At 46.9% G+C, this 288,358-nt stretch overlaps 5 protein-coding genes across 16 annotated transcripts in view; 4 read left to right on the forward strand and 1 right to left on the reverse strand.

Annotated features, from left to right (window-relative positions):
* The first annotated feature begins 13,433 nt into the window (after positions 1-13,433).
* Positions 13,434-74,231, forward strand: LOC139239204 (heterogeneous nuclear ribonucleoprotein L-like). 9 transcript variants are annotated; one of them, XM_070867856.1, is made up of 18 exons: positions 13,434-13,562; positions 17,703-17,824; positions 20,751-20,982; positions 22,742-22,827; positions 28,827-28,923; positions 30,556-30,628; positions 45,531-45,590; positions 49,198-49,514; positions 50,318-50,442; positions 50,563-50,764; positions 51,861-51,918; positions 53,598-53,618; positions 55,396-55,416; positions 56,558-56,578; positions 57,940-57,994; positions 58,479-58,499; positions 64,038-64,055; positions 72,430-72,518. In XM_070867856.1, exons 1-18 carry the CDS (start codon positions 13,521-13,523, stop codon positions 72,431-72,433), a joined length of 1,575 nt encoding a protein of 524 aa, XP_070723957.1. In that variant the 5' UTR covers positions 13,434-13,520; the 3' UTR covers positions 72,434-72,518. The 9 variants fall into 9 exon arrangements, with proteins under 9 accessions (XP_070723957.1, XP_070723948.1, XP_070723953.1 ...); XM_070867847.1 differs by lacking the exon at positions 57,940-57,994 and adding an exon at positions 73,847-74,231 and having other exon boundaries at positions 13,436-13,562; positions 72,430-72,525; XM_070867852.1 differs by lacking the exons at positions 57,940-57,994; positions 58,479-58,499 and adding an exon at positions 73,847-74,231 and having other exon boundaries at positions 13,436-13,562; positions 72,430-72,525.
* Positions 74,232-82,378: 8,147 nt separating this feature from the next.
* LOC139239205 (heterogeneous nuclear ribonucleoprotein L-like) lies at positions 82,379-109,842 on the forward strand. Of its 2 annotated transcripts, none has more exons than XM_070867858.1 (13): positions 82,379-82,511; positions 87,350-87,480; positions 90,750-90,987; positions 91,375-91,460; positions 92,638-92,734; positions 96,465-96,537; positions 102,009-102,068; positions 103,392-103,675; positions 103,912-104,033; positions 105,074-105,275; positions 106,070-106,127; positions 109,291-109,386; positions 109,494-109,842. In XM_070867858.1, exons 1-13 carry the CDS (start codon positions 82,494-82,496, stop codon positions 109,550-109,552), a joined length of 1,524 nt encoding a protein of 507 aa, XP_070723959.1. In that variant the 5' UTR covers positions 82,379-82,493; the 3' UTR covers positions 109,553-109,842. The 2 variants fall into 2 exon arrangements, with proteins under 2 accessions (XP_070723959.1, XP_070723958.1); XM_070867857.1 differs by lacking the exon at positions 82,379-82,511 and adding an exon at positions 84,206-84,320.
* A 19,088-nt stretch (positions 109,843-128,930) lies between these two features.
* On the forward strand, positions 128,931-158,165 carry ech1 (enoyl CoA hydratase 1, peroxisomal). Of its 3 annotated transcripts, none has more exons than XM_070867859.1 (10): positions 128,931-128,997; positions 134,206-134,383; positions 137,119-137,207; positions 140,756-140,880; positions 145,019-145,067; positions 146,560-146,624; positions 150,646-150,716; positions 154,258-154,329; positions 156,746-156,896; positions 157,807-158,165. In XM_070867859.1, exons 1-10 carry the CDS (start codon positions 128,961-128,963, stop codon positions 157,909-157,911), a joined length of 942 nt encoding a protein of 313 aa, XP_070723960.1. In that variant the 5' UTR covers positions 128,931-128,960; the 3' UTR covers positions 157,912-158,165. The 3 variants fall into 3 exon arrangements, with proteins under 3 accessions (XP_070723960.1, XP_070723962.1, XP_070723961.1); XM_070867861.1 differs by lacking the exon at positions 128,931-128,997 and adding an exon at positions 129,075-129,115; XM_070867860.1 differs by lacking the exon at positions 128,931-128,997 and adding an exon at positions 129,077-129,150.
* A 31,585-nt stretch (positions 158,166-189,750) lies between these two features.
* On the forward strand, positions 189,751-253,585 carry LOC139239208 (heterogeneous nuclear ribonucleoprotein U-like protein 1). The gene is made up of 15 exons (XM_070867862.1): positions 189,751-190,175; positions 205,396-205,551; positions 208,467-208,605; positions 211,335-211,408; positions 211,522-211,661; positions 221,088-221,187; positions 231,934-232,046; positions 232,952-233,215; positions 235,779-235,901; positions 236,706-236,834; positions 245,551-245,719; positions 246,196-246,438; positions 247,764-247,903; positions 248,986-249,246; positions 250,802-253,585. Exons 1-15 carry the CDS (start codon positions 189,950-189,952, stop codon positions 250,913-250,915), a joined length of 2,391 nt encoding a protein of 796 aa, XP_070723963.1. The 5' UTR covers positions 189,751-189,949; the 3' UTR covers positions 250,916-253,585.
* An 11,466-nt stretch (positions 253,586-265,051) lies between these two features.
* LOC139239085 (cytochrome P450 2F3-like) overlaps positions 265,052-288,358 on the reverse strand; it is a 42,227-nt gene continuing 18,920 nt past the window's right edge. The window contains exons 3-9 of the mRNA XM_070867603.1: positions 287,124-287,273; positions 280,670-280,830; positions 277,358-277,534; positions 273,778-273,919; positions 269,594-269,781; positions 268,705-268,846; positions 265,052-265,496 (exon numbers count right to left, since the gene is read on the reverse strand). Of these exons, the coding sequence (XP_070723704.1) occupies positions 265,306-265,496; positions 268,705-268,846; positions 269,594-269,781; positions 273,778-273,919; positions 277,358-277,534; positions 280,670-280,830; positions 287,124-287,273 (1,151 nt within the window). The 3' untranslated portion in view covers positions 265,052-265,305. The remainder of the gene's footprint in view (positions 265,497-268,704; positions 268,847-269,593; positions 269,782-273,777; positions 273,920-277,357; positions 277,535-280,669; positions 280,831-287,123; positions 287,274-288,358) is intronic.

Consider the following 288,358-nt stretch of genomic DNA (forward strand, 5'->3'; position numbering starts at 1 on the left):
TCATCGGACCCTGATTTGCATATGGCCTTTAGGACCTCGTCAGCTTAGGGCAGCTGGCTTTGCTGCCTGTCCAGAACCTGAGTTAAAATTGTGGATGGCAGGATCTGGGCAGTCAGGGCACTTTCACTGACACGCCAGCTTCCACTGACAGAGTGAGAAGAGTTAAAATTTCCTCAGAGTGTCTATCTAGATATAAACAGATATAATCTAAATATACCCAGCAGGTCAGGCAGCAACTGTGGAGAGAGAAACAGTTAACGTTTCAGGTCAATGACCCATCGTCAGAACTGGAAAAAGTTAAAGATGTACCAGGGGCAGGGAAAGGGCGGAGGGGAGGGAAGAATAGAAGGGAAGGTCGGTGCTAGGGTGGAAGGCAGGAAAGATTAGAGAGACAAAAGGGATGATGGTGCAAGGCCCGATGATGGGATGGCGATGGTCGCCTGCCACTTTAATTCTCCACTCCACTCCCACTCTGACCTCTCCGTCCTCGGCCAGTGAAGCTCAACGCAAGCTCGAGGAACAGCACCTCATCTTTCTTTTAGGCACTTTACAGCCTTCTGGACTCAACATCGAGTTTAACAATATCAGACCATAATCTCTGCCCCTATTTCTTTTTTTCTCTTTCCCATGGCATTTACGCCCTCTCTAGACTCATCTTTTGTTTCTTAACTTGTCCCATTATCATCTTCTTTTGCCTCGAATCTCCCTTTGTCTCTCGAATCTCTCCTGCCTCCCTCCCTATCACAGACCTTCCCTTTTGTTCTTTCCTCCCCACCCGCTTTCCTCGGTCCCTGCACTTGCTTAAAAACCTGTTACATCTCTAACTTTTTCCAATTCTGACAAAGGGTCATCGACCTGAAACGTTAACTCTGTTTCTCTCTCCACAAGTGCTGCCCGACCCGCTGGGCGTTTCCGGCATTTTCTGTTTTTCTTTCAGAGTCCTGCATCCGCAGTATTTTGCTTTTGTGTCTATCGAGATTATGTGCTCAAGTCCTGAAGTGGGGCTTGAACCCACTACCTCAGAGGCAAGAGTGATGACACTGAGCCAAGGCGGACACTCAAACAGGACACTTATTAGAGGCACTCAAACATTGATAAAAGAGCCACTGGATAGAAAAGTTACACCATTTGTCTGGTGTCATTGATTATAATTAATTCCAATGATTATTATGCTTTTCACTTTATTAAGGGAGCTTTGGAGCTGTCTTAAATGTTCATGCAATGAACTAGCTCAAAGGTTGGTCTATCAGCACTGCAGCGCCCCCTGGTGAATGGCCAAGTGAGGATGACTAGCATTCAGAGCGCAAGGGGCAAAGACTGTGCTTAAGTCACGTGGTAAAATACCCATGTATTATCTCTGCTCGTGTGAATTTTTAGCTGCAGCGAGACACTGGGAATTAAAAATGAATTTGTGAAATCCAGGATTTCGTTTCTCTTTTCTCTTGAGATGGAACGAAAGTGCAATTCTGCCTGGAGGCATTAGATATTAGTGGCACAGGCAGTCTCTCCGCTCTTACATCATCACAGTCGGTCCCTCGAACGAGGATGACTTACTTCCACGAGTTCACAGGTGTTTCGATGAAGGACCCGATGTTCCAGTCCTGAACTCCAATTGAGGGGGTGGAAGATGCCTGTGCGTGGATTTTTTTAACGTGGGGTGGCCATTGCACACCAGCCACCACACGGGCTTGACAGAGCTAGGTCTTGGTCCAGTGGCAAGGGTTAACCAAGACGACTGAAGACCAGCTCTGCTGCACGGATCTAGTGCGTGCACATATCGCAGCGTGGGCTAGGCCCGCGCTGCCCCTGGGGCCCCGTACTTTCATCTGTCGCACCTCCGCCACGATCTCTCGTCGCTCCTCCGCCACAAACATTCACCGCATCGCGCCACAAACACTCGCCGCTCATCCGCCCCGACCTTCTCACCCCTCTGTACCTGGGTCCTGCCGATGTTCCTGCCCACGCTCCAAAACCAGGGTTTTGATGACGTCAACCAGTCGCCCATCTCAAAATCTTTGGAGCAGCTCGCGCTGAAGGTTGAAATGGTATGCCACTCCAGCTCTTTTATAGCCCGACCTGTGGAGCTGTTCTCTCGAAGGTCAGGGGGATTACATCAGATATACGACGCAGAAACAGGCCATTCGGCCCAAACAGTCTATGCCGACATTTATGCTCCACTCGAGTCTCCTCCCGTCTTTCCTGATAAATCTCTAAGCGTAACCCTCTATTCCCTTCTCCCACATATACTTGTCCAGCCTCCCCTTAAATGCATCGATACTATTCGCCTCAACCACTCCCTGTGGCAGCGAGTTCCACATTCTCACCACTCTCTGGGTAAAGAAGTTTCTTCTGAATTCCCCATTGGATTTCTCGGTGACTATCTTATATTGATGGCCTCTAGTTTTGCTCTTCCCCACAAGTGGAAACACTCTCTCTGTATCCACTCCATCAAAACCTTTCATAATTTTAAAGACATCTATTAGGTCACCCCTCAGCCTTCTTTTTTCAAGAGAAAAGAGACCCAGCCTGTTCATCCTTTCCTGATATGTATACCCTCGCATTTCTCATATCATCCTTGTAAATCCTCTCTGCATCCTCTCCGGTGCCTCCATATCCTTTTTATAATACGGCGACCAGAACTGTACGCAGTGCCCCAAGTGTGGTCTAATCAAGGTTCGATACAGTTTGAGCATAACTTCATTACTTTTCAATTCTATCCCTCTAGGGATAAACCCTAGTGCTTAGTTTGCTTTTTTTATGGCTTTGCTAACATAGAAACATAGAAAATAGAAGCAGTAGTAGGCCATTCGGCCCCTCGAGTCTGCACCGCCATTCAATATGATCATGGCTGATCCTCTATCTTAACGCCATATTCCCACTTTTCCCCATACCCCTTGATGCCTTTTGTGTCTAGAAATCTATCTATCTCCCTCTTAAATATATTCAGTGACTTAGTCTCCACAGCCTTCTGTGGTAGAGAATTCCACAGGTTCACCACCCTCTGAGTGAAAATATTTCTCCTCATCTCGGTCCTAAATTTCCTACCCCGTATCCTGAGACTGTGACCCCTTGTTCTAGACTTCCCAGCCAGGGGGAAACATCCTCCCTACATCAGTCTATCCAACCCAGTCAGAATTTTATACGTTTCAAAGAGATCCCCTCTCATTCTTTTAAACTCTAGTGAATACAGGCCTAGTCGACCCAATCTCTCCTCATACAACAGTCCTGCCATCCCAAAAATGTATCGTAAGGCAATAAAACTGAAGTCCGTCATCCCTGGAATCATTCACGTACATCTTTTCTGCAAACGATGGTTTGCTGATGAAAAATGTAACATTTCACACGACGAGGCAATGGGGAAGACCAGATGACAATATTATAATTGGCTTTTTATCAGCCAGATTTCATAAGCAACTCCCCAGGTGGGCAGACAAGCTGTTATTTTCACTTTCCATCCACCTGGGTGATCAAAATAATTAATATTGATGATTGTCCTGCAGAGAAAGGGCTTAGGCCGTCCTCGAAGATATTTGTCATTTGTGGACGGGCTATTCTTGATCGCCCTAAGTGGAGGAAGTGCATCCGGGAGGGCACTGAGCACCTCGAGTTTCATCGCCGAGAGCATGCAGAAACCAAGCACAGGCAGCGGAAGGAGCGTGCGGCAAACCAGTCCCACCCACCCTTTCCCTCAACCACTATCTGTCCCACCTGTGACAGGGACTGTGGATCTCGTATTGGACTGTTAAGCCACCTAAGGACTCATTTTTAGAGTGGAAGCAAGTCTTCCTCGATTCCGAGGGACTGCCTATGAGAGAGATTCTTGATCAGAGCTTGTATTGAACCTTGCTTAGACACACTTGGAGTGCTGTGAACTGATCTGATCTTCTTGTGATAAAAATTATATAGAGGCATTGGAGAGGGTGCAAAAAAGATTGAGTAGAATGATACCAGAGCTAAGAGGTTATATTTATAAGAAAGGTTGAACAGATTGGCTCTTTTCTCTAGAAAAGCGATGACTGAGGGGGTGACATGTTAGAGGTCTTTAAGATTATGAAACTGTTTGATAGGGTAGACCTAGGGAAGATATTTCCACTTGCAGGCGAGACCAAACTAATGGCCAAAAATATAAGATAGTCACTGATAAATCTAATAGGGAATTCAGAAGGAGCTTCTTTACCCAGAGAGTGGTTAGAATGAAAAATTCTCTACCACAAGGAGTAATTGAGGCGAATTGAGGCATTTAAGGGGAAGCTAGATAAACACATGAGGGAGAAAGTAATAAGAACATAAGAAATCGGAGCAGGAGTTGGCCTTTTGGCCCCTCGAGCCTGCTCCACCATTCAGTAAGATCATGGCTGATTTGATCATGGACTCAGCTCCACTTCCCCGCCGCTCCCCAAAACCCTGGGCTCCCTTATCGTTCAAAAATCTGTCTATCTCCACCTTAAATATGTTCAATGACCCAGCTTCCACAGCTCTCTGGGGCTGAGATGTTCACAGATTCACGACTCTCCGAGAGAAGAAATTCCTCCTCATCTCCATCTTAAATGAGCGACCACTTATTCTGAAATGGTGCCCCCTAGTTCTAGATTTGGATGATTGATCAATGATTTAGATGAAGGAATTGAGTGTAATATCTCCAAGTTTGCAGATGACACTTAGCTGGGTGGCAGTGTGAGCTGTGAGGAGGATGCTAAGAGGCTGCAGGGTGACTTGGACAGGTTAGGTGAGTGGGCAAATGCATGGCAGATGCAGTATAATGTGGATAAATGTGAGGTTATCCACTTTGGTGGCAAAAACACAAAGGCAGAATATTATCTGAATGGCGACAGATTAGGAAAAGGGGAGATGCAACGAGACCTGGTACATCAGTCTTTGAAGGTTGGCATGTAAGTGCAGCAGGTGGTGAAGAAGGCAAATAGCATGTTGGCCTTCATAGCTAGGGGATTTGAGTATAGGAGCAGGGAGGTCTTGCTGCAGCTGTACAAGGCCTTGGTGAGGCCTCACCTGGAATATTGTGTTCAGTTTTGGTCTCCTAATCTGAGGAAGGACATATTGAGGGAGTGCAGCGAAGGTTCACCAGACTGATTCCCGGGATGGCAGGACTGACATATGAGGAGAGACTGGATTGACTGGGCCTGTATTCACTGGAGTTTAGAAGAATGATAGGGGATCTCACAGAAACATATAACATTCTGATGGGACTGGACAGGTTAGATGCAGGAAGAATGTTCCCGATGTTGGGGAAGTCCAGAACCAGGGGTCACAGTCTAAGGATAAGGGGTAAACCATTTAGGACTGAGATGAGGAGAAACTTCTTCACTCAAAGAGTTGTTAACCTGTGGAATTCTCTTCCGCTGAGAGTTGTTGATGCCAGTTCATTAGATATATTCAAGAGGGAGTTGGATATGGCCCTTATGGCTAAAGGGATCAAGGAGTATGGAGAGAAAGCAGGAAAGGGGTACTGAGGTGAATGATCAGCCATGATCTTATTGAATGGTGGTGCAGGCTCGAAGGGCCGAATGGCCTACTCCTGCACCTATTTTCTATGTTTCTATTCCCCCACGAGGGGAATCATCCTCTCTGCATCTACCCTGTCAAGCCCCCTCAGAATCTTATATGTTTCAATAAGATCACTTTTCATTCTTCTAAACTCCAATGAATACAGGCCCAACCTGCTCAACCTTTCTTCATAAGACAACACCTTCATCTCAGGAATCCGCCTAGTGAACCTTCTCTGAACTGCCTCCAATGCAAGTATATCCCTCCTTAAGTACGGAGACCAAAACTGTTTGCAGTACTCCAGGTGTGGCTTCACCAAAGCCCTGTACAATTGTAGCAAGACTTCCCTATTTTTATACTCCAGCCCCCTTGCAATAAAGGCCAATATTCCATTTGCTTTCCTAATTACTTAATGAATAGAAGGATCTGTTGATGGTGTGAGATGAAGAAGTGTGGGAGGAGGCTCGAGTGGAGCATAAACACCGGCATGGACCTGTTTATAGAATCATAGAAGTTTACAGCATAGAAGGAGGCCATTTTGGCCCATCATGTCCGCGCCGGCCAACAAGAGGCTACCCAGCCTAATCCCACTTTCCAGCTCTAGGTCCATAACCCTGCAGGTTACGACGCTTCAGGTGCACATCCAAGTACTTTTTAAATGTGTTGAGGGTTTCTGCCTCCACCGCCCTTTCAGGCAGTGAGTTCCAGACCCCCACCGCCCTCTGCGTGAAGAAATTTCCCCTTAAATCCCCTCTAGACCTTCTACCAATTACTTTAAATTTATGCCTCCTGGTTGTTGACCCTGCCACTAAGGGAAATAGGCCCTTTCTATCCACTACATCTAGGCCGCTCATAATTTTATACACCTCAGCCTCCTCTGTTCCAATGAAAACAAACCCAGCCTATCTAATCTGTCCTCATAGCTTAGATTCTCCACTCCCGGTAACATCCTCGTAAATCTCCTCCATACCCTCTCCAGTGCAATCACGCCCTTCCTGTAATGTGGTGACCAGAACTGCACGCAGTACTCCAGCTGTGGCCTAACCAATGTTTTATACAGTTTTATACAGTTCAAACATACAGCTCTTGTATTCTATGCCTCGGCTAATAAAGGCAAGTATTCCGGATGCCTTCTTAACCACCTTATCTACCTGGCCTGCTACGTTCAGGGATCTGTGGACATGCACTCCTTTACACTTCTCAGTATCCTACCATTTAATGTATTCCCTTTCCTTGTTAGTCCTCTCTAAATGCATTACATCACACTTCTCTGGATTAAATTCCATTTGCTACAGTTCTGCCCACCTGACCAGTTGATTGATAACTTCCTGCAGTCCGCAGCTTTCTTCTTCATTATCATCCACACACTCTATTTTAGTATCATCTGCAAACTTCTTAATCATACCCACTATATTCAAGTCTAGATCATTGATGTATATCACAAAAAGCAAGTGACCTAGTACTGAGCCCTGTGGAACCCCACTGGAAATATCCCTCCAGTCGCAAAAACACCCATCACCCTTTGCTTCCGACTTCTGAGCCAATTTTGGATCCAACTTGCCACTTTGCCCTGGATCCCTTGGGCTTTTACTTTTGTGACCAGTCTGCCATGTGGGACCTTATCAAGAGCTTCGTTAAAATCCATATACACTACATCATACGCCTTTATCGACCCTCCTGATTACCTCCTCGAAAAATTAAATCAAGTTGGGCCAAATAGCCTGATACTGTGCTGTAAATACTTTGTAAGGCTTTGTAAAACTTTGACTAATAAGCTGCCCAGGTTCTGGTATATTGTCTCCAGGTTTTCTCCCTACTTGCAGTTCACTTAGTCCAGCCGTACATCTAAGGCCCTTGTGCCAACAATAATAACAACTTGCATTTATATAGCGCCTTTAATATAGCAAAGCATCCAGTGTTGCTGTTTATCTGTGCTCAAACTGTCTTCCACCTTTCCCTCCATTATAACAGTGACTACACTCCATTGGCTGTAAAGCACTTTGGGATATGCTGAGATCCTGAAAGGCACTGTATAAATGTAAGCTCTTTCTATTAATACTTTCTGTTTCAACTAAAACTGCCTATGTAAACTTTCCATGCTGTAACTGCACCCTCCCACCAGTGGTGGTGCTGCAGTGGCTCAGTTTAGCATCTTCCAGCTCCTCAGCCCAGCCTGTAACCCACAGAGAAACTCCTCCACTGAAACCACTTCGACTTCTCTGCTTCCCAAATTGTCAGAAGCTTTTCTGTTCAACTATGAATATATAACATGTTAAAAATCTTAAAACTGCCTACATGTTCTGCCACCTTTTTCCATTATGAATTCCTATATCCACATGTATAACGGAAACTGCCTATTTAAATTGTCAGGTTGTCAATTGCACCCACCGACCTTCCCGCCCATGGAAGTGCTGCAGGGCCACCACTGGCAGGAGTGTGTAATTACACCTTTTACAATTTTCCATTATAAATGTGGACAAAGGAATTTATAATGGTGTACATAAATAAGGGTATTTCTTAACATATGACCTTAAAATGGCTGTGTGCCCTTGTCTAGTTATTCACTACCCTCTAACCATGCTTCACCTGAAAATAACACCACATTTATATAGCATCTTTACAACAACAACAACAACTTGTATTTATATAGCACCTTTAACGTAGTAGCATCCCAAGGTGCTTCACAGGAGTTTTATAAGACAGAAATTTGACACCCAGCCACGTAAGAAGAAATTATGGCAGATGACCAAAAGCTTGGTCAAAGAGGTAGGTTTTAAGGAGCATCTAAAAAGTAGGAAAGAGAGATAGAGAGGCAAAGAGGTTTAGGGAGGGAGCCCAGGCAACAGAAGGCACGGCCACCAATGGTGGAGCGATTATAATCAGGGATGCTCAAGAGGGCAGAACTGGAGGAGTGCAGATATCTCGGGGAGGGGGGGTGTTTGTGGGGCTGGAGGAGATTACAGAGATAGGGAGGGGCGAGGGCCATGGATGAATTTAGAAACAAGGATGATAATTTTGAAATTGAGGCGTTGCTTAACCAGGAGTCAATGTAGGTCAGCAAGCACAGGGGATGACGGGTGAGCGGGACTTGGTGCGAGTTAGGGCACGGGCAGCCGAGTTTTGGATCACCTCTAGCTTATGTAAGGTAGAATGTGGGAGGCCGGCCAGGGGTGCGTTGGAATAGTCAAGGCTGGAGGTAACAAAGGCACGGATGAGGGCTTCAGCAGCAGATGAGCTGAAGAAGGGGAGGAGACGGGCGATGGTACAGAGGTTTTAGTTATGCCGCGGATAACGTAGTAAAACATTCCAAGATGCTTCACAGGAGCGTTATCAAACAAAACTTGACACTGAGCCACATAAGGAGATATTAGGACAGATGACCAAAAGCTTGGTCAAAGAGGTTGGTTTTAACAAGCGGATTAAAGGAGGAGAGAGAGCTGGAGAGGCGGTGAGGTTTAGGGAGGGAATTCCAGAGCTTAGGGCAGCTGAAGGCACCAATGGTGGAGTGATGAAAATTGGGGATGAGTAAGATCCTAAATTGGAGGAGCGCAGAGATCTTAGAGAGATGTGGGACTGGAGGATGTTACTGAGATATAGGAGGGACAAGGCCATGGATGAATTTGAAAACAAGATTGAGAATTTTACAAGGTTATATTGTTAGCACTGACGCACATTATCGCAATGACTTTGTAGGGGTTAAAAAGGAGGCTTTTCTCCCTCAAGGTGGACTAACTGATATCGTTAATCCACACCTCGCCCTTCTCCTGTTGTATAACAACCACGGAAGTGAACACACGAAATCCCAGGTTCAACCAGGTTTTATTACGAGCAATTGCAAGGGAAGGTTCAGTCGTGGAACCTCTGAAATACAAGAGTTTTCAAGCATAATTTATACAGGTTTTGGAGAGGAGCTATCCTCCTCAAAATCATCGAAGTTATATTGATTTGTCGACTCTTATCAGACGGGCTCTAAGTGTTTCATGCAACTGTCCATCTCTCATCATTGTTTTGATCTCTATCCCAGTCTATCCGACGCCTAGTGTAGTTGTACTGGCTTCTTTAGCTCTTCCTCAGGGACTTTTAAACAAAACTGCTGACTTCGGCTGTTTAAGTGTTACTAAGGTTAAGCTATAGTTTAATGCGTATAAGTGTGCTATATCTATACAAGCAAATGCTACATACATAGACAATTTATAAGTTCACTACCTTCAGCATAATTCAGATCCCCTATTTGCAACCTTACAATTTATCCCTTACAACTTCATAAAGTTGTGGTTCATAGGAGGTGCATGCCTGCTGATGGAAGCTGCCCTTTGTACTCAATATCCCCAAACATCTGAGCGGACCATAACTGGACACCATATCATGGCCAACCCTACAGATTGTCAACCAGGAGTCAACTGCCCATGTTGTAGTTGGGTGCTTCTCAAACGCTTGTGAACAAAACAGCAAGGGTGCACCTCAAATCTTCACCTATGGGGCCTTCGTGATAATGACAAACGTCTTTGTGGACTAATACAAACCAGATCCCACCTCGTTGGATCATGCATACTAACTCCCAAACCCGTGACCTCTACCACCTAGAAGGACAAGGGCAGCAGGCGCATGGGAACAACCTAAGAACATAAGAACATAAGAAACAGGAGCAGGAGTAGGCCACCAGGCCCCTCGAGCCTGCTCTGCCATTTAATACGATCATGGCTGATCCGATCATGGACTCAGGTCCACCTCATTGCCCGCTCCCCATAACCCCTTATTCTCTTATCGTTTAAGAAACTGTTTATTTCTGTCTTAAATTTATTCAATGTCCCAGCTTCCACAGCTCTCTGAGGCAGCGAATTCCACAGATTTCCAACCCTCTGAGAGAGAAGAAACATCACCTCCAAGTTGCCCTCTGAGCTGTACACCATCCTGACTTGGGAAATATATCGGCGTTCCTTCATCATCGCTGGGCCAAAATCCTGGCACTCCCTCCGCAACAGCACTGTGGGAGCACCTTCACCAAACGGACTGCAGCGGTTCAAGAAGGCGGCTCATCACCAAATTTTTAAGGGCAATTGGGGATTGGGGATGGGCAATAAATGCCAGCCTTGTCAGCGACGCCCATATCCCATATGAATAAAAGGAAAACTAAAATATCTGGTGGTCTACACAGCTTTTTATGCTGGTGGTGACAATGCTCGAGGGGCCGTATGGCCTACTCCTGCTCCATTTCTTATGTTCTAAGATAGCTGGAATTATACGCCAAGTCTGCATATGCTAAATAAATAATCCATTACCCCTCACTGAAACTGTGCTGCAAAAATAGTGAAAGCATAAGCTGCCTGCGAGCATAGGTACAGCCATGTTAGCCATAGCTCACTGGTCGCACTCTCGCACCGAGTGAGAAGATTATGGGTTCAAGTCCCACTCCAGAGACTATGGTCCAGACTTTCCATAAAGGCACTCAATGCCCGATTGCCCGCTGAGAAGGATCGCTAACGCTTGGTGAAAAGAAAAACGGGTGAGAATTTCCATTTTGAGGGGAAACATAGAAAATAGGTGCAGGAGTAGGCCATTTGGCCCTTCGAGCCTGCACCACCATTCAGTATGATCATGGCTGATCATGCATTTCGGTTCCCCATTCCTGCTTAAAGGTGTGTGGAACTGATCGCCCGCTGAAAAAAGTCGGTATTGCACACTCATTCTCGGTGGTCTCTCAGCGGGCAAGTGGAAAGTTAGCCAAATGGGCGGTCCTTACCGCGGTTGGGCCTACAGAGAGGGGAAAACCTAAAGAGAAAATTACCATCTTTAAAAAAAACACATACAAAGCAGTTTTAATCCTAATTGCCCTGGAAAATTTTAATTAAATAATTAAATAACCTTTTACTCACCTTTCTTTGCAGGGTCCCCCCCCCCCCCCCCTTACCGCACTTACGGCAATCTGGACGCCGGCGGATGAGCCCAAACTTACACCCGGCGGTTATTCTCAGCGTTGCATGTGGGCGGTCTGGTCCCGGCGGGCGACTTCAGATGTGGGCGATACCAAGGAAAAAACTTGCGTGCAAACTCTCGCCGGGCAAAAAAAACAGCTGTAACGTCGAGAAAATCGCCGACAATGAAGCCAAAGGTCTGGCTCATGAACACAAAATTCTAGGCTGACACTCCAGTGACGGAGTGCTGCACTGTTGGAGGTGCTGTGTTTTGATTGAGAACTTAAAGAGAGGCCCCCAACTGCTGTCTCAGTTGAACATGAATTCACAATTCCAAAGAAGAGCAGGGGAGTTTGTGGCACCTCTGACAGTGCAGCATGCCCTCAGCACTGCACTGGGGTGTCAGCTTGTGCGCAAGTCTTTGGACTGGGTCGAGAGCCCACAACCTTCCAACTCAGAGGTCACCTACATAGAGGAATGATAGGCTAAAGTTTGGGGTTAACTTTATTCATTTCCGATGAAAAAAGACTTGGATTTATATAGTGCCTTTCAGAACTACCGGACGTCTCAAAGCGCTTTACAGCCACTGTTGTACTGTTGTCACTGTTGTGCTGTAGGAAACGGGGCAGCCAATTTGCGCACAGCAAGCTCCCACAAACAGAAATGTGATAATGACCAGATAATCTGTTTTAGTGATGTTGAGGGAGAAATATTGGCCAGGACACTGGGGATAACTTCAAAATAGTGCCATGTGACCTTTTTCGTCCACCTGAGAGAGCAGATAGGGCCTTGGTTTCACGTCTGGTTTGAAAGACGGCACTTCCAACAGTGCAGTACTCCCTCAGCACTGCACTAGAGTGTCAGCCTAGATTTATGTGCTGCCCCTGGACTTGAACCCACAACCTTCTGACTCCACTTCTGTGCTACCACTTTGGTGGCAAAAACAGGAAGGCGGAATATTATCTGAATGGTGACTGATTAGGAAAAGGGGAGGTGCAATGAGACCTGGGTGTCATGGTACATCAGTCATTGAAAGTTGGCATGCAGATAAAGCAGGCGATGAAGAAGGCAAATGGCATGTTGGCCTTCATAGTGAGAGGATTTGAATATCAGAGCAGGGAGGTCTTGCTGCAGTTGTACAGGGCCTTGGTGAGGCCACACCTGGAATATTGTGTACAGTTTTGGTCTCCAAATCTGAGGAAGGACATTCTTGCTATTGAGGGAGTGCAGCGAAGGTTCACCAGATTGATTCCCAGGATGACAGGAATGACATATGAAGAAAGACTGGATCGTCTTGGCGTGTAGTCACTGGAATTTAGAAGAATGAGAAGGGATCTCATAAAAACATATACAATTCTGACAGGATTGGACAGGTTAAATGCAGGAAGAATGTTCCCGATGTTGGGGAAGTCCAGAACCAGGAGTCACAGTCTAAGGATAAGGGGTAAGCCATTTAGGACCGAGATGAGGAGAAACTTCTTCACTCAGAGAATTGTGAACCTGTGGAATTCTCTACCACAGAGAGTTGTTGAGGCGAGTTCGTTAGATATATTCAAAAGGGAGTTAGATGTGGCCCTTATGGCTAAAGGGATCAAAGCGTATGGAGAGAAAGCAGGAATGGGGTACTGATGTTGCATGATCAGCCAGGATCATATTGAATGGCGGTGCAGGCTCGAAGGGCCGAATGGCCTGCTCCTGCACCTATTTTCTATGTTTCTATCCACTGAGCCACAGCTGACAGACCCCAAATGTTAATCTGTCTTTTCTCAGTATGGGTACAGGCCAGCTCCACTACAAAGAACTACTTCTTGTCTATATCTATTTAGTATGTTTTTCACCCCCAATGTGTTGACCATGCCACAACATTTCATGAATGAAAACCCTTGAAGCCCCAAGGGGTGAATGGCTTCCCCGCGGGCCAATCAGAGGGGAGACTGGAGAAAGGAGCGGGCGGACTGCGGAGGCCTGATTGGAGAAGGGCGCGCCGACGTCCTGACGTCAAGGCGCCCAAAACCGCCCTGTCTCGGGGAGCGAGATTGCGTGCGGCCGCCATCTTTTTTTTCCTGTGTGAGGCGCCGGCGATTGTCATTCGGAGCAGGGGGGAAAATGGCGGGCAGACACCAGGCGAAGCGCTTCAGGCTCGACAGGGTGAGCGGCCGGCGAGGGTTTACAAGCCTCCAGCAGGTGTTCGTACCGCGGCGGCAGGGCGATGAGGAGAATAACTGGCGCCTCCACCCCGCACCGCTCCGCCCCCATCTCCCGTCCGAGGCGGCAGTGAGGGGGAGGCTGAACAAAGGGGCTTCGAGGCCTAGGCCGCAATGGATGGTCGCTGAGCCGGGAGCGGGCCTCTGATTTTATAAAATGGGCCCAGTCCCCCCCATTGCCCCTGGCAACGCAGCCCCTGGGCCCGTTAAAGGGCAGTCTCTGCTCACCACCCCTCCTGGTGCTGAGTTAGAGCAGCGTTTGCTGCAGGGGCACGGTAGCACCACGTTTTTGTCACTGGACCGGTGATCCAGAAACTTGGACTCATGATCCCAAAGGGACCCGAGTTCGAATCCCACCAGGGCAAGCTGATAGAAATTCCATAAATCTGGAATTTTAAAATCATGAGCAGGAAAAGATTTACAAGAATGGTTGCAGGGATGAGGAAACAGATGTTTTGCTGAGGAGGCTAGAACCAGGGTGTTACAGTCTCAGAATAAGGGGTTGGACTGAGATGAGGAGAAACTTCTTCATTCACTCAAGAGGGTGGTGATGGTGAATCTCTGGAATCCTCTATTCCAGAGATCTGTGGAGGCTCAGTCGTTGCCTATATTCAAGACAGAGATTGATAGATACTAAAGGGATCGAGGGTAATATTAATGAATGGAGATAAAGTACAAAGTGCTACAATACAGAGGGACCTGGGGGTTCTTGTACATGAAACTCAAAAAGTTAGTGTACAGGTACATAGAAAATAGCTGCAGGAGTAGGCCATTCAACCCTTTGAGCCTGCACCACCATTCAATATGACCATTGCTGATCATGCAACTTCAGCAAGTAATCAGAAAGGCAAATGGAATGTTGGCCTTTATTGCAAGGGGGATATAATATAAAAGCAGAGAAGTCCTGCTATAACTATACAGGGTATTGGTGAGGCCACACCTGGAGTACTGCATACAGTTTTGGTCTCTATTTAAGGAAGGATATACTTGCATTGGAGGCAGTTCAGAGAAGGTTCACGAGGTTGATTCCTGAGATGAAGGGGTTGATTTATGAGGAAAGGTTGAGTAGGTTGGGCCTATACTCATTGGAGTTTAGAAGAAGGAGAGGTGATCTTATTGAAACACATAAGATACTGAGGGGGCTTGACAAGATAGATGGAGAGAGGATTTTCCCCTCGTGGGGGAATCTAGAACTAGGGGGCATAGTTTCAGAATAAGGGGTCACCCATTTAAAACTGAGATGAGGAATTTCTTCTCTTGAGGGTTGTAAATCTGTGGAATTCTCTGCCCCAGAGAGCTGTGGAGACTGGGACTTTGAATATATTTAAGGTGGAGATAGACACATTTTTGAACGATAAGGGAATAAAGGGTTATGGGGTGCGGGCAGGAAAATGGAGCTGAGCCCAAGACCAGATCAGCCATGATCTTATTGAATGGCAGAGCAGGCTCGAGGGGCCAAATGGCCTACTCCCAATTCTTGTGTTACATGTATAGCCTGGAGAGTCTGGGGTTGTTCGCCTTGGAGCAGAGAGGGTTGAGAGGAGATTTGATGGTAGGTTCTAGACAGAGTAGAAGTGTTGAGTTTGGCAGAAGAACCAAAGGCGATATGAGGAAAATGTTTTTTTAAACGCAGCGAGTGGTTAGGATGTGAAATGCGCTGCCTGAAAGGGTGCTGGAGGCAGACTCAATCGTGACTTTCAAAAGAGAATTGGATAAGTACCTGAAAAAAAAATGCAAGGTTAAGGGGAAAGGGTGGGGCGAGTGGAACCAGCTGAAGTGCTCTTGCAGAGAGCCAAGATGGGCTGAATGGTTGTCTCCTTTCCTGTAACCATGCTGATTCTATGAATTAAAAAGCTAGTGTCAGTAATGGTGACCATGAAACGACGGGATTGACGTACGAACCCATCTGGTTCACTGGTGCCCTTTAGGGAAGGAAATCTGCTGTCCTTACCTGGTCTGGCCTGCATGTGACTCCAGTCCCAGTGTGGACTAATAACTGCCTTCTGAAATGGTCAGCCACTCGGTCGCTACAGTGAAGTATAACAGCACTGTGGGAGTACCTTCACTGCAGCTCTTCAAGGTGGCGGCTCAAGGGCAATTAGGGATGGGCAATAAATGCTAGCCCTACCACGAATTAAAAAAACTCAAATTAACCTAAAAGTGCGTTCTTTTTGGAACCTATGTTGTACATTTATAATTTCAATGTGTGGTTTATACTTGCTGAATGTTAAAATTGCACTTCTGATACAATGCAAAAATCTTGGGGTACTGTAAATAGCCTCAGTGTCTCTGGGTTATAAGAATTTTACGGATGTTTAGCGTAAGACCTATGCTTTCGTACTCCTCAGTAAATACGTCGACTATGACTTGGAGTTCAGCCTCTATGTGCGCAGACGCAGGCGTTGTCTGCGTACTATAGCTCGACGACACAAATTGGGGTGGTTTTGGACCTGGCCTGGAGTCAGCGAAGGTTGAACAGGTTCCCGCTGGTTCTGTAGTTTAGTTCCACTCCAGCGGAGAGCTTGTTGATTCTGAGGTGGAGCGTGGCAGCGAGGAAGACTGAGAAGAGGGTTGGGGCGATGACGCAGCCCTGTTTGACCCCGGTCCGGACGTGGATTGGCTCTGTAATGGGATCCGTTGGTAAGGATCATGGCCTGCATGGACATTAGGAGCAGGAGTAGGCCACATGGTTGCTTGAGCCTCTTCTGCCATTCAATAGGATTATGGCTGATCTCTTACCTCAACTCCACTTTCCCATCCGATCTCCATATCCCTTGTTTCTCCTCGAGTCCAAAAATCTATATCTATTGAATATGCTCAATGATACAGCTACTTGGGGTAGAGAATTCCAAAGATTTACAACCCACTTAGCGTGAAGAAATTCCTGCTCTTCTCAGTCTTAAATGACTGAGTGCAAATGGTTATGGAGGTGCAGAAACCAAGAGTGGTTCCTGCTCATGTCCCCACTGCTAGAAGATGTGAAAAAATTGCAGGGATATGGGGAAAGAGCAGAGGAATGGGACTGACTGGATTGCTCTTCGAAAGAGCTGTTGTAGTTCGATGGGCTGAATTGCTGCCTGTTGTGCTGTACTATTCTATGCTGTCCATGGAGAATTGCCTTTAGGGACTTAATTTGAACATGAGGAATGGTTACTTGGATGAGGCATTGTTCCAGTCCAGTGCTATCCTTAACTCATGTTCAGATATGCATGCTATCCTTATGGGGTGCTGGATAGTGGAAACCGTAGCTGATTTTTGGATGCAGAGGCTAATCTTGACGTGTGTACATGTGATTGTTCCCAGGAACTTTCTCTAGAATACTTTTTCCTCTTATCCTTTCTTTGAGGGAAAACATTTTGCTTCTGATCGGGGCCTTAAATGCTAGCTCCACCACAAAGGACTACTTGATGTGGATGATTTGCTCCTTCCCCTGCAAAAGTGAATTCTGCACTGGAATGTAGTTTGGGACTGCTTAACTTGCAGTATTTTGTCTGTCGTTATTCTTCCTGTGGTCTTGGCCAGTGTGTGTTAGCTGATTATTTGACTAAGGAATGACGTGCTCACCTTGTATGCACATACTTCAATCAGCGATAAGGATGGAAAGTGGGAATGCAAGTTCCTGTTTTATCCCACTTCCATATTAAAGCACTGATGACTAACACCCCATTGATTGGACAATCGCCATTTTGAACGATATGGGAGTCAAAGGTTATGGGGAGCGGGCAGAGAAGTGGAGTTGAGGCCAAGATCAGATCAGCCATGATCTTATTGAATGGGCTCGAGGGGCCAAATGGCCGACTCCTGCTCCTATTATGTTCTTATGTTGGTATTCTGCAAGGTGGTTACCACACTGTGCAGTTAATTTAGGAGTTAATCATTGAAGGTAGCAGCATGAGCGTAATTTGTAGAGTTGTCTCCTATTAATACTGTGCTGATTGACAAGACTGGAAAGGACTGAAATGCCCCCTGTTTGCAACATGTGATCCGATAAAGGGCTATTCCTTTGCATAGAAAATCTTCAGTAAGTAACTGGATTACTGCTAAGTACTGATATGTTCAACAATTTGACCCATTTTTGCTTCAGGATGGCGGTCCTGATGACCACAATAAGATTTTGCCATCTGCTGTGGTCCACGTTCGAGGGCTGTTGGATGGAGTAATGGAAGTCGACCTTATGGAGGCTCTGCAGGATTTCGGCAATGTCAGGTATGTTAAAGAAAGACTTCGATTTCCATAGCGCCTTTCATGACCACCGAATGTCTCGAAGTGCTTTACAGCCAATGAAGTACTATTGGAGTGTAGTCACTGTTGTAATGTGGGAAACGCGGCAGCCAATTTACGCACAGCAAGCTCCCACAAACAGCAATGTGATAATGACCAGATAATCTGTTTTTGTTATGTTGATTGAGGGATAAATATTGGCCAGGGCACTGGGGATAGTTCTCCTGCGCTTTGTCGAAATAGCGCCATGGGATCTTTTACGTCCATCTGAGTCGGTTTAACATCTCATCTGAAAGACGGCACCTCCGATAGTGCAGCACTCCCTCAGCACTGCACTAGAGTGTGAGCCTAGATTTATGTGCTCAAGTCCCTGGAGTGGGAATTGAACCCACAACCTTCTGACACTGACAGTTGTGCAGAATGTAATGTGCAATGCTGACCTGGTGTAAGATGTCTGTTGCTAAGACTTTGGAATACCTGAATCAACAGACGAGGAACATGCAGCCTTGATATTCGATATATTCTGTTACTTGCAATCTGGCAAGTGCTAATTGTAAAACTTTCTGTGCTTGGGAGGGAGCACTGTACACACAACATAGTGGCAATTTTCTCCTTTTGAGTGAGGGTTCTACTAAGGTCGGGCGTTTGCACTTTTTAACCAAAAGTTTTATTGAATTTAGTGAACGTTACACTTTTTATGGTTAAGGTGTGGAGCTTGGCCCATTGGTAGTACTCTCCCCTCTGAATCAGAAGATCGTGGGTTTGAGCTCTTGAGATTTGAGCGCATAATGTAGGCCGACAGTACAGTGCAGTACCGAGGGAGTGCTGCACTGTCGGGAGCAGCCATCTCACTGGTGAGGCATTAAACCAAGGCTCCCTCATTTGGATATAAAGGATTCCATGGCAATATTTGAAGAGTTGGAGGGGGGGTGGTTCTTGGTGTGTTAGCCAACATTTATCCCTCAATCATCATCAAAAAATAGATTATCTGGTTGTTTATGACACTGCTGTTTATTGGGCCTTGCTGTGCACAAAATGGCTGCCGTGTTTCCTACAATACAATAATGACTACACTTCAAAAATACTTAATTGATTGTCAAGTGCTTTGGGGTGTCCTGAGATTGTGTAAAGCATAATATAAATGCAAGTTTTCTTCCTCCTTTGGTCCACTGCAGGTTGTATCACACTATACTTATAGTACTGTATACTAAATTAAAACTACGTAGATGCGTTGGCCATTAAAATTGGAAACAAATCTAGAATTTGAATGGCAAATGCTTCTGAAGCATTTATTATACCTCACTTATTTTGGTGACTTCATCGCAAAAAAACTTAAGTGAGCTGTGTATAATGCTATTGTACTATATGTAAAAAGGATGTTGACTCCATGTATAAATATAGTGCTTGCACAATGCTGTGCTCAGTAACAACAACCTGTACTTATATAGCACCTTTTAACGTAGTAAAACGTCCCAAGGTGCTTCACAAGGATGTTCTTGTTATTGAAGGAGTGCAGCGAAGATTCACCAGACTGATTCCCGGGATGGCAGGACTGACATATGAAGAAAGACTGGATCGACTAGGCTTATATTCACTGGAATTTAGAAGAATGAGAGGGGATCTCATAGAAACATATAAAATTCTGACAGGTTTAGACAGGTTAGATACAGGAAGAATGTTCCCAATATTGGGGAAGTCCAGAACCAGGGGGTCACAGTCTAAGGATAAGGGGGAAGCCATTTAGGACCGAGATGAGGAGAAACTTCTTCACTGAGATTGTGATCCTGTGGAATTCTCTACCACAGAAAGTTGTTGAGTCCAGTTTGTTAGATATATTCAAAAGGGAGTTAGATGTGGCCCTTACGGCTAAAGAGATCAAGGGGTATGGAGAGAGAGCAGGAATGGGGTACTGAAGTTGCATGATCATATTGAATGGTGGTGCAGGCTCATAGGGCCGAATGGCCTACTCCAGCACCTATTTTATATGTTTCTATGTTTTACAGGAGTGTCACAAAACAAGATTTGACACCGAGCCACACAAGGAGAAATTAGGGCAGATGATCAAAAGCTTGGTGAAATGGGTAGGCTTTAAAGAGCGTCGTAAAGGAGGATAGAGAGCCGGAGAGGTTTAGGAAGGCAATTCCAAAGCTTGGGACCCAGGCAGCTGAAAGGTCGGCCACCAATGGTTGATAGATTAAAATCAGGAATGCGCGCAAGGGCAGGATTAGAGGAGCGTAGGTATCTCGGGCGGGGAGGAAAGAATTGTGGGGCTTGAGGAGGTTTGCAGAGATGGGGAGCCATGGAGTGATTTGAAAACAACGATGAGAATTTTAAAATCGAGGTGTTTAACTGGGAGCCAATATAAAGCGAGCACAGGGGTGATGGGTGAATGAGACATGGTGCGAGTTTGGATATGGGCCAGCAGAGTTTTGGATGGCCTCAAGTTTATGTAGGGTAGAACGTGGGAGGCCAGTACAGATGTTAATATCAGGACTTGAGTCATCATAGTATTACCATTCACCTTTTGAGGTTCGATTCTGATTGGGATGAACGTTACTCTGAAGACTGGAAGATTAGTGAGGTGGGATAGTCCCAACCCAGTTTCTAATGAGTGTGAGAAAACTACATATTTCAGTGCGAATGCAAAAAAAGCAACAATCTTCAGAGGATGAATGCCCGCTATAAGAAAGGGAAATGTCACCTAGAGGATAAGGGGCGACCGAATTGAATGTGTGATGGTATCGGTCTCGATCCGGCAGTGGTCACTTAACCTGAGTTGAACGATTGCTTACTCCAGGCGCAGGTTTGCTTCTAGCACTGAGCTATCGTTGTGCTCCACAAAGCCGATCTAAATGCTTTTTTAAAAAAAAACTGAGCCCCAGTATTAACGGCCCACGTGTTTGGTTGGCAGTTGCGTGATGTTGATGCCGAGGAGAAAGCAAGCACTGGTGGAGTTTGAGGACATCGATGGCGCGTGCAGCTGTGTGAACTACGCAGCAGATAACCCGATCTATGTTGCCGGACAGCTGGCCTACATTTGCTTTTCCACAAGCCAGAAAATTGCCAGACCAGATGACGATGACTCCAAAAGCAATAATGTCCTATTGATCAACATTGCTAATTCGATTTATCCCATCAATACAGTAAGTTGAGCAGAAGCTGGCTAATGTTTTCAGCACTGCAAGATAGTAGTTTGGGTAGCTTTCGAAAGGATAAAACTAAGCATGTGCTGTCCTGTTGGCTTTCCCACCCGTTGCTGCTGAGAATACTCAGCTTTACTTCTCTACCGCCCGTGATCCCAAGGCTTCCTGCCTGAATGACCCAGAACGTTTTGAACTGAACATCGACAAGACCAAAGCCATGGAGTCCTGTAGCATTATGACTATGTTGCTGGACTAATGATCTGGTTCAAATCCCACTGCTGAATAATTTATAATTTGGTTAATTCAATAAATTTGGAATAAAAAGCTAATATCAGGAATAGTGGCCGTAAAACTACTGGATTGTTGTAAAAATCTGCTGTCCTTACCCGGTCTGGCCTATATGTGACTCCAGACCCACAGCAACGTGGTTGACTTTTAACTGCCCTCTGAAATGGCCTAGTTGTATAAGGTGGCTCACCTTTGAGGGCAATTAGGGATGGGCAACACATGCTTGCCTTGCCAGCGACATCCACATCAAATAAACTTAAGTTCACTTTGTACATGGTGTGAGCTGCACGAGGCAACGTCTGTCTTGCAGACACTGTCTTGCACAGGCATTCCAAGTACAATTGAAAACACATTTTCATATTTTAACACACAAGCTGGTCAGCCGCATTTTACAATAAATACATTTTTTTTTTGAAATCCTGTTCGGCTGCTGCCAGAAACTCAGCCCCTGGTTCCGTCCCTCCTTCCCGAAGGCCAGCTCGAGCGAAACCTCATGATGCACAGCCTCATCGTTCTGCTTTGATCCTGTGCCTGGCTTCAAGCCCCACATTAGTTCATTGCCAGGAAGAACTCCCTGCTCCTCCTCAAACAGGGCCGTGGGATCTTACGCGACCGCCTGGAAGGGTTTAGCGTCAAGTTTGATTTTCAGTACCCGCGTCAGTGTGGCCTTTCATGTTGCAGTGTTGGTTTTCCAAGACCATCTGGGCTCCAAGCCAAAGTCCTTGGGGCCCAAACATTGACTGTCCTAAGTCCCTCAGGCAGTTTAAAAGAAGTGACATTTAAAAAAAAAATGGTTACAGTGATGTGGCAATTGTATTGCCAGCAATCTGCCAATTATAATCGCACAGCAACATTTCACTTTTTAGTCCACTCTGCAGTTTCTCTCAAGTTCATTGTTTCCTGCAACATAGCAAAGTGTTTGACAGGATCAGTAAGATGGACACTCAAAATTATAGAGTGTATTTTTCAATGGATGAGGTTTTAACACAGGAATGTCCAAGGTGCAGTTTGTGGGGACAGTGCAGGAAAGTGGAGTGGCTGATCTTCTACCTCACGTGTTGCTCCCGTGTCCGGACAATCCAGACCTCCGAGCCCAGGCAGCTCTTTTCTATTTGTGCTTCTATTCCTTATTTGCTGGGGTTTTTTCTGATTGATATTTTGGTGCTCCTAGCTCAGAACATTAATATCTGTTTGTATCAGTAAATTGAACTATTGAGAAATGTTGGATTAAACTTTTAGTGCTTGAGGCTCCATGGTATGAGCCTATGCAGCCGATAAGTACACAAAGCTAGGACATCCTGTTATGGTATGCCCTTTTTAAAAAAAAAAATAGAGAATCTCAATCTCATCGAGCTCATTAATTGCATGTCGTGTTCTGTTTATTTGTCAGCTTCCTAGGAAATGTTTTAATTGCCTGTGAGAATTTGAATTGGTGCAGTGAGAGTTAAAGCGTTTGCACTTTGTTTTTCAGGATGTTCTGTACACGATTTGCAATCCATGTGGGCCTGTTCACCGGATCGTGATCTTCAGAAAGAACGGAATTCAGGCAATGGTGGAATATCCTTTACACACAGTCTTGAAGCAGTGCTTTGAGGGATTATTTTTGAGCCGCATGCTCCCGTGACTAGCTGTTCCCAAAGCAACAGTTACGTTTTGAGTGTTTGGCCACAATTGGTTGCTATTAACTGCTGCCTGCACTCTCCTTCACAGTTGCATTAACTTGAGTACTAACTGAGAATAAGGTACTTGTCAATCCTGCCCTCCCAGATAGCAGTACTGTAAGGTGTATGCTGGTAGGTCAGTGGCTTCTAGTGCTTTTGCCTACTCTCCACTTCAGAAAGTTTATTGATACGATGAAGACACACTGTGTTAAAGGGAATGTGACAAATGGCTAGGACATTGATTAAAGTACAGAAAAAGTTCTGGGCTGGAGGTATATAAACAATGCTGTGTCTAGACTAGGGTATACAGTACGCAACTTTACTTTATAAACCACTGGTTAGGCCTCAGCTGGAGTATTGTGGACAATTCTAAGCACCACACTCTTCCTCATAACTGAAGTCCCTCGTAACATCCTGATAAACCTCCTTTGGACCCTTTCCAAGGTCTTTACATCTTTCCTGAATTCTAGGCACCGCACTTCAGGAAAGATGTAAAGGTCTTGGAAAGGGTCCAGAGGAGGTTTATCAGGATGTTACCAGGGATGAGGGACTTCAGTGATGAAGAAAAGTTGGGACTGTTGTCCTTGGAACAGAGACAGTTACAAGGTGACTTAGAGGTTTTCGAGATGATGAGAGATTTTGATAGAGTAGATGGAGAAAAACTTCCTCTCTCTGGTGAGTGGATCAATAACCAGAGGTTATATATTTAAAATCATTGGCAAAAGATTTAGAGGGGAGATGAGGAGAAATGTTTTTCAATAAGTTGTAGGGATGTGGGACGCTCCACCTAAAAAGGTGGTGGAAACTGATTCCGTCAATAGTTTTAAAAGGGAGTTGGACAGGTAGTTGAGGATGAGGACCTTGCAGGGTTACGGACTAAAAGCGAGGGAGTGGGACTAAGCAGACTGCTCTTTCAAAGAGCCCGCACAGGCACAATGGGCCGAATGGCGGCCTCCCATGCTGTAAGTTTCTATGATGATTCTGTAATATCAGTTTGCAGATGACACACAAATAGTGCACATGGTCAACTATGAAAGGACTACGTGACTTCAGGAGGGTAATTGAGAAGTTTAATGTGGATAAATGCGACACATTTTGGAGGGGTGAATATGGAGATAATGAATGTACTGAACAGAACAGTGACATTCAAGCAACTTGGGGGTTCAGACTCGGATCTTTTTGAAAGTGGGAGGACAATTTGATGAAGCTGCTTTGTTTAATAAAAATAAAGGAGCCAAGTTTTATATATTTGGAATTCAAAAGCAGAGGTAAAGCTAAACCTATACAAATGTTTGGTTAGGCTACGCAGTTCGAATCGTGTGTCCAGTTTTGGATGCTTTACTTTAGCAAACCTGTTGGGCTGTGGAGAGGGTGCAGAAGTGATTCACTAAATTATACCAGCGATATGAGGCTTTAGTTACGAGAGAAACTGCTTCTCTTATTAGAAACGCAGAAGGTTGAGATGATCTGATGGAGGTGTTCAAAATCCAGGGGGTTTGACAATGTAAATTGGCCAATGAGTCAAGATCATGAAGGGAGAGGTTAGGAGAATGTTTTCTGAAATATTGGTGGGGGCATAATCCTTGATAGCTCTTAAAGAAGTGGATAAATATTTTTGTACAAAGATGGGGAATGGGACTGAGAATCATAGAAATTTACAGCACGGAAGGAGGCCATTTCAGACCATTGTGTCCGTGCCGGCCGACAAAGAGCTATCCAGCCTAATCCCACTTTCCAGCCCAATCCCACTTTCCAGCCCTTGGTCCATAGCCCTGTAGGTTACGGCACTTCAAGTGCACATCCAAGTACTTTTTAAATGTGAAGGTTTCTGCCTCTACCACCCTTTCAGGCAGCGGATTCCAGACTCCCACCACCCTCTGAAAAAATTCCCCTCAAATCCCATCTTAACCTCCTACCAATTATTTTACATGCACGACCCCTGGTTGGTGACCCCTCTGATAAGGGGAAATAGGTCCTTCCCATACCCTCTATCTAGGCCCCTCATAATTTATACACCTCAGTAAGGTCTCCCCTCCGCATCCTCTTCCAAAGGAAACAAACCCAGCCTATCCAGTCATTCCTCATAGCTAAAATAATGGAAACTGAGAGCCGGGTCAGCTGCTTTGAGTTGAATGGCCTCCTTGTGTGCTGTGAACTGTTTCATTGGGAGACGGTGGCTTTTCTGAAATACAAAATAAAGACTTGCATTTATATAGTGTCTTTCACGACCTCGGGGCATCCCAAAGCGCGTTACAGCCAATGAGATACTTTTGAAGTGTAGTCACTGCTGTAATGTAGGAAACACGGTAGCCAATTGCACACAGCAAGCTCCCACAATCAGCAATGTGATAATGGCCAGATAGTCTGTTTTATGTTGACTGAAGGATTGAAAACGCCCCTGCTCGTCAAAATCGTGCCATGGGATCTTTTACTGAGACACGTGCGGGGGAGGCCTCGATTTAACGTCTCATCTGAAAGATGACACCTCTGACAGTGCAGCACTCCCTCAACACTGCACTGAAGTTTCACCCTGAATCACTTGCTCAAGTCTCTGGAGTGGGACTTGAACCCACAACCCTTCTGACTGAGTCAGGAGTGCTACCCACTGAGCCACGGCTGACAAATAGAATAGGAGTAGCTGAGATGTCCAGTTTTCATAAGGGTTTTGTTAACACTTGTAGGAAAGAATACAAAGAGGAAAGTTTGTATATGGTTATATTTACTATCGGAAAGCCAATTTACTGAAATCGTTGGTATATTTTTGTAACTTAGCTACTTTTAAAAAAAAAATCAATTTTTTTTCCTCAACATTCTGATGAACAATTCCATGTAATACTAGCAGTACTTTTAAAAAAAAAAAAATGTATATTTTTACTTGTTCATGGGATGTGGGCATCACTGGCAAGGCCAGCATTTATTGTCCATCCCTAATTGCCATTAAGGTGGTGGTGAGCCGCCGCCTTGAACTGCTGCAGTCCATGTGGTGAAGGTCCCACAGTGCTGTTAGGGAGGGAGTTCCAGGATTTTGACCCAGCGATGATGAAGGAACGGGCGATATCATTCCAAATCAAGATGGTATGTGACTTGGAGGGGAACGTGGAGATGATGGTGTTCCCATGCGCCCGCTGCCCTTGCCACTGCAGGGAGCAGCGCGTGCTGCTGCAGGAGGGCGATGGCTGACTGCAGTGCGGGCAGGTACAGCAGGAGCGGTGAGGTCGGGACCAAGGAGCGGCAAGAGTTCGTAGAGGGATGTGATCGGGACCCAGGAGAGAGGAGAGGCGAGAGTTTGGGGCCCAGAAGAGGCGAGGGCCCGGGCCAGCCCAGACTACGATATGTGTGCGCACTAGGACCGTGCAGCAGAGCTGGTCTCCAGTCATCTTGGTTAATCCTTGCCACTGGACCAAGACTTAGCTCTGTCAAGCCTGTGTGGTGGCTGGTGTGCAATGGCCACCACACGTTTTTTAAAAAAAATCTGCGCACGGGCGTCTTCCACCCTTCACGATGTAATTCGGGATCCGGAATATCATTGAAACACCTGTGAACTCATCCACTTTCAGCATGGAAGTGAGTCATCCTCGTTTCGAGGGACTGCCTATGATGAGGTAGTGGAGGTCGCGGGTTTGAGAGGTGCTGCCAAGGAAGCCTTGGCGAGTTGCTGCAGTGCATCTTGTAGATGGTACACAACGCAGCCACGGTACGTCAGTGATGGAGAGTGTGAATGTTTAAGGTGGTGGATGGGGTGCCAATCAAGCCGCTTTGTCCTGGATGGTGTCGACCTTCTTGAGTTGTTGGAGCTGCACTCATCCAGGCAAGTGGAGAGTATTCCATCACACTCCTGACATGTGCCTTGCAGATGGTGGAAAGACTTTGGGGAGTCACGAGGTGAGACAGTTGCCGCAGAATACCCAGCCTCTGACCCGCTCTTGTTGCCACAGTATTTAAGTTGACCAGTTAAGTTTCTGGTCAATGGTGACCCGCCCCAGCAAATTGATGGCGGGGATTTAGAAACATAGAAAATAGGTGCAGGAGTAGTCTATTCGGCCCTTTGAGCCTGCACCACCATTCAATAAGGTCATGGCTGATCATTCCCTTAATACCCCTTTCTTGCTTTCTCTCCATACCCCTTGATCTCTTTAGCCATAAGGGCCATATCTAACTCCCTCTTGAATATATTCAGTGAACTGGCATCAACAACTCTCTGCGGTAGGGAATTCCACAGGTTAACAACTCTGAGTGAAGCAGTTTCTCCTCATTTCAGTCCTAAATGGCCTACACCTTACCTAAGACTGTGTTCCCTGGTTCTGGACTTCCCCATCATCGGAAACATTCTTCCCGCATCTAACCTGTCCAGTCCCGTCAGAATCTTCAGTTTCTATGGGATCCCCTCTCATCCTTCTAAACTCCAGTGTATAAAGGCCCAGTTGATCCAGTCTCTCATATGTCAGTCCCGCCATCTCGGGAATCAGTCTGGTGAACCTTCACTGCACTCCCTCAATAGCAAGAACGTCCTTCCTCCGATTAGGAGACCAAAACTGAACACAATATTCCAGGTGAGGCCTCGCCAAGGTCTTGTACAACTGCAGTAAGACCTCCCTGCTCCTATATTCAAATTCCCTAGCTATGAAGGAAAATATATAATTTGCCGCCTTCACTGCCTGCTGTACCTGCATACCAACTTTCAATGATTGATGAACCATGACACCCAGGTCTTGTTGCACCTCCCCCTTTCCTAATCTGCCGCCATTCAGATAATATTCTGCCTTCGTGTTTTTGCCCCCAAAGTGGACAACCTCACAATTTAACCACATTATTCTGCATCTGCCATGCATTTGCCCATTCACCTAACCTATCCAAGTTACCCTGCAGCCTTTTAGCGTCCTCCTCACAGCTCACAACTCCACCCAGTTTAGTGTCATCTGCAAACTTGGAGATATTACACTCAATTCCTTCATCTAAATCATTAATGTATATTGTAAAGAGCTGGGGTCCCAGCGCTGAGCCCTGCAGCACTCCACTAGTCACTGAAAAGGACCCGTTTATCCTGACTCTCTGCTTCCTGTCTGCCAACCAGTTCTCTATCCACGTCAGTACATTACCCCCAATACCATGTGCTTTGATTTTGCACACCAATCTCTTATGTGGGACCTTGTCAAAAGTCTTTTGAAAGTCCAAATACACTACATCCACTGGTTCTCCCTTGTCCACTGTACTAGTTACATCCCCCAAAAATTCCAGAAGATTCGTCAAGCATGATTTCCCTTTCATAAATCCATGCTGACTTGGACCGATCCTGTCACTGCTTTCCAAATGCGCTGCTATTTCATCTTTAACAATTGATTCCAACATTTTCCCCACTACTGATGTTAGGCTAACCAGTCTATAATTACCCGTTTTCACTCCTTTTTTAAACAGTGGTGTTACATTAATTACTGCAGTCATCAGCAAACATCCCCACTCATACATGTGCTTAAGCGGTGAGTGCTGCCAGGCAATATAACTGTGGGCCCGCCTCTGAGCCGAGCCTCATTCTGTTTCCGTTCGATGTCCACTTTCTAGCTGCGTTTGTTGAATAACAATCAACAAAAGGAATCGTGGCTGTTTAACTTTTGTTCAACTGCCTCCCTTTTACGCCAAATAGCAGAGCTCACGAGCACTGAGACCAATTGTTAGCTGCTCAACTGCGCCTCTCCAGTTAAAATCATTGACCTGTTACAGAGTAGGACTTTGCTCAATTGCTTGGCTCAGCAGTACACTGGGTGATGTCATCTGCTTGATACTATATAGTGGTGCATTTACCCACTGAGCTCTTGAGGGGAGCGTCTGAGCTGCTGAAAATGTTAATTGTCACTTTTATTACAGAAAGTATATGAGTGTGTTTTCCTTCATTCGCTATACATTTGACTCTGTTCAAAGTGCACAGAAGGCCAAAGCATCTCTCAACGGTGCAGATATTTATTCTGGATGTTGTACTTTGAAAATAGAATATGCAAAGGTAAGTGTACGCGTTACGACACAGAGGCCTCGAACACAAATCAGGCTATCGGCAGGGCCTGCGGGAAACACGAAGTTCCCCCACCCCCAACCCACCTCCACCATTGAAATCCAGCCCACGGTGATTGGTAAAAGGACCAGAGGGGACATGAGGAAATATTTTTTACACGGCTAGTTGTGATCTGGAATGCACTGCCTGAAAGAGTGGTGGAAGCAGATTCAAAAGTAACCTTCAATAGAGAATTGGATAAGTATTTGAAGGGAAAAAATGTACAGGGAAAGAGCAGGGGAGTGAGATTAATTAAATAGCTCTACCAAAGAACTGGCGGAGGCAAGATCGGCCAGATGGCCTCCTTCTGTGCTGTATTCTATGATGCAGTCTGCGTGCATGGAAAGATTCTCTTGAATACACTGCTAGATTTGTTCTCATTGTTCTGGATTACTGTAATCTTTAGCAGCTGTACTAATTTAATGTTTTTAAACCTTTGCCTCTTCCCCCTCGCCAATCCTTTAATTAACTTCCCCTCTTACTTCTCACCTGAAGCTGTTGAGTCCTTTGGTGTGGTTCCAAGGGCAACTCTCCAGGTGCCTTGCTGATGGATATTCTACATCTGTAAGCCTAGACAGTGAGTGTAGTGGACGTCCCAGCTAACTAAGCTTTATGCTGTCCTCCGGCACCCGCAAGCATGTTTACAGCAGGTCGCTTGTTCAGTGGCAATGAGCAGAAATCTTGCCTGTTTTATCTTTTTTAAACCCTTTCCTAGCTTGAGGTACCGAAGCCAATTGCAATGCCAATTCCTGCCTTGGCAGCCAGCAAATAATTTGGCACATACCAGAGATTGACCCTGGGACCTTGTGGTTGTGTGACTTGGTGACATTCTGCTTTTACCACAGGTCATTAGGGAAGATAGCAGGTTGGGTTATCCTCTGTTCTTGGGTTAACTGCTTCAGTGGCTAATCTTTTTGTTTACGTGAAGCAGAATAGTGTCTGTGGAAGCGGAGCAATCTATTTGCAATCGTAGTTTATAAATAGCAGCAGTCTTCACGTTATTTAGCTGCATAGCCAACTAGATGATGGGTTTAATACTTGGGCAATTAGTGACCCACTGACTCATTTTCCTTGCGCTGTGATTGCACATTGCCAAGTACTTGATTACTTAGGCAAGCAGGATCTAATGACACATTCCAGATTGGTCCCCTTGGATTTATCAGAAATCTGGTCTTGTCCTCCAAGGGAGCCAATCAGAAATCTGGTGTTGCAAATTGACGTGACCTTTCTCATGTGTCCTGATGCAAAGCTTTACTAAATGTTAGCAATTTCTTGCTTTTACTAGTGTAAACTTCATCCAATTTGTTCTCATGGATTCACTAAAAATTGGAAAAGGGCAGTGAATGGTTTGCTCAGCCCAAATCTGATTACAAGCTCAAATTTTGTTGGGGTTGCTTTCTAAGTATGTTGTACTTGTTACCTGCCTGCAGGATTCAGTCTCATGAGCCACATCGATGTCATTACCATTCCACCAGTTTAAACAGTGTGCTAAATTGGCTGAAAGTAGATTTTCTGCCATTTTTGGGCCATCATCATAGGCCCTCTTCTACAAAGTGGACTTACTAGTCTTATTTTCTGTTGCAGCCAACCCGTTTGAATGTCTTTAAGAATGATGCTGACACCTGGGATTACGTAAACCCTAACCCTGGTAGACCAGGTAAGATGATAATTAGAGTATCGTTACTGTTCTCTCTTGCACAACTTGTCTTTGCTTCCTGCTTTTAATTCAGTTTTTTTTTCTGTTTGCAAACCTATACCAGAACCTCTGACCTTCAGCCACACTTAATTGGAGTGCTGGGGCAAAAATATATTGTACAAAATATTTGTGTATGTGGAATACAGAAATATAAGCATCTGGAGTAGGTTTAGTGCAAGCAAGTTACAAGCCTGAGATTTTTGAACAAGGTGTATAGTTGGCTGTTTATAACTTTGTCCTCTTGGGCTGCAACTATCATTTAGCCAAAGTTGAGTTGACCTTGTGGCCTTCTGCCACTGCTGGTTGTCAAATGAACAAAGGCGTGTCCTTGATGTTAAAATTCTCAACCTTGTGTTCAAATCTCTCCATGGCCTCGTCCCTCCCTGTCTTTGTAACCTACTACAATGCTCTGTGTTCCACCAATTCTGGCCTCGTGTCCCTCCCCGCTTCACTCACACCACCATTGGCAGCTGTGCCTTTAGCTGTATAGGTTCTAAGCTCTGGAATTCCCTCCCTAAACCTCTGCCTCGCATAGGAACGCACACAATCTCTCCTCCTTTAAGACCCTCCTAAAAGCATACCATTTTGATCAAGCTCTTGGTAACCCCTGCTAATATCTCCTCCTTTGGTGCGGTGTTAATTTTTTATCCGATTACGCTCCTGTATCTTGGAACTATGTTTTCCTACATTAAAGGCACCTTTTAAATATAAGTAGTTGTGTCCATGGTCAAAGTTGGCTGAGAAATTAAATGCATTGAGGAAATAAGTTATTTTTCCCCCACCTCCCCTCCACCTTCCTTTCCTTTCTCGTCTGAAGGTACTGGCTCATGGTGTGTTTCCACAGGCCCTTTGGTACCTTGTTGAAGTGACCCATTCTTGGTGTATGTTAGTGGGTTATTCAGCTAGTTGAGCTGGTTCCAATCCTTCTCGTGTGTATACTCTCTAGCAGAAATATGATCAGGAGCGGGTGTCGGTTTGACTGGGTGCACTACAGTGCTTGAGAGTTGGCAAGTTCTTTAGGGAGAAGACATTGAAGCTATGACAAGTGTGGTGCATTTTTCACGTATGGTGTGGAGTTCTTTTACTTCTATCAAAGTAGTTCAAGGGTTAAAGACCAGCTTCACTCAAGGAAAACTCTCATTTATTCACTTGCTCTTTTAGGTTTTTTTTGTCAAGAGAACTTTTTTAGTCAGCATGTAACAAGCCCAACACTGAGGGGAAGGGGGAGGGGCGCGATGGGGGTGAGGATTGGAGGGGAGGGGGAGGGGATGGATGGGGGAGAAGGGAAGAAGGGGGATGGATGGGGGGGAGAAGGGAAGAAGGGATGGGGAGAAGGGAAGAAGGGGGATGGGGGGAGAAGGGAAGAAGGGGGATGGGGGGAGAAGGGAAGAAGGGGGATGGGGGGAGAAGGGAAGAAGGGGGATGGGGGGAGAAGGGAAGAAGGGGGATGGGGGGAGAAGGGAAGAAGGGGGGTGGGGGGAGGAGGGAAGAAGGGGGGTGGGGGGAGGAGGGAAGAAGGGGGGTGGGGGGAGGAGGGAAGAAGGGGGGTGGGGGGAGGAGGGAAGAAGGGGGGTGGGGGGAGGAGGGAAGAAGGGGGGTGGGGGGAGGAGGGAAGAAGGGGGGTGGGGGGAGGAGGGAAGAAGGGGGGTGGGGGGAGGAGGGAAGAAGGGGGGTGGGGGGAGGAGGGAAGAAGGGGGGTGGGGGGAGGAGGGAAGAAGGGGGGTGGGGGGAGGAGGGAAGGTGGGGGGTGGGGGGAGGAGGGAAGGTGGGGGGAGGAGGGAAGAAGGGGGGTGGGGGGAGGAGGGAAGAAGGGGGGTGGGGGGAGGAGGGAAGAAGGGGGGTGGGGGGAGGAGGGAAGAAGGGGGGTGGGGGGAGGAGGGAAGAAGGGGGGGTGGGGGGGGAAGAAGTGATGGGGAGAGGGGGGTGGAGGGGGAGGAAGGAGGAGGGGGAGGAGGAGAGGGAGGTGGAGGGGGAGGAAGGAGGAGGGGGAGGAGGAGAGGGGGAGAGGGAGGTGGAGGTGGGGGAGAGGGGTAGTGGAGGGGGGGGGGGAGAGGGGTGGTGGAGGGGAGAGGAGAGGGGTGGTGGAGGGGAGAGGAGAGGGGTGGTGGAGGGGAGAAGAGAGGGGTGGTGGAGGGGGGAAGAGAATGGGTGGAGGGGGGGTGGGGGGAGAGGGGTGGTGGAGGGGGGGTGGGGGAAGAGGTGTGGTGGAGGGGGGGGGCGGTAGAGGTGTGGTGGAGGGGGGGGGGCGGTAGAGGTGTGGTGAGGGGGGGGTGGTAGAGGTGTGGTGGGGGGGGGGGGGAGAGGTGTGGTGGGGGGGGGGAGGAGAGGTGGTGGGGGGGGGGAGGAGAGGTGGAGTGGGGGGGGGAGAGGAGAGGTGGAGTGGGGGGGGGGAGAAGAGGTGGAGTGGGGGGGGGAGAGGGGTAGTGGGGGGGGAAGAGAGGGGTAGTGGAGAGGGGGGTAGTGCAGGGGAGGGAGGGTGGTGAGAGGGGGGTGGTGGAGGGGGGGGGGGAAAGGGGGGGTGGTGGAGGGGGGGGTGGTGGAGGGGGGGGGGGAAAGGGGGGGTGGTGGAGGGGGGGGAAGAGGGGGGTGGTGGAGGGGGGGGAAGAGGGGGGTGGTGGAGGGGGAGGGGGGAAGAGGGGGGTGGTGGAGGAGAGGGGGGGGAGGAAGAGGGGGGGGGAAGAGGGGTGGGGGGGGGGAAGAGGGGTGGTGGAGGGGGGGGAAGAGGGGTGGTGGAGGGGGGGGAAGAGAGGGGTGGTGGAGGGGGGGTGGTGGTGGAGGGGGGGAAGAGAGGGGGAGAGGGGTGGTGGAGGGAGGGGAGAGAGGGGTGGTGGAGGGAGGGAGGGGAGAGGAGAGAGGGGTGGTGGAGGGAGGGGGGGAAAGGGGCGGAGGAGGGGGGGCGGTGGACGGTGGAGAGGGGCGGTGGAGGGGGAGATGGATGGGGAGAAGCGGGTGGAGATGGATGGAGGAGGAGAAGAGGGAGAGGGAGGGAGGAGACCGAGCTGGTGGGAAGGGGATGGAGGGGTAGGGGGAAGGAGGAGGAGGGGCGCAGGGGAATGTGAAGGAGGTGGGCGCGGGGGAATGAGGAGGAGGAGGAGGAGGAGGAGGCGCGGGGTAATGAGGAGGAGGAGGAGGAGGGCGCGGGGTAATGAGGAGGAGGGGGGCGCGGGATAATGAGGAGGAGGAGGGGCGTGGGGGAATGAGGAGGAGGGGGGCGTGGGGGAATGAGGAGGAGGAGGGGGCGCGGGGGAATGAGGAGGAGGAGGAGGAGGGGGCGCGGGGGAATGAGGAGGAGGAGGAGGAGGAGCGATGTGGGGGAATGAGGAGGAGGAGGAGGAGGGGGCGTGGGGGAATGAGGAGGAGGAGGGGGCGCGGGGGAATGAGGAGGAGGGGCGTGGGGGAATGAGGAGGAGGAGGAGGAACGGCGCGGGGGAATGAGGAGGAGGAGGGGGCGCGGGGGAATGAGGAGGAGGAGGAGGGGCGCGGGGGAATGATGATGATGAGGAGGAGGGGGGGCGACGCGGGGGAATGAGGAGGAGGAGGAGGAGGAGGGGGGGCGGCGCGGGGGAATGAGGAGGAGGAGGTTGGGCGCGGGGGAATGAGGAGGAGGGGGGGCGCGCGGGAATGAGGAGGAGGAGGAGGAGCGCGGGGGAATGAGGAGGAGGAGGAGGGTGGGCGCAGGGGAATGAGGAGGAGGAGGGGGGGCGCGGGGGAATGAGGAGGAGGAGGGGGCGGCACGGGGAGGAAGGGGGCGCGGGGGAATGAGGAGGAGGGGGGCGCGGGGGAATGAGGAGGAGGGGGGCGCGGGAGGAGGAGGAGGGGGCGCGGGGGAATGAGGAGGGGGGCGCGGGGGAATGAGGAGGGGGGCGCGGGGGAATGAGGAGGAGGAGGGCACGGAATGAGGAGGAGGAGGAGGGCGCGGGGGAGGGGGCGCGGGGGAATGAGGAGGAGGGCGCGGGGGAAGGAGGAGGAGGGCGCGGGGGAATGAGGAGGAGGAGGAGGAGGGGGCGCGGGGGGAGGGAGGACAGGGGAGCATGGGGGGCAGGGGAAGGAGGAGGAGGAGGAGGAGGGGGGTGGGAGGAGGAGGGGGGGCGGGGGAAGGAGGAGATGGTGGGGCGGGGGGGCGAATTAAGGAGGAGGGGGGGCGGGGGGAGGAGGAGGAGGAGGAGGGTGGGGCGGGGGGAGGAGGTGGGGGGGCGAATGAAGGAGGATATGGGGGGTGGGGGGGCGAATGAAGGAGGAGGTGGGGGGGCGAATGAAGGAGGAGGTGGGGGCGCGGGGAGGAGGAGGAGGAGGATTGGATTTAGTTTTGGGGAATAAAGCTGGGCAGGTGGAAAGGGGTATTAGTGGGCGAGCACTTGGGTGCCAGTGACCATAATTCAGTCAGATTCAAGTTAGTTATGGATAAGGACAAGGATAGACCAGGAATAAAAGTCCTAAATTGGGGAAAAGCTATAACTTTGCTAAGTTGAGGAGTGATTTGGCTGCAGTGGAATGTAAACAGTTACTTGAAGGTAAATCAGTGTCTGAACATTTGAAGGCATTCAAAGAGGAAATCCGGAGGGCTCAGGCCAAACATGTGCCCTCAAAGAAACTGGTGAGAATAACAATTCTAGAGCCTCCCTATATGTCTAGGGACTTGCAGGAGAGGATTAAGAAAAAAAGGGAAGCTTATGTCCTATACCGATGGCTAAATACTGTCGAATCTTTGGAGGAATATAGAAAGTTACGAGGTAAAATTTAAAAGGATGTTAGGAATGCTAAGAAAGATCATGAATAATTCTGGGCAAGTAAAGTGCAGGAACACCCAAGGATGTTCTATAAATATATTAAGAGCAAGAGGATAACTGAAGAAAGCCTATTAGAGACCATGCAGATAATCTTTGTGTGGAGGTGTAAGATGTTGGTATGGTTCTTAATGAATACTTTGCTTCTGTTTTCACAAAGGAAAGAGGCAATGCAGATACTGCTATCTAGGAAGAGTGTGAAATTCTGGATGAAATAAATATAGTGTGAGAGAAGGTATTAAGGGGTTTAGTAGCTTTGAAAATCCTCAGGCCCGGATGAAATGCATCCCAGGTTGTTGAGTGAAGTAGAAGAGGAAATAGCAGAGGACTTGACCATCATTTTCCGGTCCTCTTTGGATTTGGGCATGGTGCCGGAGGACTGCTAATGTGGTATCCTTGTTTAAGAAGGGAGAAAGGGATAGGCTGAGTAATTACAGGCCTGTCAGCCTAATCTCAGTGGTGGGAAAAAATCCTGAAAGATAGGATAAATCTACGTTTAGAAAGGCAAGGATTAATTGGGGACTGTCAGCACGGATTTGTTAAGGGAAGATCGTGTTTGAATTTTTTGAGGAGGTAGTCAGTTTAGTCAATCAAGAGGATCGATGAGGGTAGTGCGTACGTTGTAGTGTATATGGACTTTAGCAAAGCTTTTTGATCACGAAGGTTAAAGCCCATGAGATCCAGGGCAAAGTGGCAAGTTGGATCCAAAATTGGCTTAGAGGTAAGAAGTAAAGGGTAATGTTTGATGTTTTTGTGACTGGAAGGATGTTTCCAGTGGGTTCCACAGGACTCCATATGGGTCCCTTGCTTTTGTGGTATACATCAATGATCTAGATTTGAATATCGGGAGAATGATGACACTAAAATTGGCTGTGTGGTTGATAATGAAGAGGAAAGTCATGGGCTGCAGGAGGATGTCCCTTGAATTCCAAAGATTCACCACTTTCTGGGTGGAAGAGTTTCTCCTCATCTCTTATTCTTACCCCTTATTCTTAGACTGTGACCCCTGGTTCTGGACTTCCCCAACATCGGGAATATTCTAACCTGTCCTGTCCTGTCATAATGTTATATGTTTCTATAAGATCTCCTCTCATTCTTCTAAATTCCAGTGAGTATAAGCCTAGCCGATCCAGTCTTTCTTCATATGTCAGTCTGCCATCCCGGGAAATAGTCTGGTGAACCTTCGCTGCACTCCCTCTATAGCAAGCACGTCCTTCCTCAGATTAGGAGACCAAAACTGTACACAATACTCAAGGTGTGGTCTCACCAAGGCCCTGTACAACCATTATCTATTGGAGCTCCATTGGGGTTGGCGATGGTTCTCTTGAAATTGGCTGAGGTGTTCTGCCTCACCTAGGGATTAGCATTACGAGTAGTTGGGGAGGGTTCTGCACACGGCTGCACCATGCAGCTGGATAGCTGAGCATTGATGGACCTGACTCCATTTTCTTGCCCATTTTGTACGTACCGGTTAGCAATCAGGAATGAGATGACTGGCCTTTTTACAGCTTTTCTAACTCTTGGTTGCCAGCAATGTTTCCGGGAACTGTGTGGCTGCGCAGCGGTCTGGAGGTCCCGTGCAGGCCGCTCACCGGCTTTTACATTGAAGAAACCGCGCGTGCGCGAAAGTTTGAATGAGCCGCGCAGCCAGTTAAAGGGACCACGCACCTAAAATAAAAATGAGAGGGAACATTGGGTGCCAGCTCTAATTTTTCAGCCCTGACTGAAGACAAACTCAGCACAAATCAGCCATTGAATCTTCAGCCTTCCTGGTCATGGGTGCAGATTCGCACAAGGCAATGCCTTTTCCTCATGAGACACCAGAAGCCGCCTGATTGGTTGTCCTATCTCATTTCTTTCAGTCCTGGAATATAATGCTATTAATCCTTTAGATTAATACTGGTTAGTTATAGTTTTAGATTGAGCAGGAAGCAATGCTGAATCTTTGTTCCACATGCACATTTAATGTAACTGTTACTTGTCCCCTGTTTTGCAGTTTAATATCTAATTAGCACTGCATTGGCCCTCAAGTCTTCAATCGTGGTTGGAGGTCAAAGGTTAAATCTTGAATCTACACTCAGCTAAGCTTCCAGCACCCTGGTTTAAGAGTAATATTGGTGGTCTGTTTGATGTTGGAAATGGGGTCACCCAGACCTGCCACGTTTTGGGCACGTAGTTTAGGATTGGTGTGAGCAAGGTGATATTGTAGCCGTCATTCAAGCACTGGGGCACCCACACTATCTGCAGTTTAAGCTTTCTTTCAAGTTATCGTCATTTGAATCTTCACAAATAAACAGTATGTCAGGTGAATTTAATGACATTGCACAGATGTGGACTTTGAATTACTTGTACAGCACTTGCAGTGGCCCAACCAGCAATGAGCCATATGTAAAAACACAGCATTGTTTGCTCCCTCGGGTGTTGTCACTAGGGGTAAAAACTGTACTCAAACCAACATACCTTGTGCTAATAGGCTTGTAGCGAGACACTTAATTCATAATCTCAGATTCCTCTCATCACGACTACCACCAGTGACAGGCCTGTAACCACCAATACTTCACACTAATGCGCAGCTCGTAATGTTCTGTCGATGCCACCCATGTTCGGCAGGGCAGAATTGTAGTGGGTGTTTTTCACAGTTTAAAGTGGGATTGTACAAACATGTCACACTCACTGGTGTTCAACTGAATCCCTAGTGACAACACTGCACTCAGAATGCTGGGGGGTGGGTGGGTGGAAGGAATTGAGCTCCTCAAAATAGATTCAGGCTAACCACCGAGTCAGTTTGGTTTTGTACTCTGCAATGATTTGTCTCCTGTGGTTTCTAGCTCTTATTTATTATCACACCTCACTGGGGCCCACAATGTGATTATTGTGAATTGTTGATCTGATCAATATGTGTGATGAAGTTATGACTTCATGGAAACCTAAACATTTTCATGTATGGGAATGCATTATAAAATATCTCTCTAATACATTTTCCCAATAAATGGTTGATTTACCCCTCGATTATCTGATGCAGTTTCAAATTAAGTCTTCAGAGTGGGTTTTAATGCAATGCACTGGCTATTTACCTTGCTACCAGTTTGCTGTTTAAAAAGACTCAAAGTCACTTCATGAAGTTTGACATATTACATTGATTTTAATTCAACTTGACCGGGAAAGGTATCATAATGGTTATGTTACAGGACTAGTAATCCAGAGCCTGGACTAATGATCCAGCGAGGAATTTAAATCCCACCATGGCAGCTGGGGAATTTAAATCGTTCATTAAATAAATCTGGAATTAAGAAAAGTTAGTATCAGTAATAGAAACTACCGAAATTGTCGAAAAAACCCATCTGGTTCACTAATGTCCTTTACGGAAGGAAATCTGCTGTCCTTACCCGGTGTGGCCTATATATGACTCCACACCCACAGCAATGTGGTTGACTCTTAACTGCCCTATGAAATGACCTAGCGAGTCACTCGGTTGTCAAGAAGGCAGCTCGTCCCCTTTGCAAGGCCAATTAGGGGCGGACAATAAATGCTGGCTTTCCCAGCAACCCCACATCCCGTGAATTAATTTTTTTTTAAATTTGTCTCTTTGTTATATTATGAGTCTGTCAGATACCTGCCTTATAATCACTCCCTACATATTCTGTATTGTAAAGTTAGTGGATAGCTTACTGCAATCCTAAAATGATAGCCAGTAGCTCTGGGGTGATATTTCTTTTGCATTTGTGATTTGCACAGACTTGCTGCTACAGTATTCGAGATCACTGACAAATCTGCTGATCTGAGACTAATTAATAAGCTTCCAAGTCCTCTGCAATTGATTGTTACAAAATAAAATGACCCTACAGTATCTAACCCCCCTCAACGTTGTTCTTGTATGTAGAGATATTTAGTGATTCGCAACCTGGCTACTGTCTGGGTTTAACAATAACTGTGAAGTGAGGGAATGCATTTTGTGAGTCTGTGAATAATGTCACCTCAGTTCTTCAAGTGCTTCTTTTCACTAAATCTGAGCAGAGATTATCCTGACAGATTCCAGGTTCCTGTCCAAAATTAGCTGTTAATTTGTACAAGCATTAACCTGTCACCTCATTGCTATTCCAAGTGTAAATATTCTGCACAGCGGCTGCAATATTTTTATGTTACTGTGTTCACACTTAACCCATAGACAGTCATTTTCAAGAACCTTACATGGTGAAATTATAATCGACAAATTAATGTATGTATAATGCTATTTTCATGTCTGTCCTTTGTTACTATGCCTGAAGAAGTGAACGAGGAAATTCCGTTTCTTTCTTTCTCCCACCCTCCCTTGCTCTTCTCCACTCCATGTTCCCACAATAATACTGATCATACAGTGGTGTTTAATTCGTTAAATCTGCCCCATCTAGATTGATTCATTCAGTGAACAAAATCATCACATTAATGCCGTAGGAACGTTGAACATTTCTCTGCAGAGAGGGGTGTGCCACGTACTCTGGGTCTGGATCACCTTGTTTACACTGCTCTTTAATTTGAATCAACTGGATTTCCGGCAATCTAGAGACTGGGAAGGCTAATCTAAATGGGGATTACACAGCTATTGTGTTCTCTTTGAAGTGATGAGCTTTAATCGGTCACTGTAGACTCGGGTGGTAGAGGTTTGTAGCACAGCCACAGTGCCCCTTTTAATATTGTAGATCCTGTACTCCTTCACTGAAAACTTCCCTGCAATTGGAAACGAGGTCCCAGTGTGGTTTCTGGTTTGTTTCCGCTAATTGTTGTGCTGAATCTTGGATTTTTATGACATGCCAGCCATTCCCAGTGTGCTAACCTGAAATCGAAGGTTGCTGGAAGCTTAACCTTTTCGTACAGCGAACCTTCAGCTTTTTCCTCAACAGCCTCTATTCACTGACTGCAAATACAAGATTTGTATACACACTTTTTAAACGATGGGCGTTACCGTCGCTGGACGAGGACTGCTCGCACAAGTTGTCACATAGCTAGCACTGTGCAAAAGGATGAGGGGGAGAGAAATGATCCATGTGATCACCACTGTACTCACAAGAAAACACAATGAATGAGGATGCTCATCAAGCTGTCGAGACCATGAAATACCTGAATAATTCACCTCAAAATATGCCCTCTTTTACATTATAACCTACCTCACCAACCTCTAACCAGGTGAAGACACTGAAATCATTCATCTACAAAGCTTTCTTTTCCCTGTTAGCTGCAACAACATCAAAAAAAAGTGACACTTTCTCACTCTACCTGGCGTGCACAGAGACTCGGCCTTCTTAAGTTTTTTTTCCACCTGTACAGAACGCTATTTTGCACTAAATACTCCAATCATACAGAATCTGTGAAGGATACCAGTTCCTTCCACTGGGCAGACCATTCTACAGCCAGACAACCAGTCACTTCTGCAGGAGAAGTCATTCTGATATCATCTGTGAGCAGGTACAGTCAGTGCTAAGGGTATGTGAGGAGATCTCAAGGGCAACTAAACATTAAAAGAACTCAACAGTCGGAACTTTGATAAAACCCTGTCTCTTTTTTTTTGTGCTCTGGGTTAAATTTTTTGATAAACTTTCTGTGTGGCTCATGGGCAGCATGTCACCCTTTTTATGCAATGTAGTTTGAGAACCAAGGTTTGAAAGTCCTATTTAAATGTCCACGCGAAAGTAGGGTGCATTAAACAACAATTCTGCTCTCCATACATCAGCTGGCTACTATTTTGCTGGAAGTTATTTTTAAGCCGAAGTGTAAACACTTTCATATGTTATCTAAAACTTGAAAGAAAGCAAGACTTGTATTTCTGTAGTGCCTTTCATGACCTCGGGATGGCCCAAAACGCTTTACAGCCAATAGAGTACTTTTTGAAGTATAGTCACTAATGTAGCAAAAATTGTATACTTGTGTAAAGCAGTGCCACAATGCCCATTTATGTAGCTCAAAGAATATCTGGAAACGGGAAGCACCCGGAGAGAACAGGTTTTCACCTCCGAAGTAGTATTTACAAAGGAGACAGAATGTGACCGGAACACAGACACACACGTAAGAAAAGAAATAGAGCAACATGCAACGTGCTTATGTGGCAAATAGGTGATGGTTAAGTGGTATAAGCATGAGGCAATGGGTGTCATAATGAGAAAAATTAAAAATGGGAGGATTGGAACATAGAAGAGTAGCATGTAAAACAGGGAGGGGGTTTCACAGGAGGAACGAAAGAGGAAAAGGGAGAAGAAGGATAGAGAGAATACAAAGCTCCTGTATTTTTCTGAGCAGCCTCATGTAATGGTGACTCTTTCAACCTTGCTGACGTTCAGGCTGGCTTAAAATGAACCTTTCCAAATCTCTGCTCTGTTAAGAAATGCAGTATATATTTATAAGGTCTGTATAGTGGGAGTGTTACAGTTTTCCGTGCTGGAGCCCATTTCGATGTGTCAAGATAGCTGATGAGAACTGGTCTGGGTTTTTTCTTTCCATCCTAATCTGCAAAGGAAAAATGGTCACTTTCTGGACTCTTGCATAGAAAGGTCACCAGGGCAGGGTACTGGAGGGTCATAGATGCCAATGGAGCCAAATTGCTGTGTGAGCCATACATTGAATGAAGTTATCTTTTGCAGGAAGGGATGGATCTTGTAATGTTCCAAGGTTCCTGTATTTTGCTGAAAAGCTTCATCTTTATCTAGTAATGGTGACTCTTTCAACTTTGCTGATGTTCAGGCTGGCTTAAAATTAACCTTTCCAAATCTATGCTCTGTTGAGAAATGCAGTATATTTATAAGGCCTTTGGCCTTCCCATTTCGGTCTAATTTCAGCAAACCTTGTGTAGCTCAGATTCCAGGAATGGGAACGCTTCCGTCTGCATGTGTGTTGTGCATCCCAAGATAACATTGCATAAAAGAAACAAGGTGCATGGTGCTCCCATAGCAAGCTACACAGAAGTAGATGCATGTCTTTATTCCAATCCCACGGTGTCACTAGTGGTGGGTTTCATGTTGAAGCTCTGTCCGTCTATACATGCTTTGAACAGTGACTGCCACCTCAAGTTCCGAATGCTTTACCAGATTTTCACTTAACTGCACTGTTCTTTGAGCTGCCTCAGCTTATACATATTCAATCCACCGAGATTCTAAATCGTGCACGTCCATTTATACCACGGTCACGTACGGACAGGGGTTGATCTTTTTCTGTCAAACGTGGGTATTTCTCTTTCCAGTGGCATTTGCATGTCTCGAGCTGTTCGGATACATAAACAGCATCCTGTTTGATCTCTGGGATCATTTCTCTTGGCATTTTTTCCGAGGGATTTCTTTCTTGAGCATTTAGTTGCCCTTATTGATTTAAATGGGACTATATAATTTTCAAGAGTGCCTTACAAGACCAAACTGAGGGGGAAGGACCTCACAACAAGTTGGCACTTGGGATCTATATATGTAACGTGTCAACTGCTCCGGATTCCATTTTTGAAATACCAAACTGTTAGCGACTCTTAACTATGCATTGGTAATCCCCAATTTGGCCCCGAGTACTTTCTGTCTTGTAAGATGCTTTAAGAGATTATCTAGCCTCTTTTAAACTACACAGACTAGTGTTCAGCAGTGGCCATGGAATGCCTGAGCTGAATTCGATAGTTCAGCCAAACAGTTCTGGGCATGTGTTCTCCAATATAGAACTGTCTTAACGAAAATGTACTTCTTGAGCCCTGATTGTACTGAGCACTCCTGTGGAATGGGGAACGTGGGCTCCACTGAGCAGACATGGTGTATCTCCCTCCTTTAATGGAGGTTGGGGAGCAGCATAGTGCAGACGGATGTGAAGAAATACTAAACCCATTTTCATCATCATCATAGGCAGTCCCTCGGGGTCAAGGATGACTTGCTTCCACACTAAAAATGAGAACTCAGTTGACTGATGAACTAATTTTAAACAGTGGAGGATGCCTGTGCGTGAATTATTTTAATGTGGGGTGGCCATTGCACACCAGCCACCACACGGGCTTGACTGAGTAAGGTCTTGGTCCAGTGGCGAGGGGATCCAAGATGACTGGAGACCAGGCTCTGCTGCATGTGCCAATACAGACACACAAACTCAAACATACCCCTACTGTCCTCCTTCCTTCCTCCTTCCCACAGGACCTCTCTATGTGGAATTCATAGTGCGCAATGTGAGCCTCACAGCCTCGCTATTGCCCCGCGCTGCACCTTCCCTTGGTCTTGTCCATGCTGCTCCACTTCTGGGCTCCATGCCTCATCCCTCCTCTTCAGTTCCGACATTCGCCGCTCCTGGCCTCTGACCTTCGCCGCTCCCGGCCTCCGACCCTCACCGCTCCAGGCCTCCGACCCCCGATCTTTGCCGCACTCTCCCTTCCCCCCGCCCCCCCCCCCCCCCCCGGGCCTCCGCCCCCTCGCCTCTGCTGCTGCAGTGGCTAGCTTTTTTTGATTTGCCCAGAGCTCCAGCCTCTTGCTCCAAACTGCTCCTCTGACTGTCCCGTGAAGTCGGGCTTTTTGACCATTTTAATAACATGTCCTCATGGGAATGTTGATTTTATTAATGCGATGTCAAGATTTGTTTAATATTTTACCTCATTTATATTTACACAAGATATTTGGATAGTGGGAGTAGTGGCTCATCTTTAATAATTTAACATTTTTAAAGTTTCCCCCTCGTGGGCCAAGTCCCTTGGGCTTTGGTAAGTCTAGGAGGGAGATACTTGTTCAGTGAGGTATACGTTCCTCATTCCAGTTTTCTCTGCTCCCCACTTTTGTGTTTGACTTGCTGTGCTTTGGAATGTACTTGGGTATCTTGCCCAAGCAGCTATTCGTGCGTGAGCCTTGAAAGCTGCATTGAATGTCAGCAGGCTACTCAACTGCATGGGCATCGTAGTTGCCAAGCCTGACCTTGTCCTCACCCAACGTCCATGCGCTTCAAGCAGAGGTTGCGGGGAGTGAGACTCCTGGTCAATATTCTTCCTGCTGCCCAAAGGGTGCTGAAGCTTAATTGTCCCCTGCCACTGTCTCAGCTGAAATAAACTAAGTTCAGACAGGAGTTTGACCCCGTGGACTCTGCTCACCCAGTTGCAAACTTCTGTAAATTGTGTATTCTAAACTGATCTTGTAGTTTAGGTTTGGCTGAACTTGAATTCAACAAGCTTATAGCAGGTATGGTCACTGGCCAAGTTTAATCATTATAAAGTGGCAAATGTTGGAGCTAATACCCTATCTTAAAAAAAAATCTTGTCGACTAGCAACACAGATACATTATCATTCTGTGTACATGTACAGATCAAGTTTCAAATTGCATTTTACTCCCTGGAGCCTGTTCATGGCCTCCAATGTCTGCTGCCTACTGTATGGGAGCAGTTACATTTGCATAAGCTATTGTCACTAGTTAGTTTAAAAAATATATATATGTAGACACTGCTCACTTTATACAACGGACACCAGTGCGGGAAATGTGTACACAAACTTCCCAATGAACTGGCAGCGGGTTAGGAATGCTGCAACTTGAGGGCTCAAATACAGAAGGACAGCTTTTCTTTAAAAAGTCACTTCTCACATGCTCTGACCTGCAATCTTTCAAATGTTAAAGATGCGTTTCTTCTGTAATTTCCTCTGTGTGGTGTAAGCTTTTGAACTGCAAATAAAGAACAATGCTGTGTAGAGAATTCTTTCTAATTGCAATCTTTTGTTTCTATGGTGTTCATTTACTGTAAAACGTATGATGCAGGGTTGAAGTTTCAAGCCTGTGTCGAATCTGCTTGCAACCGTATGTTTGATGGAGAGCCATCTTTCAAACTGCCATTTGTTGCTGTTGAGGCATAAAAGTGGTAAGATAATGTTCACTTGGACCTTGTGCCCTTGCAATGCTGTAAGTAGACTCATTTATGTATTAGTTCTGTCTTTTGTGCAAACTATGGTCTTATTGTGTATATACTTTTTAACTTGACTTCTGATAACTCTGTTTACTGTTACATGCTTGGGGAAAGCTACTTAATCTAGTTCTGAAAGTGGGACTTCGTGCGTGACAATTTTTAATACTTTATTCATGCCTGATGCTTCTTGGTCGTTAGCTTTCTTTTGTTTCTTTTCCAGACGCCCCAAACAAGCGTTCAAGACCGCCAGCCTTACTTGGCGATGCTCCATCTGGCTTTGGTGAGTAATGATCTGCTCTGATCGTGCGCGGGAAAAATGTCAGAACAGAGTGTTCTATCTTTTTGTTGCTCCAATTCAAGTGCAAAATGCACTCACTCAATCCCTCTTTCCATCTTGAATTTAAACACGTGTGCATACTCAGCTATCCGCAATAGCTTTAGCTTCACGTCCAGAGGCTTGTGTGTTTGCGTCCCAGACATTCATTCTGATTTTGCCCGACCTCACCAGGAAAGGAATAAAATCTGTCTGTACTAAATAAAGTCACAATCAAAACATGGAATTGTTTATATCATTGTCATTGCCAAGTGTGACATTGCTATTGGCTGTGGCCAGTAGCAATGTATCCTTCTACTGTCAGGTCTGAATATTGCTTGTTTGACTGATTATAATAGTATTTGTGTGTGTGTGTGTGTGTGTGTGTGTGTGTGTGTGGGGCATGCATATTGTAGTTACGTATACCAAGGCGGCCTGGGAGCTGCGTGCAGGCATGCCACTTCAGGGAGCAGCGCGAGCTGGTGCAGGAGTGACGTCATCAAGGTGCAGGTTGGTGATTGGAGCGTGGGCAGATACAGCAGGAGCGGCGAGAGACTGTGGAGGGATGTGATCGGGGCCCAGGAGAGTCGTGGTTTCGGGGCCAGGGGCAGCACGGGCCCAGCCCACACTGCGATATGTATGCGCACTAGATCCATGCGGGAGAGCAGGTCTCCAGTCGTCTTGGATAACCCTTGCCACTGGACCAAGACCTAGCTCTGTCAAGCCCGTGTGGTGGTTGGTGTGCAACGGCCACCACACGTTAAAAAAATCCTCGCACAGGCGTCTTCCACCCTTCAGGATGTAGTTCAGGACCTGGAATATTAGGACCTGCATTGAAACACCTGTGAACTCATCCTTTTTTGGCGTGGAAGCAAGTCATCCTCGTTTTGAGGGACTGCTTATGATGATGATGTCGAGTGTGGGTAGACTTGCTAATGCCACTGGATGAAATCTTGCACACTGCCCTACCACTCCATGGAATAACGTGTTGTATCAATAACTCAGTTCCACTTCAAATCTTTTAAGTCTGTACAATCATTATAAAACTCCTGGCTTCTCTTTTCAAACTCAGGCCCACAATGCTCTGAAGTTGGTCATTTTCCAAATGATTGGTATATCCTCATCAAATTAACCATTAGTGGAATCTCCATTTTGAGCTCTCTGGGTGGTGGCTATCCTGATGACTTGGCAGAATATTTGCACAGGAAAGCCTTGTGTGTGAGATATTGCTTCATTGCCCTGTTGTCGTAGTGTATCATATACGTAAGGCCAGTTTCCATGGGGTAGGGTGGGAAGGGGGCGGAATATGCTATCTCATCACGGAGCAGGGATCGAACGTGTGATCTGCATCACTTATCTGCTTAATGGAGAAAAACGCTGAGCCATTGCAGGAGTCATTTTGAAGAAAGATCGAAAACTGACTGACGGGTCCTTTCTTGCGTTAATGCTTCCTTTTTAACCCTCCACCTGAAAAAGGCAAAAGAAGACTTCACTGGCCTCATCACTCACTGCTGCGCTACTGGCAATGGATGTGAAAGAAAAAAAATGAAAGAGAGACTGTCTTAAATGTAGCGCCTTTCACAACCTTGGGACGTTCCAAAGCGCTTTACAGCCAATGAAGTACTTTTGAATTGTAGTCACTGTTGTAATGTAGGAAACGCCGCAGCGAATTTGCGCACAGCAAGCTCCCACACACAGCAATGTAATAATGACCATAACCTGTTTTTTGTGATGTTGATCAAGGGATAAATATTGGCCAGGACACTGGGGGATAACTCCCCTGCTCTTCTTCGAAATAGTGCCATGGGATCTTTTACGTCCACCTGAGAGCAGACGGGGCCTCAGTTTAACATCTAATCCGGAACGCGGCACCTCCGACAGTGCAACACTGAAGTGTCAGCCTCGATTTTTGGGCTCCAGTCTCTGGAGTGGGACTTGAATCCACAACCTTCTGACTCAGATGAGAGTACCACCCACTGAGTGTTATTTGTCAGAAGGACTTTCTTGTAGTCTCAAGATACTTTTAATAAACCATAAAGTAGTGTAATGGGTTATCTCCGACAGTGTAGTTTCTCCTTGCAGTGTACAATGTACACGAGTTGCTCTCTCTCTAAACTGGCCACCAGCAGGCCCAAAAATATCCCTAGGCACTCAATTCCTCCAAAAAATAGTATGATAAAAGATTACTAAGACCCTTACATTTTTTTCATTTTACATAAGAATTAGGCGTAGGCCATACTGCCCCTCGAACCTGCTTCACCATTCAATAAGATCATGGCTGACCGACCTCAACTCCACTTTTGTGCCTGATCTCCACATCTCTTAATTTCCCCCTGGAGTGCAAAGATCTATCCCAACCTTGAATATACTCAACAATTCAGCATCCACAACCCTCGGGTAGAGAATTCCAAAGTTTCACAGCATGTGAAAATTTCTCCTCAGCTCAGTCTTAAATGGCCGACCCCGTATCCTGAGACTGTGACCCCTAGTTCTAGACTCTCCAGTCAGGGGAAACAACCTCTCAGCATCTACCCTGTCAATCCCCCGCAGAATCTTATATATTTCAATGAGATCACCTCTCATTCTTGTAAACTTGAGAGTATAGGCTCAATCTCTCCTAATAGGATAATCCTCTCATCCCAGGAATCAACCTAATTTTCATTATACATACATTGGAATGCCTTTTTAAAAAAAAACAATTGGATATCGATGTTGATTTGTGGAAGATCGAGTCTGCCTCTCAATTAGATAACTTCCGCAGCTCCTCATTTTGTCGCATGGGCTGTTCAGAGCCTAGAGCTGAACAATGGCCTGACCTTCAGCTGAGTTAAAACTTCACTAAGAATTAGATTTTTAAATGCTTGAAGTTGGTTAAAATTTTCACTTTTAAATAGCTAGTTATTTCAGCCTAAATGCCCAGCTTTTGGTGTGGGACCATAATGATTATCTTCTGCTGTGAATTGATTCTCTGATCAGTTTGATGTAGCTAAGCATGTGCTTTGTGGATCACTCAGAAGAGGGTATGGATGATCAAATGTATAAGAAAGGACATGCATTTTTATAGCATGTCCTCCGATCACCCCAAATCACTTTGCAGCCAATGAATTGCCTGTAAAGTGCAGGCATTGTTGCTCAGAGAACCAGGCAACCAGTGTACTCCCACAAATAGTAGCAAGATGTATGACCAGTTAATTGGTTGAGGTGTAAAAGTTGCCTATGAGAGCTTGCCTGCTCTTGTTCAAAGAGAGAACAAGTGCCATGGGATCTTTTACTGCTACCTGCGCATGTTTAACGTAAGCGCCTCTGGCAATTCAGCACATCACTCAGTACTAAACATTGGTCTAGATTATGTGCACGGCTCCTGGAGTGGGGCTTGAACCCATGACCACCTGACAGGCGCGATTACTGCCACTGAGCCAAGCTGATGCACAGTAGTGATCATGTGATTCCCAAGAACCAGTCATATCGCCCAAGAGGAGCAAGACCACCAGCTCCGTATTTAATCTTGAACTGGCATATTCTTTTGCTTGCTTCAGTTGTGTTTCTGACCGTGTATTTGTTTTGCTTTGGCCAGGTCATGGTTACCCTCCTTCATCATACCACGGCTTTTATGATGAAGATGACGATTATGCTCCTCCACATCATTACGAAGGCCGGGGAATGGGTCCTCCTCCGCCGCCACCTCCAGTGGGAGGTCCTCGTCGGGGTCCACCTTCACGGCGCTACACACCTCCATATGGTTCTTCACTGCCACCGCCACCCCCTCCACCCCTTGGCGATTACGGTCCTCTGGCTGATAGTCCAGTGCTGATTGTTTATGGGCTAGATATGAAGAAGATGAACTCCGACAAAGTGTTCAGCATCTTCTGTCTTTACGGCAACGTGCATAAGGTATGTTTGTATTGTTTCTATAGGGATCAAGGGGTATGGAGAGAAAGCAGGAATGGGGTACTGAAATGCATGATCAGCCATGATCATATTGAATGGTGGTGCAGGCGCGAAGGGCCGAATGGCCTACTCCTGCACCTATTTTCTATGTACTGGTCTCTGTGTCCATCACGGTGGCTTTTCAAACGTCTGAAATTTTGATTGATTTATAGCCGCCTCTTTTAGTTCCATTATTAGTTTGGGAGGCTTTAAAATGAGTCTCAAAATTGCACTGCTGCGACATCTCGATTTACAACTGCAGAAAACTGCCATGGAATCATATAAGCTAAATTATTGATCCTATCTGTGATCTTGGGCATATTTGTGATAGATAGAGACGTACTTTTCAACAACGCTTGCTCTAAGCTGGGTGGTCACGCTGTCCGAGACGGGCTTTTCCGATGTAAAATTTCGCGGGTGCACGCGATTGGGCCACGCAGCCCCTTAAAGGAGGGAAACATTGCTTTTGAAGCTGGATATTGTTGAGGAAAATGCGGCAGCCAATTTTCACACAGCAAGATCCTACAAACAAATGAGAGACACAACCACATTGTTTTATCGAGGGCTGATGGATAAATGTTGGCCCGATGTTGAGAGAACCTTGAAGTCAGCTTTTGCGCTCAAATTTCCTTATGTTTTTCTGACTTCTCCCCTCCCTAGGTGTGGTGTAACGTAACTAACAGTAACTGTACCAGAGTTCCAGTTTTAGGCTGTTTCTTAAAGCCCATTTCAACTGTGCATTAAAGACTATAAATCTGTATCTGCAGGTTAAATTCTTGAAAAGCAAACCTGGAGCTGCCATGGTGGAGATGGGGGATGGATTTGCAGTTGACAGAGCCCTAACCTGCCTCAACACTGAAAACTTTCTATTTGGCCAGCATATAAACGTGTGGTAAGAAAACTGTGGTTCTTGGACCCAGTCATTTTGCCTGGTATTTGTGAGCGTGTTACTGAGGATTGTTTCTCCTCTCCACCGCTCCCCCCCCCCGCCCCTCCCCACTTTCTCCCGCAGTGTGTCGAAACAGAAGGTAATCGTTCCTGGACAGTCCTTTGAGCTAGATGATGGCTCTTGTAGTTTCAAGGATTACTCAACTAACCGAAACAACCGCTTCACAAATATGAAACAAGCTGCCAAAAATCGAATCCAGAAGCCCAACAACATGCTACACTTCTTCAGTGCTCCTCCAGGCATTACAGAAGATGTATTCTATCAGGTTTGTATTTAATATTTTTCCCCCTGTTCCCTTGTGGAGGCAGCAGGCGCCCACTTAGAAACATCTTAGTCTCAAAACTACTGATGCCAAGCAGCACTGGATTGAAAGTCCCCAGCCCCATGGCGCACCATTGCACTGGGCCATTATGCTACCTCCTGAGATTTAACAACATAAATAGGTTCAGGAGTAGGCCATACGGCTCCTCGAGCCTGCTCCACCATTCAATATGATCATGGCTGATCAACTCCACTTTCCCGCAGTATCGTCTCATCCCTTAGTGCCCAAAGATCTACCAATCCCAGTCTTGAATATACTCGATGACTGGGCATTCACAGCCCTCTGGGGCAGAGAATTCCAAAGGATCACAACCTTAGATTTCTCACTGATGTACTTCCAAGTATTAGTGTTCTTATTGGCTGCTAAATATAGTTATTATCGCAAAACTAATCTTGGAGAATGATGACTTTCGGTCTCCTCGCTCTTTGATTTGTTGTTTGAACCTGGAGGGAGGAATATTTTTACATTGTAACCAAATGAACATTAAATGGACTTCAGGTCCAAGGTCTCTTGGTATGTGGACCTTAACATGGAAAAATAAACCCAGAGTACATTTGGTGCCTTTGTTTCTCTCCGAACTTCCCCCAGGGATATACCAGCAGGAAATTTCCTTGACCTCGTTTGACCTGAAACCATGAGATTTCATGGGGTCTGGAGTCTCATGGTGTAGACTCCCAGGGCTGCATCCATCTTTATCTGAGTCTTTATCTGCCCATGCTTTCTAATACGGTGGTACTTGCGTTCACACTTCTGCACCCATGAGCTGTTTGGGTGGGCGGCGATCTCTCCTTTTCTCTCTCGCACCCTAAAATGGGTCAATTACTGCTCCAGGAGACAGAGTAATTTAAGTGCAAGGGTGGCTGGGATGTAACAAGCGGTGCCTCTACTGAGCAGGTAGGGTGACTAAAGTGCAGTTGTATTTGTGCTTTGTATTTAGTGTTTGTTTACTCTACATGTCCCTATTTCCTGGGTCGTGTCCGTTACACAACTACTGAATGTCTGCAGAGACGAGCCTGGTTAATTTTCACTTTATTTCCAGATATCCGACAAAGCTGTTGTGAAGAAGCCTAAAAGTATTATATTTTTCAGTGGGAAAAGTAAGTGACTTGTTCTGAGAATTCCTTTTTATAGCTCGGGTTAACCTTAGAGCAGTGCAGTCGCTCGGATTTCAATAAAACGTGAGGAATGATGGCGGGCAATGTTCCCCCTAATTTTTGGGCCGCATGGTTCCTTTAACGGGCTGCGTGGCCCGTTCAAAATATTCGCATGCGTGTAACTCCCCACTGAGAAACCGGTAAACAGCCTGTGCGGGACCTCCAGACCACGCAGCTTAGCGGGAATGTTGAAGGCGGGTGCATGAAATTTTCACAGAATGCACTGTTAGTGTTCTAACATTCAACATTTTTAAATTTTACACTCCCACACTTCGGTTTTAAATTGTCTGCTATGCTGTGATATTGGTGAGAATCATTTGTGATCGATCCAAAGCATTGGTGCCACATTCAAGCATATTGCTTTATTTATTTTTTCTTTTACAGGAAACAATAAAGGTACCAATCTGCTATATAAGCTGCTGTTAGGAGTATAGTCATGTAAGAATGGCTTCCTTCTGTGCTATACGCTTCTATTCCTAGCCGTGTTTTGTTATCTACGAGATATATTGCTATCTTTCCATTGGGTCTGACTGGTATACTTAATGTATTAATGTACTTATTGGCTGCTATATAACAGCTACTATCTCAAAACTAATCTTGGGACACTGATCTTCAGTCTCAATCACTCTTTTGATTTGATTTGTTATTTGAACCCGGTGGTACAAAAACTTTTATATTGTAACTAAAATGTTTTCACTAAGTTGTTGGGATCTGGAACGTTCTACCTGAAAAGGTGCTGGAAGGCGATTCCATAAATAATTTTAAAAACGAGTTGGACAGGTACTGGAGGATGAGCAACTTTCTAGGTACGGACAAAAAGCGGGGATGTGGGACTCAGCACGACTGTTCGAAGAGTCAGCACAGGTGCAACGGGCCGAATGGGCTCCTGTGTTGTAAGTTTCTGTGAATCTAAAAGAAATGAATATTTAATGGGTATCTCAGGACTTTTCAGATTTTTCAGTTCATAAATGTACCTGTCAATGTTTTTAAAGGGGAACTTCAGTGCACCTCCCCTCTAGTCTTTTCTGTGCTACACAGAGGGCTCTGTGTCCATGCACTTTAATGGAGCAAATACAATAGAACTGAAGTGAGATTTGTTGCAGTGCATCTACTGACCAATTAAGGCAGCTATCTGCATTCCACTTAGGGCAGATGCTGCTGTATTTTAGCCCATGAGCATGGAAGAATTAGGATCTTTAATTGAACCTAACAAAAGAGACTCTTTTCGTGTTATCTTAGTAAATTCGTTTCTCTTAAAGTGCACTGACCTGATGCCCAATGACCCCTGTAAGCTATGCTTGCTTTGCGGGCTGTCTCTCTTTTTAATACGCGGTCCCTTTAAGTTTCTGCGCATGTGCAGTATTTACAGTATATAAGCCGGTGAGTGGCCTGGGCAGGACCCTTCAGATCACTCTGGGTACCTTAGCAGGAGCATTGCTGATGTCACTGTAGTCGGAATTATTCTTCACGCTTGCCCTGCACTATCGTACTTTGTAATAGCTTACATGTGCTGTAGGTTGTGTATGAATTCTCAGTGGAGGGGGATGGGGTGGGGTAAGCTGCAATTGACAAAATGTCTGTGCTCTCTTTCATGGCCTTTGGCATTTCCCAACCTCCTTCAGCTGGATCAAAAGGAAATCAAGGTAGGGCCCAACTTCATTTTTCTTTCCAGATATCACCTGCTTTCCTTGTGGTGGTATTTGAGTTTTGAAGTATTTCTCTGGTGGAAGTAGGTTGTGATGAATTACAGGTGACAGCTGATCATGTAATTTTAATCCAGTTAGCTCAGAGCTTTAATAAAGATTTACTATTTGTAAAGGACGCATTTATTTGTAAGACCTAAAGCTCTGATTGGGCCCCCTTGATGCTGATTGGTCCCCTTGGAGGATAAGACACACCCGGCAATTTATCTTGCAAAGTGTAATTCGAGCCATTCTGACTGTCGACTCCAGACAACAGAACTCCCTTGGAAGAGACATGCTCACACTCACGGGTTAAGACCACAAAGAAGTTCCGGCCCCCACCGCCCAAGTACCTGACCTTACCCCGCACCCCCACCCCAGCACACGTCCCTGACCTCACCCCACCAGCCAAGATCCTGAACTTCTCCCCCCCCGGCACCATAGATGGGGCATTGTGTGCGCGTCACGGTATGAAGTGAATAGTGACAGTGTCATGACTTCTGTATTTCGTTCAGTCTGCCCACCTGGATCATGTTCTCGCTCTCAACCCCCCCCCCTTTTTGAACTAAATTATGTTCTTCCACCATCCCCCTGTGCTCTCTACTGTTTCCCCCACCTCCATGAGTTCCTGACCTCCTCTTTCCCCGATCTCCACCTCTTTTGCCCATGCCGCCCTACAATCTCCCCCTTTCTATTTCTCCGGTCTCCTCTCCTTCCTTCCGATCTCCCTCACCCTCCCTCCGATTTCCTCCTCCGTCTCTCCGTACAGGTCCCAACAACCATCATCATCATTATAGGCGGTCCCTCGAACGAGGATGACCTGCTTCCACACGCGTTCACAGATGTTTCAATGACGGATCCGACGTTCCAGTCCTGAACTCCAATTGAGGGGGTGGAAGATGCCTGTTCGTCAATCTTTTTTAACGTGTGGTGACCGTTGCACACCAGTCACTACACGGGCTTGACAGAGCTAGGCCTTTATCCAGTGGCAAGGATTAACCAGGACGACTGGAATCCTGCACGAACCTAGTGCGTGCACATATCGCAGTGTGGGCTGGCCCGTGCTGCCCCTGGGCCCTCGGCTCTTCTAAGCCCCGTACCCTCATTCATCGCCGCCACGATGTTTCAGGGCCCACGCTCCAGCTCTATTTATAGTCCCGGCCTGCGGTGGTGTTCTCCAACAACCATGTATGCGCAGAAGGATACACAAATATTCGTTCAGATAATCACTTTGTTTATAAAACATTTAATTCATGCTACTGGAAGCTGGTGTAAGGGCGGATTCCAATCGGGATGGGGAGGAGGATGTGTATCCCAGCATTTATTGAGGCACGGTATTTAAATACGTTCTGAAATGGGTATTGCGCTCAAATTAATTCTATAAATGCAGCTTTCAGTAATCTTCACGCTCTCCCGTCAACACTGACCAAGAAGGGTTTAGTTACAAAATTCCTGAGCGGCCTGGGCAGGACCCTTCAGATCACTGCAGCGGGCGCGTGCGCACCTTAGCGGGAGCATTGCTGATGTCACCTGAGTAGGAATGATTCCTTATACTTGCCTGGCACTATAGTTTTGTGTACTAGATTACGTGCTGTAGGTTGTTTTTGAATTCTCTGGGGGTTTGGGGTAGGAGTGGGGGCGGGGGAGGGGGGGGGGCGGGGGGTGGCAGTGGAAAGCCTGCAATTGACGATGTCTGTGCTCTCTTTCACGGTCTTTGGCATTTTCCAACCACCTTCAGCTGGATCAAAAGGAAATCAAGGTAGGACCCAACTTAATTTTCCTTTCCAAATATCGTCTGCTTTACTTCGCTGGTATTTGAGTTATTTACCTGATGGAACTGGGTTGTGATGGATTGCAGATGACAGCTGATGTAATTTTTATCCAATTAGCTCATTGCTTTAATAAATATTTACTATTTGTAAAGAACAAGTTTATTTCTAACACCTAAAGCTCTGATTAGGCTCCTTTGATGAGAAGTGCTGATTGGTCCACTTGGAGGATAAAACATATCCAGTTGTTTCTCTTTGCAAAGTGTAATTTCGAGCCATTCTGACTGCTGACTCCAGACAGAACAGAGCTCACTTGGAACAGACAGGGCTCACTCTCACGGGTTAAGACCTACTCCCACCCCCCGCAAAGAGGTTCCGGCCTCTACTGCCCAAGTGTCTGACTCCCCCACACCCCACAGACCAAGTTCCTGACCTCCCTGCCCCTTTCTCTTTCTCTTCCCCTCTTTATCCCGCCTCTCCCTTCGATCTCCCTCTCTGCAAACTATCCCTCCAACCGACCCGTTCTCTTCTCCCACTCTTTCTCTCTCCTCCTCCCCCCCCCCCGCCCAGGATCCGACCACACCTATTCCCCACCCTCCCTCTCTCAGGGCCAGGTCCCACCACCCGCGTATGCGTAGAAGGACGCAAAAATGTTTGTGTAGATAATCACTTTCTTTATAAAACATTTAATTTGTGCTACTAGAAACTGGTGTAAGAGCAGATTCCCATCGGGAGGAGGGTGTGTATCCCTGCATTTGTTGGGGCACGGTATATACGTTCTGAAATGGGTGTTGCCCACAAATTAATTCTATAAATGCCGCTTTCAGTAATTTTCACGATCTCAGGTCAATAATGAGCAAGCAGGGTTTTGTTACAAATTTTTGAGTGGCCTGTGCAGGACCCTTCAGATCACTGCGGGCGGGCACGTGTGTACCTTAGCAGGAGCATTGCTGATGTCACCTTTAGTAGGAATGATTCCTCATTCTTGCCTGGCACTATAGTTGTGTGTAACAGTTTATGTGCTATTGGTTGTATATGAATTCTCTGGGTGTTTGGGGGGTCTGGAAAACCTGCAATTGACAATGTCTGTGCTCTCTTTCATGGTCTTTGGCATTTTCCAACCTCCTTCAGCTGGATCAAAAGGAAATCAAGGTAGGACCCAACTTCATTTTTTTTTCAAATATTGTCTGCTTTTCTTCAGTAGAAGTTGAATTTTCAAGTACAGATACAGCGTCTCAAAACCAGCTGTCAGAAAATAGTTATTCGAAAACTGAACAGTCTTGAGAAAAATAACACTTGATATTCAGCAAAATAAAATCCGGAATTATTGTCCAAAAATCGGCAGCCGGACTAGTTATCGGCTTCGCCGCTATGTCTTAAATAGCGTGCGAGCCTTGCGAATGACCCTCGGCCTGATCTGACGCACGCCACCATTAGTACTTTGTCTCGGTAGCATAGGTATGCTCTTGATTTTCTTGTCTGAAATCCAAAAATCTGCATGGGGATTTGAGACGTTGTACCTGTATTTACCTGATGGAAGTAGGTTGTGGCAGATTACAGATGACGACTGATCATGTAAATTTTAATCCGGTTAACTCAGAGCTTTAATAAAAGATTTACTATTTGTAAAGGATTCATTTATTTGTTTGACCTAAAGCTCTGACCGGGCCCCCTTAATGCTGATTTGGTCCCCTTGGAAGATGAGACGCACCTAGCAGTTTCTCTTTGCAAAGTGCAATTCGAGCCATTCTGACTGCTGACTTCAGACAGCTCAGAGCTCCTATGGAACAGACCGGGCTCACTCTCACTGGTGAAGATCTTCTCCCCAATGCCCACCTCCCCCCCCCCCCCCCCCCCCCCCCAAAGACTTCCGGCCTTTCACCACCCTTTCACCACCCAAGTTCCTAACCTTATCCCCTACCCCACCCCCAGCACAAGTTCCTGACCTCCCTCCACCTTCTCCGGCCCCCTCCCACACCATAGATGGCCATTATGTTTGGGTCACGGATTGTTAACAGATATATTGGGTATGAAGTGAATAAGGACAGTGACGTGACTTCCGGATTTCATCCAGTCTTGCCATCTAGATCACTTCTCATTCTCAACCCTCCTTTAGAACTGGATCGTGTTCTTCCACCATCCCCACTGCGCTCTCTGTACTCTATCTCTTCCCCCCCGCCTCTTCTCTCCACTCCCTCCGATTTCCCCCCTTTCACACCCTCCCTCCAATCTGTTGCTCCCTCCCTCCGATCTCCCCGTAGCTCTCCGTTTCTCTCTCTTCCCCCTCACTCTGCAGGGCAGTTTCCACTACCCGCGCATGCACAGAAGGTCATGAAAATGGTCGTGCAACTAATCACTTTATAAAACATTTAATTCGTGCTACTGGAAACTGGTGTACGGGCGGATTCCCATTGGGATGAGGAGGATGTAGTGTCTCTGCACCTTGTTACAAACTCACACCAGGCATGGATATATCAGACACAGTCACTCTGTGACCTTCACTTTATTTCCAGGACTGAAGAGTGTTGATCCTGGGTGGGACCTCCCCTTTCATACCTGGAAGCCCAGGTGAGGAGCTCACTCCCTGTGGTCAGGGTGTGTATTACAAGGGTACAGGTACAGTATGCATGAGTTACAGTTGCATACTTATAATCATTGCAAGATGGTGAAATACATGACAGAGGAGGGTGTGTATCCCTGCATTTGTTGGGGCACGGGTTTTACGTTCTGAAATGGGTGTTGCCTACAAATTAATTCAATAGATGCAGCTTTCAATAATCTTCACTATCTCGGGTCAATAATGAGCAAGAAGGGTTTAGTGACAAATTCCTGAGCGGCCTGGGCAGGCCCCTTCAGATCACTGTGCGCACCTTAGCGAGAGCATTGCTAATGTCCCATTAGTAGGAATGATTCCTCATTCTTGCCTGGCACTAGAGTTGTGTGTAGGTTGCATATGAATTCTCTAGGAGTTGGGCTTAAGGTGGAAAGCCTGCAATTTACTAAATGTTTGTGCTCTCTTTCATGGTCTTTGGCATTTTCCAACCTACTTCAGCTGGATCAAAAGGAAATCAAGGTAGGACCCAACTTCATTTTCCTTCTGAAATATTGTCTGCTTTCCTCTCGGTGGTACCTGAGTTTTGGAAGTATTTATGCCCAGCAGAAATTCCTGAACTTTCCCCTCTTTCCCCCCCCCCCCCCCCCCCCCTAATCACACACACCATAGATGGGGCATTGTGTGTGGGTCATGGATTGTTAACTGGTTTATTGGGTACGAAGTGAATAGGGACAGTGTTGTGATTTCGGGATTTCATCCAAACTTACCATCTGGATCACGTTCTTGCTCAACCCCACTTTAGAACAGAATCATGTTCTTCCGTCATCTCTCTCCCCTCCTCCCCCAACCACCAATCTCTCTCTCTTTTCACCCTCCCCCTCCCCCCGATCGATCTCTCTCTCTCTCTCTCTCTCTCTCTCTCTCTCTTCCCCCCCCCCCCCCCCCCCCCCGCCCCAATTGCCCGCCGATCGGCCGCCCTCCCCGATCTCGATCGCTCTACTCCCCCGATTGCCCTCGCCCTCTCTCTCCCCCCTCATCTCGATCGATCTCTCTCTCCCCCCTCATCTCGATCGATCTCTCTCTCCCCCCTCATCTCGATCGATCTCTCTCTCCCCCCTCATCTCCATCGATCTCTCTCTCCCCCCTCATCTCGATCGATCTCTCTCTCCCCCCTCATCTCGATCGATCTCTCTCTCCCCCCTCATCTCCATCGATCTCTCTCTCCCCCCTCATCTCCATCGATCTCTCTCTCCCCCCTCATCTCCATCGATCTCTCTCTCCCCCCTCATCTCCATCGATCTCTCTCTCCCCCCTCATCTCCATCGATCTCTCTCTCCCCCCTCATCTCCATCGATCTCTCCTCTCCCCCCTCTCTCCATCGATCTCTCTCTCCCCATCATCTCCATCGATCTCTCTCTCCCCCTCATCTCCATCGATCTCTCTCTCCCCCCTCATCTCCATCGATCTCTCTCTCCCCCCTCATCTCCATCGATCTCTCTCTCCCCCCTCATCTCCATCGATCTCTCTCTCCCCCCTCATCTCCATCGATCTCTCTCTCCCCCCTCATCTCCATCGATCTCTCTCTCCCCCCTCATCTCCATCGATCTCTCTCTCCCCCCTCCTCTCCATCGATCTCTCTCTCCCCCCTCATCTCCATCGATCTCTCTCTCCCCCCTCATCTCCATCGATCTCTCTCTCCCCCCTCATCTCCATCGATCTCTCTCTCCCCCCTCATCTCCATCGATCTCTCTCCCCCCTCATCTCCATCGATCTCTCTCCCCCTCATCTCCATCGATCTCTCTCTCCCCCTCATCTCCATCGATCTCTCTCTCCCCCCTCATCTCCATCGATCTCTCTCTTCCCCCCTCATCTCCATCGATCTCTCTCTTCCCCCCTCATCTCCATCGATCTCTCTCTTTCCCCCTCATCTCCATCGATCTCTCTCTTCCCCCCGATATCTCCATCGATCTCTCTCTTCCCCCGATATCTCCATCGATCTCTCTCTCCCCCCGATATCTCCATCGATCTCTCTCTCCCCCGATATCTCCATCGATCTCTCTCTCCCCCCGATATCTCCATCGATCTCTCTCTCCCCCGATATCTCCATCGATCTCTCTCTCCCCCCGATATCTCCATCGATCTCTCTCTCCCCCCGATATCTCGATCGATCTCTCTCTCCCCCCGATATCTCCATCGATCTCTCTCTCCCCCCGATATCTCGATTCGATCTCTCTCTCCCCCGATATCTCCATCGATCTGATTCTCACTCTCTCTCTCCCCCGATATCTCGATCGATCTCTCTCTCCCCCCGATATCTCGATCGATCTCTCTCTCCCCCCGTATCTCGATCGATCTCTCTCTCCCCCCTCATCTCGATCGATCTCTCTCTCCCCCCTCATCTCCATCGATCTCTCTCTCCCCCCTCATCTCCATCGATCTCTCTCTCCCCCCTCATCTCCATCGATCTCTCTCTCCCCCCTCATCTCCATCGATCTCTCTCTCCCCCCTCATCTCCATCGATCTCTCTCTCCCCCCCTCATCTCCATCGATCTCCTCTCCCCCCCTCATCTCCATCGATCTCTCTCTCCCCCCTCTCCATCGATCTCTCTCTCCCCCCTCATCTCCATCGATCTCTCTCTCCCCCCTCATCTCCATCGATCTCTCTCTCCCCCCTCATCTCCATCGATCTCTCTCTCCCCCCTCATCTCCATCGATCTCTCTCTCCCCCCTCATCTCCATCGATCTCTCTCTCCCCCCTCATCTCCATCGATCTCTCTCTCCCCCCTCATCTCCATCGATCTCTCTCTCCCCCCTCATCTCCATCGATCTCTCTCTCCCCCCTCATCTCCATCGATCTCTCTCTTCCCCCCTCATCTCCATCGATCTCTCTCTTCCCCCCTCATCTCCATCGATCTCTCTCTTCCCCCCTCATCTCCATCGATCTCTCTCTTCCCCCCTCATCTCCATCGATCTCTCTCTCCCCCCGATATCTCCATCGATCTCTCTCTCCCCCCGATATCTCCATCGATCTCTCTCTCCCCCCGATATCTCCATCGATCTCTCTCTCCCCCCGATATCTCCATCGATCTCTCTCTCCCCCCGATATCTCCATCGATCTCTCTCTCCCCCCGATATCTCCATCGATCTCTCTCTTCCCCCCTCATCTCCATCGATCTCTCTCTCCCCCCGATATCTCCATCGATCTCTCTCTCCCCCCGATATCTCCATCGATCTCTCTCTCCCCCCGATATCTCCATCGATCTCTCTCTCCCCCCGATATCTCCATCGATCTCTCTCTCCCCCCCGATATCTCGATCGATCTCTCTCTTCCCCCCGATATCTCGATCGATCTCTCTCTCCCCCCGATATCTCCATCGATCTCTCTCTCCCCCCGATATCTCCATCGATCTCTCTCTCCCCCCGATATCTCCATCGATCTCTCTCTCCCCCCGATATCTCCATCGATCTCTCTCTCCCCCCGATATCTCGATCGATCTCTCTCTCCCCCGATATCTCGATCGATCTCTCTCTCCCCCCGATATCTCGATCGATCTCTCTCTCCCCCCGATATCTCGATCGATCTCTCTCTCCCCCCGATCTCTCTCTCTCCCCCCGATATCTCGATCGATCTCTCTCTCCCCCCGATATCTCGATCGATCTCTCTCTCCCCCCGATATCTCGATCGATCTCTCTCTCCCCCCGATATCTCGATCGATCTCTCTCTCCCCCCGATATCTCGATCGATCTCTCTCTCCCCCCGATATCTCGATCGATCTCTCTCTCCCCCCGATATCTCGATCGATCTCTCTCTCCCCCCGATATCTCGATCGATCTCTCTCTCCCCCCGATATCTCGATCGATCTCTCTCTCCCCCCGATATCTCGATCGATCTCTCTCCCCTCTCTCTCCCCCCGATATCTCGATCGATCTCTCTCTCCCCCCGATATCTCGATCGATCTCTCTCTCCCCCCGATATCTCGATCGATCTCTCTCTCCCCCGATATCTCGATCGATCTCTCTCTCCCCCCGATATCTCGATCGATCTCTCTCTCCCCCCGATATCTCGATCGATCTCTCTCTCCCCCGATATCTCGAGATCGATCTCTCTCTCCCCCCGATATCTCGATCGATCTCTCTCTCCCCCCGATATCTCGATCGATCTCTCTCTCCCCCCGATATCTCGATCGATCTCTCTCTCCCCCGATATCTCGATCGATCTCTCTCTCCCCCCGATATCTCGATCGATCTCTCTCTCCCCCCGATATCTCGATCGATCTCTCTCTCCCCCCGATATCTCGATCGATCTCTCTCTCCCCCCGATATCTCGATCGATCTCTCTCTCCCCCCGATATCTCGATCGATCTCTCTCTCCCCCCGATATCTCGATCGATCTCTCTCTCCCCCCGATATCTCGATCGATCTCTCTCTCCCCCCGATATCTCGATCGATCTCTCTCTCCCCCCGATATCTCGATCGATCTCTCTCTCGCCCCCGATATCTCGATCGATCTCTCTCTCGCCCCCGATATCCTCGACTCTCTCTCGCCCCCCGATATCTCGATCGATCTCTCTCTCGCCCCCCGATATCTCGATCGATCTCTCTCTCGCCCCCCGATATCTCGATCGATCTCTCTCTCGCCCCCGATATCTCGATCGATCTCTCTCTCGCCCCCCGATATCTCGATCGATCTCTCTCTCGCCCCCCGATATCTCGATCGATCTCTCTCTCGCCCCCCGATATCTCGATCGATCTCTCTCTCGCCCCCGATATCTCGATCGATCTCTCTCTCGCCCCCGATATCTCGATCGATCTCTCTCTCGCCCCCCGATATCTCGATCGATCTCTCTCTCGCCCCCCGATATCTCGATCGATCTCTCTCTCGCCCCCCGATATCTCGATCGATCTCTCTCTCGCCCCCCGATATCTCGATCGATCTCTCTCTCGCCCCCGATATCTCGATCGATCTCTCTCTCGCCCCCCGATATCTCGATCGATCTCTCTCTCGCCCCCCGATATCTCGATCGATCTCTCTCTCGCCCCCGATATCTCGATCGATCTCTCTCTCGCCCCCCGATATCTCGATCGATCTCTCTCTCGCCCCCCGATATCTCGATCGATCTCTCTCTCGCCCCCGATATCTCGATCGATCTCTCTCTCGCCCCCCGATTCTCTCTCTCGCCCCCCGATATCTCGATCGATCTCTCTCTCGCCCCCCGATATCTCGATCGATCTCTCTTCTCGCCCCCCGATATCTCGATCGATCTCTCTCTCGCCCCCCGATATCTCGATCGATCTCTCTCTCGCCCCCCGATATCTCGATCGATCTCTCTCTCGCCCCCCGATATCTCGATCGATCTCTCTCTCCGCCCCCCGATATCTCGATCGATCTCTCTCTCGCCCCCGATATCTCGATCGATCTCTCTCTCGCCCCCCGATATCTCGATCGATCTCTCTCTCGCCCCCCGATATCTCGATCGATCTCTCTCTCGCCCCCGATATCTCGATCGATCTCTCTCTCCCCCGATATCTCGATCTCTTTTCCCCCCCACCACCCCCGCCCGGCAGTATTTAAATATATTCTGAAATGGGTGTTGCGCACAAATCAATTCTCTAAATGCAGCTTTCAATAATCTTCACTATCTCGGCGATCTCTCTCTCGCCCCCCGATATCTCGATCTCTTTTCCCCCCCACCACCCCCCGCCCGGCAGTATTTAAATATATTCTGAAATGGGTGTTGCGCACAAATCAATTCTCTAAATGCAGCTTTCAATAATCTTCACTATCTCGGGTCAGTACTGAGCAAGAAGGGTTTAGTTACAAATTCCTGAGCGGCCTGGGCAGGACCCTTCAGGTCGCTGGGCGCATGTGCATCTTAGCGGGAGCATTGCTGATGTCACCGTAGCAGGAATTATTCTTCATACTTGCCTGGCACTATAGTTTTGTGTAATAGCTTATGTTGTAGGTTGTATATGAATTCTCTGGGGGTTGGAAAGTCTGCAATTGACAATGTTTGTGCTCTTTCATGATCTTTGGCATTTTCCAACCTCCTTCAACAGGATCAAAAGGAAATCAAGGTAGGACCCAAATTCATTTTCCTTTCCCAATATCATCTGCTTTCCTTCGCTGGTATTTGAGTTTTGAAGTATTTACCTGGTGGAAGTAGTTTGTGATGGATTACAGATGACAGCTGATCATATAATTTTAAAGCTCTGAGCTCTGAACTTTAATAAAGATTTGTAAAGGACGTGTTTATTTGTAACACCTAAATCTCTGATTGGGCCCCCTTGATGACATGTCCTGATTGCTGATTGGCCCACTTGGAGGATAAGACACACCTCGCAGTTTCTCTTTGCAAAGTGTAATTCGAGCCATTCTGACTGCTGACTCCAGACAGAAGAGCTCACTTGGAACAGACAGGGCTCACTCTCACAGGTTAAGACCTTCTCCCACCTCCCCTCCAAAAGAATTACCTGCCCCCACCACCCAAGTTCCTGACCTACCCCTACCGCCCAAGTTCCTGACCTACTCCCACTGTATTTTAATACATTCTGAAATGGATGTTGCCTACACAGCTTTCAGTCTTCATGATCGCAGGTCAGTAAATAGCAAGAAATGTTTCGTTACAAATTTATGTAGGTAGACCTATAATAATTTTCTTGCATCTACGCACCATTTCCTGTCACCTTTTTCCATGAAGATCCAATGCCCACATTTATAATGAAAGTTGCCTGCTAGGCTGTAAATATACTCGCTCGACAGTAGAATTTTAACCCCTACCCCAGGACAGGCAGTGGGAGCAAGGGGTTAAATTATTAATCTGCCGCACGACAGCCAGTCAAACTTGAGTTTTATTATTAAAAAATCAATGAGGTTCTGCCGCTAAGTTTCGACAGGACCACTGCCTTTCCCGTGTTTCGTGGCCGCTGACTGTTGCTCCCGTTCCCTTTCCATAAACATTGGGGCCAATGTTCATCAAGCATGACCATTTTCCAATGCAGCTTCAAAAACCAGTGTGAGCGTAGGAATCTATAATGGAAATATGAAAATGAGGATGCAGTCTATGACTTGAAAGTGGAGACTGAATTATAGTTATGCATCCTGGTCCAATTATCAATTCATTCCGCATGTGCAGGAGATCCAGAACCGGTTTATAAACATTGTGGAGCAATAAAACTTCCATTAAACCCAGCTAGATTTCTGATTGTGTGTCAGCTGTGGCTCAGTGGGTTAGCACACTCTACTCTTGAGACAGGAGGTTGTAAACACTGATATGAGTCAGTTGGGCCGAATGGCCTGTTTCTGTGCTGTAAATTCTGTAAAATTTCCCTTCAGGCGTGAAAAGAAAACGTACTAATCTTGAATGTTGCATCATCATCCTTGTTTCGAGGGACTGCCTATGATGATGACTTGCTTCCACAATGAAAAGGGATGAATTTCAATGAAGGACCTAATATTCCGGATCCAGAACTACATCCTGAAGGGTTTAAGATGCCTGTGCGTGAATTTTTTTAACGTCGAGTGACCGTTGCACACCAGCCACCACACGGGCTTGACAGAACTAGGTCTTGGTCCAGTGGCAAGGATTAACCAAGACGACTGGAGATCAGCTCTGCTGCACGGACCTAGTGTGCGCACACATCGCAGTGTGGGCTGGCCCGGCCTGTGCTGCCCCCTGGGCCCTTCGCCTCTTTTGGGCCCCGATCTCGCGCCTCTCCTGGGCCCCTGGATATTTACATGCATCCTAACACCTGGAGGGCAAATTCTAAACAGCTACATTTTTTCTGCATCTCCCCTGCCTTCCATCTTTCAGATCTTCCTGTCCTTGGCTCCCAGTCGAGGACAATCAGACAACCTGCTTGGAGGTCAGGAGCTGCCCAGGAGGACTCTGCCTGCAGGGTCGGGGAGAAACCTGCTCCAGGCAGCAATCAAGAACTCACCTCGGGGGTAATGGGATAAAATTGCCATCTGCCCCATTTTTATTTTAGGTATGGGAGCCCAATAACCAGCAGCCATCTTGAATGTTGACATAGTTACTGACTCCGGAAGTGAATGCTGCAGCCTCCCAGCTGTGTGTGGTGAAATTTCTCTTGCTTTGTTCTAAATCTCTTGTATTTAATTGTGTATGGCCTCTTGTTCCAGACCCATCAACTACTGGAAACAATCTGCCTCTATCTACCCTGTCCCATCAGTTTAAGAAAGACTTGAACTCATGAAAAAGTCCCAGATTTTCAAGTCTCTGAACTTGTATTTCCTCATACCAGGTTGTTGTTGCTAGCCTGTTTGAGTTGCCTCACTCACGAAGTGTCTTTACTACAACAACAACTTGCATTTATATAGCACATTTGACGTAATAAAACATCCCAAGGCGCTTCGCAGGAGTGTTACAAAAAAAACAAAATTTGACACCAAGCCATATAAGGACATATTATAGCATGAGGTAGGTTTTAAGTAGGAAAAGGAGTTTTAAAGGAGGTAAAAGAGGTTTAGGGAGAGAATTCTGGAGCTTGGGGCCTAGGCAACTGAAGGCATGGCCGCCAATGGTGGAGCGATTAAAATTGGGGATGTTTAAAAGGCCAGGATAGGCAGAGCGCAGAGGTCAAGGGGGATTATAGGGTTGAAGGAGATTAGAAATAGGAAGGGTGAGGCCAAGGTGGGATTTGAAATCAAGGATGAGAATTTTAAAATAAAGATCTTGATTAGAGGGAGAGAGACCGCTCGCTCATGGGATCTATCTGGCACATCTATCATTTACTGAGCACAGTCTGGCTGAGTCAAATCAGTGACCGTGTGGAATGTTAAGCTTGCAGAAATGGTTCATGAAGGAAATTGACTCTTGGTATTGCCGGGAAGATCCTGTAACAGCCAATGGGATGGAAATGTGTTTCTGCACTTTTAAAATCGGTGACTGTTCTGTTGAGTGCAGCCTTCCTTCCTTCCTTATATAACTCTGCTCTCTTGCCTGCAGGTGGGGATGTTTAAGGCATGAGTTTTGTCTGCATTTACCTCTGGCAGGTCATTGGAGGTGGGAGTTGAAACCACCTCTGTGGGTGCACTATGCCTTCTGCAAGTGGGTTACATTTGCATTTTATTCCAGCAATGCTGTTGGTGACAAACTATGAATAAAGATGCAACTGTCAGAAGCTCTTGTCTTCCTCGCTGTAACACTGCATGGTTGTCTCCTGATTCCTCCGCTCACCCAGAATCACACCCCCCCCGCCCCCCCCCAACAATGATTCTTGCTCAGACGGTTCTAAGGGCTCATCCCAAGTGGCCATTCATCGTCTCCAGATGTTGAATTTCAGCATGCTCTTCAACTGTGGTGAGCATTCTGGCTCAATCTTGTCCACACCCGCACACTTTCCACCAGTACTCCCCAGATAGTGACCTGGAATGGGGAACTGCAGCAGTTTTTTTTATATCGGTATGTGGTTGTAACATCCCTGCTATCATCCCAGATGTCATCGGCTAACTCGACAAAGCAGGAACTGAACTTGGTTTCATGTCCTCTGTACAGGCGCTCTAACAAATGAATCATTGGGGCAATAGCAATCTGTTTTAGGTAGGCCTTGATCTAACTGGTGAACAGTGGATGTCAGATCAGACCGTGCTATGTTACTCTATATAAAAATCACTCGTCTCCAAACCCGACATTTCACGGACAGAGGTCTCCAGTATTTGTAACAGAAAGTCTGTCTGGAATTCCTCCAGCCAATGTCTCATAGTTATAATGTTGCAGAGCCTGATTAGAATCAGACACACATCCCAGACTGTTTTGCTGATGATCCTGATTCAGCACATGTCAGTATAACCCAATACCATGTTGGCCTTCATAGCGAGAGGATTTGAGTATAGGAGCAGGGAGGTCTTGCTGCAGTTGCACAGGGCCTTGGTGAGACCACACCTTGAGTATTGTGTGCAGTTTTGGTCTCCTGATCTGAGCAAGGACATTCTTGATATTGAGGGAGTGCAGCGAAGATTCACCAGGCTGATTCCCAGGATGGCAGGACTGACGTATGAAGAAAGACTGGATCGACTAGGCTTATATTCACTGGAATTTAGAAGAATGAGGGGGATCTCATAGAAGTATATAAAATTCTGACAGGATTGGCAGGTTAGATGCAGGAAGAATGTTCCTGATGTTGGGGAAGTCCAGAACCAGGGGTCACAGTCTAAGGATAAGGGGTAAGCCATATAGGATCAAGATGAGGAGAAACTTTTTCATCCAGAGAGTGGTGAACCTGTGGACTTCTCTAACACACAAACTTGTTGAGTCCAGTTCGTTGGGTATATTCAAAAGGGAGTTAGATGTGGCCCTTGTGGCTAAAGGGATAAGGGGGTATGGAGAGAAGGCAGGAGTGGGGTACTGAAGTTGCATGATTAGCCATGATCATATTGAATGGTGGTGCAGGCTTGAAGGGCCGAATGGCCTACTCCTCCTATTTTCTATGTTTCTATATCCCCGCACTTCTTTCTGAGCCAATTTTCTCCATTTTTCTCCTAAAACACGGCGACACTTGCTGTGATTTAGTCTGTGTGTATCTGGCACTGACAGTTTATTTATCAATGGAGGGCATTGGTCCAGTGTCTGTTCCTTTCAGCCGTGGCTCAGTGGGTAGCTCACTTGCCCTTGAGTCAGAAGGTTGTGGATTCAAGTCCCACTCCATGACACTTGAGCACAAGTCTAAGCTGACACTCCCAGTGCAGTGCTGAGGGAGCGCTACACTGTCGGAGGTGCCGACTTTCGGATGAGACGTTAAGCAGAGGCCCCATCTGCCACCTCAAGTGGAAGTAAAAAATTCCATGGTACTATTTTGAAGAAGAGCTGGGGAGTTATCCCCAGTGTCCTGGGCCAATATTTATCCCTCAATCAACAGCACAAAAAGACAGATCTTCTGGTCATTATCACATTGCTGTTTGTGGGAGCTTGCTGTGTGTAAATTAGCTGCCGAGTTTTTCTCATAAGTGATTGCACTCCAAAAAGTAATTCATTGTCTGTAAGGCGCATTGGGACTTCCTGAACGGCGCTATATAAATGCGTCTTTTCTTTTCTCTTGACGTCGACACGAGTGCTTTCCAGAAGAGTTCACTGGAAATCGAACAAGTTCATTTCTACCCTACTCAGGCCGAAGGCTCACCGGCTATAAGTTGCTCTTTAACATCCACGCCAGCTGAGACTACTTAACTCGCCACAGACTGGGATTCGATCTGTGTGCGCCACTCCAAAAAAGACGTGCTTATTTTGACTTTTGTCGAGTATTAGTTTATTTGTTCTTAAGTGATGTCTTGAAGTGAATAACTATGCCTTTAATTCATCAGCGTGAAAGGGAGAGTTATTAATTATTTTCTGTAAGGGGGGGGGACACCGTTAATTTATTTAAACATGAAGAAAAATTGGTTAAATTGAGCAAGGCGAACTAATCGTCACAATCCTGTTAATATTTATTTGTTCCTGATACTCAAACAGATGTATTCTGTTCTGGAACATCATATTTCTGTGTGGATCCGTTGGTGTTCAAACAGTATTGCATTGTGAGTACTATGATAAAGGGGAACTTTAAAAAAAAAAAAAACAGAATTGGCTTGTTGTAATAAAACGGAAAATGCTACAGAACATTCAGCAGGGTCAGGCACCCTCTGTGGAGAGAGAGAGAGAGAGTTCACAGTTCAAGTCGATAACCTTTCATCCGAACAGGAAGATGTTCGTGATGAATCGTTTTTAAGCAAGTACACAGGTCTGTGATTGGGTGGAGGGTAGGAGTGATCATATAACAAAAGGGATGATGGTCCAAGGCAAAAGGGGGTGGTAAAGGGCCAAGTAAAGTTATAAAGTTGCGTTCAGAGGAGGTGTAAGTGGTTACAGCGGCATTGCAGAGGTGGAGGGAAGCAGGGAAAATCTAGCAAAGAGTAGAATGCTCCCGTGGCCCAGGAAAGTGGTGGAGAAAGGTGGGTAGACCCTGTGGGTGCAGACCATCCCACTAACTGCCCCAATCCAAAGCACCAGCGCTTCCTCCTCCATTCCCAGTGGCCCTGGTGCAGCCATCCTCCATTACCAACGTCTGCAGTCCGAGAAAACGGGAGCAGTGATTAAGATCCAAAGTTATTAAACTCCATGTTAAAGCTGGAAATAAAGTGTCTAATAGAAAGATGAGGTGCTGTTCCCCTAACTTGTGTTGAGCATCATTGGAACCATGTAGGAGGCCAAGGACATAGAGGTCAAAGTGGGAGGGAGAAGTAAAGAATTGGAATCGTGCTTGGGGACTGAATAGAGGTGTTCAGTAAAGCGATCACCCAATCTGTGTTTCGACCCCCAGTGTAAAGGAGACCACATTTGTGAGAAGCAACAAGTATGTGAGCAGTATACCAAGTTGGAAGTACAAATAAATTGGTGCTTCACCTGGGGAGGAGTTTTTGGGGCCCCGGCTTGTGGGAAGGCAGGAGGTGAAAGACCAGGTGTTGCATCTCCTGCGCTTGCAACGAAGGGGGACCAGGTGATGGAAGAGTGAGCCAGGGTGTCGCAGAGGGAATTGCTGAAAGAGATGGGGAGGATGTGTTTGGTGGTAGCATTGCGCTGGGGCTGGTGGAGGATGATCCAGCAGGGGGAGAGGCCGGGGGCGCGATGGAAAATGTGGAGGCTGGTGGGTGAAAGGTGATCCTATCGTGGTTCTTGGACGGAGAGAAAGGTGTGAGGGCAGAAGTGTGGGAAATGAGGCACGATCGAAGGCTCTTGTCAACCACAGTGGAGGGGTATTCTCGAATGAGGAAATAGGAAGATGTTTTGGAAGCACTGGTGTGGAAGGTGGCATCGTCAGAACAGATGTAATGGAGAAACGGAGAGAACAGAACTGAACAGAGGTGGGAGGAAGTGTAATCAAGGGAGCTGTGGGAGTCAGTGGCTTATAATAGACATTGATGGACAGTCTGTCCCCAGAGATGGAGAAGTCGCGGAATGGAAGAGTCAGAGATGGGTCATGTGATGGCGAGGGAGGACGGGTAGAAATTGAAAGCAAAGTAACTCCCGTTTTCCAGTTCAGGGCGAGAGCGGGAAGCGGCACAGACACTGTCTTCAGTGTACTGGAAAGGGAGGTCAGGGAGGGGACCCGAGTAGGACTGGGACAAAGAATGTTTCACGTATCCTGTAAAAAGGCAGGCATAGCTAGAAATAAGTTGAGCATGATTTCCTTTTTCTTCAGTAGTCACTACAAACTCTGTTCCCTAGCGACCAACTCCATCCCTCTCCCTAGCACCTGTCTAAGGCTGAACCAGACTGTTCACAGCCTTGGTGTCATATTTGACCCTGAAATGAGCTTCTGACCACATATCCGCACCATAATTAAGACTGCTTATTTCCACCTCTAACATCGCCCGTCTTAGAACAGAGAAAGTTGAGAGGAGATTTGATCGAGGTGTTCAAAATCATGAGGGGTCTAGACAGAGTAGATAGAGAGAAACTGTTCCCATTGGCGGAAGGATTGCGAACCAGAGGACACAGATTTAAGCGGATTGGTGGAAGAACCACAGGTGGTGACATGAGAAAAACTTTTTTACACAGAATGTGGTTAGGATCTGGAATGCACTGCCTGAGAGGGTGGTGGAGGCAGACTCAATCGTGGCTTTCAAAAGGGAATTGGATAAGTACCTGAAGGAAAAAAAAATGCAGGGCTATGGGGAAAGGGTGGGGAGTGGGGCTAGCTGAAGTGCTATTGCAGAGAGCCGGCACGGGCTGAATAGCAGCGTCCTGTGCTGTAACTATTCTATGATTCTATTCTATATTGGTTCTTCTCTAATTCTGGTCTCTTGTGCATCCCCGATTTTAATTGCTCCGCCATTGGCGGCCGTGCCTTCAGCTGCCTGGACCCCAAGCTCTGGAATTCCCTCCCTAAAACTCTCCACCTCTCTTTCCTCCTTTTAAGACGCTTCTTAAAACCTGCCTCTTTGATCAAGCTTTTGGTCACCTGCCCTAATATCTCCTTGTGGGGCTCAGTCTCAAATGTTGTTTTATGACACTCCTTTGAAGTGCCTTGGGGCATTTTCCGACATTAAAGGCGCTATCTAAATACATGTTGTTGTTTCTCTCATGGGCGGAGACTTAAAATGAATGTACTGAATTCCAAGCACACCTTGGAACTTGCCTAATTTTGAGTAATTCAGTTGTGATATTTCAAGGCTGCTGGCCACCTATATGGAGCCCAGCACAGAGTGTTAAGTAATGGGCTATTTTGGTGCATTAGGTGGAGGTATGTTTAGTGGACAGCTGTTAGTTTCGATTACACATTACACAAGTCTTTTGATGAAAAGCTGAAAAGGTCCCTGATTGGAAGCATCAAATTTATGATGTCGCTATAGATTTTTTTTCTTGATCCATATAAGATAATCAGAAATTGAGTTTAGATCTAGATAATTCAATGCAAAAAAAGTTCATGTTAACTCCCCCAAATTCTCATTTTGTAGGTGAAAAGAGTTCTTCTGGCCTCCTGGAATATGAAACAAAGAATGATGCTTTTGAGGCATTGGTTATGCTTAATCACTACAGGCTAAAAAATCCAGGTATGTTACTTTTAATGAAGTATCACTTTGGTACAGAAGTGCTACCCGAGCCACTGTAAAGGATTCTGAACCTTGCAAATAGTGTTTTGAGGGACATTGCTGCTTATTCATCGCTAATCTGTTGATGTATGAAACCCAAACCATTGGGCAAGCAACTTGTTTCGTATCCTACATTTTTGGCCTTTGACTTGAATAACCTACTGACTTTCGTAAGGGTGTGTGACTGCAGGGAGTGCTAGGCGAGAGGGAGGGTGTATCGGTATTTACACTTTTTTAAAGAAGAGACGAGCACTGGAAAGATGCAAAAAAGATTAGCAAGAATGATGCCAGAACTGAGAGGTTATAACTTTGACCGAACAGGCGGGGGCACTTTTCTCTAGCAGGGAGAAGGCTGAGGGGTGACGTAATAGAAGTCTTAAAAATTGTGAAGGGGTTTGATAAGGTAGATGATGTTTCTATCTGTGGGGGAGTCCAAAACTAGGTCATAAATAGCAGATAGTCACTAATAAATCCAATAAGGAATTCAGGAGAAACTTGTTTATCCAGAAATGGTTAGAATGTGGATCTTGCTAAGGTGAATAGCATTTAGCCTTTAAAGGGAAGCTACACAAGTACATGAGAGAAAAAGGAATAGAGTATGCTGATCAGGTTAGAGGAAGAAGAGTGGGAGAAGGCTTGTGTGGAACATGATGAATGGCCTGTTTTTGTGCTATAAAATTTCACGAATGGATGGGGTTTGAAGGGTCTGCTGGGGCCCATGGAATGTACCCCAGTGTATCAATGTCTTCAGGAGAGTAAACTAATGGAAAACAAAACTCCCTGGTTAGGGGAAAGGACAGTGAGTTCACTGACACTCTGCATTAGTGGGACCGATGGATGGAGTTTTGAGTCTCGATCCACTCGGTCACTAATCTGAGCTGCAGCGAGCAGGAAGATACGGCACATCTTCGTCGGGAGGGAGAGTTCTGGGTGGCGGTCCTTTGGTACGCTCTGGCAGCCAGTTGGAGGGGGGTGGTTAGCAGTTTCGGAGTGAGCCCTGTGCAAAGGTGTCTGTCAAGCCAGGAGAAGGAAAAAGTTAGCCAAAAAACTTTGGGAATTGCAGGCCTGTTTCCAGCCCATCTGCTGCATTAGCCCACTGTGCTGTACTCACGAGGGAATTGTTCAAGCCTTCAGGACTGCACTCTCTCATAGGTGCGTTGTTACAGAACTGTAAGTTACAGAACTGGGCATCAGTCAGGTTTCATGGCCACGTTACCTACTAATGTTGAATGTGTCTCTTTTTTTTTTCCCTTGAATTTTCTGAAAATTTTAAATTGAACAGATGGGCCTGACCTCTACACGCTGAAGCTGTGCTTCTCAACTGCCTAACAAGATCCTGAGCTGGAAACCAGCACAACGAGGCTGATCATTGCTTTTGATGTATCTGGTTTTGTTTCAAGTGTTTTTTGCTTTTGTTTTCTTTTAAACGCTGTAACGTGTGGTGAGACCCGTGAAATGGAATCGTACGTTTTCCAGTACCAGGGCAATTTTTTTTAGTTTTCCCCAGAATGAATGGTTAGTGAAATATGGAATGTGACCGTGTTAGTGGTTAGTGTGTACGAGCAACTATTTGGACTTGTTTAATTATTGGAAGATCTCTGCACTGCATAAAACTACACTATTTGTGTTACAGTTATAAAGTATTAATAAAAACAATTCTTTTAGTCTTTGCGAGTCCTTGTAATGTTTGTTCGAAGTACCTTGTGTGTACATTACCTTGGCAGCAGCTCACTCAATACAAACATACGCCCATCCTGTAAATGCGGGCCAGTCAGAATCTATAAAGACAAAAGACCAGTTGTGACATTTTGAGTGCAAGCCTTTTGTGAAGCCTGAAGGCTGAAAGGTAAATTTTTGTGAGGACATACAAAATGGTGAGAGAAAAGGAGTATAAACACCAGATACAGCAGTCACAGAGGAGGGTGAATAGGCCATTAGATGATATAATTGATCATCAGTGAGATGGGGACTACAAACAATGGAAAGGGAGCTACAAATGAAACCAGTCCCGAAATTAAAGCTGAAAGTGCAAGTGAAACCCAGTGAATCTGTCGGGGGCAAGAAGATCCACACCCTTGCCAGCACTCTGTTCTCATTGAAGGTTCTCTGCCCCAAATGTTTAGCAGTCTCCCCTCTCCTTGTGGAGGAGCAAAAGACCCCCACCCCACCTCACAAGCTCCTGCTGCTGAGAAAATGGAGGACACGGCTAACATTGCCGGAGCAGAGTCTCCAGCTGAAAATTGCCATGCTGCTCCTGAAGTTTGTGGTGAGCTTTGTTGCGACAGTGTACGACATCAAAGGTGGCGAGGTCCGTGGGAATGGGAGGGAGAGTTAAACATGGCACGCTGCAGGGGGATCACACAAAGGGGCTGTCCGGTGAAATGGTCTCCAAATCTGTATTTGGCCTCCCCAATTTAGAAATAGCCACACCATGAACAATGAATAGTGTATCAGATTGGAGGAAGTGTTTGTGAGTTAATCTCTTGTGTAGTAAGTCTTGCCCTGGGTGGCGGTGTGGGAAAGGGTAAGTGGACATGTATTGCATCTCCTGTTGCTTGGAAAGTGACGGTGGAAGGGTGAACAAGGGGAACATGGGGAGGGGAACGTGTGTCAATTCACCTTTATTCACCCTTCCACTGTCACTTTCCAAGCAACAGCAGGAGCTGCAATACATGTGGCAGATGTCGACCAATGACTTGCCGAATGCAGAGGAGGGTGATGTAAAAGATGAGGCAAGAGGCATCCTGGTTGTTGTGATGGTTCCACATTTCAATTAGATCATGACTGAACTCTACCTCAACTCTGTTTACCCACCTTTGATCCATATCCCTTGATGCCCTTTCCTGTCAAAAATATATCTCTGTCTTAAATTTCAATTGACCCAGCATCCACTGCCTTTTGGGGAAGAGAAAGATTCAGGATCTGAAATCCAATGTGTTTTTCAGTAACCAACCTAAAACAGCAACCATCTTTGTTGTCCAGAGTACAAATTCCAGTTGAGCCTTGTGGCAGAGTGGTTTTAGCTGCACGAAGTGGATCTGGGTTTAATCAAAGCCTCTTGATGGTATACAAGCAGTGCCTAGTGCAGTTAACCTAGCAGCACAATCTGTATCTGGACATAAATGCAGTGATTATATCTCATCCCAGGAGTCTTGGAAGGATCGGCAAAGGTGCATAGGTTGGGCCTATACTCATTGGCGTTTAGAAGAATGAGAGGTGATCTTATTGAAATGTATAAGATTCTGAGGGGGCTTGACAGGGTAGATGCAGAGAGGATGTTTCCCCTTGAGTGAATGTAGAACTAGGGGGCATAGTTTCAGAATAAGAGGTCGCCCACTTAATACGGAGATGAGGAGGAATTTCTTCTCTGAGGGTCGTGAATCTGTGGAATTCTCTGTCCCAGAGAGCTGTGGAGGCTGGGTCATTGAATATATTTTTGAATGATAGGGGAATTGAGGGTTATGAGGAGCGGGCAGGGAAGTGGAGTTGAGGCCAAGATCAGATCAGCCATGATCTTATTGAATGGCGGAGCAGGCTCGAGAGGCCAAATGGCCGACTCCTGCTCCTATTTCTTACATTCTTATGTGATGAGTGAGCAAACTGGTGAGCTGCTTATCATAATTCTGTCTCCAGACTGGACCTGAAATGGGATAGGTGTACCTGCTGATTAACCAGTTTCTCTTGGGACAATGCAGAGCTACCACACCCAAATACCACCATTCTGGTCTTTCTCTGAACAGCAGGTGCCCTTGGAGGCACTGACTTTCTATCTAAACCAGATTAAGTCGGGAAGTTCTGGCAACTGGCCATTGAATGAGGCATGGTTACCTCCAGATTACAGTAATCTTGGGTCCCATGGAGTATTACAACTTCTCATACACCTACTCATTGGGTTTGTCACACTACTTATCCAACATCCAGTACTGGATAAGCATAAATTTCTTACAACTAAGTATTGGGAAGCCATTGTCTTCGGTCCCTGCCACAAACTCCGTTCCCTAGCCACTGACACCATCCTTCTCCCTGCCAAACGTATGAGTCTGAACCAGACTGTTTGCAACCTTGATGCTGTTCACCCATCACCCCTGACCTACATTGGTTTCCAGTCCAGCAATGCCTCAATTTTAAAATTCTTTGTTTTCAAATCCCTCCATGGCCTCTCCCCTCCCTAGCTCTATAATCTCCAACAACCCTCCGAGATCTCTGCGCTCCTCCAATTCTGGCTTCTTGCTCATCCTCGAATTTAATTTCTCTACCATTGGCAGCCGTGCCTTCAGCTGCCTTGAGCCCTAAGCTCTGGAATTCCCTCCTTGAACCTCCTTGCTTCTCTTTCCTCTTAAGACACACCTTAAAAGCTACCTCTTTAACCAAGCTTTTGGTCATCTGTCCTAAAATCTCATGGCTTGTCAAATTTTGTTTGATAATGCTCCTGTGATGTTTTAGTATGTTGAAGGTGCTATATAATTGCAAGTTGTTAAAGCGGTTTTGACCACGGTTTCTCCATTATCATAACTTATTTTGAAAAATTTGAATTCATATATTTTTAAATGCTTATTCCTTCCTATAGATGTGGTAGCCAATTTACACTGTAAATGACATAGAAAGGTCATCTGGCCCAACTGTGCTGGTGTTTATATTCCAGTTCTCTCTCACTCACTCACCCACAGCCAATGTTCCCGTTAAGACTATGTGGCTGCCTGGAAGTCCCACACAGTCCGCTTGCGGCTTTACAATGGAAGATACCACGGCACTATTTTGAAGAAGAGCAGGGGAGTTATCCCGGTGTCCTGGGCCAATATTTATCCCTCAACCAACATTATTAAAACACATTATCTGGCCATTATCACATTGCTGTTTGTGGGAGCTTGCTGTGCGCAAATCAGCTGCCGCGTTTCCTACATCGCCACAGCGGGGACACTTCAAAAATGCTTAATTCTTTGTAAAGCACTTTGGGATGTTCTGAGGTCCTAAAAGGCGCTATATAAGTGCAAGTTTTTTGCTGACTGGCCGAGGTCCAGGTCTCTGCTGCCATGCGAATTGTATGAATCAGCAAGGGTTAATGTTCAGGTGCCACCAAACGATATCCAAATAGAAGCCACACACATTGGTCTACAACACTTTATTAACCATTAAAGCCTAGATCTAGCTACTCTTTTTTTAAAAAGAAGTCTAATTTAGTTCTGCGGTGGTGCTCCAGGATAAGTTGGTCAATCTGTTCTGGTGTGTAGGATATGGTACGCATGGACTAAAAGGATATTCTTCCTGACCCATTAGGCTCCAAACACCAGCTCAGTTGAATTCATGCTTCAATGCCAGTCCCGCTCCAAATGCCTAAATGTGTGGAGCTCTATCCAAGATGGCTATCTGGTCTGGTAAGCATTAACAAGGAGTTAATACCTGGAGTATTGTGAAAGTTTACTTGTCTTGGAAAGCCACATAAATTGCCACATACCTCAAAGAAATGGAGAGCAACTTAACCCAGAGTCCTTTATACTAGGTCTGAAATGAGACTAGCTGGTGTGTGTCTCCAAAGGGTGGTCTCCATGAACAGACTCAACCCCTTTGCATTTGCGTGCATGTCGTGAATTGAAAATTGTGGCATAGGATTAATGATTATTACCAAGGATTACATGCCAGAGAACTGCCCACTGTCATGTATCTTATATGGCCACTGTTGGTACCATATCAAGTTGTGCGACCTGAGGGCACAGCAGTGGGAGACTTGTAGGTTACCTATACAGGTGTGCCTGGCCTAGTATGAAAGGCAGGTCACCAGGTGTGATCCTCACTCTGGAGTTAACAAACAAAGGACTAAGGGCACTACAGTTCAAGTACAACACACTGCCTCGTGGAGTCATTGTTCGAGCATCTAAAGACATAACACCCACCATGTGTACTTGTTGCTTGAAGGGGTGGTACAGGTCAGCCTGCTTAAATGAGTAACTGATAAAATGTTGGAGAGTGAAAATCAGACCAAATTCCTTTTCTATTCCAATGATAGCTGTACCCGTTAAATAAATAAATTGCCACTGTCGGGCTTTATTAATGTGAGCGTTGGATTGCCTCGCTCCAGCAAATATTAAGGTCATGCTCAGTGGGCAGCACACTCGCCTCTGAATCAGAAGGTTGTGGGTTCAAGTCCCACTGTAGAGATTTGAGCACCAAAATCACGGCTGACACTCCAGTGCAGTGCTGAGGGAGTGCTGCACTGTCGGAGGTGCCGTCTTTCGGAGGCGATGTTAAACCGAAGCCCCGTCTGCTCACTCAGGTGGGTGTAAAGTGCAGGTCCACAGATCCCTGAAAGTAGATAAGGTGGTTAACAAGGCATATGGAATACTTGGTCTTTATTAGCCAAGGCATGGACTACAAGAGCAGTGAGGTTATGCTTGAACTATATAAAACACTGGTTAGGCCACAGCTAGAGTACTGCGTGCAGTTCTGGTCACTACATTACAGGAAAGATGTGATTGCATTGGAGAGGGTACAGAGGAGATTTATGAGGATGTTACCTGGACTGGAGAATTTTAGCTATGAGGAAAGATTCAATAAGCTGGGGTTGTTTTCTTTGGAACAGAGGAGGCTGAGGGCAGACCTGATTGAGGTGTATAAAATTATGAGGAGCCTGGATAGAGTGGATAGGACGGACCTATTTCCCTTAGCTGAGGGCTCAACAACCAGGGGGTATGGATTTAAAGTAATTGATAGGAGGTTTAGAGGGGATTTTTGAAGGGAAATTTCTTCATCCAGAGGGTGGTGGGGGTCTGGTCGCTGCCTGAAAGGGTGGTAAAGGCAGAAACCCTCACGACATTTAATAAGTACTTGGATGTGCACTTGAAGTGCCGTAACCTACAGGGCTACCGACCAAGAGCTGGAAAGTGGGATCAGGCTAGGTAGCTTATTGTCGGCCGGCGTGGACATGATGGGTCGAAATGGCCTCCTTCCATGCTGTACGTTTATATGATTCTATCGGTGTAAAGTGTGAGCATGTTTGCCACTCACCGAGCCATTGTAGAAACCTGAGTCAAGGAATTAGCTAACTTTAAAAAAAATTTGTTCACGGGATGTGGACATCATTGACAAGGCAGGCATTTATAAGCCCATCCCTAATTGCCCGTGAGAAGGTGGTGGTGAGTCGCCGCCTTGAACCACAGAGGGCAGTTTAGAGTCAACCACATTGTTGTGGGTCTGGAGTCACATATAGGCCAGACCAGGTAAGGGCAGCAGGTTTCCTTCCTTAAAGGAGTTAGTGAACCAGGTGGGTCTTTACAACAATCTGGTAGTTCCATGGTCACCATTATTGATTGTAGTTTTTTTATTCATTATTAATCATTAATTAATTAACTCCACAGTTGCCGTGGTGGGATTTGATCTCATAGCCACTGGATCATTAGTTCAGGCCTCTGGATTATTAGTCTAGTAACATAACCACTATGCTACCGTACCACCTGCTCCAGTAGTGTTGGCTACCCCCTCTTTTATGGGGGGGCGGGGGCGAGGAGGACATTAGGCTGATCTATATGCATAACCTGTCATAGTGATTTTCAGGAGAGGGCCCACATCTCTGGTATTTGCCAGCTCCACGGGACCAGTGAATACCTACAACTGTTTCATTCATATTTGTTTTGGCTGTGTAGATAAAGTCATAAAAGAATTAGTGCTTGTTAGGAGAAAATGGAGGAATGTTTTGCATATAGAGTATGCTATTTTTAGATTGGACAGTACAGGTACTAGACCTGCCTGCTCGCAGCACCTAGTAAAGCTAGATTTCCGTGAAAAAAGTAAAGCAGAATGAATCATGCAAATCAAAACCCTGTCAGCAGAAAAACAGCAGCAATTTTATATAACCGATTTGCACAGGAAGCTTCCTACACAACAAAAATTGATACAATTTTAGCCACCAGCGTAAACAGCTTGCAGTGAGGCATCTGAGTGTAAAATGCAGTGTTCAATGACTTGCGGAAGATACTTATTTAATTTCCATGCATCTGACGTCTCAGCAGACTCAGAGGTGCTAATTAAGTGGGCAGCACTTTCGATGACTGATTGTCGCATGTTTTCCATTGTGACCTACAACACTGGGCTCTGCTGCCTGTGTGATATAAGCAGGACACCTCAATGGTATGTGTCTGTTCCTGGAACAGCAAAGCGACAATAAGGCTGTTGTAGGATTCAACCTATTTTAAGAAATCTGAGGCAACATCATTTCCAGATGGATAAAATGTGTAATTTCACTCAGTAACTGGTACAACGTGTATTTATAAATCTGCATCATTTCATTAAATGCATGTCATAATACTGCTTAAAATGGTTTCTCCACCTCACTCCCACTCTGACCTCTCTCTCCTCAGCCTCCTGCACTGTTCCAATGAAATTCAATGTAAGTTGGAGGAACAGCACCTCATCTTTTGATCAGGCACTTTATAGCCTCAACATTGAGTTCAACAATTTCAGATCATAACCACGGCCCCCATTCTGTTGTTCCCATTTGTACCTCCTCTAGACCCATCTTTTGTTTCTTTACTTGTCCCATTACTCTTTTGCCATGCACCATCATCCCTTTTGTCATTAACCACTCCTGCCTTCCGACCTATCACAGAACTTTCTCCACTCCCCTCTTTCCCTGGTTCTGCACTTGTTTAACACCTATTACATCTCTTAACTTTTTCCAGTTCTGATGACCTGAAATGTTAACTCTGTTTCTCTCTCCACAGATGCTGCCTGACTTGCTGAGAATTTCTAGCATCCGCAGTATTGTCATAGAATCACAGAATGGTTACAGCACAGAAGGAGGCCATTCGGCCTGTCGAGCCCGTGCCGGCTCTCTGCAGGAGCACTTCAGCTAGTCCCACTCTCCCGCCCTTTCCTTGTAGCCCTGCCAATTTTTTTCTTCAGGTATTTATCCAATTCCCTTTTGAAATGCACGATTGAATCTGCCTCCACCATCCTCTCAGGCAATGCAGATCCTAACCATTCATTGCATAAAAATGTTTCCCCTCATATCACCAATCACTTTAAATCTGTGTCCTCTGGTTCTCGACCCTTCCGCCAATGGGAACAGTTTCTTTCTCTCTACTCTGTCTAGACCCCTCATGATTTTGAACAGCTTGATCAAATCTCCTCTCGACCTTCTCTGCTCCAAGGAGCACAACCCCAGCTTCTCTAATATCTTTTTATGTGGCTAGGTGTCATATTTTTTCTGAAAATGCTCCTTGGGAAGATAAAACTTCCCTCAACCTGGGGGTGGTGGGGTGGGTTTCTGCAGAGACATTCACAGGTTCACAGACTCCCAGGCTGCCTGCAATTTCTGTAGCCTGGAGGAGTCCGTGTTCCATGTATACATTGGGTGTGAGAGGATGCAGCCCCTCTTCCAATTTTTGATGGGGCTGCTCCTCAATTTTTGGTTGCACTTTAGTCCCACAATTCTGATCTTTGGTCACCCCGTGAGGCGGGGGGGGGGGGCGGGGAGCGGGCAGATCGGAGCACCTCCTTGTTGGACTGCTTCTGGGCCTGGCCAAGGTGGCCATTAACAGGTCAAGGTAGCGGGCAGTCGAGGTGGTCGTTCGGCCCGACTGCCTGCCTCTCTTCCATGGATATGCCTGCGTCCGGATGTCCATGGAGATGAAGCATGCGGTGTTTACCGGTATGCTTGATGTCATGTATGTAGACCATGCATACTAACTGTATAGTCACATAATGTGTGCCACCAGAGGGCACTGCGGTGGGAGACCTGAGGGTCACCTGCATAGATGTGCAGGGCCCAGTATAAAAGGCTGCCCACAATGCCTGTGCCTCACTCTGGAGTTACAATAAATGAGACTAAGGTAACAACAGCTCAAGTGCAATATTAGACCGCGTGGAGTCATTCATAAGAGTATTAAAGATATAAAACTTGAGGCCTTCTGCAAGTGGTGGGCACCGGAGAGACTGGAATGCTTCACCATCCCCAGGTATAAAATTTTGATTTGTTAAGTTTCATTTAAACTTAGTTTAATTTGTGGTTTTATTGGTTGTGTCCCATTAAATGGGGGCACTTGCTTACTGTCTTATTGGGGATGGCACCAGCCATCAATCACCAAATTTCAACATAAAAGATGTAGAGGCATGTAACATGGAGCTCCTGTTTGTAAACCTGAGAGGTGTCCAGGTCTCTGTGCGGGGGCTACCTGTCTTTTACCAGGAACTCATCAGGGCCTGGAACAAGGTCGCCTCCAGACTCAGTTCTCCCCTGTCAGGAGTGGCGGTTGTCCTTTGGGTGCCGCTGCTCAGGAATCCGAATCCGCACCTCCACGACCGCGGGTTCAGGTGGCAGGTGGAGGGCTGGGCTGTGTCTGGCCAGGTGACCAGAGGCAGGGAACGACTGGATAGCGCCAGAGGAGCTGGTGCAACACCTGTCTTGGGCCGATGTCTTGCAGCCAAAGCCATCGAGTCGCTAAAAGTAGCACTGGGCCCTGACTCCACTAGGTGTGTCAAGGACGCTCAAGCACGTGGGGTGATCCTGTCCAAACTGACCTCCGTCTAGACTGAATTCCGGCGCCTCAGGACTTTGCTGCCTCTGGGAATTCCCTTCTGTGCCTTTCCATTCTGGATTTTCTGAATGGTATGCTCTTGTCATTAATCACCAAATTTCAACGTCCGGACACACCGTGGCGCACCATCTTGCCACCTGGAGGTGGCGTGGATCCCCAATGGAAGGATCTTTATGTGGGAGTTCTCCCTTTATCTATTGGGGACTTGGCCTGGAGGGTGTAGCACAAGGCTGTCCAGTGCATTAAGTTTTAAAGTCGGTTCACGGATTCCCAGGCCGCCTACATTTTCTGCGTACTGGAGGAGTCTGTGTTCCATGCTTTTCTCGAGTGTGTGAGGTTGCAGCCCCTCTTCCATTATTTGAAGGAGCTGCTTCTTAAATTCTGGTTGCACTTCAGTCCCACACTCCTGATCTTTGGGCACCCTGAGGGGAGGGGCAGGTCGGAAGGCCTCCTCGTAGGACTGTTCCTGGGCATGGCCAAGGAGGCCATCACCCGGTCCAGGCAGCGGGTGGTCGAGGGGGGTCGTTCAGCCTCTCTTCTGCAGTTACATCTGAGCCAGGGTGTCCCTGGAGATGGAGCATGCTGTGTCCACCGGTACGCTCGCGGCCTTCCGCGAGAGTGGGCACCGGAGGGACTGGAGTGTATCATCACCCCCAGAAGCAAGATTTTGAGTTGATTTGTTTCATTTAAATTTGCGGTGTATTGGTTGTGCCCCATTAAACGGGGGCACTTGCTTACTGTCTTATTTGGGGACGGCAGCAGCCATCAATCATTAAATTTCAACATTAAACGATGAAGAGGCACGCACTGTCAGTAATACTGCTGGCCTTCTCTGCGGGGCCCACATGGTGTTCAGGCAGGACCTTTGCAACAGTTATACCTTTGTTACCTTGAGCGACAGTGCCGCCCGCCAATCGGCGTGCGGGAAAGGGCGGCTCGGTTCTTTGGCGGGCGCCGAGCCACCAATCGGGGGCGGGCGCGGGTCAGCAGCCACCAATCGGCGCGGGGCCGCAGCCCGGCGCTTTGTTGTGGAGCGCCAATGGGAATGGACGTGTTTGTCCCGCCGGAGCAATCGGCGCGGGCCGTGGGCGGGGCCAGCCGCTCGCCTATTTATGGGCGGACGCCATGTTGTCTCCGTGCGGCGGAGTCGATGACAAGATGGCGACCAGGCAGCAGGTGTACGACGGACGCGCGGCGAAACGGCAGCGGACCGAAAACGACGGCAACCGAGTAAGAGCGGGCGAGGGCGGGCACCAATCGACGGGCGATAAATCTAGAAAGGCGGCGGTTTAAAAAAAAAGCCGGGGTGAATGGCTCGGTAGCGCCGCTTCCACGGCGAGCTGAGCCTGAGGCCTACTCTGAACGCCTGCCATTGTCTGCCCTGACGACGTGGAGCGGCGGTTCCTTCAGGCCCGCAAGGCTTTTGGTGGAGAGCGGTGGGCCCCCCCACCCGGGGCTGAGTTTTTGCGGTGTATCCGGGCGGGGTGTGTCTGTCTTCCCCCAGTCACCCGCCCGCCGCCATTCGGGTTTTTCCTCCCCCTTCAGCGCCATGCGCTGCTCTGGCTCATCGCAGCCTTTCGCCGCGTCCAGGGGGACATAGTCTCAGAATAAGGGGCCGCCCATTTAAAACTGAGGAGGAATTTTTTCTTCTCTGAGGGTTGTAAATCTATAGAATTTTCTGCTCCAGAGAGTTGCGGAGGCTGGGTCGTTGAATATATAATTAAGGTGGAGATGGACAGATTTTTGAGCGATAAAGGAGTCAAGGGGTTATGGGGAGTGGGTGGGGAAGTGGAGCTGAGCCCATGATCAGATCAGCCATGATCTTATTGAGGCTCGAGGGGTCAATTGGCCGACTCCTGCTTCTATTTCTTATGTTCAGTACTTGGGCTTTGGAGTAGGAGGAATGCTGCTGATATGTGTGTGTGTATTATAGAACTTTGCAGTTGACCGTGGGTTCATTCAATTGGCTCTCTTGCATGTGGGCTCTTCGTTTTAATGTGCACTGCCCCCATTGTGGTTGATGTGGCTCCATGGGCAGCGTTCTCTCCTGAGTCAGAAGGTTGTGCGTTCAAGTCCCGCTCCAGAGACGTGAGCACACAAATCGTGCTGACTCTCCGTGTAGTACTGAGGGAGTGCTGCACTGTCAGAGATGCTGTCTTTTTGACCTCAAACCGAGCCTCCCCTCTCTGCTCTCACAAGTGGATGTAAAAGATCCCACGGCACTATTTTGAAGAATTGTCAGGAAAGTCCACCCCTGGTGTCCTGGGCCAATATGTATTCCTCATTCGATGTCACTAAAAACAAATTGGACATTATCACATTGTTGTTTGTGGGAGCTTGCTGTGTACAAATTGGCTGTCACATTTCCTACATTACAACAGTGACTGAAAAGAGCACTTTGGGACTCTGGTCATTGTGAAATGCGCTTAGTAAATACAACTCTTTTTTTTACTTTAATGTGTCCCCAGTCTGGTTGATTTGACTTCAAAAGCTTCCCCCTCTCGACACAAGATGCGTCATGGTGCAGGAAGCTTCTGAAGAAATCTTGTTTTCTTCATTGACTGTTGATAAATCTGTCTTGGTTCAACTGAATTGTCAGTTGTGTGGTTGTTTGTGTCTACATGTCTGAATTTTTTTTTGTTCACTCACATTTGATGCATCATTGAGTGAAATTAAGAATTTTTATGGTCCCTCTTACGCACTTGTACGGCATCTGTAAGGTATTACTGGGATATATGAGGACATCTTGTCTCTTACTAACCTATATCTGGACTTTGGTAGGAGTGGTGGACCAGGCCAGGTTGGTTCACAGTGCATAATCTCGGCTGATGCTCCAGTGAGGAATTTTGTTGTGCATAATTGCCTTTAGGCAGTTTGAGAGGTGCTGTTCTGCTTGTGCAGTTCTAGTTCAAGACATGGTAATGGTTCTGTGGAATTCTCTGCCACTGAAAGTTGTTGAGGCCAGTTTGTTAGATATATTCAAAAGGGTGGTAGATGTGGCCTTCATGGCTACTAAAGGATCAAGGGGTATGGAGAGAAAGCAGGAAGGGGGTACTGAAATTGCATGATCAGCCATGATCATATTGAATGGTGGTGCAGGCTCCAAGGGCTGAATGACCTAATCCTGCACCTGTTTTCTATGTTTCTGTTACTGGTTTCCCTGTGTCCTGTGGTACTTGGCTAACTCCAAAAAATGGATGGAGGTCATAGTGCATTTCAGTAAAGTTGAAACTTTTATCTTCACCCTCCTTTTCAATTTTTTTGTCTTATAACACTCCTGTGAAGTGCCTTGGGATGTTGTGGTGCTATATAAATACAAGTTGTTCATCTTTGCCTTCTCCCTCTCCAGCACAGTTTGAAAAATCCAGTTTTCTGCATTGGATTAGGCTCCTTTGAGAGTAATTGCTTAATTTTGGATTTATTTTCTTTAAAAATAGTCTTAAACTTGACATTCTGCAATGGCACAAAGCAATATTTCCAAGTTTGTAGAACTACTGCATCCCTTAAATCTTTCATTGCAGTTCTAACTGTTTAAATATTAAACAAATTGTGTACCTGACTTGTATGTCCAATAAGCAAGATTACCACTGCTTTGCAGTTTTTGTACAAAAATGAATAATTGTGACTAATCCCAAAACTCGTTTTAAAAAATCTGCTATTTCCATTGTATCTTTTAAAAAAAAAAAAAAAAAATAATACTTCTACATTCTTTGTGCCTTCAGTACTTTAACCACTTCAACCCATTGTGTAGCATTCTGTGACCTGTTGGTGACATTGCCAGTCAGTTAGGTTAGGGGTTTGTGCTGTAATGGCATTCCTAACAGGAACTGGATTGAGACGGCACATGTATGAGATTGTTGCCATCAACCGCAAGCCATTAACACCGTAGTCCTGGCCTGGATTTTGCTGCTTGTGTTCCTGACTCCTGTCTCTATGCTGCATAATTTCTAATCTAATTGTTGTGTGCTGTTCTAATTTATGGGTTTCCTGCATTTTAGCTAGTGTTTGGGTTGCATTTTATTGTGGCTATTTAAACTCTTAAAATATATTGCTAGCACTAAACGAACAGAGGAAGTATCAGCGATATTTATTCTGAATTAGAAAAAAAATGATTTACAGCAAAGTATATATGGATAGCAAATTCTGAAAGTATGTTTACTTTTCAGTGGACAAATTGGCTAGTGGGTGTGATGGCAGTGGGGGTTAGAATGCTGTATCTAAATAGTGTCTGCTGTACTAACTCCACTTTTCTCTTGCAGCAACAGGATGGCAGCTATCTTGAAGATCCTCACAAACCATCCCCATCCCCAGTGGTACATGTCAGAGGACTGTCTGATGGCGTGATGGAGGCAGATCTTGTAGAGGCGTTACAGGAGTTTGGTGCCATCAGGTAAGCTGCTTGAATTGGGACTAGATGGCAGTTTACCCGATGAGAATATTGAAAGTTTACAATTGATTTGCACGAGAGGTACTTATTAAACTGGGTGCTGTGTACTATACTCAGAAATGCTACTTGCAGCAAGAGGTTGCAATGTGTGCATTAGCGATAACACCATTGGTTAACGGGCAATCTTAGAACATAAGAACACGAATTAGGAGCAGGAGTAGGCCATTTGGCCCCTCAAGCCTGCTCCACCATTAAATGAGATCATGGCTGATCTACCTCAACTCCATTTTCCCTCACTGTCCCCATATCCCTTGATTCCCTTAATATCCAAAAATCTATCGATCTCTATCTTGAATACACAAAGACTGAGCCTCCGGGGCAGAGAATTCCAAAGATTCACCACCCTCCAAGTGAAGAAGTTTCTCCTCCATCTCAGTCTTAAATGGCTGACCCCTTATTCAGAGACTGTGGACCCCCCCCTGGTTCTAGACTCCCCAGCCAGGGGAAACATCCTCCTGCATCTACCCTGTCAAGCCCTGTAAGAATTTTGTATGTTTCAAGAGATCACCTCTCATTCTTCTAAACTCTAGAGAATATAGGCCCAGTCTGCTCAATCTCTCCTTATAGGACAATCCCCCCATCCCAGGAATCAGTCTGGTGATCCTTTGTTGCACTCCCTCTATGGCAAGTATATCCTTCCTTGGGTGAGGAGACCAAAACTGCACAAGACTCCAGGTGAAGTCTCACCAGGACCCTGTATATAATTGCAGTAAGACGTCTTTACTCTTGTACTCAAATCTTGTAATAAAGGCCAACATGCCATTTGCTTTCTTAATTACTTGCTGTACCTGCAGGTTAACTTTGTGATTTGTCTACAAGGACACCCAGGTCCCTCTGGACACTAACATTCTGAACCCTCCCCACATTTTTTTAAAAAATTACTAGGATGCGCACTTGAAGTGCCGTAATCTAGGGTTACAGACCAAGAGCTTGAAAGTGGGATTAGGCTGGATAGCTCTTGGTCGGCCGGCGTGGACACGATGGGCCAAAATAGTCTCCTTCCATGCTGTAAATTTTCTAATCTCTCTGATTTTCTAATCTCTCCATTTAATTTTTTTTTTTAAATGGTAGAAATCGGGCATTTTTTCATCTCTCTGCTCTTATCCAACTGGTCCTTCTGAGCATTGTGCTAACTACACTGTGACCTAGTTTCTCAGATGCTGCTCCTGGTGCAAGTGTCCTTCCTCAACTTTATAAGTCGAATTGACATTCTGCTTACTGACATAAATGTAGTTAATTGCCCCAAGGCAGAGACAAATGTGTCTCGCTTCATTTATCAGGTAATGTTGATTTAAAAAAAAAAAATAGAGCATGACTTACAGTCCAATTAACAGACAATTGTTTAACCTTGGTAATAGAAAATCACATGGTAGTGAAATTACACGTCCATACACAGCATATTTTGCCTGGAAACTCATGCGTATGCAAATTTTGTGCAGCCCATTGACTCCGATCTCATAAGACATAAAAGTTAACTGAACAGGTACTGAGCAAGAATAACTAAATTGCCCCAGTAAGAAAATCCTTTTGTCGTGCTTTCTCAAGGAAGCTGAGGCCTTAGTGGTACAAGGTTTGTAACAAATGTAAAGTTGAAACTTGGTTTTCAAGAAAGTGATGATAGAATTCCTGTTTGAAATGCTTGCAGGTATTTTTGCTTGAGATCTGTACCAATCTTAACAGGATGGTCAATGAGGGCATCATCACCAATGCCGTGGAGGTTGATGTCTGCAATTTCAGAGTGGGGAGGGTTCTGAAGTCTTGATGCTCTGGTGCCAGAGGCCACTCATGCCACATTCTAGATGCAGGATTTGCTGACATTTATTTTGGTCATAGCTGCTCAGCCATAAGGGTCAAATCAGGGACCAACCTTTAGTTTAGAATTCTCCCCGAATTTGGGGATGACGTGCGGTCAGCATCACTTGTGCAGCAGTGGTGTAAACTGCTAAATACATGTAGACCCTTGAGTTGCAAGGCGTGGCCCAAATTCTATACTGACAACAGGTCGTGTTGATAGTTTGCATATGTTGCTGTCCAGGTGCTGTTCATTCCTTGTGTTGATCTATGGGGTGGGGGGGTGTGGAAGCTGCTGCAGTTGTGTAAACTGGGAGAAGCCTTATTAAATCAATAACTGAGCAATAACATGAAATTGCCAGTTACAAAAAATAATAGATCAAAGCAAGTAATGACACACATTTAACTTCCTCGAAATTGCAAATATTCCATCTGTGCTTTGTTGGCAGATTCTCTGTTTCAGGTATGCCTTCGGTGATTGTGCCAGTGGCTCTCATACTTAACTTCAGCAATGAGCAGCAAAGTCGACCTGGTTTAATCACTTGTCAGTCGTGGCTCAGTGGGCAGCGCTCTAACCTCTGAGTCAGAATGTTGTCTGTTCAAGCCCCACTCCAGAGACTCGAGCACAAAACTGTCAGGGGTGCTGTTTTTCAGATGAGACATTAAACCGAGGCCTCTGTCTGCACTCTCAGGTGGATGTCAAAGATCACATGACACTATTTTGAAGAGAAAGGGGGTTCTCCCCGGTGATCTGGTCATTATCACAATGCTGTTTGTGGGAGCTTGCTGTGCTGCATTTCCAACATTAGAACATTGCTTGCAATTCAAAAAGTACTTCTTTGCGGAAATGTGCTTTGAATCATCCCGAGGTTGTGAAAGGTGCTATAGAAATGCAAGACTTTTTGGCGCTTTTCATTGACGCTCACTGCACATCAATGAAATTCTGGTGATACTTTTAGCTGCTCAGTATTCTGAGCACTTGCTCATCAGCTAAAGCATATTCCTACTTGAATTACCATTACTGGTGTAAGTGTTTCCTATTTCTTGGACAGCGCCATTTCAGGCATTTAGACTTGGAAGACAGTTACGTAATTGACCTTTTGAGATGAAACCGAGGAACTACTGTTTCATGTCTGTTATCCAGGGTGCTGGTATAACTGAAGTTGGTTTGTATTGTGGTTTCGATAAATGGCATCACCCACATGATGGGGTTGGCTCTTGGTGTTTCTTTTAAAATCAGACTGCTGTGAACTTTGGTTTCTGTTACATCCTGGGCTGCTGTAGATCATGACTAAAAGCTGTGTGCAAACTCTCTGAAAAGGTTGAATGCTGGAATGCAGTGCAAGCAGAGTGCTCCTTGTTGAAAATGATGCGTGCACACTTTGCACAGAAAGCTGACGTCTGTTTTTTTGGGTTTGCAGCTATGTGGTGATGATGCCCAAGAAGAGGCAGGCGTTGGTGGAGTTTGAGGATCTGAATGGTGCCTGTGCTTGCGTGAACTTTGCAGTTGAAAGCCAGATCTATGTAGGCGCCCAGCCTGCCTTTGTGAACTACTCTACTAGTCAGAAAATCTCCAGGCCTGGTGACCCTGATGATACCAGAAATGTGAACAACATACTGCTCTTCACAGTGATGAACCCTATCTATCCGATTACAACGGTGCGTTACTTTAAATTTATTGCAGCATTGTGTGGGTCTGTACAATCCAGAGCAAGGTGAAGTGAGTGTTGGTTTTAGAAGATTCTAAACTCTGACATCTTCCTGACAATGGCCTATTTTAATGCAGTGAAGCTCCACGTTGACTAAGTATGTATTTTACTCTGATTCATATGACACTGAAGGATTCCTCAGAGCTAGGAAGGATATAATCACGTGGGGGAATAAGAGTGATGTGGGGGGGTTGCTTCAACAGGGGTTTCCTTTGTGTCTTTGCCCCTTCCCTCCCTCCTTTTTATTGAGGGGGGAGGGGAGGAGAGAGCACAAAGATAAGTGAATACATAATTCCAAACTCATTTTGACAAATCGATTCTTATTTTTATCTTTCAGGATGTTTTGTACACTATCTGCAATCCATGTGGACCTGTGCAAAGGATTGTAATATTTCGGAAGAATGGAGTCCAGGCAATGGTGGAATATCCTTTTCAATGCTAACCTTGAACATGGGAGGGAATGTGTGTAGAAAGCATTTGAAGGCAGTTTGCTTCAAATTCATATTCTGCTCTTAACAAATCCATGATGAGCACATTTGGCAGACTCATGATAAGTCGTATATAAATAAAGTGAGGTGTGTGACTGAGATCAGCATGAACTGACCTTTCACAGCAGTTTGGCTGCACCAGATGCTGGGTTTGTATTTGTCGCTTTTAAGCAAGATGGTTAAGGAGACAAGTTATTTGGGTGGTTATGGGGGAATGGCAAGTGGGAGGGGCTTGGTTCTAACCTGGCCTTTTCATCATTCACAGAAATGGTGTCCGGTTCCACATGTAGGTCTATGTTCTACTTTGGCCCTTTCACTGTCTGTCATCAGACAGCTTGTCCAACATCCCAGTCTTGGATGAGTAACAATATTCTACAGCCAAAAACAAAGCCTTCTCCACACTCTGGCTGAATGTGAGCTGAGTGAGCTTATGACTGCCTGTTCTCACAACCGTGTCTCCATCCTGGCATCAGCCCATCTGCCCTTGTCTGAACTTCACAAACCAGCTCCTCCAAAACTCTTCAGCCCCTATGCCATCTTCCCCCCAAGTCTCAGTTGTCCATTACCTCTGCCATGCTGACCTACATCGGCTCCTAATCCCCCAAATGCCTGATTTAAATATTTTATCCTTGTGTTTAAATCCTCTTGCCGTGTCCCATATTATCTGTTCTTCTGACTGGCCTCTTGTACACACACTGGTGGCAATAGTGGAGCAAAGAGGATCAGCTGATGAGGACCCACTCTTTGGAATTCAAACCGTGACCTCTCAGCTTCCCATTTGTTTAAATTTTGATAAAGGCCCACCTGTTTCTCTAAACTTTTGGTTGCCCCTCCTAATATCTCCTTTGTGCAGAACTTTGGGAGGTTCTAATTTTATTTTACAGTCTAAACTAAGACACAACCTTTCTTAAATCCCAATAATGTAACTGGCCACAAAGCTATTAATAGGCTCGTTTAGGCGTAGGAGAAATTGTAACAGCTAATGGGATATACAAACGCTTGTATTTGCAGTGTCTTTGTGGCATCTTTATCCGTGGATCAAACATTAGTGATTGGTAGGCAACTGGTGTACTTTCTATTTAGCCATGTTTATTTACCTTAACTTGAGGCACATTTGACTCTCTGCAGAGTGCTCAGAGAGCAAAAGCATCCCTCAATGGAGCAGATATTTACTCTGGATGTTGCACTTTGAAGATTGAGTATGCAAAGGTAAGTTGGCTGATAAATTCAACATACTGACTAACCGCGGGGAGTCCTAAGAACATAAGGAATAGGCCATATAGGAGTAGGCGTAGGCCATTCGGCCCCTTGGACCATTCAATGAGATCATGGCTGACCTTCTACCTCAACTCCACTTTCCTGCACCATCCCCATATCCCTTGATTCTCTTAATAACCAAAAATCTATCGATCTCTGTCTTGAATATATTCAACGACCGCCTCCCCAGCCCTCTTGGGTAGAGAATTCTAAGAATTCACCACCCTCTGAGTGAAGAAGTTTCTCCTCCTCTCAGTCCTAAATGGTCGAGCCCTTATTCTGAGACTGATCCCTGATTCTAGACTCCACAGCCAAAGGAAAAATGCTCCCTATAATCTACCCTGTAAGAATTTTGTATGTTTCAATGAGATCACCCCTCATTCTTCTAAACTCTAATGAAAACTGACCTGTAGCAAAGTGAGGAATTAAGGCTGAAATTCAATTCTATGCTGAAAATGCAAAGACTTAAGGGGTTGTAATGTGGACAGATCTAAATGTGGTACTGTGCTTGGAACGTCTTGAGCCTCCACGTAAATTGTCTTGAGAAAGCAAGGTTAGGACTACATGAATCCTCGGGACCGTTTTTTTTTCTGGATTTCAGACAAGAAAATCAATAGTCTGGAATCCTCGACCGAATCCGTGCTGATTTTTGGGTTTCAAACATAGAAAAAAAAACATAGAAAATAGGTGCAGGAGCAGGCCATTCAGCCCTTCTAGCCTGCACCGCCATTCAATGAGTTCATGGCTGAACATGAAACTTCAGTACCCACTTCCTGCTTTCACGCCATACCCCTTGATCCCCTGAGTAGTAAGGACTTCATCTAACTCCCTTTTGAATATATTTAGTGAATTGGCCTCAACTACTTCCTGTGGTAGAGAATTCCACAGGTTCACCACTCTCTGGGTGAAGAAGTTTCTCCTCATCTCGGTCCTAAATGGCTTACCCCTTATCCTTAGACTGACCCCTGGTTCTGGACTTCCCCAACATTGGGAACATTCTTCCTGCATCCAACCTGTCCAAACCCATCAGAATTTTAAACGTTTCTATGAGGTCCCCTCTCACTCTTCTGAACTCCAGTGAATACAAGCCCAGTTGATCCAGTCTTTCTTGATAGGTCAGTCCCACCATCCCGGGAATCAGTCTGGTGAATCTTCGCTGCACTCCCTCAATAGCAAGTATGTCCTTCCTCAAGTTAGGAGACCAAAACTGTACACAATACTCCAGGTGTGGCCTCACCAAGGCCCTGTACAACTGTAGCAACACCTCCCTGCCCCTGTACTCCAATCCCCTCGCTATGAAGGCCAACATGCCATTTGCTTTCTTAACCGCCTGCTGTACCTGCATGCCAACCTTCAATGACTGATGTACCATGACACCCAGGTCTCGTTGCACCTTCCCTTTTCCTAATCTGTCACCATTCAGATAATAGTCTGTCTCTCTGTTTTTACCACCAAAATGGATAACCTCACATTTATCCACATTATACTTCATCTGCCACGCATTTGCCCACTCACCTAACCTATCCAAGTCACTCTGTAGCCTCATAGCATCCTCCTCGCAGCTCACACTGCCACCCAACTTAGTGTCATCCGCAAATTTGGAGATACTACATTTAATCCCCTCGTCTAAATCATTAATGTACAATGTAAACAGCTGGGGCCCCAGCACAGAACCCTGCGGTACCCCACTAGTCACTGCCTGCCATTCCGAAAAGTACCCATTTACTCCTACTCTTTGCTTCCTGTCTGACAACCAGTTCTCAATCCACGTCAGCACACTACCCCCAATCCCATGTGCTTTAACTTTGCACATCAATCTCCTGTGTGGGACCTTGTCGAAAGCCTTCTGAAAGTCCAAATATACCACATCAACTGGTACTCCTTTGTCCACTTTATTGGAAACATCCTCAAAAAATTCCAGAAGATTTTTCAAGCATGATCTCCCTTTCACAAATCCATGCTGACTTGGACCTATCATGTCACCATTTTCCAAATGCGCTGCTATGACATCCTTAATAATTGATTCCATCATTTTACCCACTACTGAGGTCAGGCTGACCGGTCTATAATTCCCTGCTTTCTCTCTCCCTCCTTTTTTAAAAAGTGGGGTTACATTGGCTACCCTCCACTCGATAGGAACTGATCCAGAGTCAATGGAATGTTGGAAAATGACTGTCAATGCATCCGCTATTTCCAAGGCCACCTCCTTAAGTACTCTGGGATGCAGTCCATCAGGCCCTGGGGATTTATCGGCCTTCAATCCCATCAATTTCCCCAACACAATTTCCCGACTAATAAAGATTTCCCTCAGTTCCTCCTCCTTAATAGACCCTCTGACCACTTTTATATCCGGAAGGTTGTTTGTGTCCTCCTTCGTGAATACTGAACCAAAGTACTTGTTCAATTGGTCTGCCATTTCTTTGTTCCCCGTTATGACTTCCCCTGATTCTGACTGCAGGGGACCTACGTTTGTCTTTACTAACCTTTTTCTCTTTACATACCTATAGAAACTTTTGCAATCCGCCTTAATGTTCCCTGCAAGCTTCTTCTCGTACTCCATTTTCCCTGCCCTAATCAAACCCTTTGTCCTCCTCTGCTGAGTTCTAAATTTCTCCCAGTCCCCAGGTTCGCTGCTATTTCTGGCCAATTTGTATGCCATTTCCTTGGCTTTAATACTATCCCTGATTTCCCTAGATAGCCACGGTTGAGCCACCTTCCCTTTTTTATTTTTACGCCAGACAGGAATGTACAATTGTTGTAATTCATCCATGCGGTCTCTAAATGTCTGCCATTGCCCATCCACAGTCAACCCCTTAAGTATCATTAGCCAATCTATCTTAGCCAATTCATGCCTCATACCTTCAAAGTTACCCTTCTTTAAGTTCTGGACCATGGTCTCTGAATTAACTGTTTCATTCTCCATCCTAATGCAGAATTCCACCATATTATGGTCACTCTTCCCCAAGGGGCCTCGCACAATGAGATTGCTAATTAATCCTCTCTCATTACACAACACCCAGTCTAAGATGGCCTCCCCCCTAGTTGGTTCCTCGACATATTGGTCTAGAAAACCATCCCTTATGCATTCCAGGAAATCCTCCTCCACCGTATTGCTTCCAGTTTGGCTAGCCCAATCTATGTGCATATTAAAGTCACCCATTATAACTGCTGCACCTTTATTGCATGCACTCCTAATTTCCTGTTTGATGCCCTCCCCAACATCACTACTACTGTTTGGAGGTCTGTACACAACTCCCACTAACGATTTTTGCCCTTTAGTGTTCTGCAGCTCTACCCATATAGATTCCACATCATCCAAGCTAATGTCTTTCCTAACTATTGCATTAATCTCCTCTTTAACCAGCAATGCTACCTCAAAAATGTCTGGTTTTTGGACAATAATTCCGGACGACTCCCATCAGCTATGCGCAAAATGTCCAGTTTTCAGACAATTCTGGTTTTCGGAGTTCAGGATTCGGGTCGTTGCACCTATACTGAGTGCCTGTGCTGTGCAAGTATTTTGTTTGCAGTTTGGTATAGGTAGCTCAGCAGTGACCTATACCAAGGGTTTATATTCCATAAGAACACCATTCGTTTTTTGACTTGATCATGTCTGTTAACTGGAAGGTAGATGTCAACTTGCTCAATTCATTGAACTAATTTAATTTGAATTCCACTCTAGCCTACTCGTTTGAATGTCTTCAAAAATGATCAGGACACTTGGGACTATACCAATCCTAATTTGGGAGGACAAGGTAATATAAATTTAGCGTATGCACATTTAAAATTATGCACAATTAATTTCTTAATGTTTGACACATTCCCACTTTTGTTTGCAAATTGCATTTACATCTAACCCTACACCATATTTTACAGTTATAACTTTGGTGCTGTCAGTTAATAGAATTCAGAAAAGCTTCCAGCAACATTGGAATACTGCACCACATAGACTTCTAACTGATTTGTTCTGCCTTATGGTGGCGGGCTCCTACTTTGGTGTGTCGCGGTCATTTGCAGTGAATTTGATGGCTATGGAAGCTGAGACTAGCTCAACGGGCAAGACTGGGTGAATTTTGACACTTTTAATCGACCATTTGGCTGTTGGCAAGCTTTGCTATGATTGGGGTAGCTTTGTTGCATGGCACAATGTTTCTACTTTTAACCTGAAATTGTGTTTCAGCTTTCACTTTTAAACAGCTGTTTTATTTGCTGGGTGGGGTGGGGCAGAAGGTGCCAGTTCTCGATTACAGCATGTAGCAGATAGTGAGTGTGGGGTATCTACTGCACACCTGGCATGTGTTTTACAAGTCCTGCTTTTTCGTTAGATGGGATTTCTGGGGGGTGTTCGACCTTGAGTGTGAGTGCAAATTTGAGCCAGTGCATTCTAGTTCACCTGCAATGCACTGTCTTGCCTCGTGTACTTGGCTTTCTTTAGCTTGGGTTAGTAAGGCAAGGTTATTCACGTGCTTTTATCCCCAGCAGCTTCCTGCATTGTGATTCCAGGGTGGTACCTTTTGTAGCAGCTAACTGCTTTTTCTTCTGCTGTGGCCACAGCATAATACAGCTCCTCTTCTCGCCCAAACTGTAGCTGTTGGGTCTGGATTTGATCAGCAGGAGTTTTGGGATTTCCAATATTCTGGTTGCTATTGGGGCTCCTTGCATTTAGAATTGGATAACTGCACTGCAGTATGTGATTTTTGACTTGAGTTTCTGAAGCTTGAATGGAGGGTAGAGGAATATTTTTTTTGAATGAAGGGGCGATTTTGCAGAATCACAAAAAAATAATAATCTTTTGCTATACTTCATTGGGTGGTGGTCACTTCACAGTGGAGTTAACCCAGCTGCCTGTTCCATGTCATAATTACAGATTGGCCAGATTATTTGGCCTATCTTTCTGGATAGTATAAACTAAATCCAAGTGTCTATCACCCTCCATTGCTGCATTGGGATGTTAAATGGTTACAGGGTATCACTCCCACTACTCTATCCACGAGACCATTCATGTGTTGATCTGTCAAGATCTCTAAATTTGCCTCGTAACTAGTTTGCATCTGTCCCCATGGCATTTACTTTAAAGCGATGTCCTTTCCCATCCCAGTTAGCACCTCTAAATAATCTCTGCAAGCTGCAATTCAAGGCTGAATTTTGGATTCATTATTAAGGCCTTCCCCTCTCTGAATGGAACAATTTCCTTGTTAAATAACTAATCGATCCACACACGAGTGCATTTTTTTAAATTGAAATTGAGCAGTTGCCATTAAATCCCACAATTTCATGGTTGGTTCCAGGACCAAGTTTTTAAAAAAAAAATGTATTATCATCATTCAGAATTGTGTGCATTAAGATTTTGGAATCATTGAAAGTACATGGGTAGGTTGGAATTCTTTTACTTGCTGGTGAAATGTGGCCAAGTGTTACTACAATAGGAGATGGGCTGAAACCAGTGGTCAGGGTGATACAATAAGCATCTGATCGTGCTTATTGCATCACCCAATATGCCATGGGTATAGTAACCTAGTGGTTGCAGTACTGGACTAGGAGATTAGACACTGCTCTGGTCTCAGACCAACTAGGAATGGGCAATAAATTCTGACTTGACCCTGTCGCCCACATCCTAGGACCGAGCCTGTCCAGAAAGTGCTGCCAAACAGCACAACTTAGTCATCTATACAGCTTGTCTTTTTACACAAAATAGCTGCCTCATAAGCTGCATTCATCTAACCATAGCACTGAAACGAGCTGTTTGAAATTGATCGATCAAAGTTTATTGGCTGAGGAGTGTAGCAGTATAACCCGAGTGCTGATCAGAGGTTCTATTCTGACACGTACAAGTGTTATTTTCTGAGAGTGAGTAAAATTGTAAATGGGTATATGGATGGCTCTGTAACCCAATCTAAGATTACTTCCCGTCAAAGCCTTGACATCTGTCCCATTTACAAATGACGCTTCCTTTTTTTTTGTCTTCTGCAAAGCAGATTTGATTCTATTCAAGTGAAATCCTGATTAAAAGAATGCAGGTTTTCATCCAAGTGCTTTGCTCCAGCCCTCTGCTCTTTGCGCTGTGCAGAACCACTGGGTCTTTGTGGCAGTTTTATTTTATTCGGTAAAGTGTGTCCTGAATGGGTGACTAGTGACTTGATCACCGAGAATGTGGTTTGACAGGTGTGAAGCAACCATCACAGTGCACGGTGTTCCAGAACTATAAATGGGCAATTAAGGGTCTGTTGGGAGTTATGCCCCCATTGAACGCATTATTTACATTTGGTCGTTCTACTTGAGCATGACTGCTGCATGCCACTCGTACAAGCTTTCGTATTTCCCAAGGGATTTCCGTAGTGGGTAATCTTTGATTCAGAGTGAGTGTGTTGTGGCATGCAGCATTAATTATAAATGTTCTTGCTGGGTGAGGGGCCAGTGTCTAAACTATTTTCTGACTTCAAACTGACTTTCATTACACTGACTGCACTTGTGTGTGTGTCAAAGCAGAATGTTGCTGGAAGTTTTTCACCTTTTGCACACCCCATAACAAGGTTTGACTTTCCTGGCAGTCGGTACATCTGTTCCACTTGGTGTGCTGGTAGTTATTGCAGGGTTTTTTTGTAGCCTGCTCCCATTAGTATAGACTGAACACCTCCTGAAATGGAAGTAAAGATCTGAATTTAGGTGACTGGCTTAGTAACACTGTGTAACCGCTAAACTACAGGCACTGAAGTGTATTAATTTTCTGCAGCCAGATGCCGTAGACACTGTTTCTGGTAAATAGGCGCTGCAGATCTTGATCTTTTTTAAAAGAACAGTGACCTCTTCCTTGGGTGTGTGTCTTGTGTTGAGCACTGAGCATCTTGTTCTGTTAAGCCCTCCACTGCCTCATTGAAACATCTGGCAACCTTCCTCCTCCACTCTCCCAAGGATGGGGCGGGTAGACTTTATCTTGCTAATTTGGCATTGTTCCTCATTTGTCCGCAATTGGGTTAAATCGTTGATCAAATTTAATTTAACCTCATTTTTCTGTGCATGAAGTTAATCACTAAGCTTCAGTGCAGGGCTATAAATGGAATTACACCTTCCTGCTGTGGCTGCTCTCAATAGTAGGAGGTGTTTTTTTTTGGAGGATGAGGTTTTTAAATTTGGTTACCAATTGCCAAGTAAGTAAAAATATAACTTGGTGTTTAATTAACTTGACATTTTGTATTTATTTTTTGTAAGTTGAGCTTAATGTCTTTTTATTTTAGCTTTTGAATCAACCCTGGTTTTTATTTTGCTGACTCCAATGCCAATTACAGAATACCTTTTATGGCTACCTACCCTGTGTGCTACCTGATGTGCATGTTAGAAGTCGCCATTGAGTGAGGTTGGGAGACATGCTTACTAGTGCACGTCATGGCAAGGTGGTCCTGTGCATGGGTTTTAATTACAAGTGGCCATGCTAAGATGGGTATGTTTTATTCCGTGCCACAATGTAATTCATCATTGCATTGAACAAAAGTGGAAAGTCAAACCTGAGATTTTGACAGCCCAAATGGTGACTGTAAATTGCGACCGCATGTATTTAACTAGTCTTGTATAATTACTTCATGGGATTCCTTCATTGAATGCACAGTAGAGTTCTTTTTGGGTGTAATGAAGACTGTACCTGAAGTGCACCATTCACCTGTAAATGAGCACATTTAATGCAGAATTGCTATTATATAATGCCTTAAAAATGGGGTGCACATGTGTGACCCACTATTTGGGGAAACCAAATAAGCATAGCTTAAAATTAACAGCAACTTCTAGCAAGTTTGCCGCTATCTTTTGGATGTGAATCTGGTGTGTCAGGAGCTGTTAGTTTAAAGATGTTCAGCTATGGCTATTTATGTACGATTGAAATAAAGCAAACTGGAATGATTTCTTGTGGTGAAATGTTGAACTGTGCTAGTAGTCGCGTTAATTTTAAACTCTGCTCTTGCATTATATAATCAAACCATTTGCTGGGTAAGGGCACACACAGTGCAGCAGTAATAGGCAGATCTTTCTGGAGAAGCCAGCAGAATTCTTTCCTTATTGAACAAGAACAAAAACCTGGTCCAATACATCGAGTGTCATACATTGACCCAAGAGTACCCTGCAGCCACAACGATACGACATGCCATGACTTACATACTGTGAGGCAAACCACCATTTTCCTAGACTTCTGAAGTGAAGGTAATGGAGGCAGACAAAATGGGGCATATTCGCCAAGAGATGTAACGGTTTCATTTTTCAAGATTTCTTCAAAATAAAAGGTCAAAAACACTGCCTCATGTGAACTGATACAGAATTGTCTCGGGTTTTTCCCTCACTTTGCTTAGAGGAGTTTCATACAGCGCACTTGGAAGTACATGCTGAGTTCCTTCCACCAGTCAACCCAACCTGCCGAAACACCAGTTTTCTACATTCCTACATTTCAGAGAACATGCAGACATCTGCCATAAACAGATGATACTCGGCAACATGCAGCTTCAACAGGAGGGATAAGAGACACATTGTGTGAGGCACATCAGTACAGCCATTTTGCTGCACAAATGATACATTACCAATGGTACACTACTTCATTTTGGACACCTATGTGGGAGATGTACACAGATCCTTCCCAAGTAAGTCTTGCTACCACAAAGCCCAAGACCAACACATCCAACACTACTTTCAGGAGAGCGACATGGAGGAACACTGGGTTTTCATATTCACAAACTTTTTACTTGAACCATTTGACATCTGTGAAGAATCTCTTTTACCTGAACTGTGAACGTTTTAAGAAATTGTTGTTAGAAGCTAGTATTGCCTTTGTAAACACTTCTATTCATTGCTGTAAAACGTGTAATGCAGGGTTGAAGCATATGTTTGGGGCGCCATCTTTCAAAACTGCAATAAGTTGCTGTTGAAGCATTGGGTGGTAAGGAAAAAATGCAGAAATTTTGTGCACATGGACGTTGTACTCTGGCTGTAAGTAGACCTTTTTATGCTTGAACCTTTGTGGCAATAGATCTGTTAGACTACACTGTTGTATAAAATTCAAAGCCGAAGTTTTAAATGTATATACTGTCGGAAAAAAAATTGTAATACTCTTAATGTACTGAGTGCTGATTTTCCTCTTCAATATTCAATATTTGCTCTGTGGCTTTTCTATTGTGATTTATTTTGGGTGCCATTTGGCCGCTTAGGAAATGAATTTAACTTTTTGTTTTCCCGCTCCCCTTCACATTTGTAGGAGATCCTAACAAGCGACAGCGGCAACCAGCCTTGCTCGGAGATCATCCATCTGAGTACGGTGAGAATTGGAGCTGGTGGGGGTGATGTACCTGGCTGACCACTGAGGCTATTTTGATTTTCTCTTACTTTTTCTCAGAACCTTCCAAAAAAAAAAAATTTGGGTTTTTTCTCTTCCCCCCCCCCACTTTACTACAACAGCAACTTATATTTCTATAGCGCCTTTAATGTAATGAAACTCCCAAGGCGCTTCACAGGAGTATTGAGATTTTTAAAAATTTGACGGCGTAGAAATTAGCGCAGGTGACCAAAAGCTTGGTTCTTGAAGAAAGAAAGAGGTTGAGTCTGGGAGTTCCAAAGATTGGGGCCTAGGCAACAGAAGGCACAGCCACCAGTGGTTTAAATGACCTGTGCTCGGTGCCACTTGTAATTACTTCAGTATGTTGTCTGCTGCCCAAGTGACCATTCACCTGTAAGCTTGGCTGGTGCCTTTGTTTTCAGGCACAATGCACTCTCAGCGGGGGTTGCTGGAAAGCTGCCGATGGCAGTGAATTCACTGGCGATCAGTTTGGTTTTGGCATCTCCTTTGCTGTTCTTCTGACCAGGCCAACTATAGCAATGCTACAACAGCTTGACTTGGCACTGAACAGGGAATCCAACATGATATGGCATGGCCCAGCACGAGTTATCTACTGTGCCATCAGATAGGGGAGAAGTCAGCCAGCACTCTTGATTAGGAATGCTGAGGTGAAGAAACATTTTTGCTTGGGACCTCTCCTTGTATATGTGGAATTTGTATAGGGAGCGGCTTATCCCCTCAATCACTAAAGAATTGCCACTGCCCTTTACCCTAATCATTTGTTGGTACAGTTTCTGAGCAGCAGTATCATCATAGGCAGTCCCTCGAATCGAGGATGGCTTGCTTCCACGTCAAAAAGTTCGCAGGTGGTTCAATGATGGATCTAAAATTTCAGGTCTGAACTAAATCTTGAAGGGTGGAAGATGCCTGTGCTTGCATTTTTTTTTAACGTGTGGTGACCGTTGCACACCAGCCATCACACGGGCTTGACCGAGCTAGGCCTTGGTCCACTAGCAAGGATTAACCAAGATGACTGGAGACCAGCTCTGCTGCACGGACCTAGTGCGCGCACATCGTAGTGTGGGCTGGCCCGTGCTGCCCCTGGGCCTTCGCCTCTTCTGGGTCCCGAGCAGCAATATGACTGACTATACTGCATAATGCAGAATGTGCTGGTGGCTGTCACACAGACCTGGTCTCTCAGCTTGATAAGTTACTGTGTGTGTGTGTGTGGAGTACTTTTCCACCGAGTTAACTTCTTGAACAAGGAGAGCATGCCTTCTAAATCTGCTTTGATTTCCTCCCAAGGAGTCCCACAAGGAGGATATAGTCACTATCCAGATGATGATTATGGTCCACCTGCCCATTATGAGCGCCGTAGGATGGGAGGCCCACCTCCAGTGGGGGGTCCCCACAGGGGCCCGCCCAGTCAGCGCTATGGGCCTCAGTATGGTCCCCCTCCGCCACCACCACCACCAGAATATGGGCCTCAAGCAGAAAGTCCGGTGCTGATGGTTTATGGGTTGGAGCCTTCAAGGATGAATTGTGACCGAGTGTTCAACATCTTCTGCTTGTACGGAAATGTGGAAAAGGTAGGTAGCTGTTGGGAGAAGGGGAGAATGTAAAGGCCTTTATTCCTTGGATTTTCAGATGAGGCCTTTTAATGTGGATAAACCAAATTATTTCATTGGATAGATGATAAATGCCTGTTGCTGTTCGGCTTATGACTTTCATCCAAACAATGCAACTTTATCTTGGTACAAAAATAGGATTGACTGGGTAGTCTATTGCTACTTTGTCCTGTAACTTTTTTCCCTTGCTTTTTCAGGTGAAATTCATGAAGAGTAAGCCAGGAGCTGCCATGGTAGAGATGGGAGATGGATTTGCTGTGGATCGTGCCATCAGTCACTTGAATAACACTTACATGTTTGACCAAAAATTAAATGTTTGGTAGGTGCCAACTTTTGAAATGTTGTATGAGTAGTGGGGGAGGAAAATGATCTTTTCTCATGACCTCAAGGAATAACTGGAATTGGACACGTGCTTTGACTGTGCCAAGTCCCTTTCAGAGTTTGTCCTATTTGGCTGCTCTTTAGAAGCGGAGTCTGGTACTTAGACTTTTAACCAAGCATGCATTTTAAAGCTATCGTGCACTAGCTCACGGTAAAAATGGGAGCTGCCACCAGTGGGAGGTCCTAGTCGGATCCATGTTTTTGAGATCTGCTGAGTGCTCGTAATTGTGGCAAATTGGTTTTATATTGAAGACATTGCAAGCAATGTGTGGGAGGGACAGCTAAGCAACAGGTTGGATTGGCGCTGCAAACCCTTGAGATGACTTAAGATCTGATTCCTTTTTCTGCGATCTGGGACTGCGGTCTTGTCAGCACTGGGGAAATCTGTAGAGTCTCTTCCAAATTGACTTGAAGTGCTGCTACATTGTCCGGAATCCTCGGAACTGAGTCTGTTCCAGTTTTTTTTTTCTTTCTGGATTTCAGAGAAGAAAATCAATAGTCTGAAATCCAGAATCCTCGACCGACTCCATGCCGGGTTTTGAGCGGCGAGGTTCAAAATCCGGCACGGATGCGGTCGAGGATTACGGATGTCGGACTTGATTTTCTTGTATGAAATCTGGAATCCTCGACCGAATCCGTTTCGGATTTCAGGTTTTGCGCCTCAACTGTCCGATTTTTGGACAATTCCGGATTCAGGATGTTGCACGTATTATGATTTTGTTGAGGTTTCCATTCTAATTCCTGGTAACGTCCCATTGGGATGTCGGAGAGCAGTCTGGCTTAGTCAAGGCATTTGATGGATCTGCCTGTTGGGCTGGATATAACATCAATGGTAGTACCTGCGTGATGGTCACTAAAGATTGTCAGCTGTCTATAGTGTGGGGAGGGAGGTATTCCATGAAGGGAGGATGCAATTGTGTGCAGCACGGGGACTTGGTGTTTGGAAATATCTGTGCTTACTGATGGTTTTCTGTTCAGCGTGTCCAAACAACAAGCTATAATGGCTGGTCAGTCATACGAGCTTGAAGATGGCTCTTGCAGTTTTAAGGATTTCTCTGGCTCCAGAAATAATCGCTTCACCACGCCAGAGCAAGCCAGCAAGAACAGAATCCAGCACCCAAGCAATGTCCTGCATTACTTCAATGCTCCTCCAGAGGTGACCGAGGAAGCCTTCTGCGAGGTATGATTTGGTTATTAACATGACTTTCAGCAAGTGTATTAACTGTGCTTACCTTAATTACTAGTCGGTCTCTTCTTGACCATTTTATCTTGATCATTGTAGAGATCGAGATGATGAAGTGACTTGTGTTTCGAATATGTGCACTTGAATGTAAGATTTTGCATTTGGTGGTTTTGCTGTGGAGGGCTGTTTATCAACCTTTTAGCAAGTTCCAATCCCACCCCTGCAGCTGGGGAATTTAAACTCAGTTAATTAAATAAATCTAGATTTTCAAAACCTAGCATCAATAATCGTGACCATGTAACTCCCGGATTGTCGTGAAAACCCATCTTGTTCACTAATCTTTTAGGGAATTAAATCTGCTGGTCTGGCCCATGTGACCCACAGCAATGTGGTTGACTCCTAACAGCCCTCTGAAATGGCTTAGCGAGCCACTTGGTTGTCAAGAAGCACCACCATAATCTCTAGAGCAATTGGGGATGGGCAATAAATGCTGGCCTAACCAGCGACGTCCACATCCTGTGAATGAATTTTTTTTAAGCTTCGATTTTTGCCACTCATGGTATCCATGCAACTGAATTAAAGGGATGCTCCATGGTTTGGCAAAAATGCAGCTGTAACTTCAGTTATTTACTGCAATGCCTGTAGTAAAGAGCAGTTGCACAGATGTGTATTAAACTGGGCATTACAGGAGAACAGTCATGTGATTGCTCCATTGTGCTTGGAAGGTAGAGGGATGTGACTTGAGAGCATGAAACTCTACAGGCAACCTTACAACTACTTTCTTGTTTCAGGTGTCCGATGAGCTGGGTTTAAAGAGGCCATCTGCCTTCAAGTTATTTTCTGGAAAGAGTAAGTGCTTGGTGTTGGTGGTTGGGGACCAGCGAGTCTGAGTCCTCCTATTGTGGAGGGCTCCGGTCAGTTAGTTATAAGACAGCGCATCATGATGAAGTGACCGAGCAGCTGGCTGCACCTGATGTTTGTAACTGGGATCTCCCAGGCTGTATGTCAGGCAGCTCTTTCTCACCTGCTCACTTTAAATCCAGAGATGCGCTCTCATCTGTGTCGGAGAGTAAATCTGGTTGAAAATTAAAAGCCAAGGAAGAGGCATATAATTTGGCTAGAAGCAACAAACCTGAGGACTGGGAGAAATTTAGAATTCAACAGAGGAAGACTAAGGGTTCAATTAAGATGGGAAAATAGAGTACGAGAGGAAGCTTGTAGGGAACATAAAAACTGACTGCAAAAGCTTCTATAAATATGTGAAGAGAAAAAGGTTAGTGAAGACAAATATAGGAACCTTGCAGTCGGATTCAGGTGAAGTTATAATGGGGAACAAAGAAATGGCACACCAATTGAACAAATACTTTGGTTCTGTCTTCACGAAGGAAGACACAAATAACCTTCCGATTGTACTAGGACAGTAGGTCTAGTGAGAAGGAGGAACTGAAGGATATCCTTATTAGGCGGGTAATTGATGGGATTGATGGCCGATAAATCCCTGGGGCCTGATAGTCTGTATCCCAGAGTATTTAAGGAAGTGGCCATAGAAATAGTGGATGCATTGGTGATCATTTTCCAACAGTCTATTGACTCTGGATCAGTCCCTGTGGACTGGAGGGTAGCTAATGTAACACCACTTTTTTTAAAAAGGAGAGAGAAAACGGGTAATTATAGATTGGTTAGCCTGACATCAGTAGTGGGGAAAATGTTGGAATCTATTATTAAAGATGAAATAGCAGCACATTTGAAAAGCAGTGACACAATCGGACCAAGTCAGCATGGATTTATGAAAGGGAAATCATACTTGATGAATCTTCTGGAATTTTTTGAGAATGTAACTAGCAGAGTGGACATGGGAGAACCAGTGGATGTGGTGTATTTGGACTTTCAAAAGGCTTTTGACAAGGTCCAGCACAAGAGATTGGTGTGCAAAGTCAAAGTGCATGGCATTGTGGGTAATGTACTGACGTGGATAGAAAACTGGTTGGCAGACAGAAAGCAGAGAGTTGGGATAAACGGGTCCTTTTCAGAATGGCAGGCAGTGACTAGTGGAGTGCCGCAGGGCTCAGTGCTGGGACCCCAGCTCTTTACAATATACATTAATGATTTAGATGCAGGAATTGAGTGCAATATCTCCCAAGTTTGCGGATAACACAACTGGGTGGCGGTGTGAGCTGTGAGGAGGACGCTGAGAGGCTGCAGGGTGACTTGGACAGGTTAGGTGAGTGGGCAAATGCATGGCAGATGCAGTATAATATGGATAAATGCGAGGTTATCCATTTTGGGGGCAAAAACACAAAGGCAGAATATTATCTGGATGGCGGCAGATTAGGAAAAGGGGAGGTGCAATGAAACCTAGGTGTCATGGTTCATCAGTCACTGAAAGTGGGCATGCAGGTACAGCAGGCGGTGAAGGCAAATGGTATGTTGGCCTTCATAGCTAGGAGATTTAAGTATAGGAGCAGGGAGGTCTTATTGCAGTTGTACAGGGCCTTGGTGAGGCCTCACCTGGAATATTGTGTACAGTTTTGGTCTCCTAATCTGAGGAAGGACGTTCTTGCTATTGAGGGAGTGCAGCGAAGGTTCACCAGACTGATTCCCGAGATGGCTGGACTGTCATATGAGGAGAGACTGGATCAATTGGGCCTTTATTCACTGGAGTTTAGAAGGATGAGAGGGGCTCTCATAGAAACATACAAGATTCTGACAGGACCAGACAGGTTAGATGTGGGAAGAATGTTCCTGATGTTGGGGAAGCCAGAACCAGGGGACATAGTCTTAGGCTAAGGGGTAGGCCATTTAGGACTGATGAGGAGAAACCTCTTCACTCAGAGTTGTTAACCTATGGAATTCCCTGCCGCAGAGAGTTGTTGATGCCAGATCATTGGATATATTCAGGAGGGAGTTGGATATGGCCCTTATGGCTAAGGGGATCAAGGGGTATGGAGAGAAAGCAGGAAAGGGGTACTGAGGGAATGATCAGCCATGATCTTATTGAATGGTGGTGTAGGCTCGAATGGTCTACTCCTGCACCTATTTTCTATGACCCTATGAGTCTGGCTTTTTAAGCCGTTCCTTCAGTTATCTGGCTCTCCACAAACCAGCAGTGTTCTTTGGATCTGTTGGGATGGCAGACAAGGGCCAACAGTTTGCTCTGTTGACTGTAGTACTGCACACTGACATTTACAGTTGGATATTTGCTAGGTTACACCAAGGCTGGTGCCTTTAGTGTCTCTCCTGTCCAATCGTATATGTGACAGCAATGCGCTGTCAAAGGTTCAAACTTCAGTGTAGACCAGTTTAGAGATTTAGCAGCCATTCAGGTCGTCTGTTAATTTAATTGCATTGATCCCGGTAACTATTGTGGGTTGACAGATTTGCAAGGCACCAATGCTGGTATCTGGCTGCATAGATTATCACCTTTAAACACCCTGTCCTCAATGAATCAAAAGCTTTCGTCTTCAACAGAAAGCTGCTTTGTGCAGACAGCCTGCACGCCCACATCTAAGTTATTAATATGTCTCAAGAAAAGCAGTGGTCCCAGTACCGCACTGTATACCTTCCTCCAATCTGAAAAACAACTGTTCACCACTACTCTTTCTGTCACTAGGCCAATTTCTTATCCAAGCTGCCATTGTCCCTTTTATTGCATGGGATTCAACATTGCTAGCAAGCCTGCCATTCCATTCCATTTGCTCAATGAAACCTGCTGTAGATCACTGACAGTCTAGCCTGTCCTTGGCTGCTTCCCTCATCTGTAGTGATCTGACCGTCTCTTATTTCTGTCTCTCCCTCTGCCCTGCCCCCCCCCCCCCCCCCCCCCCTCGGCCCAAAATAAGCTGGAGGCTGCATGCCAAGAGTCCATTATCCTCCAGCGTTGCAGCTATCCACTGACTTCTTGAGCTTCGGCTCCTGCAATCGCAACCGGGTTTGGGGTGGTTTTATTCAATGTGCCCAAGAGGCCGTGACTTTTGGTGTGCAGGATTCGAAATTGAATGTATTCTCGTTGCAGGCGAGAGAAGTTCCTCCGGTCTGATTGAGTGGGACTCGAAGAATGATGCAATGGAGTCTCTGTCCTTGCTGAATCACTATCAGATGAAAAACCCAAGTGAGTCTTTCTGTATAAAATGGTGCTGTGTGCGGTGGTGGGAGGAGAGTCTTGCCCATTGCGGTACCTGTTCAGACGACTCATTTATTTCCTTTCCTCCCCCTCAGGTGGCCCTTATCCGTACACTCTGAAACTCTGCTTCTCCACGGTGCAGCACGCAGCATAAAGACTCTGAGCACTTCAGACAAGATGGATTGCCATTCTCCATTATTGTGACTTGTATTTTAGTATTTTTATGCAGTTGTTAACGTGCAGTAATCTTTCATTCGTGCAAAAGGAATGAGTCACAGTTTACGAAAAGTATTCCAGTTTTTTTTTTTATTTTGGTAGATTTCAGTTTAACTTTTTTTTTAAGAATCTGTATTGTAGAAGTGAAATGCCCCTCCATTTTTATTGGCTGTGATTAAACTATGCGATCACAGCACTACAATTCAATAAACCGTTTAACTGCCACAACTCTACCCATTTTGTTTGAAGTTGCGTTCAAAGGGCTTTTCCAGGACCACGAGCTGCTGACCTTCACCATTGGTTTGGATGGCTGACTTGTGTCTGCTGGTCCCTCCTCTCCGTCTTCACACTTTGTGGAACGTCCAATGCCCATTTGCGAGGGAATTTGAGCCCAAGCTGAGCGTGAATCTATTTCACAGCTCCATACTTTATTACCGGATGGGAGACTAATCCTGTTCAGAGCAAGCAAGCCCTGTATCTGGTATGGTGTGTGTACGTTGTACTGTGACTGTTTGATCTGGGAGATAGGTTGTTGAAGCAAATGCAACCTTGCACAATTTGACCCAGGAAAGGAATGGGCTGGGTCTCTTTTTTTTTCTCTTGTAAAGAGAAGGCTGAGGGGTGACCTCGTAGAGGTCTTTAAAATTAACGTTTTGATAGGTTGGAGTTGAGTAGTTAAGCTAAACTTGTATCGAACCTTGGTTAGGGTTTGGGAACTGCATACAGTTCTGGTCACCGTGTTATAAAAACACTATCGAGGCACTGGAGGGGAGGCAAAAACGATTTACGAGGGTATACCTATCGAGGAAAGGATGAACCGGCTGGGTTTCTCTTGAAAAGAGCAGTCTGAGGGGTGACCTAATAAAGGTCTTCAAAATTATGAAAGGTTTTGATAAGAGTGGATACAGAGAGTGTTTCCACTTATGGGGAAGAGGAAAACTAGAGGCCATCGATACAAGACGGTCACTAATAAATCAAATAGGGAATTCAAAAGGAACTTCTTCACCCAGAGTGGTGAGAATGTGGAACTCGCTACCACAGGGAATGGTTGAAGTGAATAGTTTGGTGCATTTAAAGGGAGGTTAGACAAGCATGAGGGAGAAGGGAATAGAGGGTTATGCTGTAAGTTGGATGAGGAAAGACTGGAGGAGGCTTGAGTGAAGCATAAATGCCAGCATGGACTGGTTGGGCCAAATGACTATAATCCTATGTCAAGGCCTCAGCTGCTTGGCGAGCTTGTGCCTGGAGAGACTCGTGCTTCATGGATGTGGATCCCATCAGCTTTGAGGTGTTGGCTGGCTTTGCTGCCTGTATACAAGGAAGCTAACTAGGTTTGAAGAGCACGCAGCTCGTCTGAAAGTGGCAGGTTTGCAGTGCTGTCTATTCGACTGAAATCAGAACGGGTCATTACAGAAGGTCACGAGGAGCAGGTGCCAGGGTCTGGCTCTGATACAGTATTGGATAAAGCTGCGATAGCAGTTTTAGAATTTACTCTGGACTCCTGTTGTATTTTTAGGAAGTGCAGGTGTTGGTCTGATCGTCAGCCATTTAATCAGTGGAGATGTCACCAACTCTCTGTAATCTGGTTTGAGCTGCTCCGGTGAGCATTGTGCTGACCATGCACAATGATCTGTAAATGTTGGGGGCTGCACCCCCTGTGAGTTCGTGTGCTGTTGTCGGGATTACATGGGATATACGGCACAGAAACTGGCTTTTCGTCCCAACCAGTCCGTGCCTGTGTTTATGCTCCACTCGAGCCTCGACTAACTTGCTAGCCTTTCTTCCTTTCTCCCTCGTGCTTATCTAGCCTCAAATGTGTCTGCTATTTGTTTCAACCACTCCGTGGTAGTGAGTTTCGCATGCTCGCCACTGGGTAAATAAGTTTCTCCCTGAATTTCCTATTTTGATTTAATGGTGACTCTCTTGTATTGATGGCTCTGTCGGCATTCTCAATCACCTCCAGCGGTACTCTCTCAGCACCTTCCTGTGCAAGCACACGAGATACAACACCTGCCCTTTTACGGCCTCATTTCCCACTGTCCAGAGCCCCCCACACTCCTTGCAGGTGAAACAGCGATTTACTTGTACTACTTGCAATTTAGTACACTGTATTCGCTGCTCATGATGTGATCATCTCTACATTGGGGAGACCATCATAGGCAGTCCCTCAAAATTGAGGAAGACTTGCTTCCACTCTAAATGTGAGTTCTCAGGTGGCTGTACAGTCCAATATGGGAGTTACAGGTGGGGATAGATAGTCGTTGAAGGGTGGGACTGGTTTGCCGCACGCTCCTTTCACTGCCTACGCTCGATTTCTGCATACTCTCGGCGACGAGACTTCAGGTGCTCAGCGCCCTCCTGGATGCACTTCCTCCACTCAGGGCAGTCTTTGGCCAGGGACTCCCAGATGTCGGTGGGGATGTTGCATTTTATCAAGTCGGCTTTGAGGATGTCCTTAAAACGCAGATTGGGTGACTGCTTTGCAGAATACCTCCGTTTTAGTCCATAAGCATAGCCTTGATTTCTTGGTTGACTACCTTATATTGATGGCCTCTAGTTATGCTCTTCCCCACAAGTGAGAACACTCAGTTGGTATCCACTCTATCAAAATCTTTCATAATTTTCAAGACCTCTATTAGGTCACCCCTTGGCCTTCTCTTTTCAAGAGGAAATAGACCCAGCCTGTTCATCCTTTCTGGTCTCATCCTTGTAAATCTTTTTTTCACTCTCTAGTGCCCCTCTCATGTTATGCCATTTGGTCAGTCTAGAGTAATAACTACATTTAAATGGCCAGTTATGGCCACTTCCTGCCTTTGGATATAGAGTTTGACTGCCCCTCCAAGAGGCTTGCATTGAATGTCGAGCTGCGAGAATTGTATTAACTGCCTTTGGCTGTGGTCACGGGAGCCAAGTAATTGGTGCCAGACCCTACCCTCGTGATAAATTTTCATTACGAAATCTGGATTAACAGCAGATGGCCGTCTACCAGTTAATATTTAAACTGATTACCATTTTCACTGGGGTTGGGTGGACCACAGCACCACCTTGTGGCCATTTGTTTTTGGAAAAATATTTCCTTTTAACTCCTCTTGCCCAATTGCTAACCATTAATGCAGCACCTCTTAATCAGACCATTTACCTGTAGAAATTGAAAGATAAATAGATGGTCACTGGGCACATCTTGGCTCATCCATCCAGAAACAGTCCTTCTGTTGTATCATTTCAGGATTTTATCTCCACTACTCTGGAAATCCATCCCTTCTGTTATATATTGGTCCTCGTCCTACATTTACCTTTTTATAGCTTAACCCAGTGTCTCCTCATCATCCCCTTGCAATTTAGACCTCTACAGGTGTAAAGAAAGACTTGCATTTATATTGTGCCTTCAACAACCACTGCACGTCTCAAAACATTTTACAGCCAATGAAGTACTTTTGAGTGTAGTCACTGTTGTAATGTGGGAAATGCGGCAGCCAATTTGTGCACAGCAAGCTCCCATACACAGCAATAAGATAATGACCAGATTATCTGTTTGTGATGAAGTGTACAGCACAAGCGGTTGTCTGATCCCATGACAATCAAAATTTCACTGACCTAGTCTCTCCACAGTCCTGTATCTTCCTCTGGTATTTTTCTCTGCAATTTATTTCAACTCTTCCCTTAAAAGATGCAATGACCACCTTCATGTACCAACGTTGGTGTCCTCGACCAGGCCAACATCCCCAGCATTAAAGCACTGACCACACTTCATCAGCTCCGCTGGGCAGGCCACATTGTTCTCATGCCTGACACAAGACTCCCAAAGCAAGCGCTCTACTTGGAACTCCTTCATGGCAACTGCACCAGAGGTGGGCAGAGGAAACGTTAATAAGGACATCCTCAAAGCCTCCCTGATAAAGTGCAACATCCCCACCGACACCTGGGAGCCCCTGGCCAAAGACCGCCCTGAGTGGAGGAAGTGCATCCGGGAGGGCGCTGAGCACCTCGAGTCTCATCGCCGAGAGCATACAGAAATCAAGCGCAGGCAGCGGAAAGAGTGTGCGGCAAACCAGTCCCACCCACCCTTTCCCTCAATGACTGCCCCACCTGTGAGGGGGACTGTCGTTCTCGTATTGGACTGTTTAGTCACCCAAGGACTCATTTTTAGAGTAGAAGCAAGTCTTCTAAGGATAAGGGGTAAGCCATTTAGGACCGAGATGCGGAGGAACTTCTTCACCCAGAGAGTGGTGAACCTGTGGAATTCTCTACCACAGAAAGTTGTTGAGGCCAATTCACTAAATATATTCAAAAAGGAGTTAGATGAAGTCCTTACTGCTAGGGGGATCAAGGGGTATGGTGAGAAAGCAGGAATGGGGTACTGAAGTTGAATGTTCAGCCATGAACTCATTGAATGGCGGTGCAGGCTAGAAGGGCCGAATGGCCTACTCCTGCACCTATTTTCTATGTTTCTATGATTCCGAGGGACTGCCTATGATGATGATGACCAATAGCAGGGAGAGTGAGAGCAGCACACAGGAGGCTGGGTACGAAGGGGCAGCAATGAGATTACCTTTTCTCTTAGACATAGAAACATAGAAAATAGGTGCAGGAGTAGGCCATTCGGCCCTTCTAGCCTGCACCGCCATTCAATGAGTTCATGGCTGAACATGCAACTTCAGTACCCCATTCCTGCTTTCTCACCATACCCCTTGATTCCCCTAGTAGTAAGGACTTCATCTAACTCCTTTTTTAATATATTTAGTGAATTGGCCTCAACAACTTTCTGTGGTAGAGAATTCCACAGGTTCACCACTCTCTGGGTGAAGAAATTCCTCCTCATCTCGGTCCTAAATGGCTTCCCCCTTATCCTTAGACTGTGTCCCCTGGTTCTGGACTTCCCCAACATTGGGAACATTCTTCCTGCATCTAACCTGTCTAACCCCGTCAGAATTTTAAACGTTTCTATGAGGTCCCCTCTCATTCTTCTGAACTCCAGTGAATACAAGCCCAGTTGATCCAGTCTTTCTTGATAGGTCAGTCCCGCCATCCCGGGAATCAGTCTGGTGAACCTTCGCTGCACTCCCTCAATAGCAAGAATGTCCTTCCTCAGGTTAGGAGACCAAAACTGTACACAATACTCCAGGTGTGGCCTCACCAAGGCCCTGCACAATTGTAGCAACACCTCCCTGCCCTTGTACTCAAATCCCCTCGCTATGAAGGCCAACATGCCATTTGCTTTCTTAACCGCCTGCTGTACCTGCATGCCAACCTTCAATGACTGATGTACCATGACACCCAGGTCTCTTTGCACCTGCCCTTTTCCTAATCTGTCACCATTCAGATAATAGTCTGTCTCTCTGTTTCCCAACTACTGCACCAACTTTGATTTCTATAGTGCCTTTAATGTAGAAAAACATTCCATAGCATTTCACAGAGGCATACCCCCATCTACAGGAAAGGTGTGATTGCAGTACTCAGCCCTGCCCCACGTACTAAGGATTCAGGAGACAGTGGGAGCATGGATAAGAGATTGGCTGAGGGACAGAAGGCAAAGCCAAGAGGTGAATGATTTTCAGACCGGTGGGAAGTATACAGTAGTGTCACCCCTGGGTTTGGTATTCATAGAATGGTTACAGCATGGAAGGAGGCTATTTGGCCCATTGAGCCCATGCCGGCTCTCTGCAACAGCACTTCAGCTAGTCCTGCCCCCCTGCAAAAATGTTTTTCTCCGGTACTGAAAGCAGTGATTGAATCTGCCTCCACCACCCTTCATTCCAGTGCATTCCAGATCCTCACAACTTGCTGTGTAAAGTGTTTTTTTTTCTAGTGTCGCCTTTGGTTCTTTTGCCAATCACCTTAAATCTGTGTCCTCTGGTTCTCGATCCTTTCACCAATGGGAACAGTTCCTCTTTACTCAGTCTAGACCCCTCATGATTTTAAACGCCTCTATCAAATCTTCTCTGCTGTAAGGCGAATAACCCCAGCTTCTGTTCCTCATCCCTGGAATCGTTTTCGTAAATCTTTTCTGCATCCTCTCTAAGGTCTTCACATCCTTCCTAAAGTGTGGTGCCCAGAATTGGACACAATACTCCAGTTGAGGTCAGACCAGTGTTTTATACAGGTTCACCAGAATTTCCACGCTTTTGTATTCCAAGCCTTTATTTATGAAGCCCAGGATCCGTAAACGATTTTAACCGCTTTGTCAACTGGCCCTGTCACCTTCAACGATTTGTGCACATACACCCCCAGGTCCCTCTGTTCAAGCACCTCCTTTAGGGTTGTACCCTTTAGTTTATATTTCCTCTTTCTACTAAAATGTATCACTTCACACTTTACTGCCTTAAATTTCATCTGCCATGTGTCTGACCATTCCACCAGCCTGTCTATGTCCTCATAAAGTTATCACTAGCCTCCTCACTGTTCACTATATTTCCAAGTTTTGTGTCATCTGCAAACTTTGAAATTGTGCCCTACACACCCACGTCCAAGTCATTAAAATATATCCAGAAAAGCAGTGGATCTAGTACCGACCCCCGGGGAACACCACTGTATACCTTCCTCCAGCCTGTAAAACAACCGTTCACCACTATCTGTTTCCTGTCACTTAGACAATTCCGTATCCATGCTGCTGCTGTCCCTTTTATTCCATGGGCTTCAACTTTGCTGGCAAGCTGATTATGTGGTACTTTGTCGAGCGCCTTTTGGAAATCCATGTTAAATGCGATTTGCTGTTAACAAATCCGTGCTGGCTTCCAGACTTGTCTATTGGGACCACTGCTCTTTCTGATAGATAAGAACTTGACTTGGGTCGACAGGGCAGTTTGCAGATGACAAAACTTGGAACTGTAAAACTGAGGAGGATAGTGACCAACTTCAGGAGGATGTGCAGACACCTGGTAAATGCAAGTTAATGCAGAGAAGTGTGAAGTAATGCATTCTGGTAGGAAGACTGAGGAGACACAACAAATCAAATGGTACAATTTTAAAGGAGTTGCAGGAAAGGAGAGATCTAGGGGTGTACGTAAATACATCTTTAAAGGTGGTGGGAAGACTTAAATATAATCATCTGGGATCATTGGCCTTATAATCAGGCATAGAGTACAAAAGTAAGGAAGTTATGACAAGCCTTCATAAATCACGAGTTAGGCCCCAGCTGGAGTATTGTCTAATTCTGGGTACCATACCAAAAAGGATGTTCAGGCCTTTGAGAGAGTGCAGAGAAGTATTAGAATGGTACAGGAGGGGTGAGGGACCAGTTACGTTGAGAGGCTGCAGAAGCTGGGATTGTTCTTGGAGCAGTGAAGGGGAATTAAACCGAGGTGTTCAAAATCATGAAGGGTTTTGATAGAGTAGATCTGGAGAATCAATTTTCAGTGACAGAAAGGGCGGTAACCAGCAGATTTACAGTAATTGGCATGAGGCATAAGATTTTTTTTTACAAAGCAATTGGAATATACGGCCAGAACAGCCAGTGGAAGCAGATTCAATAATAACTTTCAAAAGGGAATTGAGTAAATACTTGAAGTGGAAGACATTACATGGCTTTGGGGCAAGAGCAGGGCAGTGGGACTAATTGGATCGTTCTTTCCAAGAGCCAGCACAGGCATGATGGGCTGAATGGCCTCCTTCTGTGCTATAAGATACTATGATTATTCCCTCACCAAAAGCATAACTGGTTATTCATCTTATTTGCTGCATCATATTTGCCCATATAACTACATTTCAAAATTCATCGGATGTGAAATGTTTTTGGGGTAGCTGAGGATGTGATATATAAATATGTGCTATATAAATGCAAGCTTTCCATTTCTTCAAAATTATTATAATCCCCTCACTCCTAAACATAATCCTCTACTCTGTCCCAACTACTGCCTGATCGCCAACCTACCCTTTCCACAAAATGATGGAATATGTTGCCTCACTTTGCTTCTACCTCCTTATTCTAAACCCTCCAATCTAACTTCTCCCAGCCACATAACTAATATTATCCTGTGACACTTCTTCATTCAGTCCATTGCTTTTGGCCCCATTGACCATTCCACTGGACCAACCACATAAATCCTATAGCAACAAGAGCAGGTCAGAGGCTGGGTATTCTGCGGCGAGTGTCTCACCTCCTGACTCCCCAAGGCCTTTATATCTTTAGATGCTCTGATAATGACTCCACGAGGCAATGTGTTGTACTTGAACTGTAGTGACCTTAGTCCTTTATTGATAACTCCAGAGTGAGTATCACACCTGGTAGCCTGCCTTTTATAATAGGCCAGGCACACCTGTACAGGTAACCTACAAGTCTCCCACTGCTGTGCCCTCTGGTGGCACACCTTGATAGTACCAATAGTAGCCATATAGGATACATGACATCACTCTCCGCCAAGCCTTTAGTGCAAATCACCTCTGCATTGACTGTGCTCTGGGCTTAGCGCTATCTGGTTGACCCTTAGCAGGTCGTTTCAATCTTGGGTGAGTGGCTGGTGTTTTGTTGGCAGTAGTTTGGTGGTTGCTATTTATGTGTGTCCCTGACCACTCCATTTGTCCCCTCCCTCCCCCCCACATATAGATTATGCCAGAAGCTCATTGCATTGATAAACATTCAAGTCCAGAAAAACAAGTTTGCATTACATTTATGGTTCAGTTGTGAGACAAGTACGTTAGACTGGTGAGATACGTTGTCAATACATACTGGGGATCGGTAACTGGTGCGTAAGGACAAGCTAGTTCCAGAACTGTTGGATGGTGTCCAGGCAGCCTGGTGTTGGTGCGGTGCCCAGTGCTGGCAGTGGGAACCCGGTTGGCTCAAGTTGCTTGCTCTCGGGGCTGTTGCCGTGGTTCCTCGCGTCGAGCAGGTTCACAGGTACTTGTGACCTCCCTGTCCTTTCTTTGTACTCTGGGTCGCGAGGAACAGTAATCTAGCAGTGCACAGGGAACTGCTGACTCGCTAGCCTGGGCGTTGTTTGGTTTGGGATCCTGGCTGGTCCCGGTTCCCCTTTGGGAGAACTGTTGCAGGTGGCCCTTCATTCCCGGGTATGGCCTTGGTGGCGATAGGGTCTGGGGGCTGTGCCTTAGCACAGCTTGCTCTTTCAGGCTCGTGGCAGTTGGTGCCATCGGGTGCCTGAAGAGCGGAGCCGATCAGAGGCAGGGTATCGGTGCCGTTGCCCTCTTGAGAACGCTCGCTCTGCAGCTCGTGTGTATTGGCTGCTTGTGGCCACACTCCATGATGCATAACTCTGGTCCCAGGGACGCAGGCTACAGCGTTGGATAGCTCACTGGACCTGTGTGCAGTTGAAAGCCTACATCACACAACGTTTCATTACTTATTGTGAATACCCTGTGGCTCCGATCGCGATTGCGTGACTTTTCCTTGCTTATTGCATGTACACAATTCTGATCATCAATTACACATTTTACATCTAACTCGCAGTTGTTATTACATTGAGACTTTCTTTGCTTATTGCCTGTGCACAACTCTGATCATCAATTACACATTTTTTCTCTACTTCGCAGTTGTTATTACATTGCTTAAGTGTATGGAACTGTCCCTTTAAGTGTGGTGGGTTGCAGGCCTCCTTTAAGAGAGCCTTGCTTTCTTTACTCCTATCCTCTTCTCCGTTTGGTGCCACGTGTTGCTCCATCACCGCTGCATCTTGTGGTCTGGCTACCGCTATCTTTTTCTTCAGCGCATCACCTTGTTCGGGAGTCATCTTTCCTCCATCCACGATGTCTACTGCGGTGATCCTCTCCCCGGGTTCTCCGATTTTCTTTCTCCGAAGCCCTGCCACGGGAGCCTGGAAGGTGCGCTCAGGTCGTCCCTGCTGGATCATCTCCACGCAGTCATGCTGGGCGGTCTGTGCCTCGGGTACTGTGCTGGTCTGCTCTCTTGGGCCGGGTCTACCCTCAAGTGAGGGCTTGCTGTGCCTCTGAACGAGGAGGACGTCAATCGCTGGAGGGGTGAATCTTCCCACTTCCAATGGATCTTCTCCATCCACCTTCCGAGTAGAATTGGTCCATCACCTGCAACAATTCACAGAGGTAACTTGTGCATTGCTCCATCATGGAGTACCTTAACAGCCGCACTACCAACGACTGGGATAAGCTCATCGGTGTAGGTGCGCAGCTTTGCCTGAACTGGGACCAACTTGTGTCGTTCAGCTTGATTGTCCCATAGCCTCTCAAAGGTTTCTTGATTCATTACTGACTGGCTCACCCGTGCCCACTTCCATGAAGACTGGAACGCCATCTATCTCGACTTCCATCCTCAATGGAGAACACTCAGTGATGCAGGTAAACTTGCTATATACCTCGCCGTAGGGCTGAGCTGCCTCTCTGCCTATCGTTTCATGATCCGTGCTGGATTCATGGCCATCTGCAGACTCTTCATCAACACAGTGAGTCACATTTCTCTTACACATTCGCTGGAGGTGGCCCTTTGTGCTGCAGCCTTTGCACACATAGTCTTTAAAACGTCACTAGTGAGCCCTCCACAACGCCAGCATGGAGCTACTCGATTAGCCCCCCTCGGCGGACTCTGAGTTAAGGGACTCGGAGGGCCTCTTCTCTCTTCCCTGAGAAGGTTCGCGTCCCCCAGTCCAGCCTCTAAAAGGCGCCATTCTGTGCACAGTACTTGCTGGTTTTGAGTCCTGAGGGTGAGTCATCTGCCTTGAGCCGCAGGTCGAGGTCATGAATGACTGGCTCACAGAGATGGCCTTCTGTAGTGTGATTGTGGTATTCACCGACAGTAGCTTATGAAGAAGGCCCTCATGGCCGATTCCAGTGACAAAAATATCCCGCAGCGCTTCGGTGAGGTGGTCGTCGAAATCACACGGTGCCACCAGCCTCCTGAGGTCTGCAGCATATTTCGCGATTTCCTGGCCTTCGGGTCGTTGGTGGGTCGGTGGCTCGTCAGTGTTACGAGCTCCTTGTACGTCTGGGTCGTTGTCTTCGCTGGTGCCAGCAAGTCCCTGACGAGGCCATTGACAGTGGGCCCACAACTGTTAGCAGGATAGCTCTGCGCTTATCAGCCAGTGTGGCCGGATTGTCTCCTGCCAGGTCGTTTGTTGTGAAGAAATGGTCAAGCCTCTCCACAAAGGCATCCCAATCATCACCATCGGCGACAATGTACCAAGGGTAGCCACTTTCGCGTGTAAGTCCGTAATCTCGTTGCCAATTGCTTTACCTTTAGATGCTCTGATAATGACTCCACGAGGCAATGTGTTGTACTTGATCTGTAGTGACCTTAGTCCTTTATTGAAAACTCCAGAGTGAGGATCACACCTGGTGGCCTGCCTTTGATACTAGGCCAGGCACACCCGTACAGGTAAACTACAAGTCTCCCACTGCTGTGCCCTCTGGTGGCACACCTTGTGATAGTACCAATAGCAGCCATGTGTAGGATACATGATACTTTCCACCATCTGCAAGGCACAAGTCAGGAGTGTGATGGAATACTCTCCACTTGTGTGGATGAATGCAGCTCCAACAACACTCAAGAAGCTCAACACCATCTAGGACAAAGCAGCCTGCTTGATCGGTACCCCATCCACCACCTTCAACATTCACTCCCTCCACCACTGCCAAACCCGCGACCTCTAACACATAGAAGGACCAGGGCAGCAGGCGCATGGGAACACCACCACCTGCAAATTCCAAATAATCGGCCGTTCCTTCATCGGCGCTGGGTCACAATCCTGGAACTCCCTCCCTAACGGCACTGTGGGAGCACCTTATGAACATACGAACAATGACAGACAGGTAAAGACCATTTGGTTCCTCCAGCCTGTCCCACACAATTGCAATGCCTTGTGTATCACAACATACATACTCCACCCCACACAACACCATGGGATCTCCTGGGAGAGGCAAAAAAAACCCAGGCCAATTTATGAAAAAAAAATCTGTGGAAATCCCTCTCTGATCCATCTAGGCGATCGCTCTGACCATTAAATTCCCTGCAGTACCCATCTTTTATAAGTGTTCATCTCTGCAGCAGCCAGAAACAAATCCAGCTTTTGCTTGAAGGAATTCAGCGAGTGTGCATCCACTACATGGAACGGCAGCTTGTTCCAGAGATCTACTGTTATCTGGGAAAAGACTCACCTCCCGACATTTAACGTAGATCTAGCTGTATACAACTTAAATTTGTATCCCCTGGTCCTGCCTAACCTATTTAATTGAAATAAGTGGTCAGCTGGAACATCGTCTATTCCCTTCATTATCTTATAAACCTCAGTCTACGCTGATATAAGGTAAAGATGCCCAACTCTTTTAACTTATCTTGATAACTAAGATGTGGAATTATTCCAGTGGCTCTTTTCTGCACCCTTTCCAGAGTCTCAATATCACCCATCCTGAGGAGACCAAAACTGGACTTAGTATTCCAAGTGCTGCCTGACTACGGTCTTCGACAAAGACAAAACAGTCTCGCCTCGTCGTAGACTCAATTGTCCTATGGATACACACAACACCCTATTTGCTCTAGCTATCGCTGCACGGCATTGCTTGTGTACCTTTAAGGATGTATGCACTGGAATGCCCAAATCTCTTCCTATCTCCACCATCTATAATGCCTTTCCTTGGGGAGTGTATGAATGTTGAGCATTTGCCCTGCCCACATGCATAACATTGCACTTATCTAAGTTATACATCATTTTCCAGTCATGAGCCCAGTCTCCCAACACATTACGATCTGCCTGAATCAGACGAGCCTCTTCTACAGTTCTAGCACTCACACAGATCTTGGTATCATCTGCAAATTTGAAAATTGTGTCGCCAACCCCTGAATCCAGATCATTAATAAAAATAGTAAAAAGCAACGGTCCCAACACTGATCCCTGCGGGACACCACTGGAGACCAGTCTCCAAACAGATACAAATCCATCTACAACTGCTCTTTGCCTACATCCTGCCAGCCAGTTCTGTATCTAGCTCACTATATTTCCACTGATACCAGAGGCTCCAATCTTATAGAGAAGCCTCTTAGAAACACAGAAACATATATGTTTCTAGAAGATCCCATCTCATCTTTCTAAACTCCAGTGTATAAAGGCCCAGTTGATCCAGTCTCTCCTCATATGTCAGTCCAGCCATCCCGGGAATCGCTGCACTCCCTCAATAGCAAGAACGTCCTTCCTCAGATTAGGAGACCAAAACTAACACAATATTCCAGGTGTGGTCTCACCAAGGCCCTGTACAACTGTAGTAAGAGCTCCCTGCTCCTATACTCAAATCTCCTAACTATGAAGGCCAACATATCATTTGCCTTCTTCACCACCTGCTGTACTGCATGCCAACTTTCAATGACTGATGAACCATGACACCCAGGTCTCGTTGCACCTCCCTTTTCCTAATTTGTTGCCATTCAGATAATAGTCTGCCTTTGTGTTTTTGCCCCCAAAGTGGATAACCTCACATTATACTGCATCTGCCATGCATTTGCCCACTCACCTAACCTGTCCAAGTCACCCTGCAGCCTCTTAGTGTCCTCACACCGCCACCCAGCTTAGTGTCATCTGCAAACTTGGAGATATTACACTCAATTCCCTCATCCAAATCATTAATGTATATTGTAAATAGCTGGGGTCCTAGCACTGAGCCCTGCGGCACACCACTAGTTACCGCCTGCCATTCCAAAAAGGACCCGTTTATATCGAATCTCTGCTTCCTGTCTGCCAACCAGTTCTCTATCCACGTCAGTACATTACCCCCAATACCATGTGCTTTGATTTTTCACATCAATCTCTTGTGTGGGACCTTATTAAAAGCCTTTTGAAAGTCCAAATGCACCACATCCACTGGTTCTCCCTTGTCCACTCTGCTAGTTACATCCTCAAAAAATTCCAAAAGATTCGTCAAGCATGATTTCCCTTTCATAAATCCATGCTGACTTAGACCGATCCTGTCACTGCTTTCCAAATGTGCTGCTATTTCATCCTTAATGATTTATTCCAACATTTTCCCCACTACTGATGTCAGGCTAACCGGTCTATAATTACCTGTTTTCTCTCTCCTTTTTTAAAAAGTGGTGTTACATTAGCTACCCTCCAGTCCATGGGACCTGATCCAGAGTCGATAGACTGTTGGAAAATGATCACCAATGCATCCACTATTTCTAGGGCCACTTCCTTAAGTACTCTGGGATGCAGACTATCAGGCCCCGGGGATTTATCGGCCTTCAATCCCTTCAATTTTCCTAACACAATTTCTCGCCTAATAAGGATACCCTTCAGTTCCTCCTTCTCACTAGACAGAGACCCTAAGTCCCCTAGTATATCCGGAAGGTTATTTGTGTCTTCCTTCAGGAAGACAGAACCAAAGTATTTGTTCAATTGGTCTGCCATTTCTTTGTTCCCCGTTATAAATTCACCTGAATCTGACCTACGTTTGTCTTCACTAATCTTTTTCTCTTCACATATCTATAGAAGCTTTTGCAGTCAGTTTTTATGTTCCTGGCAAGCTTCCTCTCGTACTCTATTTTCCACCTCTTAATTAAACCCTTAGTCCTCCTCTGCTGAATTCTAAATTTCTTCCAGTCCTCAGGTTTGCTGCTTTTTCTGGCCAATTTGTATGCCTCTTCCTTGGATTTAACACTATCCTTAATTTCCCTTGTTAGTCACGGTTGAGCCACCTTCCCCATTTTATTTTTACTCCAGACAGGGATGTACAATTGTTGAAGTTCATCCATGTGATCTTTAAATGTTTGCCATTGCCTATCCACCGTCAACCCTTTAAGTATCATTTGCCAGTCTATTCTAGCCAATTCACGCCTCATACCATCGAAGTTACCTTTCCTTAAGTTCAGGACCCTAGTTTCTGAATTAATTGTGTCACTCTCCATATTAATAAAGAATTCTACCATATTATGGTCACTCTTCCCCAAGAGGCCTCGCACAACAACATTGCCATTAGTACCTTCTCATTACACATCACCCAGTCTAGGATGGCCAGCTCTCTAGTTGATTCCTCGACATATTGGTCGAGAAAACCATCCCTAATACACTCCAGGAAATCCTCCTCCACCGTATTGCTACCAGTTTGGTTAGCCCAATCAATATGTAGATTAAAGTCGCCCATGATAACTGCTGTACCTTTATTGCACACACCCTTATTTCTTGTTTGATGCAGTCCCCAACCTCACTATTACTGTTTGGTGGTCTGTACACAACTCCCACTAACATTTTCTGCCCTTTGGTATTCTGCAGCTCCACCCATACCGATTCCACATCATCCAAGCTAATGTCCTTCCTTACTATTGCATTAATTTCCTCTTTAACCAGCAACGCCACCCTGCCTCCTTTTCCTTTCTGTCTATCCTTCCTAAGTGTTGAATACCCCTGGATGTTGAGTTCCCAGCCTTGGTCACCCTGGAGCCATGAATCCGTGATGCCAATTACGTCATATCCGTTAACTGCTATCTGTGCAGTTAATTCATCCACCTTATTCCGAATACTCCTCGCATTGAGGCACAGAGCCTTCAGGCTTGCCTTTTTTTAACACACTATGCCCCTTTAGAATTTTGCTGTAATGTGGCCCTTTTTTTCTGCCCTCCACTTTTACTATTCTGCTTTCTATCTTTTGCTTCTGCCTCCATTTTATTTCCCTCTGTCTCCCTGCATAGGTTCCTCTCCCCCTGCCATATTAGTTTAACTCCTCCCCAACAGCAATCGCAAACACTCCCCCCAGGACATTGGTTCCGGTCCTGCCCAGGTGAAGACCGTCCGGTTTGTACTGGTCCCACCTCCCCCAGAACTGGTTCCAATGTCCCAGGAATTTGAATCCCTCCCTTCTGCACCACTCCTCAAGCCACGTATTCATCTGAGCTATCCTGCGATTCCTACTCTGACTAGCACGTGGCACTGGTAGCAATCCTGAGATTATTACTTTTGATGTCCTTTTTAATTTAGTTCCTAGCTCCCTAAATTCATCTCGTAGGACCTCATCTCGTTTTTTACCTATATCGTTGGTACCTATATGCACCACGACAACTGGCTGTTCATCCTCCCTTTTCAGAATGTCCTGCATCCGTTCTGAGACATCCTTGACCCTTGCACCAGGGAGGCAACATACCATCCTGGAGTCTCGGTTGCGGCCGCAGAAATGCCTATCTATTCCCCTTACAATCGAATCCCCTATCACTATCGCTCTCCCACTCTTTTTCCTGCCCTTGCGGTACTTTGTCAAAAGCATTTTGGAAATCTAAGTAGACAATGTCTGCAGGGCTTCCCTCATCCACCAACTTTGTAACTTTTTCAAAAAATATAATTAGATTTGTGAGACATGACCTCTTTTTTATGAAGCCATGTCAGGTGTCCCTAATATGTCACCTTTTTTAAAAATGGGGACTACATTAGCCTCCTTCCAGAGTGCAGTGAGTTATTAAACATACAGGCCAGGGGCTCGCACAGCACATGTCCCATCTCCCGGAGGACCCTCGGGTTGTGATCGTCCGGCCCTGCTGCTCTATATATTTTTAAGTTCTTAATTCTTTCTAAAACAATATACTTATCTATGTTAATGTTACTAAGTAGTAAAACTAGTATTATTAAATTCTAATATTCGAGTATCATCTTCAGAGGTGAAGACTGATGCAAAGTACTCATTAAATATTTCCCCCATACTCAGGTAGTCCTTTGTAGCCTGTCCTTGAACTTCCTTCAGTGGCCCAATTCAGTCTTTGATAGTTCTCTGACTCTTCACATAACTAAAACAGTTCTTCCCATTACTGCCAGAGTTGTGTACAATCCTTTATTCCATTAGTCTTTTTGCTGATCTAATAGCAGCCTTAGTTTTCTTTAGTTGTTCTTTGAATTCAACCGTATTTATTTGAGTGTTAGATTTCTTTAAATTTATAGAAACATAGAAACATAGAAACATAGAAAATAGGTGCAGGAGTAGGCCATTCGGCCCTTCTAGCCTGCACCGCCATTCAATGAGTTCATGGCTGAACATTCAACTTCAGTACCCCATTCCTGCTTTCTCGCCATACCCCTTGATCCCCCTAGTAGTAAGGACCTCATCTAACTCCTTTATAGAAACATAGAAACATTTCTGTTTACATCTTATTGGTCTTTGTACATAGCCAGTCAGCCACGGTGGCTTTTTCTTACCACTCCTTTTGATTTTGGGGTACAGGTTTGTTTACCACATTTTTAATCTTATTCTTAAAAATTTTCCATTTATATTCAACATCGGTCGCATCACCACCGAGGAGGGTTAGCTAATTTACCTGTTCCAAATCATCTGCCATTTTGGACAAGTTAGTCCTTCTGAAATCTGGTACAAGTTGCAGGTTCTCAGTATCTTTAGTTCTAAGAGCCACTTGGAACGTATAATGTTGTGATCACTATTGCCCAGATGTTCCCCACTTGGACTGCAGCGATTCAAGAAGGCGGCTCACCACCACCTTCTCAAGGGCAATTAGGGATTGGCAATGAATGCCGGCCTTGCCAGTGACACCCACATTCCATGAATTACATTTTTTTTAAATTCCTGGTCCTGCTCATACTGTCAAAAATAGGTACTACATCTCCTCTAGCTGCTGCTCTTCATAGAATTTTACACCACAGGAGGCCATTTAGCCCATCATGCCTGCGCCTTCGGCCTCTTGTTCAACTTTTATATTCCTTTATCGCATCAAGAGATCGCAGAATCATAGAATAGCAGAACAAGAAGGAGGCCATTCGGTCCATCGAATCTGCGGTAGAACTTTGAAAGAGCAATCCAGTTAGTCCCACTCCAAGTTCCACACCATCTCCAAGTTCCAGAGTCCTTGTGACCCATTAAGCTAAGAACTTACATTTATACAGTACCTTTCACTTCGTCGGGATATCCAAAGTGCTTTGAAAGTACTTTGACAGTTGCTATGTAGGCAATGTAACCGCCGTGAGTCGCTGTGGTGCACTGACGGAGTATTGCCTTGGGGTGGCGCTGTGCTGCAGTGCCTCAGTCTGACCGCGGGATGGCGCTGTGCTGCAGTGCCTCAGTCTGACCGCGATGCGGCGCTGTGCTGTGCTTCAGTTTCTCCATCTGACCGCGGGTCGGCGCTGTGCTGCAGTGTCTCAGTCTGACCGCGGAGCAGCGCTGTGCTGTGCTGCAGTGCAACAGTCTGACCGCGGGGCGGCGCTGTGTTCTGCTGCAGTGTCTCAGTCTGACCGCGGGGCGGCGCTGTGTTCTGCTGCAGTGTCTCAGTCTGACCGCGGGGCGGCGCTGTGTTCTGCTGCAGTGCCTCAGTCTGACCGCGGGGCGGCGCTGTGTTCTGCTGCAGTGTCTCAGTCTGACCGCGGGGCGGCGTTGTGCTGCAGTGTCTCAGTCTGCAGTCTGACCGCGGAGCGGCGCTGTGCTGCATTATCTCAGTCTGACCGCTAGGGAGGCGCTGTGCTGTGCTACAGTGCCTCAGTCTGACCGCGGGGCGGCGCTGTGCTGTGTTGCAGTGCCTCAATCTGACCGCGGGGCGGCGCTGTGCTGTGCTGCAGTGCCTCAGTCTGACCGCGGGGCGGCGCTGTGTTCTGCTGCAGTGTCTCAGTGTGACCGCGGGGCGGCGTTGTGCTGCAGTGTCTCAGTCTGCAGTCTGACCGCGGAGCGGCGCTGTGCTGCATTATCTCAGTCTGACCGCTAGGGAGGCGCTGTGCTGTGCTGCAGTGCCTCAGTCTGACCGCGGGGCGGCGCTGTGCTGTGCTGCAGTGCCTCAGTCTGACCGCGGGGCGGCGCTGTGTTCTGCTGCAGTGTCTCAGTCTGCAGTCTGACCGCGGAGCGGCGCTGTGCTGCATTATCTCAGTCTGACCGCTAGGGAGGCGCTGTGCTGTGCTGCAGTGCCTCAGTCTGACCGCGGGGCGGCGCTGTGCTGTGTTGCAGTGCCTCAATCTGACCGCGGGGCGGCGCTGTGGTGTGCTGCAGTGCCTCAGTCTGACCGCGGGGCGGCGCTGTGCTGCTGTGTCTCAGCCTGACCGCGGGGCGGCGCTGTGTTCTGCTGCAGTGTCTCAGTCTGACCGCGGGGCGGCGCTGTGCTGTGCTGCAGTGCCTCAGTCTGACCGCGGGGCAGCGTTGTGCTGCAGTGTCTCAGTGTGACCGCGGGGCGGCGTTGTGCTGCAGTGTCTCAGTCTGACCGCGGCGCGGCGCTGTGCTGCAGTGTCTCAGTGTGACCGCGGGGCGGCGTTGTGCTGCAGTGTCTCAGTCTGACCGCGGAGCGGCGCTGTGCTGCATTATCTCAGTCTGACCGCTAGGGAAGCGCTGTGCTGTGCTGCAGTGCCTCAGTCTGACCGCGGGGCGGCGCTGTGCTGTATTGCAGTGCCTCAATCTGACCGCGGGGTGGCGCTGTGCTGCAGTGCCTCAGTCTGACCGCGGGGTGGTGCGGTGCCGAGCGTCTCAATCCGGGTCCGATGGCCGGTCGCATGGTGCGGGGAGCGCGGATTGTCCGTGAGTACCGGGGCCCGGAGACTCAGGCCTTGGGACCAGCCCAGCTCCCCGGGCCCTCACCTCAGCCGCTCCCGGGATCGGGTCGTGAGCCGCGGGCGGGGATTTGACAGAGAGCCCGGTAATAAATGCCCCTCCCCCGGGGTCAGACACCCGGTAAATGCCCCAGTGGGCGGCGAATACTCCGCGGGAGGGAGGAAGTGACTGAAGTTGGTCAAATTAAAATTTCAAACCTGCAGCTGCCCCAAAATCATCATCATCATCATCATCGTAGGCAGTCCCTCGGAGTCGAGGAAGACTTGCTTCCACTCTTAGAATGAGTCCTTAGGTGGCCGAACAGCCCAATACGGGAGCCACAGTCCCTGACCCAGGTGGGACAGACAGTGGTTGAGGGAAGGGGTGGGTGGGACAGGTTTGCCGCACGCTCCTTCCGCTGCCTGCGCTTGGTTTCTGCACGCTCTCGGCGATGAGACTCGAGGTGCTCAGTGCCCTCCCGGATGCACTTCCTCCACTTAGGGCGGTCTTTGGCCAGAGACTCCCAGGTGTCGGTGGGGATGTTGCACTTTATCAGGGAGGCTTTGAGGGTGTCCCTGTAACGTTTCCTCTGCCCACCTTTGGCTCGTTTGCCGTGAAGGAGTTCCGAGTAGAGCGCTTGCTTTGGGAGCCTTGTGTCTGGCATGTGAACGATGTGGCCTGCCCAGCGGAGCTGATCGAGTGTGGTCAGTGCTTCAATGCTGGGGATGTTGGCCTGGTCGAGGTTGCTAATGTTGGTGCGCCTGTCCTCCCGGGGGATTTGCAGAATCTTGCGGAGACATCGTTGGTGATATTTCTCCAGCGACTTGAGGTGTCTACTGTACATGGTCCATGTCTCTGAGCCATACAGGAGGGCGGGTATTACTACAGCCCTGTAGACCATGAGCTTGGTGGCGGATTTGAGGGCCTGGTCTTCAAACACACTTTTCCTCAGGCGGCCGAAGGCTGTGTTGACGCACTGGAGGCGGTGTTGAATCTCGTCATCAATGTCTGCTTTTGTTGATCCGAGGTATGGGAAATGGTCCACGTTATCCAGGGCCGCACCATGGATCTTGATGACTGGGGGGGGGGGCAGTGCTGTGCGGTGAGGACAGGCTGGTCGAGGATCTTTGTCTTATGGATGTTTAGTGTAAGGCCCATGCTTTCATACGCCTCGGTAAATAGGTCGACTATTACTTGGAGTTCAGCCTCTGTGTGTGCGCAGACGCAGGCGTCATCCACATACTGTGGCTCAACGACAGAGGTTGGGGTGGTCTTGGACCTGGCCTGGAGACGGCGAAGGTTGAGCAGCTTCCCACTGGTTCTGTAGTTTAGTTCCACTCCAGCGGGGAGCTTTTTAACTGTGCCCCAACAACATTTGATCAGAGAATCCCCTCCCCTTCCTTCAACGCTCACTCCCTCCACCACCGGCGCACCGTGGCTGCAGTGTGCACCGTCTACAAGATGCACTGCAGCAACTCGCCAAGGCTTCTTCGGCAGCACCTCCCAAACCCGCGACCTCTACCCCCTAGAAGGACAAGGGCAGCAGGCGCATGGGAACACCACCACCTCCACGTTCCCCTCCCAGTCACACACCATCCCGACTTGGAAATATATCGGCCGTTCCTTCATCGTCGCTGGGTCAAAATCCTGGAACTCCCTCCCTAACAGCACTGTGGGAGCACCTTCACCACACGGACTGCAGCGGTTCAAGAAGGCGGCTCACCACCACCTTCTCGAGATAATTAGGGACGGGCAATAAACGCCGGCCTTGCCAGCGATGCCCACGTCCAGAGAATGTGCATGTGGCCCCAGGTCCAGGCACTGTTTTACACTGGCATCATGCAGCGTGGGGACCGAGGGAGGCCGGCCTGGCGGGATTTCCCGTGGCTGATGTCACCCTGTCACCACTGCGTCTCCTGGTCAAGGCGGGATTTAGCGCGTGATCAAAGGGGGCGAAACCTGGTGTAACCAGAACCCCTGCTCCGATTCCTGAACACCCACCCACCCCCTCACCCCTCTAACCTTAATGTCTCCTCTCCGTCCGCTCCCCACGCCTTTGCCCCTTTTCCTCTCCCCACTCCTTCGCCCCTCTCCCCAGTCCCTTGCCCCTCCCCACCACTTCCGCCCACCCCATCTCCCTGCCCCTCCCCCCCCCTTCCCTCAATGCCCCCTCTCCGTCCCCTACCCCCTCGCTGACCATAAATTTCTGGCCCCTCACCTGAAACGTTGCGACACCCTCCAACTGTTGAAGCAGTACAGAGTCCATGGAATGTGAACGATGCAATCCTGGGCCGCAATCGATTCAATAAACAGAGAGCGAGCCCACTAACACAGAAAACCGATAAAGAAGGAGACGAGATTCTACGATCTAATTCCAGTGTTTCTATATCATCCTTTAATAATCCCAGTACTCGTCTGGAGTGAGAGCTGGAGAAGGCTCAGATTGCACAGGTTCTGACAGGAACAGGCTTTGTTGGGAATAGCAGTGTGATTTTCAGGCCCTTTGGCCCATCTAGCCCCACCTATCCACATGGTGCATTCCTGTTCACCCTGAATCCGATTTGCTGACAAGAATATGTCTCGTTCCTTCTTGAATCCCATTGGGTTTTCTGGAATCCTGCATTGCCTGCTCACTGTGTTTTAAGACGCATCTATTTCGATTAGGTTTAATCTAAAAACGATCGATGTGGCAAGAACCTTCCATCGCGATGCCACACTTGCCAGCCGTCCAATTCTGGGCCCCGCACTTTAGGAAGGATGTGAAGGCCTTAGAGAGGGCGCAGAAAAGATTTACGAGAATGGTTCCAGGGATGAGGGACTTCAGTTACGGGGATAGACTGGAGAAGCTGGGGTTGTTCTCCTTGGGGCAGAGCAGGTTGAGAGGAGATTTGATCGAGGGGTTCAAAATCATGAGGGGTCTGGACAGAGTAGAGAGAGAGAAACTGTTCCCATTGGTGGAAGGGTCGAGAACCAGAGGACACAGATTTAAGGCGATTGGCAGAAGAACCAAAGGCGACATGAGGAAAAACGTTTTTACGCAACGAATGGTTAGGATCTGGAATGCGCTGCCTGAGAGGGTGTTGGAGGCAGACTCAATCGCGGCTTTCAAAAGGGAGTTGGATAAGTACCTGAAGGGGAATAATATTGCAGTGCTACGGGGAAAGGGCGGGGGAGTGGGACTGACTGAGAGTCGGCACGGGCCGAATGGCGGTCTCCTGTGCTGTAACCATTCTCTGATTCTAAGTGATTCTGATCATTTACCCAGAGAGTGGTGACAATGTGGAACTCAGTGCCACAGGGAGTGGTTGAAGAGAATAGCATCGCACCAGGAATAGAAGATTAGGTTGATAGGGTTAGATGGAGGGGCGGGAGGAGGCCCATGTGGGGCATAAACGCCAGCGTGGATCAGTTGGGCCGAATGGTCTGTTTCTGTGTCGTCCATTCTGTGGAATTCCGATGGACAGGAATATAAGAAATAGGAGCAGGAGTAGGCCATACGGCCCCTCGAGCCTGCTCCGGCATTCAATATGATCATGGCTGATCTGATCATGGACTCGGGTCCACTTCCCTACCCGCTCCCCATAACCCCTTATCCCCTTATCGTTTAAGAAACTGTCTATTTCTGTCTTAAATATATTCAATTTCCCAGCCTCCACAGCTCTCTGGGGCAGAGAATTCCACAGATTTACAACCCTCTGAGAAGAAATTCCTCCTCATCTCAGTTTTAAATGGGCGGCCCCTTATTCTAAGATCATGCCCCCTAGTTCTAGTCGTGTAATTCCCATCAGTGGAAACATCCTCTCAGCATCCACCTTGTCAAGCCCCCTCATAATCTTAATACATTTCGATAAGATCGCCTCTCAGGAAGCTTCCAGGCTGCGTCCATTGGAAAGATTTCCTGGTGTGAGGGGGTGAAAATGTTGCTGGTGGGTGTCGCTGTGGGTTAATAGATTGTACAGTCCCCCCCCCCCCCGCCCCCGACCCCCGGTGCGGAGCAGCATGGCTCCCTCTGCCAGCTGTCGGAGAGAAGTGGGCATCGTGTTTCTGGGCCGTCTCAATCCACTTCCTGGTTCCATTATCTGACGGGTCCATTCAGAGGCCCAAGGGAAACAGCCCACCTGGCAGCTGGGGTGGGAATGTAATACTTGGGGAGGGAGGAGGGGTCTGGGGCTGGGAGTGTCTGCCACAGGACCTTCCCACACCCCCCGGCCTCAGTGCCCTCCTGTCTGCCCCAGGACCTCCTCCCCCCTCATCTGCCCCAGGACCTCCTCCCCCCCCCCATCTCTGTCCCAGGAACTACCCCCCCCAGCCTCAGTGCCCTCCCTGTCTGCCCCAGGACCTCCCCTCCCTCTCTTCCCCAGGACCACCTCCTTCCCCCGGGCCTCAGTGCCCGACTATGTGCCCTAGGACCCCCCCCCCCATCTCTGTCCCAGGACCCCTCCCCATGTGCCTCTTTGACCCCCCTGCCTGCCCCAGGATCCCCCCCTCCCCTCTCTGTCCCAGGACTCAGTTCCCTCTTCCCCCCTCTCCCTCCCCCCCTCCCCCTCCCCCATCCCATCCCCCCTCCCCCATCCCATCCCCCCTCCCCCATCCCATCCCCCCCATCCCATCCCCCCCCATCCCATCCCATCCCCCCTCCACCCCCAACCCATCCCCCCTCCCCCCCCAATCCCATCCCCCCTCCCCCCCCATCCCCCCTCCCCCCCCATCCCATCCCCCCTCCCCCCATCCCATCCCCCCTCCCCCCCCATCCCATCCCCCCTCCCCCCCCATCCCATCCCCCCTCCCCCCCATCCCATCCCCCCTCCCCCCCCATCCCATCCCCCCTCCCCCCCAATCCCATCCCCCCTCCCCCCCATCCCATCCCCCCTCCCCCCCCATCCCATCCCCCCTCCCCCCCATCCCATCCCCCCTCCCCCCCCATCCCATCCCCCCTCCCCCCCCATCCCATCCCCCCTCCCCCTCCATCCCATCCCCCATCCCATCCCCCCTCCCCCCCCATCCCATCCCCCCTCCCCCCTCCCTCCCTCTCCCCCCCGCCTCCCCCTCTCCCCCCCCCCCTGTTCTCTGGTCCCCAGGGCCCTGCCACAGGGCGAGTTGTGCAGAAATATATATTGCACGGGGAGGGGAAAGTTTCGCACTTTGAGGTTTGAATTTCTGTTCGAGTCTCATGCGAGTCTGTCCTTGAACCCGCAGGTCGAGGGTTGCTTCAATCTTTGCAAATCGGGACACGATCGTTGTCTGCAGGGACACGGAACATGGCACCCTCGTACGACTTTGAGACTCTGCGCGTCTCGCAAGCGAGAGACGACGTGCTGCACGTGGAACTGAACAGGCCCGAGAAGCGGAACGCAATGAATAAAACCCTGTGGAGGTCACTTTAAATCTCCCGATCGATGTTTTAGGATGAGTAACACTGCTTACCTGCTGCTTAAAGGGACCCCCCACCCCCGCCCCCGGTGTAACACTGAGCCATAGTGAGAGAGGAGCTATTAAGGGGTTTAGCAGCTTTGAAAGTGGATAAATCCCCAGGCCCGGATGAAATATATCCCAGGCTGTTAAAAGAAGCAAAAGTGGAAATAGCAGAGGATCTGACCATCATTTTCCAATCCTCTCTGGCTACAGGTGTGGTACTGGAGCACTGCTAACGTCGTACCTTTGTTTAAAAAGGGAGAAAGGGATAGACCGAGGAATTACAGGCCAATCAGCCTAACCTCGGTGGTGGGGAAATTATTGGAGAAAATCCTGTGGGACAGGATAAATCTTCATTTAGAAAGACATGGATTAATCAGGGACAGTCAGCATGGATTTTTTAAGGGAAGATTGTGTCTGACTAACTTGCTTTGAATTTTTTGAGGAGGTAACAAGGAGGGTCGATGATAGTTTTACATGGGTTTCAGCATGGCTTTTTATGAGGTCCCACATGGCAGACTAGTCACGAAAGTAAAAGTCCATGGGATCAAGGCAAAGTGGCAAGTTGGATCCAAAATTGGCTCAGAGGCAGGAAGCATAAGGTAATGCTTGATAGGTGTTTTTTGTGACTGGAAGGCTGTTTCCAGTGGGATTCTGCAGGGCTCAGTACTGGGTCCCTTGCTTTTTGTGGCAAATATCAATGATTTAGACTTGAATGTAGGGGGTATGATTAAGAAGTTTGCAGATGATACATTGGCTGTGTGGTTGATAATGAACAAGAAAGCTGTAGACTGCAGGAAGATATCAATGAACTGGTCAGGTGGGCAGAACAGTGGCAAATGGAATTTAATCTGGAGAAATGTGAGGTAATGCATTTGGGGAGGCAAGGAAATACGCATTAAATGGTAGGACACTGAGAAGTGTAGAGGAACAAAGGGACCTTGGAGTGCAGGTCCATAGATCCCTGAAGGTAGCAGACCAGATGGATAAGGTGGTTTAGAAGGTGTATACGGAATACTTGCCTTTATTAGTCACGGCATTGAATACAAGAGCAGGGAGATTATGCTTGAACTGTATAAAACACTGGTTAGGCCACAGCTGGAGTACTGCGTGCAGTTCTGATCACCACATTACAGGAAAGATGTGATCCCACTGGAGAGGGTACAGAGGAGATTTACGAGGTTGTTGCCTGGACTGAAGAATTTTAGCTATGAGGAAAGATTGGATAGGCTGGGGTTGTTTTCTTTGGAACAGAGGAGGCTGAGGGGAGACCTAATTGAGGTGTATAAAATTATGAGGGGCCTGGATAGAGTGGATAGGACGGACCTGTTTCCCTTGGCAGAGGGGTCAACAGCCAGGGGGCATAGATCTAAAGTAATTGGTAGGAGGTTTAGAGGGGATTTGAGGGGAAATTTCTTCACCCAGTGGGGGTCTGGGGCGGAACTCACTGCCTGAAAGAGTGGTTGAGACAGAAACCCTCACCATATTTTAAAAGTGCTTGGATGTGCACTTGAAGTGCCGTAACCTGCAGGGCTACGGACCAAGAGCTGGAAAGTGGGATTAGGCTGGGTAGCTCTTTGTCGGCCGGTGCGGACACGATGGGCCGAATGGCCTCCTCCTGTGCTGTAAATTTCTCTGATTCTGTGCAGACCCGAAGGCTATAGCGTTGACCCTCCGCCTGTGCAGACTCACCTGCTCCCACCCTGGGCGGCAGTACCACCGTGACAATCAGCCTTGAGGGAGGGGAAAGATCGGATTGATTCCTGCCCAGGCCCCTGGCTGGAAGGGATGGCCCAATGGCGCAGACATATAACACTCTCCCACACTAAGCCTCCATGGGAGGGGGGGGGGGGGTAAGGGCTGTGTTGTGATGGTGCTGCCAATTCCTGAAACCTCTGTGTATGGAATGCCAGAATTGGACAGCTTGTTGTTCAAACAACACGCATTTATATAGCGCCTTTAACGTAGTGAGACATCCCAAGGTGCTTCACAGGACTGCCACATAAGGAGAAATTAGGACAGGTGACTAAAAGCTTGATATGAGGTTTTAAGGAGCGTCTTAAAGTCGGAGAGAGAGGGGCAGTGAGGAAATTTCAGAACTTAGGTCCCAGGCAGCTGAAGGCACGGCCGCTAATGGTGGAGCGATTATAATCAGGGATGCACAAGGTGCCAGAATTGGTGTAGGGCAGAAGGAGATTACAGAGGTAAGGAAGGCGCAAGGGGGCCATGGAGGAATTTGAAAACAAGGATGAGAATTTTTTTAATTGAGGCGTGGTCGGACCGGGAGCCAATGTCGCTCAGCGAGCACAGGGTGGGGGAATGGGTGAGTGTGATTCGAGTTAGGATATGGGCAGAAGAGTTTTGGATCAGCTCAAATGTATGGCACGTGTAAGGTGGCCAGCCAGGAGAGCATTGGAATCGTCAAGTCTGGAGGTAACAGATCAGAACCAGAATAGGGAGCCCTGGCTGTTCCTGGGAAACTCAGACTGATTGTAGCAGCCCCACATTGGCTGAGGTCAGGTTTCTGGAGTTGAACGGGATGCCCCTCACAATCCAATCACCCTCCTCCGGAGGTAGGAACTAACGCATTGCCAGACCAATGCATGCAGGCTAAATTAGTGAGTCAGATTTATTGAGACTTTGGTGGGTTCAAGTGGGGTTCAGTACAACAGTAACAGCACTGTCTTTCTCCAACAGAGAGATGGTGGAGTGCTTTAACAGAATAGCCCAGGACAGTGACTATAGAGCTGTTGTTGTATCAGGAGCTGGGAAAATGTTTACTGCAGGTAAATGTGACTTCAAAAGCTGCAGAAAGCACATGGAACCGGTAAGGGTTGTGTGCGTATGAAAATGCAAATTTATTATTGGCATTGTCACATCACACACCATAACTATCGTAATGAAGCCCCCAGTTTGAGTAGGAAGGGGATTTGAGAAGGCAAGTGCTACTGGCCAGCACGGACTAGATGGGCCGAATGGGCTGTCTCTGTGTTGTAATTACGTGTCAGCTGTGGCTCAGTGGGCAGCACTCTCGCCTCTGAGTCAGAAGGTTGTGGGTTCAAGTCCCACTCCAGGGACTTGAGCACAAAAATCCAGTGCCGTGCTGAGCGAGTGCCGCACTGTCGGAGGTGCCGTCTTTCGGATGAGACGGTAAACCGAGGCCCCGTCTGCTCTCTCGGGTGGATGAAAAAGATCCCATGGCACTATTTCGAAGAAGAGCAGTGGAGTTATCCCCGGTGTCCTGGGGCCAATATTTATCCCTCAATCAACATCACTAAAACAGATTCTCTGGGTCATTATCACATTGCTGTTTGTGGGAGCTTGCTGTGCGCAAATTGACTGCCGCGTTTTCCACATTACTACACTCCAAAAAGTACTTCATTGGCTATAAAGTGTATTGGGACATCCGGAGGTCGTGAAAGTCGCTATATAAATGCAAGTCTTTAATTTCTCTGTAATTCTATCTAATTCAGTCACTTTTAGTGCCCCGCTAATCTGCGATGCAGGAAACTATTTAATTAATTGATGTGAATTGATCACATGCTGTGACCGGAACTTTTAAAGATTCAAACATGAAAAGACCTGTCCCTTTCACATCTCAATAAGGGGTTTAGGTTTTGTGGAGCTGGAGTTGTGATGTGGCCGCCCATAGATTTTCTTTACGAGTCCAGATTCCCTCACCCCTTGCAGCTCAGTTTTGTGCATTGAGTACACATTGAGGGAACAGTGGTGTAGCGGTTATGTCACAGGCCTAGCAATCCAGAGCGCTGGACTAAAGCTCCAGAGAGGCGAGTTCGAATCCCACCGGGGAATTTCAATTCACTTAATTAAATAAAAAGCTGGAATAAAAAGCTAGTACAGGTTGAGCGTCCGAAATCCGGAGTTCCAAAATTTGGAATGTTCCGGAATCCGGACACCGGGCCGATCCGCGGCGGGGTCGTCTGGAAACCGGAAAATGTTCTGAAACCCGGACTCCCTCCGCCTCGGTGGCCTGACTTTGCCCCGGCCTCCCCCAGCCCTCCGACCTCCCCCTTACCTCGGCTGCCAGACCCCACCAACCTCGGCCCAGGCAAAGACGTTCCAAAATCCGGAAATATCCGGAACGGCCTCGGTCCCGAGGTTCCCGGATTTCGGACACTCAACCTGTATCAGTAATGGTGACCGTGAAAATGTTGTAAAAACCCATCTGGTTCACTAATGTCCTTGAGGGAAGGAAATCTGCCATCCTTACCCGGTCTGGGCCTATATCTGACTCCAGACCCACAGCCATGTGGTTGACTCTTAACTGCCCTCGGAAACAGCCTTGCAGTTCCACCAAACCCCTATGGGACTGTGGGAGCACCTTCACCACACGGACTGCAGTGGTTCAAGAAGGTAGCTCACCACCACCTCCTCGAGGGCGATTAGGGATGGGCAATAAATGCCGGCCTTGCCAGCGACGCCCACATCCCAAGAATGAATAAAAAAACAGTCAGTCTCTTTATTGAAGTACAGAGTGGATTTGGGGATAATTTGGATGCAAGAGTTTTGATCTGATTATATATCAGTGACCTTTATTTGGTGAGGTTTTCAGCCCCCAAATCATTTTTGGGTTTAGCTCGCAACGCCCAGATGTCAGCTTGGCTCAGCTGGTAGCATTCTCTCTGAGTTCAAGGGTCATGGAGTCAAAACAGCGCAGTCTGCTGGAGTTCCAGTAACTGAGGCATGAGAGGTTAAACCAAGGTTGGATCTGAAAGATTCCATGGCAATATTTGAAGAGGGGCAATTATAAAAAGAACTTGCATTTATATAGCGCCTCTCACAATCTCAATGTCACAAAGCGCTTTACAGCCGATGAAATGCAGTCACTGTTGTGATGTACAGCAAGCTCCCAAAACAGCAATGAAATAACTGACCAGAAAATCTGGTTTAGTGCTGTCGGCTGAGGGATAAATATTGACCCCAGGACTCCCCTGCTCTTCTTTGAAATGGTGCCATGGGATCTTTTCCGTCCACCTAAGCGAGCAGACAGGGCCTCGGTTTAACGTCTCATTCCTCAGTACTGCCCCTCCGACAGTGCGGCGCTCCCTCAGTACTGCCCCGCTGACAGTGCCGCACTCCCTCAGTACTGCCCCTCCGACAGTGCGGCGCTCCCTCAGTACTGCCCCTCCGACAGTGCCGCACTCTCTCAGTACTGCCCCTCCGACAGTGCGGCGCTCCCTCAGTACTGCCCCTCCGACAGTGCGGCGCTCCCTCAGTACTGCCCCTCCGACAGTGCCGCACTCCCTCAGTACTGCCTCTCCGACAGTGCAGCACTCCCTCAGTACTGCCCCTCCGACAGTGCAGCGCTTCCTCAGTACTGCAACTCCGACAGTGCAGCACTCCCGCAGTACTGCCCCTCCGACAGTGCGACGCTCCCTCAGTACTGCCCCTCCGACAGTGCGGCACTCCCTCAGTACTGCCCCTCCGACAGTGCGGCACTCCCTCAGTACTGCCCCTCCGACAGTGCGGCACTCCCTCAGTACTGCCCCTCCGACAGTGCGGCACTCCCTCAGTACTGCCCCTCCGACAGTGCAGCGCTCCCTCAGTACTGCCCCTCCGACAGTGCGGCGCTCCCTCAGTACTGCCCCTCTGACAGTGCCGCACTCCCTCAGTACTGCCCCTCCGACAGTGCGGCGCTCCCTCAGTACTGTCCCTCCGACAGTGCGGCGCTCCCTCAGTACTGCCCCTCCGACAGTGCAGCGCTCCCTCAGGACTGCCCCTCCGACAGTGCAGCGCTTCCTCAGTACTGCCCCTCCGACAGTGCCGCATTCCCACAGTACTGCCCCTCCGACAGTGCAGCACTCCCTCAGTACTGCCCCTCCGACAGTGCCGCATTCCCACAGTACTGCCCCTCCGACAGTGCAGCACTCCCTCAGTACTGCCCCTCCGACAGTGCCGCATTCCCACAGTACTGCCCCTCCGACAGTGCAGCACTCCCTCAGTACTGCCCCTCCGACAGTGCAGCACTCCCTCAGTACTGCCCCTCCGACAGTGCCGCATTCCCTCAGTACTGCCCCTCCGACAGTGCGGCGCTCCCTCAGCACTGCCTTTCCGACAGTGCGGCACTCCCTCAGTACTGCCCTTCCGACAGTGCGGCACTCCCTCAGTACTGCCCCTCCGACAGTGCGGCACTCCCTCAGTACTGCCCCTCCGACAGTGCAGCACTCCCTCAGTACTGCACTGGGAGTGAAGTGGTGGAGGGAGCTAAGGATTGGGATGTGGGGTGAAGGCCCTACATGTGGTTGAAACAAGGAGATGACTGGTTAATATCCTGCAGCTGGATCGCATCAGTAATTGTCGTGATGTTGTGCAGGGATTGACCTGATGGACATGGCCGGGGATGTATTGCAGCCCAAAGAGGACGATACGGCCAGAAGGGCTTGGCACATGCGGAATACCATCCGCCAATACCAGGAGAGCTTCAGTGTGATAGAGAAGGTAGGAACTGCGACTGTCATTAAATAAAGAACCTTCCTGATTTATACTCCCTGTCAGTGAGTAAATATTCACACTCACTGACTGTTCACACTCACTGTCAGTGAGTCACTGTTCACACTCACTGACTGTTCACACTCACTGACTGTTCACACTCACTGACGGGGAGTCACGGTGCAGCAATGGTAATTGGGCTGATGAAATCCACCCATAACATTGGCAGGATTACTGAAATTATTGCGGCCTTTGTGAAAACGCCACATGTCATAGAAACATAGAAAATAGGTGCAGGAGTAGGCCATTCGGCCTTTCGAGCCTGCACCACCATTCAATAAGATCATGGCTGATCATTCACCTCAGTACCCCTTTCCTGCTTTCTCTCCATACCCTTGATCCCTTTAGCCGTATGGATCACATCTAACTCCCTCTTGAATATATTCAGTGAACTGGCCTCAACAACTCTCTGCGGTGGGGAATTCCACAGGTTAACAACTCTGGGTGAAGCAGTTTCTCCTCATCTCGGTCCTAAATGGCTTACCCCTTATCCTTAGACTGTGTCCCCTGGTTCTGGACTTCCCCAACATCGGGAACATTCTTTCTGTATCTAACCTGTCCAGTCCCGTCAGGATTTTATATGTTTCTATGAGATCCCCTCATCCTTCTAAACTCCAGTGAATAAAGGCCCAGTCAATCCAGTCTTTCCTCATATGTCAGTCCAGCCATCTCGGGAATCAGTCTGGTGAACCTTCGTTGCACTCCCTCAATAACAAGAACGTCCTTCCTCAGATTAGGAGACCAAAACTGAACACAATATTCCAGGTGGGGCCTCACCAAGGCCCTGTACAACTACAGTAAGACCTCCCTGCTCCTCTACTCAAAACCCCTAGCTATGAAGGCCAACATACCATTTGCCTTCTTAACCACCTGCTGTACCTATAAGCCAACTTTCAATAACTGATGTACCATGACACCCAGGTCTCGTTGCATCTCCCCTTTTCCTAATCTGCCGCCATTCAGATAATATTCTGCCTTCGTGTTTTTGCCCCCAAAGTGGATAACCTCACATTTATCCACATTGGGCAAATGCATGGCAGATGCAGTATAATCACCTAACCCCTGTCCAAGTCACCTTGCAGCCTCTTAGCATCCTCCTCACAGCTCACACCGCCACCCAGTTTAGTGTCATCTGCAAACTTGCAGATATTGCACTCAATTCCTTCATCTAAATCATTAATGTATATTGTAAAGAGCTGGGGTCCCAGCACTGAGCCCTGCGGCACCCCACTAGTCACTGCCTGCCACTCTGAAAAGGACTCTCTGCTTCCTGTCTGCCAACCAGTTCTTTATCTACGTCAGTACATTACCCCCAATATCATGTGCTTTAATCTTGCACACCAATCTCTTGTGTGGGACCTTGTCAAAATCCTTTTGAAAGTCCAAATACACTACATCCACTAGTTCTCCCTTATCTACTCTACCAGTTACATGCTTAAAAAATTCCAGAAGATTCGTCAAGCATGATTTCCCTTTCATAAATCCATGTTGACTTGGACCGATCCTGTCACTGCTTTCCAAATGCGCTGTTATTCCATTTTTAATCATTGATTCCAACATTTTCCCCACTACTGATGTCAGGCTAACTGGTCTATAATTACCTGTTTTCTTTCTCCCTCCTTTTTTAAAAAGTGGTGTTACATTAGCTACCCTCCAGTCCATAGGAACTGATCCGGAGTCGATAGACTGTTAGAAAATGATCACCAATGCATCCACTATTTCTAGGGCCACTTCCTTAAGTACTCTGGGATGCAGACTATCAGGCCCCGAGGATTTATCGGTCTTCAATCCTATCAATTTCCCTAACGCAATTTCCCGCCTAATAAGGATATCCTTTAGTTCCTCCTCCTCACTAGACCCTCGGTCCCCTAGTACTTCCGGAAGGTTATTTGTGTCTTCCTTCATGAAGACAGAATCAAAGTATTTGTTCAACCATTTCTGCCATTTCTTTGTTCCCCATTATAAATTCACCTGAATCTGACTGCAAAGAACCTACGTTTGTCTTCACTAATCTTTTTCTCTTCACATATCTATAGAAGCTTTTGCAGTCAGTTTTTATGTTCCTGGCAAGCTTCCTCTCATACTCTCTTTCCCTCCTCCTAATTAAACCCTTTGTCCTCCTCTGCTGAATTCTAAATTTCTCCCAGTCCTCAGGTTTGCTGCTTTTTCTGGCCAATTTATATGCCTCTTCCTTGGATTTAACACTATCCTTAATTTCCCTTGTTAGTCACGGTTGAGCCACCTTCCCCATTTTATTTTTACACCAGACAGGAATGTACAATTGTTGAAGTTCATCCATGTGATCTTTAAATGTTTGCCATTGCCTATCCACCGTCAACCCTTTAAGTATCATTTGCCAGTCTATTCTAGCCAATTCACGTCTCATACCATCGAAGTTACCTTTCCTTAAGTTCAGGACCCTAGTCTCTGAATTAACTGTGTCACTCTCCATCTTAATAAGGAATTCTACCATATTGTGGTCACTCTTCCCCAAGGGACCTCGCACAACAAGATCGCGAATTAGTCCTTTCTCATTACACATCACCCAGTCTAGGATGGCCAACCCTCTACTTGGTTCCTCGACATATTGGTCCAGAAAACCATCCTTAATACACTCCAGGAATCCTCCTCCATCGTATTGCTGCCAGTTTGGTTAGCCCAATCTATATGTAGATTAAAGTCGCCCGTGATAACTGCTGTACCTTTATTGCACGCATCCCTAATTTCTTGTTTGATGCTGTCCCCAACCTCACTACTACCGTTTGGTGGTCTGTACACAACTTCCACTAGCGTTTTCTGCCCTTTGGTATTCCGCAGCTCCACCCATACAGATTCCACATCATCCAGGCTAATGTCCTTCCTTACTATGTCGACAATAGTGGCGTTGGATTTCATGAGCTGCACCAGCTGTCGTAAGCCAGTGTGCATCACACGCACATACAGGCCCTCACATACGCGCCCCCACCGCAGTCTCATTCACACATCCTTCTTCCCCACGCCGGAACCCCCCCATCCTCCCCCTCCCCAAAAGGGTAATGTGAAATGAAATATTTTGCTCCAGTGATGTTCCTGTTCAAAGAACAACTCATTCATTAACGGTGCAAGTGATGCTGGGAAGCATCAAATTCCGCCGGGGCAAGTCGTGAAACTGAATGGAAAACTCCAACTAGTTCACGAATGTCCTTCGGGAAAGAGAATCCGATGCCCCTTCCCGGTCTGGCTCCATGTAACTTCAGTCCCTTGTCATGCGGTTGACTCTTAAAGCGCAACAAACCACTGGGTTATAAATAGTTGTCAACAGGCCCAACACAAAAATGGCCAAGCTGCCTGTGCAGCACAATGTTGCGTTGTCGGAGTGATGTATTTCTAAATCTCTCCTATTATCAGATCACTTTGTGTTCCCCGGCCCGTGCAGCATTCCCGGCCTGAGAACACAGACTGGGGACACTCTCCCAGGTCAGTGCCAGTCAGCACTGTCCCAGTGACCAGCCACAGTTGCACCCTGGCCACCGGAGTCACGCCCAACTACTCTCCGGACTCAGGAATTCTAGCTTGTATGCCAGAAACTCCAGTAAGTGGCCCCTTTCATCAATGTGTAAACGTCTGCACTTTTGGTGCCTACTGAGTGTAGTTTTGCTTTGAGCTCTTCGAACCCAGCCCTGGCTAAGTGGGCAGCACTCTCGCCTCTTGAGTCAGAAAGTTGTGGATTCAAGTCCCACTCCAGGGTCTTGAGCACAAAAATCTAGGCTGATACTCCCAGTGCTGAGGGAGCGCTGCACTGTCGGAGTTGCTGTCTTTTGGATGAGACGTTAAACTGAGGCCCCGTCTGCTCTCTCAGGTGGACGTAAAATATCTATGGCACTATTTCAAAGAAGAGCAGCCTCTCGTTCCCAAGTCTCTCTCCCCGGTGTCCTGGCCAATATTTATCCCTCGATCAACATAACAAAAACAGATTATCTGGTCATTGATGTTTGCGGGAGTTTGCTGTGCGCAAATTGGCAGCTGCGTTTCCTACATTACAACATCAAAAATTGGTTGTCAGAGGCACTATATAAATGCAAGTCTTTTGTTTTTCGTTCTGTTCCAGTGCCCTAAGCCAGTTATTGCAGCAGTTCACAGCGCTTGCATTGGAGGAGGTGAGTGCTTGATTCATTTTAATAATCCAGCGAGTAACCATTTAGACTACAGAGGGTAAATTCCCCATCGCATTACCTTGCGTGTTTCCATGCCAACATGTACTATACACAGCCTTTCTATGGGGGAGTAAGTGGGCGTCTTGATATGCTTGGAACCCCCTCATCAGCACTACCAGGGGTTACTGCAGACTATCCCTGGCTCAGGTGTCAGATTACCAATGCTGCTGCTCCCATTCTCCAGCTGGGTATCATCTTTTTATTTTCATTCTCGGCATGTGGCCGACGCTGGCAAGGCCAGCATTTATTGCCCATCACTTGTTGCCCCTGAGAAGGTGGCGGGCCTTCTTCTCAAACCCCTGCAGTCCGTGTGGTGAAGACACAGATACAACCGTGGCTCAGTGGGCAGCACATTCGCCTCTGAATCAGAAGGTCGTGGGTTCAAGTCCCACTCCAGGGACTTGAGCACACAAATCCAGGCTGACACTCCCAGTGCAGTGCTGAGGGAGTGCTGCACTGTCAGAGGTGCTGTCTTTTAGATGAGACGTTAAACCGAGGCCCTGTCTGCTCTCTCAAGTGGATGTAAAAGACGCCATGGCATTATTTTGAAGAAGAGCAGGGGGAGTTATCGCCGGTGTCCTGGGGCCAATATTTATCCCTCAATCAACATCACCAAAAAACAGATTATCATGTCATTATCACATTGCTGTTTGTGGGAGCTTGCTGTGCACAAATTGTTCGCCACGTTTCCCACATTACAACAGTGAGTTCACTTCAACGAGTTCTTCATTGGCTGTAAAGTGCTTTGGGCTATCCAGAGGTGAAAGGTGCTGTATGAATCAGGGTGTGTGACCGGGAGGTGGTTGTGTTCGCATGCACTTGCTGCCTTGTTCTGTCACGTGGTGGAGAGGGTGGGTTTGGGAGATGCTGTCGAAGAAGCATCTCCCCTTGGAGCCGCCTGTTCCTCCATCGCCCCCCACCCCCCCCCCAACCCCATTGGCTTTCGGTTTGGGCCACCTGCCATCTTGGATGGGCGGGGGGAAGGAGGAGGATAGAAAACACGATAGCTTGGCATCAATGAGCCTGCTTACATTGAGGAGGCGGCTTCCTCTCCCTTGGCACTCCCGCTGGAAGCAGTCTCGGGTTGTGAAAGGGCACCTCGCCCCAATGTAGACCGAGCGTGATCTGGGTTAGAGCGGCCAATTGGTTGATCTCTGCCTCGCCCGTTAGGCCGAGTCTGGCTGCGTCATTTTGCACTAATCTCAAGGGAGCTTGTTGGCCCAGTTAGCTCGGTGTGTCTTGTGTGGCCACCTTCTCCTGTCTTACCGAGGAGAATAAAGTGCAGGGCGGGCAGAATGTCACACCACAAGGCCTGGCAGTGAAAGGGCGTTTTAGACAAATCACCACACAATCGGCACGGGTTCAAGTACCTGCTCAAATCACCACACACATGGTATTCAGGAGGAGAGAACTGAAGGTGCTCTTTCCCTTGTAGGTGTGGATTTGATTACAGCCTGTGACATCCGCCTGTGCTCACAGGACGCCTGGTTCCAGGTGAAGGTGAGAGTTTCTGTTCAATGAATTCCTTTCTCAACAAGTGCTCTGTGATGCGGAACCTGGGATGGCAGGCATTTATAGTTGCACCACACACACGGACTGAGAGACGGGGCATTTATAGTTACACCACACACACGGACTGAGAGACGGGGCATTTATAGTTACACCACACACACGGACTGAGAGACGGGGCATTTATAGTTACATCACACACAGGGACTGAGATACGGGGCATTTATAGTTACATCACACACAGGGACTGAGATACGGGGCATTTATAGTTACACCACACACACGGACTGAGAGACGGGGCATTTATAGTTACATCACACACAGGGACTGAGATACGGGGTATTTATAGTTACACCACACACAGGGACTGAGAGACAGGGCATTTATCGTTATACCACACACACGGACTGAGATACGGGGCATTTATAGTTACATCACACACACGGACTGAGAGATGGGGCATTTATAGTTACATCACACAGGGACTGAGAGATGGGGCATTTTTAGTTACACCACACACAGGGACTGAGAGACAGGGCATTTATAGTTATACCACACACAGGGACTGAGAGACGGGACATTTATAGTTACACCACACAGGGACTGAGAGATGGGGCATTTATAGTTACATCACACACACAGACTGAGAGATGGGGCATTTATAGTTACACCACACACAGGGACTGAGAGACGGGACATTTATAGTTACACCACACACAGGGACTGAGAGATGGGGCATTTATAGTTACACCACACACAGGGACTGAGAGACAGGGCATTTATCGTTATACCACACACACGGACTGAGATACGGGGCATTTATAGTTACATCACACACAGGGACTGAGAGACGGGGCATTTATAGTTACATCACACAGGGACTGAGAGATGGGGCATTTTTAGTTACACCACACACAGGGACTGAGAGATGGGGCATTTATAGTTACATCACACACACACGGACTGAGAGACGGGGCATTTATAGTTACATCACACACACAGACTGAGAGATGGGGCATTTATAGTTACATCACACACAGGGACTGAGAGACGGGGCATTTATAGTTACATCACACACAGGGACTGAGAGACGGGGCATTTATAGTTACATCACACACAGGGACTGAGAGACAGGGCATTTATAGTTACACCACACAGGGACTGAGAGAAAGGGCATTTATAGTTACATCACACACAGGGACTGAGAGACGGGGCATTTATAGTTACACCACACACAGGGACTGAGAGAAAGGCATTTATAGTTACATCACACAGGGACTGAGAGACAGGGCATTTATAGTTACACCACACACAGGGACTGAGAGACGGGGCATTTATAGTTACATCACGCACACGGACTGAGAGACGGGGCATTTATAGTTACATCACACACACGGACTGAGAGACGGGGCATTTATAGTTACATCACACACAGGGAATGAGAGACAGGACATTTATAGTTACACCACACAGGGACTGAGAGACAGGGCATTTATAGTTACACCACACACAGGGACTGAGAGACGGGGCATTTATAGTTACACCACACAGGGACTGAGAGACGGGGCATTTATAGTTACACCACACAGGGACTGAGAGATGGGGCATTTATAGTTACACCACACACGGGGACTGAGAGAGTGGGCATTTATAGTTACATCACACACAGGGACTGAGAGACAGGGCATTTATAGTTACATCACACACACGGACTAAGAGACGGGGCATTTATAGTTACATCACACACAGGGACTGAGAGATGGGGCATTTATAGTTACATCACACACACGGACTGAGAGACGGGGCATTTATAGTTACACCACACACACGGACTGAGAGACGGGGCATTTATAGTTACACCACACATACGGACTGAGAGACGGGGCATTTATAGTTACATCACACACACGGACTGAGAGACGGGGCATTTATAGTTGCACCACACACATGGACTGAGAGACGGGGCATTTATAGTTACACCACACAGGGTATGAGAGACGGGGCATTTATAGTTACATCACACACAGGAACTGAGAGACGGGGCATTTATAGTTACACCACACACAGGGACTGAGAGACGGGGCATTTATAGTTACACCACACAGGGACTGAGAGACGGGGCATTTATAGTTACATCACACACACAGACTGAGAGACAGGGCATTTATAGTTACACCACACACAGGGACTGAGAGACGGGGCATTTATAGTTACACCACACAGGGATTGCGAGACGGGGCATTTATAGTTACACCACACACAGGGACTGAGAGACGGGGCATTTATAGTTACATCACACACAGGGACTGAGAGACGGGGCATTTATAGTTACACCACACACAGGGATTGAGAGACGGGGCATTTATAGTGACACCACACACAGGGACTGAGAGACAGGGCATTTATAGTTACACCACACACAGGGACTGAGAGACGGGGCATTTATAGTTACATCACACACACGGACTAAGAGACGGGGCATTAATAGTTACCTTTCTGCTCGCTGACCTACATTGGCTTCTGGTTAACCAACGCCTTGATTTCAAAATTCTCATCCTTGTTTTCAAATCCCTCCATGGCCTCGCCGCTCCCTATCTCTGTAATCTCCTCCAGCCCCACAACCCCCCGCGATATCTCTGTGCTTCTCCAATCTTGGCCTCTTGAGCATCCCTGATTTGAATCGCTCCACGATTGGTGGCTGTGCCTTCAGGTGCCTTGGCCCGAAGCTCTGGAATTCCCTCCCTAAACCTCTCTGCCTCTCTACCTGTCTTTCCTCTTTAAGATGCTCCTTAAAACCTACCCTTCTGCCCGAATATCTCCTTATGTGACTTGGTATAAAATTTTGTCAGATAACGCTCCTGTGAAGTGCCTTGCGACGTTTTACTACGTTGAAGGCACTAGATAACTACCAGTTGTTGTTGTTTCACCGCATGCACTGACCGAGAGATGGAAGACTTGGTTTAACATCTCATCGAAAGACAGCACCTCCGGCAGTGCAGCACTCCCTCAGCATTGGCGTGTCAGCCTCGATTATGTGCTAAAGTCTCTGGAGTGGGACTTGAACCCACGGCCAGCTGTGGCTAAGTGTGTAGCTCTCTCGCCTCTGAGTCGGATTCGGTTCGAGTCCCACTCCAGAGACTTGAGCACAAAAATCCAGGCTGACACGTGCAGTGCTGAGGGAGTGCTGCACTCTTTGTCTGCGGTGCCGTCTTTCGGAGGCCCTGTCTGCTCTCACAGATGGACGTAAAAGATCCCTCGGCACTATTTTGAAGAAGAGCGGGGGAGTTATCCCCGGTGTCCTGGGCCAATATTTATCCCTCAGTCCACATAACTAAAACAGATTATCTGGTCATTATCGTATTGCTGTTCGTGGGAGCTTGCTGCGCGCAAATTGTCTGCCGCGTTTTCCACATTACAACAGTGACTACACTCTTTCAAATACCTTATTGAAAATCTACTAAATCAACCGTTGGTAGCACACTTGCCTCTGAGTCAGAAGGTTGTGGGTTCAAGACCCACTCCAGAGGCTTGAGCACATCAATCTCGGCTGACACTCCCACTGCAGTGCTGAGGGAGCGCCGCACTGTCGGAGCTGCTGTCTTTCAGATGAGACGTTAAACTGAGGTCTCACCTGCTCTCTCAGGTGGATGTAAAAGATCCCATGATACTATTCGAAGAAGAGCAGGAATGTTTTTTCCTGTGACCCTCATGCAACTTCACAAAAAAAAACATTATCTTCTCATTGCTGTTTGTGGGGGCTGGCTGTGCATAAATTGGTTGCTGCATTTCCTACATTACAATGGTGGCTACACTTCACAAAGTACTTTATTGGCTGTAAAGTGCCTGGGGTTGTGAAAGGCGTTGTATAAATGCAAGTCTTTCGCGTTGATCAGTTTTTTGTGACCAATTCCTGCTCCGCATTTGCTGTGAGCTGTTGTTTAAGATTCAGCCTGTCTGTTGTCTGCTGAATGGATCGGTACAGATTTTAACATATCCTTTCCATTCCGTCCAGGAGGTGGATATCGGAATGGCAGCGGATGTGGGTACTTTGCAGCGATTGCCCAAAGTTATAGGAAACGCCAGGTAATGTTTTATCATCAGCGAGGCCGGCGATAGAAGCAATCTGTGAGGTCCTGTCTCAGCTTCTGTTACACAAGAACATAAGCATTAGGAGCAGGAGTAGGTCATACGGCCCCCCGAGCCTGCTCCGCCACTTAATACGATCATGGCTGATCTGATCATGGGCTCGGGTCCACTTCCCCGCCCGCCCCCTTATCGTTTAAAAAACTGTCTATCTCTGTCTTAAATGTATTCAATGTCCCGGCCTCCACAGCTCTCTGGGGCAGCGCATTCCACAGATTTACAACCCTCTGAGAGAAGAAATTTCTCCTCATCTCAGTTTTAAATGGACGGCCCCTTATTCTAAGATCATGCCCCCCCTAGTTCTAGTCTCCCCCATCGGTGGAAACATCCTCTCTGCATCCACCTTGTCGAGCCCCCTCATAATCTTACACTGTGTACCCGCGCTCCTGCCGATATCGCAGTCGCCCGCCTGTTGCTGATTCCTGCCGAACTTCACTCACCGACCATCCTTGTTCCCTTGTTTCATTCTCTGCCCCCTTGCCGTATCTCACTCATGTCCTGCTGCTATCCTTCCCTGTGCCACTTATCAGCTCCCCTCAGAACCAAAAAGATGCAATTGATTCGCTTTGTGTGTTTTTTTTAATAAACTGAACCATGTTTATTTGCAGGAAAGCATTGGATAGTATTTATAGCACAGAAATAGGCTATTCGGCCCAACTGGTCTGTGCCACACAAGCCTCCTCACAACTCTCTTCATCTAACCCTATCTGCATATCCATCTATTCCTTTTTCCTCCATGTATTTATCCAACGTCTTCTTACGTGCATCTACAATATTCACCTTAATCACTTCCTGTGGTAGCAAGTTCTACATTGTCAGCACTCTCAGGGTAAAGTCGTCTCTCATGAATCCCGATTGGATTTAAGAGTGACTGTCTTGTATTTAAGGCAGGTGTCAGCTGTGGCTCAGTGGGCAGCACTCTCGCCTCGGGGTCAGAAGACCGTGGGTTCAAGTCCCACCCCAGAGACTTGAGTACAACATTCCAGGCTGACACTCCCAGTGCAGTACTGAGGGCGCGCTGCACTGTCAGAGTTGCCGACTTTCAGATGAGACGTTAAACCGAGGCCCCGACTGCCCCCTCAGGTGGATGTAAAAGATCCCACGGCACAATTTCAAAGAAGAGCATGAGAGTTCTCCCCGGTGTCCTGGCCAATATTTATCCCACAATCAACGTCACTAAAAATACATATTATCTGCTCATTATCACATTGCTGTTTGTGGGAGCTTGCTATATGAAAATTGGCTGCTGCATTTACTATGTTGCAACAGTGACTACAATTCAAAAAGTACTTCATTGGCTGTAAAGCACTTTGGGACGTTATGAGGTTGTGAAAGGCGCTTCAGAAATGCAAGTCTTTCTTTATGGCCCCTAGTTTAGGTCTCCCCAACAAAGTTTTCTCTTAAGTTTCCTCTCTTAAAGGGAAATGCCACAAAACAGAGGCAGAGACCAAACAAACATTGTACAGGGAGTGTAATGGTGCAATTTAGGGTCGATTGGGCGGTTCCTAAACAAAATGAGCGATAAATTTAAAAAATCAATAAAAATTTACCCCGAGGCTGCGGTTTGGGCCTAGCAGCAGAAAAACAATAAATCATTTTTCTAAAAACATCACCTAAAAAAAAAAATCCCCAAGACCCTTTTAAACTAAATAACCACAACAGATTTTTAAAATAATTAGTAAAAAACCTTTTTCTTAAAGAGCTACTCACCTACCGCCCAGCTCCGCTGATCCTCGTGTGTGATTTTTTTCATACTCTCCCACGGGTCACCGCTGACTGAAATATTGCGCCATGGCGATCTCGGGTCGGTGCACGCCGGCGGTCCGCTCCCTCGCGGTGACTCGAAACCGCCGGCGTAACTCAGGCTTACCTGATTAACGCCTACAATGGCCAATACTGCCCAGAAACCGGGCGGTAAGCCATAAGAAATTCTAGCCCTATGTCCCCTCGTTTTAGTTTCCCCCATCAGTGGAAATATCCTCTCTGCATCCACCTTGTCGAGCCCCCTCATTATCTTATATGTTTCGATAAGATCACCTCTCATTCTTCTGAACTCCAATGAGTAGAGGCCCAACCTACTCAACCTATCTTCATAAGTCAACCACCTCATCTCCGGAATCAACCTTCTCTGAACAGCCTCCAAAGCAAGTATATCCTTTCGTAAATACGGAGACCAAAACTGTACCACTACCCTGTACAGTTGTAGCAAGACTTCTCTGCTTTTATACTGTCTCCCCCTTTGCAATAAAGGCCAACATTCCATTTGCCTTCCTGATGACTTGCTGTACCTGCACACTAACTGTTTGTGTTTCATGCACAAAGACCCCCAGGCCCCTCTGTACTGCAGCACTTTGCACATTTTTCTCCATTTAAATTATAATTTTCTTTTCTATTTTTTCTGCCAAAGTGGATAACCTCATATTTTCCCACATTATACTCCATCTGCCAAATTTTTGCCCACTCACTTAGCCTGTCTATATCCCTTTGCAGATTGTTTGTGTCCTCCTCACAATTTGCTTTCCCATCCATCTTTGTATCATCTTTGCTACATTACACTCGGTCCCTTCATCCAAGTCATTAATATAGATTGTAAATAGTTGAGGACCCAGCACCGAACCCTGCATCACCACACTGTTTGCCAACCGGAAAATTACCCATTTATCCCGACTCTCTGTTTTCTGTTAGTTAGCCAATCCTCTATCCATGCTAATATATTACCCCCAATCCCCTGAACTTTTATCTTGTGCAGTAACCTTTTATGTGGCACCTTTTCACATGCCTTCTGGAAATCCAAATACACCACATCCACTGGTTATATTCGCCCAGAGTTATAATCGAAGGTTGGGGAAAGTCGGGATTTTAAACTTTGGGTACATTTACTTTTAACCAGCATACAGCCCCAGCATGGGGTGGGGGGTGGGGCATTAGGAATGAAGGTAAACTGGATGAGTGCAGCTCCAACAACACTCAAGATGCTCGACACCATCAGGACAAAGCAGCCCGCTTGATTGACACCCCATCCACCACCTTCAACATTCACTCCCTCCACCACCGGCGCCCCCTGGCTGCAGTGTGCACCATCTACAAGATGCACTGCAGCAACTCGCCAAGACTTCTTCGGCAGCACCTCCCAAACCCGCGACCTCTACCACCTAGAAGGACAAGGGCAGCAGGCGCATGGGAACACCACCACCTCCACGTTCCCCTCCCAGTCACACACCATCCTGACTTGGAAATGTATCATCCGTTCCTTCATCGTCGCTGGGTCAAAGTCCTGGAACTCCCTCCCTAACAGCACTGTGGGAGCACCTTCACCACACGGACTGCAGCAGGTTCAAGAAGGCAGCTCACCACCACCTTCTCAAGGGGCAATTAGGGATGGGCAATAAATGCCGGCCTTGCCAGCGACGCCCACAGCCCGGAACGAACAATTAAAAAAAAACTAGGAATGGTTTCACGATATTGTGTTTGTGTTTTGCAGTCTGGTGAGGGAGCTGGTTTATACAGCGAGGAAGATGATGGCAGATGAAGCACTGAGCTGCGGCCTGGTGAGGTAATCCCGCTGGTTTAATATCACATCTAACCCCGTGTGAGCGAAGTCGGTGTTTCTGGTCACTCTGCTGTGTTTGAGGAGCTGACGATGCCAGCCGGCTTCACTTCACCGCGGCCGTGGTGACCAGTCCGCTCCTGGCCACTATTCAAATCCGCCGGTCAGACAGAGCCATGAGCTCGATCAGGCACTGGGTTAACCTCCCCTTAACACAAGAGCATCAGAAACGAGAGCAGGAGTCGGCCATTCGGCCCCTCGAGCCAGCTCTGGCATTCAGGGAGATCATGGCTGATCTTTGACCTCATCACCTTCCTGCCCAATCCCTCGATTCCCTCAGGGTCCAAAAATCTAGAGATCTCCGTCCTGAATATACCCAACAACTGAGCCTCCAGAGATTCACCACCCTCTGAGTGATGAAATTCCTCCTCGTCTCAGTCCTCTGGAGAGGGGCTGAGCCAGGTTGCATGGAAGCCTATGACTCACTTATCTCCTCCAAGAGTTAATGCACCTCACCGTCAGCTGTGGCTCACTGCCAGCGCTCTCGCCTCAAAAGGTCGTGGGTTCAAGTCCCACTCCGGAGACTTGAGCACAAAATCTAGGCTGACACTCCCGGTACAGTGCTGAGGGAGTGCTGCACTGTCGGAGGTGACATCTTTCGGATCAGACGTTAAACCGAGGCCCTGTCTGCCCCCTCAGGTGGATGTAAAAGATCCCATGGCACTATTCCGAAGAAGAGCAAGGGAGTCCTGGGGCCAATATTTATCCCTCAATCAACATCAGTAAAACAAATTATCTGGTCATTATCACATTGCTGTTTGTGGGATCGTGCTGTGCACAAATTGGTTGTCGCGTTTCCCACATTACAACAGTGACTACACTTGAAAAGAAACTTATTGTCAGTAAAGCACTTTGGGACATCCTGAGGTCATGAAAGTCGCTATATAAATGCAAGTTCTATCTATCTATCGGATCTAATGTGCAGTCCAGAGCAGCCTTGAATATATCACGCGGCTCAGTAAGACGGAAGCCCGTGTGAACGAGGGGTGGTTTATGGATGTAGCGCAGGAATAAGTCATTACTAGGAGACACCGACAGTCCTGTTGTCCCATCTGTTAGTGAATAGGTTGGTTATATAACCGTAACATAAGAAATAGGAGTAGGAGTCGGCCATTCGGCCCCTCGAGCCTGCTCCGTTTTTCAATAAGATCATGGCTGATCTGATCTTGGCCTCAACACTTTCCTGCGCTATCCCCATAACCCTTGACTCCCCTATCGCTCAGAAATCTGTCCATCTCCACCTTAAATATATTCAATGACCCAGTCTCCAAAGCTCTCTCGGGCAGAGAATTCCAAAGAGTCACAAACCTCTGAGAGAAGAAATTCCTCTTCATCTCTGTTTTATTCTGAAACTATGCCCCTAGTTTTAGATTCCCCCACGAGGGGAAACATCCTCTCTGCATCCACCTTGTCGAGCCCCTTCAGAATCTTATAAGTTTCAATAAGGTCACCATTCTTCTTAAACTCCAATGGGTAATGGCCCAACCTGCTCAACTTTTCTTCATAAGACAACCCCCTCATCTCAGGAATTAGCCTCGTGAACCTTCTCTGAACTGCCTCCAATGCAAATGTAACTTTCGCTTCCAGCGAGTGCCATTGCTCATTTGTGCTGCAAGTGGCCCCACACCCCTGGCATCGCTGTGATGCCAGACACGCCCAAATAGTTCATCAGGGCACGCACATGAAGATTGGCAACTTCGAGATAGAGTATTGGAGGGTCTGCCTTCCCCCATCAAAACCCAACACATTGAGTGGACGATGGCAGTAGTCTTCAATATACTAAAAGGCTTGGATTTATATATAGCCTTTCACGACCACCAACGTCTCAAAGCGCTTTACAGCCAAGAAGTACTTTTGGAGTGTGGTCACTGTTGTAATGTGGGAAACGCGGCAGCCAATTTTGCGCACAGCAAGCTCCCACAAACAGCAATGTGATAATGACCCAGATAATGTCTTTTTATGTTAAGTTGATTGAGGGATAAATATTGGCCAGGATATACTGCGATGGAAAGCCCGAGACTTGTGCGGAGTTAGCTCGTCTCAATTAAAATGGCAGTGGACCATTATGTTTGGTCCCAGTGAACCCAGGAACAGAGAGAAGATTCCCACGACCCATTGACTCCCTCCTGGCAATACCTGCAAGGATGCCAAGTGAGACTGATGCCAGACTAGACTTTACTTGCCCTCTTCTCCCAACCTCCCCCTCCCGCACCCCCCCCCCCACCCCGCATGGTTCAATAGACTGTCAACACACACTGACCCGTGAAGAATGGGCAATGGACAATTAACATGACCTGCTGAGCCTTGCCCAGCACGAGGAGCGCTGACATCACGAGCTGCCTTTCTCTCCTCTCACCCAAAGCCGAGTCTTCCAGGACAAAGAAGCCGTGTTGGAAGGTGCCTTCGAGATGGCGTCCGAGATAGCCAGCAAGAGCCCGGTGGCAGTGCAAGGGACCAAGTTGAACCTGATCTACTCTAGGGACCACTCTGTTCAGGAGGGCCTGGATTACATTGTGAGTACGAAACACACGCTGCGAGGTTGATGTGGCAAGTCGGTGGGCAGTCTTGCAACAGAAACAACGTGATGCCTCACGTCCCCTCTCGACTGGTGTGTGCGCGCACCATTAGAGATTGCAGAGGGCTGATCTGTGACCTAACTCCATATACCCGCCATTGCCCCATATCCCACTGTAATTACCATCTAACAGTTCTGGGGCACAATGCACTGGCTCTCATCTGCTCTCAAATGGTCACCGAAAGTGGAGCCGGCTATTTTCTTCTCCCTTTTCAAGGTAACCTTGGTCGTGAAATGTTCTTTGGCGGAGGCAACAGGTGGTGAACCAAGCCACTTGTCAGTACCTTCTGACTTACGATGTTGCATTTATTTTGTTAGAACCAGGGAGGGAGGGGGTCAGCAGGAATCTGTGTGTATGTGTGCGTGTGCATGCGAGCGAGCTCCATGCAGCAGAACTTGGTCTCCAATCGTCTTGGATGTCCTTGTCATTGGACCGAGACCTTGCTGTGTCAAGCCCATGTGGTGGCTGGTATGCAACAGCCACCCCATGTTAAAAGAATTCACGCACAGGCATCTTCTTCTCCTTAAAAATTAAGTTCTTGACCTGGCACCAGTCACCTTAGAACTAATTTTTAGTGTGGAAGCAAGTCATCCTCGACTCTGGGGGACTGTCTAAGAAGAAGAAAGATTGCAGTGGCGTTTGCACATCGCCATGACTTAAGAAACATTGCGCTAATTCTACTTGCTAATTAACATTGCCACCTGAAATCTCTGCCTCAGTTATATAAATCTATCGGTACATTACTGCACCTCACACACCTCTGTGGCCATTATCCATCCCCTGTACTCTCTCAGGATCGTGTACAGTGAGCAGGATTCACCGAGAATGTCCCCTTCTTTCCTTTCAGGCCACCTGGAACATGTCGATGCTGCAGTCGGAAGACATTGTGAAGTCAGCTCAGGCTGCGATGGAAAAAAAGTCGCCCAAAGATGTGCCTTACTCCAAACTGTGATGGAAGCGAGTCTTGGAATATCCGTTCCAACCTGCACTAATAATCTCACTAATTCTGATGATTTTTTAAAAAACATTCAATATTTGTCTACAAAAGCACTCAGGTTTGCCATCGAGATAAATGCTACAGCGGATCATTTTTGCATCCTTTGATTTTATTTGACATCTTGATTGTGGTTTTGATTTGCAAACCTACCACGGTGATCATGTAAAAGTCGTTCTGTTTACAACAATAAAGGTTAAATCACTCGTAAATCGGAAGAGTATGGAGTAGGAATGGGAAAGGTGTAGTCCCTTCAGCTTTGTAAATCCATTTACAGTGTCCCGACCAATATCCGTGACCCAACGTCACTGAGGCCGATTATCCGGTCGTTATTTGATTGCTGTTTCTGGGAGCCGTGTGCAAATTGGCTGCCATGTTTCCTACATTACAACAGTTCAAAAATAATTGGCTGTCAAGCACTGCAGGCTGTCCTGTGGGTGTGAAAGGCATTATATAAAAGCAAGTTACCGCATTCATTTTTTGCAGAACTCATTCTGTCCATGTCCAGCTCTTTAAGTTAAGCTTCTACCCTCCTTCCCCTGCCCCACATTGAACCAAGAGTCGGTCGATATATTTTTACTGCTTTGAATGTTTGTTTACTGCTCTGGGTGGGACAATCGGGATGATGCCACTCTCTCATTTTCTGAACATGTGAGCAACTTGCCTCCAGCTCTTGACCAATCCAGCCATCTGACTCATTCCAAGTCTGGAGCATATTGGTTATCAAGATAGGCTAAAAGAGATGGGACTCTGTACTTTGGAGCAGCGTAGACTAGGGGGGGGGGGAATCTCATTGAGGTGTTTAAGATAATGAAGGGTTTAAGATAATGATAATGAAGGTGTTCCAGCTGACAGTTTATTTCACTTAAATAATAACTTTTATTTATATAGCGCCTTTGACGTAGTAAAATGTCCCAAGGCGCTTCACAGGCGTATTATAAAACAAAACCGATAAATTTGACACCGAACCACAAAAGAAGAAATGAAGGCAGATGACTTAAAGCTCGGTCAAAGAGGTAGGTTTTAAGGAGCGTCTTAAAGGAGGAAAGAGAGGCGGAGAGGTTTAGGGAGGGAGTTCCAGAGCTCAGGGCCCAAATAGCTGAAGGCACGGCCACCAATGGTTGAGCAGCTATAATGAGGGATGTTCAAGAGGGCAGAATTTGAGGAGTGCAGACATCTCGTGAGGTTGTAAAGGCTGAAAAAGATTACAGAGATAGGGAGGGGCAAGGCCATGGAGTGATTTGTAAACAAGGATGAGAATTTTGAAATTGAGACGTAGTTTAACCGGGAGCCAATGTAGGTCAGAAAGCACAGGGGTGATAGGTGAGCGTGACTTGGTGCGGGTTAGTACACGGGCTGCTGAGTTTTGGATGACTTCAAGTTTACGTAGTGTGGAATGTGGAAGGCTGGCCAGGAGTGAGTTGGAGTAGTCAAGTCTAGAGGTAACAAAAGCCTTAAATGAGGGTTTCAACAGCAGAAGAGCTGAGGCAGAGACAGGCAATGTCACGGAGGTGGAAAAAGGCGGTTTTAATTATGCCACGGATGTGGCTGGAAACTCATTTCAGGGTCAAATATGACACCTAGGTTGCGAACAGTCTTGTTCATCCACAGATTGATGCTAGGGAGAGGGATGGAGTCAGTGGTTTGGGAATGCAGTTTGTGGCAAGAACCAAAGATATTGGCTTCGGTCTTCCCAATATTTAATTGGAGAAAATTTCTGCTCGTGTCGGACAAGCATCTGACAATTTATAGACCGTGGAGGGATCGAGAGAAGTGGAAGTGAGGTAGAGCTGGGTGTCATCAGCGTACATGTGGAAACTGACGCTGTGTTTTCGGATGATGTCGCCAAGGGGCAGCATATAGATGAGAAATAAGAGAAGGACAGATCCTTGGGGGACACCAAGGGTAACGATGCGGGGGCAGGAAGAGAAGCCATTGCAGGAGATTCTCTGGCTACGATGAGATGGATAAGAATGGAACCAGGCGAGTGCAGTCCCACCCAGCTGGACGATGGTGGAGAGGCTTTGGAGGAGGATGGAGTGGTCAACCGTGTCAAAGGCTGCAGACAGGTCCAGAAGGACGAGGAGGGATAGTTTACCTTTGTCACAGCCACACAGGATGTCATTTGTGACTTTGAGTGGAACAGGTTCGGTACTGTGGCAGGGACGGAAACCAGATTGAAGGGATTCAAACATTGAATTCATGGAAAGTTGGGCACGGATTTGGGAGGCAACAACACGTTCAAGGACTTTGGACAGGAATGGGAGGTTGAAAATAGGCGATAGTTAGCAAGCCAAGTGGGGCCAAGGTTTATTTTTTGGAGGAGAGGGGTGATGAGGGCAGATTTGAAGGAGAGAAGAACAGTAGCTGAAGAGAGAGAACCATTAACAATGTCGGCTAACATGGGAGCCAAAAAAGGAAGTTGGGTGGTCAGCAGTTTAGTGGGAATAGGGTCAAGGGAGCAGGAAATGGATCTCATGCACAAGATGAGCTTGGGGAGATCAAAGAGAAACGAGAGAAAGATGTGAGTTTAGGGCTAGGACAGGTGGGAGCCTCAGATAACCCGGTGGGCTCGGTAAAGGAAGGGAACTGGCAGAGGCAACTGATCGGATAGTCTCACTCTTTCAGACAAAGAGGTCCATGAGTTCTCACACTTGTTGGAGGTGAGTGTGGTGGAGACAGGGGAGAGGGGTTTAAGGAGACAGCAGTAGGGAATAGAAGCCTGGGATTATTTTTGCAATCCAGAATGATCCTGGAATAGTGAGCAGTTTTTGTAGACAAGAGTAGGACCCGATAGTGTTTTATGTGTTCGAGCCAGATCTGGCGGTGAATGGCTAAACCAGTTGTCTGCCACATCCGTTCAAGTTTGCGCCCTTGTGACTTGAGGGAGCGAAGGTGAGGGCTATACCAGGGGGAACGGCCAGCGTGGGAGAAAGTAATTTCTTTAATAGGGACTCGGGCATCAAAGGTGGTGATGAGGGTGTGGTTGAGCAGATCGGTGGCTGCAGAAATGTCATTGTTAAAAGAGGGCCAAAGGTTGGACAGTTTTGAGTTGATAAGTGCAGTTTTAAGAGAGTTTGGAGAGAGTTTTTTTTCCAGGGGCAGATTGTGGAAGGGGGATGTGGGTTGAGAGCAATACAAGGAAATGGTCAGAGATGGCTTTATCTTTAGGTTAGACAGGACCAGGGGTCACACATTTAAGTTGTATAGAGCAAGATCTGGGATAGATGTCAGGAGGTGTTTCTTTTCCCAGAGAACAGTAGACCTCTGGAACAAGCTGCCATTTCGTTTGGTGGATGCACTCACTGAATTCCTTCAAGTGAAAGCTGGATTTGCTTCTGGCTGCAGTGGAGATCACCTCTTACAGAAGGTAGGTACTGCAGGGAAGTCAAGGCCAGAGTGATCTCCTGGACTACTTTCGATCACCTAGACGGGTCGGAGAGGAATTTCCCAGATTTTTTTCCCCCCAAATCGACCTGGGTTTTTTAATGTTTTTTTTTGTTCATATGGTTTCGGGTGGGGTGGAGAGTATATGTTGTGATCCACAAGGTATCGCAATTGTGTGGGACAGGCTGGATAGACCAGGTTGGTCTTTACCAGTCCGTCATTGTTCGTATGTTCAAACAGCTGGCAGGAGACGCACGAGAGACACTGGCTCACAAAACAGCTGGCAGTAGCACACGGGACTCTGGTGATGACTGCCTCTAAGATTTTTCCTCCATACTGTAGGCAGGTTCTCTCAAATGGGCGTGGGATTCTCACGGAGAAAAGGAGTGGCGCTGGTAATAAAGCGCGATGGAACCATTCACGGAGGACTCTCGGGAAATCTCCCAATATCCCACACGGTCGTCATGCCCTGACTAGGGATGTGATGCCTCTGATCTAACAGTGCATAAGAGGAGTTAGCCGGCACAGCTGTGTGTTCCAGTTAATTATTACTCCTTGGAGTTAGGTTAACAACTCATTGTGTGTGAAATAGTCACATCTTAAGTTCCAATTAATGCTCCTTAGGATATAATCAGTTTATTCAGCTCTCTTCTTGGTTCAATTTCTCCACAGTTACAGCTTTCCAAATGTTGATCCAATCTCGTTTGGTATAATCCCCATTTTTCCCCTAATTAAATACGTTTTTTTTTAAAAAGCTTCCATTTATATAGAACCTTTTACGACCTCAGGCCATCTCAAAGTGATTTACAGGCAAAGAAGTACTTTTGAATTGTAATAATTGTAACGTAGGAAACCGAGACTCTAAATTGCGCACAGCAAGCTGCCACAAACAGCAAAGCGATAAATGGCCTGATAATCTGTTTTGGTGATGTTGGCTGAGGGATAACTATTGACTGGCCGCCAATCATGAGGCAAAGGGGGATCCACGAGGCCAGTGTTGAAGGAACGCGCTGTTGACAGTACAGTGTGAAAACTGTCTAATTACTGTCTTTCTTTACAAATTATGAGCTGAGTTTAAAAGATGCTTTTTACCAGCCTTGCAGCTCATTACGTATTTGAAAGGGACTGATTATTTTGCCAGTAATTGGATAAAGCGTGGAGGCAGAAGTCCCTTCTCCACAATGGAGGAGTGAGGGTGATACACCTGTTGTTGACACGCAGTGCCTGAGGAAATCTAGCCTTAGCAGATGAAGCCTTTCACTGCTGTGCGTGAGGACCTGCAGAGTACTGGACCTTGGATAGCATCTTCCTGAAACTTGCTGGTCTTCCAGAGCAAGGAGATGTCCACGGCCGAGTGTTGCAGACTGGCGCAATCCAAGGTCCAGGAGTACGTGCTGAGGGACGCACTAAAGATTGGTGCAGTCGCCGCAAAGGCACGGTGGGGAAGAGCCAGAGTTTAAGGCCCTTCCTCCACGGTAAACCCAGGGGATGGAATCAGACCCCCCCCCCTCCCGGGTTGTACTTGTTAATCTGCTTGCATACATAGAGCACCATGTACTGAAAAACACCTGTGTTGTGCCATGTATACTGAAAGTCTCTGCACTGTTTAGTAACTTGCAAAGAAATGTAAATGTATTCTCATCCGTTCCGTGTACTGCTTTCATCTGCATAGTGCTACATGTAACGTGATTTGTGATCGGTATTGAAATGTATCCTGGAATGTAATGTAAACCTGTTCTCATCTGCTCCATGTAATACCCTTATTTGCACAGTACTACATGTAACTTGATTTACGGATTGTACTAAATCGTACCTTGAAATGAAATGCACGCTAGTGCCTTGTATGGAACTGCTGTCAGCATCCAAACGAATTGTATGGAATTGCTGACCGCAATGTACTGAACTATTTGCCAATGTATTGTGAAAATTTTATATGAATAAAGTATATTTTTGAAAAAAAAAATGAGGACCTGCAGAGTAAGTTGACTCCTCGTTTTGTAATTATCGCTGTTTTGCTGGTGCTCAGGAAACATGCAACAGCCATGAACTTTTGTGCAACCTGCTCCCTCCGGGCACCTTCAAAGAGGAGGCAGGAGCCAGTCGGTCACTGATGCTTTTTCCCTGTGGGTTATCTCCACCGGTACGGCTCTCGATTGGCGGCCGTGCCTTCAGCTGCCTCAGCCCTAAGCTCTGGAATTCCCTCCCTAAACCTCTCCGCCTCTCTACCAATGTTCCCTGTGAGCTGTGCTTTGTTCTGTGCGGCCTGTCTCTTTTAGTGCGTGGTCCCTTTAAATGTCTGCGCATGCGTGTTATTTACAGTGTAAAACCTGGTGAGCGGCCTGTGCGGGACCTTTCAGATTACTGCGCGGCCATTCACGCGCAGCCTAGAGGAAACATTGCTCGCTACCTCTTTCCTCCTTAAGACACTCCTTTGACTAAGCTTTTGGTCACCTGTCCCAATATCACCTTATGTGGCTCGGTGTCAATTTTTGTTTGATCATTGTTCCTGTAAAGCACCTTGGGACGTTTTACTATGTTAAAGGTGCTATATAAATGCAAGTTATTGTAATTTGAAACCTGGAGCTGTGGATGTGTGTCTGCCAGTTACCTGGTCCAATGTGTAACTCCTTCAGTCCGCATCAGTCATCTGAAACCTATTGGGAAAGAGATGAGTCCATCATCATCATAGGCAGTAGCTCGGAATTGAGGAAGACTTGCTTCCACTCTAAAAATGAGTCCTTAGGTGGCTGAACAGTCCAATACGAGAACCACAGTCTCTGTCACAGATGGGACACATAGTCGTTGAGGGAAAGGGTGGGTGGGGAGTCTGGTTTGCCGCACGCTCTTTCCGCTGCCTGCGTTTGTTTTCTGCATGCTCTCGGCGATGAGACTCGAGGTGCTCAGCGCCTTCCCAGATGCAATTCCTCCACTTAGGTCTTTGGCCAGAGATGAGTCTATAGTGTCATAGTGTCAAAACTTACAATTGTTTTAATGCCCCTGTGATTTTTCTCCCAGTTTGCTCGTAGTAGTGTTTGTTAATTTATACTTTAATTCCTGGTGAATATAGAACAATCCTGAAGGTTTATATTGTGTTCCTAACACAGATGAGGCTGCACACAGGGAGGTTAAGGTAACAGTGACATCAGTCTTTAATAAGACACTCCAAAGTGAGGAACAGGCCTTAGGGGCCGGCTTATATACAGTGCTCCCAAGGGATGCTGGGATCCCTTGGGACTTCAGGGGATGAGCTCCCTGGTGGCGGAACATGGGAGTGCATGCTTTACAGATACACAACAGTTTACAACCCAAATTTGATGTTCTTTCATTGCCCTAGTTTTATTTCTTCTTTTTAATCTCCTGATGGTCACCACCCCTATGCTGGAGCGCCATCTGGTGGATAACCAGTTTCCCGGTACCTTGCTCTTGTGAATCTGATCGTGAGGGTTGGCAGTCTCTTTAACCATGGGGGGGGGGCATCGCAACCATTTTCGTAGAAACATAAATCAAATGCCCCCTTTTGGCAAGGGCACTAGAACCCACAAATTAACAATTTAAACTTGAACTAAAACCTTAAATCAAATTAAAATTTGGTTGCCGGGGGTGATGATGCACTCCAGTCCCTCCGGTGCCCACCTCTCGCGGAAGGCCACGAGCGTACCGGTGGACACCGCGTGCTCCATCTCCAGGGACACCCTGGCCCGGATATAACCGCGGAAGAGAGGCAGGTAGTGGGGGCGCATCACAGCCAAGTTTAATCCTGCTCTAACCTGAAATCCACTTCCCACTGGACGGCCATTGGAAGCAGGAATCCTGAATGCCCCTCCCCCCCCCCACCCACCCAGCCCTCCCTAGCCAAGGATGTCCCTTCATTGCTGAAGCACCTGTGCCTCCTCTATCTCAACCTGTCCCCGCTGCTCCTTCAGGAGTTTACTGATTCTAAAATGAAGACTTTTTCCAGGTGTGTGGTGTAGTTTTGCACTGTCAGATGTTTGTGAAAGAGGAGAAGGAATAGAAATATAGAAACATAGAAAATAGGAGCAGTAGTAGGCCATTCGGCCCTTCGAGTCTGCACCGCCATTCAATATGATCATGGCTGATTCTCTATCTCAACACCATGTTCCCGCTTTTCCCCCATACCCCTTGATGCCTTTTGTGTCTAGAAATCTATCTATCTCCGTCTAAAATATATTCAGTGACTTGGCCTCCACAGCCTTCTGTGGTAGAGAATTCCACAGGTTCACCACCCTCTGAGTGAAAACATTTCTCCTCATCTCAGTCCTAAATTTCCTACCCCGTATCCTGAGACTGTGACCCCTTGTTCTAGACTTCCCAGCCAGGGGGAACATCCTCCCCGCATCCAGTCTATCCAACCCCGTCAGAATTTTATACATTTCAATGAGATTCCCTCTCATTCTTCTAAACTCTAGTGAATACAGGCCTAGTCGACCCAATCTCTCCTCATACGACAGTCCTGCCATCCCAAGAATCAGTCTGGTGAACCTTCGCTGCACTCCCTCTATGGCAAGTATCCTTTCTTAGGTAAGGAGACCAAAACTGCGGTCTCACAAGGCCCTGTGTAGCTGTAGTTAGACATCCTTGCTCCTGTACTCAAATCCTCTTGCAATGAAGGCCAGCATACCATTTGCCTTCCTAATCACATCTGCATTTTTGCTTTCAATGACTGGTGTACAAGGACACCCAGGTCCCTCTGTACATCGACACTTCCCAAGCCATCACCATTTAAATAATACTTTGTCCTTATGTTTTTCCTACCAAATTTACATTTATCCACGTTATACTGCATCTGCCATGTGCTTGCCCACTCACTCAACCTATCTAAATCGCCTTGCAGCGTCTTTGCATCCTCCTCATAACTTACAATCCCACCTAGTTTTGTGTCGTCAACAAACTTGGAAATATTACATTGGGTTCCCTCATCCAAATCATTTATAAATATTGTGAAATGCGAGCTTTTAGTGGAGAGCAGAAGTGATGTTGTTTGACGGAGAAGCGACACAATCTCAATCAGTGCAGAGAGAGGTGAGTTAGCGGCAGAGCCTGGTCACAGTAGTCTTGGTTAACCCTTGCCACTGGACCAAGACCTAGCTCTGTCAAGCCCGTGTGGTGGCTGGTGTGCAATGGCCACCACACGTTAAAAAAATCCACACACAGGCATCTTCCACCCTTCAGGATGTAGTTCGGGATCTGGAATATCAGGTCCTTCATTGAAACACCCGTGAACCTTTTGGCATGGAAGCAAGTCATCCTCAAATTGAGAGACTGCCTATAATGATGATATATATATTCTCCAAGCTCACTGCCTTGGCATTGTGTCATTCTCAACATTGGCCAGGACAAGGTGGGATCTGATCTGTGGGACATTTGGTGATTGTAGTTCATCGGCAAAGATCATACAGCTACTTTTAGAATTTTGGTGTACCGTAGCCAACACTACCTGAAGTCACCATAAAAATTCCTCTCATTATACCACCCAAAATCACTAGGCTTTCAGTGATTTTAATTGTAACTTATTACGCCGTACTTTGCATATTTGCTTTTCTGGCAAGGATTGCTTTTGATGTTTTTCTCTTTCAGTAAACCATCCTTAGTAATGTACTTTGGATCCCGAGATGTCGTGACTATACGACTTTAATCCATGGCTCTGTGTATACACTGTACATGTGTGGATATCTGAACGGAATATATGGAATTAAGAACAGTAAAGTAAACGGGATATATGAAAATGTATAAGCCATGGAAGAATAGCTGGGAGAATGTCAGATTGCAAATAGTGCAACATCAGCATAGCTAACAGTCTTTCTCAAGGTTTCAAGTCACTAATCCTGCCAATAATATATAATTGTAACATGAAATACATCTGCAGAATTGCAAGGTCTCAGCTAATAGTCACACCACTAGATTGGAACATTTAGAGGCAATGCTTGAGCTTTCAAGAAAAACATCTCATATAGATTGACTAATGAGTGGCTGAGTTAGACTGTCAATCCATTTGTATTTTGTTATCTGATTTCAAAACTGTATAACTGTTAACGCTTTACGATGTAACTTCACCTATCCGTAGGGAGTGTGTACGCTCTATCCAGAGAGTATATCTTCTGTCTGATAGGTCTTACTGGCCGGTAATAAAGACTGCTTTGTTCAAAGCACAAGAGGTATTCGACTCAGTAATTTTACTGAACCAGATTGAGGTAAAAGAATCCAGGAATTTACATTTGGTGTCAGAAGTGGGATCTCAACGGACGACTGCCGAAAACTTGCGAATTAAGAGCCAGACTAGCCTTGGACGAGACGAGGGGAAAGTGGCCACTGGAGTGAGTATGATTTCAATACTGCTCCAGTTTCCCCCGGTTTCAAAAGTCTGAGGATAGTTTAGCCACTCGCTGGTTCTCAGGTAGTGTCTGAACGAGATCCAGGACAATCTGGTGAATACCTTTCAAACTTAGAATAGGGATAGAGATAGGGAAATTGCGCGATGACGCAAACCAAGCGACGACTTGGAAAGATAGGTTATAGTTAGAGCTAGATAGGGATGGATGATCAATCATGGATCCAAAAATAAATAGGAAAGAAAAGAGACTCTTGTGAATGTCTGTTTAAATGAGAAATGCTTCTGTGATTTTTACTGTAAAAAAAAAAGCCGGGGAGTTGTGGTTTGTTTTATCTCAAACAGAATGAAAGTTTGTTTTAACCCTTCGTAGTGTTGTCCTGTATGTGGGAAGTTTAAGAGTGTGAACCTTATTGAATTACGTATATTCGGATGATAAGTTACGGAGCCAGGAAATGCCCAAAGGATAGGTTTGTTAAAAAAAAGAAAAAAATTACATAGTCCCGGTGGTTAAAAAAAAAAAGAAAAACTTGTTGAAAGAAAACATTCAGAGAAGGCACAGCAAAACAACTGAGATGGATTCAAAAGGATTTTTAAAAAAATTATATTAAATAACACGACCTTGAGGCTGGAACAATTGAGATAACGAAAAGCAGTCCACAGCCTACGTGCCAGACTTCTCTTTAGTCATGGAAAAAAAATGTAACGTACTAAATAGGTGCTGAAAGAAAAAAATGTTCTGAGATCTTAAATTATGAAAAAAATTCCACTGCAGTTAAAAAAAATAAATCACTCCTGTCCAGTTGGCAGAAAAACTCCATTAAATTAGGGCTTTCATTGACTGATTGAATTTAAACTGCGCAGTAACGCGAAAGGATAGGGAAATTTGGAGACTGAAAGAAATTAATTGAGGCTCATAAGAAATCAAAATTAGAAAATTAGGCTCACAGGGAATAAAATGGGGATTTAAATAGAGGATAGGTGTTCAACTCAGGTACGACGTCGACCTTGTATATCACTTGGCCCGTCTAGGCTCTGATTGAATTTTTTTTAAAAAACCCCCGCAGCAACTCTGAAGGTAGGGCCGAAGCGAACGCGCAGCGGCGCAGACGCACAAACAACGCGAGACGCGCAGCGGTGCGAGCGTGCGGCCGAGAGGAGAAGGGCCGAAGCGAACGTGCAGGGAAGCGAACGCGCAGGGAAGCGAACGCGGAAGCGAACGCGCAGTACGTAAACGCGCGGTGACGTAAACGCGCAGTGACGCCGACGCGTAGTGACGCAGAGGTGCAGCAACGCGAATCGCGAAAGTCAGTGCTAATGTCAGTAAGTCTTTGTAAGTCTTAAGTGTTTAGAGTTTTAAGTAAAGTTTTAAGTATCCTAAATCGTGCGGCGACGCAAACCGCGCAGCGACGCGGGTAAGTGTTAGAAGTCTTTGTCTATCTTGTATTGAAATCGCGCGGCGATGCAAACCGCGCGGCGACGCGGGTAAGTGTTAGAAGTCCTTGTTTATCTATTAAAGTTTTAAGTATCTTAACTCGCGCGGCGACGCGAGCCACGGGTCGACGCGGATTGCGTGGCGACGTGAACTGCGAGGCGACGTGGGAGTTTTAAGTATCGCGCGGTGACGCGAACCATGCGGTGACGCGGGTCAGTGTTAGCATTAGTAAAGTTTGGTTATTTGGAGTTAGTTAAAGTCAGTGTTAGTTTCTGTAAAGTCTGTGTCTATTTTTAAGTTTGTTTAAATTGCACGACGACACGAACGCGTAACGACACAGTAATACGAGGAGCAGCGTGAAAATGGGTAATCAGTTAGATAAAACCACGGATGCGGATAGTCCGCTAAAAAAGTTATGTGAGGAATTCCCTGAAAGAGCTGAAGACTTTAGAAAATTATCAGGAGCCCTAAACAAATTATTGGGAGATGATCAATGGCCTCTAGGTGGCACTAGAAGCGTAGAGGTAAAAAAAAAAGCACAGGGATTGTTAAAAAAAAATTAATTAAAAGATGCATCACTTCTGTCAAGTTGGCAAACAAATGCTATTAAATTAGGACTTGCATTGACAGAGGGAACACATGTTAAAACTGTAGACGTCTTAAAGAAAGAATGTGTGCACGAGAAACTTGCTAAGAGATCCTCTGGGACCTCTGAGAAAGGTATTGATCAACTACGAGTTAAAATGGCTGGCTTTGTGTTAACCGAGGCTGATGATGAAATGGATGAGTGGCCACTGACTCAGCGCCCAACGGCGCCTCCCGCACCCCCTGGCCTCTTGCTCCAGTCCTCTTCCCAACACCCTCCACCTTACACTCCGGCGAGAGGAGTTAAAAATAACCCCATACCACCAAAGCAACAAACCCAAACTGAGTCCTCATCCTCTGATAGCGATTCGGATCCCCAGTTCACAAGCAATATAGCCGAAAGGACCAAATCTCACACTCGAAAGGGCAGAACTATATCTCGACATCACAAACGGTCCCATAAATCTTCTAGTCAACCTACCAGTCCAAGTTGTGAAAGACATAGCAAACACCCCCGCCGATCGAGACGCAGAATTGTCAAGCAGTCAGACAGCTCTGAAACATCCTCCGGCCTAGAAATGATTTCCAAGATCCCAAAGTCCCGACACCAATTCCCTGTCAGACCAATGCCAAACCCTGATGCACAACAAGCTGCAGACCACCTCTCTATAGATGTCTGTGATCTTCAAACAACTATTTGATTGCTCACGCTATCCGAACAGATGGAGAGGACAGTTAGATATTATTGGCAGGAAAAGAAAGGGGAGGGGGGAGGTGCGCCCCCAACCCGGGTCAAGACTGAATACATGACTAGAAAGGAAGAGCCATCTCGGGAGGAAGGATCAATAGAACCGTAGTGTTGCATACAGGATTGGATGGATAAGCAAGGATACGGTTATACTAAACAACCAAACGGGCCGAGCCCTGCTAATAAACCTCCCTATTGTCCCCGGCATGGTATGGGAAGAGGCCGGGACTGGGTAAGAGGAATTGACTGTTTTAATTGTGGGCAGGAAGGATATTGGAATAAAAATTGCCCCTACCGTCAGCATGGAAAAGGAAGAGGAGGAAGAGGAGGGGGGTAAGGGGGGAGAGGAGGATCTTACACTAACTTCTCCCAGAACAACCCCTTTGGTCAATTGTCCCCCAATTGACTACACAGCTTGATTGTGCAGGGATCCTCCCCGGACGACGAACCCATTCTGAATGAGTGGCAACCCTTTTTGATAGATACGGGAGCCTTCATGTCTTCTGTACAATCAAAGCTTAAACTCCCTGCCTCTACTGAAACACAGGAACTTTCAGGATTCCTGGGACAAATCTTGACATTCCCAGTGTCAGAACCGGTTAAAATGGGTTACCAGGAAGAATCGGTGGAACATCGAGTTGTTATCACAACCAATCTGGACTGTAACTTGATGGCTAGAGACCTCCTCTGCAAATTCCAGTTGCATTTGAAGTGTGGAGATGATGGGATTATTGTAAAACAGGAAACCCTTAAGCGGCAGTATTATACCACTAGAACCCCTCAGTGGTGGTCTCTGGACCTGCCGCAGGCACCCTATCACGTGACCCTAGCATACGATCCCAGTGGAAAGAATCAGGACCTGCAGAACTTTTATCAGGATCACGAAGGGGAAGTGAAGGGAATTCTATTAAGGGCTAGAGTGACTGGACTGGAAAGAGAGGCAGATTTTGTGGAAGTGGATAAGAATCTGTGGAAACAGCCCCTAACAGTGGCACCGCATATTGCTCGTGAAGTATTAGCCCCTCACCATGCTAAAGATTTGGGAGTTATGGTACGCAAGGCCATAGATGAGGCTGACCCTACCAGCCGGGATGTGCAAATCGTAAAACATGGCTGAACAGTCCAATTTCATGGGGACCCCGAGAAGGTCTTAACGACTCTACAGCATCATACTGGCTCGGACATACCTGACTATGTGGATCCTCATGTGTGGGCAGAGGACCCCTCCCAAGTGGGTTATACTCCCATTAATTGAGATCCCAGTGCAGGGCAATGTGGACTGGCCCTCTATCCGACAGAACCCACTGAAATCACAGGCAATCCTAAACTGACCTTTCGGCACTGTACTGCAATTAATCCGGCCTGTTTTCTTACTGAGCCACCCCAAGATGAGGAAGAACCCAGTCATGATTGCTTATCTTTAATTTAAGAGGCCACATCAGTCAGGGAAGATTTAGTTGATGTACCAATGGAAGATCCAGACTGTATTCTTACTGAGCCAACCCAAGATGAGGAAGAACCCAGTCATGATTGTTTATGTATGTTGACGGAAGTACTTCTATTAATCCAGAAGATACACGAATCTCAGGATAGTAAACCAGGAGAATCAGGTCTTGGAATCTGCCGCTTTGAAACCGCCTATTCTGCTCAACAAGCTGAACTATTCGCCCTCACCCGAGCCTGTATCTTGGCCAAAGATCTCAAAGTCAATATCTATACCGACTCTAGGTATGCCTTTGGGGTGGCCCATGATTTCGGACAATTATGGAAAAATAGGGGATTCCTAACCTCACAGGGGAATAAGATATCTCATAAACAGTTAGTATCTGATTTGTTGCAAGCCCTCATGTTCCCCAAACGCATTGCCATTGTCAAATGTACCGCCCATACTACCGGAAATTCTCTGGTTGATATAGGGAATCATTGTCCTGACCAAGAGGCCAAACAGGCCTCTCGTGACCAACAGATGGTAGTGCCCAAAATTATGAGTCAGACTAAAAATCCTGCGAAGGATAAGTTAGCCTCGGAAAAACCAATGCCAACCATCCAAGATGTTATAAAAGCACAGGAGGACGCTCCTGAAAAAGATAAACTGTTGTGGAAATATTATGCATGTACTTATGACAATGTTTCTAAACTCTGGACCACTCCCGCGGAACAGACTTGCATGTCTGACGAGTTGGCCTCATGGGTTATAGAATGTATGCATTTTGCTACTCATTGTGGAGCAAGGGCAACAAGTGATACGCTTTTGGCTACTTGGTGGCACCCTAAACTCCAGGCGCTCACCCAGAACATCAGTAGTCGTTGCCTGGTTGGCCAGCAACATAATCCAGGGAAGGGAGTCCCCTGTGATTGGGGTAAAACGCCCCTACCCGAAGGTCCCTTTGAGACATTTCAGTTGGACTACATTGAGTTGCAAAAAGTTCAGTGTTACAAATATGTGTTAGTAATAGTAGATGTGTTTAGCAGATGGATTGAAGCCTACCCTACCCTGGACAATAAGGCTCAAACTGTTGTTAAGGTGTTAATGAGGGAAATTGTTCCTAGATATGAGATCTCAGCTCGACTGATGACCACCTATGTTCTTTCTCTGACTCAGGCTCTGCGACTAGTTCACAACCAGGTTCAAGATGCTCACCTCGACCTCCCAGTTTTACCCGAATTGTCCCTCGTGGCACCAGGGAAGTATGGATTCGGAAGGGATTAGAACCACAATGGGAGGGGCCTTTTTAGGTGTCACTCACTACCCCCACTGCAGCCAAGGTTGAGGGGAAAAGTGCCTGGGTTCACCTGCACCACTGCAAGCTCATCACCATTTAAACAAATTTTGCTGGTTAGTCTAATTCCTGTTTCTGTTCCAGATCTCCTCTTCCCCATAGCTGAACAAGGCAGTTGAAGGAGGATCAGTTTGAACTTTTACCCGTAAGACAGCCAAATACACTGACGGAGATCTGAAGAAGGGAAACGGGAAAACAGAACTCTTTTTATCAGCTAAATAATTGGACTATTTATAAGATGAGACTGTGTATGTATGCCACTGTCTGCATAATAGTGTTGATATGACAGTTTTGGCGCACGGGAAGGAAGACAAAGGCGAGAGCTCCATGTAAACACCTTTTTGTATATGTCTTACGTTTATGCGGAAAAAGGGCACTTCACTAGATGCTGGGTGTGTTCACATATCCCTATACATTCCAAAGGGGGAATTCCTTTGCGCACCGTTCCACTGACCCTAACTGAGACTGTTAGATGGATTCAAAGAAACGATATTGGAACAGGTAGCTAACCGCACTGCTGAGGCTCTGGAGGGCATCACAGCTGAAGTGGTAGCGATAAGGACCGTAGCATTACAAAACCGAATGGTCCTCGATTACCTGTTAGCTGAGAAAGGGGGAACGTGTGCCCTGATAGGATCTGAATGTTGCACTTACATTCCTGATAGTTCAGAAAACATAACCCACCTTGCCGATCACATAAGGAGGGAGGTGAAGAAGTTATCCACACCAGCAAAAGAACTTAGCAGGTTTGATTGGTTTCTGGGCGGATCTTGGAGATCCTATCTAATACATGGGGCAATTGTTCTCATCATAATAATTACCTGCTGTTTGATTGTTGGTTGCCTTAACCTCTGCTGTAAAGTAATGACAAGGTTAGCAGACCCTCTTGTGGTCAAGGGTTCCCAGGTTATGATCCAACAAATTAGAGAACTACTCAACAATGCAATACTCCTAGAATGATCCTAAATGTTATCATAGAATGATAAAAGGAGGGATGTGGATATCTGAACGGAATATATGGAATTAAGAACAGTAAAGTAAACGGGATATATGAAAATGTATAAGCCATGGAAGAATAGCTGGGAGAATGTCAGATTGCAAATAGTGCAACATCAGCATAGCTAACAGTCTTTCTCAAGGTTTCAAGTCACTAATCCTGCCAATAATATATAATTGTAACATGAAATACATCTGCAGAATTGCAAGGTCTCAGCTAATCGTCACACCACTAGATTGGAACATTTAGAGGCAATGCTTGAGCTTTCAAGAAAAACATCTCATATAGATTGACTAATGAGTGGCTGAGTTAGACTGTCAATCCATTTGTATTTTGTTATCTGATTTCAAAACTGTATAACTGTTAACGCTTTACGATGTAACTTCACCTATCCGTAGGGAGTGTGTACGCTCTATCCAGAGAGTATATCTTCTGTCTGATAGGTCTTACTGGCCGGTAATAAAGACTGCTTTGTTCAAAGCACAAGAGGTATTCGACTCAGTAATTTTACTGAACCAGATTGAGGTAAAAGAATCCAGGAATTTACACATGTTCACTAGAACGATCTCTGGGATTAGAGTGTTGCCCTATGAGGAGAGATTGAGCAGAATGGGCCGATGCTCTCTCGAGTTTCAAAGAATGAGAGGTAATCTCATTGAAACATATACGTTTCTGAGAAGGCTTGACAGGGTAGACAATGAGTGGCAGTTTCCCCTGACTGGAGAGTCTAGAACTCAAGGTCATAATCTCAGAATAAGGGGTCGGCCACTTAGGACAGAACTGAGGGGAAATTTCTTCACTCTGAGGGTTGTGAAGCTTTGGAATTCTTCACCCTAGAGGGCTGTCGATGCTTCATTTTGTATATTCAAGGCTGTGATAGATAGATTTTTGGACCCTTTGGGAATCAAGAGATACGGGGATCGGGCGGGAAAGTGTTGAGGTTGAAGATCAGTTATGACCTTATTGAATAGCGGGAGTGCAGGGCCCTGGAACATCGAGGCGGAGGTGCTGCGAATGAGGGTACAGGGCCCAGAAGAGCCGAGGGCCCAGGGGTAGCATGGGCCAGCCCACACTGCGACATGTGTGTGCGCACTAGGTCCGTGCAGCAGAGCTGGTCTCCAGTCGTCTTGGTCAACCCTTGCCACTGGATAAAGACCTAGCTCTGTCAAGCCCGTGTGGTGGCTGGTGTGCAACGGCCACCCCACATTAAAAAAATCCACGCACAGGCATCTTCCACCCCCTCAATTGGAGTTCAGGACTGGAACATCGGGTCCTTCATTGAAACATCTGTGAACTCTTGTAGAAGCAAGTCATCCTCGTTCGAGGGAGCGCCTATGAATGAATGGAATGGCAGAGCAGGCTCAAGGGGATCTATGGCCTACTCCTGTTCCTATTTCTTACGTTCTTATGTTCTTTACTACTGACCAGTGGTTACATCACTTGTTTAAACAGGGCAGTTACCACTTGGAAATAATCAGAGTAAAATAGGCTCCTGGGATAAATGGGATTCATGTCTCATACGGGATTTTGGGAATAGTTTGATGAATTTCTCATCTGTATTTGTATATTATTAATAAAAGGCGTTACATAAATATAAGTTATTTTCTTAAGAGTGCAAGATACAGAAAATTTGACAATTGGTAGTCTTTATTTTGAGATGGCAGTGCCAACAGGATTCTAATAACTACTGAAATGTGTCAATATGGTCTGTTATGTTCATGTTGTAGGACAATGTACTGCTAGCATTCAACCAATAAATCTGTATTACAATTACAATTTGTGTGGTGGAATGTGAATGAAGAAAAAAGCAACTTCCTCATGCAGATAGAATTCTAAAATCAGTAGGTGACCTATGTTGGGGGCCAGCCTGCTGGTTATATACCCTGTGCGATTTGGTTGTTCGACTGTTTGTGTCTGAAGCCTATTGCATAAGTCCGAAATTTAAACTTGCAAGAACACAAAGGTTCAAAGGGTCATTATTTGAATTTATAAAGCTCCGAGTTAAGATTCCGAGGGGTTAGCAAGAGATAAATTGTCATTTTGAATTCCCAATCTCTTTCTCACATAGCCAGATACCTCGCTCTGGTAGAATGACAGCAACTGGAAACCAAGGTCATCTGGAACTGTGAATGTCATTTGGATTTTGTGAAATCATGATTTTAAAGACTTCAACATCTTTTAGAATTTGGTGGATGTACACTTCTTCTCAAGAGAAACAAATATGCCAACTTGGCTCAGTTGGTTGCACCTTGCCTCTGAGTCAGAAGGTCGTGGGTTCAAGTCCCACTTGAGCACATCAATCTAGGCTGACACTCCCAGTGCAGTGCTGAGGGAGTGTCACACTGTCAGAGGTGCCGTCTTTTGGATTAGTTAAACCAAGGCCCCGTCTGCCCTCTCAGGTAAACGTAAAAGATCCCTTGGCACTATTTTGAAGAAGAGCAGGGGAGTTATCCCCGGTGCCCTGGCCAATATTTATCCCTCAATCAACATAACAACAACAGATTGGACAGCATCTGTGGAGAGAAAAACAGAGTTAGCATTTCATGTCAACCTGAAACGTTAACTCTTGTTTCTCTCTCCACGGATGCTGCCTGAACCGCTGAGATTTCCAGCATTTTCTGTTTTTATTTCAGATTCTAGCATCCACAGTATTTTGCTTTTGTATCAACAAACAGATGGTCTGGTCATTATCACATTGCTGTGTGTGGCAGCTTGCTGTGCACACATTGCTGCGTTTGTTACATTACAACAGTGGCTGCACTCCAAAAAGTACTTCATTGGCTGTAAAGCGCTTCGGGACGCCCAGTGGTCATGAAAGGCGCTATAGAAATGCACGTCTTTCTTTTTTTCTTTATATCGTTCAAATAATTGGTATTTCTTTCTCTTACCAGGAACAAATATTGTTTAAATATAAATAAGGGGGAAAATTATCCATTAAATCATATTATAAAAAAGATATAGAGGCACTGGAGAGGGTGCAGAGAGGATTCACAAAGATGATCCCAGAAATGAGAGCTTATACCTATCAGGAAAGGTTGGGTCTCTTTGCTTGTATAAAGAAGGCTGAGGGGTAACCTAATTGAGGTCTTTAAATTTATGAAAGGTTTTGATAGAGTGGATACAGTGGATATTGTGGGGAAGAGCATAACTAGAGGAAATTATAAGAAATCCAATGGGGAATTCAGAAGAAACTTCTTTACCCAGAGAGCGGTGAAAATGTGGAACTCGCTGCCACAGGGAGTGGTTGAAGCGAATAGTATCGATGCATTTAAGGGGAGGCTGGATAAGCATATGGGGGAGAAGGGAATAGAGGGTTATGCTGATAGATTTAGATGAGGAAAGATGGGAGGAGGCTCAAGTGGAGCATAAATACCGGCATGGACTGGTTGGGCCTGTCATGTATGTACTTTTGGGATCACTAGCCACTAGATGGCATCACTGTTGGAGGCCATTGGACTGCATGCACGTGTGTGCAGCCCGAGTATAAAAGGCCAGCCATTTTGTACATTAGTCACTTAGGGCCTTAATAAAACAGAGCCAAGGTCATCCTCTTGGAGTTAAACAGTACTCAGTCTAACAGTTACAGCATACACAACATTTGGTGACGAGGCAACAAGAACCTTTGCATGCAAAAATGAGCACAGTTGAAGCGATTTGTGGAAGGAGAAGATTGGGCAGACTTTGTGAGCCGTTTGAGCCAGTTCTTCGTGGCCAACAAAATGGAGGAGGTCGGCGACGCAGATCGGCTCCGGGCGGTGTTCCTCACGGTTTGCGGTCCAAAAATTTATGGTCTGATAAAGAATCTACTCCTGCCTGTGAGTCCAACAGAGAAGACTTATGAAGAATTGTGCACACTGGTATAACCACCTTGAGCCAGACGAAAGCATCATCATCTCGAGATACAGATTTTATACGCACGTTCGCACAGAGGGCCAGAATGCAGCGGAATTCATTGCCGATCTGAGACATCTAGCAAGACCGTGTAAGTTCGGGGCTGTGTTGGCAGACATGCTGCGGGATTTCTTTGTAATCAGCATCAACCACAAGGTGATCCTGTGTAAACTACTGCCGGTGGAGATGTTGGACTTGAACAGGGCCATCACGATCACTTAGTCATGCATGACGACGGATAGAAGTCTAAAGCAGATATCAGTGAAAAATCGAAACTCAGAAAGTACTGTAAATATGATTGATTTGCCGTGCGAGACCTGTGGCTGCCCAAAGTCCGCCAGCGGGAATGCATCCGATTTCCCCGTGTTGGCGGTGTGGGGGAAATCACTGGCATCAGCAGTGCCGATTTAAGCAATATAGTCGCAAAGGCTGTCTGACAGTGGGGCATCTCCAGCGCAAGTGTCCGCAGATGAGCAAGCGTGCTGCGACACACCACATGTAGGATGATGGTCAGACTAGCGCGGATCCGGATACGCAATCCGAGATACCAGAGGAGGAGGTGTATGGATTGTACTCGTTCCTAACTCAGAGCAAACCGATAACGATCAACGTGAAATTTAATGGGGTGCTGGTATCGATGGAACTGGACACGGGGGCAAGTCAATCGATCATCGATAATGAGCCAGAGGGCATTTGACAAGTTGTGGGATACTAAGGCTGTGAGACCTAGGCTGAGTCCAGTAAATGCCAAGTTGTGCACGTACATCAAAGAACTCATAACGGTGATTGTCAGTGCCACAATTAAAGTGTCGTATGACGGTGCGGTTCACGAGTTACCGCTATGGATTGTCCCAGGCAATGGCCCAACGCTGTTCGGCAGGAACTGGCTTGAAAAAATTAGATGCGATTGGAACGACATCAAGGCGTTGTTGTCAGAGAAAGATCCAAGTGCCTAAGTACTGAGCAAGTTCCCCTCGCTGTTCGAACCAGGCATTGGCAACTTCACGGGAGCCAAGGTGCAGATCCACGTGGACTTGGATGCAAGACCCATCCATCATACAGCTCGGGCAATTCCTTATATGATAAGGGAGAAGGTCGAAATCGAACTGGACAGACTCCAGTGTGAAGGGATCATATCACCGGTTGAAGTAATGAATGGGCCAGTCCCATTGTTGCTGTGCTGAAAAGTGATGACACAGTCAGAATCTGTGGAGGCTACCAGGCTACGATCAACAGGGTTTCGAAACAGGATCAGTACCCGTTACAGGGCTGATGACTTGTTTGCAACGATAGTCGGGGGGGTGGGGAAGTCGTTCACCAAACTGGACTTGACGTAGGCCTACATGACACAGGAGCTGGTCGAGATGTCGAAGAGGCTTACGTGCATTAACACGCATAAAGGACTGTTTATTTATCACAGGTGCCCTTTTGGAATTCGCTCGGCTGCAGCAATATTTCAGAGGAACATGGAGAGTCTACTGAAGTCTGTTCCCAGACCATTGTGTTCCAAGATGACATCCTGATCACAGGTTGTGACTCTGAGGAACATCTGAACCTGGAAGTGGTGCTACATCATCTGGACTCAGACTGAAACGCTTGAAGTGTCTTCATGGCACCAGAGGTCGAATTCCTGGGGAGGAAAATTGCTGTTGACGGCATCAGGCCTACGGACATGAAAACCAAGGCCATCAAGCATGCACCCAAGCCTCAGAATGTGACGGAGCTGTGTTCGTTCCTGGGTCTACGCAACTACTTTGGTAACTTTCGACCTAAATTGAGCACCTTATTAGAATCACATGCTGCTAAGAAAAGGCGACAACTGGGTGTGGGGTACATCTCAAAACAGAGCTTTTGAGAAAGCCACTAATCTGCTTTGCTCTAACAAGCTGCTGGTACATTATGACCCATGTAAACGTTTAGTTTTGGCCTGTGATGCTTCGTCATATGGAATTGGTTGCGTACTTCAACAAGCTAATGAGTCGGGTGAACTTCAACCAGTCGCGTATGCTTCAAGAAGTTTGTCTAAAGCAGGAAGAGCCTACAGCATGGTGGAGAAAGAAGCACTAGCCTGTGTGTATGGGGTCAAAAAGATGCATCAGTACCTGTTTGGCCTTCGGTTTGAACTGGAGACTGATCACAAGCCGCTCATTTCACTGTTCTCTGAAAACAAAGGTATTAATACCAATGCTTCATCCCACATCCAGAGGTGGGCGCTGACATTATCCGCTTAAGCTTATGTCATTCGCCATAGACCTGGCACCGAGAATTGTGCCGATGCTTTGAGCCGTCTGCCGTTGCCCACACTGGAGGTGGAAACTGTTATATATGTAAACCTGTAAATGCCTTGATTAACCACCAGAGGGCTCATCCCCTGGAGTCCCAAGGGATCCCACAATCCCTTGGGAATACCTGTATTTAAGAAGGCCTCACAGGCTGGAGAGGCACTCTGGAGACCTGCAATAAAAGACTAAGATCACACTTTACTTTGAGCTCACAGTATCTGGTCAGACTCTTTATTCATACATAACAACTGGCGACGAGATACAGATGACGAACCCCACCGCAACGATGCAGAGAACAGTGGGCATCCTGGGGAAATTTTCGGAGGGAGATGATTGGGAAACCTTCGTGGAGCGACTCGACCAATACTTTGTGGCCAACGAGCTGGAAGGAGAAGCGAACGCTGCCAAACGAAGGGCGATTCTCCTCACCGTTTGCGGGGCACCAACGTATGGCCTCATGAAAAATCTGCTCGCTCCAGCAAAACCCACAGAGAAATCGTATAATGACTTGTGCACACTGGTCCGGGAGCATTTTAACCCGAAGGAAAGCGTTCTGATGGCGCAGTACCGGTTCTACAAGAGGTCTGAAGGCCACGAAGTGGCGAGCTATGTCGCCGACCTAAGACACCTTGCAGGACATTGTGAATTTGAAGGACATTTGGAGCACATGCTCAGGGACTTCTTGTACTTGGCCTTGAAGTAATACTTTGCAAACTTTTGACTGTAGAGACCCCAACCTTGAGTAAATCCATAGCGATAGCCCAGGCGTTCATCGCCACCAGTGACAATACTAAGCAAATCTCTCAGCACAAGAGTGCTGCTACAAGTACTGTGAACAAAGTAATGTTGTTTTCAAATTGTAACGTACAGGGCAGGCCTCACATGCCTGCAGCTGCACATCCGAAGATGTCTCAGAGTCCACCATCAAGGGTGATGAATGCTAAGCCATTAACACCTTGTTGGCGCTGCGGGGGTGATCATCGTTTCCATTCATGCCGCTTCAAAGGATACGTTTGCAAGGGCTGTGGAACAATGAGACATCTCCAACGTATGTGCAGATGAGCTGTAAACCCTGCTAATCCTGCAAACCACCATGTTGCAGAGGAGGACAGATCCACGGCGGATCACAACGAACCAGAACCTCAGATCAAGAAGGCAGAGGTATATGGGGTGCACACATTTACCACAAAGTGTCCCCCGATAATGCTGAAGGTTGAATTAAATGGACCCCTGGTGTCAATGGAGCTGGACACGGGCACGAGCCAGTCCATTATGAACAAAAAGACTTTCGATAAATTGTGGTGCAGCAAGGCCTCAAGGCCAATCCTGACTCCCATTCGCTCTAAACTGAGAACTTACACAAAGGAACTGTTCCCCGCAATTGGCAGTGCTACTGTAAAGGTCTCCTACGATGGAGCGGTGCACAAGTTACCACTCTGGGTGGTACTGGGCAATGGCCCCACGCTGCTCGGCAGGAGCTGGCTGGGGAAGATACGCTGGAACTGGGACAACATCCGAGTGCTCTCGTCCTTCGGGTGCCCAGGTCCTAAACAAGTTCCCCTCGCTGTTTGAACCAGGCATCGTGAAGTTCCAAGGAGCAAAAGTGCAGATCCACCTAATTTCGGGGGCGCGATCCATCCATCACAAGGCGAGAGCAGTACCGTACATGATGAGAGAGAGGGTGGAGATCGAGCTGGACCGGCTGCAATGAGAGGGCATCATTTGGCCGATCGAATTCAACGAGTGGGCCAGTCCAATTGTTCCAGTCCTCAAGGGAGATGGCACCGTCAGAATCTGTGGTGATTACAAAGTAACTATCAATCGTTTCTCCCTGCAGGATCAATACCCACTACTAAAGCCAGATGACCTATTTGCGATGCTGGTGGGAGGAAAGACGTTCATGAAGCTAGACTTGACCTCGTCCTACATGACGCAGGAGATGGAGGAATCATCGAAGGGCCTCACCTGCATAAACACGCATAAAGGTCTCTTCATTTACAACAGATGCCCGTTTGGGATTCGATCAGCTGCGGCAATATTCAAGAGAAACATGGAAAGTTTACTGAAGTCGGTCCCGCGCACTGTGGTCTTCCAGGACGACATCTTGGTTATAGGTTGGGACACAGTCGAGCATCTGCAGAACATGGAGGAGGTTTTTAGTTGGCTTGATCGCGTGGGGCTCAGGTTAAAATGCTCAAAGTGCATTTTCCTAGCGCCTGAAGTGGAGTTCCTGGGGAGAAGAATCGCGGCGGACGGCATCAGACCCACCGATTCGAAGACGGAGGCAATCGAGAATGCACCGAGACCACAGAACGTGACAGAGCTGCGGTCGTTTCTAGGACTCCTGAACTACTTTGGTAACTTCTTATTGGGTCTCAGCACACTGTTAGAACCACTGCACGCTTTACTGCGTAAAGGAGACGAATGGGTATGGGGTAAAAGCCAAGAAAATGCCTTTGTAAAAACTAGAAAACTGTTATTCTCAAACAAATTGCTTGTGTTGTATGATCCATGTAAGCATTTGGTACTAGCATGTGATGCGTTGTCATACAGTGTCGGGTGTGTATTGCAACAACTAATGAATTTGGGAAATTGCAACCGGTTGCTTATGCATCCAGAAGTCTGTCTAAGGCTGAGAGGGCCTACAGCATGATTGAAAAAGAAGCGTTAGCGTATGTTTATGGGGTAAAGAAAATGCATCAATATCTGTTTGGACTCAAATTTGAATTGGAAACTGACCATAAGTCACTGATATCCCTCTTTTCTGAAAGTAAGGGGATAAATACGAATGCATCGGCCCGCATCCAGAGATGGGCGATCACGTTGTCCGCATACAACTACGCTATCCGCCACAGGCCAGGCACAGAAAACTGTGCCAATGCTCTCAGTAAGCTACCGTTGCCCACCACAGGGGTGGAGATGGCTCAGCTCGCAGATTTATTTATGGTAATGGAAGCATTCGAGAGTGAGAAATCATCCATCACTGCCCGGTAGATTAGAACCTGGACGAGCCAGGACTTCTTACTGTCCTTAAAAAAAACTGTGTGCTCCACGGAAGTTGGTCTAGTGTCCCGTTAGAGATGCAGGAAGAAATAAAGCCATACCAGCAGCGCAAAGATGAAATGTCTATACAGGCAGACTGCCTTCTGTGGGGCAATCGGGTAGTGGTACCCAAAAAAGGGCAGGGACACTTTCATTAGTGATCTCTAAAGTACCCACTCTGGCATTGTAATGATGAAAGCGATAGCCAGATCCCACGTGTAGTGGCCCGGTATCGATGCACAAATGTAATACATGTTCACAGTTAAGCAATGCACCCAGGGAGGCGCCACTAAGTTTATGGTCTTGGCCCTCCAAACCGTGGTCTAGGGTCCATGTCGACTATGCAGGCCCGTTCTTGGGAAAAATATTCCTAGTGGTAGTAGATGCGTATTCCAAATGGATTGAATGTGAGATAATGTCGGCAAGCACGACCACTGCCACCACTGAAAGCCTGCGAGCCATATTTGCCACGCACGGCCTGCCTGATGTCCTTGTGAGTGACAACTGGCCGTGTTTCACCAGTGCCGAGTTCAAAGAGTTCATGACCCGCAATGGGATCAAACATGTCACATCTGCCCCGTTCAAACCAGCATCCAATGGTCAGGCAGTGAGAGCAGTGCAAACAATCCAGCAGAGCTTGAAGAGGGTAACTGAAGGCTCACTGCAGACTCGCCTATCCCAAGTCCTGCTTAGTTACCGCATGAAACCCCACTCGCTCACTGGGATTCCACCCGCGGAACTGCTCATGAAAAGGGCATTTAAGACAAGGCTCTCATTAGTCCACCCTGATCTACATGAACAGGTCGAGAGCAGGCGGTTTCAAAAAAGTACATATCATGATCGCGCAAATGTGTCACGCGAAATTGAGATTAATGATCCTGTATTTGTGTTGAACTAAGGACAAGGTCCCAAGTGGCTTCCCGGCACTGTCGTAGCCAAAGAGGGGAGTAGGGTGTTTCGGATCAAACTTTCAAATGGACTCATCTACATGAAACACTTGGACCAAACCAAACTCAGATTCACGGACTATCCAGAGCAACCCACATTAGACCCTACCTTTTTTGACCCTCCGACCCAGCGGTTGACCACGAAGCAAAACCCAACACCCGCCACCCGCAGCATCCCAGCAGGACTCACCACACCAGGAAGCCCAGCAAGGCCAGCTGCACAGCAGCCCAGCGAGGGCCCAACAAACGACTCACCAAAACCAGCATTTGCACCGAGACGATCAACCAGGGCAAGAAAGGCACCAGATCGACTCACATTGTAAATAGTCACACTATTGACTTTGGGGGGGGGGGGTAGTGTTGTTATATATGTAAACCTGTAAATGCCTTGATTAACCACGAGAGGGCTCATCCCCTGGAGTTCAAGGGATCTCACAATCCCTTGGGAGCACCTATACTTAAGGAGGCCTCACAGGCTGGAGAGGCACTCTGGAGACCTGCAATAAAAGACTACGGTCACACTTTACTTTGAGCTCAATATATCTGGTCAGACTCTTTATTCATACATAATAGAAACGCCACAACTGTCGGACCAATTGTTAGTTATGGATGCTTTTGAGAGCGAAGGAACCCCTGTCACGGCTCAACATGTTAAGACCTGGACCAGCCAGGACCCGATTTTATCGGTGGTGAAGAGTTGCATCCTCAAAGGTGATTGGTCTGCCATAACCAAGCAAATGTGCAAGGAGACCAAACCTTACATTCGTCGCAAAGACGAACTGTCTATTCAGTCGGATTGTGTACTGTGGGGCAATCGTGTTGTTATGCCCAAGAAAGGGAGAGAGAAATTTGTACGTGAGCTACATAGCACACATCTTGGCATTGTAATGATGAAAGCCATCGCCAGGTCTCTTGAATGGTGGCCGGGAATTGACTCTGAGCTGGAATCATGTGTGCATCAGTGCAACACTTGCATGCAGCTCAGCAAAGCACCAGCGGAATCACCGCTGAGTCTGTGGTCGTGGCTGTCCAAACCATGGTCCAGGATCCACATCGACTTTACAGGTCCCTTCCTGGGGAAGATGTTTTTAGTTGTGGTGGATGCATATTCGAAGCTGGTAGAGTGTATAATCATGTCATCCAGCACATCCACAGCTACCATTGAGAATCTCAATGTCATGTTCGCGACACATGGTCTGCCTGACATCATTGTTAGTGACAACGGATCGTGCTTCACCAGTCAGGAGTTTCAAGAGTTCATGAAACTCAATGGTATCAAACATGTAAGGTCAGCACCGTTCAAACCTGCATCCAACGGGCAAGCAGAACGTGCAGTCCAAATCATAAAGCAGAGTATGAAGCGAGTAACCCAAGGGTCACTGCAGACCCGCCTGTCATGCATTCTGCTTAGTTACAGGGCAAGACCACACATGCTTACTGGGGTCTTGCCTGCTGAACTAATGATGAAGAGAGGTCTTAAGCCCAAGCTATCTCTTGTACACCCTGACTTGAATAATCATGTTGAATATAGAAGGCAAAGTCGTCAAGGGTATCACGATCGCACAGCTGTGTCATGTAATATTTCTGTGAATGATCCTGTATATGGTCAGGGTCCCAAGTGGATTGCTGGTACTGTCATGGCCAAGGAGGGCAACAGAGTATTTATTGTCAAGCTCAAAAATGGGCAACATGCAGGAAACATATGGATCAGACAAAGCTGCGGCACACAGACGAACCGGAACAGTCGGAGGAAGAGACAATCGACAACCAAACAACCTACCCCCAGTCATCAGAGGACTCAGTGGTCATCTGTGAATCGGGACTTTCAATCACTGACATATTCAATGAAAATGGACTTTCAATCCATGACATGGCCATAGTCACTCCCACCAGGTCAGCCACCCAGCCACCAGTCACAACAGACTCTGAACACTCACCCAAGGCTGGAGTTGAACTGAGACAGTCAACCCGGGAGCGGAAAATACCGGACCGTCTCAATTTGTAAAAGACTGTGTTAATATTTCAGAGGGGGGGATTGTCATGTATGTACTTTTGGAATCACTAGCCACTAGATGGCGTCACTGTTGGAGGCCATTGGGCTGCACGTACGTGTGTGCAGCCCAAGTATAAAAGGCCAGCCATTTTGTAAATTAGTCACTTTGGGCCTTAATAAAGCAGAGCCAAGGTCATACCTCTTGGAGTTAAACAGTACTCAGTCTAACAGTTATTGCATACACAACAGGGCCCAATGGCCTTTTCTATGCCGTATATCCTGTGTCATCCCATGTGTGACAACTTTGCATTTGACCAGGATTCAAACTAAGATCACCATGGATGGAATTCTTTCAATTGATGTTATAAATCAATTGTAACTTTCTCAGCTCTCAGCTTGAACTAACTCCTAGTAATATAGTGACAGTTTCAGGCAGAAGAGGATCTTCACTCTATCTTGCCCACCTATCCCCAGTATTCCTTTGGCGCATTTCCAATAATCCTGAATCCCATTTGTTGACGAGAGCTTGTCTAGTTATTTCTTGAAAACGATTATGGTTACTTGTTCCTTCCCTCCCGTGTCGGTAATCTGTTCCACAGACTTATCACCCTTTTAGTAAGAACAGTTCCCTCTGCACTTTATGTGTTGAGTACAGAATACTTTAGTGAAGTTATCATGTTTTGTAATGCTCAATTTCCACTTTGTTCTTCTTATCAAAATCGGTACTGTTGTACAGATGAGATAATAGAATATAAATAATTGCTCACCATGTCAGGGAAGTTTACAGCACAGATGGAGGCCATTCAGCCCATCTTATCTGTACCAGGACAATCCAAAACCAATCCCATTGCCCGCTCTTTCCCCATTACACTGTGTCAATTTCAAACTCATCCCACTTCTGCTTTCTTCCTAATAACCTGAATCAATCCAACACTAACCCAACAGCTCTGCTCCCTCCCCATAGCCCTGTGTCAATTTCAAACTACTCCCACTGCCCCGCTCTCTCCCCATAGCCCTGTATCCATTTCAAACTACTCCCACTGCCCCGCTCTCTCCCCATAGCCCTGTATCAATCCCAAACTAATCCCACTGCCCTGAAATCATAGAAATTTACAGCACGGAAGGAGACTATTTCCATTGTGTCCGCGCCAGCTGACAAAGAGCTATCCAGCCTAATCCCACTTTCCAGCTCTTGATCTGTAGCCTTGTAGATTATGGCACTTTAAGTGCACATCCAAGTACTTTTTAAAAGTGGTGAGGGTTTCTGCCTCCAGCTCCTTTTTAGGCAGTGAGTTCCAGACACCCACCACCCTCTGGGTGAAAAAACTTCCCCGTAAATCCTTTCTACCAATTACTTTAAATCTATGCCCCCTGGTTGTTGACCCCTCTGCTAAGGGAAATAGGTCCATCCTATCCACTCCATCTTGGCCCCTCATAATTTTTTACATCTCAATTAGGTCTCCCCTCAGCCTCCTCTGTTCCAAACAAAACAACCCCAGCCTATCCAATCTTTCCTCGTACCTAAAATTCTCCAGTTCAGGCAGCATCCTCGTAAATCTCCTGTGCACCCTCTCCAGTGTAATCACATCTTTCCTGTAATGTGGTGACCAGAACTGCACCCAATACTCTAGCTGTGGCCTAATTAGTGTTTTATGCAGTTCAAGCATAATCTCCCTGCTCTTGTATTCTCTGCCTCAGTTAATAAAGACAAGTATTCCATATGCCTTCTTAACCACCTTATCTACACGGCCTACTACCTTCAGGGATCTATGGACTACAAGGTCCCTTTGTTCCTTTACATTTCTCAGTGATCTACCATTTACCTTGCTATCCCTCCCCAAATCCATTACCTCACACTTCTCCGGAGTGTATTCCATTTGCCACTGTTCGGCCCACCTAACCAGTTAATTGGTATCTTCCTGCAGTCTACAGCTTTCTTCTTCATTATCAATCACTTTAGTATCATCTGCAAATTTCTTAATCATACTCCTAATATTCAGGTCGAAATCATTGATCTGTACCACAAAAAGCAAGGGACCTAGTACTGAGCCCTGCGGAACCCCACCAGCATTCCAGTCACAAAAACACCCATCAACTATTGCCCTTTGATTCCTGCCTCTGAGCCAATTTTGGATCCAACTTGCCACTTTGCCTTGGATCCCATGGCTTTTATTTTCGTGACCAGTCTGCCATGTGGGACCTTATCAATATACACCACATCAAATGCACTATCCTCATCGACCCTCTTTGTTACCTCTCAATCAAGTTAGTCAGACATAACCTTCCCTTAATAACTCTTTGCTGACTGTCCTTGATTAATTCATGTCTTTCTAAATGAGGATTTATCCTGTCCCCCAGAATTTTCTGCAATAATTTTCCCACCACCATTAGACTGACTAATTTGTAATTACTTGGTCAATCCCTTTCTCCCTTTTTAAACATCATTATCATTATCATAGGTGGTCCCTCAAAACAATGGATAACTTGCTTCCACGCCAAAAAAAGGATGAGTTCACAGGTGTTTCGAAAGAAGAACCCGAACTACATCTTCCTACAAGGGTGGGAGATGCCTGTGTGTGGATTTTTTTAATGTGTGGTGGCCGTTGCACACCAGCCACCACATGGGCTTGACAGAGCCAGGTCTTGGTCCAGTGGCAAGGATTACCCAAGACAACTGGAGACCAGCTCTGCTGCACGGATCTAGTCCACACATATATCACAGTGTGGGCTGGCATGGTACCACGTTAGCAGTCCTCCGGCATAACTGTAGAGGATTGGAAAACGATGATCAGATCCTCTGCTATTTCCTCTTTTGCTTCCCTTAATAGGCTGGGATACATTTCATTCGGTCCTGGGATTTATCCACTTTCAAAGCTGCTAAATCTCTTAATACTGCCTCTCACACTATGGTTATTCATCTAATAATTCACACTCCTGCCTGATTTCAATGATTTGTGAAAACAGACCCTGCTCTCTTCCCATAGCCCTGCATCCATCCAAAGGCTTGTTTACAAACAATTGGGACGCAGCTGCCCAATCGCAGCAGGGAAAAGAGGCGGGACCCTCCGCCTTCGAAGCTGATTGGGTCATCGCGGACGCCTCGCCCACACGGCCGGGCTGGTGAAACGGCGCGTCCGATTGGCCCGAACCAACGAAAAATAAAGGCCCTCCAATGGCTGACCAACTTCACTTCGCCGAGGAGGGGGGAATATGGACCAATGAGACGCGGCGACACGGAGCGGTGTCGGCGGCGTGCAAGGCGGCTGACGATTGGTGGCTGGAGAACAGCAGGCACATTGTGAGCGCCTGATGACCAATGAGGAGCGCGGAGAGAAACGTGGGTTGGCTGGTGCCGTCAAAGCGGGTGAAGGGAGACAGGGGCGGCCATTTTGTCTGGCGGACGCCGCGGCGAGTGAAGAGAATTTTTTTTAATCGCGTTAAAGTGCAGCCCGCTCTGACTTTGTTTTTATCTCCTCTCTCCAACCCCGGGGGGGTTTTTTGTAATTTCAATTTTTTATTTATTCGACCGCGGGAGTTGTGTTCTTTTTGTTTTAAATGCTGAGATGAGTTCGCTGGACGTGCGGAAACTGAAAGTGAACGAACTGAAAGAGGAGCTGCACAGGCGCGGCCTCGACACAAAGGGCCTCAAGGCCGACCTACAGGAGCGGCTGCAGGCCGCGCTCGATCGCGACGCCGCCGAAGACGAGGAGGAGGAGGAGGAGGAGGAGGACCAGGCGGCCGACGACCAGTACCAGGAGGAGGAGGCGCAAGATACGAGAGCCCGGGAAGGTAGGCCGCGTGCGCGCCTGCGCATGCGCGGCCCCGGGACAGGTAGCTCACCTTGAATGGGAGGCTGGAGGAAGGCCTTTTGCTTTTTTACACCAGAATTGGGAGCAGGAGTAGGCCATTCGGCCCCTCCCCCGAGGCTGCTCCGCCATTCATGTCTGATCTTCTACCTCAACTCCACTTTCCCTGCGCGGCCCCCCCCCCAATCCCTGCGTGGTCGTGTGTTCCCCCCCCCCCCCCCCAAAATCCCTGCGCGTTCCCTTCCCCTCACCCCCAATCCCTCTGCGGCCCCCCCAATCCCTGCGTGGCCCCCCCCCCCCCAATCCCTGCGCGGTCATCGTGTCTCCCCCCCCCAAAATCCCTGCGCGGTCATCGTGTCTCTTCCCCCCCCCCCCCCATCATCCCTGCACGGTGGTCCCCCCCATCATTCCTTCATCCCCGCGCGGCCCCCCCCCCCCAATCCCCGCACGGTTTCCCCCCCATCCCTGCGCCGTCCCCCGCATCCCTTGATTCCCTTCACATCCAAAAGTCTTATCAACGACAACACCTTTTACAGCGCCTTTTAACTTAATAAAAATGTCCCACGGCACTTCACAGCATTGTTACAAGACAAAACAAAATACATTTGACACACCAAGCCTCATGAAATTACAGCAGATCACCAAAAGCTTGGTCAAAGCGGTAGGTTTTAAGGAGTATTTTCATAGAGGAAGGAGAGGTTTAAGGAAGGAGTTCCAGAGCTTGGGGTTTAGGCAGCTGAAGGAACGGCCACTGATGGTTGAGCAGTTATAATCAGGGATGCTTGGAGGACAGAAGTTTCTCTTCGTCTCAGTCCTAAATGGCTGACCCCATATTCTGAGATTGTGTTCGCTGATCCCAGCCAGAGGAAACATCCACCCTGCATCTACCCTATCAAGCCCTGTAAGAATGTTGTATGTTTCAATGAGATCACTTCTCATTCTTCGAAACTCGAGATTTTGGCCTATCATCTCAAGTTCTCCTCCCCACCCACCCCCCGCCCCCTTAAAATGTCTGACAGTGTGAGACTTAACATAGGATCTGCAGTCTGTCCCATCTGCAAGATTTATGCACTTGGGAGAATTCATCCAATTTGATTTTAAATAAAATGGAGCATTAAGTGCAAAATAATCTCTAGAATGGAGTAGACTACATGCAATAATATGTGTGCACTAATATGCATGCAGTAATATACTAATGAAGTCAGCTGTGGCTCAGTGGGTAGCACGCTCGCCTCAGAGTCAGAAGGTTGTGGGTTCGAGTCCCACTCCAGGGACTTCAGCTTGAAAATCTAGGCTGACACTCTCAGTACAGTGCTGCGGGAGCTGTCGGAGGTGCCATTTACAAAGAGACATTAACAAGTCCCTGTCTGCGCGCTCAAGTGGATTTAAAAGATCCTGTGGCACTATTCCGAAGAAGAGCAGGGGAGTTCTCCCCGGTGTCCTGACCAACATTGCTTTTTTAAAAAAAAATATCTGTTGTTTGTGGGAGCTTGCTGTGTGCGCAAATTGGCTGCTGCATTTCCTACGTTACAACAGGTCTTGAAAGGCGCTATATAAATGCAAGTCTTTCTTTTACATTGCTGTAAACTTAAGAGTTTTTACAGCACAGAAGAAGGCCATTCAGTCCATCACGCAGTGAGTTATGATTGGAATGCAGTGCCTAAAAAAGTGGAGGAAGCAGATTCAATAGTAACTTTCAAAAGGGAATTGGTATATACTTGAAAAGGTAAAATTTGCAGGGCTGTGGGTGAAGAGGTGGGACTAATTCGACATTTCTTTCAAAGAGGCACGGCTGTGCTGTATGATTCTAGGATGGGATAAGTTGGATTTCGTCATAGCACTTGGCAGCCTATGACCAGAGGTGTAATTTTCCAACTGCAAAATATCTTGTCATTAACAGTAGTTGTGACCCAGCGTAAACATTGGCCTATAAGTGTTGCTGAGATTGAAGATTCTTTTGGGAAATTTAGTATGGTATTGCGCTACATGACGGAACAAATACCTGAAGTATAAACATGTGCTTTGGAATCGCTTACAGAGGAAGAAATTTCCTTCACTGTACCTGAAGAATATAGGACAGTACAATCAAGAATGTATTACACAGTGTCTACTTTTTAACACAATGGGTTGTGAGGCTGTGGAGTGCACTTACTGGAGTTAGTGATTGAAGTAGAGACAAAGACCATGTCAACATTTAAGAATAGGAAAAGGGAATAAAGGGATATGGGTACAGGTTGGGCTTGAGATTAGGACTACTGCTCGTGTGAAGGATAAAGACCAACACGGAGTGGATGGACCGAACGTCCTGTTTCCATGTTGGCATTTCTTCATAATTTTATTTAATTGGCTTTTCAGTGAAAGCTCAAAATTAAATGCTGAGTTTTTCTTGTATATTGAAAGGACATAAAAGTGTATGAATGGGAGTGGAATTCAGAGGCGAGTGTACTACCCACTGAGCCACAGCTGACACAAGTTAGTGCCTCAATTTCCTAATTCTCATCCTTATTTTCAAATCCCTGCATAGCCTCGCCCCTCCCTATTTCCTATAATCTCCTCCAGCCCCACAACCCCCCGAGATATCTGCGCTCCTTTAATTCTACCCTCTTGAGCATCCCTGATTATAATCACTCAACCATCTGTTGTCTCGGCCCCAAGCTCTGGAATTACCTGCTTAAACCTCTCTACCTCTCTTTCCTCCTTCATAATGCTCCTTAAAACCTACCTCTTTGATCAAGCTTTTGGTCACCTGCACTAATTTCTACTTATGTGGCTCGGCGTGAAATTGTATGTCTCATAATACTCATGTGAAGCGCCTTGGGATGTTGTCACTACGTTAAAGGCGCTATATAAATACAAGTTGTTGTTGTCTTCATAGATTGTTACAGCAAATTTTTAATATAAGCTGAGTTTTAAAATGTTTCTTAAACCATTGACAAATTTAGGATTCATTGTAAAATTGTGCTTGTATCTATTTGGTTGTAACGGCCATAGTCACTAGAACCATGAATTGATATCAGAGGAGCCTGTTATTAAAATGTATAAATAAAAATACAATACAAATGATAGGTTTGTGTATTTCTTGCAATGTTTTTTTCTGGCCCATGTTTGTACTTAACTAGCAGTACAGTATCTATTCTAGACCAGTCAGTCAAGATAGCTTTTGGTTCAGACTCCTGAAACATCATATTGATGGATCAAGTTGTCATGTGGTCTAGAGACAAACCATTCAGAAGCAGAGTTTGGATGAAGAATAGAAGAGAGCCTTAATTGACTTCAGAATTCATCCTTCTTGGATGCGTTGTGGGATTTGTCCGCTATGCTGTAATACGATTGTTCAGGACTACAATTGCTGTCAGCTGATTATAGGGTGTCATTGATGGCAGCCATGCAGATTTTCATGGCTCAAATATCTTGGCTTCCTCGTTGAAGTTGGTGAGCATCGCAACAAGGTTAGATGGGTTATTTTGATTTTGTCTGGGGATACAGCGCTTCAAGTGCAGCAGTATTGGGATATGTGTTTGTAAATACTGCAGTACAGTGTTGAGGGAGTGCTGCACTGTCGGAGGTGCTGTCTTTTGGATGAGATGTTAAATTGAGGCCCCATCTGCTCTCTCAGGTGGACGTAAAAGATCCCCTGGCACTATTTTGAAGAAGAGCAGGGAAGTTATTCCCGGTGTCCTGACCAATATTTATCTCTCAATCAACATCACTAAAACAGATTGTCTGGTCATTATCACATTTCTGTTTGTGGGAGTTGCTGTGAGCATATTGGCTGTCGGATTTCCTACATTACAACTGTGACTACACACCAAAAGTACTTCATTGGCTGTCTGGTGGTCGCAAAAGGCGCTGTATTAAATGTAAGTCTTACTTTTCTCATGTTGGTGTGTTCTTGTTTTGTTGAAGGAGCTACAGGAGCTGTAACTTCCTCCAGTCCTACAACCAATGTTCCCGTTAAATTTTTTTAATTTTTTTGGCAGAGATGCGCGGCCCATTCAAAATATCGAGCACGTGCGTTTTTCACATTGTAGAGCTGGCTGCAGGGGAGGTCCAGAGAGCTGTGCAGCTTAAAGGGAACATTGTCTGCGACCCTCCAAAAACTCAACGCTCCTCCAAATCTGGCCTCTTGTGCATCCCCCACTTCCTTCGCTCCACCCATTTGGCGGCTGTGCCTTCAACTGTCTATGCCCTAAGCTCTAGAATTCCCTCCCCAAACCTATTCGCTTCTTCGCCTCTTGCGCCTTCTTTAAGGCTCTGCTCGAAACTTGCCTCTGATGAAAAGTTAGTGTGCATGTACAGCAAATAATTAGTAGGCAAATGGAATGTTGGCCTTTATTGCAAGGGGGATGGAGTATAAAAGCAGAGAAGTCCTGCTACAACTGTACAGGGTATTGGTGAGGCCACACCTGGAGTACTCACTGTGTACAGTTTTGATCTCCGTATTTAAGGAAGGATATACTTGCTTTGGAGGCTGCTCAGAGAAGGTTCACTAGGTTGATTCTGGAGATGAGGGGGTTGACTTTTGAGGAAAGGTTGTGTAAGTTGGGCCTATATACATTGGAGTGCAGAAGAATGAGAGGTGATCTTATTGAAACTTATAAGATAATGAGGCGCGATAAGGTGGATGCAGAGAGGATATTTCCACTCAAAGGGGAAATTAAAACTAGGCAACATAGTCTTGGAATAAGGGGCTGCCCATTTAAAGCAGATGAGGAGAAATTTCTTCTCTGAGGGTTGTAACTCTCTGGAATTCTCTGCCCCAGAGAGCTGTGGAGGCTGGGTCATTGAATATATTTAAGATTTTTAAGCGATAAGGGAGTAAAGAGTTATGGGGATTGGGCAGGGAAGTGGAGTTGAGGCCATGATCAGATCAGCCAGAATGGCGGAGCAGACTCGAGGGGCCAAATGGCCCACTCCTGCTCCTATTTATTATGTTCTTATGTCCTTAAGCGCCTTGAGGCGTTTTACTACGTAGGAACATTGGCCTATATCCCTCAATACCATTGGTTAACAAAAAAGCTATCAATCTCAGATTTAAAAATTAACAATTGATCAAACATCAATTGCCGTTTGTCAGAGAGTTCCAAACTTCTACCACCCTTTATGTGTAGAAGTGGTTCCTAATTTCACTCATGAAAGGCGTGGCTCTAACTTTTCGACTATGCTCCCTAGTCCTCGACTCCCCAAGCAGTGGAAAATGTTAAAGGCACTACGTGAATGCTAGTTGTAATAGTGAGAGGTTTGGGAAATAACAAGTTACTGACCTGATAATGAATTGTTTCAAAATCTAACATTCTGCAGAGTACGTGTATAACCTTTTGAGCCAATGAGATTTAAAAATGATGGCTGAATGCTCCATTCTGCTTCCAGCATCCAAACAATCTTGGATTGAGCAAATAGAGTATTGCCATGAGGAAATTGTTTGACCTGTTGGCAGGTTTGCACTGATTTCGAAAGCTTTTAAGCCGTGAAACTTTTCGAACCTTCATTCTGAACCATAGGCTGCCAGGGTTAGTTTCAAGGACCCTTTTTATTTTAAATAGGAAGTGGTCGTAGTAAAGCAAATTGTTTACTGATGGATGCGTACATTTTATAACCACTCACGAGGGGAAGTAGATGGCATGATTTTTGCTCAATAATTTGAGTGTAGCCAATCACTTCAAAGCTGTTCAGTTGAGTTGAGAAAGTAGAGTTTCAGAGTGATTTATTGATATCCTGTTCAGCAAAAGAATGGTTTCTACATTCCAATCATCTTGGGCTACGAGTGCTGGATCGGTTGAATTAATATTTAACACTTGGAATGTGAGGAGGCCATGCATGGCACTTGGGAAGTGGCTGGTTGGTTTTTCCTGAATGAAGGGGCCTTTACAACCTCAAGCTACATGGGGGAAATGATCTTCCCTCTTGACGTTCGTAGTAATTGTGTGGGAGGGAAGGAAGGAATGCTGGTCCACAATACTGCCAGGAAATCCTGGAAAAAATTCTGTGCCCTACAACTTCATGGTGCAATGTTTCAGCAGAATTTAGAAGAATGAGAGATGATCTCATTGAAATGTACAAAATTCTTACAGGGCTTGACTAGGTAGATGCAGGGAGGATGTTTCCTCTGGCTGGGAGTCTAGAACCAGGGCTCACAGTCTCCGAATAAGGGGTCAGCCATTTAAGACTGAGATGAGGAGAAACTTCTTCACTCAGAGGGTGGTGAATCTTTGGAATTCTCTACCCCAGATGGCTATGGAGGCTCAGTCTTTGAGTACGTTCAAGACAGAGCTCGATAGATTTTTCAATATTAAGGGAATCAGGAGATATGGGTACAGTGCAGGAAAGTGTTGAGGTAGATCATCAGCCATGATATTGAATGGCGGAGCAGGCTCGAGGGACCGAATCCTACTCCTAATTCTTATGTTCTTGTATTGATACTGCTGCACTGCATTTGGTAATTCAGAAGCTAATGTTGCCAGATTAAAGCTTAAAATGGTGGCACACTGGAGCTTTTCAGGCCCTAGATGCACTGCAAAGGCCTGGAGCAAGAAGGATGAACTATGAAGAAAGAACTTGCACTTATAACGTTATTAGGACGTTCCGAAGTGCTTTAAGCCAGTGGACTGTGGCAAAACTGCTGAATAAATGACAAATGACCCGATACAGTAATCTGATTTTGGTGATGTTGGTTGAGGGAAGGATGGTGAGGAGGGCTCCTTGCTCTTCAAATAGGATCTTTTATGTCCACCTGAACTGGCAAACGGGGTATTGGTTTAACTTCTCCCCATGTCGCCCCTTAGACAATGCAGCACTCCAGTCCATCTAGATTATATGTTCAAGTCTGTAATGAGGGGGATTGTGCCGCTATCTTCTGACTGTGAGGCGATGCTAGCCAAGCTGAGGAATGGCTTAACCAGCTCTTCCGCATTGAAAAATATTTTAGAGGAAACTCTTAAAGGTACTTGACCAGATAGAGCAATAAATCTGAATCGGTATTTTCAGATAACACCAGGCAGCAAGACAGGAAGGCGCAGGTTCAAGTTTGTGAACATCAAACTTTGGATAGATTTGGGAGTTCACTGCGGTTGGAATGGGTTCCCAATAATGGTGGTTGTGAAACCACGGGATGTGATGATGGGGAAGACAGTAGGCTTGGTATTCAGGAAGGAGGAGATAGAGTTGCGATCTCTCTGATCTTTGGCAGCTTAAATTCTATAGTGTGCTGTATGGCAGGTATTTTCTGCAGCGGAGAACAGGATAGTTAAACATTCCCAAACATTTTACAAATAATCTTCTAATTTAATGCTGCTTTGGGACACATGAGGTGGTCATATTTTTTTTTACGGTCCGTTTGATGCGAGATTCATTTACCTTTTGTGTTGGCTATAATTCAGTGAGACTGAGGACTCATATTTGGTTAACCATTGTGGCTTTTGGGAGGGATTTTTATGGACTGAACAACTGGATGTGGCAGTTCATTTTGGCCTAAGCATGGCACACAGTAACCTCGGGTAACCAAATTGGATCTCGAGGTTTATCAACTGAAACTTGTGGCCGAGACCAAGATTGCCGGAGGGCGTTCTGCCGGGATCAAATGAGTTTTCCAGTATTCCTGAGCTGCAATTTGAATGGAAGCTAAATATGGCTTTTTCCTCTTCGATAGTCAGTAATATAATCAACCACAAGAGTGTTTTAAATGATCACTCTATCTGTAACAAGATATAGTCTGATGTTTTAACGCTAACCATTCAAGGCTTGTTTTTAGAAAAAGTCTTGCTGGTTTAGGAGGAAAACTTTGGTGACCCAAACACCCAGATTTACTCTACAACATTCTCTACAAAATTTGGCATAAATAAGACTTTTGATTTATTAATTAAGCATGTTTTTTTGAGGAAGTCTCGCACATTTTTTTTTCTTGTCTTCCAGATTCATGCAGTATCTGTGTACGGGCATTTCGTTTCCTCTATTACTTCCTCCATTCTTGCTCCGAGCAGTTTATTAGGTGCATGTAGGACACACCTTGTATCCCACTCAGCACTCGCACACCAGAGTTGTCCACATGCCATTGTTTTGTGGTTCTCCAGTAGCTTGTGCTGGCTGCCTGGAGGTTTACTGCATCAAAATGGTCTTCTATGGGCAAAAGTAGCATGTTCTATCTGCCCAGATATAGTATGCCGAGGTGGATTCAGGCTGCAGTGCAGGGGTATGCAATGTTCAAATTGAATATTTTATGCTGACTAGAACAAGTAACTTGCATTTATATAGCGCCTTTCATGTCCCAAGCATGACTAACAAAGTACTTTCAACTGTAGCCATTTATAATGTAGTCAAACCACAGCCAGTTTGCAGATAGCAAGGTCCCACAAACAGCGATGTTGGTTGAGGGAGATATGTCGGACACGAGGAGATGTCCCCGATCTTCTCTGAATAGTGTCAAGGAATTAATTCTTTTTTTGGCAGGTAGGCAGCGATCTCTCATCTCGTCTGAAAGATGGAAAGTCCAACAGTGCAGTAGCCAATGTGCAAGGTCCCACAAACAGCGGTGAGGTAAATGACCAGACAGTCCGTTTTAGTGATGATGGTTGAAGGCCCGGACACCATGAGAGCACCCCAGTCCTTCTTAAAGTGTCCTGGGATCTTTAACAGTCAGTTTAATATCTGAAAGATGGTATCTCCGACAGCTCAGTACTCCCTTAGCGCTGCACTGGATTGTCAGCCCCAGCTGTTTACACTGTACATTAATGATTTAGACGAGGGGATTAAATGTAGTATCTCCAAATTTGCGGATGACACTAAGTTGGGTGGCAGTGTGAGCTGCGAGGAGGATGCTATGAGGCTGCAGAGCGACTTGGATAGGTTAGGTGAGTGGGCAAATGCATGGCAGATGAAGTACAATGTGGATAAATGTGAGGTTATCCACTTTGGTGGTAAAAACAGAGAGACAGACTATTATCTGAATGGTGACAGATTAGGAAAAGGGGAGGTGCAAAGAGACCTGGGTGTCATGGTAATCAGTCATTGAAGGTTGGCATGCAGGTACAGCAGGCGGTTAAGAAAGCAAATGGCATGTTGGCCTTTATAGCGAGGGGATTTGAGTACAGGGGCAGGGAGGTGTTGCTACAGTTGTATAGGGCATTGGTGAGGCCACACCTGGAGTGTTGTGTACAGTTTTGGTCTCCTAACCTGAGGAAGGACATTCTTGCTATTGAGGGAGTGCAGCGAAGGTTCACCAGACTGATTCCCGGGATGGCGGGACTGACCTATCAAGAAAGACTGGATCAACTGGGCTTGTATTCACTGGAGTTCATAAGAATGAGGGGACCTCATAGAAACGTTTAAAATTCTGACGGGGTTAGACAGGTTAGATGCAGGAAGAATGTTCCCAATGTTGGGGAAGTCCAGAACCAGGGGACACAGTCTAAGGATAAGGGGTAAGCCATTTAGGACCGAGATGAGGAGGAATTTCTTCACCCAGAGAGTGGTGAACCTGTGGAATTCTCTACCACAGAAAGTTGTTAAGGCCAATTCACTAAATATATTCAAAAAGGAGTTAGATGAAGTCCGTACTACTAGGGGGGGATCAAGGGGTATGGTGAGAAAGCAGGGGTACTGAAGTTGCATGTTCAGCCATGAACTCATTGAATGGCGGTGCAGGCTCGAAGGGCCGAATGGCCTACTCCTGCACCTATTTTCTATGTTTCTATTATGTGCTTAAACTCGTACCCTTCTGACTCCCATGAGAAGAATTACCACTCCCATCAGTTTGTAGGAATGGAATCGCAGTTTTAATGCTTAGTGTTAAGCAACCTTTTAATAACTAGTAGTGAGTATTACATAGAAACATAGAAAATAGGCGTAGGAGTAGGCCATTCGGCCCTTCGAGCCTGCACCGCCATTCAATAAGATCATGGCTGATCGTTCCCTCAGTACCCCTTTTCTGCTTTCTCTCCATACCCCTTGATCCCCTTAGCCGTAAGGGCCATATCTAACTCCCTCTTGAATATATCCAATGAACTGGAATCAATAACTCTCTGCGGCAGGGAATTCCACAGGTTAACAACTCTGAGTGAAGAAGTTTCTCCTCATCTCAGTCCTAAATGGCCTACCCCTTATCCTAAGACTATGTCCCCTGGTTCTGGACTTCCCCAACATCGGGAACATTCTTCTCGCATCTAACCTGTCCAGTCCCATCAGAATCTTATATGTTTCTATGAGATCCCCTCTCATCCTTCTAAACTCCAGTGAATAAAGGCTCAGTTGATCCAGTCTCTCCTCATAAGACAGTCCAGCCATCCCTGAAATCAGTCTGGTGAACCTTCGCTGCACTCCCTTGATAGCAAGAACATCTTTCCTCAGATTAGGAGACCAAAACTGAACACACTATTCCAGGTGAAGCCTCACTAAGGCCCTGTACAACTGCAGTAAAACCTCCCTGCTCCTATACTCAAATCCCCTAGCTATGAAGGCCAACATACCATTTGCTTTCTTCATCACCTGCTGTACCTGCATGCCAATTTTCAATGACTGATGAACCATGACACCCAGGTCTCGTTGCACCTCCCCTTTTCCTAATCTGCCGCCATTCAGATAATATTCTGCCTTCATGTTTTTGCCCCCAAAATGGATAACCTCACATTTATCCACATTATACTGCATCTGCCATGCATTTGCCCACTCTCCTAACCTGTCCAAGTCACCCTGCAGCCTCTTAGCATCCTCCTCACAGCTCACACCGCCACTCAGTTTAGTGTCATCTGCAAACTTGGAGATATTACACTCAATTCCTTCATCTAAATCGTTAATGTATATTTTAAAGAGCTGGGGTCCCAGCACTGAGCCCTGCGGCACTCCGCTAGTCACTGCCTGCCATTCTGAAAAGGACCCGTTTATCCCGACTCTCTGCTTCCTGTCTGCCAACCAGTTCTCTAGCCACGTCAGTACATTACCCCCAATACTATATACTTTGATTTTGGACGCCAATCTCTTGTATGGGACCTTGTCAAAAGCCTGTTGAAAGTCCAAATTCACCACTTCCACTGGTTCTCCCTTGTCCACTCTGCTAGTTACATCCTCAAAAAATTCCAGAAGATTCGTCAAGCATGATTTCCCTTTCATAATTCCATGCTGACTTGGACCGATCCTGTCACTGCTTTTCAAATGCGCTCCTATTTCATCCTTAATGATTGATTCCAACATTTTCCCCACTACTGATGTCAGGCTAACCAGTCTGTAATTACCCGTTTTCTCTCGCTCCCTCCTTTTTTTAAAAAGTGGTGTTACATTAGCTACCCTCCAGTCCATAGGAACTGATCCAGAGTTGATAGACTGTTGGAAAATGATCACCAATGCATCCACTACTTCTCGGGCCACTTCCTTAAGTACTCTGGGATGCAGACTATCAGGCCCCGGAGATGTATCAGCCTTCAATCCCATCAATTTCCCGCCTAATAAGGATATCCTTCAGTTCCTCCTCCTCACTACAATTGGCAAGGAGAACCTCAAAACTGTTCCGAATTGCATCTGATTAGCAATGCAAGTCTGAATGTTGCCATTGCCTCAGTAGATTTTAAAAGCTCCGCCGCCTCGATCACTCGCCGCATCTCCGCCACGACCTTCCCGCTCCTCTGCTGTACCATCCCGCCGATGTTCCTGCCCACGCTCCAAACAGCGACCTGGGTCCTAATGCCGTCGCACACCTGGACCAGCTCATGCTGGAATTTGTAGTGGCATGTCGCTCCAGCTCTCTGATTTGGTGCGGCAAATGAGGATATGGGGCCCAGAAAAGCCGAGGGCCCAGGGGCAGCACGGGCCACCCCACACTGCGATATGTGTGCGCTGCAGCAGGGCAGGTCTCCAGTCGTCCTGGTTAACCCTTGCCACTGGACCAAGACCTAGCTCTGTCAAGCCCATGTGGTGGCTGATTTGCAACGGTCACCCCACGTTAAAAAAATCCACGCACAGGCATCTTCCACCCCCTCAACTGGAGTTCAGGACTGGAACATCGGGTCCTGCATTGAAACATCTGTGAACTCTTGTGGAAGCAAGTCATCCTCGATGGAGGGACTGCCCATGATGATGAGATTTTAAAAGTTGAGCCCAGTGCTATTCCGAAACGGCGCTGTCGCTGGAGAAAGGATGATGGTCAACCTCATTCCAATTATCCGCAAACAGCAACTGCTGGAACTACACAGATCAATTAACCTTGTACTGGCGTTTCAAGTGTACACCCTTCACTCTTTTCAGATGAGCAGACATTTTTTAAGCTTGGGAAAGGAAAGCGTTGGGGGAGGGTTATACCCCCACACACACACGCACACACCACGCGCGCACACCGCACGCGCCACACACACACACACCCCCCACACACACACACACCCCCCACACACACACACACCCCCCACACACACACACACCCCCCACACACACACACACACACCCCCCACACACACACACACACACACACACCCCCACACACACACACACACACACCCCCACACACACACACACACACCCCCCACACACACACACACACCCCCCACACACACACACACACACCCCCCACACACACACACACATCCCCCACACACACACACACACCCCCCACACACACACACACATCCCCCACACACATACACACACACCCCCCACACACACACACACACCCCCCACACACACACACACCCCCCACACACACACACACACCCCCCACACACACACACACACACCCCCCACACACACACACACACCCCCCACACACACACACACACCCCCCACACACACACACACACACCCCCCACACACACACACACACCCCCCCCACACACACACACACACCCCACACACACACACACACACCCCACACACACACACACCCCACACACACACACACACACACACACACACCCCCCACACACACACACACACACACACACACCCCCCACACACACACACACCCCCCCCACACACACACACACACACACACACACACCACACACACACACACCACACACACACACACCACACACACACACCACACACACACACACACACACACACACCACACACACACAGGGGGGGGGAGGATATGTTTGCTTGCATTTTCTGTTTTAATTTCACACCTATCTCTGTAGCTTGTTGTTTCTCTCTCCTTTCCCATATGTTTTTGTGTCTCCTGTTTTCCCTCATATTTTTGTGTATATGGATCTCTCCTGTGTCTCTTTATCACCCTCCACCCCATTACCCTGTATTTGCATATTCCTTTATCTCTATATCCCTGCAGAATCTTTTTATATCACCTGCTTGTTTTCTATTAAGCAGCTTGCAGGTGATTTACCCTCCAAGCTGCTTAATATCTTGTGTTCTTCCCTCCTCCTTTCTAATTTTTTCAACCTTACTAAAATGCCCTTCATCTTTCAGTCTTGGGTCTATGCCTAAAACATCATACCCTGTCTTTTCTCTCTCCTCATGTTGACTGACCTCTGTATTTCCAGCATTTGCAGTTTTACTTCAATGTACAAAATCAAACTGACTTTGTCTTTCCATTTTGTGTGTTGATTGAATCAGATTCTGCTTTTTATTACATGGAAAGTTCGTGATTTTATTACTGGTGTTCAGTAGTTGGATTCTGCCAGGTTGAGTACCGACTCAACTTGACGATTGTGATTGGAGAGGACGCTAAGCTGTATTTGTCCCTCGCTTTGCGATTCTAATCGGGTCCAGTTCCCAAAGCTTTTAAGCTTCTGTTATGTTGTACGCCACACTGACTAGTGCAGTACTGAGGGAGTGCTGCACTGTCGGATGTGCCAGCTTTTGGATGAGACATTAAACTGAGGGTCTGCAAAAGATCCCACGACTATACTCGAAGAAGAACAAGGGAGTTCTCCCTGGTGTCCTGGCTAATGTTTAGCCCTCAGCAAACATCAGTAAAAACAGATTATCTGGTCATTATCGCATGGCTGTTTGTGGGAGCTTGCTGTGTGCAAATAGACTGCTGCATTTCCTACATTACAACAGTGACTACACTTCAAAAAGTACGTCATTGGCTGTAAAGGGCTTTGGGACATCCTGAAGTTATGAAAGCTGCTGTATAAATGCAAGTCTTTTTTTTGTATGGTGCAGGTGGTATATGCAAGGTGGAGGAGTATAATAAATAGTTGCGGGACCGCCTGATGAATCAATCGGTTTCCTAAAGCGTCAATAATTGTTTCTGCAGCATTGGGAATCTCTCTGTTTCAGGCCAGTTCACATTGGACATGTTTATCACCGGAAATTCATTTGCAGTTTATAGGGGAGTAGGCAGCATGTAATGAGCATGTGCTGCAGTTGTTGCTGTGATCAAAACATTTATGGGTCTGGTCTGAAGCAGCAGTTCTCGAGTGCATTGTAATAATCGCAGCAATTTTACGTCAGATGTTCCCTGGTTTTTAAAGGTGCAACTGCTAGTGTTTGTGGGGGGGTTGGCGGGGGGGACGGATTTGCGAATGCTGATTGTGCAAATGCAAATTGCGTCAGCTGTGGCTCAGTTGAAGGTTATGGGTTCAAATCTAACGCCAGACAATTAAGCACAAACTCCAGGCTGACGTTCCTAATGCAGTGCTGAGGGAGCGCTGCACTGTTGGAGGTGCCATCTTTCGGATGAGATATTAAACCAAGGCCCCATCTGCCCCCTCAGGTGGATGTAAACGATCCCGTGGCACTATTTCGAAGAAGAGTAGAGCAGTTCTCCCTGGTGTCCTGTCCAATATTTATCCCTCAACCAATATCACTAAAACAGCTTATCTGGTCATTATCACTTTTCTGTTTGTGGGAGCTTGCTGTACATAAACTGACTGCCCCATTTCCTACATTGCAACAGTGACTACACTTCAAAAAAGTACTTCATTGGCTGTAAAGCGCTTTGGGACGTCCAGTGGTTGTGAAAGGCGCTATAGAAATGCAAGTCTTTTTTTTCGAAGTCGGTTATGTGAATACACAAAATGTTGCTTTTGGTCTGTCACTGACAATTGGAGTGTCCTTTCAAATTGCTGGTGTGTAGGGCCTTGGTCCCCACCTATAATTCAGACAATGATTTTAAGGTAAATGTATAGGAGGCTAGTTTTCTGATTACTTAGCAGTATCCTTCCTGAAGCCTATCCAACGGCTCAGTCTGAAGTGAGGCATGACTCCTTATTAATAGGCTGTCGGCATCTTTTCAAGTTGGGTTTGTTTTCATAATCTTTCAGGTGACTGGGCTGATGATGGGGAAGCAAATTATGGCGAAGACCGGAACTCCTATAACCAGCGCGATAACCACGGTGGTAATTTTGGAAGGCCCGAGCAAAGGAATGTCGAGAGAAGCTTTGCGGAGCCATCCCTCCAGCAATTAGCAGCTCAGCAGGGTAAGGATGTTTAAACCAGTTTGGTAGATTTTTGCTGTAACAAGTCAATTTGACGGGCTACATTTCTAATACATTTTAGATACTCAAGGGCAGTACAGTGAGTTGTATTGGGTTTTATTAACCAACCCTGACAAGTTTATTTTTTCCTCCCTGATTCTAATAAGTTGCACTCGCTCAGTGAGTAATGGGGAGAGTACCAAGAAAATACTCATGTTTGGGCACTGATACTTTTTCCTTGTGTTTGTCGAGAACAATTGTCTTGTACCGTATTTAAAATAGATTGAAGCTGCAGTTCTCTGCAGCCTGAACGCATGCTGCTTCTCCTGGGTAGTTATCATCGTTAGTTATTCATGGTTTAAATATTAAAATATAATTTTTTTAGGAACACCGCAAATAATTTCCTTCTGTCCAATGGTACCTAGTTGAAACTTGCGCTTAATTTAGATTTACTTATTAAGTTTCATTTTAGTTTTCACTTTTGCTATTGCAAGCAGGCCTTCCCCATGCCCTGAATGTTTGTTTTTTAAAATCTTGTAGCCAAATACAGTTTGTAGCTGCCCCTGATGGTGCAGTTCATTCTATCCCTTTTTTTTTTATTGGTTCCATCTGCATTGGTCCCTTCCATGTAATGTATTTAGTTTGTATAGTTCATAAGAACATGTACAAACATAATTAGGAGTAGACCATACGGCCTCTCCACTCCACTTTCCCACCCGATCGCCATATCCCTTAATTCCTAGTGTCCAAAAATCTATCGATCTCTGCCTTGAATATACTCAATGATTCTGCATCCACAGCCCTTTGGGGTAGAGAATTCCAGAGATTTTCAACCCTTTGAGTGAAGAAATTTCTTTTCATCTCAGTCCTAAATGGCCGACCCCTTATCCAGAGGCTATGCCTCCTAGTTCTAGGCTCTCCACCCAGGGGAAACAGCCTCTCAGCATCTGCCCCGTCAATCCTCCTCAGAATCCTATCTGGTTCAATGTGCAGTGTTTTCCTTTAATCTCCTGTAATGATTCTAAAAAGGGCATTACTAATTTCTTCCCGATTCCAAAAGACTATCTGCTGGAAAATTTCCAGGACTTGTTTGTGGGTCGCCCTTGCCCTGGAGGTTTCTGACTCATGGCTGCGCAGTGGGATCCTGTCCTTGCTCAATTGTAGGTGCACTTTCAAGCCACGGTAACTAGCAGTCATGTTTTTAGGACTTTTAGCTATTTCTTTCCTCCGTAAGCCAAATCCCACTGATGTAAGTGAGCCTTCAATCCCTGGAATGTGGCTTCATATGCACAATGCCAGGTAGTGTAGTCCAGAGGTTGAACACTAGTCCATACTGTTGTAATTGGCACACTGAACAGACATAATCTCTTACATCATCCTAATCTTGGTAAAACTCAAGGGTAAATGCTATCTGAACGCTCAACTTAATCTATACACTAGAAATCCGATCAATTACAAGTGAAAGCGCAAAATCATGCAGAAGATTTTACTCGATTACAGAATTATTAAACCTGCTCGGGTGCAAAACTAATGAGACTCAACACTTCACTCGTAATACTTAAATCTGGACCAGTGTCCATAACATAGCTTGTAGGCGAGTTTCGACTATCTACTCCGAGTTGTCTTCTTAGGCAGTCTCTGAGTGGTAGCATCTGTCTCAATGAGGTCCGAAGAGCTGCAAATGCCAGAGCATGCTTGGGCCATATTTATGAAGTAGAAACTAGAACAAAGGAAATGAAATGTGGATCTTGCACACTGAAAGCTGTCAATCAGCCTGATTAGCCAGCACACAGAGTGGGTCTGCTGCCACGGATTTGCTTCCCACTCCTTCCCGCACCCGAATGGATATTATTTACACATTCGAGTGTCACTTGCTGCACCACCCCTCCCTTTCACACCAATTGTTGTTCAGCACAAAGCCGGCAGATTTGTCACATGTCTCCATTACTTAATGGAGTTACACCCGATTAATTGGCTTGTAATCAAAGCTCATTTGCGTGTGAAAAATGCAGTAGACTTGTTCCTTCAACTGTGTTAATTTCTAGCCACCCCTAAGGAACACAATCCAGAGAAGCTTAAGTCTCCAGCAAAACAAATGTTAAAATTACATTAGACAGGGTATTTACAAGGATGTTGCCAGGACTGGAGAATTTTTGCTTTGAGGAAAGATTGGAAAGGCTGGAGTTGTTTTCTTTGGAGCAGAGGAGGCTGAGGCGAGCCTTAATTGAGATGTAAAAAATTATGAAGGGCCGAGATAGAGTGGATAGGAAGGACCTAATTCCCCGAGCAGAGAGGTAGAAGGATTATAGGGGAGTTGAGGAAAACCTTGTTCACCCAGAGGGTGGTGGGGGTCTGGAACTCACTGCCTAAAAAGAGTGGTAGAGGCAGAAACCCTCACCACATTTAAAAAGTACTTGGCTATGCACTTGAAGTGCCGTAACCTACAGGGCTACAGACCGAGAGCTGGAAAATGGGATTAGGCTGGGTAACTCTTTTTCAGCCGGCACAGACATGATGGACCGAATGTCCTCCTGTGCCATAAATTTCTATGATTCTCTGGTCACTTTAGAAATTAATCACAGCTTAAATTCAAAACTGAGACCTTCTGGATTGGAATATGTTGTGAACTGTTGGATGCAGAAACCGTGACTGATTATATGTTTACTGTCCTGTGGAGATGGAAATCTGGATTCTAAGCTGTCAGTTTGGTAGTTAGACAGCACCCGCATTCTCCGCGACTTTGTGTTTTAAAGGTTGGAGTAGTGCTGTTTTTCCCCCCGCGGAATGAAAAATCCAGTTCTGTCTGCTTATCCAGTTAGCATCAAATGTCTGAGTTATTCTTCATGCTCTGTCTTGAACTGGACACTCAATGGTTGGATTTGCCTGTAATCTTTTAATACAGTGCATTGCTTATGCAGAATTTCAGCAAGCTGCAATAAAGGACGAGCCTGTGGATCAAACAGAGATCAAACCAGTGACACAGCCGAGCAGGAAGAGGCCATATGCTGACCAAGGGCATGGATATTATGAATACAGGGAGGACAGGAGTTATAGTCGGTGAGTAACACTTACTCCCCTCTGATTAAAAGTACGTAAGATCAAGTTTGTATCCAGACTACCCTTTCCATATGTTGCGGATGGAGTTCGCAATGCCTGCAAGAAGCTATTGTCTGGGTTGTAAGTTGACTCTTTCACTTGACGGTGGGTGAAGGAATGAAAAAGGCATAGCTGCTCTAATGTAATTGAAGTTCATTCAAATAAGCTCACCATCTGTGCTGCTAGCCGAGTTTTTTTTTTAATGGAAATCTAGTTGGAAGTGGCAACAGTCATCCAATTGGTGTGACAAGAACATGGAAATTATGTGTAACAATATTGACGAACCATTTTAAAGTTAGCGCTGGAATCTATCTGCCAGAGTTTAGCTGCACCCCTGGAAGGTCCGAATGAGATTTGAAGCAAGGACCAATATGCAGGGTTTTTTTTTGTCATTGGTACTCTCAGAATTAAAAAAAAAAAATTAGTTCAAAGGATGTGGGCGTCGCTGGCAAGCCAGAATTTATTGCCCGTCCCTAATTGTCTGTTAGAAGGTGGTGGTGAGCCGCCGCCTTGAACCGCTGCAGTCCGTGTGGTGAAGGTACTCCCACAGTGCTGACTTTGTTGTAGCAATTTGGTACAACTGAGTGTCTCGCTAGACCATTTCAGAGAGCAGTTCAGAGTCAACCACAAAAGAAAATAGGAAAATAGGTGCAGGAGTAGGCCATTTGGCCCTTCGAGCTTGCAGCACCATTCAATAAGATCATGGCTGATCATTCACCTCAGTACCCCAAAAATAAATGAGATTGTTCTTAGAAATAAAGGGTGTCGGCAGTGGGATTCGAACCCACGCCTCCAAAGGAGATTGTGATCTGAACACAGCGCCTTAGACCGCTCGGCCATCCTGCCAGGTTGAATGCTGTGGGTCTAGAGTCACATATAGGCCAGACCGGGTAAGGTCAGCAGATTTCCTTCCCTAAAGAACATTAGTGAACCATATGGGTTTTTACGACAATCTGGTAATTTCACGGTTGCCATTAATGACATGAGCTTTTTATTCCACATTTATTTTATTGAGTTTAAATGCCTCAACTGCCGTGGTGGGATTTGAACTCGTGTCTCCAAATCATCAGTCCAGGCCTCTGGATTACTAATCCAGTATCATAATTGCTACGGTACCCTGACTACCCTGTTTGTTTGGTATCTTGAATGGTTGCTGTTCATAATTTGGAGGTGAAAATAGGATAAATTGTTGGGTAGGCTGACTAGTGTTTTTTTTTCAGGGGTGGGGAACAGGTGAAGAAGAAAAAACTTTGAATAGGTCATAACCAATGTTCCCTGTAAGCTGCGCTTTATCCTTTTAGTGCGCAGTCTCTTTAAATTTCCACCCGTGTACAGTGAGCGGCCTGTGTGTGATCTTTCTCATTACTGCGCAGCCTAGAGGGAACATTGGTCATAACTCCCACAGAAATAAAGAATGTCGGAAGTGGGATTTCAACCCATGCCTCCAAAGGAGATTGTGATCTGAACACAGTGCCTTAGACCCCTCAGCCATCCTGCCAGGTCGAATGATGCGGGTCTGGAATTAATATGTTGTGCTGACTGCACGTAACCTGCTAACGACTGGTTCCTACGGTGAATATGCCCAAGGATCAAAGGTAGAAAAAGAGTTGGAATACCTAACCCTGACTATCACATTATTGATGTGGTCCTTGATGTATGTAGCGAGGGTGCGCGCCGACTGAAGCTAGTGTATTGTCAGTTCGGTCCAAGTTAACTTGAGTGCAAAAAGAAAGGTTTTCAGGTTGGCCAGCAATCAACACTAAATTGGTAGTCTTAACGTGGAAAAGGCTACTAGGGTGACTGGCAAGAAAGTGGAACTGTATTTTCCCTAAAATGTACTGTCGTTGATGTCTGAGCGGTTGATACTAATGCTGGGAGCCAGAAATCAATGGTGCTAGCTGAGAGTTATTGACTGGAAAAAAAACTAGCTTGATGCCCATGAAAATCAGTGGAGATTTGGTATGGAGGGGCAGTTTACTCTGTTAATGCATTAATAATTCTGCCTACAAGCAGTTGTCTATTCATAGGCAGTCCCTCGGGATCGAGGAAGACTTGCTTCCACTCTTAGCATGAGTTCTTAGGTAGCTGTACAGTCCAATGTGAGATCCACAGTTTCTGTCACAGGTGGGACAGGTAGTCGCTGAGGGAAGGGGTGGGTGGGACTGGTTTGCCGCACGCTCCTTCCGCTGCCTGTGCTTGATTTCTGCATGCTCTCTGCGACGATACTCGAGCTCAGCAACCTTCCGAATCCACTTCCTCCACTTAGGGCGGTCTATGGCCAAGGACTCCCAGGTGTCAGTGGCAATGTCACACTTTGTCAGGGAAGCTTTAAGGGTGTCTATTAAGGAGTTAAGAACATACGAACTAGGAGTAGGTCATGCAGCCCCTTGAATCTGCCCTGCCATTCAGTTGAACTTCACTTTCCTGCCTGATCCCCATATCCCGTGATTCCCTTGGAGTCCAAAAATCTATATCTCAGCCTTGAACGTATTCCACGACAAAACACCCATAGCCCATTGGGGCACAGCCCTCTGAGTGGAGGAATTCCTCCTCATCTCTGTCTTAAATGGCCGATCACTGAGCCTGAGACAATGCTCCCTTGTTCTAGACTTTCCAGCCAGGGGAAACAATCTCAGTATCTATCCTGTCAAGCAATTAAACAGCAATATTTTACAATTCCTTTTTAATAGAGCAAAATCTCCCCAGCCACCTGCAGAGGACGATGAAGAAGACTTTGATGACTCGTGCGTGGCTATTGATACTTGTAAGTATTAAGCAGTGTCTTTGAAACAAACTATTTTCAGGGTAATCTGAACTGGTTTGACTTGATATTTTCTTGTTTCACTGTCTCATATTTTTCCCTGTTTTCCATCCTAGATAACTGTGATCTGCACTTTAAAGTGGCTAGAGACCGCTTGAGTGGCTACCCCTTGACTATTGAAGGATTTGCATATCTGTGGTCAGGAGCACGAGCAACATATGGGGTCAACAAGGGGAAAGTTTGTTTTGAAGTTAAGGTACTTACATTTTTCTTTTGAGGGCATGGACCTGCCCGTTTTCTTTTTCTCCCCCTACACTTCTCTCGAGGCCACGTACCTCTGGCTAGGCAGGTGAGCTGCTCCTAGGCCTCTGCCAGTACTGCTCATGAGCCCACTTGCTGGGGTGTACTCGATAGTGGTCCGACATTTTTCCTTCCTGCAATGCGCCCGGCTTTTGCTCGCTGCCTCGAGCAGTGCCGTTGAGATTGGGAATTCGAGGTGGGAGGGTTCGAATCAAGTCTTCCACCCCTGCATTTCGTTGTGCTGTGTGCTGGAACTCCACATGCAGTGCCACCACTATACTGAGGTTATGATGGCTTGTTTTAGTAATTTTTCTGCACTTTAATTGCTTTCTGACTTTAGAATTTGCCCTGTACAGTAGCCAGACTATAAAGGAAATAGTAGTAGTGTTTTTATTTATGTGCATATTAAGTGCATCTTCCTAAAGGTTTATCTTTGCCAATGGAGTCACCATATTATTCCTAGGAAGACAAAACCCCCAGCCAATTTAATGATTATCGGGTATTAGAAGAAACTAAGATCCACTGCCACCTTGACAGAGCAGCTTTGATATAGTGACCTTTACAAAAGGTGTTTCAGCAGGGGAGCGGGGCTCGAGCAGGGAGACGCTGAAGGGGTAGGTTTTAAAGAGGCGTTAAAAGATCAGGAGAGATGTTGCACGGTGGAAGGGTTTAGGAAAGAAATTTGCGTGTAATGAGAGAAGTGCTGATGGAGCAGAGGACGGGGAAAAGTGCAGCAGACCGGAATCGGTGCGTTTCAAAGAGGTTGCAGTGATGGGGTAGAGCAAGGAAGGGCATGGAGCGGGTAAGGAAGAATAAAAATTTTGAAATCTGTGCTCTTAAGGGGCAGGGATTCAGCGTGAACAGAAGTGAAATGTGAGCAGGGCTTAATAGGGTGCAAGCGACAGAGCCCTGGAGGTAGTGAAGATGAGCAAGGGTTTCAGTGGGGATGACCTGGGGATGGAGATGGGCAATATTTTAGCGCTGGAAGTAGTTGGATCTTGGTGATGGACTAGAGATGGAGATTGAAGTTCAGTTTAGGGGGGGGGGGGGAACGGGAGAGAGAGAGAGTGGGGTTTATGCAAATTCTTTTTTAGCCTGATTGAACAGATGGAATTGGGGTTAATGTGCATTGTTTTTGGTTGGACCTGCATGGGGTGGATTCATTTATGTCATTGTTGAATAGGAAGTTCTGGTATGTCGACAGCTTGATGTTTGCAAGTGGCTGGACAACATAGACGCAGTTGTGGAATTAAGGGTTCTGCATCTAGATGCAAAACAAAACGGCATTGATACTGATTGAACATCTCTGGCCAATACATTGTGATGTAAAAATGGGCACTCTTAAGCAAGGGTAGGGTCTAATCTCGAAGGGATTCCTAAGATGACTTGACTTGTCCTTTTGTAGTTTTACCTGGAAAGAGATGTCCTGGCAAGCTGGGAGAACAAAAGGTTACAAAGGTTCTGTTGCAAGAACCACGGTGACTGGCATAGATTTATCACCACCTGATCATCTTTTGGAATGGAAGTTTCCTCGTGCCGCCTTTCAGTTTCCGAGGAACATTCCCAAGATCTAAGAAGCAAAAAGGAATAATTTCTTGACTCTGTTGGTCAAGAAAACCTGCTTCCCAGACCACCTTGTTTTCTGCATTGCTCAACTCCTTTTATTAGATTTTGTTCAGGTGGGTTATTGAGAGGACTGTGGTAACTAAACAGCATTTCCTTCCTTCAGTGGTTGTGACGCTTCTTAAAGCTTGCATCTTAAATACCTGTGTTAATCATGAGGAAACATTTCTCCATTGGTACCAAGACTGACTGACTATCCCATTGCGATAGTGTGTCACCGTAATCATGTCATAGAATGTTCACACTACAAATTAACACCAGTGCTGAACTGGTGGAGTGTAAATCAGGTGCCAACGTCTGAACATGACCTCTCTAGACTTGACTATTCCAACGCACTTCTGGCTGGCCTCCCACAGTCTACCCTGCGTGGCTGCCCGTGTACTAACTAGCAACAAGTCCCGATCACCCCTGTGCTCGCTGACCTACATTAGCTTCCAGTTAAGCAACGCCTCGATTTCAAAATTCTCATCCTTATTTTAAAATCCCACATGACCTCTCCCCTCCCTATCTCTGTAATCTCCTCCAGTCCCACAACACCCCCCCCCACCCCCCCCGAGATGTCTGCGCTCCTCTAATTCTTCCCTCCTGAGCATCCCTGATTGTAATCAGCTCAACCGTTGGTGACTGTGCCTTCTGTTGCCGAGGCCCCAAGCTCTGGAACTCCCTGCCTAAACCTCTCTGCCTCGCGCCCTCTCTTTACACATACCTCTTTGACCAGGCTTTTGGTTACTTGCGCTAATTTCTACTTTTGCGGCTCGGTGTCAAATTTTTTATTGCATTATACTCCTGTGAAGCGCCTTGGAATGTTTCACTACATTAAAGGTGCTATATAAATACAAGTTGTTATTGTTGAACTGACTCCAAAGTGAAGCAGAATGAGATTTACTCCTCCGGGAGCCTTGCCTTTTTTTGCATTGGTGTCAGATTCACACCATTACTGCATTGTGGGTGAAAAGCACAGCTACTTGTATTGTGAATGAATCCAGCGAGATTTCTTCACTGGGTCCCCGTCTCCCAGATAACTGAGAATTCATACAGATAATTCCATCGAATCCCTTGTAGTGACTGGATTCACACACTGCATCAGGAAGATTAAACCACTTGTTACTTGGTGCCCTGCTGGGATATCAATGTTTAACCAAGCATGCTTGAGATGTGTTCCTGTTGAGCTCACAATTCCTTGCATTTTAAGAACAGCTGCACTCCAAATTGACCTGAACATTTCAGAGAACTTCATCTCCAGTGTTGTTTTAACTGCGTGCTGCAATTCGTTTGAGGGTTGAATGTGGAAGCGCATCAGAAAAGTCAAGTTGTGAAAGAAGTGTTTCCATCCACTGTAGCTTTTGTCCTCTTGTGTCTCAACTCTCTCAGCCGAGGACCCAACCTCATTTTGAACTCCCTGAACGTTTGCATCTCTGGCTGAATATTCCAGACATTTGCTGCCCTTTGTGTGAAGAGGTTCCTACTGGTGCATCTGATTTACATTAACATAATGCCTGCCATACTTTAAAGTAATACCCTGGATTAATCTTCTCCAAGCCATTTAATATATATTATATATATATACTTTTGAGTGCTCCCATCTGTGTAAAAATTCTCTAGGCTATGAAGATTGAATCTGTTTAATCCTGTAGCTCTGACCAGTGCAATACGCAGCATATATTTAGTAGACTTAGACTGTTTTGACCATGGATCTCTGCTTTTTATTAGCCTTGCTTCGCCAAGTTGTTCAGGCACTGACAGTGACTAGGCTACTGTTAACTCACAGATCTTTTGAGTCTTTTTGTGTTAATTTTATTCCACTTGTTTTGTACTTGGTCTGCACATTATTTCACAAAATCCGCAACACTTTCAGTATTAAATATCCTCTCCCATCTGTTACCAGTTTACGAGTATAATCCAAATCCTTTTTCAAATTCCTCGCTGCAATCTCTGTTTCTGCTGCTGAGCGAGTGCTATCCGCAAATTTGACAGTCTTGCACTTTCTCCCAGTGTCCAGGTTATTCAACTGCAACAATTTGATTTATAAAGTGCCTTTAACGTAGTAAAGAGCCCCAGAGCATTATCAGGCAAGAATTTACACCGAGCCACATAGAGCTATGAGAACAGGTGACCAAGCGCTTGTTCAAAGAGGTAGATTTTAAGGAGAATCTTAAAGAAAGAGATAGAGGCAGTGGTTTAGGGAGGGAATTTCAGTGCTTAGGTCCTAAGCAGCTGAAGGCATGGCTGCCAATGATTGGACAATGTAAATTGGGGATGAACAAGAGTCTAGAATTGGAGGAACGCAGCGATCTCAGGTGGATTATAGGGCTTGACAAGGTAACCGAGATAGGGAGGAGCGAGGCCATGGAGGGATTTGAACGCAAGGATTAACATTTTAAGTATTGGGCGTTGCCGGACCGGGAGCCACTGCAGGTTAGTGACCGCAGGGGTGACGGATGAACATAAGAACATAAGAAATAGGAGCAGGAGTAGGCCATACGGCCCCTCGAGCCTGCACTGCCATTTAATACGATCATGGCTGATCCGGTCATGGACTCGGGTCCATTTCCCTGCCCGCTCTCCATAACCCCTTATTCCCTTGTCATTTAAGAAACTGTCTATTTCTGCCTTAAATTTATTCAATGTCCCAGCTTCCACAGCTCTCTGAGGCAGTGAATTCCACAGATCCACAACCCTCAGAGAAGAAATTTCTCCTCATCTCAGTTTTAAATGGGTGGCCCCTTATTCTAAGATTATGCCCTCTAGTTCTAGTCTCCCCTATCAGCGGAAACATCCTTTCTGCATCCACCTTGTCAAGCCCCCCTCATACTCTTACACTTTTCGATAAGATCACCTCATTCTTCTAAACTCCAATGAGTAGAGGCCCAACCTACCCAACCTTTCCTCATAAGTCAACCTCCTCATCTCTGGAATCAACCTTGTGAACCTTCTCTGAACTGCCTCCAAAGCAGGTATATCCTTTCGTAAATATGGAAACCAAAACTGCACACAGTATTCTAGGTGTGGCCTCACCAATACCCTGTATAACTGTAGCAAGACTTCCCTGCTTTTATACTCCATCCCCTTTGCAATAAAGGCCAAAATTCCATTAGTCTTCCTGATCACTTGCTGTACCTGCATACGAACCTTTTGTGTTTCATGCACAAGTACCCCCAGGTCCCGCTGTACTGCAGTACTTTGCAATCTTTCTCCATTTAAATAATAACTTGCTCTTTGATTTTTTTCTGCCAGAGTGCATGATCTCACACTTTCCAACATTATACTCCATCTGCCAAATTTTTGACCACTCAGCCTGTCTGTCCTTTTGCAGATTTTATGTGTCCTCCTCACACATTGCTTTTCCTCCCATCTTTGTATCGTCAGCAAACTTGGCTACATTGCACTCAGTCCCTTCTTCCAAGTCGTTAATATAGATTGTAAATAGTTGGGGTCCCAGCACTGATCCCTGCAGTACCCCTTAGGTTACCGATTGCCAGCCCGAGAATGAGAATATAGGCAGCAGTGTTTTGGATGAGCTGAAGTTTATGGTGGGTGCATTGGGATAGTTAAGTCTGGAGGTAACAAAAGCATGGATAACGGTTTCAGCAGCAGATGGGCTTAGATAGGGGCGGAGATGGGCGATATTACAAAGGTGGAAGTAGGCAGTCTAGGTGATAGTGTGACTAATTGGAAGAGGTCCCAGCACTGACCCCAACACCACCTGCCCAGTCTGACAATACTTATCAAATGTTCTATTTCCTGTCCTTCAACCAACCATACTCTCCTCTGGGATGTTAATTCAAGTGTCTCAATTTCCAAATTAAAGCTATTGTGTATCTCCTGACTTTTTTTCCTATCCTTCCTGAGAATCCTGTATACCTATTTTGTCATCTGGGATAAGTTGAGTTTAGGTAATCACTATACATGCTCCTACTGCTAATGATAAGTATTATTCCAATCATCGTCATCATAGGCAGTCCCTTGGAGTCGAGGATGATTTGCATCAGGTTAAGCACTATTGTCTGATCACCTTGGGTTACTTAAGCATGGCCTACCCCATTCTTTGAATGTAGTTCATCTTCCAGGGTAGTGTCCTAGGCCTAACTGCTTCATCAATGCCCTTCCCTCTATCATAAGGTCGGAAATGAGGATGTTTGCTGATGATTGTATTGTGTTTAGTTCTATTTGTGTTTGCCGATGACCATCTCCATCACCCCTTGATGTTCAGTGGCATTACCATCGCCGAATTACCCGCCATCAATATGCTGGGGCTCACCATTGGCTAGAAACTTAAATGGACCAGCCACATAACTACTGTGGATACAAGAGCAGGTCGGAGGCTGGGTATTCTGCGAGGAGTAACTCGCTTTCTGACTCCCCAAAGCCGTTCCACCACCTACAAGGCACAAGTCAGGAGTGTGATGGATATTCTCTACTTGCCTGGATGAGTGCAGCTCCAACAATACTCTAAGCTCGACACCTTCTACGACAAAGCAACCTGTTTAAGAACAAAAGAAATAGGAGCAACAATAGGCCATTTGGCCCCTCGAACCTGCTCTGCCATTCAATACCATCATGGCTGATCTGATCATGGACTCAGCTCCACTTCCCCGCCCGCTCCCCATAACCCTTTATTCCTTTATTGCTCAAAAATCTATCTCCACCTTAAATATATTCAATGACCCAGCCTCCACGGCTCTCTAGGACAGAGAATTCCATGGATTTACAACCCTCAGAGAAGAAATTCCTCCTCATCTCAGTTTTAAATGGGCGACCCCTTATTCTGAAACTATGCCCCTAGATCAAGAATCCCCCATGAGTGGAAACACTCTCTCTGCATCTACCTTGTCTAGCCCCCTCATTATCTTTTATGTTTCAATAAGATTACCTCTCATTCTTCTGAACTCCAGTGAGTATAATAGGCCCAACCTACTCGACCTTTCTTCATAAATCAAACCCTTCATCTCCGGAATCAACCTTGTGAACATTCTTTGAGCTGCCTTCAATGCAAGTATATCCCTCCTTAAATAAGGAGACCAAAACTGTAGGCAGTACTCTAGATGTGGCCTCACCAATACCGTGTGCAGTTGTAGCAGGAATTCTCTGCTTTTATACTCTATCCCCCTTGCAATAAAGGCCAGCATTCCATTTGCCTTCCTGATCACTTTCTGTACCGGCATACTAACTTTTTGTGTTTCATGCACAAGGACCCCCAGGTCCTCTGTACTGCAGGATTTTGTAATTTTTCTCCATTTAAATAATTTACTTTTTTATTTTTTCTGCCAAAGTGGATAACCTCACAATTTCCCACATTATACTCCATCTGCCAACTTTTTGCGCACTCACATAGACTGTCTATATCCCTTTGCAGATTTTTTGTGTCCTCCTCACAACTTGCTTTCCCACCCATCTTTATATCATCAGCAAACTTTTCTACATTACACTCGGTCCCTTCATCCAAGTCTTTAAATAGATTGTAAATAGTTGAGGCCCAGCGCCGATCCCTATGGCACCCCACTAGTTACTATTTGCCAACTGGAAAATGACCCATTTATCCTGACTTTCTGTTAGTTAGCCAATCCTCTATCCATGCTAATATATTACCCCCAACCCTGTGAACTTTTATCCTGTGCACTAATCTTTTATGTGGCACCTTATCATTTGATTGGCATCTCATCCACCACCGTAAACATTCACTCCCTCCACCACACAGGCACACTGGCTGCAGTGTGTACCATCTACAAAATGCACTGCAGTAACTCACAAAGGCTTCTTCGTCAGCACCTCCCAAAGCCTCAACTCGACCACCTAGAAGGACATGGCAGCAGGCGAATAGGAACACCACCGCCTTCAAGTTCCCCTTCCTCTCCAAGTCACACACCATCCTGACTTGGAAATATATCGCTGTTCCTTCATAGTCGCTGGGTCAAAGTCCTGTAACTTCCTATCTAACAGCACTGTGGGGGTACCTTAACCCCAAGGACTGCTGCGTTTCAAGAAGACAGTTCACCATCACCTTCTCAAGGGAAATTAGGAATGGGCAATAAATGCTGGCCTTGCCAGCGATATCCACCTCCTGTGAATGAATAAATAATTTAAAAAAGATTGAATGAAGGAATAGAGAGAGTTGTATATCAAAGTTTGAAAATAACGCAAAGTTAGGAGGCTGTGTAAATGGGAGCAGGAAGTTACAAAGGGACATAAACAGACCGAGTGAGTGGGCATACCTGAGGCAAGTGGAGTTCAATATGGATCTGAGAAAGAGAAGTTTTCTTAATGGGGGAAAAACTAGGAACTGTGGAGGAACAAAGAGATTTAGAAGTCCCCATATAAAGATCAATGTAAGCTAGTGCACAGGTACAAAATGTAATGGAGCAAGGCTAATGGAATGTTGGCCTTTATCTCGGGGATATGTAAAAGTGAGGAAGTGATGCTTCAGTAGTAGAGTTTTGATTAGACCCCCACGTGGAATACTGCATTCAGTGTTGGGCATGGAACCTCAAGAAATACATTGTCCTTAGAAGGGCTACAGTGCAGATTCACCAGAATAATACCAGGGCTTAAAGGGTTAAATTAGAAGGACATGTTGAATAAACTTGGTTTGTATTTGTATTCCCTTGTGTTTAGATGATTGAGGGGTGATCTAAAGTTTTATAGTTACTTAACTTTACATAAACTAATATTGTGTACCATTAATTTTCTACCATTAAAACACTAGCTTGCCCTCCAGTTGGAGTATTGTATCCAATTCTGGGCACCGCACTTTAGGAAGGATGTAAAGGCTTTAGAGAGAGTACGAAGAGATTTACAGGAATGGTTCTAGAGGTGAGGGAATACAGTTACGAGGATACACTGGAGAAGCTGGGGTTGCTCTCCTTGGAGCAGAGAAGACTAAGAGGAGATTTGATCGAGGTGTTCAAAATCATGACTGGTTTAGATAGAGTAAATAAAGAGAAACTATTCCCAGTGGTTGAAGGGTCAATAACTGGAGGGCGCAGATTGAAGGTGATTGGCAAAAGAACCAGAGGCAACATGAAGAGGAACGTTTTTACGCAACACGTGGTTAGGATTTGGATTGCGCTGCCTGATAGGGTGGTGGATACAAATTCAATAGTAGCTTACAAGATGGAATTAGATAAATAATTGAAGGAGATACAATTGCAGGGATATGGGGAAAGAATGGGTGAGTGGGACTAACTGGATTGCCCTTTCGAAAGAGCCGGTGCAGACTCGATGGACCAAATGGCCTCCTGTGCTGTACTATTCTGTGATTTTGATATCAATGCACTTTCTCCTTGGAAGATGCTTACAGTGTATAAGGAGGGAGTCATGGGAGTTGTTTGGCACCGTGACCTTGTGAGACTATAGTCCATGGGATTCTCCCCATCTGTGACGTGGGTCTAACGGCTTTTTTCAGTGCGTGGTTGAGGCATTCAGACCAGAAAGACCCACGGTTCAATCACTGTTCTGTGTTGAGTGGATCTCAGCTGAGGCAGCCTAGGTATTAAAGATAGAATACTGATCAGGGGATCTAATTCCAAATATTTTCCAGTGACCCGACTGGAAGTGCTTGTGCATATTGGAGGACAATTGACTGATACCCCTGAAGTTTACGAGCCTGATGCACCCTGTTCAAACTCATGCATAAGTAATGTTGTCTGTGCTGAATTTCGGCTCTTCTGAGTCTGATTCTGTACAGTCCTCATTGGACTTCAAGTAATGCTCGTTAAGATGTCTGTGGCACCAGTGTAAAATCACCATATTTGTTTCTTTGTAGATTAATGAAGAGATTCCAGTTAAGCATCTCCCTTCAACTGAGCCTGATCCCCATGTGGTTCGCGTTGGTTGGTCACTTGATTCATGCAGTACCCAGCTAGGTAAGAAAATTTGTGTCTTAACTTTTTGATAAGTCACACGTGCACTTACTCATTATTCAAATCGTGGTTAGGTCTGCAGTGTTTATCCTTTCTTTCTATCTCTAGATGTAGAAGATTATCATGGATTAGTTTATTTTTAGAATGCTTGTTTTAATATCTTATAACCATCAGTAACTTCACCTCAGTAATGGATTTATGATCGTGTGTAAGAATTAAATATAGAAGTCTGTGATCATCAGTTGTGTACAATGATAACCTGAATTATAACATCTAACCCTTTTGCTTATAATTAAAAGTCTGAGTAGGTTGTAACCAGACAGCCTGGGCTAAGAAACGATTGCCATGGTCGAATAGGGAAGCTGTGGATGAAAGTTGGATATAAGCCAACAGTAAGAATGAGGCATAGATTGCAGCTAGCTTGGAAACCAAGGTCAGGCATTGCTGCCACATGCCATGGAATGTTATGATGTCTTCAGTGAATTAAAAACCGAGGCCTTTCACAGAAACAGCAAGGATGCCATATCTCTGCTCTATGGAGACATGTTCCTTTTTGTATTGCCATAACTACCCCAAATATGAGTCTTGATGATCAAAAACAGATGATGTCAGGGTGCCATAAATCTTAGAACCTGGATTTTGGGTGTAAGTCAGTGATTGGTTCAGTAAGACTCCATAGGTTTTGATTGAGAGTAAGGGTCTTAACAGCCACAAAAGATAAAAGATTTCAGGAAGCATCCAGGAGACAAAGCGAGGCCAGAGATATGGTGCAGCTTACTCCTGTTTCTACCCAAAGGATACTGGGTAATACAAGTCTCAATTATTCTCTGTAAACTGCTGCTCGAATACTGTAACGTCCTGCTTGTGCTGAATAAAGATCACCTGGCTGCAATCTGGGTCAACCTTTTGGAACCAGGATCCCTCTAGGATCTATATTTGTAATTAGGCACTTGGATTATATGGTGTGGATTATGCTGTGGTCTGGTTTTATGACTTTCATTCAGATCCTTCGCTTAAGGCTGACAAACAGAGATAATTGAGCTTTAAACGTATAGTAGTTTTTGGTTTCAAGCATGATTCGCATTCATGAGTTGTTCAAAAATGTGCAGGCTCAATTGATGCCTGCCCTTTTCAGGCTTGTCCCAGCTTTACACAATCACTTTGATCAATATTGGTATTAGATTTCCGTATGCGATCGTGTCAGTCGATTAAAACCACTTATTGGGTCGCTGTTGGCTAGAGTTACTCTCCAGGAATGTCAATATCTAAAGTTTTTGTTCATGTGTGACATTTCGATTAAGTGACTATTTGTGCTGAATAGAAATTTATGACTGAGTACGGAGGGGGAATGCTTTAATGAGTTACTGGATGGTTAGGTATTTTTATGTAATATCGATGCAGTAAATTCATGTCTCATTGCTATTTTAAGTTTTACTATAAACACATTAGATTTTCCCAGTGCAGATTGATCAGGTCTGTTTTATACTGGTCTTGCCGGTAATGTATTTTGGGCATTATTTTTTTTATTATTATTATTTTGGAAGCTATATATTTTGCCGGAGAGATTGGTTCAGGTTTCTTTTGCTATGCCACGACCTGTGATGGAAGTGGTCGTCGGCTCCTTGTTTCGCAGCAATAAAACATTTTCACCGTGACCTCCCTCATTTAATAATAACTTTCCTTTTGCCTGATTTGGTGGGAACAAAGGTTGAATGGAGGAAAGGGAGCTTTGCAGTTCATTTCTTGTGTGTAGAGGTAGGTTTAAATTTTTATTATTTTAGAAAGAAGTGGAGAATATGCAAGTGTTAGAATCTTTGTGGCTGTTGGGAACAATTACAAGAACATAAGAATTAGGAGCAGGAGTAGGCCATTTGGCCCTTTGAGCCTGCTCCGCCATTCAATAAGGTCATTGGTGATCTACCTCCACTTCACCCCACCTGATCCCCATATGCTTTGATTTCCTTAGTGTCCAAAAATTTAGCGATCTGTCTTGAATATACTCAACGACTGAGCATCCACAGCCCTCTGGGGTAGAGAATTCCAAAGATTCACAATCCTCTTGAGTGAAGACATTTCTCCTCATCTCAGTCCTAAATGGCTCACCCCTTATTTTGAGACTGTGACCCCTAGTTGTACACTCTCCAGCCCGGGGAATCATCCTCCCAGCATCTACCCTGTCAACCCCCTTCAGAATTTAACATATTTCAATGAGATCACCTCTCATTCTTTTAAATTCTAGGAAATATGAGCCTAGTCGACTCGAATCTCTCAAAGGACAATATGCTCATCCCAGGAATCAGTCTAGTGAACCTTCATTGCACTCCCTCCAAGACAAGTATATCCAACTCCCTCCAAGACAAGTATATCCTTTCTTGGGTAAGGAGACCAAATCTGTACACAGTAGTCCAGGTGTGACCTCACCGGGCCCTATATAATCGCAGTAAGACATCTTTACTCTTCTACTCCATTCCCTTTACAATAAAGAACATAAGAAATAGGAGCAGGAGTCGGCCATATGGCCCCTTGAGCCTGCTCCGCCATTTAATTCGATCATAGCTGATCCGATTATGGACTCTGGTCCACATCCCTGCCTGCACCCCATAACCCCTTAATCCCTTATTGGTTAAGAAATTGTCTCTCTCTGTCTTAAATTTATTCAGTGACCCAGCTTCCACAGCTCTCTGATGCAGCAAATTCCACAGATTTACAACCTTTTGAGAGAAGAAATTCCTCCTTATCTCAATTTTAAATGGGCGGCCCCTTATTCTAAGCTAATGCCCCCTAGTTTAGTCTCCCCATCAGTGGAAACATCCTCTCTGCATCCACTTTGTCAAGCTCTCCATGGGCCCAAGTTTCGGCCTCAGTTGCTCCTGATTTTTTGGAGCAACTGGTGTAGAACGGAGTATCTTAGAAATTCAAATTCTCGGCATTTAGTTTGCTCCAGTTCTAGTCAGTTAGAACAGTTTCACTTTGGAACAGAATTTTTTTTTCAAAAGGGGGCGTGTCCGGCCACTTACGCCTGTTTTCAAAGTTTCAACAGTGAAAACTTACTCCAAAATAACTTAGAATTGAGTAAGTGAAGATTTTTGTACGCTTTAGAAAATCAGGCATAGGGAATGGGGGGGGGGTTTAAAGGGAAGTTTACAAACATTAAACACTTCAATGTTACAAATAAAGAGCCATCATCAATAATAAATGATAAAAACATCAATAAATCAACCAATAAATCAAATCAAAAAAATTAATAAGAAATATTTTTTTTTTTTAAATCAATAAATAAAACATTTTCTACTTACCGACTGCAGCACCGGGAGCCCTCCAACAGCGTGCTGGGATGGGGAGAGGAGGAGGAGAGAGGGGGGGGTGGAGGAGGAGGAGAGAGGGGGGGGTGGAGGAGGAGGAGAGAGAGGGGGGGGGAGGAGAGAGAGGGGGGGGGAGGAGAGCGAGGGGGGGGGGAGGAGAGCGAGGGGGGGGGGAGGAGAGCGAGGGGGGGGGAGGAGAGAGAGAGGGGGGGGGGAGGAGAGAGAGGGGGGGGGAGGAGAGAGAGAGGGGGGGGGGAGGAGAGAGAGAGGGGGGGGGGAGGAGAGAGAGAGGGGGGGGGGGAGGAGAGAGAGAGGGGGGGGGAGGAGAGAGAGAGGGGGGGGGGAGGAGAGAGAGAGAGGGGGGGGGGAGGAGAGAGAGAGAGGGGGGGGGGAGGAGAGAGAGAGAGGGGGGGGAGGAGAGAGAGAGAGAGAGGGGGGGGGAGGAGAGAGAGAGAGAGAGAGGGGGGGGAGGAGAGAGAGAGAGGGGGGGGAGGAGAGAGAGAGAGGGGGGGGAGGAGAGAGAGAGAGGGGGGGGAGGAGAGAGAGAGGGGGGGGAGGAGAGAGAGAGGGGGGGGAGGAGAGAGAGAGGGGGGGGGAGGAGAGAGAGGGGGGGGGAGGAGAGAGAGGGGGGGGGGAGGAGAGAGAGAGAGGGGGGGGGAGGAGAGAGAGAGAGGGGGGGGGAGGAGAGAGAGAGAGGGGGGGGGAGGAGAGAGAGAGAGGGGGGGGAGGAGAGAGAGAGAGGGGGGGGAGGAGAGAGAGAGAGGGGGGGGAGGAGAGAGAGAGAGGGGGGGAGGAGAGAGAGAGAGGGGGGAGGAGAGAGAGAGAGGGGGGGGAGGAGGAGGAGGGGGGGGGGAGGAGGGGGGGGGGAGGAGGAGAGAGGGGGGGGGAGGAGGAGAGAGGGGGGGGGAGGAGGAGAGAGGGGGGGGAGGAGGAGAGAGGGGGGGAGGAGGAGGAGGAGGGAGGGGGGGAGGAGAGAGGGGAGGGGGAGGAGATGGGGGGAGGAGGAGCGGGAGGAGATGGGGGGAGGAGGAGCGGGAGGAGATGGGGGGAGGAGGAGCAGGAGAGAGGGGGGGAGGAGAGAGGAGCAGGAGAGAGGGGGGGAGGAGAGAGGAGAGGGGGGCAGGGGGAGGAGAGAGGAGAGGGGGGGAGGAGGAGGAGAGGGAGAGGAGGAGAGGGGAGAGAGGAGGAGGAGAGGGGGTGGGGGAGGAGGAGGAGAGGGAGGAGGAGGAGAGGGGGTGGAGGGGGAGGAGGGGTGGAGGAGGAGGAGGAGGAGAGGGGTGGAGGAGGAGGAGGAGGAGAGGGGGGCAGGGGGAGGAGGAGGAGAGGGGGGCAGGAGGAGGAGAGGGGAGAGAGGAGGAGGAGAGGGGGGCAGGAGAGGGGAGAGAGGAGGAGGAGAGGGGAGAGAGGAGGAGGAGAGGGGAGAGAGGAGGAGGAGAGGGGAGAGAGGAGGAGGGAGCAGGAGGTGGGGTGGGGGAGGAGGAGGTGGGGTGGGGGAGGAGGAGGTGGGGTGGGGGAGGAGGAGGTGGGGTGGGGGAGGAGAGGAGAGGGTTGGTGAGAGGGGGGGAAGGTGGTGGGCGGGGAGGAGGAGAGGGGGGCGGGGAGGTGAGGGAGAGAGGGGGGAGGAGGGGGGAGGGAGGAGGAGAGAGGGAGGGGGAGGAGGAGGAGAGAGGGAGGGGGAGGAGGAGGAGAGAGGGAGGGAGGGGGAGGAGAGGAGGAGGAGAGGGGGGCAGGGGGAGGAGAGAGGAGAGGGGGGCAGGGGGAGGAGAGAGGAGGAGGAGGGGGGGAGGAGGAGGAGGAGGGGGGGAGGAGGAGGAGGAGGAGAGGGGGGCAGGGGGAGGAGGAGGAGGAGAGGGGAGAGAGGAGGAGGAGAGGGAGAGGAGGAGGAGAGGGGGTGGGGGAGGAGGAGGAGAGGGGGTGGAGGGGGAGGAGGGGTGGGGGAGGAGGAGGAGGAGAGGGGGCTGGAGGAGGAGGAGAGGGGGTGGGGGAGGAGGGGGTGGGGGAGGAGGAGGAGAGGGGGGAGGAGGAGGTGGGGTGGGGGAGGAGGAGGAGGAGGAGGAGGAGGTGGGGTGGGGGAGGAGGAGGAGGAGAGGGGGAGGAGAGGAGAGGGGGGAAGGGGAGGAGGAGAGGAGAGGGGGGGGAGTGGGGGGGCCGGGAGGAGGAGAGGGGGGCGGGGAGGAGAGGGGATGGAGGAGAGGAGGGGGTGGAGGAGGAGGAGAGGAGGGGGAGGAGAGGGGGGCAGGGGGAGGAGGAGGAGGAGGAGAGGGGGGCAGGGGGAGGGAGGAGGAGGAGGAGAGGGGGGAGGAGGAGGAGGAGGAGGAGAGGGGGGCAGGGGGAGGAGGAGGAGAGGGGAGAGAGGAGGAGGAGAGGGGGTGGGGGAGGAGGAGGAGGAGAGGGGGGTGGAGGAGAGGGGGTGGGGGAGGAGGAGGTGGAGGAGGAGGTGGGGTGGGGGAGGAGGGAGAGGAGAGGGGGGAAGGGGAGGAGGAGAGGAGAGGTGGGGGAGTAGGAGGGGGGGCGGGGAGGAGGAGAGGGGGGCGGGGAGGAGGAGAGGAGGAGGAGGCGGGGAGAGGGGGGAGGAGGCGGGGAGAGGGGGTGAGGAGGAGAGGGGGGGGAGGAGGGGGGTGAGGAGGAGGAGAGGGGGCAGGAGGAGGAGGAGGGGGGTGAGGAGGAGGAGAGGAGGAGAGGGGGCAGGAGGAGGAGGAGGAGAGGGGGGAGAGAGGAGGAGGAGGAGGAGGAGGAGAGTGGGAGGAGAGGAGAGGGGGGAAGGGGAGGAGGAGAGGAGAGGAGGAGGGGGGGGGAGTGGGGGGGCCGGGAGGAGGCGAGGGGGGCGGGGAGGGGAGGAGAGGGGGGCGGGGAGGGGAGGAGGGGGGGGGGGGAGGAGGAGGAGAGGGGGGGAGGGAAGGAGGAGGGGGGGGGAGGGAGGGGGAGGGGGGGTGGGGGAGGAGGAGGAGAGGAGGGGGTGGAGGAGGAGGAGGAGGAGAGGGGGGCAGGGGGAGGAGGAGGAGGAGAGGGGGGCAGGGGAGGAGGAGGAGGAGGAGAGGGGGTGGGGGAGGAGGAGGAGGAGAGGGGGGTGGAGGAGAGGGGGTGGGGTGGGGGAGGAGGAGGAGGTGGGGTGGGGGAGGAGGGGGGGGAGGAGGAGGTGGGGTGGGGGAGGAGGAGGAGGAGGGGGAGGAGAGGAGAGGGGGGAAGGGGAGGAGGAGAGGAGAGGTGGGGGAGTAGGAGGGGAGGTGGGGGGCGGGGAGGAGGAGAGGGGGGCGGGGAGGAGAGGAGGAGAGGGGGGCGGGGAGGAGAGGGGGAGAGGAAGAGGAGGAGGAGGAGAGGGGGGGGGAGGAGGAGAGAGGGGGGGAGGAGGAGAGAGGGGGGGGGAGGAGGAGAGAGGGGGGGGAGGAGGAGAGAGCGGAGGGGGGGGAGAGGAGGGAGGGGAGGAGGAGGGAGGGGGAAAGGAGAAGGAGAAGGAGGGGGAAGGAGAGGGGGGGGGAAGGAGAAGGGGGGTGGGAAAGAGAAGGGGGGGGAGGCTGAACCGGCTGGGCCCAAGACTTCGGGCTGGGCCCGGTCCCCAGCACCAGATTTACAGGTAGGTGGCGTTGGGTCGGGTCCGGGGTCGGGGGGGAACGCGGGTCAGGGTCGGGAGCGCGGGTCGGGGTGGGGGGATGGAGGTCGGGTTGGTTCAGGTCCGGGGGGGGGGGGGGGGTGTCGGGTCGGGTCGGGTCCGGAGTGGGGGTGGAGCGGGAGTCGGGTCGGTGTCGGGGTCCGGTCCGTGGGGTGGGAGTGAGGGGGGGGAGTGGAGCGGGAGTCGAGTCGCGTCGGGAGGAAGCAGGAGTTGGGCATGGGAGGAGCCTTATGCACGAAGCCCCAGTGAGGCCATTTGGCCAGGGCTAGGGGCTGCGTGCTTCGGGCCCCTCCCACACAGTTTTGGGTGCCTGGAGCTACTGCACATGCGCGCCCACTGTAGCGCGCATGTGCAGAGGTCCCGGCACTGTTTTCAGCGCAGGGACCTAGCTCCGCCCCCTACAGCTCGTGCTGCGCCGCGCCCGGCCCAAGAGGACCAGCAGGGAGCCGGAGAAACTGGAAGTTTTTTTTAGGCGCACTTTGTGGCGCGAGAATCGGGCATCCAGATCGGGGCTGCGCCGTTCTAGGCGCGGCCTGAAACTTGGGCCCCATGTTTCTCTTTTACGAGAGAATCTTTGGGTATTACTGAGCAGTAGATTTTAACCACCCTCCTTTTTAAAAAAAAAAAGAAAATGCATAACATATGGCGGATTTGGGAGAATTGTCTTAACCCAGGGAACACTAGAAAGTTTGTCCTGGGTGGGTGGACTAATTGTATTGATTTCGTAACGCATGTCTAAGTTCAAATCTCCCTTGTGCAGTTGGAACACTTTGGTGGATATGCAGGATTGCAATATGTTCCCTGCCCATCTGTCCAAGATGGCCGTTGCTCTCCTTGAGGTGTGCTTCCCTAGCGCAGGTTCATGTGTCTTGTCAGAAAAACAAAACACTTCAGACACTTTGCAAGTCAGGTAGCATCTGTGAAGTACGGGACCAGAAGCGTGGACGGACCTGTGTTACCCGGATAGACGCTGCCTGACCCAATCAGTGTGTAGCGTTTTGATCCACATTTTCAGCATCTGCAATATTCTTTTTATCTTTTTTCTCCTTTTTGTCTGACCGTGATCGTGCATGGAGATTTTAAACTGTCTTCAATGCTAGAGTAGACATGCTAGTGCAGTGGATCCTGTCCTGCAGATGCGTGGTGCTTTGTGCAGCAGTGATGTGAGAACCTTAATTACCCTATTCCAGCATTCTTAGACTTTGCATTTTACGTCCGTCCCTGATTGCTGCAGTGGGCCTTTATGGATTCTGTGTCTCTGAGCTTCCAAGGAGGTAACTAGCTGCAGGTAGACGGGAAAGAATCCAATCCAGGAAAAATCAGTTCATCAAATTAGTAGAATAGATTTGGTTTAATCTTCAGCATACAGTTTGAGAAAATACTAGCAATGCAAATATGGCAAAAATGCATATCATGGTTTATAATGAGGTGATCTCAATTGTACAGAAAAAATAGGTTCAGTTATGTACATAATATGTACATTGCATTTAATTGATGGCACTTTGTCTCCCACCTTCTGGAATGGCAAATTCTGGAGGTAATTTGGGAATGTTTATTTTCCTTTTTTGGAATTTAGGGCATCAGTGCTTTGCACAGGTAGAGTTTTGCTTTGGTATCTTGCCTCCCACGCTTGCTTTGAAAGTTGATTTGACATGTGGCTGTTCGGAGGAGCCTCAGCCAATGGCTGTATTTAGCTTGGAGGCTGCCTCCTATCCATGACTGCTATAGATCATCCTTTTGAATGATATGCCCCCTAAATGATAGCGTGTAATGGAATAAATGTGCTTATTTTGCAATGTACATATTTTTGATAATTGAACCTATTTTTTCTGTACAGTTAACACCTCATTATAAACCATGATATGCATTTTTGCCATATTTGCATTGCTAGTATTTTCTCAAACTGTATGCTGAAGATTAAACCAAATCTATTCTACTAATTTGATGAACTGATTTTTCCTGGATTGGATTCTTTCCCGTCTACCTGCAGCTAATTGCCTAAATAATTTTTCCTGTGCTGGGTTAAATTGCCGTTTACTCTTTGCTAGATCTGGTATCAGATCTCTGCCTGAGCGTTTGTTACTTTAGTTTGGTTAATAACTAAAGGGTTTGCTACAAGCAACCTGCCCCTGTGTGCACCTCGAATGGCTCTACCTGTTCTCTCTATTTCTTATCCATTACTTAGATCGAGTTTAGATTGAGTAAATAAAGAGGAACTGTTTCCATTGCCTGAAGGGTCGAGAACACAGATAGAAGGCGATTGTCAAAAGAACCAGCGGTGACATGAGGGGAAAAAACCTTTTTACACAACGAGTGGTTAGGATTTGGAACGCACTGCCTGATAGGGCGGTGGATACAGATTCAATAGTAGCTTTCAACAGGGAATTGGATAAATACTTGCAGGAGAAAAGAATTGCAGGATATGGGGAAAGAGCAGGACAGAGTGGGACTGACTGGATTGCTCTTCGAAAAAGCCGGCGCAGACTCGATGGGCCGAATGGCATCCTCCTGTGCTGTACTATTCTATGATTGATGTATCTGTTGTGTGCTGTCATAAGGGGGCGTAGCCCTCTACCCCTTCCCCCCCCCCCCCCCCACCATGACCTCTTGCTGCCGATGGCAATAATTCAACTGTATTGCTTCTTATTTTTGAATCCCTCCATGGCCTCTTTTCTCCCACCCAGGTCAATAATGACTGTAATATCCTGCCCATTGCACCCATACCGTTGGCACCACTTCTCTCTCTTCTCCCCCGCCACCCTCCCCGTCCAATAAGGAAGCTTCAGATTACATTCCTATTCATTGAAAGGCCCAATTCTCTGGCAGAGAAAGATTTTTGCGCCCTTTCTTTCAAAGAGTAGTTGGGTCCTGTATAGAGTGGTCCTAACTACTCAGTGCTATTTTTGATGCTCTAGAGGGTTGTGATGAGTAAGGTGATACCCGCTCTTTATTTAGTGGGGAAGCAAGAAACTTGGGGCAATGATGTCGGGGAGACTCGACATCACAGTGAATATTTTATTGGATGATTGTCAGCAGTGGGGATACTGCCCCATTCTTTAAAGAAAAGAAAGAGTGAGAATCACAAAATAATATTTAATAAAAGACTGGGACTAAATTTCTCATCCTTTGTCATGTTGGGGAGCTTTAGCAATCCACTGCACAACCTGCTACAGTTCAATAAAAGTTAGCCGTGTCCCTTTAGAATCTACCTTCCTGACTGTGATCCTCTGTCTCCTTGGTTCAACTTCTTTAATGTCCTGTCACTAGCTTGGATTAGAATTTTAATGTTAAATCTGTACCATTCCAAATGTTGTCACTGGGACAGAGATATGTTACAGCAGATGAATTATTCGAGTATTTATATTCCTGCCTGACCAGTGGAATATAAATACTCTTAATTTGTCTGCCGTTACACAAGTCTGCATTTATCCAAATGTTTATTTCTCTGACCCTGGATCAATATATTCACAAACCATTTCCGAGCTCATGCAGTGAATGATACCAATTATTGTACTCTAAGGCAGGTGATTCTGGAGGTTGCCTGAATGTTTTTATGACTGACATAGTTTAACAATAAAACACTTGTGCATGCCTGTATCCTTGTTATACCAGGACCATAATACCTACGGATTGCTTTCCTCACTCAGTGTATTTACAAAGCACTCCAGGGCAATGAATGGATTGCAAAATGAGATCAGTAAGAGACGTAGTGTCAGAATGTGACTGACTAAAGAAACACCTTGTGAAGATGCTTGATTGGAGTTATACACACAGTGTTCAGTGAGATTTCACTATTCAAAGAAATGGCCTCTCAGATCCCAAATTAACTGTCCTTTTTAGGTGAGGAAGAATTCTCGTATGGGTTTGGAGGGACTGCAAAGAAGTCATCAAACTGCAGGTTTCAGGACTACGGAGAGCGATTTTCTGAAAACGACGTGTTGGGCTGTCTAATTGTAAGTATGGCAAACTTGCTTTGAATTATAATAAACTACTTTTTCACTCAAGGCTGCAAGCAGAGTGCAGATAATGTTTTTTTGTGTTTTTGTGTATAGTTGCAATAGTTACAAGTTCTGGAAATTTGTTTTAAAGATGCTCCTGGGGGCATTTCTTTGAATTGGTCCTTTTCTGCTTTGAAATGTCTTCTTGGAGCTCGGTTCTGTTGTATGATTTTGTTTGTTAGCATTCAGACTCAGGCAACAGGTCAGAGTGAGATTTAACTACTCGTACTTCATTTGTTCCCATGATATCAACCTGATATCTCCTTCAGAACTGTACTGCGAAAGGAAATGAACATGATACATGATGTTCGAACGCAGATTCCATGCGAGAGTAACAAAGCTACTGTACTAACCTTGCAGTGTAGGTTTGCTTTCTGTTGCATACCCTTTGATTGTTGTTCCATAATCATAAGTTGTGGTTATCCACATGGATCAGATGGTCTAGCCTTGCCACTGCTTAAAGCTACTGTGTTAGTGGGCAGACCGCCTGGATCTATACTGTATCTTTTGGCTCTTGGCCAGATTGCTAGGAATGGCACTGGGGGCAGAGCAATGGATAGAGTCATAGAAACATAGAAAATAGGTGCAGGAGTAGGCCATTCGGCCCTTCGAGCCTGCACCACCATTCAATAAGATCATGGCTGATCATCACCTCAGTACCCCTTTCCTAATTACCTTGTTAGAGTTTGATTACTGATTTATTGGGCAAGATGTAAGGGACTGATGGCGAGATGGGAAATTTGTTGCTAGCTATTTTTGAGGGGACTGCATTAAGAGGGGAAATGGAGGTAGATGTTTGAACCTGTTCTCAACTGTTTCATTGCTGAACATGCCCTCTTCACTATCCATCCCCTCTATAGAACTATGAAGCCGGTGACGATGTGGAGATGTCGTTTACAAAGAATGGAAGGTGGCTGGGCGTGGCGTTCAGGGCCAGGAAAATGGTTCTTGGCGGACGGCCATTGTTCCCACATGTGCTGACCAAAAACTGCGCCATTGAATTCAACTTTGGACAAAAAGAACCATGGTGCAGAATTCCTGACGGGTTCACATACATTCAGCACGTGCCCGTAGATGAGCGCATTCAAGGCACAGCAGGACCAAAGAGCAAGTCGGAGTGTGAGGTGGGTGTACTGATCGGGGTTGGAAGGGTTACTGTAATTCTAAAATCTGGGAAGCTTATATCGAGGAAACCCTTTCCTTTTGCCACATCACTTTTTTTTTTAGGTTGAATTCCCCCACGTAGTCTACTTATAATTTACCCCAAATTGTCAGAATCTATTTGACTTTACTTAAGTAGTTTAATTTCAGTTTTCTCAGTTTGTAGAATTTCCCAAATCTCTGTTGGGATGGAGGTTTTTTCGTTTCGTGCCTTCCCACAGATCACAATTCTGCAGTGGGCAAACTGTGAGAAAGGTCCAGGGGAAGGACCGATGAGAGGTAGGAATGGGATTGGGTGTGATGCACCAGCCACAAATCCGTTTTGTCTGGATCCAAGTCTACGTATTATCAAGAATATGATGGGAAAAGACTTGCCCTTGAATGAGGTCTTCTGTTGACAAGGTGCTTTTTTCGACTTAATTCAACCCCCACAGTCCATGCCCATTGCTTATGTCGTGTAAGCACAGAACTGCATTACAAATCAACCACATGTTTATCAAGATTTAGCTCAAAATCCCTGTACTCTGTTTTAGTTTAATAGTGTTGGGTGCAACAATTTCAGTACCTTTTTTTTCAAACGCTTCACTGGCATCTATATCTGAAAGGTGTCCAGTTTGCTAGCTGATGAGGATATCAAGGTAATGTCTTGGAATTTCTGGGGAAATGGAGGACGATGGATCTGATTAAGCTGAAATTGGTGGAAGGTGGTTGGAAGGCAATCAGTTTTAAATCACTGATTTGAAGGATAATGATTAACAGTTGGTGTTCTTTGTATCTGACACCTTTCTAAATGATACACTAGGTCAAAACTGCACTGCTTTGATGTTTTTTAGTCGTCCTCATTCCAGAGCTCGGGGCCAAGTTGACAGAAGGCACAGCTACCATTGGCAAGACAGAAGGAGGGGAAAATGCATAGGAGGAACAGACAGCTTTATGGGGATTGTAGCACTGGAGGAGATGGGCAGAGGACACGGAGCGACTTAAACATAAGGACGACCGAGTCATTGAGGGCCAGGAGCCACTTTTGGGTAGGGAGTGATGGGTGAGCTGCTCATGCGAGGATAGAATATGGGCAGCAGAGCTTTGGATGAGCTGCATTTTAGGAAGGGTGGAGAAGGGAAGATCGATATGGAGAGCAACAGTTGAATCTGGAAGTGACAATAGTCGAGTCTGGAGGTGACAAAGCCATGGATAGGGGCTTCAGTGGCAGTTAGGCTGAAGTAGGGGTGGAGGTTGGCAATATTATGGAATGGAAGTAGATGGCAGGGATATGGGGTCGGAAGTTTGGGGACTAATAGGGCACTGAGGTTGCGAGCGATCAGGTTCAGCTTCGGACAGTAGGTGGGGAGGAAGATGGGAGTTGGGTGGTAAGGGAACCGAGTTGGTGGCGGGGCCTGAAGACTATGGCTTCAGTCTTCCAAATGTTTGAAGGAAAGCCTCAATTGCTCATGAATAGTTGAAATGCAGGGGAAGCTTGAGCTGCAGGTAGCTTCTAGCCAAGCTCGCTGGGTGACATTTCTGTACCCAGGATGATCTAGCCATCCCTCACCTTTTCATGTGGTCGGCACCACGTGCAGCCTAATGTGCATAGCATTCTCCAGCCAGTGAAATTGTGGCATTGGTTCAGTGAACATGTTAACAACTGCAGCTGGGGTCAGTGCTTTGCAAGCCTCAGATTCTCTGGCAAAGGCCTGCTCGGAGAACTAGTTGAGGTAATGCTGAAAAGCCTTGATGTGCCAGTTGCTGTAAATAGTCCTACAGAGAGCAGTAAAGGGTCAGGCTTAACACTGCCAAATCTTTTTGTGGGAAAACAGCTGCGTTTTCAAACCAGGGAGAGATTTGCCTTTGGGAGATCTGCAAGGCTCCAGATTGATCAATAAATTTGCAGCCCCAGTTGCCACGAAACCACTCTGTGCTGGGACAGCATTCCTCAGTTTCTGTTTCAAAACAAGATTCCCGAAAAGACGACCTCCGAGCAGCCAGAACTGAAAGCCTATGGCATTTTTAGACCATTGCGCAGCCCTGATTTTCATCGCTTCAACTGCCTGGGCCCTAAGCTCTGGAATTTCCTCCTTTAACTTCTCCATCTTTCAACCCTCCTCTCCTCAAAATCTACCTCTTTGACTAAGTTTTTCATCGCCTGTCCTAATTTCTCCTTGTGTCAAATGTTGTCTTTTTGCTACATGAATATTGCACAATCCTGGGCATTATCATTGATAAAATTGCATTGTCCTTACTGTCGCATCAATTCTAGTATTCATTATCAGTTAACCTGGAATCAACTATTAATGTTGAAAGCTTACATTAGGATTGAGACTAGCTGGTTTTTGGGACTCCCCATGCCACACTCCATTCCCAGGCCTTCGCTCCTGTGACACTTTACTACGTGTGAGCTCCAAGGCTGCCATTTACTAAGCAGGAAAAACTGGGGATAATTGGGGGACGGAGAAATGAGAGAAAATGGGCGCACCTTGCTTAAAGAATTCTGAGAGTTGCAGAATTTTACTAATGATGCGCTTTCTTTAGATCCTGATGATGGTTGGCCTGCCTGCAGCAGGGAAGACAACATGGGCTATAATGCATGCAGCTAGCCACCCGTGGAAGAAATACAATATCCTCGGAACAAATGCCATCATGGAAAAGATGAAGGTAGGTATAGGGCGTGCAGAATGACCCAGTTTCTAGCGGTTGTGCCAGAACTGGTAAGTGGCTTGGAGATGCTCGGCTGATGTCGTCATTAACTGAGTTCAATTTTGAAGTCCCTCAGCAATATTCTACTGACTCCGTGTTTACATGACAGGCCTGCAATCTGAAGACTAAATAAGTGAAGCTGAAGTGAAAATCGGTAATAGTAACAGGTGTAACTGTCCATTAGCAGTTCTGCGGACTGACACAGCCGTGTGCCTGCTGCCCGCTGTCGGAAGAGTTGAAAACACATGCCTGTAATTCTGTCACCAGCCCCTTTCAGTAGTGTCATTGCATAAGGGTCAATCGTCAGCTGGTGCTGTGATAGTTTCAATTCTATATTTATTCTACTACAGAATGGCATAAAACACAGACGTGCGTACAAACACCTTTATCAAGGACCTTTATTTGAACAATCTGGGGAGTGGGCAGAGGGTGCGTCGTAAGTGTGATCATTTGAACTTTAATTGTCATTTCCACGTGTGCAAAAAGTGGTGCGTCTATGTGTAGAAAGCATATCAAATAGTTATTGTTTCACTGGTGTCAAAAGCTTGGTAAAATGAGACCAAAGTATAAAGGACTGACGATTTTCAAAAAATACTGTAGGAGAAAGAGTCCCGGTTAACAGTTTGTTGGAAAGCCTATTTTGGTATAAATCGGGGTAGTAGCATGAGTTGCAAGATAATGGATACACACTGGAAGCAAATGGTTGCTAGGAGCCAGTAAATCCGGTCCTTTCAACAACGGGCATCTCTGCCATTTTCACAGGTGATGGGTCTTCGACGTCAGCGCAATTACGCGGGCCGCTGGGATGTCCTAATCCAGCAAGCTACTCAGTGCTTGAACCGCCTCATCCAGATTGCTGCTCGCAAGAAACGCAATTACATCCTTGACCAGGTACTGTTGTGTTTCCATGCTTTACTGATACATTAGATAAGATGCCTTATTTTAGCTTGTTTATAGCAATATATTAATGTTACACTTATTCAGCAAATTAAATCTCTTGTAATACTTTGTTTTTTTAAACACATTGTAAATAAAGATGAACTTTGTTTCATTGCTTGGGGATCAAATGAAAATACCCATCCCATGTAAAGAACAAAAATGGGATTTAATGATGCTGCTTACAATGTAAAACACCAGTGGTGAGTAAGTGACTGATCTCCATTGTTACTAAGTTTAAAAAAAAAACATGTCTTTTAAAAATAGATGTATTAATTGGAACTTTGTTGTTTGTAAAATAATTGGTGTGCAGGTAAGTTATCACTAATGAACATTGGCTTTCCAGGGCTTGCAAGATGGGCGAGGTAAGTACAGGTCGAAAGGACAATCTTTGGTACAGGATAACTGTAAGTACCACTGGGTAAGTAGTTGTATATTGTCTTGTCTGGGGCAGATGTTCTCATGAAGAACTGGTAGATAAAGGTAAGTATGTGCGAGTTAGTCAGGGTCAAGAATAGAAAAACGTCTTCACACTCTCCGGATGGCTTTTGGTGGGGCTTGTTGACCCCTTTAGAGGAGTGCAAAGAATGGAATCCAAAATCTATTTTCAGATCTACTCTACACGAGAACTAATAATCAGCCAGCCACTGTCAGCGACACTACAATTGCTCTGATCCATTCACCTAGTTCGTTCTAGCCTTTAAAGTCCTGTTGCAATTGAATGCGATTGGCTTTTTAATGAAATCAAAGTTTCTCAAAATATTTAATTGGGCCCTTGGCTGAAACATTCTTCATTCCAGCGGTACAGTGACCCACACATTAAGTACTGCTTGCGCTACAAGAGAATTAGATAGCTTTATTCCTCAAAACGTACGCTGTCTGTCTAACATACCGCACCGTGAAATACTTCAACGGTGTGTGCAGCTGCTAGATTTCACGTCCGTGCTTGGTGTGTATGTTGCGGAAAGCTCACGACACTACGGGTTTTGGGTCTTGTGCTGCTCCATAATTTCTGTAATCCAAGTCTGGAAATGCCTTGATTTTTCAATGCCGATCGCGCGGGTTTTATGCTGGTGCAAAGGAAGTTTTTTTTTAAAAAAGAATGGAGTTTAAGCAGAATTTTGACATGCTCTTGGAGAGTTGTGTTGTCATTTTAGTTAAAATGCTTGTGTAACAAAAGAATAAGTGCTTACTCCAAGATACAGTTTAACAGTTTCCAGATGTAATGAGCTATCTCATCACTTTGCACGTTAGTTGCGTGTAATAATGCGATGTTGCCAACTATCTTGTGAAAAGGAATAGCTCGTGGTTATTGAACAAGTAAATACAGGATGGTACACAGGATGCTATGTAGGTTGGCTTGCATATTTGCAAAGTATCCTTTTAGTATGGGGCAATTTGTGACGTCAGTCTTAAAAACCCAAGTGTCTTGAATTTTGGTATTAAACCTTAACCGGTTGAGCAGATTTGCTAGTTGCTTTACTGAGTTTTTCTATGCATGCCTGGAATGGAAATAACGGGCAGATACTCTAGTGGTATGGCTGAGATTATAGCTTGAATTACACGTGTAGCTACGTGTGTGTGTGTGTGTCAGAATAACTTTATTGAATATGTTGAACTCAGTTATAACTTTGTAAAATCAGTCTGTGCCCTTCAGAAATGTTACTGTTTAAAAAGGGGGGAGAGAATGAAGTAGTGTTCTAGTGCACATTTACGTAACTACATAACGACTGTGTTGAGAAACTACAGTGTTGAAGGCTGAATTTAATTATTTTGTAGTTTGAAAGGTTTGAGTCGACCAAGCTAGTATTACTAAACCTGAGCCAGTACGATTCTGAATGGGGCTTTTAGTTGAATTCTGTTTATTTAAAATTAAAACATTCAGTTGAAACTAGTAATGAGAACTGCAAGAGGTCTGCTACAGAATGGCATAAAGCTTCGACACATGCATAAACATTAATGTCCTTTACTTGAATGGTCATTGGGGGGGATTCCAGAAGTTGGGACTTAAGTGCGTTCATTTGAATTTTAGTAAGCTACCATTTCTTTGCTTGAGAAAATTGCCGCCTCTGTGTAAAATGCAAATCAAATTGTTTACTGTAGAACTTTCCTTTACTTATGCTTTTTGAGATCAAACTCAAACTTGGGGAATGATTTACATGATATCTTGGGGAATGATTTACATGATATCTTTAGAAATGGGAGATATTTCATTATTTTACATTTCTCTCATGCTGCCAACAACAGCAGCTTGTATTTATATAACGCCTTTTAACGTAGTAAAATATCCCAAGGTGCTTCACAGGAACATTATAAAATGAAAGTTGACTGCGAGCCACATAAGGAGATATTGGGGCAGATAAGAGGTAGGTTTTAAGGAGTGTTTTAAAGGAGGAAAGAGAGGTAGAGCTGCGGTGAGGTTTAGGAAGGGAATTCTAGAGCTTAGGATCTAACTAGAAAAGGAACTGGTTTCTCAAAGTGGGCAGAATTCGAGGTGGATAGTTCATTAGGGGCTGGTGGGTGCACCAAAGGCTGTTGAAGCAAGTCACGGAGGAGAAGGCAAGATCTCTGAACACAATTTTTCAGTCCTCCCAAGATACAAAAGCTGTTTCGGAGGACTGGAAGGGAATCACTATTATAGCTCTGTTCGAAAAGGGGGAGAAGGATAAACAAGTTAGTCTAGGCTCAGTTTTGGGAAAATTCTTACAATCCATAGTTCGATATCCAATCAGTAAGCATTTAGAAATGCATGGGGTAATCGAGGACAGCCAGCTGGTAAAGACATGTTTCACAAATGTAATAGATTTTTAAAGATTGCTTGGATAATACAGTGTGGATGGATTTTCAGAAAGCATTCAATAGATGTCTCGCAGCAGGCATGTTATTCACATTCAGGTGTGTAATGTATTTGCTTCAGAATTCAAAGCAACACATTGCTACGTATTACGAACTAGTTGGTTTATTAACAATGGTTTAATAATCACACCACACATTACCAGTTCATCCACTAGGCTCACAACTGCATACCTCATCGTGGATGACCTAGACTCAACTGGCTGGGGTTTTATTGAGTCTTGTGAACATCACGTGACTGGCTAAGTCACTCGCAATGCAACAGCTCTACAAACCTGTGAGCATACTCGCTGGGGCATACATTGCAAGGTGTATGGTACAAGAGGAAATGTAGCAACGTGGTTAGACAGTTGGAAGATGGGCAGAAAATGAAGGATTAGAGTTGATGGGTGTTGCCTGGTTTGAAAAATAACTTGACAATAGTGCACCCCGGGGTTAGAGCTGGGCCCACTTTGTTCTCCATATACAGGTACAACATCCAATCCTCGGGACGGAGTCCGTTCCGGATTTCAGACAAGAAAATCAATAGTCTGAAATCCGGAATCCTCGACTGAATCTGTGCCGGGTTTTGAGCGGCGAGGTCTGAAACCCGGCACTGATTTGGTCGAGGATTCCGGATTTGGGGTGTGATTTTCGTGTCTGAAATCCGGAATCCTCAACCGAATCTGTGTCGGATTTCGGGTTTTGCCTCAAAAATGTCCGGTTTTCGGACAATAATTCCAGATGACTCCTTCAGCTGCGCGCAAAATGTCCATTTTTTGGGTAATTCTGGTTTTCGGAGTTCCAGATTCGGGACATTGCACTTGTATATGGATAATTCGAACTTGGGCATAGGGAGTACAGTAACAAAATTTGCTGATGGCGCAAAAGTTAGGAGGTTTGCTACAGGAACTGTAAAAGGATGGTGCAGGCAGGGTGATCGGCAATTTAGGCCCCAAGTTTCCACATGATTTGCTCCTGATTTTTAGGAGCAACTGGTGGAGAACGGAGTATCTTAGAAATCGGAATTCTCCACATTTAGGTTTTCTGCAGTTCTCGTCAGGTAGAACAGTTTCACTTTGGAACTGAATTTTTTTTTCAAAAGGGGGCGTGTCTGGCCACTGACGCCTGATTTGAAAGTTTCCACAGTGAAAACGTACTCCAAACTAACTTAGAATGGAGCAAGTGAAGATTTTTGTAGGCTTGGAAAAAACCTTGTCTACACATTAAAAAATCAGGCGCAGGTTACAAATTAGGCGTCGGGAACGAGGGGGGGGGGAAGGGAAGTCATTAAATTCTACAATAAATCCTTATTTATACTTATACAAATATTATACAAATAAATCCAACCTGAATAAACATTTATAAGCAAAGAAAAGATTAAATAAACCATGTTCCTACCTGTGTGAAAGTGCTTCAGGTAAGGAGAATGCTGCAGGAAGCCTCAAGTTGAGGCAGCCGTTCCCGACGGCGGGGGAAAGGCAGTGAGGGCCCGACCGACGGCGGGGGGAGGAGGCAGTGAGCGACCGACCGACGGCAGCAGCCGTTCCCGACGGCGGGGGGCAGTGAGGGCCCGACCGACCGACGGCGGGGGGGGGGAGGGGCCCCCCTGCCGTCGGTCGGGCCCGTCGGGAAACGGCTGCCTCAACTTCTGAGGCTTCCTGCAGCCTTCTCACTGCTGCAAGAAGCCTCAGTGCTGATCATGGAAGGGCAATGTGCTTTTATTAAAAAATGAACAGCTGCAAAGAACTACAAAAATGGCCGAGTGCCAATGTTTCCTTCACACTGCGCATGCGCGAACGCTCCAACGCGCACGCGCAGGGTTGCCGGCACGAAAAAAACTCATTTAAATGGTACCTGCCCCCTCCTACTTACAAAATCGGCGCGAGTGATAGGCTCATTATAGACGGGGGCCTTAAAGCCATGTATAGATTCGCCAGGATGATGCAACCGAGTAAGGGGAGAGATTAGAAGAAATGTCTTTACACAGAGTTGTTGGAGCGTGGAATCCTTTGCCATAGAGTGGTTCAGGCTGAGCGCATTGCATATTAAGAGAAAATTGGATCAACATTTGAAACAGAGGAAGATACAGTATGATGGGGACAGAGCAGGGTAGTGGGATTAGCCTTGGACAGCTCTAGCACAGACACATGGCCTCCTTTCGGATGAGACGTTAAACTGAGGCTGCTCTCCCAAATGGACATAAAATATCCCACGGCACTATATCGAAGAACAGAGGATTTGTCCTTGGTGTCCTGGCTAATATTTATCCTTCAATCAACATTACTAAAAAGAGATTATATGGTCATTGTCCGATTGCTGTTTGTGGGCAAATTGGTAATTCAGTGACTACAATCCAAAAATACTGTTATATAAATAAATGCAATTCCTCTGTGCTGTAAACCTCACTGGTTCAATATACGAAAGTTTCAGTTGTAACTACCGTATGAGTGTTGATGAAAATGCTTCTGTCTGTATACACTTGGGCACTTTTTTTCTACTAGCTAAGGTGAGCTATGCTACCCATCGTTGAGTCTAGAATTGGAATTGTTGCTTATTTTCAAATCTAGTTTGAGATTATTAATGTTTTTTGGTAGTTAGTGTCTGGAATTTTCATATGCTGTGCTGTTAGTGTTTTTAATCATAGAATCATAGAAATTTACAGAACTTAAGGAGGCCATTCAGCCCATCGTGGTTACAGTATTTACAATTATAATTACAATTATAATTATATTCAGTAAGAACTTTACAGTTATAATCGAATAGTGTCACAGATGAGGACTGAGTCCAGTTTTAGTGAGACCTAGAAGCATTTAGTCCTTAATCGTTTTTAGAATAATATGAATACAGCAGCACGTGCCATTTTAGAAAACATCTTGAGGCGCTTTATAGAAGGAGGAGGGATTAAAAGATGAAAGTAGACTTCAGGCGGTGATCTGAAGAGTCGGGAGGTGACGAACAAGATGAGTTTTGAGCAGGCTTGTAAAAGTGGGGAGAGAAGCGGGGAGTTGTCGGGAGAGTATTCCAGGGGGTGGGGGGGGCGCGGTGTTGATTGTAGAAATGGGCAGTGTCAGAGGACAGAAGGTGCAGGAGAAGCTATGAGACTGGCGGAGGTTGCAATAGTGTGTGGGATGACTCCACAGAAAGATTGGACGGTGAGGATTTTAAATTCACTGCATGAAGCTGGGCAGTGATTGGTGAGTGGGATTGGGTGCAGGAGGGGGTAATTGGTGAGTGGGACTGGTGCAGGAGGGGGTAATTGGTGAGTGGGACTGGTGCAGGAGAGGTTAATTGGTGAGTGGGACTGGGTGCAGGAGGAGTTAATTGGTGAGTGGGACTAGGTGCAGGAGGGGGTAATTGGTGACTGGGACTAGGTGCAGGAGGGGGTAATTGGGGAGTGGGACTGGGTGCAGGAGGGGGTAATTAGGGAGTGGGACTGGGTGCAGGAGGGGGTAATTGGTGAGTGGGACTGGGTGCAGGAGGGGGTAATTGGTGAGTGGGACTGGGTGCAGGAGGGGGTAATTGGTGAGTGGGACTGGGTGCAGGAAGGAGGTAATTGGTGAGTGGGACTGGGTGCAGGAGGGAGGTAATTGGTGAGTGGGACTGGGTGCAGGGGGTATTGGGTGAGTGGGACTGGGTGCAGGGGGTAATGGGTGAGTGGGACTGGGTGCAGGGGGTAATGGGTGAGTGGGACTGGGTGCAGGAGGGGGTAATTGGTGAGTGGGACTGGGTGCAGGAGGTAATGGGTGAGTGGGACTGGGTGCAGGAGGGAGGTAATTGGTGAGTGGGATTGGGTGCAGAGTAGGATCCGGAGTTTTGCTTAAAAGCATAAATTCAGTACTACACATCTATTTTGTGGCTCTCTGTTGTCTCAAACACTAATTCCAGTCTCTGCACATGTGATTTTTACAAATATGGTTGTGATGTGCTGACTCAGTCCCTGTGAATACAGAAACTCAGAATGGATTCAGGAGATGATTGGATCGAGTTGGGAAATGGAAAAGAACAGGGCTTAGGGAGAGGAAACGGAAAACGCAGTAAAAGTGTTGAGAGAAACCAATTCAAACCATGAATAGTCTGGTGTGTAAAGGGCCAGTTCGTTAGATATATTCAAAAGGGAGTTAGATGTGACCCTTACGGCTAAAGGGATCAAGGGGTATGGAGAGAAAGCAGGAATGGGGTACTGAAGTTGCATGATCAGCCATGATCATATTGAATGGTGGTGCAGGCTCGAAGGGCCAAATGTCCTGCACCTATTTTCTATGTTTCTAAGGGATTTGCAGATAGATGTTGAGAAGCTATAAATGAAAGAAAACACATATTAAGAAGGACGTATAATTCTCTTTAAATGTATTGTAAATGAATGTTGCTGTAATGACTCTCTTGCTGCAGACTCTTCCAGTGACACTCTGTTTCCCAAAGCTTGGAAGTACATCTGGCATTGTTTTTTCTGTCAGAGTAGAGGGATGGCGGTTTGATTGCTGCCGGGGGGCAGAGACCTGGGGACCCTCTGCTACTAATTTCATTCAGTGATGGTTATGGTGTTGGACAGTCATTTCTGGGTGATTTTTTTTTTCAGTTCAAGCACAGGAGGGGTGAAGTGCTCAATCAGCAATAGAAGTTATTTATATTCAAGTGATGCCTGAAGGCTGAAAAGAACACGTATATTTTATACTGCCGATGGAAAGATTTACCATAATAAGGAGGATTATGGAAGTAGCCCTGCCGCAGAGGCACCAAATAGATCAGAACTGATTACAGAAATTCTTGTGCACGGCCCTCTGCAAATGCAAAACATTCTGAATTTTAAAAACAGAGTAAGTGTCGACGCCAGTGGGTTAGAGCAGGAGTGGGGCTTGGAGCAAACAGTCTGCAGAGTCTATTTTTAAAGAGTCTTTACGCACTGCAGCAAACTGAGCTCGTGACTGAAACTACAGCAACGTCTCCCGATAATAGCGGGATTATTTCTCTGGCGAAATGCAATAAGTGGAGGATAGTTACACAGTCCCAGTCACATACCCTATGATTGACGGGAAAATCGCCCAATAATAGCCATTCGGGAACTTAGGGAGTCACTATATGCAGCCTGTGTCTCTAAAAAAAAAAACACTTCTACAGTTACCAGAGATTCTGCTCAAAGTTATGATTGGTGCTTTTAATCCGTTTTTTTGAAATATGTGGAGAAAAGGAACATTTATTGGAATTGGTGAACTACCCCAAAACTATAAAAATAAAATAATCTTCTTCAGTTGCAGTTTAATTTATTAATTGTGTGAATTGTCGAATTTATTCAGGTATGAGCCGCTTGTTTGTTCACTAAATTGTGGTTGGTCAGAGTCGGCAGGTGGGGGACCGTGTGCCCCAGCACTGCTTATTTTGCCTACTGATAGTTGGGTTTGTTAATATTTTGCTAATCACTGAGACTAGAAGCATTCGGAGATTCCTGCGACAGTTTAAGGGACGGGAGATTGGGAATCTCAATCGGGATGTTGTGAAATTTCCCGTCTCAAAAGATCGATCAGATGTGCTGAGAAGCTTCAAAACTGTCGGTTTGGTTTATCTAAATTATGGAGCAGCAAATTGTGGACCTTCCTAAACTCCCCGTGTTCGTTCCCATACGCAAGTCTGCGGCAGATTTATATAACGTTTTAAAACATCCTGTGCGGAGGTTCCGATCCCTGCGGGTAAGTTTGTATTTAAAGTGGGTGCCCACCCTGCCACAACACTTGTGAGCTGTGAGGGGGAGAGAATGTTAATCCCGTCATTTACAGGCCTCGATGTCTGCAAGCCAAGCAAGAAATAATGAACGATTTTGCCTCTTCTTTGTCACCATTGCTAGACAAATGTTTATGGATCAGCACAGAGACGAAAAATGCGTCCTTTTGAAGGGTTTCAACGCCAGGCTATTGTAATTTGTCCCACGGATGCCGATTTAAAAGAACGAACAATAAAGCGTACTGATGAGGAAGGAAAGGATGTTCCTGATCATGCAGTTTTAGAAATGAAAGGTAGGAAACTGGAAACGCAAATCCTGTGTTTTTAAAAAAAAAAAGCTAGAAGGAAAAAAAGCAGCCAGATAGCTCTCTTCCCACTGATTCCTCCTTTGTTATTGCCTCCCACAACAAACCATTTCACCGTCTCTTCCCAATTACCAGACGTACACACTGTAGACCACAGGTCAGTACACCGAGAATGTTACGGCCATCACAGATTCTCCGATTTATGTGATGCTCATAAGTGCGTTGACGGTAACCGGTTGCACGATCTGCTTGGAAATTCAGAATTTCTGGTTTTGCGGTACCTTTTTATCTATTATTTTCCTTGCACCTTCCCAGTGATGAGTGGCGTTGGGCCACTGGCGCAAAGATCTGTCCCGTGACGGTTCGAGCTTTAACTGTTGCCGGTTCCGAGAACAATCATTGACTTGTCTCCTTGCTGTGTTTTTTTTTCTCTCTCTCTCTCTCTCTCTCTGTGCGGCGCCCAGCGAACTTCGCCTTGCCCGAGGCCGACGAGTTCCTGGACACCGTGTCCTACGTTGAGCTGCAGAAGGAGGAGGCGGTGAAACTGGTCAGCATCTACAACGAAGAAGGGAAGGCAGCCGGCCCTCCTCCGGAGAAGCGCTTCGACAACCGGTCCTCCGGCTTCCGTGGCCGTGGCGCCTTCAACCGCTTCGACAATCGCGGCGGGCAGGCGGCCCGAGGTTTTGCCCGCGGCGGATTCCGGGCAGGTTAGTGTCTGGGGCCGTGGAGGGAAGTGCTGGGTTTATACTGGCTTTAGAATTGCCACTGCTCTTTATTCCCGGTTCTGTTTAGTCGTTAACGGGACGATGAAAGAAAAATTTCCGCGCGCACCATATTTGTCCCGAACAATGGGGCATCAAATTAAGAGCTACGCCGTTTTTTATTTAGTTCCTGGGATGTGGGCGTCGCTGGCAAGGCCAGCATTTATTGCCCGTCCCTAATTGCCCTCGAGAAGGTGGTGGTGAGCCGCCGCCTTGAACCGCTGCAGTCCGTGTGGTGAAGGTGCTCCCAAAAGGCTGACTTTGTCATAGCGGTTTGGTACAACTGAGTGGCTCTTTGGGCCATTTCAGAGGGAAGTTAAGAGTCAACCACATTGCTGTGGGTCTGGAGTCACATATAGGCCAGATCGGGTAAGGGCGGCAGATTTCCTTCCCTAAAGGACATTAGTGAACCAGATGGGTTTTTAACGACAATCCGGTAGTTTCATGGTCACAATTACGGATACTAGTTTATTCATTCAAAATTTATTTAATTGAATTTAAAATTCCCCCAACTGCCGTGGTGGGATTTGAACTCTTGTCTCTGGATTAGTAGTCCAGGAACCTGAATTACTAGTCCAGTAACATAACCACTATGCTACCGTACCCCATTCAAGTGTGTTGTCAGGAATAACAACAATGTATATTTATATAGAGCCTTCAATGTAATAAAATGCAAATTTGGCACCGAGCCATATAAGATGATGTTAGGGCAGATGACCAAAGTCTTGGTTGAGGGGGTAGGTTTTAAAGAGCGTCTTAAAGGAGGGAAGAGGAGAGGCGAAGACATTTAGGGAGGAAATTCCAGAGCTCAGCGCATAGACAGCTAAAGGCGCAATCGCCACTGGTGGAGCGTTTAAAATCGGGGATGTTCAAAAGCACAGATGTCTAGAGATATTATAGGGCTGGATTACAGAGATGGGGAGGGGCGAGGGCCATGTAGGGATTTGAAAACAAGGATGAGAATTTTAAAATTGAGGCATTGCTTAACCGGGAGCCAATGTAGGTCAGCGAGCAATTCTTCACACAAAGGGTAGTGGGAATCTGGAACTCTCTCCCACCCACCCACTCCCGCTTGGCTATGGAACCTAGGCAGGTGGATGGATTTGAGATACAGATCAGCCATTGAATGACGAACAGGCTCGAGGGGCTAAAAGGCCTCCTCCTGTTCCGAAGTTCATTGTTGCTGGAACGTTTTCAGCCCATTAAACCCAGTACAGGAGCAGGGCCCACGCTCGTCATGAATAAAATCCGTCTTTATTTGTTAAATGCAGGCTTCAACCGTGGCGGTAATACCCAGAACCGTTGGACCAACCACAACACCAACAGCCGTGGTACCTACAACCGCACCCAGAGTTACAACTCGACCCCCCGCACCCCCTCCTACAGCAAAACCACTTACAGCCAGGCCCAGGTAACCGCTGCTGAATAGATAAATAATCAGGTGGTTGGAAGTGAGCTTCTAGCCAAGCTTTATTGGTATGGGGGTGGGAGCGAGCAGTCAGTTTTACAGGATTTCTGATCTTGGTGCAAGCCTTTGGCTGCAAGAATGAAAAAGCTTGCATTTGTATAGCGCCTTTCACGTCCCAAGGATGTCCCAAAGTGCTTTACAACCAATTTTGTTGGTGTGGTCACTGCTATTGTGGCACACATGACAAGTCAGTTTGTCCACAGCAAGGTCCCACACACACAACAGACGTGACCAGATAATCTGTTTTTTGTAGTCGTCATCATAAGCAGTCCCTCGGAATCGAGAAAGCCTTGCTTCCACTCTTAAAATGAGTCCTTAGGTGGTTGAACAGTCCAAAACAAGAACCACGATCCCCGTCACAGGTGGGACAGACAGTCGTTGAGGGTAAGGGAGGGTGGGACAGATTTGCCGCACGCTCGTTCCGTTGCCTGCGCTTGGTTTCTGCATGCTCTCGGTGATGAGACTCAAAGTGCTCAGCGCCCACCCGGATGCACTTCCTCCACTTAGGGCGGTCTTTGGCCAGGGACTCCCAGGTGCTGTGCTGGAATAGGGATAAATGTTGGCCAGGACACCACCTCTGCTCTTCCGATAGTGCCATGCCTCACTTTAATGCCTCCGAGATGCCTTTAACATCTGAAAGATGGCAGGTCCAACAATGTAGTACTTCCTCCGTGCTGCACGGAAGCCTAGACTATGTACCATACCTGGAATGGGACTTGAACTCACCACCCTTGAACCTCCCGGCGAGGCAGAGACCACTGAGCCAAGCTGATGCTTGTCTTTGGTTTCTTTATTGAATGGCCAACTTGCTGTTTCCACGCGTTCTCTGGCTGCCTGTTGGCGCATTAGGGAACTTGCGCTGAAGGCTTTTGATTCACCTTTCCACTTGGGGCTGCTTCATTGGATTGGCTGTATTGGTTTCAGAAAACCGCAGACTGAAACAGATGAAAGTTGTGCCGTCTGTCATTGCTGAACTTTGACCTCCAGGCCTGTAACAAACTCGCCACGTTTCGTTTCTATTTCAGCCACCGGCACCGACATTGGCCCCGGCACCGGCCCCGGCACCGGCCCCGGCCCCGGCACCAGCACCAGCACCAGCACTGACGACACCGACACCACCGGTAGCATACGGGCAGAGTTACAGCCAGAGCTACAGTCAACCGTACAATCCGACGTACAGCTACAGTAGTAACTATGGCACCTATGGGAACTACAGCCAAGGCTACACTCAGCCCCAGACTGCGACACAAAGCTACAGCCAGCAGTACCCCAGCCAGTACCAGCAGGTGATTGTCACAGTGTCACAATGCATGTATTAACTCTCTCTCGGTACTGGGTACGGTATCGTAGCCCACCACCGGCAACCGTGAGACGATTCGTTCAAACCCCCCCCACCCCCACGATGGGAAGCTCTGGAATTGAGTCCCAATTAATCTGATACTTTGTGGGCTGTAGGACTAGGAGGAACAAAAAGCTAACCGCTTGTTTAAAAACCCAACTGGTTGACAGGCAGGGAACCTGCCACCTACACCCTCTCCCCCCCCCCCCCCCCCAGTCTGTGCACTGCCGGACTCCAGTCCCGTGCTGTGCGGCTGAAGTGGTCCAGCAAGCTACTCGGTTGTAAAACAGCTGGGCTCGGGGTGGCCAATGAATTGCTCCTTTCTAGTGCTGTCCACATCCTGAGAAGCAAACAATGGCGGAAGGATAAAGACCACACAGTTGTGATTCCACAATATATACTTTCCACTTCACGCGAAACAATGTGATCTCCTGGGAGAGGCACAAACACAGGTTAAAATCCCAGGCCATTTTGCGGGCGGGGGGGATGGATCTGGGAAATTTCACTCCGACCCCATCTAGGCAACCGAAACTGGTCCAGAAGATCTCTCTGGCCCTGAGTCCCCTGATCTCAATAACGGGGAACCATAATTAATTCTGATATTTTGGCAGAGGCCAGATGAGGAAGGTTAGACTCTGTATTTACCTGCAGCTGGAGGACTGTTCAGAGCGATGCTATTTCCGGTTAGTGTACCATACAGGCTGTCTCCGAAACAACCATTTTGAATGTGCCAGCTATGAATATGACCTTGATGTATGAATGTGAAATCTTGCTGTGTTGAGAGAGTTGCCAGTAACAGTCGCTGTCTTGCAGTGTCTCATGTTTTGCTTTGTTTGGATGGAGAAACTGTTTAATCTTTTGAAGCTGGGTGGTACAGTGGGTAACACATTGCTCCTTCCTCTCTCGGAGCTGGGTTTGCGTCCAGGCCCAAGACCGAAGGGGTGACCATCTTTCCTCGTGGTTGGGAAGTGTAATACGCTTGGGACCAGAGTACTGACTGGCCAGGAATTGGCTGCTGAGGTTACTGGTGTGGGAAAGTACAGACCTGGGCCTTTGGAGGTGCCCCGAGGTTGGGTTAAGATGTATTTGGGGCAGTGCAGAAGGAGCTTTACTGTGGATGTGCTCTTAACGGACCGTAATTCATTCCGTGCCCACTGGGTGACGTGCAAAGCAACCACCCGATGTCCTCTCAACACTATCCTTCCCTCACTAAGCACCAAAGTTCCCGCTAAGCTCTGTGGCCGAGCAGCGGTCTGGAGGTCCCACACAGGCAGCTCGCCAGCTTTCACACGGGAGAAATCGCAGGCGCGTGAAAATTTGCAGCCAGTTAAAGGGTAAAAAAGATTGGAGAGAACATTGGTGAACATCCATTGTATATTAAAATATGCTGTGAAGACCTTCTGCACCTTGGATGGACCCTTTTGGAAAACGTGTGTTAAATTTAATGAATTGCAGTCTCCGTGAACGTAACATTGTCTGTTTGCATTCCGTCTGTCCTCCAGTACGCCCAGCAGTGGAGCCAGTATTACCAGAACCAGAGTCAGTGGAACCAATACTACGGGAACTACAACTATGGGAATTACTCAGGAGGCTCCCAGGGCTCTGGGACACAGTGAAACCGACACTGCAGTAATCGTCGCAAAACCTTTTTTTTTTAAAAAAAAGAAAAACCACACGTACAGAATAATTCTACAAGCAATCTGTTGTACAAAGATTTAAAAGCTACATCGAGGTGTGACACACACCAGTTTGCAGGCATTTTATTGTGTCAATATAGTAGTAGTGATTGTAAAATTGGGGGAAAAGGAGGAGGAATAAACAGTTTAAGATTCTGAGATATAACGACGCCTTTTTAGATTTTTATGTAACTTTTTACCGTCAGTAAGCTGTCGCTATTTTGTCAGGTTAACTGCAATGATAAAAATTTCTTCAAAAAAACATTGGGCGACACCTTGAACATGTGCTAACCTTTTTTATATAATGTATAACAATTCCTGGTGATTTCGCTTGTGCTTCTCCGAGTCTGGTTGAAACCGCTTTTGTATCCGGGGGGTGGGGGGGCATTAAGATTGACATACACAGCTTTGTTGTTACTGCTCTCAATTATGTCTTACAAGAATTTGTGTTTATGTGAAATATAATTAAGGGCCCACGGAATATTTTTGATCCTTGTATGGGGTTTTAGTATTGTATCTACCTTAGGTGACGAGGAATGCTCGGAACTGTCTCCCGACTCCCCATCAGGTCTGGCAATTGTGCTATTGTAAAAAAAAAAAAGCAGGGAATCAAAAGAAATAGAAAAGCACTCCCAAGTTATGTACAAACCAAACATTTTAGAGTATCATTCAAGGCAGTCAATTTATTTCACCACCAGTTTGGCTGATGAACTGAAAAATTGTCTTCCATCTCTCGAAGCTGACAAAACATATACTGTTAATAAAATCGAATCTGCCTATCTCTCAGCTTTGGGTGTGTTTTACTTCACTTGCTTCATGTAGACTCTGTTCCTGAGAGGGGATGCGGGCTTTGCGGTTGTACCTGGGGAGGGAATACACAGAAGAGAGGTGATTGCCTTGGCTAGTTCTCTCCTTCCTGAGGTGCTGTCCACATGAGAAAGGCAGACGCTAACGCCCCAAGACTTGCCGTGGCATTAATTACTTGTTAACCTTGTAACTCCAGCCTTGAATCAAAGAAGGTGGTCGAACTAGTGATTCTCCTCTGCTGCTGTCGTTTAGACTTCATTGGAGTACTCCAGATAAGGAACCAGGTTCCGAAAGGTGTGTGCATGTGTGCGTGTGTGTGTGGGCCAACTCCCGAGCTCAACCCTTGTATCTCGTGGCTTGTGGCCTGGTGGTGAATAATTTGATCCCAATCTAGCCGCGAGAAATGCCAACTTAGTGTAATTTACTCTACACAGGTTCAGCACAGATGCTGTGGGCTGAATGGCTTCCTTCTGTGCTGCGTCATTCTATGATTAGGCTATTCGATTTACTCTCTCCACTCCACATGGCCACTAAACACTTTCAACTAATGGGCCAGTCGCTACGACCTCTCATTCCTCCACACTTGCGACAGATTAGTGGGTTTTTTTGCCTCATGGAGGCACTATTTCAAATTCTAATTCACCCCTCTTTCGCCACGCCCCCAGTTACTTTGGCACTTCACTGAGTCGCTCGGGTAGCTTTTGATCGTCTGTCTATGGCAGGCGCGATAAGTGTAGAATAGCTGTCCCAGTATATGAAGAGCGATAGAAACGCTACAGAGGGTGTTCCTTGATGCCTGAGCAAGGTGTCCCCAATGAGTTACCCAACCATACATGCCAGGAAGGTCCCAGCTTTGATCCCTGATTAGGTAGAGCCACTAAAATTGGCCTCGATGGGGTAGGTGTATCTTCGCAGCCTGGGTGATAATCTGGTGGCACGCCCTGCATAGAAACCCGCCTGATTTTCAGTCCATGAATTTCAATGGGAGTGACATCTAGGTGGGATGTGTGAAAGGACGTGGATATCTAGCCCAACACTGCTTGGTTTGGGGGGGGGGGGGGGGTGGGTGGAGAAACCAATGTAGTGACTGACCTTACTTGAAGCGCGAGTGTGTGGATTTTCACTCCGCAATAATGCTTTCCTGCAATCGTGTAACCTGCTGACACGTTGGGCACACATGAAGAATAGCTACTTGGGGCAGGGTACCAAAGGGGGGAGCCAATCGCCTGTGGAACTATACCAAAGCAAATTGGGCGGGAAGAGAAAATGTTAAATATCTCCACAGGAAATGATTGCATGCAAGGTAGTGACCCGCACTGTAGCGACCCATACACTTACTGACCTTTACTTGACTTTTTACAGATGGCTTGTAATGCAGATATGAACTTGCTTGTTGTGGAAAAGTAAATTTATTTGTTACATTTGTAAAAATCTCGAGAGTTTTGTTTTGCATTGTCACGGATCCAGGTAGAGAAGCTTTTCTCCATTCCGTTGTTCTGTGACACCAGCACAGACTAGTTATTACAAGAGTTTTATTCCAGTGGTTTATAGTGAGAATATGTTACATGTAACCCTATGAACATTGATCACCAAGATGCCTATGTCCTGTCAGACTGCCGATGTAGACTGAATGCTTCGTAGTGTGAGAGCATTTGCTTTCTTTCCCTGCTGGTACCTGCCATTTAAGTTTACGTTTAGTTAAGCACTAAAGCTGTTCCTTTGTGTTTATGTTGGTACTTTGTTACAATGCCTAAAACAATTATGTTTAAACAAAAAAATTATTAAAAATGTATTTTAAACTCAGCTGTACATTGTTTGCAATTGGTGTTTACGATTTAAGCCACTGACTGCTAACGTCATGTGGGTCGGGCACTAGATGTGGAACAAGGTAACTGCACCAGGTGTGTTTATTGTCACATTGGTGCCAGCTTTGGCAGCCAGACAGCCAACCAGTTTGGCTGTTCTTTCGGCTTTTTATAAACCCTCTAAAGGATAAAAAATTTGGACCATGCCAGTGAGACACTGGTTATACCTTCGCTTCATTAGAGGAAGAAAGGTGTTGCTGTGAGTGCAGTATCGGGCTTCATCCCAACTGTTTCTTGAAATAAGAATTAGGAGCAGGAGTAGGCCATTCGGCCCCTCAAGCCTGCAATCAATGTGATCATGGCTGATCTACCTCAACTCCACTCTCCTACCCGATCCCCATATCCCTTGATTCCCTTAATATCCATAAAAACTATCAATCTCTGTCTTGAATATACTCAAAGACTGAGCCCCCACAGCCCTCTGGGGTAGAGAATGCCAAAGATTCACCACCCTCTGAGTGAAGAAATTCCTCCTCATAGTCCTAAATGGCCGACTCCTTATCCTGAGACTGTGACCCCTGGTTCTAGACTCCCCAGCCCGGGGGAAACATCCTCCCTGCATCTACCCTGTCAAACTCTTAATAATGTTGTATGTTTCAATGAGATCACCCCTCATTCTTCTAAACTCTAGACAATGCCCAACAGATGCAAAGCTAGTGGGATTCCCAGGTGCCCTCTTGTTGCTGCGACCTGTTTCAACTCTTGGTCATGTATCTTGGTTTGAAAGCAGTCACGGCTGTGCTGCCATGCCTCGAGGACTGAGCACACACCCCGTGCAGGTAGGTTTGTAGGCCGTAGGAATGGCTACTATGAGGAATAGGGAAGTCATCACAGTCCTGAAGAAAACACTTGCATTTATATTGCATCTTTCACATCCTCAGGGTCTCCCAAAGAACTTCACAGTCCTTTTGAAGTGTAGTCACTTGTTATGTATGCAAATGCTGTGGCTGGTTTCTGCACAACCAGATCCCACAAACAGCAATGAGATCAATGGCCAGATAATTTTTATTTCAGTGTTATTGGTTGAGGGCTAACTACTTGCTCTTTTACATCCACTTGAACAAACGGGGCCTCAGTTTAACGTCTCATCTGAAAGACAGCATCTCTGGCAGTGCAGCACTCCCTCAGAACTGCAGTGAAGTGTCTGCTGGATTATGTGCTTCAATCTCTTGAGCATCACTAACAAACCACATTTCGTGATCTAAGAATGCTTCATTATCAGGAGAAACTTCCATTCTATAGCGAGCCAGATATTTTGTTAGATTAGTTGTTATAGAGTAGTAGTTGAATTCATCTGTTCCTCTTCAGTCACAGCCCTGCTATCATCCGCATGCAAATTGCAGGTCGTGAGTATTTTAAGTTCACTTTGAAATTTGCAGCTTCCATTAGGATTTTGTGAAATTGTTAGTAGTGCTTAGGATAATGTTCATAATGTTCCTAAATGCATTACAGTCCGGGTTTATCCCAACACTTTTTTGAAAAAAACAGTTTCCGGCAAATTGAGACTCTCATGAATTAAAATCTGTATCTTTGTGTGGGATAGTATGTCAAGGAACTAAAAATCAACATTTAATGACAGGCTATTAAAGCAGAGATCATGTGGGATGCTCATCATTTACCCCACCTTCACACAGTAGCAAATAGCACACTGTCAGACCTCTGCATTCAGGCTAAAAATTGGATTTATTTGAGTGATATAATTACACAGAAGAAGTGAGGCGCAAGATGGTATAAATAACTTTGAAAACTTCAGATCAAAAGGGCTCAAGATATCTTTAGGACTTAGTTGGATAATGTAGACTTCCTGATGTAATGTTTGTATGCGGGTAAATTGAAACTCCTGCTTCATGAACAAATGAACATGAGTTAAACTCAACTAAAGATGAGCAGTTAGGCCAATGTCTGTCAAATGAAATTGTTCATATCACGGGTGTTCATTTCAGAAATATTTGGGTCCAACACTCAGAATTTCCTTTGGCCACCTTTGATTTGCTGTTGTAACATCTGAGGAGTGGGGAAGCCCTCCCTCGAGTGCAGAAGTCAATTCTAACACTCCATACAAAAAGCTTAACATTTTCGATCCGAAGAGTTCAAATATGCAACCCTTGCACCCTAGCCCATGAAGCTGAGGTAACTCAGTTTCCACTTGTAAGAAATCTTTAAACCCAAAGAAATTGCAAGTTATAAAAGAGATAACAATTCTGCAAGGAATAAGTCTGCTAACTCAGCAGTTGGATGCTGGCTGAAGGAATTCTAGCCACATCAGATAAGCATAGAGGGCTCCGGGTCACCACAAAGACAGACCCCACACACATACCTAAAAAGATAAGGAAGACCGCACAGAGCCAGCACAATAAACAAAACGATAAGCGAATCAAGAGAAAGCTGATCTCAGCAGATGGGAGTTTCCAGAAGGACCCTCTCCCCCTGTAATTGGACCTTGGGATGGGTAAAAATGATTGACACCAGCTATCCATCAACACATCAAAATACTGTATTAAAATGGGCGACCGAGGGAGAAACGGGCAGACAGAGAGAGTTTCCTCAAGGTGAATCTCATAAGGGCCTCAGCCCAACACCTTGGTCAAGCTTAAACCTCTGAGGTGGACCCCCATACTGGCATCGGCCGAGCACCTCCACCACCGAATCTGTTCAGCGACCACCGTTCTGCCTCAACGTCTGTCCGTTCCGTTCTCGGGCCATAGATTATTCTCATCTGTCACGGGTTGTATGTTTACTATATCTGTCTTAATCGTGCGTTGGATCTGATTATGCTTATAACTGCCGCTCCTTACAGCTCCTAAGACCCTTTGGGTAATCTGTGTCTGACCTGTGATCCAAATCTTACACACTTGCGTTTACATTTCTTCTCCACAAGCCCTGTGTGCTGACCAAACTCCATTCCCCCTTCCAGCCACCCCCCTCCCTAGCCACCATCTCAGGTCAAACCATCAAATTCACACCCTCAGCGTCCTGTTTGACTCCAATTTGAGCTTCTGACCCTATATCCTCTCCATCACAACGACCACCTACATCCTCCTCCGTAATGTCGCCCACTTCCACCCCTGCCTCAGCCCATCTACTGCTGAAACCCTCATCCACACCTTTGTTGCCTCCAAAGCTCTCACGGCCGACCTCCCTTGCACCCTCTGTAAACTTCTGCTCATCCAAAACTCTGCTGCCCGAGTCCTTATCCTGCTCATCTATTACCCCTATGCTCGCTGACCTACATTGGCTCCTGGTGCTCCAATTTAAAATTGTCATCCTTATGTTCGATTTTGTGCGTGTGTGTACAATCACCCAATAAAATCTCCCAGTTTTCGTGAAAACGGAATTTCAATCGCAGGGCTGCTGAGGTACCAGCGATAGGTTGCATTCCTTGCAGCTCATGGACTAACGCTGTCTGCCAATTCTGGGTGCAAAAGACACTGGATTTGTAAAAAATAAACAAATCTCGGTGATATCAAATTTGTCAAGGACAATAATACAAATGGAGAGCTTGGGCCTACCGCGAATTCTAGTCTGGTTTAATTTCAGGTCTTGCCTCACATTTTTCAGGCACTAAATGGTCTCCAATTTGGCGAGCAGGAAACACACGCTCAAATCGAGGTGGAAGTCTGCCTTCTGCCATATTGGTAAAGGCCTTTTGTGCATTTGGAGATAATGGGGCCCAATGCCAGTTTGGGGCCCCTATGCAAGATTGGTTTGCCTTGAGGCTGCCAGTGCTGGCTGCACTTAGGCCACACATAGGTCAAGTTTTCCTAACAGGTAGGGATCAAACCTCGCATGCCACCCTCATGATCAACTGATTGCTAGGCTCAGTGGGCAGCACTCTCAACCCTGAGTCAGAAGGTCGTAGGTTCAAGTCCCGCTCGAGACTTGAGCACAGGCTGGCACTCCCATTGTAGTGCTGAGGGAATGCTGCACTGTCAGCAGTGCCATCTCTCAGATGAGACTTTAAACCGAGGCCCCATCTGCCCTCTCAGGTGGATGTAAAAGATCTCGTGGCACTATTTCGAAAAAGAGCAGGGGAGTTATCCCCCGTGCCCTGGCCAATATTTATCCCTCAATCAACATCAAGACAGATTTTTGAACGATAAGGGTTTCTATAGGTATATATATATAAAAAAAAAAGAGTGGCTAAAGTAATTGTTGAGGACGAGACCAGGGAATTAGTAATGGGGAACATGCAGATGGCAGAAACTCTGAACAAATATTTTGTATCAGTCTTTACGGTAAAGGACACTAACAATATTCCAACAGTGGATAGTCAAGGAGCTATAGCGGGAGAGGAACTTAACACAATCACAATCACTAAGGAGGTGGTACTCAGTAAGATAATGGGACTAAAGGCAGATAAATCCACTGGACCTGATGGCTTGCATCCTAGGGTCTTAAGAGAAGTAGTGGCAGGGATTGTGGATGCATTGGTTGTAATTTACCAAAATTCCCTGGATTCTGGGGAGATCCCAGCAGATTGGAAAACTGCAAATGTAACGCCCCTATTTAAAAAAGGAGGCAGACAAAAAGCAGGAAACTACAGACCAATTAGCTTAACATCTGTGGTTGGGAAAATGTTGGAGTCCATTATTAAAGAAGCAGTCGCAGGACATTTGGAAAAGCAAAATTCGGTCAGGCAGAGTCAGCATGGATTTATGAAGGGAAAGTCATGTTTGAGAAATTTGCTGGAATTCTTTGAGGATGTAACGAGCAGGGTGGATAAAAGGGAACCAGTGGATGTGGTGTATTTGGACTTCCAGAAGGCATTTGACAAGGTGCCACATAAAAGGTTACTGCACAAGATAAAAATTCACGGGGTTGGGGGTAATATAATAGCATGGATAGAGCATTGGCTAACTAACAGAAAACAGAGAGTCGGGATAAATGGTTCATTCTCTGGTTGGCAACCAGTAACTAGTGAGGTGTCGCAGGGATCAGTGCTATTTACAATCTATATTAATGACTTGGAAGAAGGGACTGAGAGTAACGTAGCCAAGTTTGCTGATGATACTAAGATGGGAGGAAAAGCAATGTGTGAGGAGGACACAAAAAATCTGCAAAAGGATATAAACTGGTTAAGTGAGTGGGCAAATATTTGGCAGATGGAGTATAATGTTGGAAAGTGTGAGGTCATGAACTTTGGCAGAAAAAAATCAAAGAGCAAGTTATTATTTAAATGAAGATTGCAAAGTGCCGCAGTACAGCGGGACCTGGGGGTACTTGTGCATGAAACACAAAAGGATAGTATGCAGGTACAGCAAGTGATCAGGAAGGCCAATGGTATCTTGGCCTTTATTGCAAAGGGGATGGAGTATAAAAGCAGGGAAGTCTTGCTACAGTTATACAGGGTATTGGTGAGGCCACACCTGGAATACTGCGTGCAGTTTTGGTTTCCATATTTCTGAAAGGATATATTTGCTTTGGAGGCAGTTCAGAGAAGGTTCACTAGATTGATTCCAGAAATGAGGGGGTTGACTTATGAGGAAAGGTTGAGTAGGTTGGGCCTCTACTCATTGGAATTCAGAAGAATGAGAGGTGATCTTATCGAAACGTATAAGATTATGAGGGGGCTTGACAAGGTGGATGCAGAGAGGATGTTTCCACTGATGGGGGGAGACTAGAACTAGAGGACACAATCTTAGAATAGGGGGCCGCCCATTTAAAACTGAGATGAGGAGAAATTTCTTCTCAGAGGGTTGGAAATCTGTGGAATTCGCTGCCTCAGAGAACTGTGGAAGCTGGGACATTGAATAAATTTAAGACAGAAATCGACAGTTTCTTAAACCATCAGGGGATAAGGGGTTATGGGGAGCGGGCAGGGAAGTGGAGCTGAGTCCATGATCGGATCAGCCATGATTTTATTGAATGGCGGAGCAGGCTCGAAGGGCCGTATGGCCGACTCCTGCTCCTATTTCTTATGTACTATGGGTATAAAAAAAACCCAGATTATCTGGTCATTATCACATTGCTATTTGTGGGAGTTTGTTGTGCGCAAATTGTCTGCCGTGTTTCCTGCATTGCAACAGTGACTACACTTCAAAAAATTGGCTGTAAAGTGCTTTGGGATATCCGGTGGTCATGAAAGGCGCTATATAAATGCAAGTTTCTTTCTTTCTAATCCTGCGCCCCCACCGCTGTCCCCCACCCCCGTCGCCCTTCCCCCTAGTTTGCTTGGATTTCTAACTCTCTAATGTTTATGCTGTGCTCTCGAAGTTGAACCAAACGCAGCTGGCCAGAATTGTGTCTGAGCGAGCTCCCACATCTCCTGTCTCCACCTTACTCCAGAACTCACACCTACAGTTGCTGCAAATATTTCAAAACCCTGGATGGCTGCTTTCAATCAGGTTCTGGAGCTGCAATAAATACACTAGGGTTGGACGCTTAACAAGTGTCAGAATCTCTAATGGGAATCAAAAGCAGAGAGAGATCAATACTCATTCATTCTTCATGGATTATTCAATGGAACAGTTCCTGCAGTACCCATCATCTTACACTGGGGGGTGCACAAGGGCTTTATTGTACTGTGACTTCCTATTGCTGTTTGCAACAGGTTTAGCTGGAGTTAGAAAGTTAACACAAGCAGTTTTACAAGTTCTGACTCGGGATAAGGTGCTGGGTTACTGCTTGTTTATATCAATCAGAATATTTCCATAAATTTGCTTACATTTTGTGTAATGTGGTAGAAATGTTGGACGGCAATAAATCAGCCTTTGAAACTAACAGGCAAATACTTTGAGTCCAAAGTTCAGTTGTTTAATGCCACCCGTTAGCGCCCGAGAGGGACACTAACAGGCCGCTAAGCTCCTACCAACCGAGCGCTGCGCTGCGCTGTCAGCGTCTCCCGTGACCTTCAGTAGCGGTTCGCCGGCGGCGCTAACAGCTGGCGCTGCGCACTCTCGCGCAGGCCGCTTGCTGACGTGGATGCGCGAGTAACGCCCCGTTAGTGCGTGGTCGCAAACGTCACTGGGTTCGCCTGCCTTGGCGCCGGGCGCTGATCGCGACAGGGAAAGCGGGCGTTCCCCAATCTCCCGCGGGGATAAGGAGACGGCTGGGCAGGTGGGTGTCCATAAGTTGCGATTTTTGAATTTCCATTTTGTTATTATGCACTTATTTCCCTTGATTACTGTGCAACAGTCTTCAAAGGAGGTCCAGCCCATTTTTTTTTCCAGTCTTCAGATAGTCCATCTTTAGGCGCTGGGGTGCTGGTTTCCTAGCACCAAAACTTCAGCAGCGCTCCCGCGATAGCGCCCCAGGAATCAGGGTTAGCGCCCTGAGAGGAGTGTGGAGCGCTTCCCTCAAAGCTCCACTCCCCTCTTGGGGCGCTAAATGTGACATTCGAATGAGTCGTCGCCGTCACGAGGACGTGCGATCAGCCCGAGGTTATCTAGAGTCACCAAAGCTGCTGGTCAAGCCCGGATTGGTTTTGGTCTGATAAATGCACGCATTCCCAGAGGGTCAGCGCTCGTTGGCATGTATTAGCTCGAGAATTACCACAGTTATCCAAGTAACGTTTGGAGCGATCAAAGGAACCATAACTGATTTAATGAGCCATTCGCAGTTTCACTGTAGCGGCTGTGTGTACTTAGACAAGCATGGCTTAATCTTTGAGACAAGCATATGCTACTGGTAGGATCAACCAGGTAGAATGAACCGAAACTCGGGGCCAACAAATCAGCCAGGCAGGGAGCGACTGAACAGTGAACCAAACAAATAAGTACAAAGGAAGGGCCTCCACCTTGCCCAGCACAACACCCTGCGCTGACCATCCTACCGTGCAAACACCACCAACAACGACGATTGTGTGTGTGACACGACACGCTGTGTGTGGGTCTCTCTCTGTGAGCCTGTGTTGCACGAGCTGAGCACCAGCAAACCATCAGGACAGAAGGCACCGAGGAGTGTGAACACGCTCGGGGTAAGAGGCTTACACCAATGATCCTTCTGAAAGCCACCATTGCTGTGTCTGCTGGGCACATGGCCTCCCCATGTCAGGGAGGTTGGTGCCGGGTTCAACTTGGGAGGAGCTTGCAAACACTAACCGTCAAAAGGCATCGACACACACGCCCGCGCCTGTGTGTCTCTGCTCAAATTTGCCAGAGAACGGAACGCACTGTACACATTCCCGCACCACAACATTCGGGATTCGAGATGGCGGTGTTTGAATCGGACAAAAGATAATATCCCTGTTGGAGGCGGGAAACATCGCCCGGCGCAAAAGTTAGCGACCAGGCAGTGTCACCGCCTTAAGCCAGGCTATACTGAATTTCCACCCCAATTTGTCTCTCCCTCTCGCCCCTACTCTCTCTCTTTGTCTCTTTCATTCTGTCTCTTTGTCTCCCTCTATCTCATGCTCTCTCTGTCTCCATTTTTCTCTTTCTCGCTTTGTGTCTCTCTTTTTCCTCTTTGTATCTTTCAGTCCCTCTGTCTCTATCTCTCTGACTCTCTTGCTCTCTGTCTCTATCCCTCTGTCTCTATCTCTCTGTCTCTATCCCTCTGTCTCTACCCCTCTGTCTCTATCTCTATGACTCTCTTGCTCTCTGTCTCTCTCTTGCCCCCTCTCAAACTTTGTCTCGTGCCCTCCGTCACCCTCGGTCTCTCATGCTGTCGCTCTCTAACTCCCTTTCTCTCACCCTCTGTGTCTATCTTTTGCTTTCTGTATCTCTGAGTTCCCCTCTCTGTCTATCTCTTTGTCTCTTGCTCCCTCTCACACTCTTTGTCTCCCTTTCTCTCGCTCTCTGTCTCTATCGTTTGCCCTCTCTGTCTCTCAGTCCCTCTATCTATCTCTCTGTCTGTCTCTCTCACTCTCTACCGTTCTCTCTAGTTGATTCGAGACTCAATAAGTGTGGAGCCTATAAACCGGATGCAGATTTTTATCATAGCCAAAAAGAAATGAACTGAAATTATTGCAATCAAGTCGTACATTCTGCAGATTTTAATTTTCATATCAGAATCCATCAACGACAATGAGAATAGGCACAAAACAAGGCTAAATCATATTGGATTCAATAATATTTAAAAAGGTGAACATTTCAAATGTTAGAGGGCTTGCTGCGAACTTTGATATTTAAACAGGGAGAAAGTCTGAATAGTCAAACGAGATTTTGTTAATTGCAACTGGTCTAATAAAGGAACCCATAATGCAGGTAACCAGGGCTGGTTTGGTTTGGATTGGTTATCGGTTAATTAACACTATCCAGCGTCTGAGTGTGGGTGAAGTGGGAAACTGTATTTACACTTTTTCCTTGTCTCTCTAGATAGAAGATATTAATATATTAGGCACAAGCATTGTAATAATTCAAAGTGGCTTTAGAACCTCAGTGAGGTTACGGACAGGAAACTAGATTGATAGCCGATAAACAATGTAAAATCCCCCATGGGCCCTGACTAAATAAAATCAGACAAGCAAAGAACAAACTATAAGGACCCAGCCAGTCAGCCTGTGCTATATCACTCTGTGACTCTAGTTCAGCTGTGACTCAATGAGTCAGAAGGTTGTGGGTTCAAGTCCCACTCCAGCACATAAATTCAACACTCCAGTGCAGTGCTGAGGGAGTGCTGCGCTGTTGGAGGTGCCGTCTTTCGGATGAGACGTTAAACCGAGGCCCAGTCTGTTCTCTCAGGTGAACGTAAAAGATCCCACGGCACTATTTCAAAGAAGTGCAGGGGAGTTCTCCCCAGTGTCCTGGGGCCAATATTTATCCCTCAATCAAAATCACTAAAACAGATTATCTGGTCATTATCACATTGCTGCTTGCTGTACACAAATTGGCTGCCGCGTTTCCCACATTACAACAGTGACCACACTCCAAAAAATACTTCATTGGCTGTAAAGCGCTTTGAAACGTCCGGTGGTCGTGAAAGGCGCTATATAAATGCAAGTCTTTCTTTTTTCTTTCTGAAGTCCTGCACCCTCAGGAACAAGTTGTGGCTTGCGGCAGTGTCCGTGTTCCATCTGGAATGCAAGGCACGGAGGTCCAACAGGCTGTGCTAGGGATTGACGCTCCCATGCTACTAACTTGGAGATGCCTGGTGCTTTATTTAGCCTTTAGAAGTACACGCCCGGAGTTAGAGGGCTGGGTGAGCAGAGTTTCATTGCAAAACACACACACACACACACACACACGTGCATGTTCAGAAGAGATTCATCGACCCCAATCTTTAGGCGACTCCTGTCTGTTGTTCCGTTGACGCTGGCTGTCCTTGCTACCTCACGCTGTCTAGACGTGCGAGGCTAGACAGCAAGTGATGGCCCGGCTGGTCTAATTAGCCAAAGGGAGAGGCGGGGGAGAAACCGGAGCCGCTATTGATCCCGTCTCAGCCTCCTCTTTCTTTTCCGCGCCTGACCCCTGACCCCTGGATTGGGTGTCATTCCTTGAGGGCGGGCTTGCATCAGGGTATCTAGCAGTGAGTGAATGCCCACCCAATGGCCTCCTGCCCCCGGGGAGATTCAGCCGTTGCCACAGCTCCGGGACAGGCCTGAGACAAAGTTAACGGGGACCACAACCAATCAGCACTGAGGCCTTCACAGCAGGATTGAGGCAGAAATGGAGAAAGAAATCTGGCGTAATGTTAAAAAAAGAAATAGACACATTTATATAGCGCCTTTCACAACTTCAGGATGTCCCAAGGCCCTTTACAGCCAATGAAGTACTTTTGAAGTGTAGTCACTGTAGGAAACGCAGCGGCTGGTTTGTGCACAGCAAGCTCCCACATGATAATGACCAGCTATTCGTTTTAGTGAGGTTGGGAAATCAGTAGTTGGGGGGAGGGAGGGGGGCGCGGTCACCTGACTCCATAATCAGAAGCTGATTTTCCCTCCGCAGTCATCGGGTACTGAGGCCAACAGTTACATTTTCTGCTGCCTCGACTGGGATCAGACACCTCAGCACGGACCAGGGACCTAAGCCCGGGATTCCCTTCTGTGTGTGTGTGTGTGTGTGTGTGTGTGTGTGTGTGTGTGTGGGGCTCTGTATCACAGCTGGTAGTGCATGCCCCAGAGGCACTCTACCATTGGAGGTTTGGGCTGTTCTCGGTCCCAGCCCGACACATTGCAATCGTTCCTCCACCAGCGATTAACAATATCCTTCGATTCACTTCAAAACGTTCGAAGGAAGGACCTTTCAGCAACGTCACCGCGCTAAAGCTGCCGGATTGTCAGGAGAAACCCCAACAGGTTCACTAATGTCCTTCAGAGAAGAGAACCTGCCATCCTTACCTGGCCCGGCCTATATGTGATGCCAGTCACCACTCTATGGGCTTGAATCTTAATGTCCTCAGGGCAACTTGGGAATGGACAATAAATACTGCCTGGTCAGTTAGGGTTTCCAACTCTAGTTGGACATATTCCTGGTAGTTTAACCACATGATTTTCCTCCTCCAAATCCCCACCCTCCCCCACCACCCGGTCAGACAGCCTTCTTTGGTTGGCCATCTCCAATATCAAACGAAACGTTCAAAATAAAAATATAGAATTTTTGTTTAATGACTTTTCTCCTGGGCGTTAGACCCGCAGAAGATGAATCTTCATCCCGAAGAGTCCAGGGCGATCTGGAAAAGTTGGAAATCCCAATTGCCCACATTTCAATAACAACTCGTTATATAAGAATGCCGTGAGGGCAACTTCCACTCCTTACTGATCATGTCGCTCTCTGGCTGGGTTCATGCGGATTTGCGAGGGACGCAGTACAGCTGGTAGGGTCGATGCAGGGTGGAGAAGCCGCTGGACAATGGGCTGATGTCAATGGTGTGCGGGTCTTCCCGGGATCTCAGGGTGAAGTTCTGCAGCAGGGTGGTCAGGAACAGGAAGAGCTGCATCTGAGCCACGGCCTGCCCGATGCACATACGCTTCCCTGTAAGACAAGCACAAGTAATCCAGGGGTGGGGGGGGGGTGTGTAAGGAACTGACCTGAGAACGGCAGCGTAGTGGGCGAGTCAGACAATGCGTGTTGGAATGGGTCTTTTCCATGGAGGGGTGCGCGGGATCGGCAACTCTGCTTGGAGGTCCCGTCACATGACCCCTCCCCCTGGCCCCATCCGCCCCGCCCCGATGCTCCCACCATTGGTCGCCCAACACGTCCATCACTGCGGAACCCCGCCTTCCTACGGCCATTGGACGCAAACAGAATCTTCATCACCCAATTGGACCATTCAGTCAGACAGCTTTTTTTCTCCCATTGACAATATTCTTAGAACTGATCAGCAGAAACGTTCAAAAGAATTGAAATAAAATAGTTCTTTAAAAAATGAAACGCTCCTATGATTTTCTCTTGCGGGTGTGGCTGGCAGTGACATGCGGGAGATTAATTTTCAATTCCTGGGGACTCTGGGCCAATCCTGGAGGATTGGCATTACAAGGTGGGGCTTATATTGAATCTTTGCTAGGCAGGGAGCCAGAACAATGTGAGTTCATCCAGAAAGTCTTCATCGAAATGATGAAACGCAGACAGGGCACTCGGCCCAAACATTCCGACTTGGGCTTTATCCTTCACATGACCATTAATTCTAATAGTCAGACCACATTGTCTGCATGCCAGATACTAGACTCCCAAAGCAAGCGCTCTACTTGGAACTCGTCCACGGCAAACGAGCCAAAGGTGGGCAGAGGAAACGTTACAAGGACACCCTCAAAGCCTCCCTGATAAAGTGCGACATCCCCACTGACACCTGGGAGTCCCTGGCCAAAGACCAGTCCGCCCTAAGTGGAGGAAGTGCATCCAGGAGGGCACTGAGCACCTCTAGTCTCGTCACCGAGAGCATGAAGAAACCAAGCGCCGTCAGCGGAAGGAGTGTGCGGCAAACCAGTCCCACCCACCCTTTCCCTCAACCACTGTCTGTCCCACCTGTGACAGGGACTGTGGTTCTCGTATTGGACTGTTCAGCCACCTAAGGATTCATGTTTAGAGTGGAAGCAAGTCTTCCTCGACTCCGAGGAACTGTCTATGATGATGATGAGTCCTAACCTAATGCTCCCACCATGTTCTTATATCCCCTGATGCCCCATTTATCTAACCTATTCTTACATGTTGGCATAGTGGGGGAGAGTTTAAGTCAAGCCCCTCAGATCCCGGCATCTGCAATTTTAACCTGCTCTCCTGAGCAAGCGGCAAGGAATGCCCACCCCCACCACTCAAAGTAGGCGGGGCCCTTCCTGATGTTGTCAGCGGGACCCGGCTGCCATTTTAAACTCAGGGTGGTGTGGGGGGAATCGCCGTGGCTTTATATCCAGGCCGTCGTGGGACAGGGGACAATTGGCCCAAGGAGGCACCCATAAAGAGAAGGGTTTTTGCTCTCCTTTGTTGGGGTCCGGGGGAGCAGGAGAGCTTCTTCAGGCCCTATTAGGACAATTTAGGCCTCCCCTGCTCACTTTACGAACATGAGACCAGCCTCTGAGGCAGCCCCAGACCAGAGATGTGATTGCATTGGAGAGGGTACAGAGGAGAGTTGCCAGGATATTGCCTGGACTGGAGAATTTTAGCTATGAGGACAGATTGGATAGGCTGCGATTGTTTTCTTTGGAACAGAGGTGGCTGAGGGGAGACTTTATTGAGGTGCATAAAATTAAGGGAGGTTAATAACCAGGGGGAAGAGATTTAAAGTAATTGGGGAGAGGTTTAGAGGGGATTTGAGGGGAAATTTCTTCACCCAGAGGGCGGTGGGGGTCTGGAACTCGTTGCCTGAAAGGGTGGTAGAGGCAGAAACCCTCACCGCATTTAAAAAGTACTTGGATGTGCACCTGAAGTGCAGTAACCTACAGGGCTACGGAGCGAGAGCTGGAAAGTGGGACTAGGATGGGTAGCTCTTTGTTCTATGATTTGATGAGATCCCGATCCCACCATCTGCCTCCCATTGGATTTTTTTCCCACCAGGCGGGAAGTCGGCCGGCGGGATTGAAACATTCTGCCGTGGGCGGGTGGCGAATAACTTGCCTGCACGGATTCCTCACCGCCGGCAAGCCACTGGCAGCCACAATCCAGGCCCATGGTCTCTGCTTCAGTCACTAACTCGGACAATGCCTCACAGCCCAAAACCTACCAGATTAATAGAGAGAGATAGAAAACTAATCTGCAGAAGATGGAGAAAGTGTTTTCCCTAAGCTCCAACTACACTATCCCACATATAAGAAGCGGAGGAGGCCATTCAGCCCCTCGAGCCTGTTCTGCCATTCAATTATATCATGGCTATCTTAACTCCATCTACCCGCCTTGATTCCATAACCTTTAACACCCTTGCCCAAAAAACATCGATCAATCTCAGTTGCGACATTTTTAAATGGCGCCCCCCCCTCCTGCCCACTGCCCCCCACAGCCTCAACAGCTTTTGATGGAGAGAGTTTCAGATTCCCACCATCCATTGTGTGAAGAAGTGCTTCCTGAACGGCCTGGCTCTAATTTTAAAGTTACCCCCCACCCCCTCACCCCCCACCCGTCTTTGTTCTGAACTCTCTCCACCAGAGTCAATCGTTTCTGGGGAGTCTAGAACCAGGGCTCACAGTCCCAGAATAAGGGGTCGGCCATTTAGGACTGAGCTGAAGAGAAATGTCGTCACTCAGAGGGTGGTGAATCTTTGGAATTCTCTGCCCCAGAGGGCTCTGGAGGCTTAGTTTTTGAGTATATGCAAGACGGAGATCGATAGATTTTTGGATATTAAGGGAATCAGGGGATTGGGCGGGAAGGTGGAGTTGAGGTCGAAGATCAGCCGTGATCTTATTGAATGGCGGAGCAGGCTCGAGGGGCCGAATGGCCAACTCCTGCTCCTAATTCTTATGGTCACGTTCTCTCTATCTACCCTATCAAATCCTTTAATCATCTTAAACACATATTCAGATGGATTGCGATCTCCAATCTAACTCATTCTTTCCCAGGGTCTCAGGCTTGACTTTGGTCCACAGGCTTATGGTGTGAATACATCCTTGCCTCTTCCATGACCTCAGTTTCTCTCCTTACTCTTTTCAGCCGTGCGGCCTTGTTGCACCAGGTGCCTTGGCCCCCTCGCCTCATTTTGCAATTTAAATTCAAATCAAACACACACGCACTCACACAACATGAATATTGTCCAAACCTGCTGAAAATGGCATGAAGGCTTCATTTTCCTTAAATCGTCCCTCTTCATCCAGGAAATGATCCGGGTTGAATGATTCCGGACTCTCCCAACAATTGGAATCATACAGAACCGAGGCGAGGAGAGGGATCACGATCATTCCCTGTAAAAAACATCGAGATTAAGATCAACGGTTCACCCTGTTGTTAACATAGAACATGTCTTTCTGAAAGGTTCATGCTTTGGGGCTTTAAAGAAAAAAAGAACTTGCATTTATATAGCGCCTTTCATGGCCTCAGGATATCCCAAAGCGTTTTTGGCCGATGAAGTACAGACACTGCTGTTATGTGAAACATGGCAGCTAATTTGTACACAGCAATCTCCCAGACACAGCAATGAAATCATCAGTTTTGTGATGTTTATTAAGGGATAAACATTGCTCAGGACACCGGGGAGAACTCCCCTGCTCTTCTTTGAAATAGTGACCACGGGATCTTTTACATCCCCCTGAGCGAGCAGACGGGGCCTCGGTTTAACATCTCATCCGAAAGACAGCACCTCCGACACTGCAGTACTCCCTCAGTACTGCACTGGGAGTGCCAGCCTGGATTTATGTGTTCAAGTGTCTGGAGTGGGACTCGAACCCACGACCTTCTGACTCAGGCGAGACTGCTGCCCACTGAGACTTGTGACTCAGACAGCAATGCTGGGAACCGCCCTGGATTTGTCACAGTGGGAATATCCCACTAGGTTCGGCACACTTCCCCACGGGCCATGCGATTGTGAAGCTGACCTCAGGAGGTTTGACAAACCCCCACCTGTTTGGCTGGAGACAAGAGGCCCCAGATACAGGTGGCTGCAGAAACTGTGAGGCGAAGAGAAGCAACGAGACAAATATGTCGGACTTTACCTTTGGAATCATGAAGCCCCTGAACTCAGTGTCTCTTGTCACGGTGTGTGGGAGATTTAAGGGGATAATATTGGAGTATCGCTGGACCTCGCAGATGGCTGCGTTGGTGTAAGGCATCTTCTCCCTGTCTCCGATAGTCGGTGTGCGGTCAAACCCGATCACCTCGTCAATCTCACGTTGAATTTTTTCTGAAAAAGTACATTCTCATCAGCATAGGAAAGGGCTGCACGGGCTACAAAATAGCGGGGCAGACTGTAGATGGTACCATAGAGTGCAGGATTGGCGGAGGGGGCTGTAGACTTGGGGGCAGTGGATGCAGGATTGAGGGGCAAGAGGTGCTGGCTTGAGGGGCTATACACGAGGGGGTAGGGTACAGCTTTGAGGACTGAACACGGGGTAAAGGTTAGGCGGGCGACATTGTTTGCATGCCAGACACGAGACTCCCAAAGCAAGCGCTCTACTTGGAGCTCCTTCACGGCAAGCGAGTCAAAGGTGGGCAGAGGAAACGTTTCAGGGACACCCTCAAAGCCTCCCTGATAAAGTGCAACATTCCCACCGACACCTGGGAGTCCCTGGCCAAAGACTGCCCTGAGTGGAGGAAGTGCATCCGGGAGGGCGCTGAGCACCTCGAGTCTCGTCGCCGAGAGCATGCAGAAACCAAGCGCAGGCAGTGGAAGGAGCGTGCGGCAAACCAGTCCCACCCTCCCTTTCCCTCAACCACTGTCTGTCCCACCTGGGTCAGGGACTGTGGCTCTCGTATTGGACTGATCAGCCACCTAAGGACCCACTTTTAGAGTGGAAGCAAGTCTTCCTCGATTCCGAGGGCCTGCCTATGATGATGATGACAGGTTGGGGGATGTAGGTGGGGAGGTTGTACTCGGGGATAGAGAGTGCGGGTGAGGGGCGGGTTCAGGGGCTGGGGGAGCCAGTTGGAGTGCTGGCTCAGGAGCGGGGAGAAAGGACTTGGGAGGACGCTTCTGTATATATTTTTTCTAGTAACGGGAGTCAAACACCCGTCAGGTCCGCGAACTGACACTCGTTATGACTGACAGCACTTCGAAAACATTTCGCTACTCTTGAAAATAAACATTATCTTCTCGCTCTTTAAGAGTGTTTGCATAGTCTGCCTCCCTTGTTGATTGTAAATGTCTTTCACTTACCTGAAACCTACCTAATTTCACACACACACACTGGGAATTGCTCCCACGCATAGGGACAGAACTGTGTCAACCACATTATAGACTGTTAGCAAGATTAAAGCCCAGCCCCTGAGCCAGCTCTCCAACCTGCATGAACAGTGACTGCGTGGACACAAAATTGGCTAAGTGACAGAATGCAGAGAGAATAGTGGTGAAGGGTTGTTTTTCTGTCTGGAGGGACAGTGATGTTCCCCATGGGACGGTAGTGGGATCAATGTTCCCGCTAATTTGCCGTTTAAGTGCGCGGTCCCTTTAAATTTGCTGCGCATGCGCGGTATCTATCAGCGGCAACTGGAGAGAGGGCAGACGGGGCCTCGGTTTAACATCTCATCGGAAAGAGGGCACCTCCGACAGTGCGGTGCTCCTTCAGCACTGCACTGGGAGTGTCAGCCTGGATTTTTGTGCTCAAGTCTCTGACGTGGGACTTGAACCCACAACCTTCTGACCCAGAGGCGAGAGAGCTGCCCACTGAGCCATGGCTGTTAAAATGACACAAGGGAGCGGTGGTGCCGAGCAAAAGAGGGTGGTTATGGGACAAGCCAAGAAACAAACGATGGGTCTCGAGGATCTGTGAATAGCAACAGTAGAACCATTATCCGCTCCTGAACACATGGGAGCGGTGATTATGATCTGACAGTGTTGGAATCAATGATCTTTTGCATTAAATTACTGAACAGCGCTGCACATTCTGCAGTTATTTTAATCTCTGAACACTTCCCCTGTGACAGTTGCGAAGCTTACTGAGGTTTGACACATCAGAATGAACAGTACAAGAGTGTGCAACAGTCTCGCCTTCTGCAGCAAAACCACACGCGAGAAAGGGCATTTTCTAAATTAAGAATCATTTATTTTTGATCTGTATTTTGGGTCCAATTTTTTAGCTTATTGTAGAGCAGGACCTAATGTGGTCCAACAAATACAGATTCACGTTAAAAAAAACAAAAATTGGTTTTGGTGATGGCGGAGTGGAATACTTTAATTACAGGGTGTGTCAGGAACAGACACGGACACAACAAAATAAGAATGGGAAATAATGAGAAAGCAAAGCGGTTCTGATTTCCAGTAATTCCCCTTTTTCATTTACATTTTCTTATCATTAGAGTTGGCACCATGAACACATACTGATGGTGTAGTGTCTCTGTAGTTGTGTATAGTTGTGCCCTGGCAACGCAACAAACAATTTACGCACAGCAAGGTCCCACAAACAGCAATGTGATAACGACCAGACCTTCTGTTTTAGTGATGTTGGTAGAGGGATAAATATTCGGCAGGATATCAGGGAGAAGTCCCCTGCTCTTGTTTGAAATAGTGCCGTGGGATCTTTCACGTCCACCTGAGAGAGCAGACGGGCCTCGGTTTAACGTCTCATCCGAAAGACAGCACCTCCGACAGTGCAGCACTCCCTCAGCACTGCTCTGGGAGTGTCAGCCTAGATTATGAGTTCAAGTCTCTGGAGTGGGACTTGAACCCCATAACCTTCTGACCCCGAGGCGAGAGTGCTGCCCACTGAGCCACGGCTGGCACCGTTTGGTGGCGTTGGTTGACGGACAATTGTTGGCCAGCTCACTGAAGGAATTCTCTGCTCTCCCTTGAATAGCGACATGAGATCTTTTACATTCAGCTGAACAGGGTGGGACAGGGCTGCATTTTAACATCACATACAAAAGACAGCACCTCCGACAGTGCAGCACTCCCTCAGGGCTGCACTGAACACATGAGACCCAAGTCATGAGCCCCGAGTTTAACCGGAGCCAAGCGTTGAGTTTGGAGCCCAATAGGCTCATTGACATAAGGCCCAGGCCAATTTAACTCTCAGGTCTCATTTAAAATTAGGCCGGACTCCCGCCCAACCCAATTTTCATAACCCAAAGGCGTTTGTGCAGGGTAGCACTGAGCTAACTAACAGGGGAAATATTTGCCATATACCTCTTTTAAAGGGGGCCCTTTACAATAAAGTACTTCTTATCGCTTAGAAACAAAGCTTAAAGGGCGCATGAAGAGAAAGACTTGGGGGTGTAGGTGCACAAATTGTTGAAGGTGGCAGGGCAGGTTGAGAAAGTGGTTAAAAATAAATATACGGGATCCTGGGCTTCAAAAATAGAGGCACAAAGTACAAAGGCAAGGAAGTTATGATGAACCTGGATAAAACACTGGTTCCACCCTAACTGGAGTACTGTGTCCAATTCAGGGCACAATTCTGGAATGTGAAGGCCTTAGAGAGGGTGTAGAATAGATTTACGGGAATGATTCCAGGGATGAGGGGCTTCAGTTACGTTGATAGACCGGAGAAGCTGGGGTTGTTCTCCTTGGAGCAGAGAAGGTTGAGAGGAGATTTGATCGAGGTGTTCAAAATCATGGGGGGTCTGGTCAGAGTAGATAGAGAGAAACTGTTCCCATTGGCGGGAGGGTCGAGAACCAGGGGACACAGATTTAAGGCGATTGGCAGAAGAACCAAAGGCGACATGAGGAAAAACGTTTTTACGCAGCGAGTGGTTAGGATCTGGAATGCGCTGCCTGAGAGGGTGGTGGAGGCAGACTCAATCGCGGCTTTCAAAAGGGAGTTGGATAAGTACCAGAAGGAAAATAATTGGCAAGGCTTCGGGGAAAGGACGGGGGAGGGGGACTGGCTGAGGTGCTCTTGCAGAGAGCCGGCACGGGCTCGACGGGCCGAATGGCCTCCTTCTGTGCTGTAACCATTCTCTGATTCTAAGTGTGCAAGACAGTATCATAACTAACTATTGAGGGGGGCAGAGGCCATTACTGAATGGGGTGTGGGTACTCGGCCTGTGATACACCGACGCACTTACTGCCACGAGCACAGGGCACTCCTGGAATGCGCAAGAAAAATGAAAGAAAGACTTGGATTTATATAGTGCCTTTCACGACCACTGGACGTCTCAAAGCACTTTACAGCCAATGAAGTGTAATCACTGTTGAAACACAGGTAAAGACGACAAAATGACTTTGTTCTTGGGTCATACTAACCCTGGATCTCTGGATACTTCAGGAACAGCAGGAGTCCCCATCGCATGGTCGAGCTAGTGGTGTCAGTCCCGGCAAGAAATATGTTGAACGTGGACAGCAGCAGGTTCTCATCGCTGAACTCAGAATCTGGGTCGTCTTTCTCCTGTGAGGAAAGAAAAAAAGAAAATGGCGGCTTGGCTTTATCGCAGCGTTGACACGGTCTGATGGTGCGCAGGGTGGGCACTGCAGCTGGACCTCAATCCTGGACCACCACAAGCTCCATTTCTCAAACAGCAGTCGCTACGTAACGACCAGGCCCAGGAAGTCCTGGGTGGTGTTGCCCACCTCTAGTCTGGGGGCATGAGGGTTAACCATAGCACTCCCTTCAGCCTCTGGGCTGCCCACTGAGTTGTGCTGTTCGTATCCATGGCGGCACCAATAAATAGGTGCAGAAAATAATCAAAGTGTCTAATGGAATGCTGGCCTTTATATCTAGAGGATTAGAATACAAGGTTGCAGCTGTACAAAGCCCTGGTTAGACCCCACCTGAAGCACTGTGAGCAGTTCTGGCACCACACCTGAGGGATGATATATTGGCCTTGGAGGGAGTGCAGTGTAGGTTTACCAGAATGATACCCGGACTGCAAGGGTTAAATTGCGATGAGAGATTACACTAGGGTTGTATTTCCTGGAATTGAGAAGTTTAAGGTGTGATCTGATCGAAGTTTTCAGGATATTAAGGGGAACAGATAGGGTAGAGAGAGAGAAACTATTCCCACTGGTTGGGGAGTCTAGGACGAGGGGGCAGAGTTGAGAAATTAGAGCCAGACCTTTCAGGAGTGAGATTAGGAAACACTTCTACACACAAAGGGTAGAAGATTGGAACTCTCTTCCGCAAATGGCAATTAATGCTCGGACAATTGTTCATTTTAAATCTGAGATTGATAGATTTTTGTTAAAACAAAGGTATTAAGGGATATGGGCCAAAGCTGAGTATGTGGAATTAGGTCACGGATCAGCCATGAGCAGGCTCGAGGACTGAATGGCCTATTCCTGTTTGTATGTTCCTATAGTTTACTGTAATAACATCACTGGAAGGAACGTGCATTTATATAGTGCCTTTCATGTCCTCAGGATGTCCCAAAGCACTCCACTGAAGTAATTTGGCAGTGTGGTCACTGTTTAATGTAGGCAAACGCAGCAGCCAATTTGTGCACAGCAAGCTCCCACAAACAGTACATGTAAGATAAATGAACAGTTAATCGTTTTTTTAATTGGAGCTATTGATTGGGGGATGAATGTTGGTCACAACAGGAGAACATTGGTGCTCTACTTTGAATAGTGCCGTGAGATGTTTCACATCAATCTTTCTTTTAAACTCATTCTTGGGATGTAGGCGTCGCTGGCAAGGCCGGCATTTATTGCCCATCCCTCACTGCCCCTTGAGAAGGTGGTGGTGAGCCGCCTTCTTGAACCGTTGCAGTCCGTGTGATGAAGGTACTTTCACACTCCCACAGTGCTGTTGGCGGTTTGATATCATTGAGTGGATCGCTCAGTCACATCAGAGGGCAGCTAAGAATGCAAGATTGTAGGATTAAAAAGCAAATCTGGGGTCATTCAAAAAAATAGACTTGCAATTATATAGCGCCTTTCATGACCACCGGATGTCTCATAGCGTTTTACAGCCACTATTTGGAGTGTAGTCACTGTTGTAATGTGGGAAACGCGGCAGCCAATTTGCACACAGCAAGCTCCCACACACAGCAATGTGATAATGACCAGATCATCTGTTTTGATGATGTTATTTCAGGGATAAATAGTGGCCCCAGGACACTGGGGAGAACTCCCCTGCTCTTCTTCAAAATACGACCATGGGACTTTTATGTCCACCTGAGAGGGCAGACAAGGTTTAAAGTCTCATCTGAAAGACAGCACCTCGACAGTGCAGCGCTCCCTTGGTACTGCACTGGGAGTGTCAGCCTAGATTTTTGTGCTGTAGTCTCTGGATGGGGCTTGGACCCACAGCCTTCTGACTCAGAGTTAAGGGTGCTATCCACTGAGCCACTGGCTTAACCTAACTGGCTGTGCTTGAAACCCACGGGATCAGAGGGAATAGAAACATAGAAAGATAGAAAATAGGAGTAGGCCATTCGGCCCTTCGAGCCTACACCACCATTCAATATCATGGCTGATCATGCAACTTCAGTACCCCATTCCTGCTTTCTCTCCGTATCACTTGATCCCTTTAGTCGCGAAGGCCACATCTAACTCCCTTTTGAATATATCTAACGAACTGGCCCCAACAACTTTCTGTGGTAGAGAATTCCACAGGTTCACAACTCTCTGAGTGAAGAGGTTTCTCCTCATTTTGGTCCTAAATGGTTTACCCCTTATCCTTAGACTGTGACCCCTGGTTCTAGACTTCCCCAACATTGGGAACATTCTTCCTGCATCTAACCTGTCCAATCCTGTCAGAATTGTATATGTTTCTATGAGATCCCCTCTCATTCTTCTAAATTTCATTGAATACAAGCCTAGTCGATCCAGTCTTTCTTCATATGTCAGTCCTGTCATCCCGGGAATCAGTCTGGTGAATCTTCACTGCACTCCCTCAATAGCAAGAACGTCCTTCCTCAGATTAGGAGACCAAAGCTGAACACAATATTCCAGGTTCCTTACCAGGTTCCTTAAGGCTCTGTACAACTGCAGTAAGACCTCCCTGCTCTTATACTCAAATCCCCTAGCTATGAAGGCCAACATGCTATTTGCCTCCGTCACTGCCTGCTGTACCTGCATGCCAACCTTCAATGACTGATGTACCATGACACCCAGGTCTCGTTGCATTTCCCCTTTACCAATCTGTCACCATTCAGATAATAATCAGCCCTCCTGTTTTTACCACCAAAGTGGATAACCTCACATTTATCCACATTATACCGCATCTGCCATGCATTTGTCCACTCACCTAACCTGTCCAAGTCACCCTGCAGCCTCTTAGCATCCTCCTCACAGCTCACAGCGCCACCCAGCTTAGTGTCACCTGCAAACTTGGAGATATTACATTCAATTCCTTCGTCTAAATCATTAATGTATATTGTAAATAGCTGGGGTCTCAGCATTGAATCTTGCTACCCCGCTAGTCACTGCCTGCCATTCTGAAAAGGACCCATTTATTCCTACTCTCTGCTTCCTGTCTGCCAACCAGTTCTCTATCCACGTCTATCCATGTCTATTTACAATCCCACCCACCATCCCCGCCCCCCCCCCCCAAAATTTTAATGGAGTAAAATCGGGTGTGGTGTAAAGCAAACGTTGCACGTGATCCCATCAATTTCCTGACAGATAGGTTGGGTTAAAATTGCCCTCACAGTTCGGAGACTGATTGAACCATTGCTCCTCTTCTACTTCAAACCAACATTCCTTCATGCCCCCCCCCCCCCCCCCGATTTATCCAACAATGGCTCCCTTCTTTTAACTGCTTCAAATTGAGCCGGAGCTTCAGTGAACAGTATGGTCAGCCCGGTCGACAGTTCGAAGCCCAGAGATTCCGGCAAAGGCCATCGCTGACAGAGATTGTTCAAAAAAAAACCTCATTACTAACCTCCTCCATTTTGATGAGGAAACTGTCGATGAAATCTTGGGGGCTGCCTTTGGTGTGCGTGTCTTTGTGAACTTGGATCATCTCTCTCAGGAAACTTTTTATTTTAGCTGCATTTTCGAAAAGCCTGTTGTGTGGGCCGGGGAGACAATCCAACAATTTCGGAAGCAAATCATAGAGCTGTAGAGAGGAATAGAACCAGGGGTCAAATAATGAGAGATTAAAGTCTCTGTTATCACCCGTCGCTGAAGGTTGGTTTGTAATCAGTGTGAAAAAAGAAATACAGAGGTTAGAAAGAAAGACAGAAGAAAAGAATGCTCTCGACATGCCAAAGAGCTTTACAGCCAATTAAGTACTTTTTTGGAGTGCAGTCGTTGTTGTAATGTGGGAAACGCGGCAGCCAATTATGTTCACAGCAAGCTCCCTCAAACAGCAATGAGGTAAACAGATCATCTGTTTTAGGCATTGATCGAGAGATCCATTTTGGCCAGGTCACTTCGGGAGAACTCCCCTGCTCCTCTTCCAATGGTTGCCATGGGATCTTTTACGTCCGCCTGAGAGGGTAGGCGAGGCCTCGGTTTAATGTCTCATCCGTAAGTCCTCCGACAGTGCAGCACTCCCTCAGTACTGCACTGGGAGTCTCAGTGTTCAAGTCTCTGGGGTAGGATTTGAAGCCACAACCGTCCGTCTCAGAGACGAGACACTGAGCCACGGCTGATACCTTAAGCATCTAAATGCACCATCCAGGGGGAACTGAGCTATATCGACCTAGAACATCCCAGGTTCTGTGCTGGGCTCAGCCAGTGTGCAATACCTGGCTTCAGTGCGGCCCCAGTATCCTTGATTCCGCTCAAAGTGGAGAATGTCAACACTCAGTGTCCAGGTTGACACTAGACACTTGAGGAAGGGACTGCTGAGCCAATCCTATCCCAACATGAGTCACCGTTGAGAAGTGTGGAAAAGACAAGATGAGAAAACTGGAAGGAAATTGAACCATTACCAAAAAAAAAGTGTGCCTGTCACAACCATGATAGTGTTTAGCAGCATGGAGAGGGGGCACTGTCAGGATTTACATCAATCTCTTCCTCCCTCCCCCAACTGCTCAGTGCCACTCCTGCCCAGGTCTGACTTTTAACATACTGGGCACAACACCCTTCCCTTCTGTGTGATGCTCTATGCTGTAAGTTGAAACATAAGGAATAGGAGCAGGAGTAGGCCATACTGTCCCTCGTACCTGCTCTGCCATTCAATAAGATCATGGCTGATCTTCTACCTCACTCTCACGCCCTATCGCCATATCCCTTGATTCCCTTAGTGTCCAAAAATCTTTGATCCCACTCTTGAATATACTCAATGACTGAGCATCTATAGCCCTCTGGGGTAGAGAATTCCAAAGGTTCACCACCCTCTGAGTGAAGAAATTCATCCTCATCTCAGTCTTAAATGACCGACCCCTTATCCTGAGACTGTGACCCCCGGTTCTAGATTCTCCAGCCACAGGAAACAGCCTTTTCAGCATCTACCCTGTCAAGCCCTCTCAGAATTTTATACATTTCAACGAGAGCACTTCTCATTCTCCAGTGGGTATAGGCCCAATCTATTCAATCTCTCCTCGGAGGTCAATCCTCTCATCCCAGGGATCAATCTCGTATAGGAATCAATAGAAGAACTACTGTGTTGATGAAAAACATTACCACATAGGCCACAGCCCAGCCTTAGCACGAGGAGGGGAAGGGAGAGTGAGGTACATTGGAGGCAGTTTCATGGGGGCGGTGGTCTGTGCTAACCTTTCTCAGGAAAATGCTGATCCTCTATATCAAATTGTGAGAGTCAGGAGTCAGTACGAAGCGATGATAGTTGCCACGCCTAGTTCCTATTGAGATCTTTTCAGGGAGTCACAGATGATTCAGTTTGGGAGTCATTAAAGTTGTCATGCCAATTGGGGAATGAGTCATGAAACAATGAGACATGTTGGAGCGTGCAGGAAAAACAAGCGGAATGACTCAAACAGCCACCTGTGCCACACAAGTGCCGAATGAGACTCGGGCTGTTTGAAGAAACTGATACAAGGTAGGTACCCTAACTATGGTGCGCTCTTCCCCCACCATCAGGCTCCACCTGATGGGTGAGCGGCTCGAAAAGGTCGGTGCTACAGTGTCGCAGTCCAGTCCTAGCTCCAACCTGCATTCCCTCCCCCTCGCCCCCAGTAGTGTGGAGTCTGTGAGTTTAACCCATAGTACAGGTAAAAATCACCAGATACACTATGTGCAAAGAAAGAAAGACGTGGATTTATAGAGCATCTTTCACGGCTACCGCACGTCTCAAAGCGCTTTACAGCCAATGAAGTATTTTTTTGAAGTGTAGTCACTGTTGTAATATAGGAAACGCGGCAGCCAATTTGCGCACAGCAAGCTCCCACAAACAGCAATGTGATAACGACCAGATAATCTGTTTTTGTTGTGTTGATTGAGGGATAAATATTGGCCCCAGGACACCAGTGATAACTCCTTCTTTGAAATAGTGCCGTGGGGTCTTTTACATCCACTCAAGAGAGAGCAAATGAGGCCTCGGTTTAATGTCTTATCCAAAATACAGCACCTTCAACAGTGCAGCTCTCCCTCAGCACTGCACTGGAGTGTCAACCTAGATTTATGTACTCAAGTTTCTGGAGTGGGATTTGAACCCACAACCTTCTGATTCAGAGGCAAGGGTGCTACCCACTGAGCCACAGCTGACTGTAGATCAGGCGATTCTCTGAGCAAGATCTCCAGAACTCTGACATAGAACATATAGAGAACCTCACACGGAATATAGAGAGAATGCTTTCAAAGAATAGACGTAGAGAATTTAGTCACAGAATGTTTTGTAAACTTTATGTAAGTTTTTATGACGACTGAATCTGCAGTTATTGCGTTCACCCATCTGGTCATTACTGAGGAAGGTGTTATGAGGGTGAAGAGGTTTTGTGCTCGGGGGTGAGCTTAGTATGGTTTTCCATATACAGGGCTCGAAGCTCCGACCAAACCTTCATTTATTCAAACTGATGTATCAGTGAATTAAGATAGAAGTTTATTAACGTGTACTGAAAATGTGGGTGCGTTCTGGTAGGTGGAAAGAATGAAAGCAATGTGATAATGACCAGATAATCTGTTTTTGGAGGTGAGTGTGTTGGAACATCGGGTCATCCTCAGACTGCAGGGGGGGGGGGTGAGTTCAAAGTTCAGAGGTTATTGGTAGGTAATAAAACAAAAAGAAATTCACGTAATGTTGAGCAACAAACAGAGGGAGAGGGAACAGTGACACTGATTGACCTACCTGCCCCCAGGGGCTGCTAATGACCTCCATGTTTTCTGTGATCATGTCCAGCAGAGTACGCAGCTTCGCATCTGTGTAGTCGAACCGGCTCCCAAAGACAACAGCGCACATTATGTTAGCTGTGGCACAGGTGAGTTGAAATGTGGGGTCAAATGGCAACGCTGGCGAGACAATAAGGAGCAGCAAAGTGTGACTTGGTTAGCGGAGTACAGCAAGACATCAGACAGAGTCATGAGGGAGGAGCGTGGAGGGGTAAGGCTTATTTTTCTGCAGTTACCTTGGGGGTCGATAGTGTAAAACAGGCCACCTCGGATTGGCCGATAGTGTAAAACAGGCCACCTCGGATTGGCTGATGGTGTAAAACAGGCCACCTCGGATTGGCCAATAGTGTAAAACGGGCCACCTCGGATTGGCTGATAGTGTAAAACAGGCCACCTCGGATTGGCCAATAGTGTAAAACAGGCCACCTTAGATTGGCTGATAGTGTAAAACGGGCCACCTCGGATTGGCCGATAGTGTAAAACAGACCACCTCGGATTGGCCAATAGTGTAAAACATGTACTGTCAGAGGTGCCGTCTTTCAGGTGAGACGTTAAACCGAGGCCCAGTCTGCTCTCTCAGATGGATGTAAAAGATCCCACGGCACTATTTTGAAGAGCAAGGGAGTTATCCCTGTTGTCCCGGCCAAATATATAATCCCTCAACCGACAGATTATCTGGTCATCATCACATTGTTGTTTGTGGGAGCCTGCTGTGCGCAAATTGGCTGCCACGTGTCTACATTAGTGACGACAACAGTGACTACACTTCATTGGCTGTAAAGCATTTTGGGACATCCTAAGACTGTGAAAGATGCTATATAAATGCAAGTTCTGCCTTTCTTTCTAACGCCTGTCTGAGTGGCGGTAGGATTGGTACTTAGTGCCCTCCCGCCCCCGATTGCTGTGCAGCGACTTTTTGTTGCCGAGCGAGATTGGCCTTGGTGGCTACGCCCTCCATGCATCCAGCCCACGCTCACTCTATGCACCTGTACGTAAAGGCTGGCCACATTGGGGGAATCCATACCCCACAAAACAGAGTCAGGAGAGGATGGGAGAAAATCTGGATGGTGGGGGGGAACTAAAGAAAGACAGACTTGCATTTATATAGCGCCTTTCATGACCTCCAGACGTCTCAAAGCGCTTTACAGCCAATGAAGTACTTTTTTGGAGTGTAGTCACTGTTGTAATGTGGAAAACGCGGCAGCCAATTTGGGCACAGCAAGCTCCCACAAACAGCAATGTGAGAATGACCAGATCATTTGTTTTTAGTGATGTTGATTGAGAGATAAATATTACCCAGGCCACCGGGCAAAAGCAAAAGACAGAAAGGAGATGAGGAAAAGTGGAGGGCAGAGAAACCCAAGGCAAAGAACAAAAAGGGCCACTGTACAGCAAAATTCTAAAAGGACAAAGGGTGTTAAAAAAACAAGCCTGAAGGCTTTGTGTCTTAATGCAAGAAGTATCCGCAATAAGGTGGATGAATTAACTGTGCAAATAGATGTTAACAAATATGATGTGATTGGGATTACGGAGACGTGGCTCCAGGATGATCAGGGCTGGGAACGCAACATCCAGGGGTATTCAACATTCAGGAAAGATAGAATAAAAGGAAAAGGAGGTGGGGTAGCATTGCTGGTTAAGGAGCAAATTAAGGTAATAGTTCGAAAGGACATTAGCTTGGATGATGTGGAATCTATATGGGTAGAGCTGCAAAATACCAAAGGGCAAAAAACGTTAGTGGGAGTTGTGTACAGACGTCCAAACAGTAGTAGTGATGTTGGGGAGGGCATCAAACATGAAATTAGGGGTGCGTGCAATAAAGGTGCAGCAGTTATAATGGGTGACTTTAATATGCACATAGATTGGGTTAACCAAACTGGAAGCAATACGGTGGAGGAGGATTTCCTGGAGTGCATAAGGGATGGTTTTTTAGACCAATATGTCGAGGAACCAACTAGGGGGGAGGCCATCTTAGACTGGGTGTTGTGTAATGAGAGAGGATTAATTAGCAATCTCGTTTTGCGAGGCCCCTTGGGGAAGAGTGACCATAATATGGTGGAATTCTGCATTAGGATGGAGAATGAAACAGTTAATTCAGAGACCATGGTCCAGAACTTAATGAAGAGTAACTTTGAAGGTATGAGGCGTGAATTGGCTAGGATAGATTGGCGAATGATACTGAAGGGGTTGACTGTGGATGGGCAATGGCAGACATTTAGAGACCGCATGGATGAACTACAACAATTGTACATTTCTGTCTGGCGTAAAAATAAAAAAGGGAAGGTGGCTCAACCGTGGCTATCAAGGGAAATCAGGGATAGCATTAAAGCCAAGGAAGTGGCATACAAATTGGCCAGAAATAGCAGCGAAACTGGGGACTGGGAGAAATTTAGAACTCAGCAGAGGAGGACAAAGGGTTTGATTAGGGCAGGGAAAATGGAGTACGAGAAGAAGCTTGCAGGGAACATTAAGACGGATTGCAAAAGTTTCTATAGATATGTAAAGAGAAAAAGGTTAGTAAAGACAAATGTAGGTCCCCTGCAGTCAGAATCAGGGGAAGTCATAACGGGGAACAAAGAAATGGTGGACCAATTGAACAAGTACTTTGGTTCGGTATTCACTGAGGAGGACACAAACAACCTTCCGGATATAAAAGGGGTCGGAGGGTCTAGTAAGGAGGAGGAACTGAGGGAAATCCTTACTAGTCGGGAAATTGTGTTGGGGAAATTGATGGGATTGAAGGCCGATAAATCCCCAGGGCCTGATGGACTGCATCCCAGAGTACTTAAGGAGGTGGCCTTGGAAATAGTGGATGCATTGACAGTCATTTTCCAACATTCCATTGACTCTGGATCAGTTCCTATGGAGTGGAGGGTAGCCAATGTAACCCCACTTTTTAAAAAAGGAGGGAGAGAGAAAACAGGGAATTATAGACCGGTCAGCCTGACATCGGTAGTGGGTAAAATGATGGAATCAATTATTAAGGATGTCATAGCAGTGCATTTGGAAAGAGGTAATATGATAGGTCCAAGTCAGCATGGATTTGTGAAAGGGAAATCATGCTTGACAAATCTTCTGGAATTTTTTGAGGATGTTTCCAATAGAGTGGACAAGGGAGAACCAGTTGATGTGGTATATTTGGACTTTCAGAAGGCTTTCGACAAGGTCCCACACAAGAGATTAATGTGCAAAGTTAAAGCACATGGGATTGGGGGTAGTGTGCTGACGTGGATTGAGAACTGGTTGTCAGACAGGAAGCAAAGAGTAGGAGTAAATGGGGACTTTTCAGAATGGCAGGCAGTGACTAGTGGGGTACCGCAAGGTTCTGTGCTGGGGCCCCAGCTGTTTACACTGTATATTAATGATTTAGACGAGGGGATTAAATGTAGTATCTCCAAATTTGCGGATGACACTAAGTTGGGTGGCAGTGTGAGCTGCGAGGAGGATGCTATGAGGCTGCAGAGTGACTTGGATAGGTTAGGTGAGTGGGCAAATGCATGGCAGATGAAGTATAATGTGGATAAATGTGAGGTTATCCACTTTGGTGGTAAAAACAAAGAGACAGACTATTATCTGAATGGTGACATATTAGGAAAAGGGGAGGTGCAAAGAGACCTGGGTGTCATGGTACATCAGTCATTGAAGGTTGGCATGCAGGTACAGCAGGCAGTTAAGAAAGCAAATGGCATGTTGGCCTTCATAGCGAGGGGATTTGAGTACAGGGGCAGGGAGGTGTTGCTACAATTGTACAGGGCCTTGGTGAGGCCACACCTGGAGTATTGTGTACAGTTTTGGTCTCCTAACCTGAGGAAGGACATTCTTGCTATTGAGGGAGTGCAGCGAAGGTTCACCAGACTGATTCCCGGGATGGCGGGACTGACCTATCAAGAAAGACTGGATCAACTGGGCTTGTATTCACTGGAGTTCAGAAGAATGAGAGGGGACCTCATAGAAACGTTTAAAATTCTGACGGGGTTAGACAGGTTAGATGCAGGAAGAATGTTCCCAATGTTGGGGAAGTCCAGAACCAGGGGACACAGTCTAAGGATAAGGGGTAAGCCATTTAGGACCGAGATGAGGAGGAATTTCTTCACCCAGAGAGTGGTGAACCTGTGGAATTCTCTACCACAGAAAGTTGTTGAGGCCAATTCACTAAATATATTCAAAAAGGAGTTAGATGAAGTCCTTACTACTAGGGGAATCAAGGGGTATGGTGAGAAAGCAGGAATGGGGTACTGAAGTTGCATGTTCAGCCATGAACTCATTGAATGGCGGTGCAGGCTAGAAGGGCCGAATGGCCTACTCCTGCACCTATTTTCTTTGTTTCTATGTTTCTTCAAAATCTTTTATGTTCACCTGAGAGAGCAGTTGGGGCCTTGGTTTAATGTCTCATCCAAAAGGAAGCATCCCACTGGGAATGTCAGCCTAGATTTTTGTTCTTAAGTTCCTGGAGTAGGACTTGAACCCACAACCATCAGACTAAGAGGCAAGTGTTCTGCCACTGAGCCACAGCTGACACTTGAGGAGGGCCACTCTGGCCCAACTGATCTATGCTTATTATGCTCCCCGGGAGCCTCCTTCCACCCTACTTCAGCTTCACTGCGGTCCCTGACCCCGCAGGTTGAGGGCTGAAGGTTGAGTGTATTTGGTGAATGGCAGAGGATGGTTTCAATCCATCGACCTGAGAAGGAGGAACTGAAGGATATCCTTTTTAGGCGGGAAGTTGTGTTAGGGAAATTGATGGGATTGAAGGCCGATAAATCCCCGGGGCCTGATAGTCTGCATCCCAGAGTACTTAAGGAAGTGGCACTAGAAATAGTGGATGTACTGGAGATCATTTTCCAACAGTCTATCGACTCTGGATCAGTTCCTATGGATTGGAGGGTAGCTAGTGTAACAACACTTTTTAAAAAAGGAGGGAGAGAGAAAATGGGTAATTATAGACCGGTTAGCCTGACATCAGTAGTGGGGAAATTGTTGGAATCAATCATTAAGGATGAAATAGCAGCGCATTTGCAAAGCAGTGACCAGATCGGTCCAAGTCAGCATGGTTTTATGAAAGGGAAATCATGCTTGACGAATCTTCTGGAATTTTTTGAGGATGTAACTAGCAGAGTGGACAAGGGAGAACCAGTGGATGTGGTGTATTTGGACTTTCAAAAAGCTTTTGACAAGGTCCCACACAAGAGATTGGTGTGCAAAATCAAAGCACATGGTATTGGGGTAATGTACTGACGTGTTGAGAATTGGTTGGCAGATAAGAAGCAGGGAGTCGGGATAAACGGGTCCTTTTCAGAATGGCAGGCAATAACTAGTGGAGTGCCACAGGGCTCAGTGCTGTGATTCCAGCTCTTTACAATATATATTAATGATTTAGATGAAGGAATTGAGTGTAATATCTCCAAGTTTGCAGATGACACTAAACTGGGTGGTGGTGTGAGCTGTGAGGAGGATGCTAAGAGGCTGCAGGGTGACTTGGACAGGTTAGGTGAGTGGGCAAATGCATGGCAGATGCAGTATAATGTGGATAAATGTGAAGTTATCGACTTTGGGGGCAAAAACACGGAGGCAGAATATTATCTGAATGGCGGTAGATTAGAAAAAGGGGAGGTGCAACGAGACCTGGGTGTCATGGTTCATCAGTCACTGAAAGTTGGCATGCAGGTACAGCAGGTGGTGAAGAAGGCAAATGGTATGTTGGCCTTCATAGCTAGGGGATTTGAGTATAGGAGCAGGGAGGTCTTACTGCAGTTGTACAGGGCCTTGGTGAGACCACACCTGGAATATTGTGTTCAGTTTTGGTCTCCTAATCTGAGGAAGGACATTCTTGCTATTGAGGGAGTGCAGCGAAGGTTCACCAGACTGATTCCAGGGGTGGCTGGACTGACATATGAGGAGAGACTGGATCAACTTGGCCTTTATACACTGGAGTTTAGAAGGATGAGAGGTGATCTCAGAGAAATGTATAAGATTCTGACGGGACTGGACAGGTTAGATGCAGGAAGAATGTTCCCGATGTTGGGGAAGTCCAGAACCAGGGGTCACAGTCTAAAGATAAGGGGTAAGCCATTTAGGACCGAGATGAGGAGAAACCTCTTCACTCAGAGAATTGTGAACTTGTGGAATTCTCTACCACAGAAAGTTGTTGAGGCCAGTTCATTAGATATATTCAAAAGGGAGTTAGATGTGGCCCTTACGGCTAAAGGGATCAAGGGGTATGGAGAGAAAGCAGGAGTGGGGTACTGAAGTTGCATGATCAGACATGATCATATTGAATGGTGGTGCAGGCTCGAAGGGCCGAATGGCCTACTCCTGCATCTATTTTCTATGTTTCTATGACTCAAGGGACCACCTATGATGATGATGTATTTGGTGTTCAGTGTGCCGCGCGCGGTCTGACAGGAGGCACTAACCTTCGGTCCTTCTGATGACCTCCACCAGGCACTGCGCCTCTTGCCGGATGAAATCCTCCAGTGTCTTGGTCCCTTTCCCGAAGTCCGTCAGGGCCGTCACGGCAAAGCTGCGGAGCTGGTGCGAGCGGTGCCCATTGCTGCTGGCGATTCCTGGGGTGGGGCGGGGAGGGGGGGTGGCGGGGGTGAGAGGACAGAGAGAGCAGCGTGATCCTGGAGAGTCCACTTTGTGTTGTTGAGAAGGGAGGCGGGGGGGGGGGTGGTGGGTGGCGGAGCGGCTGCTAATCTCCGTAAGAATTTTCGTACTCCGCCCCCGTCACCTCAGTGGAACAATCCGATTTTCTGGGGTTTGGCGTTACAGCGCCTGAACCGGAGAATCCGTGCGGATTTCCCCCCGCAATCCCCGTGTTTTATACCAGCTCGTAAAGAGCATGAGAATGGCTGCTCTTCTACCTCAATTGCCTGCACAGATAGATAGATTTTTAACCAATAAGGGAATTAAGGGTTATGGGGAGCGGGCGGGTAAGTGGAGCTGAGTCCACGGCCAGATCAGCCATGATCTTGTTGAATGGCGGAGCAGGCTCGAGGGGCTAGATGGCCTACTCCTGTTCTTAATTCTTATGTTCTTACATAAGAACATAAGAATCTCTGTCCCCATATCCCTTGATTGCCTTAATATCCAAAAATCCATCACTCTCCATCTTGAATATATTCAATGACGGAGCCTCCACAGCCCTCTGGGGCTGTTAAAGAGACACCTTCAAAGCCTCCCTGATAAAGTGCAACATCCCCACCGACACCTGGGAGTCCCTGGCCAAAGACCACCCCAAGTGGAGGAAGTGCATCCGGGAGGGCGCTGAGCACCTCGAGTCTCGTCGCCGAGAGCATGCAGAAACCAAGCGCAGGCAGCGGAAGGAGCGTGCGGCAAACCAGTCCCACACACCCTTTCCTTCAACCACTGTCTGTCCCACCTGTGACAGAGACTGTGGCTCTCGTATTGGACTGTTCAGCCACCTAAGGACTCATTTTAAGAGTGGAAGCAAGTTTTCCTCGATTCCGAGGGACTGCCTATGATGGGGTAGAGAATTCCAAAGATTCACCACCCTCTGAATGAAGAGGTTGCTCCTCATCCCAGCCCTAAATGGCCGACCCCTTATTCTGAGACTGTGACCCCTGGTTCTAGACTCCCCAGCCACAGGAAACATCCTCCCTGCATCTACGTAGATTAAATGTAGCAT

The sequence above is a fragment of the Pristiophorus japonicus genome, chromosome 26 (genome assembly GCF_044704955.1).
Source record: "Pristiophorus japonicus isolate sPriJap1 chromosome 26, sPriJap1.hap1, whole genome shotgun sequence".
Lineage (NCBI taxonomy): Eukaryota > Metazoa > Chordata > Chondrichthyes > Pristiophoridae > Pristiophorus > Pristiophorus japonicus.

Excerpts from the sequence above, each read along its gene's own strand:
- LOC139239204 (XM_070867847.1), top strand. The coding sequence starts at position 13,521 with ATGGCGGGCAGACACCAGGCGAAGCGCTTCAGGCTCGACAGG. Across the intron at positions 49,515-50,317 it reads TTTACGGCAACGTGCATAAG|GTTAAATTCTTGAAAAGCAA; the intron begins GTATGTTTGTAT and ends CTGTATCTGCAG. Across the intron at positions 55,417-56,557 it reads TGGATCAAAAGGAAATCAAG|CTGGATCAAAAGGAAATCAA; the intron begins GTAGGACCCAAC and ends AACCTCCTTCAG.
- LOC139239205 (XM_070867857.1), top strand. The coding sequence starts at position 84,216 with ATGTTGTCTCCGTGCGGCGGAGTCGATGACAAGATGGCGACCAGGCAG. Across the intron at positions 92,735-96,464 it reads TGAAGATTGAGTATGCAAAG|CCTACTCGTTTGAATGTCTT; the intron begins GTAAGTTGGCTG and ends ATTCCACTCTAG. Across the intron at positions 106,128-109,290 it reads CAAGTTATTTTCTGGAAAGA|GCGAGAGAAGTTCCTCCGGT; the intron begins GTAAGTGCTTGG and ends TTCTCGTTGCAG.
- ech1 (XM_070867859.1), top strand. The coding sequence starts at position 128,961 with ATGGCCGGTCGCATGGTGCGGGGAGCGCGGATTGTCC. Across the intron at positions 140,881-145,018 it reads GCTTCAGTGTGATAGAGAAG|TGCCCTAAGCCAGTTATTGC; the intron begins GTAGGAACTGCG and ends GTTCTGTTCCAG. Across the intron at positions 146,625-150,645 it reads ACGCCTGGTTCCAGGTGAAG|GAGGTGGATATCGGAATGGC; the intron begins GTGAGAGTTTCT and ends CATTCCGTCCAG.
- LOC139239208 (XM_070867862.1), top strand. The coding sequence starts at position 189,950 with ATGAGTTCGCTGGACGTGCGGAAACTGAAAGTGAACGAACTGAAAGAG. Across the intron at positions 211,409-211,521 it reads GTGCGTGGCTATTGATACTT|ATAACTGTGATCTGCACTTT; the intron begins GTAAGTATTAAG and ends TTTCCATCCTAG. Across the intron at positions 235,902-236,705 it reads CCATCATGGAAAAGATGAAG|GTGATGGGTCTTCGACGTCA; the intron begins GTAGGTATAGGG and ends CCATTTTCACAG.